The sequence below is a fragment of the Anolis sagrei genome, chromosome 4, assembly GCF_037176765.1.
Source record: "Anolis sagrei isolate rAnoSag1 chromosome 4, rAnoSag1.mat, whole genome shotgun sequence".
Classification (NCBI taxonomy): Eukaryota; Metazoa; Chordata; class Lepidosauria; order Squamata; family Dactyloidae; genus Anolis; species Anolis sagrei.
In genome coordinates this window covers 89,507,477-89,746,697 of record NC_090024.1, presented here as the reverse complement: position 1 = coordinate 89,746,697, position 239,221 = coordinate 89,507,477, and the positions used below count along the sequence as shown (strand labels likewise).

At 39.9% G+C, this 239,221-nt stretch overlaps 1 protein-coding gene across 1 annotated transcript; it reads right to left on the bottom strand.

Annotated features, from left to right (window-relative positions):
• Window positions 1–34,281: 34,281 nt before the first annotated feature.
• On the bottom strand, window positions 34,282–206,946 carry BCL2 (BCL2 apoptosis regulator). Its single transcript, XM_060774718.2, has 3 exons — window positions 205,939–206,946; window positions 204,170–205,056; window positions 34,282–43,113 (listed from the first exon to the last, which is right to left on the bottom strand). Exons 2-3 carry the CDS (start codon window positions 204,713–204,715, stop codon window positions 42,979–42,981), a joined length of 681 nt encoding a protein of 226 aa, XP_060630701.2. The 5' UTR covers window positions 204,716–205,056; window positions 205,939–206,946; the 3' UTR covers window positions 34,282–42,978.
• Window positions 206,947–239,221: the final 32,275 nt, after the last annotated feature.

Sequence of the window (239,221 nt, the reverse complement as noted above, 5' to 3'; positions counted from 1 at the left end):
AACCCAGTTCAAAGCAGATAACGTGGGATTTTCTGTCTTGATATTCTGGGATATAGGGCTGTGTGGAAGGGCCCTGGGTCTGCAATTGATGCAGCTCCGAACCAGAGATTATGCAAAGGGAACTTGTAGTAATATATATGGCAGTGAAGACTCATTTAATCCAGTTTAAATCAGATAAACTGGGATCAGATCCCGAGGGCGCTTCCACCCAGCCCAGGGTATCAAGACAGCAAATCCCACATTATCTCAGTGTGAACTGATAACCCAGTTCAAAGCAGATATGGTGGGATTTTCTGCCTTGATATTCTAGGATGTAAGGCTGTGTGGAAGGGCCCTGGGATATAGGGCCTGTCTGGTGGTCCTTCCATACAGCCCTACATTCTAGAATATCAAGGCAGAAAATCCCACCATATCTGCTTTGCACTGTGTTATCAGAGTCCACAGAGTCATTAGATAATGTGGGATTTCCTGCCTTGATATTCTGGGATACAGGGATGTGTGATGGAACTCATCTGTTATAGAACTCCAGTATGCTGATGACAATGTCATCTGTGTGCACTCAGAAGAAGACCTACAAGCCAGTCTAAACACCTTCACAGAAGCATACAAAAAGCTTGGCCTGACATTAAACATCAAGAAAACCAAAGTGATTTTTGTCCTCACCAGACACCCCCCTTCTCCAACTTTAGCATGAAGGGCTCATCTCTCTTTCCCCAACACTTGCAGATTCTTACAGTGCTTTGTATAATGTAGTTTCCAAATATACACATGTTGCAGGCATGTAGCCGGGGGGGAGGGGGGGCTTGAGGGGCTTCAGCCTCCCCCAAAATCCTCATGGTGGTTCGCGAAAAGGCCTTACTGGTGCATTATTTAAACTGTTATGTTTATTCATATCATGATCTGATCACCATACTCAATATATCCCATATGCATGAGGGTATTGGGGTAATGATACAAAAGGTTTGCTAGGCTAGACCCTCTTTCACTCAGACTCACCCCCACTGAAACTCAGCCCCCCCGAAACCCCCTCTGAAAAAAATTCAGCCCCCCCCCCCCCGAAAAAAATCCTGGCTACGGGCCTGATATGTTGGGAATAGAGTTGTAAAAGCAGTTAGCAAAGACTTGACTTTTTGATTTCTTCAGGAAATGACACTTTGATCTCTGAACTCAAGGTGGAGACATTGAGACATTGGGATGCACAAGATCAACAGAGAAACTATTTTTCCATGCATAGGAACTACATGTGAACAACACAGGGGAAAGCAGGTAAATATAGACAGTTTGGAATAAGTTGTTGAAAATGATTGTTGCTTATTGATGTCTTCTTAAATCCATGGCAATGACTGACACACATTGTATTGCCTAAATAATACATCATTTTTACTAATCTGGGACAAATGGAAAACCACATTTTTTAATCTTGCAAGGCAGAGAAGAGAGTGGTGCATTGTACATACAAATAAAAATTGGAAGCCCCTTCTACAATGCCATATAAAATCCAGATTACGTGCTTTGAAGTGGATTATATGGCAGTGTAGACTCATATAATCCAATTCAAAGATCATGTAGATTATCTGTTTTGATAATCTGGATTTTATGGCAGTATAGAAGGGGAGGCTACATGGTTTTTATTATATTACATGGAAGTACCCTAAAAGTTGCAGATCCTTTCTGATATTGGAAGATAAGCAGAGCCAGTCCTGGTTAGCACTTGAATGGGAGGCCACCAATGAATGTGAGGCACTGTATGCTGTTTCAGAGAAAGGAACTGACAACACAATCTCTGAGTTTCCCTTGCCTAAGAAAACCCTCTGAAATTCATGGGATTGTCATAAATAGACAGGTGGTTTGAAGGCACATGCAAACACTAACTAAAGCACCAGCAAGATTTGTGGCTATTTAATCTCAAAGTGTGTTTTAGGCCCCTTCTACACTGCCAAATAAAATCCAGATTACTTGCTTTGAACTGGATTATATGGCAGTGTAAACTGATATAATCCAGTTCAAAGTAGATAATGTGGATTATCTGCTTTGATAGTGGGGGCCCGTGCACACAGCCCTATATCCCAGAATATCAAGGCAGGAAATCCCACATAATCTGAGTGTGGACTCAGATAACCCAGTTCAAAGCGGATATTGTGGGATTTTCCGCCCTGATATCCTGGGATATAGGGCTGTGTGGAAGGGCCCTGAATTATTTGGCAGTGTAAAAGGGCCCCTAGATTTTGGTTAACGTGAAAAGCAATGGTGTTCTGACCTCTTGTGGCTAAAGTGGTTCATAACAACCATCAGATCACAGATAATATTAATGTTGACAGCAAAATCAAGCAAATATTTGAATATATGGAAAGGCCTTTACAAATGTAATATCAACTGATGTAGCTTTTCCATAAAAATTTGTATGGGAAAAGAAATCCAGAAAAACATCCAGTGCCCTATACACTGTGCGATTTCATTTTACATGTTTGTTGGGCTTACTTTTAAAAAACAAAAACTCTTTAAATGTTGCAATATTTTACACAACATTTTTCACTACAATATTTCATATAATGCTCAGTAGACTTTGGGAGGGGGCTGTGTTCAAATCCTCACAAGATTGACTCTGGGATCTTCAACCCATGGCTCCATCTACACTGCCATACAGTGCAGTTTGAAACTGATTACATGGCCAGTGTAGACTCATATAATGCACTGGAACTGCATGAACTGCATTATATGACTCTACATTGGTCTATCTCTTAATCCCCCCCCCCCACCACCACCTCTATGGATTATCACCTTGTCGTGGTGAGGGGGCTTGCGTGTTGCAATGAACCTGCAGGCGCAACTGGGACCGGGACATCCGTAGGGATACCAAGATGCTTGTTTATAAAGCCATTGTCCTCCCAACCCCGCAATACGCCTGCAAAACATGGACTGTCTACAGACGTCATACGCAATTCTTGGAATGATTCCATCAGCGTTGCCTCCAAAAAAATCCTGCAAATCTCTTGGGAAGAGGGCAGACAAATGTCAACATGCTGCAAGAAGCAAAAGCCACCAGCATTGAAGGAATGGTCCTCTGCCATCAACTCCACTGGACTGGCCATGTTGTCCGAATGCCCGACCAACGTCTCCCAAAGCAGTTACTCTACTCCAAACTCAAGAATGGAAAAAGAAATGGTGGACAGGAAAAGAGATTTGAAGTTGGGCTTAAAGCCAGCCTCAAAGACTGTGGCATAGACACTGAGAACTGGGAAGCCCTGGCCCTTGAGCGCTCTAACTAGAGGTTAGCTGTGACCAGCAGTGCTGCAGAATTCAAAGAGGCACAAATGGAGGGTGAAAGGGAGAAACGTGCCAAGAGAAAGGCATATCAAGCCAACCCTGATCAGGACCGCCTTCTTTCTGGAAACCGATGAGAAACCGGGAGAACATGTGGATGAAGAATAGGGCTCCAGAGCCACCTAGGTACCCACTGCCAAGACACTACATCTGGAAGACCATCATCCTCGGTCTACGAGGGAGCACCTACGTAAGTAAGTATCTCTTAATGCCATCAAGGTTTGTTTGCATACTAGCATTCTTGTTAGATAAATTGTAGCATCCATCTACAGCAATGGTTCCCAACCCTTTTTTGACCAGGGACCACTTTGACTCTCCAACATTAGTACCAAAAGGGTTACAAATAGGTTTTTGGTCAACTTTAAATTCTGTTTGGTTATCTGGGGTGCTGATTCATAAAATAGCATTGGATAGACCGCATCAGCTCTAGTTTCTGATACAGAACACATGCCACCCAGTAGCCACCATCTGCTCGCCCACAGAAAACCATATTTAATAATCTGGAGCTGATGTGATCTATCAAATGCAATTTTATGAATTAGCACCTCAAATAACCCCAGGAACAGGCCTAAAAACGAAAACACTAAAGCACCTTCGCTTCCAGGCGCCACATGGAATGGCTCTGCTCAGGGGGAGGGAGGAGGAGAAGCAGTGGTCAGGAGGCTTGTTGTGGTGCCTTTCATGGGTAGTCAGCCTCTCCCCTCCCAACATTTCCGTTACCTCGGCACTATAAGAGGGTTTCACGAGACTGGTTGCTCTTGTTGCAACTGTGTTGTAATGGTGAGGCCATGGACCATATTTTAGTGCTTGAGGACCTCTGGTGGTCCATGGACCACAGGCTGGGAACCACTGATCTACAATGTAGAATTAATGCAGTTTTACACCATTTAATTGTCATGGCTCAATGGAAAGGAATCCCGAGAGTTGTAGTTTTATAAGGTTTTTAGCCTTCTTCGCCATAGAACTACTAAACTACTAAATTCCAGGACTCTATAGCATAGAGCCATGGCAATGGTATCAAACCGTTTTAATTCAACAGCGCATTTGCACTCCTAAACAAAGTCATAACTGGAAGAAGTCAGTGTAGTAAATTGATATTGCCCAATAGAGTTGTTGTGAAGATAACACTTTCCAGTCTCAAGAAAAGAAACAGGACAGTCGCGCCTGCAACTGCTGCAATTGAACCAAATATTAATCAGACCTATCACTTAACTTGGGCCCACAAATGAATAAAATCTCACAATATCTGCTTTGAAGTGGGTTATATGGCAGTGTGGACTCAGATAACCCAGTTCAAAGTAGATATTGTGGATTATCTGTCTTGATATTCTGGGTTATATGGCTGTGTGGAAGGGCCACTGGAAACTACCACACTTTCCTTGTAATGCATTGTTAGTTATTAATTTTATGAAACTCTTTGTGAGAATGGATGTTTTTCCAGAGTGATATTGAGCAATAAAGTATCTGCTCCACATCACTGGTAATATTGAAGAAATAATTGATTTATCTCATGACAAGGCTTCAGGCAAAATGTTTTTTACTGGAGCAAGTTAGTACATTGATCTGCGAATCATCCAATGGTGTTTGTGCATGCACATATCAACCCTGTGTCCCTTAATAAAAACTGGTATATTCCAACCAGCAAATATTTCATAACGGATTAGGTTTATTAGGCCCCTTCCAAGCAACTGAATAAAATCCCACATTATTTGCTTTGAACTGGAATATGTAGCAGTATGGACTCAGATAACCCAGTTCAAAGCAGATATTGTGGGATTTTCTGCCTTGATATTCTGGGTTATATGGCTGTGTGGAAGGGCACTAAGTGACTGCTACTCATGATAGCTATCAAATGCCTTCAGTATGGAAGAATATACTGTATATACTCGAGCATAAGCCTAGTTTTTCAGCACTTTTTAGGCTGAAAAAGTCCCCTTCGGATTATACTTGAGTAAGGGTCCTGGCAAGAAGCCGTGGGGCTGAACGAAGCTCTTCTTTCAACCCCACGCCTTCCTACCAGGACCCTCACCTCTCCACACAGCAACACAGCTGAATCGCTGTGCCAAGAAAGGAGGAGAGGCTGCACGCCTTCCTGTCCTCCTCTCACATGCACCTCTATCTCTTCTCGCTGTGCCCCCTTCCCACCTCAATCTGTCATACTTTTCCGGCTACCTATTTCCATCTCATTTTCCTACTTTTTCAACCACCCCTTCCCATTCCAACCTTTTCACATTTCCAGTCCTTCTTTCCCACCCCCTTCTCAAGCCAGTCTTTCCCACATTTCCTTATTCATATACACACAGCATTTTCCCCAAAATGTACAGTTAAAATAAACTATGGTGATTATTGGAAGAATACGTAAGCACATTTACAATGAAGAAGGTTAGAATAATGATTTAATCAGAGTTGGACAGTTTTCTCTTAAATTACAGTTTTATGTAAATATTAAAAAAACATTGAACCTACTGATACCTCAATTAATGTAATTTTTTGGTATCTATTTTTATTTTGAAATTTACCAGTAGCTGCAGCATTTCCCACCCTAGACATACACTCGAGTCAATATGTTTTCCCAGTTTTTGTGGTAAAATTAGGTGCCTCGGTTTATATTTGGGTTGCTTTGTACTCGAGTATAAACGGTATGCATGAAGTGGTGTGTATATGTGTGCACACTTATGGCAGTGGAGGATACCACTTTGTGCATCAGATGAAGTCAATTGTGTCAAGAAGTTGACACATGATATAATAAACAAGCCTGTTTTTAAGGCACTACAAGACTGTTGATTTAGTTGAAAATTTCTGAGAGCGTATCTACACCACAGCACCACAGGAATCCAAAACTATTAACTGATATGGCTACATTCTCTGAAATTCAGATGTGTATTAGCTTTGTCAGGGACTCAGAATACTCTGCTGGAGAATTTTAGTGCACATTCCCCCAATCAAACAACGCTCTTGCAGAAAATTATAATTATCTGCTCAAACTACAAATCCTAGGATTCTGTAACCATATAAATTTGAATGAATTTCCCCTAAATTTCCCTGGGATACTCTTGGCAGTGTTCTGCAGGGAACTACAATCTTATTCAGTCATGTTTAAATGGTCCAGGAACCAACTTTTTTCCCAGTAACCCAGGAGCATGCAAACATAATCATCATCATAATCTCCACCAGCATCATTATCATCATCACCAGTAACCTACTATCTTTCTCCGCCTCCTCTTTTTGTAATGTTGCAACTCTTCCTCCTCCACCACCATTTATTTACATAGCACCATCACTGTGCAAGGTGCTTTACAAATAAAATAACAGAAAACAGTTCCCTGTCCTCAGGTTTACAATCTAATATAAGCATAGCACAAAAGGAACAGGGGATGGCAGTGTAGGAGAGGATTAAATCCAGCAGATACTGCCTCTTTTTTTCTCCTGCTGAAGACAGGGCAATGGCAGTTGAGATGCTTCATCTGCTTCTGGGTCATGATGGAGCTGATCCTGCCCTTTCTTCTCTCCCACCAGGGCCAAGGGCTCTTCTACACAAGCCACTTCATCTGAGACTGATCTGGAATAGCAACACTCTCACCCAACCTATTCAACTTGTATACAGAACACATCATGCGAGGTGCAGGGCTTGACAGATCCAAGGCTGGAGTTAAAATTGATGGAAGAAACATTAACAAAACAACCTTAGATATGATATGATATGATATGATATAATATAATATAATATAATATAATATAATATAATATAATACTACTACTAATAATAATATGATATAATATAATATAAGATATTATATAAGATATAAGATATAAAATAATAATAATATGATATTATAATTGTATATTTTATATTAAATGTAATATTATAAATAATATTACAATATAATGGTATAGTACAATACAGTAATATATAATACTGATATTACACTATGCATATATATATATTGTAAGCCGCTCTGAGTGCCCTTTGGGGTGAGAAGGGTGGCATATAAGTGTTGCAGATAAATAAATAAATAAATAAATAAATAAGATATGCAGATGACATCACTTTGATGGCTGAAAGTGAGGAGGAGCCGAGGAGCCTTCTAATCAAGGTGAAAGAAAAAAGTGAAAAAGCTGGCTTGCAGTTAAACATAAAAAAACCAAGATTATGGCAACCAGACTGATCGATAACTGGCAAATAGAGGGAGAAAATGTGGAGGTAGTGACAGACTTTGTATTTCTAGGTGCGAAGATTACTGCAGACACAGACTGTAGTCAGGAAATCAGAATACTTCTTGGGAGGAGAATAATGACCAATTTTGATAAAATAGTGAAGAGTATAGACATCTTACAGGCAATGAAGATCGCATAGTTAAAGCAATGGTATTCCCCTAAGGAGGTGGGAGCTGGACCATAAGGAATGCTGAGTGAAGTAAGATAGATGTTTTTGAACTGTGGTGCTGGAGGAAAATTCTGAGAATGCCTTGGACCGCAAGAAAATCAAACTAGTCCATACTATCTATATATATAATAAAAGTCAAAGTTTGTATGCGTTGGAAGTGCGGAGGACGTAGGGCGGAGGGATATGTGGCAGCTTTCTGATTGGCTGCCGCTGTGGTGCTATTTGCATATGGTCTCTGATTGGGCAGCTTCAATAGGAGCCCCTGGTGGAGAAGAGGGTTCATGGCAGAAACGGGGCATGACAGAAGGAACTTTGCATATGGTCTCTGATTGGCCAGCCTCAAATCCAACATTCCGAGATGAGAAAGAGAGGAAAGGAAAGGCCGGGGGATGGGTCAGAACACTCCCAATACAGACCGAAATAGGCACACAGAGCCCCCATCACCCACTCTACATCCTACTGCAGTTTGGAGGAGTATGAACCATGGATGATGGGACTTGCAGTACCACCACTCACATTCTGAGACCGCTGTTAACCTTATCCAATGACTGATCAGGACCAAACTTCGCACAGAAATCTCTCATGACCCACTTTACCTCCTGGTGTGGTTTGGCCGGGGATGGACCGTGGATTATGGGACTTGCAGTACCATTGCTCAATTCTTCAGACCACTGCAACCCTCATCCAATTACCAATAAATACCAAACTTGGCACACTGAGTCTCCATGACGCACTCTACATCCAGGTGCAGTTTTAAGGAGGATGCACCATGGACGATGGGACTTGCAATACCTGCACTCCCTTCCTAAGACCATTATAACTGCCAACAATGATGGATCAGGACCACAATTTACACAGAGAGCCCGCATAACTCACTCTACATCCTGGTGCGGTTTGGAAGAATTTGACAATGGATGATGGGACTTGCAGTCACTTCACTCACTTCCTGAGACCACTGAGACCCTCGCCAATGACTCATCAAGACTAAACTTGGCACATGGAGCTTCAATGACCCACTCTACATCCTGCTGCAGTTTGGAGGAGGACAGACCATGGATGATGGGACTTCAAGTACCTCCACTCCCTTCCGAAGATTGCGGCAACCCTCTTCTAATGACCAATCAAGACCACACTTGGCACACAGAGCCCCCATGATCCACTCTACATCCTGCTTGAAAGTTTGAAAGGGGATGGACTTTGGATGATGGGACTTGCAGTACCTTCACTCACTTACTGACACCACTGCCACCCTCATCTAATGACTGATAAAGACCAAACTTGGCACACAGAGCCCCCATGACCCACTCTATATCCTGCTGCTGTTTGTAGGAGGACGGCCCATGGATGATGGGACTTCAAGTACCTTCACTCACTTCCTGAAAATAATGCAGCTGTTATCCAAAGACCTATAAAGACCAAACTTGGCATACAGAACCGCCATTACCCACTTTCTCTAATAACCCGGGCAACGCCGGGCCCCCAAGCTAGTAGGAAATAAAGCCCAACTGCTCATTGGAGGGAAGAATATTAGAGGCAACGATAAAGTACTTTGGCAACATAGTGAGAAGGCAGGAAAACTTAGAGAAGACAATGATGCTGGGGGAAATGGAAGGAAAAGGGAAGAGGGGCCGACCAAGGGCAAGATGGATGGATGGTATCTTGGAAGTGACTGGCTTGACCTTGAAGGATCTGGGGGTGGTGACGGCCGACAGGGAACTCTGGCGTGGGCTGATCCATGAGGTCACGAAGAGTCGGAAGCGACTGAATGAATAAACAGCAACAGTCCAGGCCTGCCTGTCTCTGTCCCCCAGTGGTAGTGGGGCAGAGTTTGCCCCCCACTGGACAACAGATAGTTCCCTGTTGCCACTGGCCCGCCTCCATTGACCTCTAGAGAGCTCTTGACCATCTGTGGGCCCAAGCAGCTAAGGAGAAGTAGGGAACAATCCTCCCACTTTTCTCCTGGTCACACACGTACCTTTGCTGATAACCATTTTACCTGGTGGATCAGAAGTCTCTGGATGTCACCTGCTTGTCAGTGTAGACACTTCCCAAGAAACCTTTGGGCTGCATCATTAGAGTTGGAGCCATGTGAATGGCTGTGACCCATTAACATCAACATTTCGCCTGATGTAAACTCTACAGACCTTCCCATACCTCACCACCACCATGTTCTCATTCTCTCACACAGATGTCTTTCATTGTGCAGACCAGTGATCATAACTGTTGTTTCTGTGCTGGAAGCAATATTATTGGCAATCATGCACATCAGAATGATTCTCCTTGTGTTCATTTGTGTGGAGGTAGCAGTAACATCAACAGGAGTGAAGAAATGAAGGATGAGGGGAAAGCACTGCAAATGAGGGGGGTGTCCTCCAAAGCCTGCATGTAATTCAAGAGCTCTTCATGTCATCTTGCAGCAAGAGATCTTAGCCAAAATGTTAGGGATTACGAGGTAGTTTCCGTAATATTATAACTTCCGGCTCATGAAGCCAAGATGGTGGGAGCAATTTCATCCTTCAAATGTCAGAGGAACACCAGATGCCTCATGTAAACCTCCGATTTCATTAGACATTGCTTCATAATCCTTGAACAAGTCAAACATTCATCTTGCTTAGGGCACAATCTGGCTCTCCACAATAATTTATTTATTTATTTATTTGCTTCGCTTTTATACCGCATTTATCAGCCTATTCGGCGACTCAATGCGGTTTACAGTACAATTTATGTAACAGTGACAATAATTTAAAACACATCAACACAGACGACACACACATAATCATCAACGCCTCATTGAAATCAGATCCTGTTCTCATAATCCTTCTACCGTTCAATTATGCCGTCTTCATGAGTTCTAGCCTTAGAAAGCTATAACAATCTTAGTTTCTTCACATATTTTGAATTCTCACTTTCTATACTTTCAGATTCTGTTGTATTTTACCAGCATATTCACAGGGCAAATGCTGCTTGTACACTATGAAAAGTTTTTTCTTTGATAGTGATGGCTTGAAGGTAAATGGTATAGTTACAATGTGTTGTCGAAGGCTTTCATGGCCGGAATCACTGGGTTGTTGTAGGTTTTTCGGGCTGTATGGCCATGTTCTAGAAGTATTCTCTCCTGACATTTCACCTACATAAATGGACCTCACAACCTCAGAGGATGCCTGCCATAGATGCAGGCGAAACGTCAGGAGAGAATGCTTCTAGAACATGGCCATATGGCCCCAAAAACCTACAACAACCCAGTATAGTTACAGTTCTCATCAAAGTTGCTAGAAGCTCAAAATCACATCATGGAAATTTACTTTTTGAACTACCAGATCCCCAAATTTGGACATAGTTTAAAATATTCCAAACTATGGAAGCGAGACCTCAATTACTCAGGAACATTTTCTTACAACTGTCTTTTTCAGGCAGTGTTGGTTTTAAGACACAAGGTGGCACCAATGGTGACTATTTTACACATTTTTCCTGTATACATTTTGGCTTGCTCCTCTTTTGCCCATCTTTATTTGATCTATTTTCTTGATCTGCTAACAACTACATAAGGTATCTGCCTCAAAATTGTTCATTTCGGCAAGGGCAGAACAAATGTTACAACTGAGTTCTACAATTTGTGACATGGAAGAGTGTCATTGTTTGAGAAGGAAAACGATGGCACTATACTGTCATTGTGTTGGAAGCTACAAATCTGAAATGTCAAAGTACTCCATAGTGGCACTAAAATTACATATGTGTTGAGTTTTTGCTGTGTGACTTCATGCCATTTCAGACTTATGATGACCCAATGGCATGGATTCTCAAACTTTTAACGCTGCAAAGACCTTTATGAAGGTATAGTTTCTCGTGGAGCCTCAATAAACTTTTGGATGCAGGGGCCACATTGCATTTTAAAATTTGACAGATAGGCCAGGATCCCCTCTTGGGAAGCATAGGGGGACAAGCCTTCCTTTCCCATCAACCCCCCCCCTTTCCAAGGATGCCCTACAACCCCCCCCCCTTTCCAGGGAAAACAGGGGAACAGGCTCCCCTCAACCCCTCAAAGATAGGGAAGCAGGTCTCTTGCCCCACAAAAAGGGGGACCCTGTCCTGTAAAAAGGAGCTTCCTAGGCAGTGGGGAATGGGGGATGCGGAGCCCCTGACTGTGCTTTGTGGGGCCGGGGTGGTGGTGGTGGTGGTGGACATTGTTTCTTTTAAAGCTAAGTGAGTATGACTTGCCCAAAGTCGTCCATTGGGTTTCCGTGACCTCTCACCTCCAGAGTTGTAATTGAACACTTAGACAACTAACCAATATGCCATATTTTATCCTGGCAAAAATAGGAATTCTGTGGTGTGTACATATAATCAAAACGACTATATTTCATCACATAATAGTCTCCAGTGCATATCAGTTGCACCCCCATTTTTGCAATGGCAAAATTGGTATTTTGTACCTGCCTGGTTGAGTGAATGAAGGGTGCAACCATGTGCCTGCCTTGTAGCTGTTCTTTTTCACCATGTAATAGTTGCACCCCCTTTTCTCTCTCCAAAAAGGAGGGAATGTGTGACTATTATGTGGTGAAATATGATATGTGTTCAAATATAAGCTTCTTTGTCATAATATATTCTCTTTTTAAGTTAAAATCACCTTCAGCATTATCTTCCATCCTGCAGTTGCAACAATTTCGCCAAAGACTGACCACTCATTCATACCTAAAGCTGGATCCATAAGGGCTACAATGTCAAATATTTCTGTGTCTTTCCCCTCCTAATTTTCATCTCAGTGCCACCCATGTACCAACAATGTTGAGGAACAAAAAATAGGGAAAAAAGGGAGAGCCTTTAGGTCATAGCCTTAATTTTAAGGCAATCATTGAGGCAGTGAAAGAACAGATGTTGACTGATATCATAGAGTGCCTTGTACAGAAATGTGTCTTCAAAATTTATTTTGAAGCTAGTTAGCAAGCACCCATTCACTCACCTCTAACTGTTTCCCAAAAGCATAAATACATATCAGAAACCAGGAATGTACATCCTATTGAATGCGGGGTGGATGGATGACATCTGATGTGTACTGTACATCCAATTTGAACCAGTAAGTGGTATTCTGTGTGAGTGGTAGGTGGGAAGGGTTCCTTCAAACAAATGAGAGGTCCTTCTGCAAGAGGAAGACCATTCCTGGAGCCACCCCAAAGGATCATAAAATATGCCCTCTAGATACGAGGGTTGAATGGAAAGTAATGCCTCCATCTTCATTACTTGGTTTTGGATGGGAATATTTTAATAAATCAAACGCAGAAATAATCCTTAGAATGTGCTCTTTTACTACCACTATTCACTTTTCTACATAATCACCAGACAATTGGATACATTTCTGTCAATGATGAACAAGTTCTCAAAAGCCGTCATGGACGAAGTCGACACTCTATTTCTGAAACCCATCGTGCTCAAATCTTCCGATAGCCAAGCAAAGCAATAATGTGACCCACACACTCTTGTGAAATACCAATTATGCTTGAAAATTCTCTCTGAGTGATACGACGATTGTCCCGAATCAATCCGTCAACCGTTTGCTTGTGAAACTAGGTGGTTGCTGTCACAGGATGTCCAACTCTTTGTTTGTCATGCAAGTCAGATGTTCCCACCTTAACATCTTTAAACTTTCTCGCCCAACGACACACAGTACTCACATCAACACTATCACCATAAACAGCTTGCATTCTCTGATGAATCTCCTTTGGGGTGACACCTTCTGCTGTCAATAATTCAATGACTGCACGTTGCTTAAGTTGCATTGTTCAGGGTTCCATATTTCGCACTTTAACAAGACAACTGTCCAATCCTAAGGCTTCCTGCCAAAATGTAGAGGAGAGTCTACTGAACAAGCCGGTACCTGCCGCATACCAGTACTGCCATCTGTTGAGGAGTTACGAAGGTGGAGGCATTCATTCAACCCTCGTAATAGGGTTCGCATGCACCCAGTGTCTAACTCTGCACCCCTACAGCCCATGTCCTAGTATCTGTGAGAGCTCACCCCCATTTTCTTCTCTCTTTGATTATTTTCTTTAGTACCGCAACTTGAAGGTGTGATCATGCTAGCTTGATGATGACATGCAGCCACAGAAATTCTCTAGTGTATCCTTCAGGCACACCTTTCACACTACACAATTGTTGTACGACCGCCTTATGCACTAATTTGATCTCCACAGTTTCCCTTATCAATATTAAACACACACACACACACACCGAGGAGTGTTTGTGGGCCTCTCTCAGTCCTTTACTGTGATTCAATGGTAGCCTTACAATCCAATTATAATCAAAATATAGTACTCACTATTACCCATGGTTTCAGGTATCCATGGAAGTCTTGGAACATATCCCCTACAGATACAGCATAGAATCATAGAATCAAAGAGTTGGAAGAGACCTCATGTCCAACCCCCTGCCAAGAAGCAGGAATATTGCATTCAAATCACCCCTGACAGATGGCCATCCAGCCTCTGTTTAAAAGCTTCCAAAGAAGGAGCCTCCACCATGCTCCAGGGCAGAGAGTTCCACTGCTGAACAGCTCTCACAGTCAGGCAGTTGTATGTATGGCAATAGCACACATAATCCTGGGGTTTGTAGTTTGATGAGGCACCAGAGCGCTCAAAGAATTCTAAATACAGGCAGTCCCTGAGTTACAAACATGAGGCTTACACAGTTAAGGAAGGGGGTGAGACAACAGGAAGTAAGAGAAATCTACCCCTCGGAAGGGAAATTCTCTCCTGGAAGAGTTATCATGGGGAAAAGGTGTCTCTATAGAAGCTTTCTCAGCAATCCTTGTTTCCACAACAAGTCAATTTTTTCAAAATCCAGTTATCACAGGGATTAAAAGTGAGGTGAAATCTTTGAACAGCAAAACAAACCCCACAGGGGTGTTAACCCTTCCCTATGCTATCCAAAGCTTATTTAAACACGTACCTGTTCTGACTGTTTCCCCTTTGCACATGTACTCTATATACCCACAAACACACACTTTGGATAGCACATATGGCTGGAGCTACACTTAAAAAATGTACCTGTTACAAACAAATTCATCTTAAGAACAAACCTACAAAACCTATTGTCGAAGGCTTTCATGGTTGGAATCCCCAGGATCTGTATTATCAGATTATCCTGATCTAGTCTCCTCATTTTCACAGGGACCTGCCAAAGATCCCTGTGAAACCCACTAACAGAACATGAAGGCACCCCCCTCACCAAGCATGCACACTCTCTTCAGGCTCTTTGCTATATCTGATACTGGATGTGACTTGAAGCCATCATACTTAATATTTGTTGACAGCGTTTCAGAAGGTTCCTTTTTTCCCAGCCCTGTGGGTCTCTTGGAGGATCACAAATTATAGCAAGGGGAAGGAGACTCCTTTCCAAATGGGTTCAGAGTATGATGTTTGCACACAATAGAGTGGGAAATGGGTAGCTCCTTAGCCGGTTGTTCTTCCTTAATCCCAGAAGGACAGTCTCTGAGTTTAAGACATCGGTCAGCCATTTAATGGGGCTGTTAAATCTGTTAATCCTACCCTTGAAGCCATAGCAGCTGGGGATTATTTAACCGCACCAGGCCACTTGCATGGAGGAGAAATTTGGGGAAAGGGCTTTCTGGAATAAACAAAAAACCATATCACCCACCCACCCACGCACAGACGTACATACAGAAGCTTTCTCTGTTGCCATAAAAAAGTGGGTCACGGATATCCCTCTCCCCCATTCACCCCTGCTGTCAGCTTGATTTGAGTGTCTATTGAAAAGGTTACAATAGGGAAGTTGGTTCCCATGTTCCCTGAGCAAAACTGGATTGTTTCTTCTACAAAAGAGCCAGATGATTTTTGCACGTTAATGCAGAAGCTGTGTTAAGTTGCTTGCAGTGAGGTGCAGGCTGTTTGTGTGCGTACTTGACGGCTCTTTCCTGGTCTGCTTTGATTTTAATGGCATGCTGTAACTTCTCCTTGCTTTCCTTTCTCCGTTTCACACATGATTGCTAATACCGTGGGATGATTCAATATCCTAAGTATTTGTTGAATACAATGGGCAGCAAGGTGTTGTTCGGTTTTATTTATTTTGCAATAAATCCATCGTGATGCTAATCACAGTGTTACCTTAAGGAATGGGTTGTTTATTCAAGCATGTTACAGCTCACGCAACTATTAGGAAAATGAAGATGTCAAAATTGTCTAGGGAGGCCCTGGTCTCGATCCCGCCTTCCTCGCATGCGTCTGGCGGGGGCGAGAGACAGGGCCTTACCAGTAGTGACCCCTCGGCTGTGGAACTCCCTCCCTAGGGATATTAGATCGGACCCCTCCCTCCTGACTTTCTGAAAAAGAGTAAAAACTTGGCTCTTTGAACAAGCTTTTGGAAATGCAGCGTAATAAATAATTATGAAAATATGAAGAATGAACATTGGATGGCTCGACAATGCTACTGGACAATGAGTTTAACAGAACGGCACTGATGATTATATGTTTTTAATGGTTTTCTATATGGTTTTTATAATATTATGTTGAATGTTTTAATTGTATTTTTATAAATGTACTAGCCCTCCCCCGCCCAAGTTGCTATGGCCCAGTCTGTGTATATGCATTTTGTGTGTGCATATATGTATATATGTGTGTGTATATATTTGTGTATATGTGTAAATATGTTGTTTTGCGCATGCATTGTAGTGATTTTTTTTGCTTTTTAAGTCTCTTCTGCTGTGTTTTTCAGTGTTTTTATGAGTGATGGTCACTCATTGGCCTGATACATGCATTGTGTCCAAATTTGGTGTCAATTCACCCAGTGGTTTTTGATTTATGTTAATCCTACAAACGAACATTACATTTTTATTTATATAGATGGCATCAAATTGCTGCCAATTCTGTAAGCTGCCTTGAGTCGCCTTAGGGCTGAGAAAGGTGGGCTACAAATACCATAAATAAATAAATAAATAAAATTATTCATAACAAAGGATGAATTTATATTGTCAAATCAATGCAGTTTGGCACCATTTTAACTGCCATCACTCAATGCCATGGGATTGTGGGAGTTGTAGGGCCCTAAGGCACCAGCTCTCTTTGGCAGAGAAGGTTAAAGCTCTTGTAAAGTTACAACTTTCATGAGTTTTCATTAAGCCATAGCAGTTAATGTGGTGACAAACTTAATTAATTTGACACTCCATGGAAAGATTGTACTGTTAGGCCATACTGAATCAAACAAAAAAAAATGTGTATGCAGAGGAAATTCTAAAAATAAATTGAAGAATTTTCCCCCTAAAATTGAAGCTTCAAAAATGGGACGCGCCCTATATTCGATGGCACCTTAGACTCAGTAAAATACAGTAGTATCCAGTATTCAGTAAGGTTGTGCACTTGTGTAGAATCGCTATTAGTTTCTGCTTGCTTGAACCAGAAGCCCCTCACTCCTGTTTTTGCTCACCTCCCGAAAGCGGACGCATTCCTGAATGGAAGTTTTTGTTCCGTGTACGAAAACATGAAAATTTTTGACACATGGGCAGCACCATGTGGTCACAAAAGCAGAGGGGGAGCCAGTTATCAGCTCCCACTTGCTTTCATGTCAAGCTGATTTTTGTACTGGGAGGAGGCTTCCCATTATGTGCTACCGAAGGGAACAAAAGGAATGAAAGAATGGATGTAACAGGAGAAACGAATTCCATGCACAACTCTAGTATCTGGCACGCAAAATGCAGGATATTATCAAGCTTGGCAGATCCTATTGCTTTCACCGGAAAGTAGAGGGATAGCTAATCCGTTTCAAGATTGAATGTGTGAGATTTTCTTATGCTCCATCTGTATCTAAATATTTGGGAAACTTTATAGACAAATATGTAACAAAAATTTTAAAAAAGATCTGTTCCTGGTTTGAAAGTGTTATTTCCTGCTTAATTGTGTGGTACTTATTTTGAAAATAGTTGTTTTACTCCAGTAACTTTGTTTTTGTGACTACCACAATCTATTTTAATTGGTTGAGACTCTATGAGATATTCATTGAAAAACTAGAGCAAAATGTGCTGCAGGATATCCTACAAAAATGAAGTTTTTGTAGTTTAATAAACCTTTTCCACAACCTCTGAGGATGCTTGCCATAGATGCAGGTGAAACTTCAGGAGAGAATGCTTCTAGAACATGGCCATATAGCCTGAAAAACTTACAAGAACCCAAACTTTTCCATGTTTTTATGATGGAACCAATTAGTAAATGACATTTATAACTCAGGAACAAAAAACTCCTCTGTTGCATCAGCTCCATTGGCTGCCAGTTTGCTACCGGGCACAATTCAAAGTGCTGGCTTTAGCCTATAAAGCCCTAAATGGTTCCAGCCCAGCTTATCTATCCGAACCCATCTCTTCCTACGAACCCACTAGGAATTTGAGATCATCGGAGGAAACCCTGCTCTCGATCCCGCCTGCTTTGCAAGCACGTTTGGCGGGGATGAGAGACAGGGCCTTCTCTGTGGTGGCCCCTCGGCTGTGGAACTCCCTGCCTAGGGACATTAGATCAGCCCCCTCCCTTCTGACCTTTCGAAAAAGAGTAAAGACTTGGCTCTTTGAGCAAGCATTCGGAACCTTGGGATAAATAGACAAAACTTGAATCGGAAATTGACCCAGGAATGGCCAAGACGATGGAACAAATGAGGATTTGAACAAAAGGACATAGTTTTTAAATTTTTATTATTCATTGTCTTTATGCTTAAATGTATTGTAATATTTCTTTTTGCTTTATCAATGTATGTATTTATGGCATCGAATTGTGCTGACTGTGTATGCTGCCCTGAGTCGCCTTCGGGCTGATATGGGTGGGATAGAAATAATGTGAATAAATAAATAAATAAATACAGTGGTCAGACAACAAACTTTCTCAAAAGTGCGCAACCCCACCCCCCACTCCCATTTAATGCACACTACTGATCTGTGGTTTGTGTCATCACCATCCAGGCCTCAGGCTAGTTCCAGCATTTCTTATCTACACAGCAAAACCACTTTCTTCAATACTGGTTTGAAACTGCATTAAATGGTCATGTAGATGTGTCCTGAGAAGCATAAAGCTATGGATAAATGCTTGAAATACAGGCTGAGCATTCCTTATCTGGAATTCTGAAATCTAAACATTCCAAAATCCTAAATGATCTCTATGGTGGCATCTTTGCTTTCTGATGGTTCAATGCCTACAAACTTTGTTTCATGCACAAAATTGTTTAAAACATTGTGTATAAAATCACCTTCAGGCTATTACATAAGGAGTGCAAACAACGTCAATGAATTGTATGTTTACCCTTGAGTCCTAAGATATCTCATTATGTATGCAGATGCAAATACAGGTACCCTAAAATCCAAAAAACTTCTGGTCATATGTATTTCAAATAAAGGATACTCAACCGTTACTTGTTATTTGTATTAGTAAGCTCAGATTTTTGACTCTCCACATCATAATTCAAATCATATTTAATGATGAGTCCATTTATAGAGATATGGCCTTTCTCTGGCTCCGAAGACTCATCAAAATCCTTCTGAATTGAGTGAATGGATGGGATTGGTAGAGATAAACTCATAGCTTGCTGAAACCCAATGCAGCATGGCACTTCTATCTGGCTGTTTATCGCTACCATTTCTGCCTTTGGCAAATGCCGTATCTCAAATAATCAGATTAGTACATACAGAAAATGGGTTTCTGGCAGAACGCTATTTCTTAATAATGTCATAATTTCTTGTTGTTGGGCACAATCATAGAGTTATATGGATCCAGGCAATATATTTGCAATTAGCTTCTGTCTCAGAAGTTGGACGGCCTCTTTTTTGATTCACGGGTGGCTGACGGCCAAGTCAGTTATCTAATTGGAGTGAGGAGGGGAGGACCGGTTCCTGCTTTCTTCAATTTGGACAGTGCCTGCTTTTGCACAAACCTATTAAACACAGCTGCAGTTAAATACATAACAGCAACCTTGTGGAAAAAAATACTCTCTGAAGTTAATAACTGGCCTCTTCTTTCTGTCAGATCTTCTAGATCCTTTTGATTAGGGCTGAAGCATGCTCCAGCCGTATGGAGTCCCCTCCCTTTGGCAATGCACCATCTTCCTTTTTCTTCTTTCCTGCAAGCTGTCCTGTTTACTGTCAAGCCAACAAACTGCTGTGGAGTTTTATAACCCACCCCCCAGCTAAAGCGAACAGTATTTTTTGCTTCCTTTTTTGGCAAAACAAAGTTAAAATGATAATTATTGAATTAATAAAATATAAAAATACAATCTATTATTTATATTTCGCATGAAATTCAAGTTATTATAGTTATTAAATTATCATCGTTCTTGTTTTTCTGTCAGGAAGGAACATGGATAGTTCAGTGCAAATATGTCTCAGAAGGGTCCAAGATGAGAAGAACTGAGAGGAGTAAGAATATGGAGTAGGTCACAGATAGGAGAGTTACCAGACATGAGTCTTAAGTAGGCTTGTGCACAGAATTCGTTTCTTCCATTTCCTCCATTTCCTTTGGTATCTTCAGTACTTCAGGAGCCCGTATTTTATTTATTTATTTACAGTATTTATATTCCTCCCTTCCCACCCTGCAGGGGACTCAGGGCGGATTACAATGTACATATACATGGCAAACATTCAATGCCATAGACACACAACATATATAGACAGACACACAGAGGCTATTTAACATTCCAACTTTTCATGAGGGTATTCTGGCCACCAGGGGAGCTGTCGCTTCACTGTCCATTTGTGACACTGATGAAGTATTTCCTCATTCTTTGCAAGCTTGCTGGATATTTTTTTATGGCATCGTAAATTAGTTAAATTAGCCTCCCCACGTAGGCGGTAGCTACATTTCCTACTTGGCAGATGTAAGTGTCTTTTGGGCTGCAAAGCTTGACAGCAAGCTACACAAATTGGTCGGACACTCACTCCGACCCGGGCTGGCTTTGAACTCATGACCTTTCAGTCAATAGTGATCTTAATGCAGCTGACTCCCAGCCAGCTGTGCCACAGTCCCAAAACAATAAGGGCCCTCTCCGTTTTCACAGGTTTTTCAGTCTAGAAGGGTTGAAGAGTATATATTTGTGTTTGTAACTGTAGCTAAAACTAGAGTTATCTGGTTTGAATCCACAGTGAGCGTTGCCAAGGAGACCAGGCAGGCTAGCTCAGGAGAGTGAGAAGTGGGCAGAGCCAAGTTGGAAAAGTTATAGGCGTCTTTGGGAAAAGGCAGTGAGTGTGTGAGAGTGTGGAGGCTTAAAAAGCCTGGGAGAGAGGTGTGTGTGAGCAGCTGGAGGTTTTTCAGTCTAGAAGGGTTGAAGAGAGAAACCTGGCCAGTTTCTTTAGTCAAGGAAGACTAAAGGAAGCCTGTTAGGATCCCTAGTCAAGGAAGGACTAGAGATCAGAGATTTGATCAAGGAAAGATCAAATTGGAAGGCTAGTTATAGTGGGAAACATTGTTCACTAAAGAGCTTCACCTCAGTAAAAGTTGGCCACGAGCTGTTTTATTTGAAAGAGTGGACTATATTAAAACCAAGTGACATTCAAAGTTCTATAAGTTATTTAACAGCCTGCAACCATACGCTTTGTACACAATAAACTTGTTATCTTTTGTTAAAAACCGTCTCTTCTCATCTAACCTGTGTCTGTAGAGCCAGATCTCATCGGTGATACCTCAAATACCTCACGTTGGTGGCAGTTACCTTAATTTACAACTAATGATTGGCCTCCTCTATAATATATTCTTATACACAATTGAGGCCTAAGATTAATTCCCTCCATAATCATCCACATCTGCACCCTCCCAGTACAAAAACCCACCTGACATGAAAGCAAGAGGGAGCCGATCTTGGCTCCTCCTCTGCTTTTCTGTACCATAATTTAATCTTTTTTATTAGTCCCCCACAGGCATGTAGCCAGGGGGGGGGGGCTTAGGGGGCTTCAGCCACCCCCCCCCCCAAATTCTCATGGTGGTCCGCAAGAAGGCCTTACTGGTGCATTATTTAAACTGCTATGTTTATTCATATCATGATCTGATCACCATACTCAATATATCCCATATGCATGGGGGTATTGGGGTAACGATACAAAAGGTTTGCTAGGGTAGACCCTGTTTTGCTCAGACTCAGCCCCCCTGAACCAAACTCCCTCCCACCCTAATCAAAATCCTGGTTATGGGCCTGATCCCCCAGCAAACAAAAGGAAAACCCCAATTCCCTGAAAACTACTACCAGTTACCTTTCCTCTTCCAGGAGGTCATCGTTCTTCCTTACCTGAAAGTGTGAGGCCTCCTTTAAATGCCTTGGAAAGAGTGTGTGGCTGCTGTAGTGCAGCCTGGGAGAGAAAGCGCATGTGCACCTGCCTGTAGCACCTCTTCTCTAGAGTAGACAGCTTTAAGAACAAGAACCCTCCTTAAAGCACACATGCCTGCCTGCAGCCGAGTGCCTCTCCTCTAGAGTAAGAAACAGCTTTAAGAACTTACCTCTTTTAAATGCCTTGGAAAGACTGTGTGTAGTGCGCAGGCCCAGGAGAGAAAGTGTGCTCACCTGCCTACAGCCAAGCGCCTCTCCTCTAGAGTAGAAACAGGTTGAAGCCTCCTTAAAGCTCGTACCTGCCTGCAATCGAGTGCCTCTCCTCTAGAGTAAGAAACACTTTTAAGAATTTGCCTTCTTTAAATGCCTTGGAAAGAGTGTGTGTAGTATGCAAGCCCAGGAGAGAAAGCACACATGCCTGGCTGCAGCTGAGCGCCTCTCCTCCAACTTTAAGAACTTGTCTCCTTTAAATACCTTGGAAGGACTGCATGTGGTGTGTGGGCCCAGGAGAGAAAGTGTGCTCACCTGCCTGCAGCCGAGTGCTTCTCCTCAAGAGTAAAAACAGCTTAAATTGTTAAAATGATGGGAACGGGAACCTGGGAATCCCCCCCCCCCCCATAATGAGCTGATAGAAAACGGATCTTTCAGCACCCCAGAGCAAAAACAGATATCTGCCCTCCCAAAAAATGTTCCCAAAAAATGGATCGAGGCCCCCACCAAAGCCGGGATACCAAAATGGGTCAAGGTTTACCCCGATTGCACAAGCCTAGTCTTAAGCCTTTAGCCTTCTCGATCTACCAAATAATGCTTTAGCAAACTACAACTCCCAAGACCTCATGGCAGTTAGTGGTGTCAAGCTGCATTAATTTTACATCGTAACTGCACCCTCTGCCACAAAGTCTTCATGTTGTGGAACATATAAGCAGAATGTATTTCTGAACTACTAGAGACTAGCAGTTGAAACACAAAACTCTAAAACTGCCTAGTAGAACGGCACAAAACCTATTAACAACACTGAGTTAATACTGTTTTACAAGTTGGGAAATCTGCAACTAAGCAATTAGCACAAAGCTAACAATTACCTTTTTTGTTTTTTAAAGGCTGTTTTGTGGATTGGAAAGCTGTGCTAGTTTTGTCAAGCACAAAGCCTCATTTTAGTGCTGAGAAATACTGGGGGTTTGTTGACTTACCCACAGATTAGGCAAGTAAATTGACAGATTTTTTAAAAAGGGAATAATTCCAATTGTTATACAGTTTGAATCTGGCTTACCTTGGCTTATCTATTGCAGATCACCCAATGATCCAGCAGTCGATCAAATCTATTGTCTCTCAGGTTCCAATTAAAATAGCCTGGCACAGCTTTTGTGGATAGATTGGGGCAGGGTGTGTGTGTGTCTCATTTTTCAGCCTTAGAAATATTTTAAGGGGAGAACTTCTATCCAGAAGTTGGCTCAGTAAAAAGTATCACCTTCACCTGATTTCTCTTGCAGGATTTCTCACTTGTTAAGAAAGCAGCCTTTTGACCCAAGCACTAAAGTGGAATCTGTGACTCCAGTATAATTGGCCATGATGGATCCTAGCTCTGGTGAAATACCAGATTCAGCGAAAGAATGAGAGCTGGACAAGTGATATTGTATTTGCAGTTACATGTGCTTTCTGTATTTCCACTTAAAAGGTCTTCCAATAATAATAATTATTATCCTTTTTTTAAAAGAACCCTCCTAATCTCGGTCTAATCTTCCAAAAATATTATCAGAAATAAGCAAGGTTTCTACTGTTCTGACAAATAGAATGATGGAAACATAGCTACATAATTTTACTTATTGATTTGTAACCAATCAGCAAATCAACCATGTTACACAAAATGTCACACCTTGATGATGTCTCCCCCCCCCCAAAATCACAATTGAAAACATCAAAATTAGACTATATATATATATGAAATGAAATTCAGCCTAAGCTAAAAAGCACAACTGAAAAACTGTCAAGAGATTAAAGTAAGATTAGACATTAGAATTAACTAATCCAACAACTATAGTCCGATAAAGGTAAAGGTAAAGTTTTTTCCCTGACACTAAGTCCAGTCGTGTCCAACTCTGGGGGTTGGTGCTCATCTCCATTTCTAAGCTGAAGAGCCAGCATCGTCCATAGACACCTCCAAGGACATATGGCTGGCATGACTGCATGGAGCGCCGTTACATTCCCGTCAGAGCAGTACCTATTGATCTACTCACATTTGCATGTTTTCGAACTGCTTGGTTGGCAGAAGTTGGGGCTGACAGTGGGAGCTCACACCGCTCCCCGGATTTGAACTTGCAACCTTTTGATCAGCAAGTTCAGCAGCTCAGCAGTTTAACCCACTGTGCCACTGGGGGCTCCTATAGTCCGATATCTATATTAAATAATGATTAATAATAATAGGGCCCGTGATGTAGCACAGCAAGTTGAACTGTCAGCTACAGAAAATCTTGCCGACCGGAAGGTTGGCACTTCAAGCTGCAGTTGGGGTGAGTTCCCGCCATCAGCCCTAGCTTTCTGCTTTCCTAGCAGTTCGAAAACAGTAATGTGAGTAGATAAATAGGTACTGCTTTGTGGGGAGGTAAAAGATGTCCCTGAAGACATACAGGTAATTCAGTGAAGAAGGACAATAGGCTCCACGGCATGGAAAAATGGAACAACAGCACCTCCCCGTGACTGAGTCAAGCACAGCCTCCAGATGCCGAAAGAGGGTAGCCTGCCTATTTCTATGTACTGTCTGCCTTTGTTTGTAAATTGTATAATGGAATTGAATGTTTGCAATAAAAGTATTCTGTAATCCGCCCTGAGTCTCCTCAGGGAGATAGAGCAGAATATTAATAAAGTAGATTATTGTTGTTGTTGTTGTTATTGTAATTACAAAATCTTCATAACAATTTTATCAGAAAGATTCTGAAAGTTCCTATATAAATTCATACCAGAAGATCAGGCAGCCTTTCTTCCTAAAAGACAAATTTGGGTTAATTGGTTTATAGACAATTCTGTACTATGACCTTAGTTACTGGTTTTTTTATAAAGTGATGAACAAGTGGTACCTGACCCTAACAAAACTTGGTATATGTATAAAGGAAGGAGGAGGGTGACTAAAATGATCAAGGGTCTGGAGAACAAGCCCTATGAGGGGTGGCTTAAAGATCTGGGCACGTTTAGCCTGAAGAAGAGAAGGCTGAGAGGAGACATTATAGTCATGTATAAATATGTGAGAGGGAGGAGGGAGCGAACTTGTTTTCTGCTTCCCTGGAGACCAGGACGTGGAACAATGGCTTCAAACTACAAGAAAGGAGATTCCATCTGAACATTAGGAAGAACTTCCTGAGCTGTTTAGCAGTGGAACTCTCTGCCCCAGAGTGTGGTGGAGGCTCCTTCTTTGGAAGTTTCAAACAGAGGCTGGATGGCCATCTGTCGGGGGTGCTTTGAATGCAGTTTTCCTGCTTCTTGGCAGGGGGTTGGACTGGATGGCCAATGAGGTCTCTTCCAACTCTATGATTCTATGATGAAACAATAAGTGTTGGAAATATAAAGAACAAGAAGGTGGCCTTGTAAACAAGTAAGACAATTAGAGAATAAGTTAATTTTTCTATTTTAAACAACAGTAGAATTACATAAAACTATCTCTTTATTATTTTTACTAACTATAAGATATTTATTTTATGTATAATTTATTTTATGTATAATTTTAATTACGTGGCAATGTAAAACAAATCTAATTGAAGAAAGAATATATTTGTAAGGGAAGGGAAGGAAGATGAATGAGGGAAAGCCAAAGGGAAAAGGTGTCTCTGAAGGAAGTGTTTGAATGAAATAACAGAGGAAGAAGGCTGGGTGTCTGGGGAAAGAGAATCACAGTGTGTGAAGCAGCTGCAACGGAAAAGGGATACAGCCATTGACAAAACCTCCCTAATTTTAGATTTGCTTACTTAAAATACAACGCTTTTGCCCAAAATAGAATGGCTTACAAAAATAGAAGAACACAATTTAAAATTAAGTAAAAGCACAAATAAGGCCCTACGCAATGGGCCAAAGGGGAGGCGGAAGAAAAGATGACAAGCCAAATGAAGCAAATGTTTACTAAAAATGGTATATTATAGCCACTTCAAAGCCTCGGAGGGAAGAAGCAGAAGCAATAACCATAACTGGAACAGTGACCAGTGCCTCAGCTGGATGCCATCTGGAGGGTATGTTCTTCTCACTATAGGTGCATCTTCACTGTAGAATTAATGTAGTTTGACATCCCTTTGACTGCCATGGTTCAATGCTATAGAATCATGGGAGTTGTTGTTTTACAAGGTCTTGAAGCTGTTTTGCCCAAAGAATGCTGGTGCTTTAAAAAAACTAGAGCTCTCAGGATTCGGTAACATTGAGCCACGGTAATTAAATCTTATCAATCTGCATTAATTATATGTAGAGATGCATCCTATGTTCTTGTCAGGTCCACACGCTTTGTGAAATATTTTAAATGCTAGCTGCCTTCAGTCCCTTTATCAGGAGTAAGATGGAATCAAAATAAAATAAAATAATTATAACCATTACTTTGAATTGGAATAAAGATTAATACTCCATTTCTCTGTGGCCTGGGGATGATAGAAGTTGCCATGAAACATGCCAGAGAGATAGTTTGGGGAAAGCTGTTCAATTCAAGGACCGGGCTGTTCCAGGACTGGGCTGTGGCACAGCTAGTTAGTAGCTAGCTGCATGAAATCACTACTGACCGAGAAGTCATGAGTTCAAAGCCATCCCGGGTTGGAATAAGCTCCCGACCATTAATAGTCTAGCTTGCTGTCTACCTATGCAGCCTGAAAGACAGTTGCATCTGTCAAGTAGGAAATTTAGGTACAACAACAACAACAACAACAATCAAACACAATCACAGTGAGTGGGCCACATGTACAGGTAACGATAAAACTTCAGGGTGAGATAGAAATAAAAACAGGTATATTTGTAAGGAAGAAACTCATGAATGATGGAGTAATGGAGACAGGCCTTTATACAGGTTGGAGGGAGTGCAAACTGAGGATAAACATTATGGGAGGAGTGACAGAGAGAGATGTAGGATCACTCTCCAAAGGCACAACGGAAAACCCAAGTTTTGAGGTTCTTGAAAGTTTCTAGGGTGGGGGCTTGCTTAATCTCAATAGGTAATGAATTCCAGAGTCAGGGGACCACAGAGGAGAAGGCCCTCTCCCTCGTTCCCGTCAATCGGGCCTGTGATAATGGAAGGGGCGAAAGGAAGGCCTCTCCCGAAGAGCGAAGAGATCGAGCAGGTTTGTGGAAGGAGATATGGTCACGAAAGTAGGTAGGTCCCAAACTGTTTAGGGCTTTGTAGGTGATGACCTGCACATTGAATTGGGGTCGGAAAACAAATGGCAGCCAATTAAGCTCCTTAAACAGGGGGGTTGACCGCTCCCTGTAATTTGCCCCCATTATTAATCTGGCTGCCAAGCGTTGGATTAGTTGAAGTTTCTGGGCGGTCTTCAAGGGAAGTCCCACATAGAGTGCATTGCAATAGTCCAATCTAGAGGTAACTAAGGCGTGGTCAAGTCAGACTTCAAGAGGTATGGTTGCAACTGGCGCACGAGTTTTAGTTGTGTGAAGGCCCTCTCGAAGGTATTCCAGCTTATATGGGGATTATGCAAGGGTAGGACGTCTTACTGATTTTGTATAAGGAGATATCCTTTCATTACTCTTTCCTCCTGGCTATGTGGTTGGCATCAGGGCACAGCTCTGCCCCTATCCCCAATTGTAATTGATTGGTCAAGAGTGTGTGCCAGGAGATCTCCCTTATTGGTTTTGCCCAGCTGGCAACCACTGCTCCCTTGGACTTCCGGCACAAGGACTGATCAAACATCAGCATTGCCTGAACATCAAGCAAAAAGTGGGTGCTAGAAACAATATCATAGGAAAGCTGACAGGCACAACCTGGGGATCACAACCAGATACAGTGAAGACATCTGCCCTTGCGCTGTGCTACTCCGCTGCCAAGTATGCATGTCCAGTGTGGAACACATTTCACCACACTAAAACAGTGGATGTGGCTCTGAATGAGACATGCCGCATTATCACGGGGTGTCTGCGCCCTACACCACTGGAGAAATTACACTGTCTAGCCAGTATCGCACCACCTGACATCCGCCGGGAAGTGGCAGCCAATAGTGAAAGGACCAAGGCAGAGACATCTCCAGCTCATCTCCTGTTTGAATATCAGCCAGCACGTCAACGACTTAAATCCAGACATAGTTTTCTAAGATCTACAGAGACACTCGCTGGAATGCCTCAGCAAGCGAGAGTCCAAAAGTGGCAGGCTCAAACCCAGAACCTCAACCAATGGCTGATACCAAATGAGAGACTCCCCCCTGGGCACACAGAGGACTGGGCGACTTGGAAGGCGCTGAACAGACTGCGCTCTGGCACTACGAGATGCAGAGCCAACCTTCAGAAATGGGGCTACAAAGTTGAATCCTCGACATGCGAGTGTGGAGAAGAGCAAACCACTGACCACCTGCTGCAATGCAACCTGAGCCCTTCCACATGCACAATGGAGGACCTTCTTATAGTAACACCAGAGGCACTCCAAGTGGCCAGATACTGGTCAAAGGACATTTAATCAACTACCAAACTCACACATTTTGTATTTTCTCTGTTCGTTTGCTTTGTTCTGTTAGAAATGTAATATAATTGACTGGCTGCCCTGACACGAGAAATAAAATAAGCATCAGATAGGACTGCAGATAGATTCACAAAAGCCACAATGAAAAAGAAGAAGAGAATGGAAGGACTATAATGATGCATTTGAAGGTTACGTTATTTTTATGTGACTTGAAATCAGCTCTGACTTATGGGAAACTCATTCTAGGGTTTTCTTGGCAATATTTATTATTCAGAGAAGACTTGCGATTGTCTTCTAAGGGTGAGAGAGCTTGACTTGCCCCAGTTCACTCAGTGGATTTCTGTGGCTGAACGGGAATTTGAACCCCGGTCTCCTAAAATCTAGTCCAGCACTCAAATCACTATCCCATACTTGCTCTCTGTGTTAAGTACAAAAATCTTAGTGTCATAAGTTTAGAGGAAAAATTAAGCCAGTGGTGGGAAAGAAATGTAAAAGGTTTAAAGCATTGGGAATAGATGGCAGCATTTGAGCTGAAGTGGAGAGGCATAAGAAACCCAGTGTAATGAAGCAAGAAGAACAAGCAGAAGAACAATGCAATAATTGACACTGAGAATAAGAAGGGGATAAATTAAAATGCTGGCCGTTCCCATAAAGTGGGGAGGGGGGATTTTGGAGTGAGAATGGCAGGACTTCACAGGAGTGTGGGTATATTTGGGAAAGGAAAAAGGGAAGAAACCAGCTATGTTCCAAGATTTTGAGATTGCAAAGAACAAAGAGTGCCATTCCCAAGAACCATCAGAAGTGATGTTGAGAGAGGCTGAGAAGGAGAGAGAGAATAGAAGTGCGGTTTTGGCAAACTCAGTTTTGGGCACTTGTCCACTGGGAGAGAGCAAAAAAAAAAAAGTGGCAATAGAAAGTTGGGCAAGAGAAGAGAGAATGAGATCAGGACTGAACAACAAAGTGGTAAATCTTAAGTATAAAGGTGATGCTAGAACCAAATCAGTGGATGACAAGAAGCAAGAGGCATCAAAGGAATAATAAAGGAACAGTAGTATAGTGCCTTGCAGAAGTCTTCACACATCCCTTTTAACTTTTTCGCATTTTGTCATGATACAACCTGGAGCAGAAACAAATTGCATTAGCACTTTCATCACTTAGGGCAGTGGTTCTCAACCTTCCTAATGCCGCAACCCCTCAATACAGTTCCTCATGTTGCTGTGACCCTCAAACATAACATTATTTTGTTGCTCCTTCGTAATTGTAATTTTGCTACTGTTATGAATCGTAATATAAATATCTGATATGCAGGATATAATTCACTGGACCACAAATACCCAATACGCCCAAATTTGAAAACTGGTGGAGTTGCGGGGGGGGGGGGAGTTGACTTTGTCATTTGGGAATTGTAGTTGCTGGGATTTATAGTTCACCTACAATCAAAGAGCATTCTGAACACCACCATTGATAAAATTAGGCCAAATTCCCTCATAGAACCCCCATGACCAACAGAAAATATTGGAGGGATTTGGATGAATTGACAGTGATTTAGGAGAGGTGTAGTTCATCTACATTTGGAGAGCAATGGGAACCCAAAAAACTATGGCAAAGGGGTTCCTAAGATCATCAGAAATATGTATTTTCTGATGGTCTTTGGCAAGCCCTCTGAAACCCCCTTGTGACCCATCCAGGGGTCCTGACCCCCAGGTGGAGAAACACTGACTTTGGGTATTGTTGATTGTGGTGGCAGGAAGGAGGAGAGGCATTGGAGAAACAGGTTGTTCCCAGCTGGAAGCTTGGGCTGTTATGTTTCAACATAACATAGTAGATCCTCCAAATACTGAAAACCCCCAATGTATTGAATCTCCCTGCGCAGCCATTCAGTACTTGTAGCGAGGAGGCAGGATGAGAGGAGCATCTGTCCACAAAAAATTACTACAACCCCTTCGAGACCTTTGCAACCTCATCACATTGATGAGGTTGCACAGGATGATTTGCCAGCCTGTGTGGTGAATGAGTGGGGCAGTAGGGCAATCCTGGCATCCTGTGCCATTCCTCACCCACAACAACACTTCTCCATCACACATGGGGAAGTGTCGCCATGTGGCTTCCCCCTGTGTTGGTCCCATTGTTCATTATGGAACAGGGGACACTCCCAATGTTCTGGGCACAGTGTTGCAGGACACTTGTGCTCCAGTTCATCAATGGAGCCCCGCCGGAGGTCAGTGTGCATCATGTGATGGGCAGTGTGGGTCTCGGTGGATCAATTGGGGTGTGAGTACCCTACAACGCTTACAGTCCCTGTGTGATGAAGTCCCTAGAGAACAATGGCAGTTCTCAGTGCTGATGTCATCATTTTGCATCTGGCTACAGTGACATAGCCAGATTCTTCTGCAAACCTGTCTGTGCCAAATGGCCACGAGGGGTGCTTCATAGGCTTTCAGTACATCTAGGGCAGGATTCCCACGTCTTGGAGTTTTGGGGCCAGCCTGAGTAAAGGGATCTGTCACAGGGATTGAATTTGAAGCGTGGCACACACTAAGCAAAAACGGAACTATGATTTCATCCCTCATTTGAAAGCCACATGCTAAGAACTGATGTGGAACCCTCACAGCTTTTCATCTGGAGCCATAAAACAACTCCACTTCATGTGTGGAGAATTAACCACCAAGGCTCTGGACACATAAGGGTTTACATTTTAATTCCCCAACCAGGGTGTCCTGTCTAATTTTACTGTGCAGATGGTATCTTCGAAATCATTGCCTGGGAGGGATTGCTGGCTGCCTGAGCATCCTTCTATTTGCAGTTATGCAAAGATAGGATTGGCAGAAAACCAAAGTGATTCTCTCTCTCTCCCTTTCTGTCTCTCTCATGTGACCGTAAATTAATGTTACGGGTGGAAACTGACAGGAAACTCCTGCAAATCAGGGTTTTTGCTCCACATCTGGAGTCTAAACTTTGAATTCCCTCAACGTGTATGGATAAAGCAGGTGAGGCATGCTCTCCCTTCTTAACATCCTCTCCTCATTACTGATTTCCTTTTGTCCAAATCTCTGGATTTTACGGGAGGGATTTTCTTTACCCCGTAGTTTTTCTGCGCTCGGAAAAAAAACAGCTGTTATTTCTCCAAAGGAACATTCAAGGGTCCGTTCCCTTCTCTCTGCAAACTGCCAGGCACTTTCCATTGTATAATTTGGTTGTTAACAAAACGCAAATGCGTCTTGCATATGCTTCTGAAGCAAAGGCTTCAAACATTTAAACATGGCTTGATCTGAGAGAGGTGTAGATTTGACAGAATTTTGTTATAACACATCTGAGACTTCAGCATAATAAAACTTGCTGGGATCCTGTGAATTTCCAACCTCTGTTCAAGCATTCAGTTCAAAATAAATGTGCGAGGAGGAGAGAACATTTGCCCTGCCCCACTCTATCCACGCGATCCTCATATTGTGAGTATGGCCATCGATCAGTGTACTGGATTGAGTGGAAACCACCTTTCAGAGATGGGGCTAACAGACCTCATTCCTTCTAGAGAGGCATCCCATCTTTCATCCACATAATCCAAACTTGTCATTGCTTTCAAACCAATGGTACCATTAGGGAGAGTAAAGCCTTAGCAGCTACTTACAGGTGACAATGGCAGTCTCCATCTGTTATGCCTGAACCCTGGCTGAAGGCGTTATCTCACAGGGTTCTTCCTTTCCTAAACTGCTGTTCATCCTTCAGGTTTGGTGGAAAATACAATCCTATCAGCAACAGTGAAGCTCCACTGGCTGCCAATCCAGTTCCGAGCACAATTCAAAGTGCTAATCTTGACCTATAAAGCCCTATACGGTTCCAGCCCAGTGTACCCGTCCAAACGTATCTCCCTCTATGCCCCACCTCGGAGTTTAAGATCCCCTGGGGAGGCCCTGCTCTCGGCCTCGCCTCTGTCGCAAATGCTCTTGGAGGAGAAGAGGGACAGGGCCTTTTCGGTAGTGGGCCCCCGCCTGTGGAATTTGCTCCCCAGTGAAATTAGGTTATCCACATATCCCCTTTCCTTTAGAAAGAAGTTAAAATGTGGTTGTGGGACCAGGCCTTCAGGTAACACGCTGACAATGACAATGGTAATGATGACAACTCGCTATGGAAATGGACTATGGACATGCTTCTGATAGAATCTCTGGTCACAGAATTCAGGTTAGATTAGGCCACCAGGCTGTGATATTTTAAACAGATTTTAAATGGAATTGATTTAATGTTTTATTTATATGTAATTATAGTTGCCCCCCCCCCCCGGGGGGTTGAGAAGGGCAGGGTATATATATTTGAAATAATAAATAAACAAACAAATAAATAAAATGATCAAGGTTCTGGAGAACAAGCCCTATGAGGAATGGTTTAAAGAGTTGGGTATGTTTCACCTGAAGAACAGAAAGCCGAGAGGAGACATGATGGTCATGTATCAAGATGTGAGGGGAAGTCATAGGGAGGAGGGAGCAGGCTTGTTTTCTGCTACCCTGGGGATTAGGACGCAAAACAATGGCTTCAAACTACAGAAAAGGAGATTCCACTTGAATATTAGGAAGAACTTCCTGACTGTGAGAGCTGTTCAGCAGTGGAACTCTCTGCCCCGGAGTGTGGTGGAGGCTCCTTTTTTGGAAGCTTTTAAGCAGAGGCTGGATGGCCATCTGTCCGGGGTACTTTGAATGAGATTCTCCTGCTTCTTGGCAGGGGGTTGGACTGGATGGCCCATGAGGTCTCTTCCAACTCTATGATTATATGAATTTTGGTCAATTGGTTGTCCAATTTCTGACCAAAATCCTGCACGGCTGAAACATAACATAAATAACCACCAGCAGAATTATTTATTTCCGATGCTCCACGCAATCCCTATACAATGTTTACCATATATGTACCTGCAATCTGCTCTGAGTCCCCTCGGAGAGATAGAGCGGAATATAAATAACGTATATTATTCCATTCTCCTGATGGTTCCCAAAGATACATGGGAGGACTGTCTGTTTGGCAGGACTCAGAGACTCTTCAATGGGAAGTGTGGGGTTAAGTATTATGGAAAATGGAAATACCAACCTTTTCAACATCCCAAAAAAGAATATGCACACATGTAAGGGAAATGTATGGGTTCATATGTTCCTAGGAGGATGCCAGGAATGGTGCAATTCATTTTTCACACATTCTCAAAAACCAGAATGTTTCAGAGACCTGTGTTGAAAAAAAGAAGCTTTTTCATTATTATATCTGTTTTTAATGTATTTGGAGTTTTTTTTATTTTTTTAAAAATGCAATAAACATGTCAGGCCACACACAGGCCTTTTACAAATTTCATTACTAATTTCATTATTAATTTCACTCACTCATATATTAAAATGTCAAAGCAAGTTGTGAGAAAATGTACACCTAGGAGCAAATCTGAGGTCATTTTTGGACTCAGAATGTCAAATTCCTATAAAACCAATATCATTTTTTTAAAAAAATAAGTTTTTATGACTCTAAATTTTACAAGCTTGTGATGGTGATGGAGCTGAAATTGATTTTGGAGCTTCGTTTGACTTATTAGGCAACGGTTCAAGTCAGACATTAATTTGATTTTCCAATATGCAGAATCCTACTGGCAAGATTCTGGGCAAGCAAGAATCAACCAAAATGCCAACTTTTCATAGTGTGCTTTATTTTTTTCACAAAATTAGCTGGAATGCGTAATGGCAACATGATTTATGACCACTTCAAAACAAAAGAATGTACTTGCTTTAATAAATGATAATATACAGGCAAACTATTATTTTTATGTTTACATACAACATCCAAAACACTGAAATAAAACTCAAATCTGTATTTTACAAAGAGGCTGGTGTTAAATAATATTCAAACAGAAGAAGAAAGAAAGGCTGCAATTCATTCGATAGGTACAGAGACACCCTTCCTTACAGAGAGTAGTAGCTTATGGCCCTTTCGGTATTGCCCATTTCCCTCTTGAGAAACAACTTGAGAAACTGCAAGTCACTTCTGGTATGAGAGAATTGGCTGTCTGCAAGGACGTTGCCAAGTGGACAACCGGATGTTTTACCATCCTGTGGGAGGCTTCTCTCATGTCCCTGTATGGGAAGCTGAAGCTGACAGATGGAGCTCACTCTGCTCCTCAGATTCGAACTGCCGACCTTTCCGTCAGCAGTCCTGCTGGCACAAGGGTTTAACCCATTGCACCACCAGGGGCTTCGATGTTGCATTATTGGTGTACAGGTGGCAAGGGAGTGAAAACAGACTTATAGTGGGGACGCTGGTACTACAGATGTATTGTAATTTCAGTTTGAAAAAATACAGTGGACCAGTTTTTAGGGCTAAAATAAAAATAAAGTGGTAAAGGAATGGAGCAGCTTTAACTTCCATCAAATAGACACATATTTCAAAATAATTTAAAAGATGTTCAGTAAACTAGTCAGTTTAGTTCCTGTGTGGCAGTTGTTCCCAACCTGTTGTCTGTGGACCACCAGTGGTCTGCAAGAACTAAAATATAGTCTGCGGCCTCACTGTTATTACACCGTTGCACTGGTCTTGCAAAACCCACCTATAGTGCCAAGGCTTATTAAGTATGGTTTTCTGTGGCCAAGTAGATGGTGACAACTGGATAGCATATATTCTGTATCAGAAACCAGAGCTGATGTGGTCTATCCAATGCAATTTTCTGAAAAAACCAAAAAACCAAACCAAATCTAAAGTTGACAAAAAACGGATTCATAACCCTTTTGGTATAAATGTTGGAGAGTGGTCCCTGGTCAAAGTGACCCTTTGTCAAAAAAAAAAAAAAAAAGGATGGAAACCACTGCTGTATGGCCTGAGTAGGAAAGGTCCACACTACATGCAATCCACATAGCCATTTTTGGGCCCCACCGGATGCCCCTAATGAGTCATTGCCTCATTTTCTAGCTGTATGATGATTTATTACACGGATTTGTTATCAGAACAATGCTAAGCATTGCACAGCTTGGATATCTCACTGTGGCAGTGGCATCCAGATAAGTATATACAATACATCCCCCATTTATACAGGGGAGACATTTGTGGACTTTGCATGGATACGTGAAGTCGTGTATATTAGTGTACCTTATTATTTTCAATGGGATGAAAGAGGAAAGTATTAAGAAAAGGGTGTAGCTTGTACAGGAAGCCCTAAGTTGGTGGTTCTCAGTCTGTGGGTCCCCAGGTGTTTTGGCCTACAACTCCCAGAAATCCCAGCCAGTTTACCAGCTGTTAGGATTTCTGGGAGTTGAAGGCCAAAACATCTGGGGACCCACAGGTTGAGAACCACTGCCCTAAGCGAATAAGTCAAACTGTGGGTAAGTGAAGCTGGGTATATTGGTATAGCAAGAGTGGGGAAGATTTGCTCTTCCACAAGTTGCTGAACTTCTGCTTCCATCATACCTCACATTGCCTGGGCCAATAGGATTTGAAAAACATCTGGAGCCTCATAGGCCCTGGTGTAAAAGTGGTTGCAATGCGAGATGTTGTTCCCAGCTGCAAAATGAAATGGGCTTATTTCACAAGGAAGCTGTCAGGAGGAATCGTGAAGGAAATTACAAAGGACAACGCAGGCTGAAAGTGCTGAATAGATGATCTGGAAGAGTAAGGTTTGCATTTTCTAAGTTTTATTTTTCATTCTAATGTAATGTGCCAAGGGAGAAAAAGTAGGAAACGCTGTCAGGTCATGGTGGAAAAAAAAGAAGGACGAGGACAAGCTTTTATATACATTCACACTTTCTAAACAGATCTTCCAACATCAACTATCCTTATAGTGAGTGCAGCCACAATACCATACAATTCTGCAGCAGAGAGGAGAGTGGGGGAAGGAACACAATTGATGGTCTTTTAAAGCTATCAAAGGAACCTGGACTTCTCTGGCACACAGTTGATTAAGATATGGAGAAGCCCAGCAGACACAAGAAAGCATCCCATGAAAGCACCTCCCTACTTCTGACTACGTACTTCAAAAGACAGTCAAAGCAGCTTTGAAAGACCTTGGGACTGAGTGATAACAACAAAGTTGGCTTAAATCATCTTGGTTGTGTAGCAGCTTTGGAGTTGTACAATTCCTTTCATCTTTTAAAAAAGTCACGGTGAACTTTTAGTTAAAATATGAACAATTCTTCACTGAGAGTATTTGAGTTTCTCAATGCATAATTGACAATTAGGAAACTGAAGAGTGCATGAAATACAGGGCAAGCCAGGCATAGGCAAACTTTGACCCTCCAGGTGTTTTGGACTCCAACTCCCACAATTCCTAACAGCCTATCCAGCTGTTAGGAATTGTGGGAGTTAAAGTCCAAAACACCTGGAGGGCCCAAGTTTGCCCATGCCTGGCCTAAGCTCACAAACCTCTATGCTGAGATTTGGGCAGAAAAGAAAAAGCAGCACATAGGATATGAAGGGAGAAGCAGCGCCATGATACTAGGCTCTATATGTGTTGATGCTGCTTTACTCCCGTTTCTGCTGTTCTGGTTGAAACAGTTCCTACAATCAGATTGCTTGTTTTATTTGCTAGTTGAAAACCACAGGATTTGTGTGTATGGAAAAACTGGTTTGGACTACAACTCCCAGAATCCCTCAGCTAGAATGAAAGTGTATCAACCATGGACTTGGAGAAGAATTCCAAAGAGTAACTTTTCAAAACTCTGTAAAAACAAGCAGCTCTGCTACTGACATTGCCAAACTTTGGCCCTTCAAAAGTTTTGGACTTCAGCTCCAGCCAGCTTGGCTAACGAGTCTGGGTTTCCGGAGCATGAAATACAAAACAGGCGAAGGACCAGAGATGGAAATCAATGTTCTAGATCTACCTGAAGGAATATAGCTGTATCAGAGTGAAAATGCTGTGGAATGACCCTGTAACTCATATCCATATATCTGAACAGCTTTATGATACAGTATTGGATGTTGCCGAGTTATTCCTGGACACTCCCTTGTAATTTCAGGACAGCATTCTAGGTTATGTTTGTGCAAGGGTTGAATTATAGTAACATGTCTGGGGATTTCTTGCTGGTGACGACAACTTGTGTGTATGTATCCTATCACTCAAATTTAAACTTGAGATACTTTACATCCAGACTGTCTGCCTGATACTGTGTAGTTAGGGGTTTGAAGCTCATTGAGTTGGAAAGTTCCTTTCCCCCCCCAAACACTACTCTCTGATTCTCTTGCCTAACAAAGTAAGATAAAAGTAAAGGTTTCCCCGGACATTAAGTCAAGTCATGTATGACTCTGGGGGGTGGGGGGGGGGTGGCACTCATCTCCATTTCTAAGCTGAAGAGCCGGCGTTGTCTGTAGACAACTCCTAGGTCATGTGACCAACATGACTGCATGGAGCGCCGTTACCTTCCTACCAAGGCAGTACCTATTGATTGACTTACATTTGCATGTTTTCGAACTGTTATATTGGCTAACAGCGGGAGCTCCCCCCATGCAAATCGCCAACCTTTCAGTCAGCAAGTTCAGCAGCTCAGTGGTTTAACCCGCTGTGCCACCGCTGTGCTCCTTTACAACTTATAAAATCCATAAATGATGTACCAAAAATTTCTTCAACTGACATACTGGAAATGGCACCTGACCTCATCCAGAGAATCGAGGAATGCATTGCTAACATAGCCAATGGATGTGTAGCTGGGGAACTCTGGGAACCCAAAAGGTAACTTTCCAGCCTCTGACTGAGTTGTGCTAAACTCGGCATAGTGTCAGACTGACAGTAATTAAGTTCTGAGTCACCAAATGACGATGAGAAATCAAGTGACGGGCACAGAGATATGAATCATCTCTTGATAAAGTTGTTGGCATTTATCCCATGTGCCAATCAATGAAAGCTGGTGCTTTGTGGTGCAATTCAAAGGCACACCTACCAAGATTTCAACTGGTCCCATAGAAAGGGGGAATTGGTAAAGTAACATGTTGGCTGAGATCCTGCATTGGGAGACATGTGCATCATAGTTGTCTGGCTGCTGCAGTTTGAAGCTAGCTTCCACTACATGGCTAGTGTAGATGGCACCATGGTGCATCCTCACAGCTAAGGCTTCCAATGCACAGCCCTCGGCACAACCATTTCTGTGTTATCCAAGAGCAAAGGATGAACTGAATACACTGCAACTGACATGTGTAGGTGATGCTGTGCCCTTGGTTACAGGAAAATAGCTGGATGCATCGCCATTCATCTCCCCCTCCCCGTTCTCTTGACAACATAGAAACTTCCTACAAGATAGTTTGGGGAGGTATTGCATGGGGATTCAAATCCTGGTCTCCGGAGTCGTAGTCCAATATTTAAACCACTGCACCACGCTGGCTTCCACTTGCTCTGTATAATTTTCAGATCTAAAAGGAATATTTTAGCTTCTAAACATTAGAACTCATTGAAGTTGTAACAGACATTGAGCAGCATCTAGAAACTAAAGTTCAAACATGAAGTGAGTATATATTTATTTTTGATGTGAAGTGTATTAGGTTCACGTTATGGTTGTCCTTGAAATGTTGGAACCAAGTGTCTTAACTACAAAGTGGCTACAGTAATTCTTGAGATGCATAAAATACTAATGAATTCTGCCTACGTCTCTCTATATCCTATATATATATATATAAGTATATGCAGCTTTGAAAACATGATATATACCATAGCCTAAGCTATGAATATATTACATTCCTTGGGGCCTTCTCGTTGCATATAATGCCACAAAATAAAATAAAATATTCCATTTAGGTGTTGTTGAACAAACGTTTTAAAGATTTTTTTGCTACATCAATTTACGCACATGTCTTAACCACTAAATCAATATTAACCCATAAAGCCTATTTCTTTACAGTTTTATAAACAAAGGAATGGAAATCCATTTGAGAGAAAACACGTTTACAAAGAAGAAGGAAATTCATAAATGACAAACACACATCCACCACATCTAATTCAGACTTTGTTCTTTCTGGACTTGTACTTCTTCCAGAAAGTCACTAAGCTGCTGCTTTAATAGCTATCGCATGGTTCCTAAACCTGTTGGCTGGACTCCATAGAAGAGAGCACGAGTTGGCATTTTTCATCTGGTGGGATATTTCTAGAGTCTCCCCTCCCAAATGCAGTCCCTATACCAATATTTTCCAAAGGTAATCATGGAGATGATGGCCAGGGGTATGAGTGTCTCCAGTGCATGGTCCAATTTAATGTGAAAGGGGAAAGAAATCTCTTAGCTGGTGCAACGGCACCAACTGTACACATGGACTTCTCTCAGCATGTACTTGTGATACTGAATCAATGGACCATTGTGGTTCAGACCACATCTGGAATACTGTGTCCAATTCTGGGCACCACAATTGAAGGGAGATGTTGACAAGCTGGAATGTGTCCAGAGGAGGGTGACTACAATGATCAAGGGTCTGGAGAACAAGCCCTATGAGGAGCGGCTTCAAGAGCTGGGCATGTTCAGCCTTCAGAAGAGAAGGCTGAGAGGAGACATGATGGCCATGTATAAAATATGTGAGGGGATGTCATAGTGAGGAGGGAGCAAGCTTGTTTTCTGCTGCCCTGGAGACCATGACACGGAACAATGGCTTCAAACTACAAGAAAGGAGATTCCACCTGAACATGAGGAAGAACTTCCTGACTGTGAGAGCTGTGCAACAGTGGAACTCTCTGTCCTGGAGTGTGGTGGAGGCTCCTCCTTTGGGAGCTTTTAAACAGAGGCTGGATGGCCATCTGTCAGGGTTGCTTTGATTGCGATTCTCCTGCTACTTGGCAGGGGGTTGGACACTATGGCCTATGAGGTCTCTTCCAACTCTATGATTCTATGATTCTTATAAGGTGTGCTAATAGGCCAGTGGAAGGGACACTGCCTCACAATACTCATCACCAAAATGATTGCTATCTTAGAATACATGACTGGAAGAAGTAATCCCATTTTTACTTTATCAAATACTACTTCTTCATTAAGAATGTTAGTAATGAAATATAGTAGAGTCTCACTTATCCAACCTTTGCTCATCCAGCGTTCTGTATTATCCAACGCGGTCTGCCTCCCGCCCAAATCCACAGCCATTTCAATACATTCAGTACATTGCGATGCTTTGGTGCTAAATTTGTAAATATATTAATTACTACATAATGTTATCATGTATTAAACTGTCAATTTGTTGTAAAACATGATGTTTTGGTGCTTAATTTGTAAAATCATAATGTAATTTGACATTTAATAGGCTTTTCCTTAATCCCTCCTTATTCTCCAGCATTTTTGCTCTATGTTAGATAAGTGAGACTCTACCGTATCCTAAGAGATGAGCATTTGCAGATGGGGAATAGCCCTGGGCAATGTGGCTTCACATCTTCAGGTCAAACCCCATCCCTGCCACTGTAACTGCTGCCCCATTTGGTTGACCACTCCCTCTAAGCCAGTGGTTCTCGACCTGTGGGTCCCCAGATGTTCAACTCCCAGAAATCCTAACAGCTGGTAAACTGGTTTGGATTTCTGGGAGTTGTAGGCCACAATACCTGGGGACCCAAAGGTTGAGAACCACTGCTCTAAGCCAATGGTGTCAAACTTGTGGCCCTTCAGGTGTTTTTGGTTTCAGCTCCCAGAATTTCTGACCACTGGACAACTTGTCTAGAGCTTCTGGGAGTTGGAGGCCCAACTATCCGAAGGGCTGCATGTCTGACACCTCCGCTCTAAGCCCCATCTTCATCAAGCTCATAAGGTTAATTCAAGGGAAATGGAAGCTGGTGGTGTTTCTCCTGGTCCTTATTGCTGCTTGCATAGTTCAGAGAAGTACTGAACATGTGATAATAGCAAGGAGGAGCAACAGGAGAAAAGGGTGGTAGTTCCCGGTGGGACTCCACTGCAGCGTGAGCCTTGGGAGGTGCCCAATAGTGATGGCATTTGGTGTAGACTCGGCCCCAGCCTCCCTCCACCTACATGCTTCAGCTCATAAGAACAAAGTAATATTTTCTCAGACAAGCTGTCTTCTTAAGTAGGTTGCATTCATCTTGGAGTAATTTTTAAGCAAGCATTCCGTGCTCGCTTGCCAGTCCAAGGTTTCCATGCAAAGGACAAGCGGCACCTCAGGGAACCAGGTGTCTGTGAGTCTCTCCAGATTGAGGCGCTGGATAGCTTCTTTATTTTCTTTTCTTTTGAAGATGGCCTCGTGCAAGTACCAGGATGCCGTACTTCTGAGGGCCATAAAGCTCCAATTAGAGAGGGAGAATTTAATGTTGGCGTTCATTCTGATGCAGACGGAAAGCCAGAGCTAATCTCTCTCAGCTGATCACTCCTTTCTTGCCAAATGAATCTTGAATCAGAGTCAAAAGATGGAGAGCAACGTAAAATGCTTTTAAGACTCCCCGAGAAGCATCCAACATGTAAAGTGGGGATCAGTGGTGGATAAAAGCATGTTGGTGGTGGGGCTCCCAGGCTGCAGTTCTTGTGAGGCAGGCACAGGCACTTACGGTTTCCTGATGGTCGTGGGTCTCTGTAAAAAGTTATAGTTGAAGAGCACACTGGAGCAGCCGTGTCTTGCAATGTCCAGTTACTCCATACTAGGCATTTCACTTGATGATGCACAAAATGGCTCCCTCCGAGGACCTAGTCTGGTGTGGGATGGCATACCATACAATATAACAATATGCTTCACAAGCTGTGCAAACCTTTATTTCCAGCTGTGATCCAGGTGGGGAGTCTTCCAAAACACAGTTATTGGCTTGTGGTGGTGGTGGGAAGATGGGCACTTATTACATAGACTATTACTGGCCTCAATGTCCCATCAGCTTCTCATATAGATAGGTACCATGTTGAATCACAATATCCTAAAATTGGTATTTTGCTTTGATCTTATCCTTGCTGCATTTCAGATTATCTACTCCATGGGTAGAGTTGAAAAGCAATCTGAGGAATCCATAATGGGTTTAGCAGCTCGTTAATAACCTTTTGTAAGAATAAGACACATACGCTTCGGTGCCCATTCTAGAACGTACTGTAATACAATAAGTCTGTTGAACATAATATTTTCTGGAATGCTGAAGATCTTTGGAGTCTCCTCAAAAGTTCATTACAACAGTTACGGTTGTACAGTTTGCAGAATTTCAGGAAAATAGCAGGTTAAATGTAAAATTATTATTTAATAAATAACTCTTCTGCGTCGTAAAAAATAAATGAATATTCCCTTTGGCAGTAATAGCTGATTTAATATTTAGATAGAGAGATACTTGGCTCATAAAATAATAGCATTATGCTACAAGGGAAACAAAATACCAGATATTATTTTCTTCTCCCAGCTCCCTTCTTTTCAGTTCCTTAAAAATAAGAGAGATGGAGAGATTTTTTCACCAGTTCATCACAAGAAGTCATTTATGCCCCAGATAAGCTCCAAGAGTGATGCATGCGCCCACAACGGCCAGGCTCAGGATTGTCTTCAGAGGCAGCCACGAAAAATCAAACAAAGGCCTCATGTTGTTGCTGTAGAGCTCCACAAAGGCATCCTGAAGTGGGGAAAAGACAAGAGAGAAGATCAGAAACAGGAAAGACCATGTTTCAAGCATTAATCAGACAAGGTTAGCCCCCAATATCACCACTGGAAGCCTTCCTGTTGGATTTGCCAACTCTCAGGCAAAATTACGGGCTACTAGGATGGGATAATTCCAATGGGTTGCGTGCAATCTCCCTAAATCAAAAGTATTGAGTTTTTAGCTTTCAAAATGGTTTGGAATTCTATTCTCTTATCTTGTTATCATTGGCCATGTTGGCTAGGGCCAAAGTTTTTTTCGGTCCCACTACAAGCTGAGTCTTCCTTATCTGAAATGCTTGGGACCAGAAGTGTTTTGGATTTTGGAATCCCTGTATTTGCATATTCATACAGAATGAGGTATGTTGAAGCTGGGACCTATATCTAAACCTACAATTCACTGATATTTTATGTACTCTTTGCACACATCGCTTGAAGGTAATTTTATATGCAATATTTTGCATGAAGCCGAGTTTGAACAATCAGAAAGCAAAGGTTTCATTATCTGAGCAAGCCTTATGCACAATTTCAGATTTTGGAATATTTCAGGTAACGAACGCTTAACCTGTATGTTTTCTGTCTCGGCTATCATTGCATTCTGGATGCATTTGAAGGCTCTCCATAGACAATATCATACTCCTAATTATGGTCTTTGCAAAGGCTGGTTGTCTTAATTACTGGGAGGTCAAGATCCAAATAATATCTAGCCAGTCAAAGGATAATTCAGTTCTGAATTATTTATTTATTTACTCTATTTGTATCCTGCCTTTCTCTACCCCGAAGGGGACTCAAGGCTGCTTTGCATATGGCAACTATTCAATGCCTTTGAACAAGAAACAGTTAAAATACATTAAGTTAAAGATTTAAAATTATAATTAAATGCACATTAAAAACATATAAAACATTACAATCACTATTACAAATCACACCATCCACAATCGTAATCTGTGGCCATTCCAAAAGTCATTGCACAATATAACATAGCTATTATTGCACTATAGTTAATCTCCAAAGGCTTCACCGCAGAGCCAGGTGTTCACTTTCCTTCTGAAGGCCAGGAGGGAAGGGAGCTGCTCTAATATCACTAGTGAGGGAATTTCCACAGACCAGAGGCCACCACTGAGAAGGCCCTGTCTCTTGTCTTCACCAGACGTACCTTCAAAGGAGGTGGGACTGAGAGCAGGACCTCTCCTGACTATCTTAATCTCCAAGGTGGATCATAGGAGGAGAAGACTGAAGTCAGTTACTCTGCATGCCACCAGTTTAGCTTCTTACAAAACCCAAGAACCTTGGTAATAACTTTTGGAAGAGCTTGAAACCCCAGTGGCAAGGTGATCAACATGAAGGATGACAATGGCTGTGGGACACTTATCACCTTTACTTTGACTAGTCTCTGTCACTAGTCACAACAGACATTTGGAGCTTTGGGGAAAAACCACAACCACCCTATACCCATCAATTAACCTGGCGCGTCATGACACAGAGCGTAGTGATATCATAAATTGAAAGTTAACACATAATAGCAGACATCAACAGACTGACTCTTCGTGCAGTTATTATTCTTATTGCCAGGTTTAACAATTGACACAAGATGGCGCATCAGGCTTCTTATGCTATGGAGCTCAAACCCAATAGAGTCAAATATCAATGAAGAGAAATGTCCACAGAGTCCGAAAAAAATCTATAATAAGGTAAGCAAGCAAACAAACAAAGCCAAAGTTGTCTGGTTTATATCCTGTTACTTGAATTGCTATCCTTTTCATACAACCAAGGAATGAATGCCTTTGTCCTAAGATTGCTTTTAACACAAAATATACACATTGGTCAGAAACCAAGAGGCTTAAATCCTGGTGGGAAAAAACTAGATGTGCTTGAATCACTTGCTTTGAGAGGACATAATCTTTTGCTTAAACAGAGTATCTGTGTGCATTTCTAAGCTGTTCATTAATGTTTTCACTAGTAATGCTGTACACTCAAACACTTAATATAGGGTTGTTTGTTTTAGCTTGCAAAGAGAGTAAGAACAGGGTTGTTGTAAGTTTTTCGGGCTATATGACTATTTTCCAGAAGCACTCTCTTCTGACGTTTCACCTGCGTCTATGGCAGGCATTCTCAGAGGTTGTGAGACCTCACAGGTTTTGAGGATGCCTGCCATAGGTGCAGGTGAAACGTCAGGAGAAAATGCTTCCGGAAAATGGCCATACAGCCATTTACAACAACCCAGTGATTCCAGCCATGAAATCCTTCGACAATACAGAGTAAGAACAGGTGAACTTCCAAAGAACAGGCAAACGTCCTCTTCCAGGAACAGAAAAGGTAATCTCAAAGCTAATTATTTAACTACAGAAACATCAATAAAATGAGAATTTAAAAGATAACACAAAAAAGATAAAACATAAGCAATATATGAAGGGCAAACACATTTCTATGATATCTCTTCCTTTCTTCTAGTGTTACTCTTGAGACAGACATCTTCGTTTTCCAAATCTGGCTGCTAGTTGCATTGGGGTTTTCATGCAGGGCTTAGAAAGATATTTTTTAGTAGTGGCTGAATTCCTCAACTAGTGTTAGCTTTGGTCATCCAGATTCTGAAAGCTGAAGTGCAATAATATGGCATTTCAAAGTTCTCGCGCTGCTAAATGTACAATGATTTGTACACCACAAATATAGGATCCAAGATATATTTTGCAGAATGCAACTACCTTGCTACAGGCTTTCACCCTTGATATTTCCATGAGTCCTTGGCTCTGGGTAGAAAGTGCCAGGGCTTGATTAAAAAGAGATAGCAGAATAGCTAATGGCAAAGCCAACGTAAATTTTTTTTTGCCGTGTTAGTAATGGCAAACTAAAAACACAGAGGACATGGAAGTGGTGGCTGATAGACACTGATGTACGCAGATACCTACAAAAGTCTGTAAGTACTTGCAATATTAGCTTTTAGACAGCACTAACCTTATTAATCTCAGAGATAGAAGGTTGGTTATGCCAAATATGAAGGTGTGCAGGGCTAAAGTTAATATGATGATAGTACTAAAGCTCTTAGTTATGGCAAAGGGATAAGAAACATCAGCAGAAAATGTACAGCAGGAAATCCCTCTTCTTATTGATAACAACATTAATGTCTACTTTATGGCTGCTTCCCCATATAGTCTAAGTAACTATTTTATGGGTCCTTTCTTTCCTCTTTGGTACTTTCTCAAACATCCTGATTAGACGTATTTCCGAAGCTTGTTTGAACAGCCTGTCAGTATTTGTTTAAGTTTAAAACCCGGTTTAAACAAACACCCAGACCTATTTTGTACACTAAACCAACAGAGAGCTGGAAAAGAGGAGGGGAAGGTGCAAAAAACCGCCCACAAAAAAGCCCCAGCAAGTGACCTCCAATGTGAACAGCTTGGAAAAGTTACTATTTTGGACTATAACTTACACACACAGTGCCAGCAAGGAAAGCCATTGGAAAGGTAAATAATACACTTTACTTGTATCCCGCCTCCATTTCCCAAAAAGGGACTTGTGCCAGCTAACAAGGCATTGCAAGTGCAACATAAACATCAACAGTGCATAAGTATAAAGTAATATCACATAAAAGTTATAAACAACCACTCTGAACACATAAAATTTAAAAACACTTTCCACCAATAGTTAATACTAGCTCCCATCAATACACAACTAAAGTGCCAAAATATCAACCTAATATAGGCCCATTTCAGCCTACTCAAGGCTAGAGGCCTGTTTAGAAATCTATGCTTTTAGGATAGAACAGAAGGATTCAAGGGTAGGGGTTAATCTATTCTCTTTTGGGAGGATATTTCAGGCCAGGGAGCCACTACAGAGAAGGCCCTCTCTCTCGTTCCCACCAACCGCACTTGAGATGATGGTGGGACTGAGAGGAGCCCCCCTGTCAATCTCAAAGCCTGTGCTGGTTCATAGAAAGAGATGTGGTCTCAAAGATAGGTTGGAACCAAAGCGTATAGAGCTTTGTAGGTAATAACCTGCACCTTGAATTAAGCCCGGAAATTTGTCGGAAACCAGTAGACCTAAGGATTAACCATATTCAAGTTTTCAGCCTAAAAGTTCTTGATACCCATACTGAACAAAACTTTAAGAGTTCCTGACTTTCGACAGGAATTAAAATGCAGAAAACGTTTGCCTTATTAGAAATGGATGTTCTATTGAAGCAGAAAACTGGATGCAAATGAGGGGTTTTTGTGTTTTGGAGCTCAGATCCCACTTCTGCTATGAAATCAGTTTCTTGGACATACATACATATGTGTGTGTGTGTGTATGTATATATATATATATATATATATATATATATATAGAGAGAGAGAGAGAGAGAGAGAGATTGTGAATGTTGACATTCACCCTCCCTCTGTAGTAATAAAAGGTCAGCCCCCAGGACTCACCATTGTGTGTGTACACACAAGAATATGGGGCACTTAACTTGAGTTTGTCACTAATAGTATGCTGACCCATATATTAAAATAAAAACATTCTTATAAGTAGCAGGGAATATCCCTTGTTAAAAGTTCTTATTGAATTTTTGAAGTTTAAACCAGAACAATTTCTTCAATTTCATACAATTTCTTCAACTATGTACACAATGCAACTTACTCAAGGTCATCCACTGGCTGAGTGGGGGGGGGGGGGATCCTCATCTCCTGGAGCCCCAATGCATTAGAGGCACATTTACAGGGATGCTTATCACAATATTCCTCCAACCCTGTTTTTGAATTGCTTCAATATGCCTGAATTTCAGTGTCTCAAACGAACTTGGAAGGAAATGTGAAAAAACTTGTGATATGAAGGGACTACATGGAAATGATTTGGGAAGGGGGGTGTTGCACACAAGAGTTTTAAGTATAAATTGGTCATAATTTTCAGTGATTTCAGTATGATTTAATCTAAAATAAATGCACGTGAGATCACGTTGTTAAGAAGGTAGGGAGCATGTCTTCTGGGTCCAATTCAAACAGTGGCATCTCCAACCAACAAGAGATTGGGGTCTGGAAGGTAGTAGCTCACTGGAGCACTATTCCAGTAGGCATGGCAGCATCATCAGAACCACCACCACCATCATCACAATAGTGGTGGCAGAGGACATGACTCTCTTTTTTTCTTTAGCCTCATTGGATAATGACAGAGTGACTGGGCCAAAGTCATCCAGTAACCTTCGTGACATAGGCTGAATGTAAACTGTTCAGCTGCTGGAGGGAGTCCGCACAACACATGGCTGGATTCAAACCAGAACCATTGCATCCACTGTTAATCCAGTTGCTTTGTGTGACATCATGCTTACTTCCAGGAGTTCCAGTGTGGTTCTGGAGCTGCAGAGGTGTGGACAGCAGGAATGGGTTGGATGTCTACACTGCTGAATTGTTTCCAATAGACAGCTCCCTCTCTCACATTTCTGGAAATTCCATGTTACCAGAAATGTGATGTTACCAGAAATGTGATGTCACAAGCTTCTGTGCGGGAGCTGCTTGTTGGTAGCAGTGCAGCAGTGGTGGTGTCCCCAATGAATCCCTGAATCAGTCGATCAGGTGCTTTAAACCAGATTGATCTGGTAGATGTAGATGAATTCCAAATACAGACTAGACTCTAGATCTCATAGTTTGCAAAAACAAAATAACCTCCTACTTTGCAAAGAGAAAACAGGATTCTGCTTATATTTCAATGGTATGTTATCTATCTGCAGTGCCTATGAAGCATGGGCTGTAGGAGCTCGGCAGGGAATCAGCTTCCTCAGTGCTCCACTTTGCATTTATGACTTGAGTGGGTGGTGGCCAAAGTGTACACCCAGAGGAAGTTGACTTCCTTTTTTTCTTCTTATTTCTTTTTTTTCTTCTTCTACCTAAATCAAGCAGCTGGTGAGGAAGTGATTTTATTTCCCTCGTTATCACTGGTCCAGCAGGATATCCTCTTTAGCCGCACTGTGCTGAATGAAGATCTGGCAAGACTTCCAAAGCTTGGCAGTACACAAGGACTTGCCTTGCAGTCTCTTCTTGTTTGCCCTGTCTGTGACTCATGGGTAAATAATGCTAATGTCAGCTTTGGAGAGAAGTTACAAATTGCAAACTCACATTGAGAGCTCTAGCTCACAGAACTAGTGATTATGACATCATGGGAATTTTGTGTGGCATCATGTGTGTGATGTTTTGTGTGACATCATGTGCTTAACCAAAACAAGGAATATATATATGTAATCAGACTAGTCAATAACTCATTTGAGAAGTATGATTACATATATCTTCTCCTTGTTTTGATTGTGGTGTTGTCTGTCTAGCTGCATATTCTATGCTCTCTTATTGCATTTGGATTGTTTTATTATACAAAGGTGTACATTTAAATATCTTGTAAACCACCGTTAAGAACCCTAGGGATTGGGAACTGGCGCTTTCCTCCTCATTCCTCCTTCTAACTCAGTATTCAAAGAGTTCTTGTGGGTCTTTTCGGGCTATATGGCCATGTTCAGTATTCAAAATTTGGAAAGATTACTGTTGTGGATCACCGTTCTGAGACTCTCCAAGGCAAGCATGGGCAATGGCCATGTTGTCTGAGGAATACTGGTATATAATCCAGTTTCTGAATCCAGGTTATCTGCTCTGAACTGGATTATAAGAGTTTATGCTGCCATAGCTTAGATTATATGAGTTTATGCTGCCATAGCTTAGAGAAGACAATGATGCTTGGGAAAATGGAAGGAAAAAGAAAGAGGGGCCGATCAAGGGCAAGATGGATGGATGGTATCCTCGAAGTGACTGGATCGACTCTGAAGGAGCTGGGGGAGGTGATGGCCGACAGGGAGCTCTGGTGTGGGCTAGTCCATGAGGTCACAAAGAGTCGGAAGCGACTGAACGAATAAAGAACAACACATTGCCATATAATCTAGTTTAAAACAGAGAATCTGAATTCACAAATTGACAGTGTAGATGGGGCCTGAGAGCTGTAGTCTCAGGATGAATCTGACAGCCCCTTTAATGCTTCTGCAATAAAAAGGGGGCTGTCCAGACGACGTCCTGGACAAACCGGAATTAATCTGTCACAAACCAGGAAAACCCTGGTTTGTGGTGAATTAATTTGATAGTGGAGTTATTCTGTGCCTTCTTGACAGGTGCGGGATAAACCCACTACTTCCGGTGTCTGGACTGCAGCCCTGACAGTATTCCTACAGTTTTCTGGGCTAAATTAGCCTGGAAAACTGTGGGAATGCTAACCCCCTCCCCAGATGCACCCAAAACATAGTAAAAAAAAAAGAAAAAAGAAAAGAACTCACCCAGGCTCCATCAGACGGCTGCTGGAGATCTCCTGGCATGTACAAATGACACCAAGAGAAAGGGGGGGGGGGAGGGTGAAAATTGCTCCTGCCCACCTTTCTCCTGGCACATCATTTGTACACACCAGGAGATCTTTGGCAGCCGTCTGATGGAGTCCGAGTGAATTCTTTTTTTTACTGTGTTTTGGGGGCTTCAGGGGAGGGGGTTACACTGTCCCAGTGTTCTACTGGAAAGTCCCAGTTGAACATCTGGACACCCACCCTAGAAAGCACATGTTTTCTGGGTTGAGTGTAGATGGGCCTCAGGAAGATCTGCGTTTTTTAAACACGGATTCTTCTGGGATAAAGGCCTGTCTGGAACCGTCCTCAGGTTCCTTCCAAACAGCTGAATAAAATCCCACATTATCTGCTTTGAACTGGAATATATGGCAGTGTGGACACAGATAATCTAGTTTAAAGCAGATATTGTGGAATTTTCTGCCTTGATATTCTGGGATATAGGGCTGTGTGGAAGGGCCCTCAATAAACATCATTTATACAAAATGACCCCTTAGACCAGGGGTCCTCAAACTTTTTAAACAGAGGGCCAAACTGTTGGAGGGCCGGATTGTAATTTTTAAAAACATGAATGAATTCCTATGCACTCTGCACATATCTTATTTGTAGTGCAAAAACACTTAAAACAATACCATAATTAAAATGAATAACAATATTAACAAATATAAACTTATTAGTATTTCAATGGGAAGTGTGGGCCTGCTTTCGGCTGATGAGATAGGATTGTTGTTGTTGTCGTGTGCTTTCAAGTCATTTCAGACTTAGGTTGATCCTGAGCGAGTAAATGACCTTGGAGGGCTGTATCTGGCCCTCGGGCCATAGTTTGAGGATCCCTGCCTTAAACTATATGCAGTTCTTCCAGGTCTGCAGAAAAACTGTTTTCTAGCCCAGCTATGGTATTCTGTGAACATTTTAACTACAGATGCAGGGAATAAACCTACAAAGCATGTGCTCAGCTATTCAGCTATGGCTCCTCAATTTTGGAAATCCAAATAAATAACGTAACCATGATTCCTCATGTGAATCCTTCCAGCAATAACTGGGTTCCAAGCTAAATACTGCAAGCAGTTACAGACAGAAAGCTAGCTTAGTTGGCCGTTCCTTTGAAGCATCATTAAAATATCATCCTGAAAATGCCACACAAGTCTTGCAAATCCAGTGTTGCTTAACAACAAAGAAGAAACTTATAACATGTGGTTTGTGTATATGTTGAATGCAAGTTTCTGCCTCAGTATTTATGTAAATTAGGCGAGTGTCTGACCAAAACTTTATTAGGCATGCACATGAGCATATGAGCACATGAGACAAGATAAGCCTTATGATTCTAACATTTAGAAAGAATCACCACATGTCAGTTATATGGAATGTTGGAAATATTGAGACAAGATGTGACATCATCTAATAATATATCCAAATATGCAACATCAACATTTAATTACAGAAAATAGCCATGATGGCTATACCTATCTACTTATAAGGTTCTCATTTTTTAAAAGTTGGAGCTCAGCAAATGTAGCAGATCTTCCTTCTGCCAGCATGTGCTTTATAGCTCAGATATTGGACTGGCAACTCTATTGTTTATATACGTCAGTTTGATATAGTTAGGAGAACAAGGGCTCTATTTTTATTCTATACAAGCAACAAACATTTCTAGTTTCTGTTTTCAACTACATTTGGATGCAACTTATTTTTTAATATAATATTAGTCCTTAGTTGTGAGAAAAAATGCTTTATCTACACATTCAAAATGCAAAACAGACTTCCTGGATTTTACAACTTCAGACCATAATAGAAGACATGTTTGGTTTGGTTTTTTTTTTTAATTCAGAGGAGATGGCAAGAATGGCCAGAGTGGAAAGCTCCTTTGGTTTCCCAAAAGTCATTTTGAACTTGTTAGCCCATTTCTGTCTACAAGTGTCCAAAGACACCAAGTGCTTGCTGCCATTTTTTCTATGTGGATTTAATTTTTCTTCTCTGCAAGTTGTTGATTATAACACTAGATGATTTTATAGTGAAGTTACAAGTATGACCCAGAGTTTGGAAAAGTTACTTGTTTTTTTTTTTTTACAATTCCCAGAAACCTGTAGCCAACAAGATATGGTTTCCAAATTCAGAGATGTAGTCATCCCTGCATATCTATGCAGTTTGTATGAATAGATCTAACCACCAATGTCCTGAAAATATTTGGGGAGGGGGGAATCCCCAAAGCAAATATTGATTTCTGTCACAGTATATATGAGATACCATTATAATGAAACTTGAGCAGCCACCAATATTAGTATCCATGCAGGGTCCTGAAAGCAACTCACAATAGATATCAAGAACCCATTGTATGGGTGTTTCAAGTTCGTAAACACGTTTTCTAAAGCTACATAAATGTTAATAATAATAATAATAATAATAATAATAATGTTATTTCTTACCCGCCTCTCCTCATGGCTCGAGGTGGGTTAGAGAACGATTAAAACACATAAACACTGCAAAAACACCACAAATACACCTATTAAAATGTACCATGGTAAAAGCTACACACCAAAACACATCTCTATAAAATACATATTAAAATACAGAAAACAGATATTAAACAAAAGACATGCATTTGAAAATTCATGCTTAAAGACTTTCTGCGTAGGCCTGCTGGAAGAGATAGGTCTTTACATGGTTTTTAAATTCTAATAGCTCATTTAGCTCTTGCAGTCCTTCCAGTAGGTCATTCAGTCATCCAGTAGGTCCAGTAGGTCTTGGGGCAGCTGATGAAAAGGTTCTCTGGTTTGTGGTTGCAAGTCGGGTTCTGGTTGGTTGGTGCAGATGCCCCCCAGAGGACCACATTGTTCACAGTGGATTATACAGGAGAAGGAGATCCTTTAGGTAACCTGGACTCAAACCATGTAGGGTTTGAGGTCAAAACCAACACTTTGTACTTTGCCTGCAAACTAATTGGCAGCCAGTGGATAGGTGTAATATGCTCACTCCTAGATGTTCCTGTAACCAATCTGGCTGCCGTATTTTGAACCAGCCGGAGTTTCCAAATTTGGTACAAGGGTAGCCCAATGTAAAGCACATTGCAGAAGTCCAACCTTGAGATTACCAGTGCGTGCACTAAATTATTCAGGTCCTCCAAATCTAGGAAGGGGCGCAGCCGGTGTATCAGCCAAAGCTGATAGTAAGCACTCCTGACTGTCACATCTACCTGGGCTGACATTTGGAGATATGGATCCAGGAACACTCCCAAGCTGTGAACACAATCTTTCAGGGTGAGTCTAACTCCATTCAGGACTTGTTGACACACCTCAATTCCCAGATTAGGACCCTTGATGGCAAGCACCTCTGTTTTGTCTGGACTCAGTTTCAATTTGTTTTACCTCATCCAGCCCACCACCTTCTCTAGGCATTCATTCAGAGGAGACACGTAGCTGAAGCCGTTTTGAAAGGCATGGAGAAATATGTTTGAGTATCATCAGCATACAGATAACACCCTGTCCTATGCTTACAAATGATCTCCCCCAGCATTTTCATGTAAATATTAAAAAATAGAATGGCACCTTGTGGAACACCACACAACAGCTCTTTTTTTGAGGAGCAGGTATCCCCAAGCACCACAATCTGGAACCTGCATGAAAGGTATGACCAGAACCACTGTAACACAGTGCCTCTGATTCTTAGCCCCTCCAGGCGTTCCAGAAGGATACCATGGTCGATGATATCGAAGACTGCTGAGAGGTCTAGAAGCACCAAAAGGGATTCACTCCCCTTGTCAATGTTGAGATGGAGATCATCCTCTAAAACAACTATAGCAGTCTCAACTCCCTATTCCTGCTTTAGAGTTTTTCTACTCCTGTCCACTGTCCCCTACAAGATCTAAGTTATGAGGCAGTCATTCGAGATATCTATGAGGTTGAAGCTGGTGAGATACAGAAACACTGCTGTCCTTAGCTTGGGAATTCCTGCAAGCAGCACAAGAGCAACCCCGCAACAGCTAGGTGGACTGACAGGAATGTCTTCCAATGAGTGAAGAAACTGACAGTTTTTCCTCCAATTTAGAAAGGGGTTTGTCATTCCACAACAGTCTGGGAACTCTCCTCTAGTACGATGTTCGCTAAGCTAGGCCCGCCTGGGAAACGTTACAGCAATTAGTCTTGGCGTCTCTGACTTAATTCACTTACACACTGTTTTGCAATATCCAAAAGACAGCTCCTTTGGGGGGGGGGGGTAGCTTTCTTTTTTGCTCCCATTCTGGGAAAAGCCATCTCTCCAAAAAAATATGAAATTATACATGTGACACCAGAGCAGCAGCTGCAACAGTATGATGAAATCGGCAGTTAATTATGGCTGTCTGAGGATGAAAATCCATTTTGTTGGGATCACCATTAACCTGGATGATTTAGAAATGACAACAGCCAAGCAACACAAACACCCACATGTATAGGAGTCTTTACAGATCTTAATTTTGAAAGTGGATCACAGGAAAATAATAATGTTTAGATAATCAGTGTCAAAGCAGCAATTCCACGCGTTTCCAGATGTGAACTGGCAGGCTATGAGTGAGAACCTTGCCTGTATTTTGTTGAGAACGCAAACTACTTGCTCCTCTTACATATCAAAGCTGCCAGTGTCTTTTACATTCAAACTACCGTACAAAGAGTTAATTTTTCAAAGCAATTTAAGAAATGGGAACTGAAAGTAGCTATTAATTCAAATGTCCTAGTAAGAGATTGAATTTACAGTGGCGACCAGCAGATTGTCATTGCAGAAGAGGGACATATTAATCACACATGAAATGTTTGTAAGAAGTCAACAGCTACAACTGCAGATCCTTCAACAATTGAGAGGAAAAGATTTTTTTAAATTGCAATTATGAAATTATTGGAATTAGCAGCATCCCTATCTAATCATTACAACCTGACATCCAGCAATATCTGGGAACATCTGTATGAGGTTATAAGGTCATGTTCCCAGATATTGCTGGATGTCAAGTTGTAATGATTAGATAGGGATGCTGCTAATTCCAATAACTGGATATTGTCATTTAAAATATCTGTCACAACCCAAATTATTGGAGAGTTTTTGACTGATGGAAAAACAGTGAGATTTCGAGGAGACAACAATGATAAGTAAATGCATGTGAAAGACAGCAAAAACATACGATTCTTCATAAGAACTTGCTGAAAATGGGTCTCTGAGCAAGCACAAATAATACGGAGAGAATGGACTGGAACCAGTTTGAGCAGGCTGTCCCTTCAGCTGAGCAGCGTGAAGCTTCAGTCATGCATTCCCTGCCTCTAGCTTTTAAGCACTGCTCCAATAAAATGCTTCCTCCTTTTCATAATAGCCGGATTCAGAGTTGTCTTGTGATACAAGTGCCATTGGCCTACCCTCACATCCTTGAGTAATACAACAACCTCATGATTAGCTTTGAAAGCATTTGAAAGGCTAGTCCAGGACATCCTGTATCTTCTCTATTGTCACCCACAAAGTTCATGTCCTGCAACCTCCTCATCAAAAACATTCCAGCCAACATAAGTACAGACGACAATACACACTGCAATCCCAAGCCAATGATGTGTTGGCTCCAGAGTGTTAGCATTAGGCAGAACCTTCAAATTGGCTTCTGTCAGCGGAATTGTCTTGGTGCCAGCATAACTCCCTTCTGTTGTTGATCACACGATTAGTTGGCAAAGGGAGGTGCCAGCACAACTGTTCTGCTGGCTGAGATCAGCTGGCAAAAGAGCCAAAAAGGGGGCAGAAACACAGGAGGAACAGAACATACCTTTCCCAGCCAATGGACACAGCCATTGTGTTTGCCCAAAGTTGGCCAAGATGGGAAAGTTCTAAGTAATTTCCAGCATTCCTGGCCCTCATGTGCTTTGGCTTCAACATAATTTGAGGTGGCCTTGTGTCAACTCAGCTGCCCTTTGTCATCTTGGTGGCAAAGCTTGTGCTCTGAGTCCTTTTGATTCTCACACCAAGGACAATTTCACAAGTGCCACTCCCACACACTATTTAATATGTCATAGACTGCCTTCCCATAAATTAACGGCCAAGATGATTGTGATAAAAATATACAAGGATGCAATGTCTCTTGACTCAGCTGCAGTGTACTGAATGACAAATATGATGCCTTAGGGCCTATCAACACCTAAAAGAATTCCTTATTCGCATGGTATTTTCCCAATTCACAAAGACCCCATGTTTGCCATGTCATTGCCACACACAGCATTCACATCGTGATGAGTTCATAGAATCATAGCGTTGGAAGCAGGCATGTAGCTGGGGGGGGGGGGGGGGGCTTGAGGGGCTTCAGCCCCCCCCCCCCCGAAATTCTCAGGGTGGTCCGCAAGAAGGTCTTACTGGTACATTATTTAAACTGTTATGTTTGTTCATATCATGATCTGATCGCCATGTTCAATATATCCCGTATGCATGGAGGTATTGGGATAATGATACAAAAGGTTTGCTAGGGTAGATCCTCAGCCCCCCCCCCTTTGGATCAAACTCAGCCCCCCCCCCCCCCCGAATCAAAATCCTGGCTACGGGCCTGGTTGGAAGAGAGCACAAGTGCCATCCAACAAGCAGCCACACATCAGGATAAACTCACTTTGATGTGAGCTTGCTTTCAGAAAACACCCCTCATTTGTAGTACTAGCCTCATAGCAGTGGCCATTCCATTTTTTCCCCTTCCCATCATGCATGCATGCATATATATATATATATATATATATATATATATATATATATATATATATATATTTCTGCCCAACTCATCTTTAACTATCCTGTTATGTGAAGGTGCACTTCTACTCAGTTCTAGCATACTGATTTTCAAGTATCTGCATACTCATTCCTTTAAAAAAATATTGGCAGCAAATAGAAATTTTATGGTGACTGAGTCCACTTCCTGGCATGAATGGTCATATGACCTGCTGGCCCTTGTCAACTTCATCCAACCTGTTTGTTCCACCTCTAAGTCCTACCCCAGCTCTAATGCAATACTGCCTTTTGAAGATGGCCACACAAATAATTTTTTTCTGGGCACAATGCAGAGTAAAAGGTAATTCTTTTCAAAGTTGTTAAAGGGCCAAAGATTCGTTTGGAATATAGTCATGAATGCTGTGTGTCAAGATAGCTATTGTATTTTATTTAGTGAGGCATCTACAAAACAAAAAAGATCACAGCGATGTTTACTAGAATACAGTGACTACTTTACTGCTGAAATGAATGCCAACATACTACCCAACCTGCTACCCACAGAGAGCCCTGTTCAGTTTGAGGGAGGAACCTGAATCAGTGCAAAGCAACAAGACGTTTTGAAGAGGAAGTGGTCTTCTCTCACACACTCTACATGATATAAAATGGTGGCTTCGTCGACGTGTCCCCCTTACAAAATGTCCTTCTTCACTGGGAATGCTGTAAGAATTCCCAAATAGCTCACACGCACAACAGCTAAGATAGAAAACAAAAGTTCCAACCTAGTAACAATGTGATGCCCAGAAATGGACAGAATTGCATGCTGAGAGATTCAGTCCAAAAATAATCAATCTAGTGTTAAATTTTAACATAAACTGGAGCCCAAGATGCCATCCCCTGAAAAAGGTCTGATCCCCATTAATATTTAATCTCTGCTCCTCACTAGTATAGCCTGAGTCTAACAACCTTCCCAGGCCACATCTCCAAGCAAGATTAGCACTTCCAGCATCCTGACCAGATCTATTGTCAGTGCCACCTTTGCCACAAGTTAGCTTGGTAACTTTGGTGCATAGAGAAAGGAAACGTGTAGACCTACAGCACTTGGAGGGGGAATGGCAGGTTCCAACTGCGATTCTACTCTAGCACTGCATGTGACCTCCCTTTTGAAGGCTTAGGCTCAAAGCCTCTAAGGGCTTCATCAGGCTCCTGAGCCGCATGTTGTGCCGGCCTGTAATACACCATGCTGAACCTGATTTTTCTCTATTTTTGTCCCATCAGAAGTTTGGTAAACCAACCGAAGTTGTCCTGTGATGTCTAGACTTCTGAAATGTGTGTTTTATTGGAATCACTGATAATGTATTTTCGGGGAACTATATTTCTCCCCTGGGATACTTAAGCAGAGGAAAAGACTATGTGAAATGAAGACTGGAAAAATGGAACTAGATGGAAATCCACTTTTTTGAAAAACGAGTATCATTTTCCACATCAAATAGAGTAGGAGTATATGTGTGACATTTATGGAGTCTTCTAAAGGATTATTTCATTCCTCACACCCCAAAAAGGCCAATCTGGAAGAGTCTGGGCAAATTTAGACCTTGTGGTATGCACAAAGCCTAGGGCTATAACTTCCCTGGTTCAAATTATAGTTACTGAGTTCAGATCTTACCTTGTTCTGAAACATCACCAGGCTCTTCCAATATATCTGAGCCAGGCCAGTGTATGAAAATGTTGCATCAGACCCAAACAGGTTTAGGCTAGGCAGCCGGGCATTTAGTGAATATAGATATTAACATATGGACTGCTAGTTTATTAGATATTTCTTTTTTTATTGACACAGATGTTTTATTTCCTACTTTTATATAATAGAGTGTTGACCTACTTCAGAAGGTTGTTGTAAGGATTGTGAGAAATGTGTGGGGAAAGCTCTAAGCACTCTGTAGAGCTATATAAATGCTCATTACTAAAATATTTCCCCTCTTTCCACAGCCTCCTCCTGCTACACACTGGCAGAATCTACATTTGAAGTTCTAATGATTAATTATTTAGCATCTGGCCTATATCTTAGTTCTACCAGCTTTAAGAGGCCAAATACATTTTTAATCTTTCACCCTTAACATTCTTACTGATGCAATTTCATTAGGAAGCAAGCCTTTTCACTCACTACATCTCCCAATAGTGTGGATGCTGACAAAGCCCTTGAGCAAAGGTCTGAAGAGCTAGAATATCAAATCTTTCCCATTTATATACCAATACGTCTAATTTAAACTTGCATAGATTAATACATGCACAACTTGGTTCAAGATGGCATCCTGTATATACAGGGGCGGCTCGTCCATTACGCGAAGTAAGCGGCCGCAGAACACTTTTTTTTGCCAGGGGCGCAGAGGCGCCTCTGTAAATGCCCCTCGACAGCCACTTGAGGAGCGCCCCCTCAGCTCACAACAGCCCTAGCAGTCCGGGGGGAGCCTTGGCTTTTTTGCCTCACTGCCGGGCAATCCCACGACGAACAGAAAATACATATCAATGATTGGTTGGGGGGGGGCAAAATACTGTTTGCTTACTGTTGAAAATTACCTAGGGCCGCCTCTGTGTATATATCATATTCATAGTGAAGTGGTATCTGCTAAAAACATGTCTGTTATTTAACTCATTAACTATTTGTAAAGTTGCAAGATTTAGGCGGGTATCTGTACCAGGATCCACATTACTTCAAGTACACTGAAAGCAAAAGAAATGAATAAACAAATAAATGCACATGCAAATATGAAGCATTTAACAATGCAAATTTAGTAGATGTAGAAAATAATGCAGTTTGATAACACTTCCAACTGCAATTGCTGAATGTGATGGCCCATAGGAGCTATAGTTTTACAAAGTCTTTAGCCTTCTCTGCCAAAAAGTGCTGGTGCCTCACCAGACCACAATTCCTATTGTTCTATGGCAGTAGTTCTCAACCTGGGGTCCCCAGATCATTTTAACCTTCAACTCCCAGAAATCCTAACAGCTGGTAAACTGGCTGGGATTTCTGGGAGTTGTAGACCAAAAACATCTGGGGACCCCAGGTTGAGAACTACTGTTCTATGGCATTTAGTCATGCAGTTACAGTGATTTCAAAACTACATTAATTCTTCAATGTAGATGCCCTTTGAGTGATTGATCTTTCATGGCTTCTTAGGTGAAGGGCCATATTTCAGTAGCAGACTCCATAAGCAAGGTATCAGGTTTGATCTCTAGTATCTCAAATGAGTCTGGGAAATCTTCCCATCTGAAGCCACAAAGAGCTGCTGTCAACCAGTGAAGACAACACTGCTGTTAACCAGTGAAGACAACACTGCCCTCCAAACTCCAGAGGGCATTAAAAAGTGTAATTAAGGGTCTTTTTAAAAATCAGAAAGGCTACGACTCGAGGGAGGAGATTGTAGATCCCAAAGTCCTGAAATCTGCCCACCCTGGAGCCTGATAGATTAAAAAGCAACCTTTTTCGATGGCAACATCTTTTGCTGGGATTTCACTAGCTCCTTGTCTGCTTCCAAAGCCCACACCAGAAACATGAAGGAATCTATTTTCAGGTATCTGCAGATGTTGTCACCCTGCTATCTGCACTAAGGTGAGCAACCATACAGGAGGGAAGGAGGGATAGAGATGAAGCCTTCTCAGTGTCAATCAATCAATCAAATCATTTATTTCGGTCATTGACCAGCACAGGAAACAGAGTCACATTTTCATACAAACTTGGTATGTTTGGTACATTAAAAATATAAATATAACTACTGAAGCACAATATGTGTGAGGGAGCGGAAAGGAAGGGGAAACAGGGTAAAAACATACAATGCCCAGATCCATCACCAAATTGTAGATTCAGAGAAGAAGATGACTGGACACACAGTTAACTTTTGGGACTAGTCATTCCCTGACGGATTTTGTATGCTGCTGCACAGAACTTTGCAACATTGTAGGTTGTAGCTGAATTAATATCTGCAAGAGCATGGAGGTATAAAATTGTCCTGAATGGCCTGGGTGGTTCTCAGTGTCTTCTTTATGGAACTCCCTCCCCAGAAAGGCTCACTCAGAACCAATCCTGTTGTCTTATCAGTACTAAGAAAGGACATTTACAACAAACAACAACCTCCACCCCATTTTGAGATATGCCCTCCTAGCATAGAGTGTCCCCTATATTGGATATCTTTTTTTCCCCAAAGTGTGCTCCCGATTTGGCTCTGAACAGATAATGTGTACAGCTTTACCAGGATTACCCCTCATATTGTGTTGGACTGCAACTTCAGCATTTTCCATGACTGCAATGCTGGTTAGAACTGACAGGAATTGCGAGTAGCTTGACCGGCCTCTATGTGGGTATCATCTTATCCACTTTCATGGCCCAGGCTTGATACATGGATTTTGTGTGTGTGTGTGAAACTGCAAGTTGCTTCTGATGTGAGATAATTAGCCATCTGCAAGGACGTTACGCAGGGAACCCCCAGATGTTTTGATGTTTTGCCATCCTTGTGGGAGGCTTCTCTCATGTCCCTGCATGGGGAGCTGGGGCTGACAGAGGGAGCTCATCCATGCTCTCCCCAGATTCGAAACTCTGACCTGTCGGTCTTCAGTCCTGCCAGCACAAGTGTTTAACCCGTTGCGCCACTGGGGGCTCCTACATGGATATAATGTGGCTATATTAAAATTGTCCTATATCTAGTAGCGGTGGGAAAATGAACTAAACAGATCATCTGTTACACTATTTATTCTTCCCCTGTAAAACTACCCAGGACAAAAATCATATAACTTTGTTGATGGCCCCTTGTACAGTTGGCAGAATGAGAACTAGAGAAGGCTCCTGTAGCTTTAATGGTTGAGCAAAAGAGCAAATTTCAGCAGGTGTTCCTTGTTACCTGCTTGTGTGACAAGCAAAACTATAGAAATTCCCTCTGTAAACCCCCTGCTGTAAATTCTAACTGATCATAAACTTTGGCATGCCTCTGAGACCATGATTCATGATTAACCAGAAAAGAAATAATAATAGATGGTAATTACACACACACAATTTCTTGAACCACTTTGCTGTTTTGGATTATGATTTCCTTGCCATAAACAGGGAGAGAGGGATCTGACTCACCAATGGAGGTGTAAAAGAACAGAAGGACAGGTGTGTTTAATTATTAAACACAAACCAATGGACCTAAAAGCATTTGTGGAAAACATGTGCCAGAACAGAGGAGCAGGTTCTGACCTTTAATGCAGGCTACTCTAGGCTCATCATTGCCTCTCTTTCAGCTTTCTCTTTTCCCACCTATTACAATTTAAATTGGAAGCTTCTTGAAGTGTGGGACTAAGGACCCATCAACACTGCCATTATAATGCAATTGTACTGCACTATATCATCAGGGAGTGCAGTTCAAATTGCATTATATGGGTCTACGTTACTCATATAGTGCAGTTCAACCTCATGTTTTCTTCAACTGTGTTTGTCAGATGATTGTATTTCCCAAATTCTGGGCTTCCAGGTGTTCTGGACTTCTGCTCCCAGAATCTCTAGCCAAGGTAGCTGAGGCTCCTGGGAGTTGAAGTCCAAAATACCTGGAGGACTGGAGTTTGGGAATCATATAATGATGATGCACACTACATACATTTGGGGCAGGTATTCTTTCTCAGCCTGACGTTTTTCATAGTCTTCTTCTGAAGAGAAACAGAGATAAGAGATCTAAATCACCTTGAGCTCACTGAAGAAAGTCATAAATCTAGATCAGTGGTTCTCAACTTGTGGGTCCCCAGGTGTTTTGGCCTACAACTCCCAGAATTCCAAGCTAGTTTACCAGTTGTTAGGATTTCTGGGAGTTGAAGGCCAAAATATCTGGGGACCCACAGGTTGAGAACCACTGATCTAGACCAAGACCCTACAAAACAGACATAGTTAAGCATATAACTATATATGATCTCCTGATCTGATTCCCTAAGCCTACCTTAATAGATAACGGTAACACTAAATGACAGAGGTCTGTTGTCTTGGTGTTTGTAGGGCATGAGGATGAGATTTCCAGTCCCATCCCACCAGGAATCTGTGGTGTGAAATCCAAAGCAACTCCTAATTGAACTGCAGATCACTTAGTGGGGGAGCTGGAAATGTTGTTCTGATAGCAGAACAGACACTTGAACTTCAGTGTAGCTGCTGGCTTTGAAGGTAGTTTGGAGAAGGCATTGGTCATTAGAAACTAGTGCTATGATTGTAGACATGGATACTTTATTTCTAGCATACTCATTTGTAACTGCTCAACAGGATGTCAGTTAATAAATACAATGGGCACTTGGGGTTTGGTTTCAGGACCCCCTGTGGATACCAAAATCTGAGGATGCTCTATTATTTTATTGATTGGTTGCATTTGTATGTTGTCTTTCTCCCATAGTGGGACCGCATCCCATTATATATAGCGGTGTAGTAAAATATTAAATGGAAAAATCGAGGATTATTTTTGGGATTTTAAAAAAAGATTTCAAAGCTGTAGATGGTGGGATCCATGGATACAAAGGGCTGATTGTACAAAAATGCACAATAACAAAAGGAGTACTCTGAAATCACTTCTATCAACACTTATATCCAGTGACAAAATAGTAAAATAATAGCCTTAACGTAGAAACAAAGAAGTTTCAATTTGTTATTCAAATCATCCTCCCTCTTTTATTCGCACCTGTATTTGTAGTCCATGGCTTATGACAGTTATGCTTATTCAGATGGATGTTTTCAAAGATGACTAAGACTGATTTGCAAATGTGAGCTATGAGATTCGGAAACAATAGGAATTGTTCCTCAGTATTTGCTCACTTGTGTTTTGTACAATAAAGTTATCAGAACTATTTATTCTTTTGGCCAGTGCTCTAACAATCCAGCTGCAGAGATCTACAAGCAAATCTTTGACTGCATTTGGGACCAGAGCTTGAAAAAGTTAGTTTTCCCAGCTCCAAGAATCATCCAACCAGCATGGTCATCCACTTAAATTTTCAACTAACTGAAGTTTTATCTGAATGGAGACAAATTGTGGGTAATTCTGCTATGGTTTGTCAAAACTACCTGCAGATTTCAGTTCAGGGAAAGCAGCAAAACTGATTTTTTTTCACAGCTATATCAAGAAGAAGGAGGAGGAGGAGGAGGAGGAGGAGGAGGAATGTGTGTATGTGTGTGCGTGTATGTGTGGAGATAGTCTCTTAAAAACCACAAGTTAATTGAGAAACAAGAGAAATTTTATGTTTTTGAAGTATATCTGCCAGAATTTCTCTGGTAGCATGGCCAGGGAACAATCTGGATGAGGAATTCTGAGAGTTGTAGCCAAAGAAGTTACTCTTCTAAGCTCTGGTGAAAATACATGAAAATGACATGGACGAAAACAAATCCACATCCATGGTATGAAATTAAGCTTTCACACCAGCATTTCAGATTGTGTTCTGGTAGGGCTGTACCAGAAGCTCCAGCTTATCTTCCTATTTGTTGAGTGTTGTATGTTTTTTAAAGACAGCACAGATTGGATTAGAACTGAACACAGCCAGAGGAATTAGGAACACAGTTCTAAGTATGCATGGATGCCATCAGTGCAGTGGTTCCCAGCCCATGGTCTCTGGACCACCAGTGGTATGAAGAACTAAAGTATGGTCCGCAGCCTCATTGTTACTACACTGTTGCAATGAGAGCGACTGGTCTCACGAAACCCTCTTATTATCAAATATGGTTTTCTGTGGGCGAGCAGATGGCGACTAAAGGCTGGTATATGTTCTGTATCATAAACTAGAGCTGATGCGATCTATCCAATACAATTTTCTGAATCAGCACCCCCAAATAACCTAACCGAATCTAAAGTTGACCAAAAACTGATCCGTAACCCTTTTGGTACTAACGTTGGAGAGTGGTCCCTGGTCAAATGGTCCCTGATCAAAACATGGTTGGGAACCACTGCATCAGTGGATGGAGTCCCAAAAAGTACAATGTGGTACAAGGGAACCAGAGATATTTTTGCTAATTACATAAGGAGTTCTGTATTTGGTTGACTCTCATACTTATAAGGCAGCAGCAACAATAACCATTTTGCAGACTGGGAAGGTTAAGTCTCCGCAGAGTAGAATAGGAGCCTAAGTGTGCATAGTAGTAGGAGATCTGATTAAACTAACAAATGAGAATACATATAATATTATTTAAATCTGTCATTGTGGTCTTGCATTTGATTTTGATTGTCTTGGCAAGAGAACATGGTATAATTCACCCCATTTGTCTGGCTTCTCCTCTAGTAACCAGAAGATTAATAATAGATAACAGATCAAAAAGAGGGCAAGACAAGGAAAACATGAATAGCATATAAACTAGCAATTAAGGAACTAGATATATAGCAGTGTATATCAACATTATGCCAGACATTATTTCTACACTACATGAACAAATACACCTTTATAATCTAAAGCTATCCATCAAGATTACTTTGTGCACTAACAGTACAATCCTCGACTGATGCTGTTTCCTTCATGTTTACTTAGAAGCAAGTCCTACTGTATTCAACAAGGCTTGCATGTTAAGTCCTTCAAAGTCTACACAGTTAATTACTTCATATTTTCGTGCCTGATAATTTTTTGCATCTGACAAACCTTGTTTTTCATTATATAAGTAATGTCGATGTATGTACCGGTCTAATCCACAGCACCTAAATGCCAACACGGTTTACTGTGTACTTTATGTAGTTTAAGCAAATATCCCAAACTAATTATACAAAATGCAAGACCAGCCTTATGGATTATAACTAGATATATGGAAAGATGAGAGAGATACAGAAACAGACAATGTTAATGACCAATGGTTCCCAACCTTTTTTTGACCAGGGACCACTTAACCACGGACCATTTTGAGCAGGGACCACTCTCCAACGTTAGTACCAAAAGGGTTATTAATTAGTTTTTGGTCAACTTTATATTTGGGTTATTTGGGGTGCAGATTCAGAAAATTGCATTGGATAGTTTCTGAAACAGAACATATGGTATTCAGCAGTCGCCATCAATGGTCCACAAGAACTAAAATATGTTCCGAGGCCTCACTGTTACTACAGTGTTGCAACAAGAGTGACTGGTTTCACAAAACCCTCTTATAGTGCCAAGGCTTATTAAATATGGTTTTCTATGGGCAAGCAGATGGTAACTACTGCATGGCATATGTTCTGTATCAGAAACTAGAGCTGATGCAGTCTATCCAATGCAATTTTCTGAATCAGCACCTCAAATGACCAAACCGAATCTAAAGTTGACCAAAAACTGATTCGTAACCCTCTTGGTACTAAGGTTGGAGAGTGGTCCCTGGTTAAAAAAAAAAAAGGTTGGGAACCACTGTTATAGAGAGAGATATCATCTTCCAGATAGTCTGAACCCAAGCTATGCAGACTTAATTTGATTCAGCAAAGCAATTCTAACATTTCCTATGCTCATTGTAAATGACATTGTATGATGCCAAGTTTGCTCTTTGCAGTCTGATATCAGCATTCCATTGAATTAACTAATGTGATTCACATTTCAGGAGGACAGAAAACTATTTATGACCTCAGATGGACAGCAATACAATGGAAGCATTTCAGAATGCTAATTAGACAAGGAATAACAAAGAATACCTTAAAAGGAAAAAGAAAAACGATCTGCCTTGAAGCATTGTTCTATACAATTTACAACAAAAGATGCACTTGTTCTGCCAAGACTTTCCTTTCGTTCAGTATTAATTGTGACAGCAAAATGCAAAACATTACTCTCATTCTTTGGAGCTAATTAACCATTCCTAACAAGAATTATATCACTGTGTATAGTGTGTGCACCTGTAGAGGCGGAAAACAAAAATCTATGGGCAATACATCCAGATTTAATTATGGAGAGATTCATCCCTTAAAAAGCAACTGATTCTGAAATATTATCTAGAAAAAGCACAGGAAGGCAAGGAGTATGATTTCCTCAAGCACAACTGGATAATGTTAGGAGGATTTTAATTAGTTTTAATCTGGTGTCTACAAAATATGACACAACAATGTTTGCTTGTCCAGAGATATTTAGGGCAGGATCCCTCCTACACATCTTGATACTTTCACATATGATCTCCCTTCCATTGAACATACATGGTGGGGCGGATAGATCTTGTCACTCACAATTTCAGGAGGGATCCAGACTGATAAAAGCATCCTTGCTTTATAACACAACTGCACCACAAACCCAGCCTCATTTTATAGGCATTTTCTTTCCATGCCTGGGAATCCCACAAATTCTAGGAAGTTTTATATCTATGACTTGAGACACATCATTCTCAAAGCCCCTTCTTACTTTCATTTGCATATATATATATTTAGTTCTTTTTGTTTATGAATCTGAAATGTATTGCAAAATTCAGTGGTGCATGAAAAACTGAGTGATACATGCGTTCCAATCTGTGCAGTACAAATTGGATCTCTGTGCTTCAAAATGTAGACTGAACAAAATCTCCATGCATCCCTACCGGCAGTACAATTTTAAGAGGAACTGAGCACCAGCAACACTGTCTCTTGCCACCTTCACTTCACAGACTTCTTTTGGTGTAGAGCCAGCATAATTTGGTGGCCTAAAATAATGCCCACCATGCTTTTTTGCACAAACTATGATTCTTATTTGATAAATAGATGGGAGTTCTTGTTTCCAACCGACAGACATGCAATGAGACATTTTAAACTATGGAATCCATATCTGCAGTTCCACTGATCCACATGCAAGGGGAAATGACATCTCCAGGAATTTGTCAGGTCCTCCAGGTGATTTTTATGGTACGCCTTCCCTGGAAGTTACCATAGAGCAGTATGAAATCTGTTGGTCCTCTAAGACAACTTTATAGTAGGCTGGAACTGGAAATGGTAATTTAATAGCATTTGGTTATATCGACAATTTAATGTTACTGCAGTCCGGCCAGGAACATATCCCCTGTGGACACAGGGATTACTGTACTGTGATTAAATATCTATACAAAAGTGCACATTTAGAAAATTATACCCACATAGGAAACCTAGGGGAACATTTCTCTCATAACCAGCTGCAATTGTAACTCAGAAACCTGTATGTATTACTAGTACCGTATATACTTGAGTATAAGCCAAGTTTTTCAGCCCTTTTTTTGGCTGAAAAAGCTCCCCAGCTTATACTCGAGTCAAAGTTATTTATTATTTTACTCTGTTGTTGTTCTTGCTGTTGTTATTATTATTATTGCATTCATTATTTTCCTCTATTATTTTTATATTTATTATTTTACTCTATTTACTATTATTATTACATTTATTATTTTACTCTATTATTGTTATTATGACATTTATTATTTTACTCTATTATTATTACATTTATTATTTTTCTCTTTATTATTATTGGAAGGATCCATAAGCACATTTTCATTGAAGAAGGTTAGAATAATGGTTTAATCAGAGTTAGACAGTCTTATCTTAAATTATAGCTTTATATAAATATTCAAAAACATTTAGCCTACTGATGTCTCAATTAATGTAATTGTATTGGTAATTGTATTGTAATTGTATTGTAAATGTAATTGTATTTTATTTTGAATTTACCATTATCTGCTGCATTTCCCACCCTCAGTTTATACTCGAGTCAATACATTTTCCCAGTTTTTTTGTGGTGAAATTGGGTGCCTCGGCTTATATTTGAGTTGGCTTATACTTGAATATATACAGTATGTTGCAGATAAAATTAAACAGGGATGGGCATCCTTTGTACTGAAACAGAAGGCAGTCCCACTGAGCCCATCTTCAGAACTAATTTTATCTCATGCAAAGGACAGAGGGTAAAATAAGCAAAACAGTACATCTTTCTTATTAAAATGGAAACTATTTCATGCAGCCACCACAATTAAATATGGCTGAGGAACCTCTGTGATTACCATCATTCAGCCTTTCCTGAAATTTAACATGGATACAATTCCCTATGTGTCCAGTGCAAAGCTTGGAAGAGTTACTTTTGGAATTACAAGTCCCGGATTCCTTAGACTACATTCCCATGCTGTCTGGAGGATTTGTAGTCCAAAAGAGAAACTTTGGTGAAGTGGTTATGTGGAAAGATATACAATACTGGGCAGGAAAATAAAGAAATAGTGTTGTACCAAAGCCACTGGGATAATGAATTGAATTCAGAAATAGACTGGGAGCCAGTGAAGGTGCTCTAGCACAGAAAGATCTGATTTTCCTACCTGATCTTTATAAGCAGCAGTATGGTTGCATTTTGGGTGTATGGCAATTTCTAAGCTGCTTCAGAAAGTAAATTAAATGATTAATTCTAATGTATCTAATGTATCCCTATCAGTCAATACCTTTCTTTTCCAGCAAGCTTTTGCAAACTAATTGTAACCAAAATACTTTAAAAATACTGGTACTATTCTTAAATGTTTTAGCTTTTAATTGGATCGATGCCGCTGTTATTTAGAAGAGTTTTAATTTTGATGCTGTATATTTTAACAACATGTTTTATGGTAATTTGGCTTTTTGTAAGCACCTTGAGTCTATGGTTCCTTCCTTCCACGCAGCTGAATAAAACCCCACATTATCTGCTTTGAACTGGAATATATGGCATTGTGGACTCAGAAAATCTAGTTCAAAGGAGATGTTGTGAGATTTTTTGCTTTGATATTATGGATTATATGGCTGCGTGGAAAGGCCCCCAGTTTGGGGAAAAGACAAGATATAAATAAAGTGATGTATGGATGATAGATGGCAGTGAAATTTTAAGAGGAGGTGAGCAAGGTGAACAAATGAATGAAAAGAAAATCTAAAACAGATGATGGATAACATTTCAGTGGCAGGAGAAATGTTTTGCAGGCATGATGTCCCAAAATAAATCCACAGTATCTTCAGGAAACAGAATCAGGTAACAGGTGATTGGGAAGACCCTCCACCATTCAGAATAGGCAAGACTAGAAGAAATGGACATGCAATCTCTCCTGACATAAGGCCATTTCTTATGGTCCAAATAGCTATTTAGTGATTTCTTTGCCACTGGAACACTGGAACGAGAGGCTCCCAAAAACCCTGGTCATCAGAAGTCACACTCAGGTCTTGCACACACAGGGTCATGGCTTCCATGTTTGAATCAATCTATACTGGAATCTTCTTCCCCTATGGACTTCCACTTCATTGGGAATAACAAGACAACTGTTAAATAAACTACATACTCTCAGACTTAGAGTTAGCACCATAGGGATAATAGCCTAATAAAGAAGCCTGAACTCATAGAACTGTTGTCAGAATTACAGAAATAATATGTGTGAAGTGCTTTGAGCCCTAAAAATATTATATTAATGCTAAATATCTCTTTAGCCTAGGATGGAGTGGGTATGCTGAGGGAAGGGGGAGTTTAGCAAATTAGTTGTTCTTTAACACCAAGCTGTTTTTCATCATCTGCAATGTTTTGTGTAACAGGAGAAAGAGCTCCAAGATATTTCTGTTTAACCTGTAACTATAATTTGGGTCAGGAATTAGGATGAGTGTTTTTTTGTGTAAACAAGGTGGTTACGGGCAGCAACTGGCTGACAACGGCATGGCTTGTTCTTGTTGGTTTGCTTTGATACACATGTCCAGATGGACGCATTTTTAATTTGGCAAAACACGCATTTCCAATATGGTAAGATAATGTGTTTCAAATCTGTCTAGTTTTGCTTCTAAATAAGACTACCGCATATACTAGAGTATAGACCAACTGGAAAATAAGCCGAGGCACCTAATTTTACCACAAAAAAAAAAAAACTGGGAAAACGTATTGACTCAAGTATAAGCTGAGAAATGCAGCAGCTACTGGTAAATTTCAAAATAAAAATAGATACCAATATATTTACATTAATTGAGGAATCAGTAGGTTAAATGTTTTTGAATATTTACATAAAACTGTAATTTAATATAAGACTGTTCAACTCTGATTAAACCATTATTCTAACCTTCTTCAATGGAAATGTGCTTATGCATCCTTCCAAAAGTAATAAAAAGATAAAATAATAAATGTAATAATAATAATAATAATAATGGAGTAAAACAATAAATGCAATAATAACAATAAATAGAGTGAAATAATAAAACTAATAATAATAATATAGAGCAAAATAATAAATGTAATAATAATAGAGTAAAATAATATGTTATTATAACAATAATAGAGTGAAATAATAAATGTAATAAAATGAAATAATAAATGTAATTAAAAGGGCTGAAAAGCTTGGCTTATACTCGAGTACATACGGTAGGTTACAGTCGAAGGACACAATCCAGCCAAAATCAAGTACTATTAAGTCCCATTGATTTCAAAAGAAGAAGTTGACACAAATGTTGACACACCTCCCGCTGCTAACAGAAGGATCTGATTGTGGTTAACGTTGGCTGGATCATGCTTGTACTGTTTTCAACAGAGGCATTAATCTCCAAAATGCGAGGTGATGTGCCTATTAAAATATATCTTACCAATGGAAACTGCTCCAAAATGTGTCAGTGCTTATGCTCAGGGTTCCAGGCAATAAGCTGATGACATTAGCAGACAATAATATCTATCTCGGTGATCTGCAATAAACCCAAAACCCATTCTTTGTGGGTCAATTTCCACATTTCAAGTGGGTTGCTTAAGGGGAAGCTGAGCGGGTTTTGTTCTTCAGACTTTTTTCTAACTTCAGCTTCAGATTGAAACCTCTGCAATTTTAAAAAATCATCCTTGTTACTGTATATTGTTAATTATTTGGAGGGTTTTTTTTCTCGTTTTGCTTGTTTTGTTTTTGGTAGCATAGCCAGAGCACTGGAGCAAATTAGAATCTCTGAAAAAGGGAATTTCCAGTCACTGATATTAGCACCTACCCCTTCATTACCCTCTTTCTAGTTTCAAGATTTTAAAAGGCTGATTTGTCATAAAAACGAAACTGCCTAGAACTAATTTGCAAATGGCCACAAACTGGCCTAGGGGATTCCCATGTCTACACACAAGGATATTTTTATGAAACAAAATGCACCCTCACCTTTGCCACAAGAAACCATTTTAGCACTGAAAGGAGATTCTTGGTGCTTGCATGCTCACTCGCTCTTTCAGTGTATCCAACGTGTTTGAATTGTTGTTGTTGTTGTTAACTGCTGTCAAGTCAACTTTGGGCACATCTACAACATCGGACTTAAGGCAGTCAGACACCACTTGAATGGCTATGGCTCAGGGCTATGGAAATATGGGAGTTGTAGTTTTGCAAGGTCTTTATCCTTCTCGGCCAAATACTAGCAGAACGTCACCAAATCATAAATCCCAGGATTCCATAGCGCTGAGCCATGGCAGTTAAAGTGGTGTCAAACTGCATTAATTCTACAGTGTAGATCAGTGGTTCCCAACCTGTGGTCCATGGATCACCAGTGGCCCACAAGAACTAAAATACGGTCCGTGACCTCACTCTTACTACAATGTTGCAACAAGAGTGACTGGTGTTGGAAAATCCTCTTAATAGTGCTGAGGCTTAGTAAATAAGGTTTTCTGTGGGTGAGCAGATGGCGACTACCAGACGACGTATGTTCTGTATCAGAAACTAGAGCTGATGTGGTCTATCCAATGCAATTTTTCTGCATCAGTACCCCAAATAACCAAGCTAAAGCTGACCAAAAATCGATGTGTAAGCCTTTTGGTACTAATGTTGGAGAGTGGTCCCTGGTCAAAGTGGTCCCTGGTCAAGAAAAGGTTGGGAACCACTGGTGTAGATGAACCCTTAGGCTTGCTCAGGTCTTGCAGACTCAGGACCATTACCTGAACTATATCAATCCAGTGGAAATGGGCAGGAGAGCTGCACCATTTTGAACTAGCATAGAAATGCATAAGCCAAGATATGTCTCAACAAGGCCTCCAAGCTTTGGTACTGAATGAGTCAGTGGAGAAGGTTTCTACCGAAAACAGCTGGGGATTTTTAGGGGGCAAAGGCAGAGAGGTTTTTTATTATTATTCTAGAATTCGCTACTGTGGGATAGTGAGTCATATTCTGATGCAAAATGTCTGAGGCATCCATCTGCCAGTAAAGTTACAATAACATATTTCAGAACTGCCTTGCTAGTCATCCTGATGTTATTAAGCAGCTGTGAATCTTATTCTTTCACAGTAGAGCTCCACTGAAGTCATCCCAGTTTGTGACAAGGCAACTCACAGCAGATTTGCTGTTACAGACAAGCAAGCTGAAGTGAGGCTGACACTTCCAGTATTGTTCGTGAAGGCTATTTTTGGAAGGCAGGAAGAAGGATTTGGGTGCTATTTTGATCGCTGCTATGAAAATTTTGGCTTGTATTATATTGGCAATGTGCAGAGTGTTTTATGGAGACGTTACAATTGTGGAAATACAGTCAGCACATTGACATTTGGACTAATGAAAATGATGGTAATGATGACGATGATGACATTCTATTTTTCTCCCAAATTGGGACCCAAGGCAGCTTTGAGATTTTGTCCAGGGGCAGCTAGTTTTCTTGTTGCTCTCGTATAAGACTCTTCCAGACACAGGACCATATTCCCAAAAGAAGTTCAACACCAGAACTACCATACAAACAGGGGAAGCCGCTGGAAGAGCAATCGTAAAACCTCAGGTTGAATTTGCTGCTCCCAACTTTTACTAGGTTTATCTCACATTTTACACAGTGGTTCCCAATCTTTGGTCCTCCAGGTGTTTTGACCTTCAGTTCCCACAATTCCTAACAGCTAGTAAATTGCCTGGGATTTCTGGGAGTTGAAGTCCAAAACACCTGGAGGACCAAAGGTTGGGAACCACTGCTTACGACATCAAAAATATACACATACAGTAAGACCTCTATATCCACATGGGATATGTTCCCAGACAGACCACAGTTACTTGAAATCATGGATACAACAAAATATCATTAAATTATGACTTCCAATCCCAGCATACCATAGAATTGTCCTGGTGGACCTAGAAATTCCTAAAGAGGTCTTCCAATACGACTCAATTATAACTTTCAGGGGTAGCATACCATACCAGTGCTCAGTATTGCCAGGAAAAAATCCCAGTCTGAAACTGCCAACGATACCACCTGTCGGTGTATTTAGTCTTCTTCAATTGTATGCCCTCCAGATGTTTTCAGTTTTGTGTGTGTCAGGAGTGACTTGAGAAACTGCAAGTTGCTTCTGGTGTGAGAGAATTGATCGTCTGCAAGGATGCTACCCAGGGGATGCCCAAATGTTTTACCATCCTGTAGGAGGCTTCTCTCATGTCCCCACATGAGAAGCTGGAGCTGACAGATGGGAGCTCACCCCATTCCTTGGATTCAAACCGCTGACCTTTCGGTCAGCAGTCCTGTTGGCACAAGGGTTTAACCCATTGTGCCAACGTTAGTACCAATGACAATTCTCATCTGCTTTAAGACTGTTGATTAGGAATTGTGATCAATCTTGTCTAAAACATCTTCAATTCGAGACCTTTGTAAACCATGGAGGAAGAGCAGTGGCAGTTCAGAACGGAAGAAGACCCTATTTTCTATTGTTGTTCCCACCAAACAGCTGCTTCCACCTGGGATCTTGTTCTCGAGGATGGTGAGACTGGCCCCCCTCTCTCTTGCCATCTGCCAGCCGGCAAAGTCCTTTGTAGTCAAGTAGATTTTAAGCAAGTGAGTGGTTGCCAAGAACACGGCAGAGGGGACAGGTACAGCACTTTTTCTGCTTCTTTAATCTTGTTTCTACTTGTTTAGTTGTATTGTGAAAAAAATGAAAAGAGCAATCAATGAAATCCTCATGATAAAAGGGAGGCACATCTCAAGATGTTGAACAGATGGTGTTCTACATATTAGCTAAAAGCTTGGGCTTTTTAAGTAATGAAAGATCATATCTTTCACAGAAAAAAATCATAGTCTCATAGAGATGGAAGGGACTACAAAGGCCATTCAGTCCAATCCCCTCAAAACATAATCAAAGCACTGCAGACAGGCTGGATGACACTGCCATACAAAATCCACATTATATGTTTTGAACTGGATCATATGGAAGTATAGGCTCATATAATCCAATTCAAAGCAGATAACGTGGATTATCTATTTTGATAATCTAGATCCGTGTTTCTCAACCTAGGGGTAGAGACCCCGGGGGGGGGGGGGGTCGCAAGGGGGTTTCAGAGGGATTGCCAAAGACCATCAGAAAACACATATTTGGCAGATAAGGCTGAAGATCTCTCTGCCTGTCCTTCTCTTCCTTTTTGGAAACAGATGGCATATTATAGGTGAACTATAAATCCCAGCAACTACAGCCCCCAAATGTCATGGTCTATTTTCCCCAAACATTTGGGCATTTTGAATATTTGTGCCAAGTTTGGTCCAGATCCATCATTGTTTGAGTCTACAGTGCTCTCTTGATGTAGGTGAACTACAATTACAAAATTCAAGGTCAGTGTCCACTAAACCCTCCCAGTATTTTCTGTTGGTCATGGGAGTTCTATGTGCCAAGATTGGTTCAATTCCATTGTTGGTGGAATTCAGAATGCTCTTTGATTGTAGGTGAACTATAAATCCCAGCAAGTACAACACCCAAATGACAAAATCAACCCCCCAACCTCACCAGTATACAAATTTGGGCATATCAGGTATGTGTGCTTAATTTGGTCCAGTGAATGAAAATACATTCTGCATATCAGATATTTACCTTACGATTCATAACAGTAGCAAAATTACAGTTATGAAGTAGCAACAAAAATAATGTTGTGGTTGGAGGTCACCACAACATGAGGAACTGTCTTAAAGGGTCGCGGCATTAGGAAGGTTGAGAACCACTGATCTAGATTATATGTCAGTGAAGATCCAGCTCCAGTGAAATAATGAGAACTTTCAGTTCCTGTGGGTTTTTTCGGGCTATATGGCCATGTTCTAGAGGCATTTCTCCTGACGTTTCGCCTGCATCTATGGCAAGCATCCTCAGAGGTCTGTTGGAATTAGGACAAATGGGTTTATATATCTGTGGAATGGCTGGGGTGGGGCAAGGAGCTCTTCCCTGCTGCAATTAGGTGTGAGTGTTTGGCTAATCACCTTCATTAGCATTTGAAGGCCTGCTTGAACCTGGGAAAACCTGTTGCTGGGAGGTGTTAATCTGTGCCTGGTTTCTTCCTCTCTGTTGTTTAGCTGTTATAATTTTAGAGTTTTTTAATACTGGGAGCCAGATTTTGTTCATTTTCATGGTCTCTTCCTTTCTGTTGAAATTGTCCACATGCTTGTGGATTTCAATGGCTTCTCTGTGTAGTCTGACATGGTGGTTGTTGGTGTGGTCCAGCATTTCTGTGTTTTCAAATAATATGCTGTGTCCAGGCTGGTTCATCAGGTGCTCTGCTATGGCTGACTTCTCTGGTTGAAGTAGTCTGCAGTGCCTTTCATGTTCCTTGATGCGTGTCTGGGCGCTGCGTTTGGTGGTCCCTATGTAGACTTGTCCACAGCTGCATGGTATACGGTAGACTCCTGCAGAGGTGAGAGGATCCCTCTTGTCCTTTGCTGAACGTAGCATTTGTTGGATTTTCTTTCTCCTGTGGACAACCATCTAGTAATATATCCGAAGTGCCAGTTTTGGGAGAAGGAAAGGATACAAATCAGATAGATCAGTCATGGGAAAACTTTGGCCCTCCACATGTTTTGGACTTTAACTCCCACAATTCCTGCTTAGTGAAGTTTGCCCATGGCTTAGAAGGCAGGCAGGCAGGCAGGCAGATCAACATTGACACCGAAATACAACACTGCCTGAGCTCTGCGAGTGCAGCATTTTTCTGAATTAAGGGGAGTGTTTGAGGACCGGGACATCCATAGGGATACCAAGGCGCTTGTTTATAAAGCTATTGTCCTCCCAATCCTGCTATATGCCTGCGAAACGTGGATTGTCTACAGATGTCACATGCAACTCCTGGAACAATTCCATCAGCGTTGCCTTGGGAAAATCCTGTAAATCTCTTGGGTAGACAAGCGGACTAATGTCAGTGTGCTGGAAGAAGCAAAGACCACCAACATTGAAGCGATGGTCCTCCGCCATCAACTTCACTGGATTGGCCACGTTGTCTGGATGCCTGACCACTGTCTCCCAAAGCAGTTGCTCTATTCCAAACTCAAGAATGGAAAACTGAATGTTGGTGGGCAGGAAAAGAGATTTAAAGATGGGCTCAAAGCCAACCTTAAAAACTCTGGCATAGACACTGAGAACTGAGAAGCCCTGGCCCTTGAGCGTTCCAGCTGGAGGTCAGCTGTTACCGGCAGTGCTGTAGAATTTGAAGAGGCACAAATGGAGGGCGAAAGAGAGAAACGTGCCAAGAGGAAGGCGTGTCAAGCCAACCCCAACCAGGGCTGCCTTCCACCTGGAAACCAATGCCCTCACTGCGGGAGAAGATGCAGATCAAGAATAGGGCTCCACAGTCACCTATGGACCCACCACCAGTACAGTGGTCCTAGAAGACTATCTTACTCAGACATCGAGGGATCATCTAAGTAAGTAAGATAGATAATCCAGAACAAAGAGTAATGGACACCTTACTGTGTTTCTATGAGAGAGATTCCAATGATGCTGCAATAGTGCTGATTTAATATTAAGCAGACTGACAGCAAGATCAAGCGAAATTGAAAGCAACCACAAACCTAAGCAAGGCCATGTCTTTGGGAACCTTTGTTTGCACTTCTTCACCCCACTGTGTGAGAAAAGGCCCCTGTGGGACTTCTGATCCTCCTAACAAAGTGGTTTTTAATGTGTTGTTCTGAAAGGTCAGCTTTACAGCAACCCCTCCACCCCAGAACACTGAAAGCATAACGGTGATACTGAATCATACACATTGTTCTTTGTCTCATTTGCATTGGGTGAAAACCCTGCATGAGCTCAGTTTAGTAAGTGAGTACCACACTGATATTTCCCCAGGCAATACATATTTTCTAAATGTAGCTTCTATATTTCTCTAAAGCAAACACTTGCCCCATCCTGTCTCGCTAAATCATCCATGGCTTGATTTTTTTTGTTGCTTTTATCAACATATGGGCTAGCACACATAAAAAGGCAGAAGGGAAGGAGATGTGGAGCAGGTGGGATGGTGGGAGAGAGCATGAAAAGGCTACTTTTTCAGACTACAATTCCCAGAAAACTCAGCCTGGGGAAGCATTCTGGTAGCTGTAGTCCAAAATGATATTAATAAGGTCTAAGAAAAGCTGTATTGAGACTGTCTTTGGCACATCTTCCCCTCCCCAGCAGAAAATATCATCAGATAACCAGCAATGAAAGACATTAATCTAACTGAAAAAGGGCAAGAGGGAACAGCTGTTGCATCCTTTTCACATATCTTTCCAGATTATCTTTCTTCAACATATTGCTGATGCATCCAGTGACCTTTCGTTTATGCTCAATCCATCTGTACAGCTACGGGTCAAGACAAACAGCCAGTTCCCAGAAAATAATAGCATGTGCATGTAGCTACCTGTTGAGCCATCAAATTTAGCCTGTTCAGATAGTTTTACCCACATATGAATCCTCCTGTGAAGAGAAAGGAAATCCTCTTTGGTACTTGGCTGAATGATACAAATGACTCACTAATAGGAGTCCAGGGCAAAGGAGAGTTACCATTTTGGGATAGTTTGTGCTTGTATTGTCCTGCCAAGCCAATTTTTTTTTTTACTTTTCCTCCAAATTTCTCAACTGATACAAAGGTTTTCCCTGTCGCTTACAAAACAATAACATGATCTAAGCCAGTGGTTCTCAATCTGTGGGTCACTAGATGTTTTGGCCTTCAACTTCCAGAAATCCTAACAGCTGATAAACTGGGTTGTTGTAGGTTTTTCGTGCTATATGGCCATGTTCTAGAAGCATTTTCTCCTGACTTTTTGCCTGCATCTGAGGATGCCTGCCATAGATGCAGGTGAAACGTCAGGAGAGAATGCTTCTAGAACATGGCCACATAGCCCGAAAAACCTACAACTCAGTTATTCCAGCCATGAAAGCCTTTGACAATACAGCTGATAAACTGGCTGGGATTCTGAGAGTTGTAGGCCAAAACACCTGGAGATCCACATGAATGGAGGGCGAAAGAGAGAAATGTGTCAAGAGGAAGGCGCGTCAAGCCAACCCTGACCATCTTCCACCTTGAGACCGATGCCCTCACTGTGGGAGAAGATGTAGATCAAGAATAAGGCTCCACAGTTACCTACGGACCCACCGCCAGGACACTACACTTGGAGGACCATCATTCTCGGACTACAAGGAATCGCCTAAGTAAAGTAAAGTAAGAACCACTGATCTAAGGTAATGTGCTGAAGATGGTACAATCAAATAACACACTAAATCAATATATGCACATCAAAATAAGTTGCATGGACTTGTAAATGGTTTCATGTTGTCTGCTGTTTTTATTGGTTTTGTATGGTTTTTATATTCTATGCTAAATGTTTTAAATTGTATTTTATGGTATTGGGGCATTGAATTGTTGCCGACTGTAAACCGCCTTGAGCTGCCTTCAGGCTGAGAAAGGTGGTATACAAATATGGTAAATAAATAATAAACAATAAATGGGTATCCCATGGATTTAGTGGGGTTTTCTTAAGAAAGTAATACTTATTGATGGTTTTGCTGGTTCTTCCTTTGAAATAGAATCTACCACACCTGATGTTTGTTGGTAGTCTCCCATCCAAGGACCCTCTTTAGTTTCCAAGATCAAATGAAAAGCTTACCATTTGGTAAAGTGGCCTCTATGACTTAAATCAAGGATGGAATGACGTGGCTACGGATTATGAACTGCAGCTCCCAACTTCCCCCATTTCCCCCATCGGTCTATATTGGTTAGGGTTTATGGGAGCTGCAGTTCAACAACATTTGGAAGGCTGCATGATTATTATCGCTCACCTAAATACAATTCTCACGTAGAGTAGACCCAGTGAAATAATGAGAACTTGGTAAGTTAATATTTTTGTAAATTGTATTATTCTTTAGGTGAACATTAGTTGAGTCTTAGGACCTCATCACATTGAGATCCCTAATGTGGGCAAAAGTTGGGGAATTAGCTGGGCAGCGTGGCAAATCTGTGGAGCAGCGGAGAAACCATTGTCCTACACCTCGTACTGTCCATACCATCACCTTCATCATCACATGGGGGAAAACACTGCCACCCAGCTTCCCCCCCCCCCCCCCCATGCTGGCCCTGTTATAGGTGATGGGAATATGTGTTCTCAAGGCTCTGTCCTAGGATGCTTCCAGGACAGAGCCCTGCTGGGAGTAACCCTATGTCATGAGCAGGGCTCCGGCTGTCTTTGCCCTGATTCCATCCTGGAAGCATCCTAGGACGGAGCCAGAAGTCATTGTGATGAAGTCCTAACATATGAATTTACGACTGTTTCACCCAGAGTGTAAATTATATTCATGCAAAAGGAATATCAGGGCGCCACTTGCAGCTGCTCTCTTAGGGCCCTACTACACTGCCATATAATCCAGATTATCAAAGCAGATAATCCACATCTGCTTTGAACTGGAGTCTACATTGCCATCTAATTCAGTTGAGAGCAGATAATCTGGATCGTAACAGTAAAGAAGGTGCCTTAGAAGCCTCACTGCTTTTTCAGGGACAGCACCTAACTATGGGGGATCTTTGTAGCACACAACTGTATTATTACTGTAGAAGCAGAGGCGTACTCAAAAGTGTAAAAGGCACGCCTGTGACCAGTACACATTTCACTCATCCACTGCAGTCAGCCAGGATTAGTGCTTCCCCCTTTCAGAAGAACAGGCATGAGGTTGTTTTGTGGTTCATTTTTCTCATAAACCCAGAACATAATGAGCGCTGGGGGAAAACAAAGAAATGAAACCCGCATGGTTTGTATATACATGCCATTCAGAACAGGTCCTAAAGCCAAAGGGATTTTAGCACAGAAGAAGGTGGCCAGCCACATGTCCTGTACACTTTCAAACATGAGTATTGTTGGATTGCTGAACATTGGCTTTGCTCACTTGCTCTGGTGAAAGTTAATGGCCAGAACTGAGTCACAGCAAAGTAGTTTTCAGCCAGCAGAGGCTCAACCAAAGGCCAAGGAAATGGATTAAGGGACAACTCCATTATGCCTAGATATGACTCCAGTTGAATGACCTACATCTTCCAGCAGAACAGGGGAGGCAGGAGAAAGCCGTAGCCTCTCTAGAGGATCCATGTTTATATATGAGGCTTCCAAGAACTCTAATTCCCTTTATGTAAGGAGGACAAGAAGCAAACAGCTCTTTAAAAATTGCAAAAGGGAGAGAAGTTTCAATGCATAACACAGTAGCAAAATAGGGGTGCACCCCTATTCAGGTTCAGGAGATGCCAATCAAATTCCATGACTTCTGGAAATTGCCCACCTCAGATCTCAATCACACTTGAAAGTCAGTGCCATTCGGATCCCCAAATTTTCCCAACATTATAACATTTCAGCCCCCTTCTACATTGCCATATAAAATCCAGATGATCTGCTTTGAACTGGATTATATGGCAGTGTAGACTCAATATGGATTATCTACTTTGATGATCTGGATTGTAGTGTAGAAGGGGCCTCAGTATCAATACTCTGATGAAGAGTATCAGGGGAAAGATATAGCAGAATGTTGTCTATGTTACTCACCAGAGACAGTTATGTGGATCCATCCTTCTGAAACCAAGTGTAATCTCCCCTTATACCAGTGCAAGAGAAAATATGGCCCATAGGCAGGCCACAAGGACGTTTTGAAAGCCCTCAAGCCCCTCTTTCCTAGCACCACTTTTTTTGTATTTATTTATTTGCTCAAAAGGTTCTTTATACTTCACATAAAGCAATGGGTGGGTATTTTATAAAGGCTATGCCTCCCACTTTGGCTATTTTGCTCCTAAGAGATTGGAAATGGTTTGCTTCCTGCATAAAGAGAAGACCTTTCCTGGGTCTAAAGACCCTAAAACAGGGTGAAATTCCCCTCCTACATATGTCCTAGCAGACATGGGCGAACATTTTGATCAACATGTTGGAACAAAAAATTGATAGGGGGGCAGCAGGTGTTTTGAGGCAGAAAGCCAATTAAACAGTTTATTTATTGTTCATATATTCTCATATTGATGAGGCTAGGAAGCCTTCTGGTACATGTTTTCAGATGTATGGCAAACTGCAAAAGAGAAGGAAGAGGAGTGGCTGTGTGGAAGGGTCCTCAGTGTATACGAACGATTACCACTGCCACATAATCCAGATTATCAAAGCCAATAATCCACATTATCTTCTTTGAACTAGATTATATGAGTCTACACTGCCATATAATCCAGTTCAAAGCAAATAATCTGGATTTTATATGGCAAGGACCCTATGTCTCATGCACAACATTATTTTAAATATTTTGTAAAATTACCTTCAGGCTACGTGTAGAAAGTGTATATGAAACATCTACAGTTTTTATGTTTATACTTGGGTCCCATCTCCATGATATCTCATTATGCACATATATGCAAATTCAGGGATTCCAACATTAAAATAAAACCCCAAATCCCAAACACCTCTGATCCTAAGCATTTTGGGTAAGGGCTATTCAACCGCCAAAGTTGGTAGGAATGAAAAGCAAAGACAGTTGTGAATATATACATAGTATATTGTTTTGTAGAAGGGAAAATCCATTCCCACAAGAATGGGAACGAGACAACCTTTTATTGGACCCACATGTGGTCTAGCTACTTAAAATGCTACATGATGGTGAAGGGAGGAAGTGCCATTGTTAACAATATTCGATCCAGTCAGCTGGACTCAATAAAAGAAATTAAAGCAAAACCTCAACTGAAGCAATGTTTTTTTAATTGAATCAAATCCTTAAACATGAAAAGAATTCTTTCCAAGTAGTTCATGATGCAGACAAAGTATTCTGAAGGCATCCCATTAATCCAGCAAAGCTGGGGCTTTGCTACCCATTACGAAGCTAACAACCACACAGCTCTTTCCTGACCAATATTTTGCTCCCTGTAAGGATTCAATATAATAAACATAGATGCAGTACAAATGAATATAGATTTCTAGTGCGCTGCGGTACTGTGCTCATGAAACCCAACACAGTTGGGTTGCCTCATTCCAATATAGGACATATTCTACAAAGACACAGAGATAGAACTGCCTCAATACTGAAATGAATGGAGCAGTCTTTGTGGAGGGGTAGAGCTCCATATGCATACTCTGATATTATTATTATTATTATTAATATTATTATTATTAATAATATTGGTATTATTGCTCTGATATTACTACTTGTGTAGTTTTTTAAAAGTCTAAATCAAACATCTTCTTCTTCTTCTTCTTCTTCTTTTTTTTTTTTTTGAAATCTACAGATAGAGAATGCTTGGCTGGGGCCACTAAGGGTCCTTCCACACTGTCATATATCCAGTGTAACATGTGGGATTTTATTAAGCTGTGTGGAAGGGGCCTAAATGGACACCAGATCCTAAGCTAGGGAGTGAATCTCAAGGCCATATGAGTCTGCACTGTCAGATGATCCAGGATAAACAGAAAACCTGGGATCAGATCCTGAGATATAGGGGCAGCGTGGAAGGGCCTTAAATTGTCTACATTGATTAGAAAATAGTCATTGACAAGCTTTTGAATGAGCAGAAGCCCTTAATTAACTTACAACCTCTGAGGATGCTTGCCATATATGCAGGCGAAACGCCAGGAGAAAATGCTTCTAGAACATGGCCATACAGCCCGAAAAACCTACAACAACCCATAGCTGGAGTTCATTTGTAACATAGTCTCTTTATAGTGGTGTTGTTTATACTGCTTTTTATATTTGTTTTCTTTAGTATTTTGATATAATGCAGTCTATTATGTGGGGGGGGGGGGGGTTGCTGTATTCTAAGTGTATGTAGAGTTTCAATTAAAATGATATAAAAGAACCAAAAAAGTCATTTTTCTGTGCTCTGTTCTAATTTTTGGATATGGTTCTATAAGAGTGTTAGCAGTTGTGAAGCTTAGATGTGAAAGAAAGAAGGTGAAAAATGGCAAGAAATCTTATATCCATTTACATTCAATTTGAGCTTATATATGAAAACAGCAAATACAAATCCTCATCCAAATACTCAACACCTGGAAGATCCTGATTGCTACTTTATCTAGTCATAAAAGTTTATTTCATAAATCCCAACTATGATAAGACTGTCGATTTGGGGGAGATCTTCAGGCAGCTTACTCTTACATTTTCGCCTCTTCTTTCTTTAGTATTTGCCATTTGAAATGGAATGAAATTGTATTTTAAAATAGCAATAATAACTGTAACCAGATGCACATCAGATCATTGTGATTGGTAGTTCTCAAGCTATCTAATGTGGGGGAATCACCCCCCCCCCCCCAAAAAAAACATGCCAGACACTTGTACCATATTACATATGTCCATTGCCTACTTTTTAGAAACTTGCCATGGATCAGCTCATACACTGGACCACTTTTAAGTAGTACTGACTTAGACTAGCAGTAGTTTGGTTTGTAATAACAAAAATGAAAGCTTTCTGTATTGGAGAGGGGTCTATTTGTTCCCATCAAGTGATGCAGAATAGAACAGGAGTCCTCAAACGAAGGCCCCCGGGCCAGATACGGCCCTCCAAGGTCATTTATCCAGCCCTCGCTAAGGGTCAATCTAAGTCTGAAACGACTTGAAAGCACACAACAACAACAACAACAACAACAATCCTATCTCATCAGCAGGCGCATACTTCCCATTGAAATACTAATAAGTTTATATTTGTTAAAATTGTTCTTTATTTTAATTATTGTATTGCATTTAAGTGTTTTTTGCACTACAAATAAGATATGTGCAGTGTGCATAGGAATTCATTCATGTTTTTTTTTTCAAATTATAATCCGGCCCTCCAACAGTTTGAGGGACTGTGACCTGGCCCTGTTTAAAAAGTTTGAGGACCCCTGGAATAGAAGGACAGACCCAACCCTTAGGTACCTAGAAGCTCTCTCTTATTGGGTTAGAATAGTATCTATAAGTTACTATAGAGACTTTCCATGTATAAAAGTAGATTCAGTAATTATTGGAAATGTGAGAAAAACGTTGGGACATTTCACCATATGTGGTGGTCTTGTAAAAAAGACCCAGAAATATTGGACTGAGATACACATGATACTAGAAGATATTGTAAAGGTTAAAATTACTAACTGTATTTGTTGGGGATGCTAGATGATCAATTAGAAAAGAAACATAGGAGACTACTGTTATATATTAATACAGCAGCGAGAATCATCTATGCCCAGAGATGGAAAGAAGCAAGAAGACTGGCTGATGTCGATATGTGAATGAGAGGAGAAGGATGAATTCACAATGTTGATTAAGAAGAAATCCTTGACTATATTCAATAATGACTGGGATATATTTATTACTTTTATACATCAATCTTGGATATTTCCAGATTTTAAAAAGGAATCATATAGAGAGTGATGGGATCATGGTTGCCAGGGAAATTTGAGAAGATGGACACACAGCCAGATAGATGGCACCACAAACCTCTCTTTTGGGAGGCATGTACATGCTTCCCTAGGTTTGAAAACAAATGACCCTGGGTCACTGCTTCTTTGTAATGCTGTATTCTCTGAAGTTTGCATGAATGAAGAGGTGAGAAAGGTTTATATCCACCTGATTAAGTCTATATTTACAGACTACATTTTCCTATAGGTAACATTTTTCACATGGTAACCATCCCACTGACATAATGGAAAATGTTTTCTGATGGCAAGCAAAACAGGCTTGAATCCTCTTACGGAAATCAACGAAGATCCAATCAAAGCATCAGAAGGTTCAAAGATCACGCTGATGTGTTTTTTTTTTCTTTTTCCATACGGTAAGATCCATTCAGTTGCTGTATGGTTGTGGTATGAATGAAAGAGATTCACGGCTGAACAAACAGATAAAGTTGAGATTGCAGGAACCAATCAATACATTTACACAGAGAGTAATGAGAATAAACCGAGCAACCTCTGCTTTTGTCACTGTCAGGGAGAGGAATAAATGAATGAATGAATGACGCGGGACATGTTTGCGTTGTAAAATGTCAGGTTAACTTCCTGTTTTAATTGAGTTCCCAATATAGTGGAGTGTTAGCAAGGAAGTCCATGGACCTGTCATGAACTTACTTGGTGGCTTTAAGGAGGTTTCTATAGGATTTGTTGACACACTGGCAAAAAGAGTGTGTGGGTATAATGAATACAGTGGAAGCACTTCTCTCAGGGCCCTTCCACACAGCCACATAACCCAGAATATCAAGGCAGAAAATCTCACAATATCTACTTTCAATTGGGTTATCTGAGTCCACTCTGCCATAGTACTGTACTCCAGCTCAAAGTAGAAAATGTGGGATTTTACTCAGCTGAGTGGAAGGGGGCTCAGCATGTATCCATTTTACTATGCATAAAGTTAATGTGTAACTTCATATATAGCATACCTGCCAACATTTCACAGATGAAAAGTAGGACATGTGCAGCCAAGCAACTAGCAGAGTATAGTCAAGATGACAAACATGATGAATGAAGAAAAACACACAAATAGGAGAGGCTACAGCAGTTTGCTTTTGACTTTACTGGAAAGGATAAAACTTCTCCCTCCTTCTCCTTCATGCTAATTGAGTAAAAACAACTTTTGCAATTTGAATTTAGTTTATACCAGTAGAAGTGAGCTGAGGATCAAGTGTGAAAGTGGAAAAGAGAAAATTAAAAAAGGGGGATGACAAATAATTAATAGGGAGCATCCCCGCCAAACTGCGGCTGGAGCTACACTGCCTTATATCCCATGATCTGATCCCAGATTATCTGTTTTGAACTTAATTATATGAGTCTACACTGCCAGATAATCTGTGATACAAAGATAATCTGAGATCAGTTCTGGGATATAGAGCATAGAGCAGATCCAACCTGAGGGCCCTTCCAGACTGGCCAAAATACTGAAAAATCCTGGGGTTTAGGGCTTCTCAGTGACCCCAATCTCAAGAGGAACTGAGATTCAAAATCCCAGTTCCTCTTGAGATTGGGGCCACTGAGAAGCCCCAAACCCCGGGATTTTTCAGAAAGGGTATCTAGCTAGCCCCCAGCCTCCCATATCTCCTCTAAACATATTGGAGGGGCCTCACTACATCACCATCCTCCCTCAGAGATAGCTACTGACATAATGACGTGCCAGGAGCTTTGGAGAGGAGTGGGGGAAGCTTTTGACACATCGGGCCCCTCAGAGAAAGCTTCTGACGCATAAAAATAGCACATCAGAAGCTTTCTCTGAGAAATCTGAGGATGCACCCAGGCTGCTCTAGAAAGTTTACAGGAGAAACGGGGCTGTGAAGGGAGGATGGGGTGGGGGATACTGCTCCTTTGGCCTCTTAGAGCCTGAAGAACTGGGATGGCAATGGGGATTGACCCCTGGGATCACAAAAGCAGTCTTTAGAGTCAATCTCCACAGGCCCAACACCTGAAAAGATCCGGACCTTGATGCAAGCTCCGGATCTTTTCAGATGTTTTCTTTAATCCAGAATAAATTGGGAAATTCTGGTTTACTGTGGATTAATCTGGATTAACACGAGGTGTTGTTTGGATGCCTCAGGTTAATCCACAACCTATTGAGCTTCTGTGGAAGGGCCCGGAAACAGTTGGAGGGTATGTGTGTGTTTTATACTTTTGCATATAAAACTTTTCTCTCAGACCCCATCTATACTGCCACATAATGAAGTTTCAAACTACATTATAGGGTAATTATAGACTCATATAATACAGTTCAACACACTCTGCATGCATTCATTTGTTTTGCAGTACATCTCCATGTAGAATTAATGCAGTTTGCCTAATTGCTATGGAATAATGGGAGTTGAGTTGAGGCACCAACACTCTTTGGCAAAGAGGCATGCCTCATTGCGATGGAATAATGGGAATTGAGTTGAGTTGAAGCACCAAGACTCTTTGGCAAAGAGAGCTAAAGACCTTGTAAAATTAAACTTCCCATGATTTCATAGCATTGATGCATGGCAGTCAAACTGCACTAATTCTACAGTATAGATGCATTCTTGGTCTAAGTGCAAACTCTGTAATCTGGCATGTATTTTCACTCTCTAGCACCCACAAATTCACCTATATCGGAGCAGTTAGAGTGAGATCATCTAAAGATGGCCCATGCCAACAAGGCTATCCAAGAGAAGATAAAAGAAAGCAATGTCCCCAGTTTAAAGAGAAGATTAAAGAGAATAGCTACAAATTATCAATAATAGCAATCATGACTATAATCCTCTTTTGATCACCCAACCGATGTGCACTTCTCTATTAAACCGAGTCACACTAACAATGAATGGGATCTTTATACCTGTCAGTAGAGGGGAAACTAGGACAGCATTTGGTTGTGAACCAGCCTTTGAGGAAAGAGCTTGTTATGTTGCTGGGGCTGCGCTGAATCACCTCCTCTGTTTTATTTCAAGCAGCAGCTGAGCAGTTTAAAATAATAGAAGAAGAGGGACTTCTTTTAGCAGAGACTGGAAATTAGACTCTACCTGAACGTTCTGTATCCTTTGCTTGGCTTCATTTGTCTGTTTTTCTTAGCAAATCTAAACACGCTTTTCCTGTTCCTCATGTTTGTGTATAGAAAACAGAAAATCTTTTTTAAAAAAACATTGGTTGTAGAAGAAAATATTGAGAATGACTGAGCATACATGAAAAAAGGCAAAACTGATACTTATCCATGCCTTCTTTTTTACAAAAAGAAAACTCATTATATTTTGTATATGCTTATATATATTGCGGTGCATTAAGTGGTGTTGTGGTGATTTCAAAGAAGCACTCTGCAATAATTGGCTTACATACTATAATTAAAGAATTGTAGAATTGCCGGTAGGGAATCCCTTTGTGGTTGTCACTGGCTCAGCTGCTGAAATCTTACAGAAATAAAATACAAACAAGACTATGTAAAGGCAGAGGGGCTTCTTGGGATGATTCATAGAGTTGAAAGAGACCTCGTGGGCCATCCAGTCCAACCCCTGCCAAGAAGCAGGAAAATCGCATTCAAAGCACCCCCAACAGATGGCCATCCAGCCTCTGTTTAAAAGCCTCCAAAGAAGGAGCCTCCACCACACTCTGGGGCAGAGAGCTCCACTGCTGAACAGCTCTTCCCAATGTTCAGATGGAATCTCCTTTCCTGTAGTTTGAAGCCATTGTTCCACATCCTATTCTCCAGGGAAGCAGAAAACAAGCTTGCTCCCTCCTCCCTATGACTTCCTCTCACATGTTTATACATGGCTATCATGTCTCCACTCAGCCTTCTCTTCTTCAGGCTAAACATGCCCAACTCTTTAAGCTGCTCCTCATAGGGTTTGTTCTCCAGACCCTCGATCATTTTAGTCGCCCTCCTCTGGACACATTCCAGCTTTTCAACATCTCCCTTCAATTGTGGTGCCCAGAATTGAACACAGTATTTCAGGTGTGGTCTAACCAAGGCAGAATAGAGGGATAACATGACTTCCCTGGATCTAGACACTATACTCCTATTGATGCAGGCCAAAATCCCATTGTTTTTTTTGCCACCGCATCACATTTTTTACTCATGTTTAACTTGTTGTCCACAAGTACTCCAAGATCTTTTTCACACGTACTGCTCAAGGAGTAGTACATGTGAAAAAGGAGAAGGAGAAGGTAAGTGCCTTAGAAAATGAAGGGACGATGTGAAGAAAGTTTGAGCATGTGTAAAAGACCTAAGAAAGGAAACCTAGAACTTGGAGCAAGATGAGAAGGCGAACTGGAGGAGTCAAAGACACATACCCTCCAACAGTTACCACTTTTTTCCATCTTGACCATACTATGATGTTAGGCTAAACATGTCCTAGTTTTCATCTATTAAATGGAGGGTATGGAAATGTGAAAGCAAACTGGGAGAAAGAAATGGAGGAAGATGAGGATGCATATGACAAAGAACTGCAGGAAGACTAAGGGCACTTCTACACAGGGGCAAAACCCACTTTGGCATGAGTTTGAGTCCCCACAAGCCATACAAAACCCGGGCTTAACCCAGGGAGGTTGGCTACATGCCATCTTGGTAACTATTGGGATGGCATGCAGCCACCCTGAAGTCCCCCAAAAGAACCCCTAAAAAATTTTTAAAATGTACCCAGCTGCCATTATCTTCCTCTGGGAAAGGTCTCAGTTTTAGGGCCTGCCTGGATCGGTCATCAGGCTGATTTTACACAGTTATTTAATCAAGGTCAGGATGTGGGTTGAAGAGTTCAGGTTTGCTTTACCCCATGAATTGTCTGGAAGCTGGGATGGTGGCATAAAGAACTGCTGAATGGGTATCAAGCAGATCCACAGACCTTTTCCCCTACTTCCTCCAGTGATAAGCACTGATAGAAATTAGGGAGGAACTGGCCAGAAATCTGGGAGGAACTGGGTTATTTTAACTCTGTTTCTTCTGGGTTTCTGTTCCCACTCCCAACTCAAATCCTGGGGCTTCCCCTCAAGGGGTGGCTAGATGCCATCCCGAGTCACCCAAAAGTTGACTCGGGATGGCAATCAGCCCCCCAGTCCCCCATTTCCCAAAAAAAACTTAACAGCGCAAGCCCCTTGGCAGAGTCCTGGGAGTCAACCTCCACAGAGCCCACACCTGGAAAGATCTGGACCTTAGGTTAAAGTTCAGATGTTTCCAGGTGTTTTATTAATCCTGAGTAAACTGAGAAATCCCAGTTTGCTCTGTAGATTAATTTGGTTTTACCTGAGGCATCATTTGGACCACCCTGAGTCCCTTTTGTGAGAGAGGTGTGGTCAAGAAATAAAGTTTTGTTGTTGTTATTACTGCACTGTACATAAGTTGCCTTGAAGTCCATGTGATACTAACTTGAAATATTATTGTGTTTTGCAGAAAAGCTGGTTACTGCTTTTATATTAGTTTAAGATGTTTCTTAACAAAAAAAATCAAAAAGGTGATCATAACTAATTGAAGTACCACCCACTTCAAAGGCAACCGATAATGTATCCAGGCTGCTGAATTATACCAGTTTGACCCAAGTTTAACTGCCATGGCTCAATGTTATGGCATCCTGGGAGTTATAGTTTTGCAAGGTTATATAAGCACTTTTTGCCAAAGAAGGCTAAAGACCTTCTTTGTAATGCTACAGTTCCCATGATTCCACAGCATTGAGCCATGGCAGTTAAAGTGGTGTCAAGCTACATTAGTTCTACAGTGTAGATTCACCCCCAGTCTAAGTCAGTATGAATTATATACATTTTTGGATTTATTTTTCTGTCCATGAAAATGTATATATGGTCTGTATGCAATTTCCTCCAATATACACATCCTTAATACATACTACAGCTAATAAACACATATCTATATGCAATTTAACATAATATACACATTTTTGTGTGTTTTGACTGTGCAAAGGCAGTGCAAAATTTTGAGAAGTATGCATTTTTTTAAAAAAGTATTTCGGTTCATATATTGGTCCAAAAGGTGTGAATTAGTTCAAGAACTGAATTTTGTTTTTTTTATCAAATTATAAACCAGACATATTTTAATCCACATAATTCAATGTATTCTCAACCTTTATCTGGATTCATTCTGAAGTATATAAAAAAATGAAGAATGATAGTTAAACCTTATCATTCTAGTTTTGTCATAAACAGAAGACTGTATTTTGGTATCAAAAGCATCCAAATATTCAAAACCCAAGAGAAACTTTCCATTCTCCTAATCAGATTGTAAATATCTGTTACACACAAGGTTTATTTTATTTGCCTTCTGATTTCAAAGTTTTAGCTTACACTTGGGCCATGTTTTCCAACCTTTTCTTGGCAAACATAAGGCAATGGTACTTTTAAAAAGGGAAAGAAATTTGATCGTCTCACCCAATTACATAACTCCAGGAATTGAGGCTTAAGAGACAGCATTAAGCACCATGGGACCCGGGTTAAAATGCACACTCTGGCAAACACTCCTTTTTCTTGGCAAATTACTTCAAAGGATTACAGCTCTACCTGTGGCTACCATGAACCTGCCTTTGAATAACTCTCCTGCCAAGTTTCACATCAACATCATTCACAGAAAGTCTCAGGAGTAAACTAAAAGGTGGAACCTTGGTGAGCTTATAGCGAACATAAAATGTACTATGAGCACTGATTTGGATGTATGCATGTGAAATCCTTTGAGTCAACAGGTGACATAGCAACCCAGCCAAAAGGATATGACTGTTTCATATGGGAATAATATGTCTGTTGGTTTATGAGTGACCACTAGTTTTGAGATTTTCTTAACTGTCTACTTCCCATTCAGGGAACCAGGACTAAATTACAATATGGTCAATGAATGTCATATTATGAAACAAAAATGAGATCACCAAAGAAAAGTGAAATAATTTCTGATAAACCCAAAGTCTTTTTGGAAAATGCCTAATAAATCCACTGAAAAGTAAAGTGAGGGAGTCCCATCCTAAACACTAGCAATGCATACACCCAAATGTTTGGGACATATGTGACCAAGTAACGTAAGTTTGTGATGAAAATGGCAAATGTTATTAAAAATTAAGAACACAGAAGTTACGAGAGGCTACAGCAGTTTACTTTTGCTTGAGCCTACTGGAAAGGGCAAGTTTTCTCCACCTCTCCTCCCCAAACTTCTAAATTAATCGAGTGCTTACAACTTTTGCACTTTGAACTCAAGCCCCTTTCACACTGTCATATAATCCAGATTGCCAAAGCAAATAATCCAGATTATCTGCTTTGAACTGGATTATATGAGTCTACACTGCCATATAATCCAGTTCAAAGCAGATAATCTGGATTTTAGGTTGTTTAGGAATAGTTTTATAAGTAGGATGTGATTTAAAAGATAGCTTTCTTTTCCCCTTCTCAGGAATATGGAATGAAGGTGGGATTCCTGACTCAAAATCCTGTTACAACTCTTCACAGATAAATGTTAACAGTGTGAGGTCTGTTGTAGTTCACTTAGGACTTCTTCATGTATTCAGACACATCAAAACAGCTAGCGTATCAGTTTTGTTTGAGCTTATACAGATAGCTTTCCCCAAGAGATTTTAACCATATTTCTTTAAAAAGTGTTGTTGTGAACTTTACATTTCACTGGGATGCCAGACTCACTACCTGAAGCATTGATCAGCGCTGACCCATGCTAGCTAACGAAAACAGAACTTCTTGCCCCCTTCTGCACTGCCATATAAAATCCGAATTATATGCTTTGAACTGGATTATGTGGCAGTGTAGACTCATACAATCAAAAGCAGATAATGTTGATTATCTGCTTTGATAATTTGGATTATATCACAGTGTTGAAGGGGCATTTGAAGCACAATCTAGCCCTAGAAGAAGTACATATTTTTTCTTGGATGTGTTTTGTTGTTCATTCATTCAGCGTTTCCGACTTTTCGTGACTTCATGGACCAGCTCACACCAGAACTCCCTGTCAGTCATCACCACCCCCAGCTCCTTCAAGGTCAATCCAGTCACTTCAAGGATGCCATCTATCCATCTTGCCCTTGGTCAGCCCCTCTTCCTTTTTCCTTCCATTTCCCCCAGCATAATTGTCTTCTCTAAGCTTTCCTTTCTTCTCATGATGTGGCCAAAGTACTTCATCTTGGCCTCTACTATTCTTCTCTCCAATGAGCAGTCAGGCTTTATTTCTTGAAGAATTGACTGGTTGGATCTTCTCGCTGTTTCTTGGATGACCATTCATTTATTGCTCCAGTTTTGCTTGTTCTATTGTTATGGACACTCTTCATAACACCTCTGTTATAATCCCCAGAAGCAGAGAAGCCTTAAACTGGATCTACACTGTTCTATATCCCAGGATCTGATCCCAGATTATCTGCTTTGAACTGGATTATATGACTCTACACTCCCAAATAATTTGGGATAAGCAGATAATCTGGGATATAGTGCAGTGTAAATCCAGTTTTTAACTGCTTCTGTTCACTCTGATTACCGTAATTTCCTTTTCTGCTTTCTGTCCCCTGAAGATGTAATGTATATAATGCATGTTCTCTTATAAAATAATGTATTAATGTTGCATAATACATTTTATGCTAATATTATCCACAGTATAATGTAAAACTTTGTAAAATTTATCCCCATAGGCAAGAAAAAATTATACTAGTTCCCTACTTGCCAAAAGAAAATCATTGAAGACTATTCACATTTTGGGATTTATTCTGTGCAAAAAATATAATAATTGCATAGAAAAGTTTTGCGCAGAATGCTATTTTCTGTGGAAAAAAATTATACAGTCCCAGTAGCAAAGATGGTCTACTGTCTATGTTTCTACTCATTAAGGTTTCCTCATACTGAAGAAGCATATTTTTCAACTGGTTGGGGGAATATTTTCAAATATTTTTTCCATCTCCAAGCAACTGTAAAATATTACTACTTGCTTAGCCAGGTACACCATACTCAGGTTTACTGAAATGGACAGGAATCCTGGAAAAGAGAAGACGGAGATGATGTGAGAGACATCTTCAAATATCTGAAGGAAAGAAAGATGAAGGAAGTTTGCTGTCCACAAGCAAATTCTAAGATTTGGAAGAACTTCCAGATGGTAAGAGCTACTCAACAGTGGACCAGACTATCTTAAGATGGTGGCACACACTGATTGCTTGGTTATTTTTAAAAGGGTACGATAAACATTTAAAACTCTACAATTTCATCATTTTATTATTCATGATCTTTACACATTGAGCAAAGTATTGGAAGGAGTTCAGGAGGCTCTGCTGTGACTCTGTATCTGTGCTCATTATTTTGTACATCTTATTGTTTATTTGTTCAGTCACTTCCGACTCTTTGTGACTTCATGGACCAGCCTACGCCAGAGCTCCCTGTTGGCCATGGCCACCTCCAGCTCCTTCAAGGTCAAGCCAGTCACTTCAAGGATACCATCCATCCATCTTGCACTTGGTTGACCCCTCTTCCTTTTTCCTTCCATTTTCCTCAGCATCATTGTCTTCTCTAAGCTTCCCTCTCTTCTCATTATGTGGCCAAAGTACTTCATCTTTGCCTCTAATATCCTTCCCTCCAATGAGCGGTCAGCTTTATTTCCTGAAGTATGGACTGGTTGGATCTTCTCGCAGTCCAAGCCACTCTCAGAACTTTCCTCCAACACCACAGCTCAAAAGCATCTATCTTCCTTCACTCAGTCTTCCTTTTGTACATACTCAGGTCATATACCTTTTTAACAGGATTTTTGCCCAAATTCTTTATTTATCTCAGGGCTGGACTGTGGAAATTGTTTCTTCACCTCATAAGACTAAAAGGAAGAGGGGAAAAAGTGGGGGGGGGGGTTGACATGGAGAAAACCTAAAGCAGTCCTTAAAGGTAGTCATATAAAGAAACTATTAGAAGGGTAATGGCCACAGAAAAGATAAAACATCTCTCTCTCTCTCTTTCTCTATGTGTGTGTGTGTGTGTATACACACACACACACACACATATATACACACACATACACATTGGCAAAGACCAACCTTTACCCTAATAGCAAAACTTGGACACAGTCCAGCATAAACCATATATATTTGCCAAAGGTATTTTGCTAAGATTACAGTTGACTATCTACACAACAAATAATAAAGCTGTTATTGAATAATGTTGGTGATTTTATGAACATGTTATATATTATTTTTATTACTTTTAATCCTAACTTACATTCTTTACAGTAAATTTGACAGATTCCTACTTCATGATTTTATTTCAAATGAAATCTTTATGGCAACACCTTGGGTTCCTAGTAATGTGGATAGGTAGTTTTGATCTGTTTTTGAAAGAAATAAAGTATTTTGAAAGAGATAATGAGGGAGGAGAAAGGCATGCCAGTCACTCTGACCTTATGCCCCACAATAGCTACTGAGACTGCACACTGGGTTACATTTGGGTATTATCTGGTATGTTGTGAACACCACTCCGAGTACTTTAACAAACACCATGGGAAGTACCATCATCATGTTCTTCCTGAAAGATTGTCTGAGTCAGACAAGTTTTCATACAAAGATCTCTACATACTGAAGATTTTCCAAGTTGTCGAATTCTGTTGGACTTTTCTCCAACACCACTGTTCAAAAGCATCTATCTTCCTTCCAAAGCTTAGGGGGAAAATTATGCAAATGAAACATAAATGGTGGAATCTGAGAAAACCTATATGTCATCTTGGGGTGAGGCCTCAACTTAATTATTTTCTAGAGTTGGCTACAGATTTGGCTCCATAAGTATTTCATACAAATAATGCACAAACACAAGTCATATTTACAGCATATATTTTAAAAAGATATTTGAATAGAAGACAATGGTATCAAACTATGGTATGATGATATGTGCTTGAATACCATGGTTATACAAAACCTGGAAAGGTTGCTTTTTTAAACAATAACTCAGAATCTTCCAAGGATTCTGGGAATAGTTGTGCAAAAAGAAGTGGGGGATAACATTTACAAACTCTTTAATGTTGGACCTGCTAGTCAAAGCTGTGCCAGCACCTGAAATACTTGGCCAGCTGACAAGGCATCTCCAGGGCCCACTGCTGACTCCTCCGTTGGCTGTTTTGGAAAAAAAGCAACCAATTTCAGACCGATGGTCTGAGCACAAACATTGGAAGCTAGCAACTATATTAATTTCACACAATGTTTTTGTGAGAGCATCATTTCAGGGCAGTATAGCAAATTAAAAGGGCATGAGTATGCAGCCATAGGGTGGTGATGATGTTCAGAGTGTAACCGCTTGCCATTTCCAGGTGAGCCAAAAGGGCTAACACCATTAGAAGTGGGTTATCAGAGGTCACACTGATAACCATCACACATCATCTTGACGTGTCATATGCTTTCTTTGAAAGGCTTGGGCATTCAGCCAGCCCCCTCCAGTGAGTGTTTTAGGGGAAATGGGGGGCTGGGAGGAGAGGGTGGGGGTGTCATCCCACTCCTTTGGGTTCTTAGAACCTGAAGAACCTGGATGATAATGGGGATTGACCCCTAGGACCACGGAAAGAAGTCCCAGAAGTCAATACCCACAGGTCTATACCTGGAAAGATCCAGACCTTTCAGTAGGGTCCTGATCTTTCCAGATGTTTTATGAATCTGAGTTAACCTGAGGCATCATTTGGATGTCTCAGGTTAACCCGTGACGTGACCCATCATGGTTTTTTGGACCTGTCTGGAAGGACTCTTAAAGGAACATTCGCACACACAATGAGCTGAAATGAAAATTCAGAATTTGTGTGTAGGTATATTGCCCTATAAAGAATAAGATCTGAGTACTGTATCTCACCCCCCCCCCCAATAAAAGTACATTTTTTCATGATTATGATGCAAATAAATGATTGTGAGGCAAACTTTGGATGTAGGCTAAAACAACAGGTAATAAATTCAGCTATTTGGTTTTGGAGCAACATGTAGCAAGGAAGTAAAATAGGAGTGTTTGAAAGATCTGGAGAACTCTTTTCTCCTTCTACCTACAGGAAGCTATAAATATGTTCTTCATAGCATAGTTTAGAAAAGCTAGACATGATTTTTATTTGGTTCTCTTTTATGATTGTCATAAAGGATAGCCTGCTATTTTTAACTTTTGGGTTAAAAATACACATAACTCTCTTAGTTTGATCAAAGTCCAGCTATAGATTCTCAAATTATATGTCCACTTTCTTACACATTTTATATTAATAGAATTTGGAAAAGCTCTTCATATCTGTGCTTTTCTAATTTTGAACAATATGAATGAGAAGGCTTCATGAAAAAGTATGAAGGTTTAAACAATTTAGCAGTATTGTGTTGACATTTACAGGAAGTTCTGTATTTCAACCAATGGATTATATGACTATTTGATCAGAGGAGGGTTTCATACAATGCTGCACTTCAGTCCAATCTTTAATAAAATATTTTCTAGTACTTAGTTGAAAGCAAAATATGAATCTTTTATTCAGAAGACTGGGCTAATGCAATTAGATATTGCCAACAGCTTCCTGATGTGGTTCACCGGAACCTGGAATGTGTATTTAAATGGTCCCAGAGGAAAGAGTGAAATTTTCAGGATACATTAATTCCACTTTGGAAGGGAGAGGGTGCTGAAATATCTGAAGGGTAAGAAATTAACTGGTATTAGTCTATAGTGTAAGAACATTTTTTCAAAGTAAAAAAAAATGACATTTATTTTTAATGGGACATAAATAATTCAATTTTTAAAAATCCATATCTAGGATACATTGTACTGATGGTTTACCCCACCCCCCTCCCCAAATTCAAATAATTGAATTACATCTGCAGTGTGAATTGAATAGTCCAGAAGCAGTTTTATCTGATTTTTGGTTACTAAATTAGGTCTCTTCTAGTGACAAATAAGTCAGAGTTAGAAAAAGAAATTCTGCAAATGTGGTGCTGTTGTGATATACCAACTAATGTATTAAATGCAGGACTTCTGGGTAAAGATAACCATGAGTGGGCAGCCAAATCCCTCAAAAACATATATTACTTTTTTTTGTGGAAATCACACCTGAATTTGGCTAGGTCTGGTTTCAGAAATATAAACATGACACCTTATAAAATTAACCATATGCCAAGGCTGACCTTTCTCCCTATGCATATGTGACAAATGACAAACAGGGCAGAGAAACAGAAATGAGGGGCAAAAAAACTTTATAAAGAAAAAGGAAAATAGAGCTGGAAGCACAATGTGGAAACAATCTTCTAAACACATTTCTGTGAACTATATCTTTCACTGTTTTCTTTTCCCTACAGTAAAAAGGCACACACTGAATTAATAGATATGCACAGAACAGATTTTAATTTTGCTTGTGCCTTACGAAAATGTTGGGAATCTGTTCATTTTTATTTTATTTTATTTTTGCCTTGTATGATATTACTGGGTTCTTTTGGCTTGAAACAAGGGAATTATATTTTCAATTTTGATTAGTTTCCCTGGATCATTAACCTAGACAGGCTTAATACAATGAAACCAAAGTTCTCCAATACCTAATTCGATACAGGTGGAAGCTGGGTGCCTGATACAAAGGGAGAAGAAACCATTTTGGAGAGATCTGCAAAGAGAACCAGTGTGGTATAGTGGTTTGAGCACTGGACTATTTACTCTGGAGACAAGGGTTGGAATCCCTACTTGACCATGAAACCCAATGGATGACCCTGAGCGAGTCACACTCTCTTAGCTTCAGAGGAAGGCAGTGGCAAACCTATTTTGAACCAATCTTGTCAAGAAAATCCTGTGATAGTGCCATATGTCAGAAATTACTTGAAAGCATACAACAACAAAAACACACACATAAATAGGTGTTTAGATTAGAAGAACTGGTACCAGTACAAATATTACAGTTAACTTCATTTGAAGCTAATGCAGTCCAGCTCACAATATGAAGCCCAAGTTCAAGAACTCCAAAGATCAGATGAACATTTAGCAAGATGGTTGCTATCAGCAAATTTGTCACTCTGTTCCAATTGACAATTTAGGAAAGCAAACTGATTTGTAGACTGCATACACTAACATTTATAAAAAAAGTAGTCTATTTCCTTTACTTACTATGGTGCTGACATATTCTACACACACACACACAAATTTTCTACAGCCAATGAAAAACCCAGAAAGAGCCAGTCAAGATGTAAACGTAAAAATAATTTGAAAGATGTAATACAGTTATTAAATAATAAATTGTTCATATTAGAAAAATATATGCAAACCAAACATATAAACAGCCGTAGGAGCAAAGGTCCATAAGGCATAAAACTAAAGGAAGGAGCTGCCCCAAAATCTTGGCAGATATTTAATCCAGTAGAAAGGTCAGATATATTTCAACTAGTGGTCTTCTTCAGAATGGAGTGGTCCATGAAACATTGAGTTGTGTATAGTAAAAGAGAAAATGCATATTTATTTTCTTCTCAATGAGAATGTACATTACTGTGTTTACATTGCCTGGAGGAAAGAAATGGAAAAATACAAGAAATTATCACTGGTCACTGAGGAATTCTGTTGGTTGAACTTAAGTTGGCCTCTCTACTGGATTAAAGAGTCACCAAGATATTTGGCCAGCTACTGAGTGATGCTTTATGGACCTTTGCCCTTACAACTATTTATAAGTTTGTATGCATTTTTCTTACACAAGTAAATCAGTATCTAATAGATTGATTACATCATTTAATATGTGTTTATCTGTCTATCTCTGTTTATCTGCACTAGTTCATATAACCCTTTCTGTTGTTGTGTTGTTGCACTTTCTGGAACATTCTCTTGGCAATTGGATGCCCTGATAAATTTGTGAACACCCTGCACCACTCCATGATGACATGACGGCAACAGTCTTGAACAGCAATGCTCTCAAAGTTACCCATTTAAAGTAGGATCAGATGTCACACAGGATACATGATTGCTCCAGCACTTATTTTGTATCTTCGTCGCTATGGTTCTGCACCTTGTTGGCAGGAAGATACCCACTGGTGTGGAAATAATATACTGGATGGATGACAAGTTATTTAGCCTCATCAGGCTGAAAGCTAAAGTAAGACAATAGCAGCTTCTGTTATAGAACTCCAGTATGCTGATGATAATGTAGCTCATTCCGAGGAAGACCTAAAGGACACTTTAAAAAACTTCGTAGAAGCATATGAAAAGCTTGACCTTTCACTTAACATGGAAAAACAGTGCTTTACTGGAATAAATTATTATTATTATGGCTTGAGGCAGGTTACAACATTACTAAAACACACATTCATCTAAAAACATTCTTGAAAATACACATATGAAAACGTATTTCCACAAAATACATATTAAAATACACAAAACAAAGATTAAACCTAAGATGACCAAAACTGATTCATAACCTTTTTGTTACTAATGTTGGAGAGTGGTCCCTGGTCAAGTGGTCCCAGGCCAAAAAAACCCAAAACCCGATCACTGCTCTATCACATTGTTAAACTAAAGCAATTATCTGAACAACTAGGGTTAATGGGAGAAAGGTTTCTATGGCAGAGGATAGGCAGACCTGAGCTCAACTTCACCCCTAGTCTACTCTCAAATTAAACAGGCATTATTTTGTTCAGTGTTGCAGTGACTCTGGGTAGGCATGAAATAACTGCCGTAGCAAATTCATATCCAGCATGGGACTGTAAGTAGCTCCTAAAGCTCTTCCGTTGCTAGATGGTTGGAATACAGAAACAATGCCACTGTTGAGACATATGTTATCAGTTTCTGTCTCAGACGTTTTCCTTTTCTGTTTCTTTCTTTTTCTTTTGAGAGCAGGAAGCCCCAATAGATGTGGCTGGATGATTTACTTCTTAGAACATAAATATACACCACTTGATTTAATTCTTAGAATGCTGCTACGCACCACTACCGGTGTTCTCGGAGTTCAGAGTATTTCACTGAACAAATAATAATAATATAACACAAGACACATTTTCCCTGGAAATGGTTCTGTTTATAGTCATTACTACGTTTTCCTTAGAGATCAGAATGAAATGCATCTAACATAGTTCAAGAGACAGTCAGATATACATACGTTTATCCATTTGGGCTTCACACACCAATATACCCTGGAGCACTCTTATTTATTTTATTATGATAGGACTCCTCTAAAGTAAATAAGTTTTGATTTGCATTTTAAGATACAGAAGTATTAAAAAATTGAGAGGGAGGAGTACCAACTTAATTCCCCAACTCCCTGTTCTTGGAGGTTACAAACTTATAAAAACATGAATAGAACTGCACATACTTTAAAAATATTTCAAACCCCAAAGGTATTTTATTTGAACCAGCTTGCAAAAGAATCCAAGCTCCCATTATTTATGGGAAGTCCAAAATGGATTCCAAATTGTCAAAGGAAGCATGCATGAAGAGAGTGTAAAAGGATTTAGGGCACCAGGTTAAAATTAGAAAGTAGATTTGAATTTACTAAAAGAAATCAATTTAGAATTCACTTAAAAGAAAACCACTCAAACTGTGTGTACATGGAGGGAGAGATGAAAATAGAAATCATTCTATTAAGTATTTCTACTGTTGCCAGAAGTTTCAGTCCTCTGGATGTTAATATGCCATCTCCTTTGGACGTCAAAGAGACCATCCACACTACAGAATGACAGCACTCGGATACTGCGAAGATGCTATCCCAGGGATTTTCAGTTTGTTATAGGTACCAGGGAAGAATAAGTATCTCACAAAACTACAAATTTTAGAATTCCATAACAATGAACCATTCTAGTTAATATGGTGTCACACTGCTATACATTCTGTAATGTGGATGCAACTGAAGTCTCCCTGACCCTCTTGTATTTAAATAACATTTATCGGGTTAGTTATAGTCTTGGAAATGCTTTACGGGGAATGTGTCTACCTGGTTGGCGTACAAAGGTGCTTTTAGCCTATATTGGGCTAAAAAGAATCAGAATTTAAGGTTGGTTAGCTCAGTTTTCTGTATGTCTTCCAAGTAAAGAGCTCAGTAAATGTACATCCTCTCTGATTAGTTAGTAGAAACCAGCCTTCCTTACTGCTGCCCAACCTGATTGGATGAAGTCAAATCTGGGCTTGGCCACTCTATGAGAACATTGTGTGGAAGTCAAGCCCAGAAATCTCAAAGAGATGCTCTTCATTTAGGAAGATTCTAATCTAATTAGATGTGAAGCAACCATTGGCTGAATGCCATGATTCTTCTTGCCTTTGATTTAGCATGTGAGAATAGTAGTTGATTCTATTAAAAAAGAAAGAATGGATGAATAAAGGACACTTTTCTGCAGCCAAGGAAGTCTGAGATCTAAGGTAGAAAGATTGTGTATTTTGCAACTTTTGTCATTTTCAGAGATTTTATTTTTCATTTCAAAAACTTGCAATGCCCTACTAGTAATGAAGAAACGGATTTAATTTTGAATTATAACACTGGGAGTGTTTTTTTTTTCCTATTTGGTTCCCCAGTACTACTACTTTGTCAGATGCTGCCAAGGTTTCACTCCACTCAGATAATATGGTAAGCTTTTTGTTAGACTTATCATTATATATTGTTTGTTGACTGCTTGCCAGCCTTGTAGTTTTGTCATTCCAATCTCAAGCAAGGAGTAACCAGAAAGATGTTATTAAACTTCTGTAGAGCCATCCTATACTTTGGGTGGTGTGGTGGATCTCAAGTGGGCCCTTCTATGCTGACAGGAAATGCCAGATTATGCCATGGTGGCAAGAGAGGCCCTAGAGTAGCCTCAACCATCTTGGAGGTTGGAGGAAGTTCTTACTGCCCAATTATGCCAAATATAGTTCAGCCACTCTAGGGTCCCCCTTGGAGCTGTCCCCAGCCATAATTTGCTTTCTACCTGTTACTGAACACTCTCACTGATGTCAACCAGAATACTGCCATACTAAAGAAGATGGGAGAGCAAAGTTCCCCCTCTGTTAGTGCATGGGCACTTAGTATCAAGAACGAGGTAGGTGTCATGTTGCAGCTGGAGACAGCTATGATATGGGGGATTATGACAGGAGAATACCATCCTATGTCATTGGGGTGCCTGAGCCCGGTGAATGAAGGATGGCAGTGAAGATGGTTGGAGCCTTTAAGTCAGTTTTCCTTCCAACTCAGTTTAACGCAGGACAAGTTAAGCAGGATCAGCCCTGTGTAGTTATTTGGTTGACAGGTAAGAGGATCAGTAACCATAAGGCTGATACATTTACACACAGAGCTTAGTGGTTAGTGTAGAGGAGCCTCATGATTACAATGATTTGGGTTGGAAGAAGCAACAGCTGGGTTGAGGGCAAAATAGTCACATTGAGAAGAGAATTGGATTGGAGATTGCATGTCTTGAGGCTGCTTAACATCTATTATGGACCAACGGTAATGTTGCTATTGCCACTGGAAAAGAAAGAACGATATTAATGAGAGGCTCCTTATCACAATGCCTTGCTCTGCTTTTCAGTTTTTCATGGGCAAACAGTAGGATAACGTGAAGTACAGTACAAGTTACAGTTTCATCTCAAATGATACATGAAGCTCAGAGAGAAAGAACAACCTAAATGAATCATTCCTGACAATTCATTATCTGCATTCACTGGAACTCACTTGAATGCAAACTCAAATGGTGAATGAACCTGTTATGGACTGCTGCCCCCTGAAATGTACTTTCGATGTAGGGTTTGGCATTCTGACATCCAAACTTCTTCCAGTTTAAAGTTAAATTTGTCAGATCTGAATCTACAATTTGTAATTCAGTCTTGCTGTCACATGACTAATACATCACGCTATGGCAATTCAACCTTGTATATACACATCAAATATGTAACTTCCTTTACTAGGTGCAATTTTTTTCCTGGCAGTACAGAACTATTTCTTTTCAATGTTAAGACACTTAAGTATAACAACATATGCACCCTTTTACCTCCTAACTTCTAACAGTATAGTACCTTCCAAAAGTGGAATTTAATTTTAGCAGCAACTGGCTTTGGGGTTTTAAAAGAAATGTCTACTAGTTTTTGTCTTGGTAAAATGATGTACAGTTCTCATGAGGTGAAAGGGATTTTTTTAAAAACTAAAAAATATTTCACTTGCTCTGCTGATGCTAATCAGCCGGTTTCTTTTTGTATGCAAATAGTATATGGATGCAAATAAAATTCTTGCGCAATATTCCTGCAAAACACAATGAGCTTTGAACAGAAGACTGAATGACCCACTTACTGGAAATAGAACAAGGCAATAGCAGGTATACAGCTTTTTGCTGACTTAATAAATGAAGGGGATTTATCATATTTTATTTTGCACCATAAACACATGGCGTTCATGCTCCCAAGCGGAAAGCTTGTCTGAGGGCCTCATTTACGGACCTAGAAGGACAAGTTAATCCCTTATCCTTGCTGCCAGTTTTAACCACGCTTGCGTTTTTCTTGGCATGTGCTCAAATGTAGTGTTGGTGTCATGTGCTTAAATGCTGCTTCAGTCAATATAATTCCTGTCCAGGTCACCTGCAGTGTGAATTGAGGGACTGTTTGGCCTTATTACCACCAACCAGTTATTTTAAACCGAAATCCTAACAGCTGACAGGTTGGCAGGAAAAAAAGGTCTTTGGCTTCGACATGCAGCAGGAAGAGAACATATTCTTAGAAAAGCATCCTTTTCTGTAACTGATAAACCACAACAGTTCCTGCATTCAGATTACCATGCACATTAAACCACAAGAATGGGGTTTGTATATTGCGGAGGGTCTGAAATAACACTTCCCCTCCTTGTCTTCCAGTCCCAGACTCCAAAAGGAAGTTAAGAAGACTTATGTCCAGAATTAAACTGTAAGCCCCCATCCTCTTCCTGAGACATTAATTATTCCAATAATGTGCCGTTTAGGTCTTTTACAACCTTCATCATTTATCATCACAATGGTTTGCCTAACAGTACAGTAATACTACGACACTTCATTGCAACAGCAAAGGGAAAGATGCTCTTAGTGCAGAATGATCTGCAATGGGATTCAGATGCCTGCTGGAACTCCAGTGGAGCATCAGGAGTATCATGACAATATAGTTTATTGCCCATTTATTGCAAGGTTAGGGCTTTGTCAGGGTATATGCACCCAGCTGGCACTGCAATGAAAGAAAAGACGCTAAATTAAGTTGTATTATTTGTGTGTATATATACTTGTGCAATTTAAACTCAAAACTTGACTAAGCTCCCTCCCCTTCTTTAACAGCAATTACTAAATTATTTTTTGTTTCTAATGTAACTGTAGGCTAATGATCCTCAGGATGTAAATATACATAATAATTGGCTGGGTTATCTTAGTGAGTTAGCAATAAAGGAGTTCCCTTCAAACTCAATACAGTGGTGTTTGGTTCCAGGATCGTCTGTGAACCCAAATCCATAGATGCTCAAATCCCGTTGTATACAAACACCAAACGCCATAGCAAAATGCTATCCTTTGTAAAAATCAGGGTTTGCTTTTTAGATTAAAAAAATATTTTCAAGTCATGATGGTGGACATGGATGCAGAATCTGTGGATACAGAGGGCCAACCATACAAAAAGTGAGATTATAAGGCCATGTGCAACAATTTCAGTGTTTCCATATCCAGCTACACCAGTGGTTCTCAACCTGTGAGTCCCCATGTGTTTTGGCCTACAACTCCCAGAAATCCCAACCAGTTTACCAGCTGTTACGATTTCTGAGAGTGGAAGGCCAAAACATCTGGGGACTCACAGGTTGAGAACCACTCATCTACACAAATCTGATTCTGAAATAGGATTATCTTGTACTGGCCTTTAAGTACTGGTGTGAAGGGTTGTGCAAAAATTGTGCAGAAGACGACTTCCCTCTACTTTGGGTATGCCAAAAGCTGAACTGGAACCAACATGGTGTCATGGTTTGAGCATTGGACAATAACTCTGGAGACTAATGTTTGAACTCCTGCTCAACCGTGGAAACCTATAGAATGACTCTGGGGAAGTCACACCCAGTTTCAGAGAAAGCAAAGATAAACCCCTTTTGAACAAATCTTTCCAAGAAAACTTTTTGACAAATTTATCTGATGGTAGCCATAAGCTGGAAATGACTTGAAGACACACAATAACATTATAAATCAGTGGTTTTCAACCTATGGGTCTCCAGATGTTTTGGCCTTCAACTCCCAGAAATCCCAGCCAGTTTACCAGCTGTCAGGATTTCTGGGAGTTGAAGGCCAAAACATCTGGGGACCCACAGGCTGAGAAACACTGTTATAAATAAAGGGTTTGGTGAGAAACTAATCAAATTTAACTTTGGATTAACAGCTTTCACCAAGGCTGATAGAGTGAAGTGAGGAGCGGGTTGTCAAACAGGCCAGCACTGGTATTTTAATTTATGTATATGTTATCTGGAGTTAGCAGGCTGGATTAACCATTCAGCAAAAACAACCATGTGATTTGAGCACATGGGGTCAGGGGGGTCGGGCACCACATACATTTTTGATTGTTGGATTCACCTTGGACCATATGGCACAAAATTGCAAATGATGCAGCTCACTCAAGTTCCACAAAAAGGGACTCCTACAGGAAAATACTTTGCAATTAGAAAAAGTAGGACAATTAAAAATGTAAATAATGTAGAAATATACAAAAATAAATATTTTCCATCTTACTGCAAGTTTTGTTTCATTTCATTTTTATTTTACGTTTTATTGTTTGTGTTTATATTTTGAAATAGATCCATATGGGTCTTTAAAGATGTTAATCTGGCTCTAGGAGTTTGGAATACAGTAGCTAATTCTGCAGATGATGTAAAATGATAGTGAAAACCTAACCAATCTGCAAAGTGCTCCGAAGCACTTAAAGAGCAAATAAAATCTGATGTGCATGCATACAGATGGGCTGGACTACAGTTCCCATTACTCCAGAGGATGATGGGAGAACATGGACTGAAGGCTGGAAATGTCAACAGATAGAAGAGTTGGAGGACATAAGACACACTTCTGCATTCCCAAGTTTAAAAATAAAGTAACTCTCCAACTCATTCTTGATTTCACGATTACTATTGTCACTACAGTGTAACCTCCATGTTTCTACAATTATTACACACAAGTTTTTAAAAATTCTTCTGTTTTAATGTATTTTGGGGTGCTGAATTTGAAAAATAGAATTAAAATGTCAGACCACACAAAGTTTTTTCACACATAACATTATTAATTTCAGTACTAATTTCACACAATAGGTTTGATGCGTTATTTACTGGCTTAGTTTTATCTTTCATCTTTCCTTATTACACAACTCCATGATGGCTGCATTTCCAGCATTATTGGATCTCATGTTTTGATTAATAGAAAAGTCCTGTCAATATCTCCAGCATCACTGTTTCCCAACTATTGTTTTTGGTGTGATAATTTCATTTCACTGCAGTTCCAATATCCTGGTGTGAGTGAGCATTGTTATCCCCTTCTCCAACTCCCTACCCTCAAGAAGGATGAGGATCCTGCATATATGGTCTCCAGACAAAGAGGACATCATGGTGCACAGGAACAATGTTGCTTTTACTCCATTCAGCGGGTTTTAAAATTTGATTTTCTGTAATTGCAGAATTGTATTGCCACATTTATACCATTATGGGCTACAAAGTGGAGTACATGACATGCGAGTGCAGAGAAGAGCAAACGACAGACCACTTACTACAATGCAATCTGAACCCTGTCACATGCACAATGGAGGACCTACTTACAGCGACACCAGAGATACTTGAAGTGGCCAGCTTCTGGTCAAAGAAAATTTAGTATAATGCCAAGTTTTTAACTTTGTTTGTGGTTTTTCATACATTATAAATGCATTCTAGATTTGCTTCTGACACGATAAATAAATAAGTACTACCCATTTTTAAGAAGTGTCAAAACACCACAATTGTTCAGCTACTGCACGTATGTACTTAATAGAGCAGATATGGGTGGGAAAGGTGAAGAAAAATGAAACAATACGGAAGATTGATTGTGGGAACATAACACTATTGGAGATAAGATAGGAAAGTGACTGTTTCCATACCACTATGTTTCCATTTGCTTAAACAATGCAGTTGATGCAAGACAACAGCCTGGTATGATACAGCCCTCAATAACATCTAACAACATAAAAAGTCAAAACAAAGTGTGAAAAACTGTACATAATGGACCAAGGCTGAGGTCATTTTTATATTTAGAACATCAAATTTCTATAAAGACAGCATACATTAAAAATATGAAACCACCTTTTTCCAGCGCTATAATATTCCCTTTCAACACGTTCCATTTGAGATTTTCAAACCATTTAACTGGATAACAGTGTTAGATTTCAACTAATCATGGAATCAGGTTCTAAACTTCAAAGCAAGAATTCTACAAACTGTGACCACCATACTGAATACAAGCTATATAAATTGCAACTCAGTAAGGAATCAATAAACCTATGCTGTAGATATTCAGTTTTATCACATGTATTGTTATAAGTGTTTTATTTAACTTACTATATAGGGTTAATCAAGTTTTATCAAGCCTTTTATTTGGTTTAGTATTGTGATATTGCCTAAGGCTACTGGTTACAAGGTTGGTTGAATGTCTTTTTAAAGACGTTTTTATTGTTTTGGTTTTATTGTTTGTAATTATATTTTATCATTATATGTTTTAATTGTGTTACTAGCCCCGGTGGTGCAGTGGGCTAAACCGTTGTGCCAGCAAGACTGCTGACCGTCAGCAGTTTGAATCCGGGAAGAGTGGGTTGAGCTCCGTCAGCTCCAGCTTCCTATGTGGGAACGTGAGAGAAGCCTCCCACAAGGATGGTAAAACATCAAACATCCAGACATCCCTTGGGCAATGTCCTTGCAGACAGCCAATTCTCTCACACCAGAAGCGACTTGCAATTTCTCAATGTGTTACTTTGTAACACTTGATTATGCTGGGCCTGGTCCCCATGTAAGCTTTGGGGAGATGGTGGCGGGATATAAGAATAATTATTATTATAAGTTATTAAGGGTTAATCAATAAAATTTACTACTACTACTACTACTGTTTTATTGAGGTTTTGGGACTCAAAATTACAATGGAAAGTATCTGAATGTGCTAGACACATTCTCTCAATCTCTCTCAAACACATGTACACAATCTGTGTGCATAAATATGAAAGAAAGACAATATATGATGAAAATCACCACAATACATTGCTAAGATTTCCATTCACCTCTGAAGTCACAAATTCTATAGCATGTTCTCAGCAATTTGTTCTTTGGTGAACTGAGAACAGCTCATAATGGTTCTTATAAAGTAGCTCAGCAGACACCAAAGAGGCTCTAGCCAAAGTATGCACTGAAGATTTGATAGGAAATTCTCCATTGATTTCCACTGTCTCTTTGGAGACGGAGGCTGCGTGAGACACTCATTTTCAAACTGTCAAAAGAAAGAAGCAGAAAAGGAGTAATTTCTCTTCCACCCCAGCAATTTTGCTGGAAATGAACCTTTAGACAGTTGTAATATAGAAAAATAAATAAATAGCGATGTGGCTTGGATCAGAGCTGCTAGATGTTGAAAGAAAAATTCCAGCTCCTTGCAATCATTATTCCAAATCCCTTATTTGGATCATTACTTCTTTTTTTCCCCCTTTTAAAAAAATGATTCCACTTTGCACTGAAAGAATACATGCTTTAGAACTGTTCATGATGGATCCCCCCCCCCCCCTGCTCTTTCTTCTGGCTTAAACAGTGAATGGCTGAGCTCCGAGTCTGAATAAACAGTGTGGGAGGTGACTGTTCTGTGAGGCCCATGTAAAGGATGCAATCATTCTTCTTACTTAGTCTGTTTGGTATTAAATCATGTGAAACGAGCACAATTACGATATGTAACATTCAGTCTACCTATAGAGGACCAATATATTGAGGACTGCTTCCAAAAGGAGAAGGGAAAATACATATTCAGTAACCAATGGTCCCGGCTGCTGGTGTTTAATTGTGTATAAAGTTCATTGACTTGCTGGTTGCTGTCAGATGATCTCGCTAAAGCCTGCGAGAAACATCTCAGGAATGCAGTGATGTGGGCAGAAACAAAGTGAGTTCATGCCACAGACCGCTTGAAATGAAACAAAACTCACCAAGCCACCCAGAGGAGGGAACTCACCAAAGAGAGGGATGTGGGATAAGCACTACTTTAACCTCACCTCCATGCTCCAGAAGTCATTACTATAAATCAAAGCCTTTTAAAAAAACACAATCTATATGCAGTAATTTTGCTTATATGTGAGCTGCAATTGAAAAGAAAGCGAGACGGGAAGAAAGAAGGAAAGGGGAAGCAAGCTATAAAGACTCTCTGCTCCCTTGGTAGCTTACCTTGGAAGTCTCTGTTACAAATCTAATCTCAGCTATGAATTCAGCTCAATGGCCTTGGGCGAAGCGGCAGTCTCGAACAATCCTTCCTTCATCTGTAATACAGGGATCTTGTCCAATAACTTCCTCCACCTCTGCCAATCTGTCTGCCACCATTTCCTACAGACTTCTATCCCTTGTGGATAGAGCTGGGATCCAGATGCTTTTCCCCAAGGCAGAATTTTGGTTGCTATATATAGTACGACCCCCGTATCTGCAGATGCAATATCCATGGTTTTACTTATCCACAACTCTAAAAATATTCCCACTCTGAGAAGTATTTGAGGACCTCCCTTGGTTCTATTATTTGGTATGCTTCCGGGAAAAGTACAGCCAACCCTCTACGTTTGTGGGTTTAAGTTCTGTAGATTTGATTATGATTTCATTAAGATATTCTCTCTAGGAATCTCTAGGCCCTATTGCATGTCTCGATGATGGAGGAACCTAGAGATTCCTAACGAGAACACTTTTTTAGGCATTTGTAAAGCCTCCAGTGTGATTCTATGGTCCAGCTGAAGTCCTGCTGGAGAACCTATTTATTTATTTATTTATTTAGTACACTTGTATACCGCTAATATCTCAGCCTGTGCGGCGACTCATTGCGGTTTACAACATATTTAAAAATACAATATTCACTTTAAAAATATAAAATAAAATATAAAAATACATACATATACATACATAGTATTGGGCCACCAATACAGACCGGAACATCTCATCAACCTAGAGATTCCTTAAAAAAAAATAATAGTAGTTTTGTATTTGTGGGCTTTCCATGATGGTGCTGTGTCTCTAAACCCAGTGGGAGTGGAGTGCCTACTCTATAGACAAAATATAAGGTTTGCTATTACCCAAGATTTCATTTATCAATAGGGAAACCTGGGGCATCTCCTCCATGGACACTGGGGTCATACGCTATGTGTGTATGGTATTGAGGGGATTTTTGAATTTATTTTCAGAAATGTGCTGAGGCCTTGGTGGAAAGAGAACTTGCTTTGAAAGCAGGAAGTCCAATGTCCAGTATCTCCAGGTTTTTTTAAAAATCAAATTGCATTTATGAGAAGGACCTCTGCCTGAATGCTCTGGAAAACTGCTTGCACGTAGAATATAAAATACTGTATTAGCAGTGGAAAGTGGCTTAGCATAAGGCAGCACCCTTGTTATGGTTCAGCCTGTGATTGTTTCATTGCCTGACATTTCAGAGAACAGTGAACAAGCTTCAGCAGACTCACAGGGGCCTGAGAATGGGGATTCTGGGCAGGAATCTGGTGTTGCTCATGACGAGGCTGAGGATTCTGGGATAGTAAGGCCAACAGGGGATGTTCAGTTAGAGATAGATTCAGAGGCTGACCGATTCAAATTCAGAACCAAGGTCACAATTTCCTCGGAATGTGTTAACTGGAGATGTAGATCTGATGACTCCCCTGAGTTAGATAGAAGGAAATATATTTGTCAGCAGAGACAGGTGGCCGAAGGGAGGCATCGCTCTCAAAGACTGTTATCTAAGAGAGGCCCTCCTCAGATTTCTCAAGGAAAAAGACATCATTTTAAAGTATAAATGAGGGTTGATTTGGAGTGCTCCTTTAGAAGAATCAACATCTAGGTGAAGGGAACAAGCCTATGTCCCTCTCTCTTGTTTCAAGATTTCATGGTCTCAAGCCTTGGATTTTGTTATGTGGTCTTTCATGGACTCATGTTTTGAATATCAAGTGTTTTTCTTAGTTTTTTTTCATTGCTCTTAGATTCAAGTGGTTTCATGGATTCATATAGTTTTTTGGATCTTTGTTATGCTTGCAAAGACTCCTGTTTGAAAGGTTTTGCCTGTACCTTGGTCTTTTGGATTATTGCCTTTTTATATGGACTATATTTTGTAAGACTTTTAAATTATTTTTTGCTGGAGACGCATTTATACTTTAATAAACTGCTTGGCTTTTATACTGAACTCTGTAATGTGAGAGTGGTTCAAGGGTGCCTTTCCAGCTATGGTGTGCAACAACCCTATATACTGGATAGTGCCTCTATCGCAAAATTGGGGAGTATGACCTTTTAGACTCCTAAAAGGTTTAGACCTGGGTCTCCAGGTCTTTTGGCCTAAAGGTAAAGGTAAAGGTAGTCCCCTGACATTAAGTCCAGTCATGTCTGACTCTGGGGTGTGGTGCTCATCTCCATTTCTAAGCCGAAGAGCCAGCGTTGTCCGTAGACACCTCCAAGGTCATGTGGCCGGCATGAATGCATGGAGCGCCGTTACCTTCCCGCCGGAGCAGTACCTATTGATCTACTCACATTTGCATGTTTTCGAACTGCTAGGTTGGCAGAAGCTAGGGCTGACAGCGAAAGCTCACGCTGCTCCCCGGAATCGAACCTGCGACCTTTTGATCAACAAGCTCAGCAGCTCAGTGCTTTAACCCACTGCGCCACTGGGGCCTTTTGGCCTACAACTCTCAAAAACCCCAGCCAGTTTACCAGCTGTCAGGATTTCTGGGAATTGAAGGCCAAAACATCTGGGGACCCTAAGGTTGAGAACTACTGTTTTAGATCTTTAAGGGCAGTGATGGCGAAACAGGTTAAACTATTGAACCTGCTGACCTAAAGGTAGGTTGAGGTGAGCTCCCATTGTTAGCCCTAGCTCCTGCCAACCTAGCAATTCAAAAATGCAAATGTGAGTAGATCAATAGGTACCACCTTGGCGGGAAGGTAATAAAGGCACCCATGCAGCCATGCCGGCAAACACAACCAGGAAGTGTCTATGGATAACAGGCTCCTTGGCTTGGAAATGGAAAAAGAGTACCTCCCCATGAACAGAATAAAGCACTGCTTCCAGAATCTGGAGATGAAAGGGGAAGCCTTACCTTTGTCTATGCATTGTGTCCTTGTTATTTCACTGTATTAAAGGCATTGAATGTTTGCCTATATTTATGTATGCTGTAATCCACTCTGAGTTCCCTCAGGGAGATAGAGTGGAATATAAATAAAGTGTTATTAGACTACAGTTCTCAGAATCTACCAATGACCAATGTCAATTCTGGGATTTCAAAGTTACAGCACGAATTTTTGCAGAACATCTATGACTTTCATCCAAAACCAGTAGTTAGCAGTTTTCCTTACACTGATCACCATTTCAACAGATGAGCCCTTTAATCCGCCCCTTTTTTATATAAAAATCTAGCAAAACAGAAGGAAATTTCCTTTCACAGCTATTTTAAACCATTTGGCCTCCTTTGCTGTTCTCTTCAGCACTGGAATGCATGTCAACACTGGCTTTTTTTGTTTGTTTCTGTTTCAAAGGAGCAAAACAGCCACAGAGTACATTCTTTTTACCTAATGCCCACGAAGGCTACTGCTTCACCCATTAGACTCAGAATGGATATCACTGTTGTAACTTTCGGTCTGGCATTCAGGACATTTCGGAAAAGACCAACATACAATCTGGATAAAGGCACAAGTTAGTAACCCCTTTGCTGTCCATTTAATGGTTCATTTTGGTGACCAGAAGAGACTTGGATTACAACTTCAACCATCTGGGAATATAATCTTCTTCACAGACAGATAAAACCTAATCATTGCCATATTAAAATCTAAATTATGTATTAAATTATAAAACCTTCCCCCTAAAGAATATCAGTTCTAAAAAGACAGGATATAAACTATATGGGAAGGGGGTTGCTCCAGTTTCTTTCTTTTTAAAAACATGATCTACTTGGGGCAGACTAAGATCATGTCCCTAATCTTTTTTTTGCAATAATTTTTACCATATGACATGGTTCAAACGCTCCTGAAAATTCATTTTGCTTTATATTTCCCCCTGCTACAGATATTGGGCTTGTAACAGACGCGTGGAACGACTGAAAATAAAAGACTATAAAATGTATTTTTTTATCTTCTCCTAGTCTTCAGTTCAATAGCCCTAAAAAATCAATCCGTTCCAAAATCTTTCCACAGCTGGATTCATACTAGAAAGATATAAGTTCCAAAAACCTGAAAAGGTTGCAAAACTCAATGAGTAAACAGCTATCTCAAAATAAAGATGTTGCCAGAAAGAAGACTTCTTTCCAGTTTACTTTTTTGATATGCAAAATTATAAAGTGGAAATATTTATGCAACATAAACCTCAATCGTAAACACATCAATAAGTTATCATTGTATAATCACATGGAAATATGTACCATTGAAGTAAGCGAAACATATTTTCCACATGTGTCTGATGAAGAAGGCTGTTCCATATGAGTGCTTCAATAACAATAAACCAGCAAAGTCACAAAGTCGTGTAAAGTTCGACATGTTTAAACCCACTGGAATCAATGGTCTTTATGGAGCCCTGACTTCAAACATGGAAATATTTTACTTCATTACTACATGAAATTGTGAAATTTTATTATGTAAAGTAGGTTATGAACATTTCTGGGAAATCTTCAATTTACCCATTATATATTCCCATTCCCCACCCAACAATAATTTTTCATTCCTTCCACACCCTACCAGTCTTCCACTAGTATTCAGTTTGGGAGAACATGGATTTCCCAGAAATTGCAGTTCATTGGACTACTATGGGAAATCTTTTTAAATGGTTGTGTTATCCACATGGCTTCCTAGCCAATCCCTGCCGTTAGAGCAAGTTCACAGGAAATCATAATATTGCTGAAATAATGTTTTGGGAATTCACACTTAAGGCAAAAAGAAGTGCTATGTGCAATCATATATGTATATAATATAACGTAACAAGTTAAAACAATACAAGTAGACTTCCGTTAATGAAATAGATGTATTCCTGGCATAACTTCTTTTAACAGAAAATTTTATCATATATACTCGAGTATAAGCTGACCTAAATATAAGCGGAGGCACCTAATTTTACCACAAAAAAAAGGGAAAACGGATTGACTCGAGTATAAGCCGAGGGTTGGGAAATGCAGCAGCTACTGGTAAATTTCAAAATAAAAATAGATATTAATAAAATGACATCAATTGAGGCATCAGTAGATTAAATGTTTTTGAATATTTTGAATATTTACATAAAGCTGTAATTTAAGGTAAGGCTGTCCAATTCTGATTAAACCATTATTCTAACCTTCTTCAATGTAAATGTGCATACGTATCCATCCAATTATAATGAAGAGAGTAAAATAATGGAAATGTAATAATAACAGTAATAATAGAGTAAAATAATAAATGTAATAACAATAATAAATAGAGTAAAATAATAAATGTAATAATAACAATAAATAGAGAAAAATAATAAATGTAATAATAACAATAGCAACAACAACAGAGTAAAATAATAAATAGCTTTGACTTGAGTATAAGCCTAAGAAAACTTGGCTTATACGCGAGTATATAGGGTGTAGAGGCATGGAAAGAATAGGGATAGGTTACTATACCATGAAAAAATGGCATTTCGATATATTTCAGTTGTTAAAACTGTTTTACACACATGAAATAAATCAGGACACATAAGCTTTGCATAAGTAAATCACTCTCCTTCCATCTCAACTGCCATTGTTTTGGGATTATGACAGAGCTCCATAATGGCTAGGACCAGTAGCAGAGGAAAGGTCGTCCCTCTGTTGCTGCTGCCACTGACCTAACTTTGGGGGGAGAGAAGAAGAGGCAGGCAGAGCTCCACCTTAGCCCTTTCTACATTGCCATAGAACCATAGTGTTAGAAAAGACCTTCTGGACCCTCCAGTCCAACCCCCTATCAAGATGTAGGACAATCGTATTCAAAGCATAATCCAGAATATCAAGGCAGATAATTCACATTATCTGCTTTGTACTGGATTATATGAGTCTACACTGCCATATAATCCAGTTCAAAACAAATAATCTGGGTATTATATAGCTGTGTAGAAGAGGCTCATGTCTAGAAAAGATGAAGGACCTTTCCTCCATCCCAACTGCCATTGCCCTGGCCTTGGGGGAATGAAGAAGAAACAGGCCAAACTCCACCATGCTTAGACCTAGAAGTCTAAGAAGACCTAGACCTTCCCTCCATTCCAATTACTTTAGATCCCGACTTCCTGCTCTCAATCCTACCTTCCTTGCAAGTGCGCCTGGTAGGGACGAGAGACAGGGCCTTCTCAGTGGTGGCCCCTTGGCTGTGGAACTCCCTCCCCAGGGAAATTAGATTGGGCCCCTCCCTCCTGACCTTCCGAAAAAGAGTAAAAACTTGGCTTTTTGAACAAGTGTTTGGAAGTGCAGCGGAATAGGTAATGATGAAATAGGAAGAATGAACATGGAATGGCTGGACGATGCTGCTGAATAATTATTTTAACAGGACGACATCGGTGATCATATGTTTTTAAATGGTTTATATATGCTTTTTAAATGTTTTTAAACTGTGTGTTTATTAATGTATGACACTAAAATTGTTATTTATGTGAGCTGCCTTGAGTGGCCGCAAGGCTGAGAAAGGTGGGCTACAAATGTTGCAAATAAATAAACAAATAAATAAATATTTACTGTGCTTATTCTCCTCTTACACTGCCATCCCATTTGACCTTTGGATCATGCCAGGGAAATGTTTTGTTCTTTTACTTCCATGTGCAATTATGACAAACTGAATGCATAATTTTGAACCTTCTACAGATCACTGAACGGCTTCTTTCAAAAATCTTTCACCAGTCTCCACTTTTTCTTAAGATTTCCATTTTAGTGGCTAAAGTTACATCTATGTTTTTAAACACACTGGACAGAGTTGATAAAAAAGGCTTATCTGCGCCTCCCTTTTTTCCCTGTTTTGCATCCACATATATTTTTATGTTGCCCAGTGCAGGCAGATATGCATGGCTAATGTACAATTCCATTATTTCCCACCTCAAGGTGCACTACTACAACCCAACACCCAAATGTCTGTTTTTCTCCAGACCAATGCTGCAAAAAACTGTCCACCTAAACAGAAGAGGCAGAGGAAAAGGAGCATTGGCTGGATATAAAAAAGCTTTGGGTGAAAAAAAAGAGCTGCAGACACTTTATTAACTAAGTTAAGGCTCTGACTTAACATTAACAGGAAAGAGATTTATTTATTTCGGTTGCTTCTACCCCGCCCTTCTCACCCCGAAGGGGACTCAGGGCGGCTTACAAAAGCAAGGCACAATTTGATGCCCGCATCACATAACAACAATAAGACAAAATAACATCAATTAACAGAAAAAAGCAATTCTAGCAATAACATCAATTAACAGAAACAACAATTCTTGCAAGGCGAAAACAACCATAAAACCAGTAAAAGCAATAAAACCAATACAAACCATTTCTCCTCATTGACGGTCAGCGTTTCGCAATCTCATAGTTCAAATTCCAATTCGACAATTGTCAGTCCTGTCAGTCCTATCCATCTGGTTGTCCATATCTAGTTGTCAGATTGCCCAAAGGCCTGGTCCCACAGCCACATCTTTACCTTCCTCCTGAAGGAGAGGAGGGATGTTGATGCCCTAATTTCCCCTGTGAGAGAGTTCCACAGGTGAGGGGCCACCACTGAGAAGGCCCTGCTCCTCGTCCCCATCAACCTCACTTGTGATAGCGGTGGGGTCGAGAGCAGGGCCTCCCCAGATGATCTCAAATTCCGGGGTGAGATGAGCATTGTCTTGACAATGGGTGGCAGTGGTTCTGTACCATGGAAAATCACATGGCCCTTCAGAAGACATGGAACTGAGAGTCTGCAAGAAAAAGAAATGCACCTTCATAATTTGAGTGCAGACATCTGAGGCCACTTCTACACTGCCATATACAATCCAGATTATCTGCTTTGAACTGGATTATACGACAGTGTAGACTCACATAATCCAGTTCAAATCAGATAATGTGGATTATATGACAGTGTAGAAGGGGCCCGATACTCACACACACAGGCCCCTTCTACATTGTCATATAAATTGTATACATTCAGAGTATATAATCTGAAATAGTGCCATTCCCATCAATGAACCTTTTCATCAGAATGGACGATCTGGTGCATAAAGGGGAGGAAAGGATGCTTGCTTGCCCCAAAGCAATAGCCACAATTAACATATGGAAAAGGGCAACTATATTTAAGAGGTTAAGGATTAAAGAATGTATAGCTCATAGGATAAGATTTGTCTGGTTTTTTAATCCATTTTCCAGCTCTTCATAAAATGATTAAACCTGCATAGCCCTCAAACCTGAAAAAAATATTTTAGTATTAAAGCAATGTTCTCCAGCCTGTATTATGCACACATACACCTCTCAGCATCCGGACATCTATAAAATTACAATTTTCAAAGGGAAAAGAAACAATTAGATATTTTGAGTCAGAAAGGGAGTCAAGATTAATTGAGCAAAGGAGACAGCAGGGCCACAAGACAGAATGATTAAGCTGAAAGCTTTCCTCTGTACATTTGCACCGAAGATTAAAAGTGTTTAATCTTTCTGAACTGGTGCGGTGGAAAGACTGATAAGAGAGGCCTAGGCAAGACTGGAAAATCTTACTGATTTTTCCCTCCCAAAGAAACTTGCCAGAAAAGAAATATTACACTTGTTAATTTCCATCTAATACTAACACTAAGGTCAGTGGTTCACAAATGCTTGCTTGACTTATGAGAGGGGTCATTAAGTATTCTCTTTATGGGACCAAGGTTGTGTCTATACCAGGCAAAATAATCTGGGTGCAGAGTAATTTGCTTCACTGCTGGCCTAGATACACAATGAGAGTTCCACAAAACCATTGTGCAGTTTAGATGATCAGCTGGGCTCTTTTACTGGCCAGAAACAGCTGCTTGGAATTCCAAGGAAACCATCTGGACTGATAGATGGAAGAATAAAATTTATAATAAACAAGTAAATTTCTGGTCCAAACAGTAATTTTGCATGAAAGAATGGGGTAAGATTGGTTTTTAATGTATATGTGTTGTTTTGATTAATTTATTCTTATGTTTTGCTTACTCTGTATGTTTTGGTGTTTTCTACATGGAAACCGCCCTGAATCCCCTAGGGGAGATAGAGCGGTATATAAATAAGGTTTATTATTATTATTATTATTATTATTATTAATGTATATATGCAAAGGGGACAAAATATCTCTGCTTATAGTACAGAGATATTTCTGCAGTGGAAGTGTCATATAGTTCATTAGCCAAAGGCTTTGTGTTGTATGAAGGAACAATGTAGTCACTCACAAGCCAACAGGTTTTCAGCATTAAAGCAACTAGTTAGTATGTCTTCTTGTTTTGAAAACAAGCACATTTCAAACTGGGAAAATTGACCTGAATCACTGTGATTTAAAGCAAACTAATATGTCAAGGCAAGCAAGGAGAAAGTCTATAAGTGAGAAAGTAATAATGATGATGATGATAATAATAATAATAATAATAAGGAGGAGGAGGAGGAGGATAATCTTTATTTTTAGCCCGTGCTTTCTCCCCAAGGGGAAGTGTTCCTTTCTATGAATCCTGAATTTCTCCAACTATTCTAAACAGCAGGTTCTTGTGGTTTTTTTCGGGCTATAGAGCCCGAAAAAACCCACAAGAACCTAGTGATTCCAGCCATGAAAGCCTTCGACAATATATTCTAAACAGCACCAGTTGTCATAGGGTCCTTCTTCACAGGCACCAAATCCAACTTAAAGCTGGCATGAAGTCATGGTGTCTACATAACGTACACTCCTATGCAAATTATAACATGAATCCAGATGGAGAAAGCAAAAAATAAAACATGGGAAATTCCAGATCAAGCCATAAAATCTTCTGAAGCTGATCTGTGATGAATGCCAAATCTGGAACGCTTAGGTAGACAGGGCTAACACTGCAGTATCCAAGGAAGAAACCAGAATCATAGCTTGACATGAAGGTAAACAAACACCTCCCCCCCCCCCTTCCGAAAGAAAATCACTGTGTTCCAATGAGAATGCTTGACTGACATCTCTTGCTTTGCCTTGCTAAAGTCAGAAAAGCTTCACCAGCGTATCTCACTGGATGAGGTAGGAAAAGGGATTGGATTGATCTGCAATCAGGATTCTTTGTGGACTCTATCCCAGCTTCCAGTTGGTTCGTGAAGTGCCTGAATAGGCAGCCTGAAACAAATCAGATCTTTTAAATCCACGTTCTGCTCCAGATTAAATGGCTCTGTAGTTTTCCTACCTTTTCCATCTTTTTTTATTTTCACAGAAAAATATGTTCAGGATAGAAAATTTGCACAATGCCCTTTGTTTGGTAATGCTAGGCATATTCTACTTGGATGCATGATTCGGAATTTATAATTTGAATCCAAAGTTGCTATGAAGGGAGCTCCTAGGACTGAAGGTACATGGCAATTATCATAAATTCCTACTTACTCCTATCCCATTGGGGAAAGAAATATCTTCTGGAAAACTGTAACATTTGGGGAGTGGGGGCGATGATGCAGGAAGAATAATATTTTCCACTCTTTATGAAATTATCCATTGGGTGCTTTCAAAGAAGCAGCCCTATTAATTTCTGACAGCATAATGGGATAGGAAGGGGAGAGTAATGTAGCCCCTTTAAGACTAATTGATTTTTATTTTATCACGAGCTTTCATGCATTTAAACCTCCTTCTTCAACTGCAGTACAGACTGCCGTTTCTTTCTATGAGCAGACAAGGTTTTTCTATGTATGGAACAAAAACTCTAGCACCAATGCAGTATTGTAGGAAACCTGAAAAATGTGCTCCCTCTACATTATTTCAAATAGTCCATTTGTTGTTCCAGAGTTTCAAAATATAGAGATAGGCAAAAATATTCTTACTGCACAGTGGGAAGGAATGAAATAGCACACATATTTGTGGTTAACCAAAAATATTGTCTGGATTTGTATAATATTGTCTGGACTTTAAGAGCTGTAGCTGTTGAAACATTACTTCTTTTGTGCATTTCCATAGTTACTGTGATAAACTTTATTTCCTTGTTCTTGGGTGTTCAAAAATCATCATTTGTGTACACATTCAGCCCACCCCCGGGCATTCCAATATGTTATAATGGTTATTAAAAGTTGCAACATGTATTTGACAGTTTAGATTTTGACAGCCTAGTCTTCCTCTTTGGCCTCTTAAGGATATTCCTTCCTTCCTCTATACCATATATAGAACAAGAAAGACTGACTTCCGCTTGGATGTATTTCAGTATCTGTACAAATGAGTTTTGCTAAGCAAAACACTTTAAGTTTTTTCCTAAATGTTGCATTTAGAAATTGATGGGTGAACCTGCTTCCTTACTTTAGCCATTAATTTTAGCCAATTATTATTATTATTATTAGTAGTAGTGGTAGTAGTAGTGGTGGTAGTAGTAGTAGTTTCCTCTTAAAAGTGTTTCACAGTGGCTAACTATACCAAAAACACAAGGTAGAATTTAAAACCTACACATATAAATACTAAAATGGAATTAAAAATTGAACCACTAAAATAGTTAACATGATTAAAAACTGTTAAAATGCCAAAACAACTACATAACATCCCATGACTCAGTCTGTAAAACCTTGTTCTTTAAAAGCCTGTTTGAATAGAAAAGTTTTAGCCTGTCAGAAAACAGCAAGGAAGGGTCTATTCTGCCCACTTTAGGAAAAGACTTCCAGGGTTGTATATCCCTGCATTCAAGAAAAACATGGGAGGCACTTTCTCACATTCTCACCAACTGTGTTTGCGATGGTGGTGGGTCTGAAAGAAAGTCCAGTCAAGTTCATACCAGAAGATAAGATCTGAGAAATTCACTGGATCTGAGCCATATAGGATGCTTTTAATTGTGCCTGGTAACACTGGCAGCCAGTGGAGCTGTTGCAGTAGGAGATTGTGCCCTCCCTGTAGCCAGCTCCAGGCAATATTCTACCCACAGCTCTTTGGACCGGATGAAGTTTCTGAACACTCTTCAAAGGCAGCCCCAAGTAGAACATGTCACAGTAGTTCAAACAGGATAAAGGGCCCTTCCAGACAGCCTCATAATGTGGGACAAAGAAGTAGGTTTAAAAAACGCAGTACCTGAAAGCAAGTCCAAACATGGAACTGCCAGTCTCGGCAAATAATCCTCTGGCATCCTGAAAGGTTTGTTTACAATGGATTTTAAAAATCCGCAAACTGGCTACAGGACATCTGTAAGAAGTTTTATTTCATTTTTATTGACTCTCCAAGATGTGCTGGACCTCATAAGCACTGATGCTGATATAAGAATCTGCACAGAAGCAGAATTCTTCCCATTATCTCTCCTCACCCTCCTGCTACCTTTAGGTTTGTCTTCTTCAACCCTGCTTCCCTTTGGGGTCACTTGCCTACCATGTTGGTGCTCGCTGTGTAAATTCAAGCTCTGTTTAATTTCATAAATATGAGAATAAAGGAATGGTTGCAGAGAGTTCTCATGGAAATAGCCTTCCATCTGTGCTTCCATTTAGCTACCTGTGTATTCGTGGCTTCGTCTGTTTACAACCCCCCTCATCAGCCGTTTCAGGATTTTAAAATGTGCTGGAGCAATCCACATCAGTGTTTCGCAACAAAGTCCCATGTTTTTCTTGAATGCAGGGATATACAATGATGCAAGTAGGCACATTTTTTGCCTACTTCGGATTTTAATTGCACCTTTTAAACCTGTGTTTATCAGCTGGTGATTCGATTCAGCACTCATTTTTGGCAAGCATCATCTAACTACCCCACCCTTTTATCCCAGTTTCTCTCAGATTTTAGGGCCTTTGTAGAAGGGCCCTAAGTTTCAAGTACCCCGAGAAAAGCCCATCCAAATCAGACCAAAGATCTGTCTAATCAAGCATACTCTTCCCACAGTGGGCAACCTACAGGAAGCCTACAAATGGACAAAAGTTGATATTCCTGCTCATTCTGGCACAAACAACTGTGGTATTCAGGCACATGTAGGGATGACACCTTTGCTCAGGTGGACTGGGTACTGTTTTGAGCACACACTATTTAGATCAGATTAAGGACTATCTAATTCAGCATTCTGATTTTAATTTTGACCATTCAAGAGAAAATATTAGAAGGCTAATGACCACTCCCTATGGTTTGCTGCCAGTACTTAGAATAGATTCAAATTCTACTTGAGCATTCAGTTTAATAAAAAAATAGCCAGTAGCTGTTACTAATACTTATCATTTTTGTGTTCAAAAATCAAGTGTTTGCAGTACATAACATCTTGGAATCAAGTCAATGCATTTTATCATTCCGTACATTTTTTTTATAGGGTATTATGCTTAACATTCAGGGAGTAAACAGTAGTTTCCTCCCTACTCCAATATTCTTTACCCTGTTTGAAGTACAAAATATATTCAAGATGGCTTGAGAAAGTGAGAGAGGATTAGAGAGAGAACTCATCAAGCCTTATTGAATAAGACGATGCTGCCTGCAAATCCCACATTCATTCCAGCAGATAAATATTCTAAATGTGCAGCAGATTTAACCATCTTATTGGTGGCTGTGAAAAAAAAAGGAAAATATAAAACACTGTAGCACAATTAAGCTACCTGCAGATAATTGTATGCATGCAAAGTACAACAATTATAGAAATCAATTTATATTGCTCAAAGGAACATGCTTTTGAATGTACAATTAACCCGCCAGCGGATAACAACATCTGTGCAACAATGATTTGAACAGGAAAAACTCAATTTTGCCCATGTTAGCAAACGCTAGACATTTGACAATATAGCAGCAAGGATACCTCTTCAGAAATAAAGATTAAGGTTTTTGCACTTGTAATCACTTCTCTGAATTTACTCCAGAAGTGTAAATAATTCATTTTAATACCCTTCTTCTATCAAAATAATTCAAGATTTTAAAAATCAATTCATGGAGTAATACCTCCACTTTAAAATTTCCTAAAACTATGGAGTAATTCCAAAGCTTGTGAATCATTGTGAGAAAACAGAGTTGAAGTGTGTCACATTTCATAGTTAATTATAATAGACTGATATAATGGGCAGATCCATCAGCCTTGTCCATATTTTTCTATTTAACACACAACCCAGCTTCTCTTGCTTTGTATAATTTCTTTTCTCTTTGCATTTCCATGGCTCTTATCTTGTTAACATTCTCAAAGTACAGCTGTATTGAAGCACTAAACCACCTTTAAATTCCTTTAACAGTCTTAAGATCTCTAAGGAACTTTGGGAATTACAGCTCTGTGTAGCTGCTGTGAATTCTCAACATTATCATTGGGTTGTAATTCCCAAGTTCTTGAGGTGGTGATAGTGGGAAAATCACAACTGTTTTAAAGTTGTTTAAATTTGAAGTGTAGAATTTCCTCAATCTCGGTGCAGCTAAGTGTTTGTATTAATCAGGACCATGTGGAGACTTTTTACTTAATCTTGAGTTCTCGTAAAGAGGTTTAAGGGGACCATATAGCCTGAATTTGAGAGCCACTAAAATGATCACTAACCGTGCCCAGATTCATCTGAATTTCACTCTATGAGATTATAGCTAAATTTAAGTCAACAGAACTATAGGTTTATTTCCATATTCATTATCTATTTGAAGACCAAGTTGAGCTTAATTTGGAAAGGATGTTCACAAATAATTGAGACAGAGATACATTCACAATAATCAATGACATGTCCTTGAGATCTCTACAGATTGTTTGCAATAATCTCAAAGATCCGCAGTTTGTGATCAAAACGTTTTTGCTGACCAACAGATTAACAGATTCTGCCATGGTTGGTTGGTGTAACAAACTGTCCTAACTTACAGGACCAGTGTTAGCTCTGTAAAGGCCCAACCATTTTGGTGGAGGAGCCGGCAAGCATCCATTTTGTAAGACACATCACCAGTTGGGGCGGAGCCAGAGGGCAGCCTGGAGGGAATGTGTAGTGCCACCTGACTGGATGGGTGTCCTGGAGGAAAAGTGGGCAGAGCTTGGTCATGGGAAGGAAAACTTGGAGGTTTTTAAAAATCTGACAGTTGGAGTCAGCTGCAGCTAGGAGACAGAGCTAGGAGTCAGGAGAAGAGAGTTGGAGTTAGTAGTCAGTTAGCAGTTGTGGAGAGTTTGACAGTAGTTTTAAAACAGACCCTGGAATTGGGCTGTTTGGGAATAAGGAACTATTTAGTTGAAGGCTAATAGTTTCCTGTATATTATAAAGGCTGACTGGAACCTGAAGTTTTAAGTGTTGAACTATTTATCAATAACCATTAAGCTCTGTACTAATCTGCAACCATTAAGATTTCAATGCCTGTTCTCAGTAAACAAATAAACATCTTTCTTTGTTATTAATAAAACCAACAGTTTACAAAGGCAGTTTACAAAGGCACTCCATGGTGCATCATATGCCATAAACGGTAAATGAGTATAAAACAATATTACATAGAAATTGTAAAAACAACATGATCAACACATACAATATAAAATAGCATAATTTAAAAACATAGACCATAGGTAAATAAAACTAGCTAATACAGTTTGAAAGTACCTTATAGATCAATATAGACTCATATATTTAACTGCATTGAGCTGCATTATATGGCAGTGTAGATGGTGTCTGACTCATTCTGACCTATTACCAAAGTCCCAAACCTTTGAGAGTACAGAACACTAGAACCAGACAGATCAATGGGCACTGTGATTTAGGGGCCAGGCTATGGAATTGTTTGCATCTTTTTCTAATTTCTCCATTCTCCTGTCTTTTCAAATTTATGCCATCACCAACTTGGATTAAAATGGAGCAAGATATACTCATATAAACTGTCTTTGGGCCCTTCCACACAGCCATATAACCCAGAATCAAGGGAGAAAATCCCACAAAGTCTGCTTTGAACTAGGTTTTATCTGAGTCCACACTGCCATATATTCAAGTTCAAGGCAGATAATGTAGGATTTTAGTCAGCTATGCGGAAGGGGCCTTTCTGAATCCAGATCAGTGTTTTCAAAGGGTGAGCAATTCCATACTTTGCATTATAATTGTACTTGGATAAACTGGAGTTAGACGAGTGTATAAAATAGCTGTGATTTCACAATTATAAATACCAAACTCAGATAAAGGAAGATAAGGGCAATTTGCATATGAAAGGACAGAGATGTGGGAGCCTGCATGGAGTCTCATCAGCTAATCCTGATCACTAAATCCTGGTTCTAATGTATCTCTGAACTGAGACATAGACATTGAAGATTACATACACTTGCACTGTAATACTCATATTCTTTCATTTTCTACCCAACATCAAGAAGGGAAGCTTAACATAGCATTTACAAACTATTTAAAACCAGTGGCCCTGGATGAGCAAGAGTTGTGTTTATTCTAATTTTCATTTATTTGGTTAAGACAAGGCAAAATAATTCTAATGGAGACTTCTACAACTCGAAGAACTGAGATTTAAAAAGAAGAGTCAAAAGTTATGAATCAGCTAAATCAGAAGGCTGTTTATTTTGCTTTTATTTACTTCTTTTTGGTTTGTTTCTGTGTTTTCATTATAATTCTGTATTTTATTATTGTTGGTCATCTTGAGCACTATTAATAATGAATAACCCAAATGATAAGTCAAGTAAATCTCACAAAGTTTAGTAAATCTCATAAGTTTCTGGAAAACTTGACCTTTCTGTAGATAAAGAAAGCAGCATTGTAATAATCATGCCATCAATGGTTCTGAATGGCAGATATTTCTTATCTGAATTCTTATAGTGCAGAGAATAACTGGAGACTCGCTTCATTATCTTATGTTTTTCCCACTGTAATTCTCCCAGAGAATTATCTCTGTCCTGTTATTTGGCAAACAAGGCAGAAAGTTGAGCACAAAATATTATGACATTTCTTATGAAGGATTATATTAAAAATACTTCACATCATGTAGCTTTTTTTTTTTTGCTACTGCAGTAATGAGGAATGGGACAAACTTTCTGAAATACCTCTAATAACGATGGGTTTGCCTAAACTGTGTTACTGTCTATATCAGTGGTTCTCAACCTGTGGGTTCCCAGTTGTTTTGGCCTTCGACTCCCAGAAATCCTAACAGATGGTAAACTGGCTGGGATTTCTGGGAGTTGTAGGCCAAAACACCTGGGGACCCACATGTTGAGAACCACTGGTCTATATGGTAGTTTGAAGTAGTTAGGCTGGATTTTAATAGTAAGCAAAAAGTCATGTACCTCTGAAGAAAATGCTCTGGATTTTCTGCATTGAACAGGATGATGGAACTGATTTTTTAAAGTCTCCATCAACTCTATGATGCTATTGAGAAGTCATGGTCATGGATTCAATGTTATTAAACAGCCTTATGTTCTCATTAACCAAGATTATATGGGCATACAGCATCTCCCTGAACACACAAACCCTGCATTATTAAAGCATGTACTTTCAACTGATGAGGGCTGATGCCTCATCCGCTAATGAGGAATATGATGTGAATGTTATGCAGCTCTTACAGCTCGGTGCCTTCTGAGTACTTTAGAAATAAAAACCACATTGGTTACAGCAGCAATGTTCTGTTACAAAATGCTATTGACTCTACTGTTTGTGTCTAGTCTGCAATAAATGTAAATCAGATTGCTGATGAATCAAGCAAAGTTCAATCTGCAGGAACAAGCAAATATAGTATTACAGCCTAAGTGCCCTTTCAGACAGGCCCAAATTGCAAAAGGAACTGGCATTTAAAATCCCGATTCCTTTCATGATTTAGGCTACCGGGATGGCAATGGGGATTGGCCCCTGGGATCGTGGAAGGCAGTCCCGAGGGTCAATCCTTACAGGCCAAACACCTGAAAAGATCAAGAAATCCCAGTTTATTCTGAATTAATCCGGACTAACTTTAGCTGTTGTTTGGATGCCTCAGATTAATCTGAAACCCATCACGACTTTTGGGCTTGTGTGGACGGGCTCCAAAATGGACTTTCCAGAATAATAACTCTAGTTAAAGGTAAAATGCAAGCAGAATTTTGTGGGTACTACTAAAACACAAAGAGGAGGTAAGGCGCTTTCAAAGACCAGATGGAGAGCTGCACTTGAAATACAGTGGGCTATCTGGATCTGCAGGGGTTTGGTTCTGGGATTTTACATAAAATGCTCCAAAAGGGCAGATGGCTATACCGAGGACCGTAGCCAGAAAAATTGGCATGTGGGTTGAATCATGAGAAGCAGTTCCTAACAAAATAATTTAAACAGTATGATTCATTCCATATTTTATATAGATTTAATTAAATCAAATTTCTCATCTCCTTCATGGGGGGCTTCAAATTCCTCCTATGCTTAGGCTTTGCCTACCAGTTGTGGGTGCGCCAACTTGGTTGCTTCCACTATAACAGCTATTGCTGCAAGTAATGACTGTGAATAAATTGTCAAAATTTGCTTGAGATCGTGCTTGCAGTTCTGGAGAGACTTGTTGAATTTTTGCTTCTCATAGACTTAGAAGGGGGATTTGGTTAACCAGTTAAAACTCATTAGTAAACCAGTTTTTTTTTAACCTGAAAAATTTGGGGGGGGGGAGGTTGAATCCCTATCCCCCCCCCCCCCCCTTGGCTACAGCCCTGGTTATACCTTATACTATTAAATGCTGGAGACATGTGTATGGAAGCTTCAGTACACCTGCTTAGTTCAGTAGCCCACGGATCATGAGGGCTCACTATGTGACGAAGGAAAGGCGAAGGGAATACAGTTCAGATTTATGTAAAATCAAAAATAAAATAAACATTAAAAATGATTCTGAAATTTCAGTAAATAGATGATTAATACATAGAGGATCTTGGGAGTTCTAAGTTGATGTAAATAAGTCAAAATAATGGATCTATGTAAAAGTAACAGATAAACTACTTTGTAACAAAGTTTGATTATTTCAAAGAAAAATTAAATATAAAAGCTGTAACAGTTGCTGTTCCTTTTAATTTTATATTTGGCAATTGTATTGCGTAATAATCACCAAATGACACTCTTTAAACTGATTAATTTCAATGGAGATACACTTGCACCTCTCCTAGTTAAATCAATGATCTTTAGAAGGTTGGATTGGATTCAGAGTTTAAATTAAATCCTATTTTTGTTCACTGCTTTCCTCTAAAACAACATGCTGGCAGAAGCAGGGTGCTTTTGCTGCTGCAACAATTGAAAGCTAGACAGAGCCAAGTGTTTTTCCTATTTCATGCTATAGGCCTTCAAAGACCTTTTGCCTTTTAGTACCACCAAATCAGTTCTGTAAAAAAAAAAAAAGCAAAAACAAAAAAACTTTCTCCCACACTATGATTATATATGGTGCTAAAGTCAAGCCACATGAAAGCCCCAAGAAATCCTACACATGTGAATCCAAGTTTAACCAAAGCGGGGGAAAGAGCTCATATTTTTATGATGTGAACTTTATTGGAACATTCCCTTCATGTCCCCACATTCAGATGGGAGTCTGGATTCAGTTACAGCTGTGTCGACTTCTACACATCTGCTTTCTTATTGTTATATGTACCTTATTTTTTAAAAATACATTAAATATCACCTTTAGATGCATAATGTAGGAGACTAAATGCTTGATGTTCAAGCAAAGATACAGGATGACATGTGTCACTTATGTTTTGAAGCTGTTTTGATGTTTCTTGTTATTTAGTATGAAAAATCAGAATGTCATACAATTGTTCCTCTCCCCACACCCTGGACAGTATGCAAGAACTTAAATGACTCTTTGGCATAATCACAGCCTGTACATGAAGTAATTCAGGGGATAATATTTGAAACATAGTGCCCTGTACAAAATTATACAAATATGCCTATATGTCTGCAAGTCATTTTCTACTTAAACATAGCAAGGCACAGTATAAGTTTCCTAGCAACATTGTTACAAACATCCAAATAAATCTTGATTCTGCAAGGTACAAATTTATTGCATAAGCTATTTTGCAGGCTGCACAATGGAAGGCAGCTGATGCCCGGACCTGAAAGGCACAAAACTGCTTACGGTGCAGAGATGAGTACCTACAGCTCTAAAAGTTGTCACTGACAGTGGTGTCAGATTCCTAGGTCTCATGCACACAAACTGAACAAGTCAGTGTGATACAATTATTAGAATATTTGGCTTAAAAGAAGCAGAGTGGATGTACAGTTTACTTACTTACTTAGGCTCATTCTCTGAGTACGATTGTTCTCCAAGTGTGGTGTCCTGGCGGTGGGTATGTAGGTGACTGTGGGGCCCTATTCTTGACCCGCATGTTCTTCCACAGTGACGGTTTCCGGATGGAAGGCGGAGTTGGCATGACATACCTTCCTCTTGGCACATTTCTCTCTTTCGTCCTCCATTCATGCCTCTTCAAATTCTACAGCACTGCTGGTCACAGCTGACCTTCAGCTAGAGCACTCAAGGGCCAGGGCTTCCCAATTCTCAGTGTCTATGCCAGAGTTTTTAAGGTTGGCTTTGAGCCCAACTTTAAATCTCTTTTCGTGTCCTCCAACATTCTGTTCTCCGTTCTTGAATTCGGAGTAGAGCAACTGCTTTGGGAGACGGTGATTGGACATTTGGACAACGTGGCCGGTCCAGCGGAGTTTATGGCGGAGGACCATCACTTCAATGCTGGTGGTCCTTGCTTCTTCTAGCATGCTGACATTTGTCCACCTGTCTTCCCAAGAAATTTGGATGTACAGTATCAACCCCACAAATACAGTACCTGGACTCACCGTTTCACTTGCCTACGTCCAAAAAAAAATGTTCACTGTAGGCATTTTCTAGGTCTTCCAGTGTGATTCTATGCTATGTTTCTGTCAGATTTTGTTCATTTCAATAGGGTTACCTATTGTCTGTTATTATCTGCAGTTCCTTAGGAATGTATTCTCTGTGCGGGGGGGGGGGGGGGGGGGATACTATCCAGTATAACTCCTTTATCTACAGACCTGATAACTATGTTTTCACTTATGCATGCTTCAAAAAAAAATCCCCCTGGAAGTATTTGCAAGCCTTTCTAGGTCCTCCACTGCAATTGTGTTATAGTCTTCAGTCCCAAGCACACCATAGAACTGGGAGATCTACAGAGGACCACAAACACAAGTGTTTGTGAGCCTCTCTAGTCAAAATATAGGGTTCTCTATTATTTGCACTTCCATGCATCCATTGGTTGTCTTAGAACATATCTTCTGTGGATACGAGGGTCATCTTGTTTTTAAATTTAACAATGGGGGAATAATAATAATAACAACAACAACAACAACAATAAACTTTATTTATATTCCACTCTATCTCCCTGAGGGGACTCAGAACAGATTACAGAATACACATATGCATTATAGGCAAACATTCAATGCCTTTTATACAATTTTATGGAATTTGTTGTCAGGTTTGGGATAATTTTACCAGAATTACATATCCATTTACATCTAGCATTTGTTCTAATTTTACTACTTTCAAAATATTGCAATCAGTTCTGTATTATATGCAAAATATTTTTCACCTCATGTACATATTATGTGTTACTGTAGTGCTTTGCTTTGTTTTTCTCTTTTTTGTTCCCAGTCATCATATTTCCATGGAAAGATACTATGATCCAGGCGTTATGGAATTCCTCCTACACTTCCTTCCTTCAGCCATCAGTAGTATGAGGGCACAAATTGGATGCAACTGTAAACCACTTCTTCAATATGATTTTTTTTCAGCTTTCAGTCTGGCTTGTTTGCCCTTCTCACCTCTTTGTGTGTACACTGGGATGCTCCCTCTGCCTGGAGCCCAAATTTGTCTCAATCCCAATGTGGCATGTCACTTCCATTTTGTATTTTAAGCTTTCCTCAGCCTCTTTTTCTTTAGCAAACACCCTGTTTCAAAATCTTTCTATCCTAAAATCACCCATGACTTCATCATTTCCTAAATCTCCCTTGCCATATTTCCTCAATTTGCTTTGTGGATTTTAGTCTGCTAGTATAGACTTCTCTGTCCTTCCAGATGTACATACAACATTAATATAAGTGTTTCCAAGAAGGACTCTAGTAACTGCTGCATTCTGCGTTCACCCATTATCAATGGAAAGAAGATCTGCTCCAGGCATAATGATGAAGGCAGCCTCGTGAATAATGTAATGCTCTAAATATATATTTAAGGAGTATTTGCATTGTCCATGGTAGTTTTTCGGTATCACCAAGTGACACAGAGGTGTTTGAAAGCAGAACTGGTTTCTCACACACTCAGGCTATCCCATTTATTTCCCTTTCATTTATAGATATATGACCAGTGAGGGAAGCATTTGGCTTTTCCCATGTTTTATTCTCTATTCCTCCCAGGCTCGCTCAGCATGGCAAATAGTAAGGCAATATGGAAATTAGAAATCAAAACATTTGGAGGTCAAGTGTTTAAAACTTGATACATTGTGTGCATGGAGGAGGGAAGCAAGATTAGGATGATGATGATGATGATGATGATGATTCCCACTTCAAGGATGAAGGAGCCTTGATTGTTATTATTGTGTGCTTTCAAGTCCCACTTCAGAGACAAAGGGACCTTGATTGTTTTTATTGTGTTTCTATGCTGACCCTAAGGCAACTCTATCATGGGGTTTTCTGGAGCTGAAAGTATGTGTCTCATCAAAGGTCACCCAGTGGGTTTCCATGGATAAGTGGGAAATTAATCCCTGGTCTCCAAAATCATGGTCTAATGCTCAAACCAGTATGACACATTTACATCAGATTATTTTTTAAAATCTAACTAAAATACAGAAAACATTATAAAACTATTATTTATTTATTTCAGGCATTTATACCCCGTCCTTCTCGACCACCAAGGGGGGACTGAGAACTATCAAAAATGTAAGCTAAATAAAAAATATAAAACATAAAAAAACACAACAGCAATACAAAAATAACCAACAAAATCCAGCATACCGTGGGAAGTCTGTCCTACCTAAGGCCTGTTGAAAGGGAATATCTTCACTTGTTTGCAGAAAGAGAACAGGGAGGTTGCCAGTCTAAACTATCTGGGAAAGGCACTCCAGAGACAAGGAGCAGCCACTGAGAATGCCCTCTTCTGAGTTCCCAACAAATATTATTGTAAGGATGAACAATGAGAAAAGTCATTCAAGCATATCTCAAAACACAGGCAGGTTTATAATGGAAAATACAGCCCTTCAAACAACCTGGACTGAACCAGTTCCTAAAGTTCCTAGAAAGTGTGTTAACACAGATATAAACAGGAATGATTACATAGACATGATTTATTTTAATTTTATAAACAGTCTTGCCAGCATCCTTCACTAACAAGTCAATCATGGCCCCATATAAAGAGAAACATGGCTCCATCCAACTCGAGAAGCAATTGCCCACCCCCTGTCGTTCCTCTTGTTACTACAAGGTGGAAGACTATTTTTGCTGGGTCTATTCTACTTGGCATTACCATCAGAATTTGCCTGTCTGGAAAGCTGTGTAACACTGGAAGGCACTGTCAGTTAGTCACAACAGGTTTCTCCATAATGCTGATGAGATGGTGGAAGGGGTACCTTCTCAGATCCACAGTTTGTTTTTACAGAAAAACATCAGTTGCAGTGCAGATGATGGGATGGCTAGATATTTCCAGGACTGGAAAGCTGAGGTTACATAATAACATGTAATGTTAACAATAACTCTTTTGTACTGGGCAGGATAATAGCATTACAGTACAAAGAACAATGAGGAGAAAAATCAAGAATGTTGTGGCTTAGTATAAGCATGATCTGGAATCTTCAGAATTTAAATGAGTGACAACATGGTGTCAGTGAAGCACAAAATAACTATTAAGAAAACATCCCAATGTTTGGTAACACGTTTTTAAAGATTAAAGCCATGACAAAACCCTAGACTGCTCCAAACATAGTGATCCCATTTTCAAAATAAATTTTCCACTTGTCTTATCTGGTAGCAACCTGAGCCAATGTGTTTCTGTTAATGAACAACATAAACTCTTACATTGGTTTACATGTTATCCTGCTGAGATCATCTCTAAACACCAGCCTGATAGAAGCTGGAAATGATCAAGAGGCAATAGAGTATTCTTTTAGTGCCCTTACACAGTTGCAGACTTCTTCTGCAGCATCAGGCCTTGGTCGGCGTTGAAAACAATCTAGACAGCATTGCATTTTTACCAGTTTACCATCTGACTCTTTTATATTTCCATATAGAAGTAAGGCCTGCTGTGTTGAATTGGAATGAAAATGTCAACTTCTTTCTAAGGCCCTTCCACGCAGCTGAATAAAATCCCACATTTTCTGCTTTGAACTGGAATATATGGCAGTGTGGACTCAGATAACCCAGTTCAAAGTAGATATTGTGGGATTTTCTGCCTTGATATTCTGGGTTATATGGCTGTGTGGAAGGGCAATGTGTGAAAAACACTTAGGATTCCAACCAAAGGCTTATTTGCTTGTAAGCATTCTAGCTTTCAGGGCAAAAAGACTTCTCAAGATCGTTTACCAAATAATGATGATGATGATGATGTTCTTAAAACATGAGAGATTAAAAAAGCACAGCATTTTTTAAAAGTGGCAATTAAAACTACAGCACATGCTTAACCATTTTCTGTATGAAACTCAGAAAGTAGGAGGCCTGTCCACATAGTTCTAAGAACAATGGCTATTGTTTCTATTCGGCTACAAGTAGACTTTGATTTATGGTGAAGTCCCTGAATTGCAGTGGCTCACCAATACCAGGTGTTGTGGGGTATATCTCAAAGGAACTGGTAAAACCACCTCTGAGCATTCCTTGTCTAAGAAAACTCCATGAAATTCATGGACTTACCTTGAGATTAGAAGGCACACATGTACATACATGAATGATATATCATAGATCCCAAAGACCCTCCGTCAACAATAGTCCTGTTCAGCTCTTGCAAGTTCAGGGCAATAGCTTCTTATGCAGTGTACTAGTTCAGATATTAAATTAAGTACAAAAATTAGGTTTTGCAGCTATATGACAGAAGAAGCCCCTTAACCCCACCCCCACCCCTTCCCCCAGCAGTGCCACTATCTAAAGCAGTGGTTCCCAACCTTTTTTTCCTCCAGGGACCACTTTACTAGGGACCAATCTCCAACATTACTACCAAAAGGGTTATGAATCAGTTTTTGGTCAACTTTAGATTCAGTTTGGTTATTTGGGGTGCTGATTCAGAAAATCGTGTTGGGCAGACCACATCTGCTCTAGTTTCTGATACAGAACATGCCATCCAGTAGTCGCCATCTGCTCACCCACAGAAAACCATATTTAATAATTGAGAGCTGATGTGGTAGTAGTAACCTTTCCTGGGTAGTCAGCTTCTACCTTCCCAACATCCCCATTGCCTTGGCACTATAAGAGGGTTTGACGAGAATAGTCTCTCTAATTGCCACGTGGTTTCGAGGCAACGGTGTGGTAATGGTGAGGTCATGGATCATATTTTTATTCTTGCGGACCACTGGTGGTCCACAGACCACAGGTTGAGAACCACTGATCTAAAACTAAATCTATTAAATGTCAATTTGATTTTAAGTTGAACTTATATTTTGTGTATTTATTTTACACCTAGAAATGTGTACTGCCATGGAATTCAAAATGGTGAAGATGAGGGGTCCAAGTTGGTCACCATAACATGTTACGTGATATCTGGGCATTGCTAAAGAAAACAAGGGGAAATGGTTTTACTCCTCCAACTGCTCTCCCTCCTCTGTAATATGGACTATCCTTCTCCATCTAAGGCACCATTTTGGGCTTTTCCTGGATAATGAAACAGTATGCAAATGTTAAAGACTATTAGGAACAGCGTTAGAAGGGCTTGTGAGGCATCATGTTGCAGGAAAAATACATCCAAACTGGGAACAAGAAGCCTCATTCTAGTCTAAACTTCTAATTGTTTTTCTGCAATTACACGTGAAGCCCTTGAAAAGTGCTTTAGAAACACCAGGTATTCTTATTGACCACAAAAGGCTTGCAGAAATGCATGCAACTATTCAGACCAGAATTCATCAAAAATGCTTCCAGCTGACAGAGTAGGAACACTAAAAGAATCAAAGTAAGATGTCATAAAACATTAATTTTACATATTAGAGCAGCAAGTGATTGTGTTTTTAACCACTTGACATCCAATTCTCACTGCTCTAAGCCAACTTCATTCCTCTGTGATTATTGCCAGAAAAGATACATTTGGCATCCTTTTCATGTCTACTTACAAAAACCTGTACTACAGTCTGTCAGCTAGTCAGGTTATTACCAGATAAGTGCATTTTTCTCTTGTAGTCAAACAATATTCCCACTGAGCTACTGTTCCCAAATCCAAAAAAAGTGCTCATTTTGTATGAAATAAATTATACAAGTCTTCTCAGCCTATTATGACAAAATTTACACACCCAGAGCTAAACATTTCTTCTTGAAAATACCAAATGACTTTCCGATCTGACTGTGCATAATCAAAGTGCTTCACATGTAGTCTGTAGAACTATTTTTGGACAAAAATATGCCTGCAATTGTTTCCTATCCACCTGGATTTATCTCACAATATATTAGGAACAGATGGCACCATTTGGCTTGATCCAGGTTAGTACCTTAGAATTAAGGGGAACATTGCCCTTATACCACAAAAGCATCTTGGAACAAACCGGAGCTTAAAAAGTTACCTTTTTGGACTACCGGATCCCCTTCCCCCAAGTTGCATGTTTGTTGGCTCTTCTAGCTGGAGGATGCTTGGAGCTAGAGTCCTGAAAGGAAACTCTGAAAGGCTGAGCCACCAGCAGGGTCAATTTCCTACTTCTAGGGAACCCACAGACGAAATATGAATAGAACAGAAAGGAGGAAATGAACAAAATGAACAAAATCTGGCTACCAGTATTAGAAAAACCTCTAAAATCAGGACAGCAAATAAAGAACAGGGGGATTCCAGACAAGAAACAATCAGGGCCAGCTACTACCTCCCAACAAAGGATTCTCCCAGGCAGTAAGCAGTCAGGCTTTGAAGCTGCAAGATTCAATGCTAATCAAGGTGGTCAACTGCAACATTCACACTTGCCTCAAGCAGACAATAGTTCTTTCACCCACTCTGGACATTCCACAGTTATATAAACCTCACTTGCCTAGTTTCCAACAGACCTCACAACCTCTGAGTATGCTGGCCATAGATGTGGGTGAAATGTCAGGAGAGAATGCTTCTGGGACATGGCCATACAGCCCAAAAAACTCACAGTAACCCAGTGATTCCAGCCATGAAAGCCTTTGACAACACAACATATGAATAGTTATCTCACCCAACAACAGGTATTTAAAGGTACCTTCCTCCAAAGTATGGATTCTTCCTAAAGTAATAATATAACAACAATAATAAAACTTTATTTATAACCTACCCTCTCTCCCCAAAGGGACTCAGGGCGGTTACATTATAGCATTCCCATAATATTTTTGAAGCATTTCAATCTCAATAGACATAATGCTCAACATTGCTTAAAACAGCAGACAGGATTCTTTACCCATGACTACTTACAAGTAGGCACTTTAGGCGGCTACTGAATGTTACGTATCACCACAAGTATTTCTACTTTCAGCAACTGGCCCAGCTGGCCTTATTTAGTGGTAAGCCAATGAATATCCGCGGCACATAGATTTTTTTCAGATGTTACTAGAAATGGCTGGCTGATGCACATGACTGCAAGTTACAACCAGAGCTTAGGAAATGCTTTTGATTACATACTGGCATGGGATTCTGATAAGGTAAAGGTAAAGGTTTTCTCCTGGCAATAAGGCCAGTCATGTCCGACTCTGGGGGTTGGTGCTCATCTCCATTTCTAAGCCAAAGAGCCGGCATTGTCCGGAGACACTTCCAAGATCATGTGGTGGGCATGACTGCATGGAGCGCTGGGATTCTGTTAGTGGTAATTTAAAAAATACAACTTTTCTAATTATTGCCATGATGCATGCCCTGAGAACTACAAATGAATATGCAAGAATATATAAAATGAACATTCTTTGTTGCCATGAAATGTGGTATCCAATAACCAATATTTTGAGTAAAGGACTGGACAAATTTCTCTCTGGAATACAGGTTTAATCAGCAACTGATTGCTATGAAAGTGCAAAGGGAACTCTAGATTCCAGGTGTTAGATACAAAACAACACGGGGCAGCTATCAACGTCATATTTGGGAAATTCTACAGCCAGCTGGCTTGGAAATTAAACACTGGGTGGGATGGACTTTTTGATTAACAGCACAGAATATCCTGGAAAAAGAAGATACAAAAGGAGAAAGAATTAGACTGCACATTAATGATAATGTTGTATGCACATTCAGCCCAAAGAGGAAAGATATCAACCACACCTCGAGTTACATCAATATTCAGAAATCAAAACTATGTCTCAAATTGAACATAGAAAGCATGTCCTTTTTTACTTTTACTAAACATATGACAGTCATGGCTCACTAATTTGAACTGTCTTAACTGTTACATTGTCCCATAACCAGCAATATGTGACCTACAAAGTTGACTATTTTTTGCAACACACTTTGCAACACAATTTGAACCATGTATATACATTTGAAGTCCGGACATATCAGGTATTACTTTGGATTACTCTCAGGGCTCTTCCACACAACCATATAATTCAGAATATTGAGGCAGATATCTGAGTCCATATAAGCCAGTTCAATGTGGATTTTATACAGCTGTGTGGAAGGGGCCTAAGTGTAACAAATAATAATGTAAATACCAAGTGAATGCTTATGATGAAGCAGATTGTAGTCTACAAATGTTTATGCCAATTTAACTTGCTAGATTTAAAGGTGGCACTAAAATTCATTTGGGGTTGAATTCAAAGACATAACTGTACACAAAGGGATCCAGTAGCACCTTTGAGACAAAGAGAAAGAAATTGCTGCAGAAACATTCATAGGCTTTAGTCTATTGTCGACTTTTTCAGGTATTTGTAGTGCTGCTGAGAAAGTACATTAAGTCTATGGACGTTTTTCCACCAGCATTATAGGATGGAGGCTATCATCTGCCAATTGTCTGAGTTACTCTTGCAGAATTCTGAGAAATGTAGTTCAGGGCAGAGCCTATGGAATTCTCAGCTAGAGAGGTCCTCAGCTTCCCTAAACTACATATCCCAGAATTCTGCAGGAGTAGATTAGACAAGTGGCAGATAGTAGCCTCCCTTCTATAATGGTGATTGGAAAACATCCTGGGATAGTTTGTGCTTCAATTTATTTTTCTCAGTATCAAGGGAGCTACAAGATCTCTTTGCATACAGTTGGCCTTCCGTATCCACAGATTTCACATCGACAGATACAATCATCCATGGCTTCCAAATATTTAATAGTTTTTTCCCCAAAAGCAAACTTTGATTTTGTTTATATAAGGCACACCATTTTACAATGCCATTGTATATTTTAGTATCCATGGGGTGTCCTAGAACCAAACCCCAGTACAAAGGGTCCAATGTACTAGACTCCTTGCTGCTACTACTTCTGACTTTAGTTATCCCTCCCTGCTTTGTTTCACAGGAAATTCCCCGTTTATCCTCTTCGGGCTCTATGAACAGTGCTGCAATCTTCAAGGATCATCATTCCTGTGTTGGTCACCTTCCTTGTTGATTTCCTAAATGTACTCTATGTGGAAAATGGTTTTGAGAAACACTATCCAGTCCTTAATAGCTGTTGGCTCTCAAGAACCAATATATGACAGCATGCTCACATATTGTTTATAGTTAGAAGTCAAAGTGAAAGCACTGGCATTAATAGATCTATAAAGTCAGAGACAGCATGCCTAATAGAATATTATCTTCAGTATATGAGCCTGGCTGTGGAAACTGACAAAGTCTTCCTACGTACAAGGGCATCTCCTTAAAAGGTTAATACAACAACACTGTGATCACAATTCTGAAACACTCTCCTTTCCTTTTTAGAACTGGCTTGGGGAACCTATGGCCTGCAAGAAGTTGCTGAACTTCAGTAACTATAAGTCCAGATAGCCTGGTCAACTATAGAAGAAGCAGCACATCGAAATCAAAAGGATTACTCATTCTACAGCCCTGCTATTTTCATCAAGGCTTTGTGAAATTCATTTTGTTTACATGGAAATTTACAGGAGGGTATTTAACTTTACCTAGTCTCTTGTATATTATTCTGTTATTGTAATTGGAAAGTTAGGGCCTATTTTGATGCAGCATTTGTAATATAATTTGGTTCACAGTTTGAAAATATATTGTATAAAAATGGTGACCTGATGGAACTCTAAGTACAGATATACCTCAGGGAACAAAGCAGATGAGTTCCTGGGTATTATTTATTTGGTAACAAAGAATAGAGAGAGCTTCCTATCTCCAGAAAAAGAAGAGCAGTTCAAAACTTTTTATCTGAAACAAACAATATATACACGTGAAATGAAACCACCAGAACAGGGGAGTCCTGCGTAAGTAAACAAAAACATTTTGAACCCTCTAGAGACCACGTGAAAGCTTTTCCTAAAATGTATTCTAGGATGATTTTTCCCCTTTTACGACCTTTCTCTCATACACACACACACACACGTATACATATATATAGGTCCTCTCCCCCTCCCTTTATATATATGATTTTGGATACCAAGCATATAGTTCTATACTTCTTTAATATGCTGAGTATATTTGGTGAGGCAGACTTAATCTGCTCTCTCTTTCTTTCTATTTTGCTATTCTTGAAAGTTGAGTAATGCAAGCAAGTCTCAGTTAACAAAGCCTGTGGCAAAAAAAACTTTTTGTTACACCCACTGCCCATTTTTCCTTGTCATTATCTGTTTGGTTAGAAGGCTTTTTTTTAAAAAAAAATGTCTGCATTGGAAGGATAATCAAGCAGGGCTAGAAATGTACAGAGTTCAATGTTAAGGAATGTTTGTCCCTCTAAAATCCTTTAGATTCTGAGTATGTACAGGTAAATGGCTGAAAATGTTAGAATTTACATGGTTTAATTCAGATTTAAATCCCAAACAGGATTTAAAAGTTAGGAAGATCATATGAGTCTTCCATGGCTCAATTCCTCTTACAGATTATTATATTTCCTCTCTCTGGGCATTATTATAATGTTACATCTGAATAACATGTTGTTCACACAATCCCTGGCAGTTTGTCATGTACTGATATTTGTGTACATATTCCCAATTAAGTCCTTCTCCTGCTCAGTGATCATATCCTGCATTTTGTTCCAGCTCTTCTATGTTTGGTTGGCAAAAACATGAAGTTGCAATGTTCAGGGAGCCAACTTCAACCACAATCCCTCCTTAAAAATAAGAAATTATCACCACTCTTAGCTCCAGAAAACAATGCCTCCCATGTACATCAAAAGAGTGCACTGTCTATTTTATAACTCCAAACATGGTGAAAATGTCCCATTGTATCTGAAAGGCAATCCAGTAGCTTGGTGGTATTGGATTGGTGCAGCCCTTCAAGGTCTTCTGGTAGGCTACTGAGGCTCCTAGCCTTCCACAGATGCCCAACCATGACCTATCAAGATTGGACAGGATGGCCCACGAGATCTCTTCCAACTCTATGGTTCTAACTTGGGAAACTCTTGAAAACTGAAAAACAGTTGTCAGGATGCTAATGAGATCTGGTGATGGAAACATATCTCACTGGCACTGAAACAACTACACTGGGGCTCCTAATGCATTTCCAAATATGCTTCCATCTAGTGACCCTGTTATCTGAACAATTTTGTTCTCTATATGTACATCTTCAGATGGTGTAGTCATCTAAAAGTCCATTCTCCATGTATGTCCACTGTCTGAAGTTTGGTGAGTAATACAAAGGTAGATTAAAAAGAACCTTCTCAGTGGTGGACCTCTGCTGATACTGCTAAATACTTCTCAGAGAGCATTTTGATATGTTTTCATTGCCAAATGAAGACCACTTTTGTATCAGGCCTTCTGATCTTCAACATCTTTACTCCACGGTTTTATATTGCTTTCATTTTCTGGTTCTTTAACTTCATTGTTTCTTTTTAATAACTATATAATTTTTATTTGCTAACTACTCTTTTTGGGGGAAAAGGACATATAAATAGTTTAAATAACCTGGCTATCAAACTGTAAGATGTAGTAACATCCTTATGGAATCCATTGTTTCATAAAGAAAAAGTCAGGTATCAGTCTTCTTTTTAAAAAAATCAAAATATTGTCACAAAACAATAAATTACAAGCAATAAATATAAATACATGTCATTGCTTGAAAACAATTAACACTGAACATTTCATGTTTTTGCCTGTGTATTTTATAGTATGTATTTTATGTTCATATGTTTTGATCTTGTTGTATCCCACCTCAAGCCTTTAGGAGAGATGGGTAACAAATTAAATTTATTATTGTTGTTGGTGTTACAATCATTATTATTAAGAGAGAGCTGAGATTATGGAATATGCATTGTATTCTGGAGATTATGGAATATGCATTGTATTCTAAATTACAGCTTGAACCTTTAGAGTTCAGAAAGCAAAGAACATCATTTAAACATACTGTTGGAGAAGAGAATGTTTTAATTCCCAACCAAAAATGTGGAACATTCGGCTATCTAATCTTACATTTTGGTAGGAAGTGATGCAGCAAGAAAACACTGAAATCCAGACCCACAGGGCAGCAGTTTTCATTAATGAATCCCTTGACTCTACTAGACAGAGTGTATGTCTGTCAAAGTATATTAAATTTCTAATTACTTTGATCAGGGTTAGTCTCTTAAACCTAACTTTGAAATTGAAAAACATGTTTTGAGATTATTTCAATATAAATAGAAAGGAAAAATCTCAGAAATGGTCAACCTTCTCTAAATAATGAGCATTGTCTAATCCCTGAAAGTCAGTATTCTAAATTACAGCTTGAACCTTAAAGGATCCATCCAAGGTCCTAAATTCTACCACTCAAATAGGTTCAGCACCTTGGACAGTTCATTTAAAATTGGGTATGAGTTTGAGTTGAATACTAAAATTAGGATTGTCAATGCCATTGTATTTCCTATTTTTATTAATGGTTGTGAAAGTTAGATAACGAATAATGCGAATAAGAAGAAAATCAACTTATTTGAATTGTGGCTTTGGAGAAGAGTTCTACAGATACTGTAGACTGTGAGTGAATGAATAAAGGTTGCAATGAAATACGGTAAATACGGAAAAACAAGCCTGAATTCTCCCTAAAATCCAAAATGACTAAAGTGAGACTGCCGTACTATTCTGGGCCATATCATGAGAAGACATAACTCGCTAGAAAAGACAATCATGCTTCGAAGGTATTAGAAAAAGAGAAAGATCACATTCCAGATAGGTAGATTCAGACAAGGAAGCCACAGCCCTGAGTCTGGAATATTTGAGCTAGGATGTTGATGGCAAGGTGATTTGGGGGCCTCTTATTTGTGGGGTTACCATAAGTCAAAGTCAACTTGATGACAGTTAAGAACAACAAACTTTGAGTTGACTCACTACCCTTTGGTATCAGAGTCACAAACTACTACTGTATGACGCTGGCCCTCAATTCCATCCCTTGCTTCAAATGGCACGACTATCATTTACATCAAATTGACCTATGTGTACATACCCCCTAGCTCTCATCACAATTTACTGACCTTGTTCCTAGCTTTTGAGTATGTCGTTGCAACGTACATGGGGAACATTCTCATACTGAGGCATCAAGTCCAGAAAAACTGGGAATTGGTAGAGCAGATGTTCAGACATCATCATATATAAAAATTCAAACTATCTCATCTTCTGGTGCTACTTCTGCAATTTGTTTCTGCACCAAAGGAACCATAGTAGTTCACAGATTTCAGCCAGTGCCCTGAAATCTGGCAACCCTAGTAGGAAAGGTTGCCAGAGTTTGAGTTCAATGGATAAAACTGGAAACATCATAAAGACACATTTACTGGAGATAAGGATGTTAACCAATACTTTCTGGATGGATTCAAGCACATGGAAAAAATTAACATGATTATTTAAATTAGATGGTTCAGTTGTGAAGTTTCAGGAGTAGATTTCTCAATGGATTTCACCCAGTGAACCAGATAAGAGAGAAGTCCACTAAGTCTTGTGCCCATATGCCCTAGAATTACCCCAAAGCTTGCTTGCTTGTTTTCCTTTCTAGCTTGCACTCCTTTCCTCTTTAATTTGTAAGTTCAACTTGACCAGTAAACGTTTTCCAACATAATGCAATTATTTTAGTACAAACTATAAATATTTTCAGGAATGACATCAGTGTTACATGGTTTCCACTTGTGTTTAGATTTTTTTAATTAGGATGGGGTCTTTGAAAGTCATACTTGGCAAACAAATTTAGTCTCTTGCCGTGTACGCCTCTTTTTTTTCCTGCAACACACGTTTTCTTTTTTTGTTATTTATTGTCCCTGAAAACTGGCCTCATCTTCTCTCAGAAGATCTGATTATTGTGGAAAAAGGAAATAAAATGTCTAAAAAAGCCATTATGGAATTTATTTCACATCTCTGAGTCAGAAAGGCAGTGAAAATAACCAGAAGGATGAGATAAGTGGTAATTCTAATCTGAGTGATAAAAAAAACCACTTAAACCTTTAGTGAAGATGATACTATGCTGAGCTGGAATTATTTATGACCACTTATGGTAGAGCTTGCGCATAAGGCAGATGCTAATTATACAACAAAACCAAAATGCTATTTAAAAGCATATCTGTAACTCTGGAGCCCAGTTTTCAGTGAAACTGGAGGAAAAGCACTACTAAGTTCCTCAGCAATAAGAACATGAACATGAAACTCCTGAACTTTCATTATAAAACCAATATGTGTTTTTCCCCATGTGAACAACTCAAAATAATTAGTGACTCAATATGGATGCTGAGAACCTCAATCTTCTGTACACAAATGACGTTCAACTCTATTACTCCTTTCCACCCTCTGCTAAGGAGGCTGTTCAGGTCCTGAACTGGTGCTTGGCAGCTGTGACGATCTGGATGAGGACGAACAAATTGAAACTGAATCCAGACAAGACAGAGGCACTCCTGGTCAGTTCTAAGGCCAAACATGGTATAGGGTTACAGCCTGTGCTGGATGGGGTTACACTCTCTCTGAAGGTTCAGGTTCGCGGAATGGGAGTTATCTTGGATTCATTGCTGAGCCTGGAACCCCAGGTCTCAGTGGTGACCAGGGGAGCTTTTGCACAATTAAAATTTGTGCACCAGTTGCGATTGTACCTTGGGAAGTCAGACTTGGTCACGGTAGTCCACGCTCTAGCTACACCCTGAATAGACTCCTGCAACACATTCTATGTGAGGTTGCCTTTGAAGACTGTTTGGAAGCTCCAAATGGTCCAACAGGAAGCAGCCAGAATATTCACTGGAGCAGGATACAGAAAGCACACAACCCCCCTGTTATACCAACTCCACTGGCTGCTACCGAGCACAATTCATAGTGCAGGCTTTGGCCTATAGAACCCTAAATGGTTCTGGCCCAGCTTACATGTCCCAACATATCTCCCTCTATGAACCATCTCAGAGGCTAAGATAATCCAAGGACCTGCTCTTGGTCCCACCTTCTTCACAGGTATGACTAGTGGGGATGAGAGACAGGGCCTTCTCAGTTGTGGCCCATTGTCAAGGGAATGCCCTCCCCAACAAAATTAGATCAGCACCCTTCCTCTTGGTCCTCAGGGGAAAAAAGCAAAAACATGGCTGCGGAACCAAGCATTTGGGCAGTAAGTAGGAAAAAGTAACAAACACAGATTATGTGCAATTGTTACTGGAATGGTCTGGATCATGTGATTTTAATGTTTATATTAATATGTTTTTAATCCCTTGTTTTAATGTTTAAATGTAGTTACATTTTATGATTTAGTTGATTGTTTTATGTTATTGTTTTCTGTAACAAGAAACAAAGCGGTTTTTATGTTAGGTTTTCGTGTTTTATAAGGCATTGAATTTTGCCGTGAATATGGTGGAAACTGCTTTGAGTACCTCTAGGGGTGAGAAAAGTGATATATAAAGGAAGTAAATAAATAAGTCTTAGTACAGCTTCTGCACTCTTCTCATTAATTACATTTGGGAGTACATAAACCCAGAACTTGGAAATTTGCTACCCCTACCAGAAGTTTTTGGCCATGCCGACTAAGGGATTCTGGGAGTTGTAGTCCAAAGCAGGGACCTTTTCAAGCTCTGCTTGGAACTCCTGCACAAACGCTGATGGGAATGAATGGCGCCTGCACACCAGTTGCACATGATTAATTTCTTCCCAAATCATATCTAAAGTAGAGCTTTATGACTCAAGTTGTAGAGAAGAGATTATAGGGTGGAAACCGTATTGCACAAAAAGTAGAACATTTGGGTACTTTCCAAGGCTACTAAGAAATATATACATTACCATCAAAGTTCTGTGAGAAATCTTATAAAATATCAGAAACGACAACGAAACGAGAAAAAGCCCTACACTGTAAAAATATACTACAAGCCCAGATCTATATTGGGGAAACCCCATGACCAATGCTAGTCTGCAAATAGCAAATATTAGTATGCTCTCTTTGTGGTCACTGTGTAATATTACTCCAGTGAAACACTGAAATAGCCCCAGCATCTGAACATATGGAAATATATTAATTAAAATGAAAGCGGATTACTAAGAAATGAGAAAAGTGTCACAGAGTAAGAATCAGCTTGTTTTGGAGTCAGCGGACTAATTTAAGATCATAAAGGAAGGCAGCCCAGATGAATGCTTGCTGAGTTGAAGAAAATGTACTGACTAATGGAGTCTGTGAAAGAGATCAGTCAAAATAGGAAAGCCTAATTATAGTAGGCATAATGGAAACCCAACAGGATTCAAAGAGTCAATGAGATATTGGGAATGTGGTGGATGCAATGTAGCAAAAAGCAGCTCCTGAAAAATGCTATTTGGTGAGTGGATGGGAGGGGCAATTGGTGTTTTGCAACCTTCTCTTTTGATGAGTAAGTGGGAGTGTGGTTGTTAGTCTTTCATTTCCAATAGCAATGTTATCAATTTAGTATTGTGACTTCTAAGTAGCAAGAATGATATTTGTAGTAAAAGTAAAACCATATTGTAGATGTTAGTTGTCCATTAAAAAAGAAAAGGCCAATCACTTGCCTTTCAGTTCATTTCAGAATAATGCTCCTGATAATGGGAAGTCAGAGTAGTATCAGGCAGTAGAGTATTTTGCTTTACAGTTCATAGAATCACAGAGTTGGAAGGAGCCCATGGGTCATAAAGTCCAAGCTCCCGTTCAGAGCAGCATCTCCAACTAGAGCAGTGGTTCTCAACCTGGGGTCCCCAGATGTTTTTGGCCTACAACTCCCAGAAATCTCAGCCAGTTTATCAGCTGTTAGGATTTCTGGGAGTTGTAAGCCAAAAACATCTGGGGACCCCAGGTTGAGAACCACTGAACTAGAGCATCTCTCACAGACAGCTGTCCAACCTCTTTTTGATGATCTCCAGAGAATGAGACCCAACATTATCCTTTCGGGACATTAGTTCCACTGACAAAATGTTCTTTGCTTAATGTTCTATCAAAACCTACCTTCCTGTAACGTAAAACTTAGGCCCCTTTCACACAGCTGAAAAAATCCCACATTATCCGCTTTGAACTGGAATATATGGCAGTGTGGACTCAGATAACCCAGTTCAAAACAGATATTGTGGGATTTTCTGCCTTGACATTCTGGGTTATATGGCTGTGTGGAAGGGCCATTAGATCTAGTTATACCCTCTGAGACAGCAAAGAACAAGTCAGAGGACAATCTTTGAAGTATTCAAGGAATGTGATCATATCATTCCTCAATCTTCTCCTTGCTACACTGATATATGGAGAGGGTAGAATTAGTTTGAGAATAGCAAGGCTAAGACTCTAGCTACGACTCTACCAAGTTTAGTTAGGGAGAATAAGAGAACTGGATTAGGAGAAAAGAAAGTGCAATTCAGGTATACCTTGGTTTTGGGTAGGGAAAATGTCTTCTTAATCTCCTATAAGGATGGGAGGGAAAGAGTGCTAAGAAGAGAAGAATTAAGAACTAAGCAAGGCTCTTTTGGATCTCTTCTTCTGAGATCTAATATTTTCTTGCTGGTTAAAAAAAGTTAAATTTTGGATTTGTTTATGAGTTTGGTTGCCTTATGGCTTGCAATTTCTAAGGAGGAGAGGAAGTCTATGAGTGTTAAAATTGCTCCGCTCATGCGCCTTTTGAAACAGAACATTTTCTTCCCTAAGAAACGACTGTATTTTCATTAGTTTGTTTTTACACTATCAAATGACTATTAAAAGAGTTTGGGACATTTCTTAAGATCAATGTGGAGGCAGAATTATGATAGATTGGAGAGTGAATTGGGAAAAGAATCAGATAGACTATGACTCTGTAGGTCAAGAACATCATCACATTAAGGCTGGGATTTGCCATGCATTGTGGCAAATCCGGCAGGGCCTGGTCCCAGGAACCATAGTGTAGTATCAATTCAAGTGGATTATTACATCTGTTATTCTGGCCACCCAGCAGATGGGTTGCATCATATGGTTTACATCAGCCATGCTGGTGCCATGCTTCTTCAGATGTAACCAGTAAAGTGATTAGTATTTCCTTACCAAAGTTTGTTGACAGGGAATGCCTCTACACTGTAGAATTAATGCAGTTTGACACCATTTTAATTGTCATGGCTTAATGCTATGGAATCATTAAGAGTTTCATTTTTAAGTGATCTTTAGTCTACTCGGCCAAAGATTGCTGGTGCATTACCAAACTACAGCTTCTATGATGCCATGGAACTGGGTAACAGGCATTAAAGTGGTGTTGAATTGCATTAATTCTGCAGTATAGATGCATCCTGGGCAGAGCTTCACTTGCTGCTGAGTCTGCTATTGAGTTCATATAATTATTTGTCAATCCATGTTGTCTGGAGTTATTGAAAAACATGTACACCTGAAGCATACATAAGCAACTCTTTCAGGAGTCTGGTATTGTTTTTTCTTTACTCTTTATAAGCTAGGATGTGGGCAAAAATATTTCCTAGGAGACCAAGAAGGGGGAAAAAAGGAGGGGGGATATGATTCAGAAAGCTCAGTTTGAAAGCAGTGGCCAAATTACAGGTAATGCAGGAAAGCAATCTAGGAGATTAAAAAAAATAAGATCATAAAAGCTGCTGGAGGGATAAGTAGCAATGATAAATGATTTAATCACTTTATTCTGGAATTTAAGAGGGCTTCTATCATTTGTACTGTCTGGTATGGTGTCTAAATTTTACACAAACACGTTTAGAAAAGCATATTAAATGACAGTGACTAATCTAGTTGAAAGCAAAAGGTAATCTACTCCTCTTATCACTGTTATGGCTTCTTAAAATACAACATCCAGACCCAAACAGAATTCATCGAGGCTTTTGCAGATACTTCTTAAGTACAGCGGCCCCTCCAGATCTAGAGACTCGGGACCTATTAGTTCCACTGACTGCGTCCCATCATGCCCCATATTCTTAAGTGAGGGCAATGTGAATGCGGAGATACTGAAGCAAGTGCGTTTATGTTGTTGCCATTTAATAATATGGGGCATGGCCATCTAAACCCGCACACATATGATGAACCCACTTTACCCTTTTTATCATTATAATCAGCAAAGTACATATCCCTTCTTTTTTTATTTCTCTTCTTTAGTGAAGAAATCCCATCAGTAATACACTCATAGATATATACACACATAAGTAAATCAGAGCTTGGCAAGTTTCTTAGGACTATGGTTCCCAAACCCCCTCCAGCATCGTGACAAGGGAATTCAATGAACTGTAGTCCAAAGAAGTTATTTTTTCAAATCTCTGTGCATCACTTTAACCAATCATGTTTACATCTAGCCACAGAATAGAGCAAAAGAACAAAAACACACAGAAGGTTTAGAATTACAGGATTAAGAAACCAAAGGGGTACTTTACACTAGACAAAACCCCAAGAGGCTCTGGCTAATTAGTACTGAATAGGTGCTCAACTAAACTGAACTTTGGTACAATTTAGCAGACCAGTTCTCATGTTCTCATGTTTGATCATCATCTTACAAATAAGTGCTGCAATAAACATTCAGAGCAGGTCTTGGCTGTGCTATATCACGTCTAAATACTGGTAGACAGAATTGCATGTTTGAATGCTCCCCTAGGATGAGAAGATATGCTGTGTATTTTAAAGCCTGACATAATGCAGAGAGGACAAAGCTAAGCAAGTTCTTCTCAACTTGCTATTTTTATATACACTAATAGTTTTTATATGGACAGTTATGAATGTTTTCCAGGAAATTCTGAATTGGAAAAATTTCCAACGCTCTAAATTAATGTAATCAGATTTGGAACATTTATGTGACTTATGTTTACTAAACAAAACTTTATCATGTCCCAACAACCCATTTGTATTTAAAACGAAATAATGGGCTATGGGGGGAAAGAACATTTTATGTGGCTTAAATATTACTTTCAAATAAACCCAATGCTTTATGTGGAAATTATTTTTATTAGGATATTTGTCTTTGAATCTTCCAAACATGCACTTCCCTTACATTGTTTGTTTAAATTTCAGTGGAAAGAGTACTACAAACACAGAAATTTTAGCACACGCCATTTTTTTCAATCATGTCAGAAGTGACTTGAGAAACTGCAAGTTGCTTCTGGTGTGAGAGAATTGGCCATCTGCAGAGATGTTGCCCAGGGGATGCCCAGATGTGTTACCATCCTGTGGGAAGCTTCTCTCATGTCCCTGCATGGGAGGTTGGAGCTGACAGATGGGAGCTCATTCCGTCTCATTGATCTGAACCACCGACCTTCAGATCAGCAGTTCAGCTGGCACAAGGGTTAAACCTTTGTACTACCACAGCACACACAATGAAGTTTTACTCTCTTTTACAGTGCTTCTTCAATACCATGGCCAAGAACCTGAATCCTATTTATGGTCCCAACCAGGGAAGACCCATTGAATCGGTTATTGAAGGATAAGTCAACAATTACGTAAATCTCACTGATTCAATGGTCCCACTCTAGCTGGGACTCTCAACAGAAGTCAGGCTCTTGTTTTCAGAATGACCTGATGTTATATTAATATTCATTCAATGTTGCTAAGGACTTGTAAGTAGCTTTTTTTGATAAATTGCTAATAATTATGTTGAAAAAATTATGCACTGGAATTTTTTCATTGGATACCAGGATGTCAAAGTCCTCCTATTGTTCTTGGGACTACAACTCACAACTTACCAGCCTGGACAGCTACTGTGCAGAATGCTAGTTTTTGCAATTCAACAACATCTTGGAGAATCACATCTTGCACATTCCAGTTCTTTAAGGGTGAGCAACCTAACCTATTTCCCAGAAGGAGATGGTATAGTCCAACAAAACCGAAGTTGTAAACTGTAATGATAATCAGATTTTTTCAGCTAGAAGACTATAAAATACATAGGTCAATGCTGCAATACTCTGACCAGTTTGCATGGTAGTGATATGCAAAATTGTCTTGCTTCAACATGTCGACCACTACTTCTCAACTTCGGGTCCTCCAAATGTTTAGCATTTCCCATGAGCCTCAGCCAGCATGGCTAATGGTCAGACACTCAGAGAACTCAAGTCTTAAGTAAAGGTAAAGGTTTGTCTTTGACGTTAAGTCTAGTCAAGTCCAACTCTGGTGGTCATCTCCATTTCTAAGCTGAAGAGTCGGAATTGCCTGTAGACACCTCCTAGGTCATGTGACCGGCACGATTGCAGTGAGTACCGTTACTTTCCTGCCGAAGCAGTACCTATTGATCTACTCACATTTGCATGCTTTTGAGCTGACAGGTTGGCAGAAGCTGGAGCTAACAATAGGAGCTCACTCTGTCCGCGGATTCGAACCGCCAACCTTCTGGTCAGCAAGTTCTGCAACTTAGAAGTTTAACCCCCTGTGCCACCACAGCCTCATGCTTAAATCTTAAACACCTCAAATATCTGGAAGGCTGAAAGCTGGGAATCATTATCTTGGGTGACAGAGTTTGCTTCCCATCCTTTTCCTGTCAATGCTTAGGTATTTGTTTTCTCATCATTTATTTAACGAAAACAGATGTCACATTGAAAGAGTGACAGTTACAGCAGGTTTGCTACTTACCATATGTAACCTCCTTTGACAACTTGCAGTCAGATACAGATACCAATAAGCTGATCACTGGATAAGTCATCAGTTATGACAGTCCTGTCTCCACAATTCAGGTGGGCTATCCATTTGAAACCAGAAAGTACCAGGGAGAATAACGTATTGACATGAGCAAGTCATTTTAGTTTGTGCCAACTGTGTGTTTTTATTTGTTTTATTTTAAACTAGCTTGGGGATCCGGTGGTGCCCAGAGTATTTGAAAGGAAATACATCAAGGCATTGTTCATTTTGAGTCCCACTGTGGTTGAATGGTGGGCTAGAAATCAAACATCTAAAATGAATTGTCTTAGCTACTCACACATAAACATTGTTGGTAGGAATGAAATTCCGAAAGTATGTGTCCACACAAGACTCACTGGCCTGAAAATGTCAGATTCTTATTCAACTGTATGTATATATGTATGTATATGTGTATGTATATATGTATGTATACATCTACAGCTATATGGAAAAGGTGACCTTTGAGATCATAACCTTTTGGAAAACCAGAATCTCCAAAGCCTTTTGGAAGTGTGACCTTTTGGAGATTAATTGGTATTCACTACCATTTGGAAAATCATAATCTTTTTGTAAAGTATGATATTCCTGAGAAGAGCTAAAAACTCATTTGAGTGAATCTTCTCTTTAGTGGTATATACACTAGTATTCATGCAAGGCAATTAGATTTCTCAGTTGTTAGACTGATATACTTGGTTAAATCTTCAAAGTGTTAGGAACAAAGATTATGCCAATGCACAAAATACATAGCAGACCTTCAGAAGTGTTATTTCAGTTGCACAAAAAAAATCTACTCTCCCATAAAATATATTTGTTTTAAAATCATGCTCTTAAGAGACAAAAATAAGTAGTCTTTGTTAAAAATAACATAGTTGTTTTACTTACAAACTTCATCTATTCAGCATATAGGTACATTGCTTATCAGTTGAAAGTTCAAACATTAAGTTCTCTGTTGCAGTCTCTTCTCTGTCTTGTCTCTAATGCAAAGCGAACACATTACAATACACAACACAACATAACACAGAATTCTACAAATGGAGTCTCAGTTTGAATAGTCCCAAATCTGATCATATGGTCTGCAGTCCCTCCCACAACCCCAAACAACATAAAGTTAATGGAAAACTGCATACTAATACACACAAAACCACTGGGTGAATTTACACCAAATTTGGACACAATACACCTATCAGGCCAACAAGTGACCATCACTCATAAAAAACACTGAAAAGTACAACAGAAGAGATTTAAAAAGCAAAAAAACCCCCCCAATAACATTACAACGTGCTCACAAAACCACATATATACACAAATATATACACACACAAAACACATATACACAGACTGGGCCACAGCAACCCGTGGCAGGGGACAGCTAGTACAATATAGTAAGCAATCTGAATTATATACATACAGTAACAAATCACTAGAATAGGAGGATCGTAGAAGGTTGTTTCTTCCTCAACATTTTCTATACAAAACTAAGTCATGTCAACAGCTCACAACTACTCTATCTCTTAGGATTTCACTGACAAGTCTCAGGTATGGAATTTTAAGTGTAAAATCCCAGAGGGATTTACTTGTATATCTAGCAAAAAGTTGTAACTCTAGCAAAGTTTGTCTCATTACCAGCAAGCTTGGATTATACGTTAAACCAGAAGGACAGAGAATGGGGAGGGAATGAATCTACCACTGATTTTGATTATTAAATTATTTCATTTTTAAGCAATGAAAAGAAAATATACTTAAGCAGTTTCATATGTAAACAACGAAATGCAATTCATCTGGGAGAGATCCACACGCTGCGTACAGAACAATATGTAGTTCTTATTGTTTTACACTTCCCAGTTTAGAATTTATCCAATTATATATCTATTGTTGCAATGGGCCTGGCATGAGGGATTCCATTTACAGGAAATATTTCTGAGATCACAAACACTCCAGGCTAAATGCAAACACTGGAGCAGATGGTAACTGATTCAGTAGGACAGTGCCTTGGGGTTCTAGAAGGGGAGGAAGTCTTGGAAAAGAAACCCTTGCTCACAAAATCACCGTATTTTTATATAAGGGGAGAGTACAGCTTAATCAATCCAAGAACCAGCTATGGAGTCAATTACGCAACATTTAGTTATGTTAGCTAAGTTTTGAGAAGAACATAAAGCGTAGCAGAGAATGTACGGTTACCTATATACAAGAATGGCTAATACTGTATGATTTGGTGGCATTGTGAGGCAGAAAGGGGACTTATTCATTCAAGCTAAATGCAATGTGACTAAAAAGAAAATTTCAAGATTTTTCTGTGGGTGCAGTGACTCAGATATAGTTAGAAGGCACATTTCTGCTTCCTGATTCCATAGGTGGTCTACCTATTGTAAAAAAGGAATATGAAGGGTAAGATGCACAGGATCAGGATACAATGTGGACAACTAGTGTGCTATCACTTCTAGTCAATGGGATAAAGCAAACTTTATCCTTCCAGGGTCAGGGCTTTGACTTTTATTTTGAAATAACTGGGTGTAAACCCTGTGTGTTTAACCAGGTTATAACAGAATTGTTGTAGATCAACCAGAGGCTCATGGTTTAACTGACGATTTAGAGAGGATTGTGAGCTTCCTGTGGCACACAGTGATGGGCTCTCAGGTCTGGGAAATTCAAATCTGGGAAATGATGGTTCTCTCTGTAAGAAAACTGGCTCGGAAAGTGCAGGGCCTTAAGGGTATTCAAGGGAGTCAGAAGTAGCAACAGAAGATAAGGAATTGAGTGAAGAGCTGAGTGATAAGGAGGGCTTGCATGAGAATCCACCTGTAGCTATGGAGATCAACAAAAGCCGAAAATAGATTGTGTCATTCAAAGAGATTACATGGGAAAGTTGTGACAGAAATTAATGGGAAATTGAATGATTTCATGGATGTCTATCAAACAAGAAGTTGTTTACCTTAACGTCAGTTCAGGCAATGCTGCGTTAGAGTGAGAAGCTAAGTCTGAGTTCTCTGGTTCTGGATTCAAGTCAAACTTTGATTTTGGATTTAATATACCCTGGAAGTTTTCTGTCCATGTACTCCTATTCAGATTTTACTAGTTATACCTTCTGGATTATGGACTTATGCTGTATCTGTGAATCCTGGCTGTTCCTGGACTTTGTCACCTTTGGAACTTTATGAAATATTTGGATTATTATCTGCTTATCACCTGTTGCTAAATCTTTTTGGATTATATATCTTCCTTTCTTATTCCTGATTTTTATATGCTTATTATGTTTTTACAATAAACTCTTTGTTTATATTCCTGGACTCTTGTGTGGTGCAGTGGTAATAGGTGCTTCCAGGCCTGGAATGCACCAAGAATTAGGATTACCACCTTTCTTTTTTAATGACATGCTTTTTGACATCTTCATACAGCACATTACTCTCCATATTAGAAATAGCTGTATGTTTTGAATTTGACTATTGTAGATGCCGAAGAATGTTGTTTTCGGTTTGGCTCTGAAGAATTTACCAATAATTGCTCCATAATTCAATGTAAAGTACACAACTAATTTCAGATGGAGATCCTTAACTATCTATTCTTATTAAGAGACGTTCCAACAGAAGAGTGGTTTTGGCCATCTGATGCCACTCGCTAGAAATAATAGTAGGAACAAAAGCAAACAAAGCAGTGTAATAGGCAGGGCTGATGAGATATTACGAAGCTGCCAAGGAGGCGGAGTGATGTAACCATGCAGTAATTTTGAACTGATTTCCCAACACAAATGTTTTAAGGCCTTTTCTTTTCCTTTCTTTCTTTTTTTTATCCTTGGATCTCACAGATGTCAGCAGGCATTTTGCCTTGGAAATGAATTATGATTTGGTCCAGTGCATTAATGGTTGTGTTCAAGTACATATACATATCAGATACGTGTGTTCAGAATCTGATCTAGAGTATTCTGGCAGAATCAATGAGTGAAGGATTTGATCCAGTTCTGCAATATGTTGTACCCATCTGGGCAAAACCCAATATCTGCTTAAGTAACTGGCCAAAGCAACAACAAAACATCAAAACAACAAAACCCTTTTGTTGCATTTATCCTATCTGTAGTCCACCCTTTCCCCAAGGAGTTCAACTCAGAGTGTTCAGGGTTATCTCATTTTATCTTCTCAATAATTCTGTGGATAAAGCAGAGAAGCCCGAGATTTTCTTGGCTGCACAAGGTTTTGAACCCAAGGTTCCCTCCCCTGTAGTCCGATTCTCTGGAGTTGCTATCAGTGATGTACTCTTTTAGCAGAAACATCTGCACATTGTTTTTGCTAAGTTGTTCTACTATAGTGTTTCTCTATTGTCCTTCCATATATTTTCAGACATGATATTTGTTGTGCTATATTATTTCTTTCTCTCGCCCCACAGCATCAATCTTTTGAAAGTAGCAGTTCCTTTAAATCAAGAGGATCTTGTTCGAATGCTTAGCCTATTTCAGTGGTTCTCAACCTGTGGGTCCCCAGATGTTTTGGCCTTCAACTCCTGGAAATCCCAACAACTTGTAAACTGACTGGGATTTCTGGAAGTTGCAGGTCAAAACACCTGAGAACCCGCAAGGTGAGAACCACTGGCCTATTTAATTGTTTTTGGGTCTACACAACTGATGGCTTAGTGCTGAACTTAAGAGTCAATGTGGTATTGTAGTTAGTATGTTGAATTGAGGCTTGGGTGATCCAGGTTCTGGTTTCCACTGAGCCATGAAACTCACTAAGATGGTCTTGGAGAAGTCTCTCTAACACTCTCTCAATATGAACACCTCATAGGGCAGGATAAAATGGAGACACCAACTGCACCAGCCCAGATCTTGGGAGGTCTGACTGGCCACAGTGGTCCACACTCTTGTTACATCCCAAATAGACTACTGCAATGCGCTCTATGTGGGGTTGCTTCTGAAGACTGCTCGGAAACTTCAGCTAGTCCAGTGCTCCACAGCGGGATACAGGGAGCGCACAATGCCCTTGTTACACCAGCTCCACTGGCTGCCTATTAGTTTCCGAGTACAATTCAAAGTGCTGGTTTTGACCTATAAAGTCTTAAACGGCTCTGGCCTACTTTACCTGTGCGAATGTGTCTCTCCCTATGAACCATCAAGGACGTTAAGATCATCTGGGGAGGCCCTGCTCTCGGTCCCACCACCATCGCAGTCACGTTTGGTGGGGACATGAGACAGGGCCTTCTCCATGGTGGCCCCTTGGCTGTGGAACTCCCTCCCTAAAGAGGTTAGATCTGCCCCCTCCCTCCTGACCTTTTGCAAGACACTTAAGACTTGGCTGTGGGAGCAAGTGTTTGCAGAATAGACGGTTTTGATTGGCTTAGATGAGATTGTATGGACCGCATTTTTTGGACTGATTTGGAGAACGTTTTAAACTTGGCAAACTGTTTTTAAATGTATATTTCTTACCATTTTATGTAATTGTGTATTTTATTGCTGTTTTTATATTGTTGGAAGTCCCTCTTCGGAGGTTGAGAATAGGACGGGATACAAATGTTCTAAATAAATAAGAAGTGGAGAACCACGTACAGTTCCTGTAACTTATGCTGAAAAAGTGGGAATGAATTATAATTATCCAACTGGCTTATGAGTGGCTATAGGGGAAAGAAAAGGGAGAGAAAATGAAAAAATAGTAGTTTAATACCCATCCATACTCCCAAGAATTAAAGGCCCTAATGCACGATAGCACTATTATACCATTTTAACTGCCATGACAACTTCATATGGAATGTTAGAGTGTTCTTAGCCTTACTAAATTGCAAATCTCAGAATTTTGGAGGATGAAGCCATAGCATAGTATGTGATAGGGCCCTAAATTAGAGCAATTTACAAACTCTCTCCAAAGCCACAAAGTAAGGACACATTGTAAAAGAGGCCAATCTGAAAACAGGAAGCTTTTAATTACCATTGGACAGGATTTTTGCTATATGTAACTTCTGAATAGGCTTCTTGTAAGAGGTCCTGGCCATGGGAGTGCTAGTTAATATAATGCTATGTTCAATGACGCATGGAACTTCTGTTTCAATTCTACTTATAATGAACTGAGGAAAAGCAAAGTCCCAGCAACACTAAGCCACATTCCTTTCCCACATGGAGTGCTACCAGATGGGCAGATTCTAGAGCTATTAATCTAGTACTGCGTTCCTTCTTTCCCTCCTCACTGATTTTTCTTTCTTTCTTTTCTTCATTTTTCTTTCTATAACAACAACAACACTTTACTTATATTCCGCCCTTCTCTCCGAAGGGACTCAGAGCGGATTACAGTATATAAACAGACACAGGGAAACATTCTATGCCTTGACATACAATGAGGCACAAATACACACCGAAAGGCAAAGGCTTCTCCTTTCATTTTCGACTCATCTCCGGCTCTGAGGGAGGTGCTCTTTCTCCATTTCCAAGCCGAGGAGCCTGCGCCCACAGACACCTCCTGGTCATGTGGCGCGTCTTTTCCCTTTTCCCGCTGAAGCAGTACCTATTGACCTACTCACATTTGCATGTTTTCAAATTGCTAGGTTGGCAAGAGCTAGGGCTAACAGCAGGAGCTCACCCCCTCCCGCAAATTCGAACTGCCAACCTTCAGGTCAACAGTTTAGCAGCACAAGGGTTTAACCCACTGCGTTCCCATCCCCCCCCCCCTTTGCAGTAAGACAAAAAAGGATGGAAAGGTGGGAAACAAGGGAGGGTGGCATTATCTATAGAGGGTGATCATACATTAAAAAACACCCATCAGGAAGCACCCATAGTTTTCTTCGGGCACTCTCCTGTCAATACCATATAATACCACACTTATTACCACAAACGATTTCCCACTTTATGAAAGTGTTAAAAACAAAGAGAATACAAAACAAGAATGTCCATGAAACTGTCTACAGTAGAAATGCATTTATTATAATATTTATGCCCTTCCTTATATGATTGCATATAGGACAGGACATAAAAATAAAAAAATCAAATAAACTGAAGTATATAAAATGTAAAACTATTAAAGATAATTTACATGCAATTAAAATATATTAAACTATCTTGCCATCAACATGAAGTTTTGTTGTTGTTTGCTTCCAATCAGTTATGACTTATGGTGAACATCAGGCGAATCTATAATAGGGTTTTGTAGGGCCAAGAGTATGTGACTTGCCCAAGATTACCCAATGGCTTTCCATAGCCAAGAGGGAAATCAAACCCTGGTCTCCAGAGTCTTAGCCCCATACTCAACACCACAGCAGTTAAAACCATGTGTATATGCTAGATAAAAGGACAAATTTCCAAAGGCTTGATATGCTCTATTTTTCTGCTGAAATGAAGCCAGTCTTACCAACAACCAGGAATCAAGGGGAGGGCATTCCACAAATGGTCCCATAATAGAGAAGATCCTCTCCCATGTCTTCACACCATTCATAACTCTCAATAGAACCATAAATATGTTTGCTTGTTTTGGCTGGAAAACCGCCATGATTTTTTCTTTTTTGAAGTTGGGGAAAAGTGAAGGATAAGAAGACTCGCACCTCCACACTTTTGTAGCAGTTTGAAGGCATTTCACAGACAAAAACCTAGTCACATAAATTGAATGGGAGCCTGGGGCTGCATATTATTCCCCATCCTGTGTGTGTTCAAGTCACTTTTTTACTTACTGCAGCTCCTTAAATTTTATAAAGCTTTCTTGGGCAAGGAATACTCAGTGGTGGTATTGCAATACAGTCCCTGGTATTCCTTGGTTATTTCTGATTCAGGTGCCAAGAGAGCTGACCTTGTACCGCTCCTAAGAGTAGACAGGATCTAGCTGCCTATTAAGACCACATAACCTATAAGACAGTGGTCCTCAAGCTGTGGGTCTCCAGATGTTTGGCCTTCAACTCCCAGAAATCCTAACAGCTGGTAAACTGGCTGGGATTTCTGGGAATTGTAGTCCAAAACACCTGGGGACCCACACGTTGAGAACTACTGCTATAGGACACGCTTATGCAAAAAGTGCTGTATTTCAGAAGAAGTCAATAACAAACCATCTCTGAGTATTCCTTACTTAAGAAACCCCTATGAAATTCATGGAGTTGTTCCTTTGACAGGCGTCTTGAAGGCACTTAAAACACACACACACACACACACACACCAGGTCCACTGTGCCAAACAAAGCTCACTTTCTAGTCAGCCTTTTTAAAATTTATTTGGATGCTAAATTACTTACAAGTAGCGGGAATCAACCTTATCTTGAAAATTAGTCGACAATTCTTGCTCTATATTATTTAAATTGAGTAGAAGTTAGTGAATTTTTGGCTATTAATGTACAAGCCGATGCTGGTTGGAGGAAGTCTGACTTTTGTGCACAATTTTATACAAAAGAGCAAACTTTCTACAAATGGTTTAAAATAATCCAGACCCAGTCTCTGTCTCGTACAGACATAGGACACTGTTAAAACTCTTCTGCATTCTGCTGAAGATTTCCATGTTGGGGCAGAAAACTGGATCAACTCCAGTTCCACAAAAATATGGGAACCATTACATGAGAGCAAGATTAATTTGAAACTATTTTTTCTCTTTCTAATAAAGCATTTCATATGCTCCTAGACATAGACTGCTCATATGAAAACTCAATATCCATCGATGAGGAGGAATGCCATCATACAACTATCGGAATATGAGCTGCTTGTTACAGTCCCCTTCAGCAAGAATAAGTTGATTATATAATTAGGAGTTCTATTAATGATGGGAAAAACTATCTAGCAAAATGTTCTGTCAGGTAAGTTTTATCACTATGATAACAGCTCCAATTAAGATGGTTATGTACACATTGTAGTTTTGATACATCAAAAGGAGATTGTTTTAGTTTGGTCTATTTCCATCGTTTGTTGTACTGAATGAGGAAAACAAAGGAATCTGCTTCCTAATATAAACTCAGAAAGGGGTCTTTCCTGCTATATATTTCAGGATGACTCCCATAAAGGATATATGTATTTACCATTGAAAGAGTGTGGTGCAATGATTGACTAGGAGTGTATATATACACTGCAGAATAATGCAGTTTGGTACCACTTTAACTGCCATATTTCATTCATATTTTCGTGAAACACCTACACTATTTGGCAGAGAAAGCTAAAGTGCAACCCCCGTGATTCCAAAGTAGATATATGGCAGTTAAAGTGGAGTCAAAATGCATTAATTCTACAGTATACATGCACCGTAAGACTGTGAGGCTGGATCTACACTGCTATAAATCCTGATTATCTGATTTGAACTGGATTATATGTAGACTTATATAACCCAGATCAAAGGTGATAACGTGGATTATCTACTTTGACAATCTGGATTATATGGCAATGTAGATCAAGTCTGAGAGGCCAGGTTTTGAATCTGCTCTCAGCCATGGAAACTCATTGGATTCCCTAGGCAAATCACATTATTTCAAATTTAGAAGATGGCAACAGCAACCTTCTTGTAAATAAATCTTACCAAGAAATCCCTATGATATGGTCACCATAAATAAGAAATGACTGAAAGGCACATAATAACAAGGGCACAGCAATTATTCCAAAATTATTAGACTGAATAATATTTAAATGATCCCTCTAATCTAGTAAGATTGATGGTCATGATTTCTGGCTGGTTCTGAAAATTATAGTACATAATGAATTTTCCAAGCTCTGAAAAGCACGCGCACACAAACACACATTGTTCCTTGGCTATCTCTCTATTCAGTTCAACTACTTTAACAACTGTGACTGACACTGGCAAAAATGGAGGGGCAGTAGAAAAAAAGGCCTTAAAAAGGGGGTGGGGGGAAATAAATATGGTCTTATAACTTGAGAACCCAGGAGGACTGAATAATTCAGAATCGAAAAATGGGTTGCAAATTATGACAGTTATAAAGAATTGAATGACATTGGAGCTTCAAAGCTGGCTGATTCCTGCCTGGGGGAATCCTAAGAAAATCCAACAAATGGTATGCTCAGCAAAGGACAAGAGGGATCCTCTCACCTCTACAGGAGTCTACTGTATACCATGCAGCTGTGGACAAGTCTACATAGGGACCACCAGACACAGCATTGCTCAAACACGAATCAAGGAACATGAAAGGCACTGCAGACTAATTCAACCAGAGAAGTCAGGACAATAAATAAAGAACATACAGCAACAACTGCAAATCAGAAGCCCTCCCACCAACAAACCTCATAACCTCTGAGGATGCCTGCCATAGATGTTGGCGAAATGTCAGAAAATAATGCTTCTCGAGCTTGGCCATACAGCCCAGAAAACTCACAGCAACCCAGTTGCCAGAAGTGATATGAAAGCTGTCAAAACATCATGTGTTTCAACCGTGAGCTATCTTCAGAAATCAAATAAGACATATATGTTATAAAGGGATCCTCAAAAGTATCAACTATTTTGTCTCTGTCAAGATGAAATTTAAACATCGATTTCTCCAGTAGTGCAAGGATTCCAGCTCTGCCAAGCCACTGGCAAATGCATAAATCTTGCAAAAAATAATTCAAATCTGAACTTTGCAGATTCTTCTAACCAAGTTTTGCAGATGTCTTATACAAGCTGACTGTAATGAATAGTATCCACAGTGATGACAAACTGTAACAGCTTGTCCTCTTTATGATTGTCTTGAGGAAAGGGTGGGGGTCAAGTAACCTCCAGCCCTAGGACCATATGTGGCCCTCAACATATTTCAAGTGGCCCTCAGCCTAACTTCAAAAGGCACCTGTTGGCTCTTCAATTCCTGTTTGAGGCAAGAACAATCTATCCTCCCAGCTTCCTAATGGGTAAAGATGAAAACAAAGACAGGCCATCTGTACGAGAGAGAAGGAACAAAAGATGAGGACAGAAAGGGAAAATGGGGAGTGAAGGAGAAAAGGAATAGCCCTTGCATGCTTTTCATTTTTGGTTTTATCTATCACTGGTTTCTTTCCTGTTATAGTGGCTCACAACAGATGACAGGTGAAGTCCAAATCTTACCTTCTATACTACTATCCATCTGCTCTAAGTAAGTGGTTTTATTCTGTTTTTACTCAATAGATATATACAGCCTTTGCCCATATTTAAGCAAACAGAATTGCCTCTGTAACATCCTTCAATGGGATAAAGAGAGTCAAGACTTGGCTCTTTGAGCAGGCATTTCCAAATACAGTGTAAGAGACATAGGAAAATGGAATGGTTGAATGATGTGATTGGACAATGTTTTTAATAGGAGACTCTAATGTTCATGTTTTTATTGATTTTGTTATGGTTTTATTATCCGATTGTTTTTATTGTATTGAAATTGTATTTTATGGTATTGGCCTCAATTGTGAACCGCCCCGATTCGCCTGCGGGCTGAAAGGGACAGTATATAAATATAGCAAATAAATAAATAAGTAAATAAAGAGTATGCCATGTGCTCTCAAGAGAGAAATGGCATTTCAGTAACAAATCTCTACTGTGAGTGTATTTTCCTTTAAGCGTTTACAGGTCATACTGCAAAGAAAGAGAGGTCTCTTATCTTTATCACTTCTGAATCCATACAGAAGGTTGTGTAGCCTCACATGTGTTGTTCTCTACTCCCATTCTCTCTTGCAAAGGGAAATGTAAGAGTATATCACCTGCACTTTGAGCCCCAAGTGCCAGCAGGATTGCTGACCGATAGGTCAGCGGTTCGAATCTGGGGAGAGCAGGTTGAGCTCCCTCTGTCAGTTCCAGGTTCCCATGCAGGGACATGAGAAAAGCCTCCCCCAAGGATGGTAAAGCATCAAACATCCTGGCATCCCCTGGGCAACATCCTTGCAGATGGGCAATTCTCTGACACCAGGAGCAATCTGAAGTTTCTCAAATCGCTCCTCACACAGACACAAAAAAATCACCTAGCACAATCAAGCTGCACTCATAATGGCAATTGGAATAAATCTTGACAACTGCTTCTGTATTTAAAGCTATTTTTCCGTTCATCACTGGAAGAAAGCAATCAACCTACTGTGACAAGAAGCAGAAAAAACCTGGGTCAACTTATCCACAGATCAATGTAACCCGAGAAGGAAAATGGCAGCTATGTGGTGACACCCCCGCCACAGTGGGGAGAGTAGATAGAGTTAGTACTTCTTTTAGGTTCTCCTGGGATAGAGTAAATTCTCACCTTAGACCCCTTCCGCATAGCTGAATAAATCCCACGTTATCTGCTTTGGAATATATGGATATTGTGGGATTTTCTGCCTTGATATGGCTGTGTGGAAGGGCCCTGAGTCCATCCTAGGAGAATCTACAAAAAAGTACCTAACCCTGCCAAAGGACCTCCTCTTGCAATGACCTGGCAGTTTTACCATCTTGGATCAACAATGCCTTCACCTTCTCGGTATACCAGGAGCTGAACAGTCTCATTGCCCTAACGTCCATTGATTCCCTGTTGTCTTTGTCACTGTTGCCATACTGTCAATGGGAATTGTCACTGCTTTCTCTCAACTCACACATATGCCTTTGTATGCCTCACAAGGTAAGCCTGGCCACCCAGAGGGGCCCTTCCACACAGCCCTATATCCCAGAATATCAAGGCAGAAAATCCCACATTATCTGAGTGTGGGATAGATAACCCAGTTTAAAGCAGATATTGTGGGATTTTCTGCCTTGATATTCTGGGATATAAGGCTGTGTGGAAGGGCCCTTGTTTCAGCCAAGTTGAACGGTCTGTACTCCAGTATTGCACAGGAGCGAGGTTTGTAGATTCCACAAGCAAATCTGGGAGTGATCCGAAGCAATCGTGTTTTGAATTGGCCCCGGATTTAGCTGCGCATGTAGATGATTGAGAAAAATTGTAAAAGTAATGTTTTTTTTTAAAAAAAATCTCCTAGCATTTTAGGAAAATTTAATCCAATTTGAAAGAATTTGCAAGAGAACTGTTACAAGAGCAACTAAAGAAGACACATTCTAGTTCTATGCACCATAAGCTTCAATTTTTTAATGAAAATGCATCGCAGACCATAGGCACATCTATGATAGCAAAGTGAACTGCAAGCAATTTCTTCACGAACAGACCCCATGAGTTGCTGGAAAGCAAATGTATTCATTTGCCAACTCTTCCCAATACCTCTGACCCAGTGGTTCAAGTACTCTTTTCTGCTGTGCTGTGCATATTCTAACTGGGGTAAAAACCACAGAAAAGCAAAAGATAGACAAAAAGATCAAGTGATTGTAACTGTTCTTTCTCCCCCCCCCCCCCCCCACCCCGGTTTATTAGCAAAGCTTCTTAATGGGTTCTGGTTGGATACAGGATGCTGGGAAATCAACATTTTCATGCAGCCAAGTTACTACCTTTAAATCATAGGCATCATTCCAGTTCTTGTTTAGGGACAAGATGTTCTTCCCAGCTTCAAGCCAGCAAGAACTTGTTTTTTTAGTCGTGGCACTAAAGCATTATTGTGATGGTGGTTTGTCAAAGAGGAATAAAATGTTTACAGCAGCCCACTTTTGAAAACAAATGGTGAGGAGAGGAGATGAACAATTGCTTCCTTGAACTAGGCAATCAGTATAATTAGTGTTTGTAAGCATGGATCTCGATATGTGAGCCTAATATAATTTGTCTCCATTAAGCAACTCTCTACTATCTAATTTTAAACTGGGTTTTATTGCTGTTGGTAATCAGCTAAGTACATTTTACAGGATCTCTTGTTATTGTTGACTCCCATCTCCTTAGTCTGGTTCATCCTGTCCTGTATCTCTTAACTAATCAACTTCTCAACCTGCCTCACAGAGCTAATAAAAGAGAAGGTTGCCTATGATATATTTTACTACATAAAGGGAATCACAAAACTATACTTAACATGCTACAGTGCAAAAGCATATCTTTCAGAAAAGGAATTAGGAGAAATACAAGAAAGTGTTGTTTATGTGCAGCAGACTCACCATGTAATATTGACATTATAATGTGATACGATATAATACTATTAATAATAATATGAAATTATAATTATATATTTTTTAAAAATTTAATCATTTTTAAAAATTTTAATCATTACATTTGGCCTGGTCTTAGTTTTAAAATGTGTCGTGGTGTTATTGTCTAATGTTTATTGCTATTGTTTTAATGTTTATTGCTTTGTTTTATGAGTTTATTTATTGTTGTATTTGTTATGCTGTTGTTTTACTGATGTATTTGGGCCTCGGCCTCTTGTAAGCTGCACCAAGTCCTTTGGGAGATGTTAGCGGGGTATAAATAAAGGATTATTATTATTATTATTATTATTATTATTACATATTTTATATTACATGTAATATTACTAATATTACAGTATAGTGGTATAGTACAATATAGTAATATATAATAATAATATTGTGCTATAGTAATAATATAATATATTGTATTTACATATTACTTGTAAGCCGTTCTGAGTCCCGTTCGGAGTGAGAAGGCCGGCATATAAATGCTGCAAATAAATAAATAAATAAATAAACTCTTTCTTTAAATCAATATCCCATTCAGACAGCTTAAGTACTTTTAAGTACTTTCAATTAAGAAGTTTTAAGCATGTGCTCAACACTTCCACTCAAACAAAGGAGGCTTTATATATTTAACTTGGCATAAATAAAATCTTTCTGGTAGAAAATAGGATACATTTGTTAATAACATAATTACAGTATACACTTTAATTCAAAAAGCACTGTTTTCTTCAGTATCTGTTTGGAACATGAAATTTCTATCAGTTTTGTGTTTTCATCTCCTTGATTTTTTCTCCTTTTGGGGTGATTATGATATCTCTTACTCCCCATGTAATCTCTATTCATAAAAGGGCAATGTTATTTGGAAACCATATACAGAGATAATTCTGTTTAAATACAATTTAACGCAAAAATCTAGTAATCTAAATAAATTAGTAATGTGTTTTTTGAGAAGGCAGTTTCTTCTTTCTAAACCTGCAATGACACTCACATATGTTTTTTTTTCTCCTACTGTCTAAGAAGTGGAGGTATAATCTTCACTAAGTGGGAAATGCAAAGCCTAAAAGCACTTTCAGAGAAAACTTGATCCATGCAGGATAACAACAATATTTTTTCATTATATGATTATTCACACTATAACATTTCACCACTTCTAATCCCCAATACTATGGTAATTCACATCTTAAAGACAAAATAATTAATTTTTTCTGACAAAGTATTGATGAACTTATTTTAAACCACACCTGTTAAAACACACCCGTCATTATTTATCCAATGTATATTGCAACCTACTTCCAAGGAGCTCAGGCCAAGCCTACAATACATTTATCTCTGTTTTGTCTACCAAGCAATATTAATGCAGCATGTTCACTGAAAAACAGTGATTTTCCTAACCCATCCTGTAAGCATTATGAATGAATGGGATGCCAAACTCACTGAGCTACATTATGCTGTATTATAATAAAAGGAAATCTACTGCCAATCTAATAGCAGTACAATACCCTGCCCTTGTCATAGTAAAGATAAAGGTTTTCCCCTGACATTAAGTCCAGTCATGTCCAACTCTGGGGTGCTCATCTCCATTTCGAAGCCAAAGAGCTGGCGTTGTCCATAGACACCTCCAAAATCATGTGACTGGCATGATGCATGGGGTGCCGTTACCTTCCCACCAGAGTGGAACCTATTGATCTACTCACATTTGCATGTTTTCGAACTGCTAGGTTGACAGAAGTAGGGGCTAACAGCGGGAACTCACCCTGGATTCGACCTTTCGGTCAGCAAGTTCAGCAGCTAAGCAGTTTAACACACTGTGCCACCAGAGGCTCCTTTACAACTTATAGAATCCATAAATGATGCACCAGCAATTTCTTTAACGGACACACTGGAAATGGCACCTGACTTCATCCAGAGAAGCGAGGAATGCATTGCAGACACTTCAAGCAGTACGCACACAGGAGGGCTAGAAGAAGATTCTGATGAACCCTGGTCATATCCATCCATACTTTCGAAGACCCAAAGGAAAACAAATGAGAAATGCAAAAAGCACTATTTTCACATAATAAGTCTTTTAATGAGAAACCCAGGAAGACAATGACTTTCTGAAATTGCCATTTACTCAGAGTAAACTAACAATATTCCTTTGTTATTACCAAAGCATAAATCAACACTTCTTCTTTTTTAAATCAAATTAAACATACAAGGACTCTGACATCTCACATGTCTTAAGATACCATTTATCAAATGTTCTTTCTTAGAAAGTATAATCTCCTTAAGACACAGGGCATCCCAGCATCCAGTTGCCACGGGTATAGAGTGAAACATGGCATGGAAAGACAGAGTTTCCTATAAACACTGGCAAGAACAAAGTGTCAAATGCACTCTTTGGAGTAAGATATTCCAGGGATACAAAGATTCCCCCCTCCTCCTCTGTTCCTCTTTTGGGACTTTAAAATATGCAGTGCTAAGAGGAAAAGTACATCTCTTATTTAGGTAGTTATTTAATTTATTCATTAATAGTAAAACCCAAAAAGGAAATTCAGAAGTAGTATACGGAGGGAGTACTTCTTTCTACTGAGCATCCCAAGCTGGAAAATAGCTGTCGTCATTGGCACAAATATGAACTTTAAGGTCCAGATTAAAAGTTCCATTAGTAAAAGTCAGTCCTACCAAGTTCCCAAAATGAGGCTCTGTACCTTCTGGAGGCACGTTTCAACCACACTGTTGTGGAGCCTGTCCTTAAATGCATTTGCATGTAACCCTTTGGGAGGCAGCCACTATAGAACGACAGGCAATATTCCGCTGTAACAAGACTGTCAAATGTTTTGCTGGACTGTAAATTCCATCAACCTCAGCCAGCACTGCTATTTATAATAAAATAAAAGAAACCACAATGAACAAAGATATGATGTTGATGAATGTTGTTTGCCTTGACTGGTCAAGTATTATTATGTATACTGTATTCTATTGTGAGCTGCCCCGAGTCTCTTCAGGGAGAGGGGCCGGAATATAAAAAAAGTTGTTGTAGTTGTTGTTGTTGTTATTATTATTATTATTATTATTATTATTATTATATTTCGAAATGATGTCCCCCTGACAATGTTTTAAGTTAGTAATGGCCCCAAAAAACAACATCATCATCATTTTTTTAAAGTGACAGCACTGGCAATATTTTTACTCAAAAGCAATGTGTAGAGCAGTGGTTCCCAAACTGTGGTCCCCAAGAACGAAAATATGGTCCACAGCTTCACCATTACTACAACATTGCCTCAAAACCACATGGCAACTAGAGAGACCGGTCTTGTCAAAACCTCTTATAGTGCCGAGGCAACAGGGATGTTGGAAAGGGAGAGGCTGACTACCCATGAAAGATTACTACTATCACATCGGCTCTAGATAATTAAGTACAGTTTCTGTGGGCAAGCAGATGGCAACTACTAGATGGCATATGTTCTGTATCGGAAACTAGAGCTAATGCAATCTAGCCAATGTAATTTTCTGAATCGGCACCCCAAATAACCAAACCGAATCTTAAGTTGACCAAAAACTGATTCGTAACCCTTCTGGTACTAATGTTGGAGAGTGGTCCCTGGTCAAAGTGGTCCCTGGTCAAAAAAAGGTTGGGAACCACTGATGTAGTGAAATGCTTCTCAGGCTGTGTGACATCGGTAATTGGTAATTTTCATCCTTAATGTGCCAAGGATAGTGCCATATTTGTCTCACTAGCTCAGTGGCTCCCAACCAGTGGTCCATGGACCACCAGTAGTCTGCAAGAGCTAAATTATGGTCCACGGCTTCATCGTTACTATACCATTGCAACGACAGTTAGTAGTCTTGCAAAACCCTCTTATTGTTCCAAGGCTTATTAAATATGGTTTTCTGTGGGTGAGCAGATGGCGACAACTGGATGGCATATATTCTTTATCAGAAACTAGAGCTGATGTGGTCCATCCAATGCAATTTTCTGAATCAGCACCCCAAATAACCAAACCAAATCTAAAGTTCACCAAAAACCGATTCGTAACTCTTTTGATACTAATGTTGGAGAGTGGTCCCTGGTCAAAGTGGTCCCTGGTCAGAAAAAGGCTGGGAACCACTGAACTAGCTGAAACTCTTTCTTTCTCAGAAATTCTCCAGGGACGAGCAACTGATGACTTGTGGACCGATACCATTCCATGGATCACCATTATGAATAGTACAAGTCTACAGCCAATTTTACTACCCTATAGACTTATTTTTATTTTTAAAAATAAATAAAAAACAGAGAACACCCATTGCCAACAGAAAATACTGGAAGGGTTTGGTGGGCATTGGCCTTGAATTTTGGAGTTGTAGTTCACCTACATTCAGAGAGCACTGGGGACTCAAACAATGATGGATCTGGACCAAACTTGGCACAAATACTTAATATGCCCAAATGTGAACACTGGTGGAGTTTGGGGAAAATAGATCTTGACATTTTAGAGTAGTAGTTGCTGGGATTTATGGATCACCTACAATCAAAGAGAATTCTGAACCCCAACAACAACAGAATTGGGCCAAACTTTCCACACAGACCCCCCCCCCCGACCAACAGAAAACACTGTGTTTTCTGATGATCTTTGGCAACCCCTCTGACACACCTTCGAGACCCCACAGGGGTCCCAACCCCCAGGTTGAGAAATGCTGCTCCATAGCAAGAGAATACAGGAACTGAGAAATTTGGCTATACACAGTTATTCCCAAACTTTGTTCCTCTATAGTTGTTTTGGACTTCAGCTCCCAGAAATCTAAGCCATCTTACTAGCTGTTAGGATTTATGGGAGCTGAAGTCCAAAACACCTGTAGGACCAAAGGTTGGGAAGCACATATGAACCCTTTATTCACAAACCCGATATTCATGGTTTCACTTATTCTCACTCCAAAAGATATTCCCCATGAAAGTGTTTGTGGTGCCATCTCAATCCTCCAATGCTCTTTTCTATGGTATACTTCCAGCCGAAGCATAGTCAAAATATAGGATTTGCCATTATCCATGGTTTCAGGTATCCACGTGGAGTCTTGGAAATTATCCCACTTGGATGCAGGTGTCAGACTGTACTCCTGTTCAGCCCAACAGTTTGAGTAGCCAAGATAGGTCAGATATACTCTAACTGGTCACTTGTAGGTAAGTATTTCATTGCATGCTGTTCAGTATTTATTTAGGGATGATATTGATTTACATTTATTCTTGTTCCTTTTTCATTCCCCCCCCCCCCCCAACTCTTATTAAATCATTCCTTCCTGTTGTTTTCCCATTCTGTTCACTTGCCCAGTTTTTCTGCCCACATTTGTTCAGAAAACAGGGGGCTGGTGGCACTATGTGCTGTTTTTGAAAGTAAGACTTCTTATTTTCTTTTCAAAACAAGTATGACTCAAACTCTTTAGGAAAAAAAATGGATCGTTTCCACATCATTAATAGATACGGAATGAAGATATATTTTAAACTACAATACATTTCTGAAAGAACATTAACGTCTCAAATAAGAACAACAAACAATCTTTTGGATTTACATGTTATTTTCATCCAAAACCACAATTTTGTTTTTATAAATCCCTTTGACTCCAGCTACCAAGTGCCATAGAAGAGGCCAGCAAAGGGAAAGGATGAGGCAGACCCACACGTTTTCATCAGGCCTCGAACCAAAACCAACTCAGCAGCATTTTGGCTATAAAATTATGATTTTTATTACCTCTACTTGTTTGGGAAACAGTTCACGGCTAAGAAAAATACAGAAAATATTCAGCTTGTGTTCACTGGGAAATAAGTTGCTGTGGTCAAAAACAAACAAACAAATCTGTAATCAACACAAAACTTACAAACAAAAACTGATGAACACAAAAACTGAATTCTTATGAAAGTTCAGTGATGGAAGATCGAAATCCTTATGGGAAACCTAAATGACTAGCATGAAGTCAAATTGTATTTATGAGGAAAATAATCTCATCATGTTGCCCAAGGATTTCATGGCCAGAATTGCTGGGATGCTGTGAGTTTTCCAGGCTGTATGGCCATTTTCCAGAAGCATTCTCTCTTGACAGTTCGCCCACATTTATGGCAGGCATTCTCAGAGATTGTGAGGTCTGTTACAGACTAGATAAGTGAGGTTTATATAGATGGGGGCAAAATGTCAGGAGAGAATGCTTCTGGAACATGGCCATACAGCCCGGAAAACTCACAGCAACCCATTAATTTTATAGTCTGATGATATTCAAAATTGTCTTGTGAACTACAGCATTGGAGTTCGCTGGCAGAGAATTTAAAGTATAAAACAAAACTACAAACCCCAGAATTTCAATAGGATATAGCTAGGACAATTAAAGTAGTTTGGAACTGATATAATGGTGTAGTGTGGACATAACCTAATGTTTTGCATTCCAGTCTACTGCCTCTTTGGCCCACAGCCTTTTAGCCTCCAAGGATTGCTGTCAATTCAATTTCTAAAAGCATCACCTAGCCATATTTTTGCCAGGTTCTGCAGACGTTTTCCCCTCAGTGCTTTTTCCGTCTCCTTACTTTGGCCAAATAACATGTTTATTCTATTGTCTTTTATTCATTCCAATTCCAATTGGCTGTTCATGAGTGGGAGGATCAGGACCAAAGATGTACACAAGCACACAAGATGACAGTTGGCAGTAATTATAATTTAATTTTAACTCCAATACTCCCATTAACAGCTCAGTCTGTAACATGACCCACTGTTGCAAATCCAGTAAAATAAATGTATTCTTGGAGGACTGGATTCTAATTTGGCCTCTAAAGTTAGAACAACAAACACATCCATGACTGGGAAAGACAACTCAAATTAGTGTTTTAACTCAGGCTTTCTGAACTGAATTTAACCTGAATTCCATCCCAGCAATATACAGAAAGGAACAATAAATTATGTGGCTTGTTTGTTTTCAAATTCTGTTGAAACTGACTGGGAAGGATATATCACTTGGCTTTTCATTAAGATCAAATTAATTCACTGTTTGAAAGTCATTCCAGGTCTAATCCAGAATCATTTGGAGATTAGGGAAAGGGTCACAATGATTTAGTAGACTTTGAATTAAGCTACCAAGAATGAGCCGAACCTTAAAGTGCATATGCCAGTTTTCCATCTTCTTTACCAAAGAAACCTTCATGTCATCTATTTTTATTTAATTTAAGTGGGAGGAAAGCCCATTTTGCAGGATTACTACTGCCTGTGGCAAAAACTTTCTGAGCAGTTTTCTTTGTGTACATGTTTCTCCCTCTCTAAAGGGTTCCAGCCTTTAAAAAAAATCTCAGCCAGGACTATATTGAACATATGTACCTTCCTTCAAGTCACCTGTTGACTTATGGAATATCTCATATTCAATACAGTTCTCATCTGTATCCACGGATTCAATCAACCTCAGCTTAATTTGTTGTTGAAGGCTTTCATGGCCGTAATCACTGGGTTGCTGTGAGTTTTCCGGGTTGTATTGCCATGTTTCATATAAACCTCACTTGCCTAGTTTCCAACAGACCTCACAACCCTTCTAAGATCTGCTGGAAACTAAGGCAAGTTTCCTGCCATTGATGTGGATGATGTGATGCCTGCCACAGATGTGGGCGAAACGTCAGGAGAGAATGCTTCTGGAACATGGCCATACAACCTGGAAAACTCACAGGAACTTCATCTTAAATTTCAAGCCTTCATTCTGACATTTTATATTAGGTACATCATGTTTCTACACCAGCGTATATAATGGGACTTGAGCATCCATGGATGTTGGTATGCACGTGTTCCTGAAAAACAAATCCCAGCAGATACTAAGGGCCCACTGCGTTTCTGGAGAAGGACCTAGCTTTACTGAATGGTCTTTAATTTATAAGACTAGTACTGTAGTTACTAGTTGCCAGTTAAAAAATGCATAAGATAACATAAAGTGAAGTTTTTGTTCACATATTTTAGTAAAATATACAGCATGATGAAATCAACAGCATCTCTAGCCTTATGCCTTTCCTGTTGGTCTCTGGGCAAACACATATTATTATTATTATTATTATTATTATTATTATTATTATTATTATTATTAAACATCTCCCAGAGGGACTCAGGGCGGCTTACAAAACACTCAAGGTATGACATGCAAAATACAACAAGTGCAAAACAAAACCCATGAGTAGACAAGAAACAATCAACACAACATCATAAATTCACAGTACCCCCTGGTAACATCAGTTTAACAGAAATTGGAAATACATACTTTAATGGCCACATACTGCAGAGCATCTACACCATCTATACTGCCATATCATCCAGTATCTGAATCCAGATTATCTGGTTTAAACTAGATTATATGGCAGTGTAGAATCATATAATCCAGTAAAATGCAGATAATCTGGATTCAGAAACTGGATTATATGACAGTGTGGATCCAGCCTAGAAACAAATTAAAAAATCTAATATCTCTCAAATTACAAATTCCAGATTTCTTTGGGTTTCTTCAGCCCAAGGGAACTAGATCTCTATTTCTAGCCAGACCGTTTTGACATATGATTTTCCAACTTGTAAGGTATTTGTTGTTGCTCTAACAACAAAATATTCAGATTCTTCTAGCAACCCTCAGTTCAACATTTTAAAGAACACTCTTCACTACAAGACTCTCGGGATGCTGTACCTTTTTTAAAAAAAAGAAAAGGTGCAATTTTAAAATATCTGCATAAAACACTAAAATCATGCGAGTAGCAGCAATAAATATCGGTGAAGTCTAGCAGAACCATAAAGCTGGGTATTAAAACTATTAAATTATGCTGAGAAGTTATAAACCAGAAACACATTTTTCCAAAATCAGAAGTGACTTTTGAGCAATTCCAGTTACCATACAGTATTACATGTTTCAAAGCAGAGGGAGGAGGAAGAAAGGAGATCAAACACTAATCCATGGCCACTAGATATTATTGGGTGGGAATGCATTATAATTTGGGGAGAATCATTGGGGGACAAAGGCTGAACATGCCCCCCCTCAAAAAAAACCTACATGGTCTGTAAGAGGGACATTTCCCATGGAGTTATGCTCAGGGTCGTGGTGGCACTGTGGGCTAAACTGCTAAGCTGTAGAACTTGTTGACCAAAAGGTCAGCAGTTTGAATCCACAGAGCAGGGTTAGCTCCCACTGTTAGCCAGAGCTTCTGCTAACCCAGCAGTTCGAAAACACGCAAATGTGAGTAGATCAATGGGTTCTGCTTCGGCAGAAAGGTAACGGCACTCCATGCAGTCATGCTGGCCACATGACCTAGGAGCCGTCTACAGACAATGCTGGCTCTTTGGCTTAGAAATGGAAATGAGCACCAACTCCTCATAGTCAGACACGACAATGCAAACAGACTGTGAGATAAAAACACTGGCCTAAGCAAAATAAAAGCATCAAAGCTGGTTTCAGCAGAGCTTTTCTGGGAAAGTATATAGATGATGCTGTAACCCTCCTGTGCTTCCTCACTATTCGGTTGGGTTATTTTCTTTCCACAAAAAAAAAAAAAAAAAAAATCTGTTAAGGAGGAAAAGATGGAAACGCTGCATGGAAGGAACAATCCACCACACATACAACTCATTGTTGAAGGCATGGATTATTATAGGCAGGCAGACTATTAACATCCATGAGGGGCTGAGCTGGCATGTTATAATCATCGGTCTTATCTGGCAAGAAGCTCTGTGGACCATGGATACTTGTGGTGATGCTAGATCAATCAATAAGTCTTGAGCTGTGGCCCTGTATCAGAGGGGGTGAAAATCCACTCAGAACCACTCAAACAAACTGGAAGGAGCTCCATCTTACTGGTACTGAACTTCAGTATATAGATCATCATCCAGGAAATTGCTGTTTGTAGATCTTGAAAAGAGTTGAGTGTGATTAGCAAAGGAATAGTATCTGGTTTAGAACAACAAGGGTGGGGGAGAAAATAAATGGAAGCCAGTGAAACCATATAGCATGAGTATTATGGAACTAGACTTTTTGTACTACAACTTCCAGTATCTCCAAGCCAACATACACAGTGGAATTTGGACAGCAGCAGTCTAAACTTTCCTAATCACTATACTAATTACTCATTTCCAGCATCCTGATCCAGATACTCAGATAACAACAGCAAAAAATCTTTCACAAATGCCACAAAAAACTGGAGGGTTACATTCCTCCTGTATTTCTTCTGCTCAACATCAACAGCAAAATCACACCTAAAACTAAGGTTACAGGATCGGATTGTGGTACAGCTGGTGTCAGGATGTGTCTGTACCAGCTAAACCAACAAGCTGCTTCGTCCACTCCATGCCAGTTTGGTTGGGATGGAAGAAGAGCACTAGCTGATAAGAGCCATCTGGACTGGGGGGAGACCTGGGAATTGTAGAATATACTGTAGGAATGGAATGTAGCTGTTAGAAGTAGATAGTAGGAGGGGTCATGGGTCAACTAGATGATATACTACCAGTTTGGCGGGAAATAGTTAGAACTAGCTTTCGATTCTCCTCGGCAAGAAGGAAAATTAAAGCTGTTTCCAAGGATTTACCTTTGTGAGCGTGCTTTTGTTCCGAGTCTGACACCTGGTTGGGAGGCAGCTGCATTAAAATCACTACTGGCCGAAAGATCATGAGTTCGAAGCCTGCCTGGGTTGGAGTAATCTGACCATTTGTCTAGCTTTCTGTCGACCTTTGCAGCCCGAAAGACAGTTGCATCTGTCAAGTAGGAAATTTAGGTACCGCTTATGCGGGGAGGCTAAATTAACTAACTTATGATGCCATAAAAATCTCCAGCAGCGTGCAAAAGAATGAGAAGTACTCCATCTGTGTCACAAGTAAATGGTGAAGTGACAGCTACCCTGGTGGCCAGAATTCAAAGCGTATCCTCATGAAGCTGGAAAGTTAAATAGCCTCTGTCTGTCTATATATGTTGTGTATCTATGGCACTGAATGTTTATCATGTATATGTGCATTGTGATCCGCCCTGAGTCCCCTTCAGGGTGAGAAGGGTGGAATATAAATACTATAAATAAATAAATAAATAGTTTTATTAGGAGAAATTACGGAAAGCTCTACTTCCAGCATTTTATCAAATAATGGGATATCTTTGACCACTGAATAGTTGCTACAACTTTAGAGTGCAAGGAGTGGTCTCGTTATTCTTTCTTTTGAGATAATTGGGAAATTATTGCCACTTTGACTCAGTTTCCTATTGTAATAAGTCAAACATTGGTCAAGAGGTATAAAATAGGCCAGCTGTTCTCTCTGTTTCACCACCTTCACAGGTACATCTAACGAGAACACAGGAAGGGACCTTATCAGTGGCTGCCCCCAAGTACTCCCTTCTCAGAGAGATTAGACTTGGACAACCCCTTCTTTTTGCAGACGTTTTAATTCTAACAGGCATTTGAAGAGTGACTATTAAAGATCCATTTTACACAAATCACGGGACATTACTAATTGTTGTATTACTCTCTCTGTTTTTATAGTTTAATAAGTGTTTTAACTTTTCTATCTTATGAATATTTAACAGTGTCTTTCTCACTACTTTGGCTTAGAATAAGGCAGTACAGAAATAACAACAACAATAACAATAATAGAAAATAGAATGTTCTAGATATCTCTAATGGCATATTGTTCACAGTTGCCTTAGAACACTACACTGTTAAGTCTCTTGCTGTGACTCCCAAATATAACAGAATACTTGGGAAACATTTCTACAAACATTTTTCTCTTTCCCATTTCAAAACAAACATTTGCATAATATATTTTCCTGTATTTCTTTCATTATCAGATGTGTGTGCATATAATTACATAAGCAACTACATCTGTACGCCTACAAGTTATTATTTTATTTTATTTTATTTCAACTTAATGGAGCTGCATGAGTTTAACTGGCACTGGTTTTTGGCATATTTCTTCCTGGCAGTTTATCATTTGGTTTGAATACTATGGTTGAGCTTTGCTTAACCCATGTTAGCTTTTGAAAGCCAACATTCTGGATGTAATCTAATGCTTTTGGAAAGAATGGGAGCACTCAGGCATCTTATGGGTGAGACACTGATGATCTCACAATTTCAGTTATGTTCTCCGAGAAGTGGGGAATCCTTTCGTTCGTTTAGAACGAAATCCCGTTTCAGCTCCCAAACCTGGTGCTAGTGGTTGTAGTATGTATTCAAGAAATCTCAGACTGGAACAAAGCATTAGAAATCAACCTATTTAAAGCTGCATTAATCCAAGGAAGCTGCTTCAGAAAGAAGAGGGCAATGTATTCTTGGATATATACTAAATTAACTTGTTTTAAAATGAGTGAATTTTTAACAGAGACCTTTAATCAATGAATAGATTAAAGAATTTAAGGGCCTATCTACACAGACAAAAAAAATCATATTCATTTGGTCAATGCTTTGATTCTGACACACAAGGTATAATACAAGGTATAATTCTGACACAAGGTTGCCTATCAGCTTCCAAGCACAATTCAGTGTTGGCCTTGGCCTATAAAGCCCTTAACAATTCTGGCCTGGTTTACTTGTCTGAACATATCTCCCTCTACGATCCACCTCGGGCCCTAAGATCATGTGAGGAAACCCTGCTCATTGCCCTCCCATTGTCACAATCACGTCTGGTGGGGACAAGGGACAGGGCCTTTTCTGTGGTGCCTCCCCGACTGTGGAACTCCCTCCCTCTTGACCTTCCGGAAACAAGTAAAATCCTGGCTATGGGATCAGGCCCTTGGAGAATAGGCTGACCTACTGACGTGTTGACTTATTTAGAACTGATGGACTGCCCTTGAATAATGATTTAAATAGGTGACCACTGACTATTTGTTGTCTGTTTTTATATTGTTTTTATATTGTTTATACAGTTTTATACTGTTTATACTGTTTTATATTGTTATTATTACATTGCTGTTAATTGTATTTTTATGTTCTGATGTGGGCGCCATGGGGTGTCACTTTGTTAACCGTCCTGAGTCCCTCTGCGGAGGTGGAGAAAGGACGGGATATAAAAGCCCCAAATAAATAAATAAATAAACCCATTCAGAAGTGAAAATGTTTCCTTTTGGGTTAAATGCAGTGGTTCTCAACCTTTTTTTTAAACTAGGGGCTACTTTGATTTTTTGTTGTTAGTGGGGACCACAAGGTTCAAGAATAATAAACTGTGTTAATCTAAAATAAATTTTAATAAAAACTTTTAACATATTTATTAAACTTAATAGTGCCATGAATTAAGAGTACTGTTATGATATAAAAAAGAACATTTTAAATAAAAAATAAATTCAGTTTGCGTCAATGTGATTTTTTAAACTGCATCTTCTTTACAATTTGGGTAATCTATTAAGAATTGTGGGAGTTGGACTCCAAAACACCCATGAGCAGGCATGTAGCCGGGGGGGGGGGGGGGTTGAGGGGCTTAACCCCCCCTCCCGAAATTCTCATGATGGTTCTGAATAATGCCTTACTGGTGCATTATTTAAACTGTTATGTTTATTCATATCATGATCTGATCACCATGCTCAATATATCCCATATGCATGGGGGTATTGGGGTAATGATACAAAAGGTTTGCTAGGATAGACCCTCTTTCACTCAGACTCAGCCCCCCCCCCCCCGAAACAAACTCAGCCTCCCCCCCCGAATCGAAATCCTGGTTACGGGCCTGACCCGGAGGGTCAAAGTTTGCCCATGCCTGTTCTAGTACGATGCCCTCCGATGATGCTTGTGTTACACTAAGAAAAGCCACAGATTCACTAACTGAATCCCATACAGTTAATTGATTTACATGCTTACTAAAATTATGTTTCTAATTTTAAGACAATTGTGTTTAGTCTTGGTAACAACAACCAGGAATTGTCAACACAGGGTTGTCAGTATTTCCATTTTAGGTCAAGTGATTTTCAAATCAGCATTTCAGTTCTTAGCTATTTGAGCATAATAATATCAAATGACATAAGGGAGTGCAGCAGACGTACTACTACATCCATATTTCTACTGACTCCTGGAACCTAAGGTATTAAAGATTCCCTATAGTTTACTGAATTACTCCATCATTACTTTCATGAGGAAACTCCAGCATGGAATCATGGGTCTGACCCCCGAATCTCTTAGCTTTATCCCCTGATCTCTACATGGAGTGGATTTAGTCACAGATGCCTCTGTTGCTGTGAGCTGACACATATCCAAAGATGTTTTCATGGTTGTATCAGAGATTCTACTATGACAAAGACAAAAAAACTCATCCTCACTGCAGAAAGCAACATTGTTAGTTTTTGTAATAGAAGTCTGTGTAGAGTAGAGAGGTAATTCCTTCTACTATTGAGCACGATCTTAAAGAATTATGGAGATTTTTTTCCTACTTTGAGAAATTCCAGATCCACCTTCTCCGCAAAATGCAGAATATTATTTTGTAGAAAACAGTATTTTCTGAACGGAGAGTAATGTTTCCACTTAGGAATATTATTTTCTGTACAGAAATTGCAGTAGCTGTACTTTTTTATTTTATGTGCAGGAAACTTGCATACATTTCTGATGTTGTCTGTACAAAAAGTGTGAGTGTTGCATGGAATATCACCAGTTCAGGATCCTCCCAAAGTTTAAGAAACACATTTTTGAGCATTTTTCACTATTTTCAAATGTTCTTTTGATAGAATCGGTTTGGTGGCCAGAGGCATAGATGCTCCTGGGAAATAGCCAGATGATTATGTGAAATCTTGGCATTGCGTGTTTTGTTTTAGATTTGCATCTATATATACTCAGGAAGATATGGATCAAATTTGTATCAATTAAAACAGTGAGATGCACATTAAACAATGGCTGCGGGAAAGGCAGAGATTGTACATTAGCTCTAGGAAATTATCAAATGACTCTCCAAGGAAAAGGAGTTCCAGTTATACAACAGTGGCAGCAGCAACAAAAACTGTGTTCTTTCCTGTTCTTACTTGGCAAGTTATTCAAGAGGTCATTCTTGCCTGGCTTTAAAGATATAATGGGACATAAAGGGGAAAAGTAGAGGAGGGGAAAGGAAAAGAGAAGAAGCCTAGAGCAGTTTACGGAGGGAACATAAAACAACACTATGCGAAAACACAAGACTATACAAACACAATCACATCAAATAAAACTGTGTAACAACTGATAAAACAAAAATCAAGCTACATCCCATTAAAGGGCAAACTATAAAAATTAAGTCATAAATGTCTACTTTAATTTTTTTAACGTTATTTGGCTCCCAAATAGTTGCTTTTTTCATCCCAACTGATTAATTGTTGTATGTTAATCTGTATGGTAGTTGCCATATTCCTCTCCTGTTAACACACCAAGTAAGCTATTTTATGACTCAGGCCCCTTCCACAGCTGAACAAAATCCCACATTTTCTGCTTTGAACTGGAATATATGTCAGTATGGACTCTAATAACCCAGGGCCCTTCTACACAGCCCTATAATCCCAGAATATCAAGACAGAAAATCCCACAATGTATGCTTTGAACTGGGTTATCTGAGTGCACACTCAGATAATGTCGGATTTTCTGCCTTGATATTCTGGGTTATAGGGCTGTGTGGAAGGCCCTCATTCTCTCAAAGTAAATAGTGCCACAGCTGTCTCTATATGACACTATCTAAAGACAGGAGTACATGTTTAGGGAAATTTCAGGTATTAGATTTGCAGAAAAAAAAATGACCAGTAACTTCAAGAACAACCAGTTACCTTCAAACTTTCAGTATGGACTTTGTTGTGGGGAAATCAAGATAGTGCCTGGGTGGAGATTAATAAATAATTATCATTTCTCAAAAGTAATAGCGTGGATATTGATTCTGTGTGGTTCCTTGTTCAAACAGGAAGGCAATCTAGCATCTCCCAAGCTGATAGAAAGTTGGGAGACGTTAACGCTAAAAACATTTAAAGCAGCTTGGGTGCGACAGCACAATTACCATTGCTGAATCAAACAGGAATGAATTCCACAGTTTTAACTATGCAGTGTGCAAGGAAATGCTCACTTTCACCTGAATCTCCCATCATCCAGCTTTATAAGATATCTCCAAGTTCTAGTACTTTGAGAGAGGAAGAAAAACAAAGAGCAATGCACTTTTTCCATACAGGTTGTTTATCTTTTTCCAAAAGGCATCAGTCTTGAAGTGTTTTGGATTTCAGTAGATTTTAAAAAAAAAATGCAATACATGTCTTTGTATACATGTTCATAATGAGGTATCTTGGATATGGAACTTAAGTCTAAAAACATTTTAAATATTTTGTGGATGCAACCAAATTGTGTACCTTGAATCACCAGAAAGCACAGGCCATCTGTCCTGGTCACCTATATGGACAATTTTGTTTTTTGGAGTATTTTAAATTTTGGAATTCCAAGTAGGAATGCTCAACCTGTGCTATGCTTTGTTGATTTCAATGTACCTAGTTTAAACAACCCCCAGTTGTTGAAACGTTTTCTCACAATGATGTGTTCACCTTCCATGATCATTTTAGGTATCCTTTTCAGCATCCCTTCCAGTTCTATAATATATATGCTTGGGCACAGCAACCAATTGTAAGCACCATGTGGCTACACTACAGATTTGTATAAGAGCAAGAAGATACAGTCGGCCCTCCATATCAACAGATTCTGCATCCTTTGCTGTTATATATAAAGAGCCATGAAGGTCCTGGAACCAAACTTTAGCATATACCAAGAACCTAGTGTATTAGCAGTTTTATTTTCAAGTCCTAGTGAAACTCAAAACACACCAGTTACACTAGTGGTTCCCAATCTTTTTTTGACCAGGGACCACTTTGACCAGGAACAACTTTCCAATATTAGTCTCAAAAGGGTTACAAATCAATTTTGGTCAACTTTAGATTTGGTTTGGGTATTTGGGGTGCTGATTCAGAAAATTGCATTGCATAGATCACATCAGCTCTAGCTCTAGTTTCTGATACAGAACATATGCCATCCAGTAGTCGCCATCTGCTTGCCCACAGGAAACCATATTTAATAATATAGAGCCGTGGACCTTATTTTAGGTCTCGCGGCCCACCAGTGGATTGTAGCTCACAGGTTGGGAAACACTGAATTACACAATTGGACAGGATTTTTCTTGACCTACAAGTCCATCCTCTCTAGGTCAGTTCATTGCCACCAAGGTATCATTAGTTTAGATGTAAAGTTTTGGTCCCTCGTTTGTTACTTCACTGTCATTTTGATGCCCATTCCCAACAGTTTTGAGAAAGGCATTACAATGTGTTTTTCTTCAAATCACCCCAAATAATGTCCTGTCATCAATAAATGTAGCTCCTAATGGTTAGCTCCTAGTTCAAGATCTTTCCTACAGTTCTCAATTAACATTCATAGAAATGCTAGGATCAGGCCCATAGCCAGGATTTTGTTTCGGGGGGAGCTGAGTTTGATTCGGGGGGGGGGGGCTGAGTCTGAGTGAAAGAGGGTCTATCCTAGCAAACCTTTTGTATTGTTACCCCAATACCCCCATGCATATGGGATATACTGAGCATGGTGATCAGATCATGATATGAATAAAGATAACAGTTTAAATAATGTACCAGTAAGGCGTTCTCACAGACCACCCTGAGAATTTCAGGGGAGGGGGGGCTGAAGCCCCTCAAGCCCCTCCCCCCCCCCCGGCAACATGCCTGGCTGGGATGAATGTATGGATGTGATGCACACTTTGGCGAGTTCTATACTGTCATATAATCCAGTTTCTGAATGCAGATTGACTGCATTGAACTGGATCACATGAGTCTACACTGCCATATAATCCAGTTCAATCCAGGATTCAGAAACTGGATTATATGGCAGTGTAGATCCAGCCTTTCATAACTGCTTCTGCTTTGAGCCCTTTACTTATCAACGACAGGATATATACATGTTTTCATATATAAAAACACACTGCTTGCCAAGAAAAAGCAACAAATAATGAAAACTCATGAGGCATGTAACAGCTTACTGACACATGTTTCTAAAATTGTGTTGATGGTTGAAAATGTTTCTAGGGTTCCCCTCACAGTTTAATTTCCTGGCAGAATGTTAAAATGCACTTTCATCCTGATCATCCACAGAGCAGGCATCCTGTTGCAAATGGTTTTATGGAAATACTGCAATAGGGCCCTTTTCTTTTTCCTTTTTTTTTCCTTTGGTGGGTTTTGTATAAATTAAACCAGGCATAATGGAAATGATTTCGCTGGATAGGTGGGGATTACAAATGGTGCCTTTGTTTATAAAGAGAGGCAAAGTATAAAAATAGATGGAATATTGTGCAGAACATGTCACTGGGACTCTCTGTGCTGTGGAAAGAACATGTAGGGTGTGTCTAAAATAAGGCAAATGACTGTTCAAGAAAAACAACCCCTTTAGAGGTAAAATAAAAAATGCCCCCCAACTTTAAACAATTGATAGCTTACATGATTGGGTATTCCCCTGTCCTACATTAAAAACCTAAGTAAGTTATTCCATTTATTCTTATTATTAATGATTTTGATCAATTAAAAGTACAAGACAAATTATTCTAATGCATATTTATTCTCAGGCCTTTTGGAATGATTGTTTTTCTTGGTTTCTGAGCATAAAAATGCAAAGCACCAGATCTTATGATTCATCATACCACAAACATCAATCATCTTTCCAGAGTATGTTAAGCTTACCTACAACGAGTATATCTACATCAGAGAATAAATGCATTTTGACGTCACTTTAACTGTCATGGCTCAATACTATGGGATGCTGAGATTTGTAGTTTGCTGTGACTTCAGCACTCTTTGGCAGAAAAGGGTAAAGGCCTTGTAAAATTACAACTCCCATGGTTCCATAATATTGAGCAATGGCAGTTAGTGTCGAACTGCATTATTTCCATAATGTAGATATGCCCCTTATCCATATGAAACATGGATCTTCATATCTACTTGTTTGCTCCACTATATAAATGAAAATAAATGGGAGACACAGTGAACAGAGAGAAATAATATCATATGAAAGCTGACTGGAACAGCCTGGGGATCACAACCAGACACAGTGAAGACATCTGTCCTTGTGCTGAATATGCATGCAGAGTGTGGAATACATCTCACCATGTTCAAACAGTGAATGTAGCTCTTAATGAGACATGCTGTATTATCACAGGATGTCTACGCCCAACACCACTGGAAAAATTATACTGTTTAGCCGGTATTGCACCATCTGACATCCATCGGGAAGTAGCACTCTGTAATGAAAGGACCAATGCATTGACATCTCCGGCCCATCCTCTGTTCGAATATCAGCCAGCATACCAATGCCTTAAATCAAGAAACAGCTTCCTAAAATCTACAGAGATACTCACAGGAACTCCTCAGCAAGCGAGACTCCAAGAGTGGCAGGCTAAAACCAGGAATTTCAATCCATGGCTGATACCAAATGAGAGACTCCCTTCTGGGCACACAGAAGACTGGATGACTTGGAGGGCACTGAACAGGTTAGCTCTGCATCTCTGGCACCACAAGATGCAGAGCTAACCTTAAGAAATGGGGCTACAAAGTGGAGTCCACAACATGCAAGTGTGGAGAAGAGCAAACCACAGACCACCTGTTACAATGCAGTCTGAGCCTTGCCACATGCACAATGAAGGACCTCCTAACAGCAATGTTAGAGGCACTCCAAATGGCCAATTTCTTCTGGTCAAAGGAAATTTAGTATAATGGTGACTTTTAACTTTGTTTGTGGTTCTTCTATACATTATTACTGTATTCTCAATTCGCTTCTGACATGATAAATAAATAAAATAAAGTGAATTAGATTTTTTAATATCATGACTCTAAACCTTGATAGGTATTGTTTGTGTTACATTATGTTTTGCCCTGAGATTGTTCTTGCATAATCAGGATACAGAAAGACAAGTGTGTTCCCCACCATTAACTCTACTCCCAAATCCACAGCAATGAAATGTTTCTTTGGAAGGCAAAAAAATCTGAATTTTCTGGTAAACTGGGATAAAAGAGAAGATTTCAAAAAAATGGATTAAACCCTTAAAAAAACTGCAAAGGAATCAGGAATGTTGTGTGTCCCGATTGCAGAGGCTATGAGGCAAGTGTGTCAGTGTAGACAGACCTCTAATCACTTGATATGACCTACTGGAATCAATGGGACAATTAAGTTGTGATTAAATTAACAGCAGGTCTGCTTTCTGCATGATGAAGTCCAGATCTATCCCATTGTGCTCTATAAATATGTAAGCTCTTCTTCAAAATGCCCATTATCAGTAGTAATATAACAAGCTCATACACAAGGAGGGAAAAACCAAACCCAAGCCATACATCCTGAAATTTTAAACAAAACAAAACAGGGCAATCCAAGTCCTACAATAAAAAATGTGGAAAACTTAATTCTGTTCTAGCAAATGCCTAAATCTTTCAGGGATTTAAGGATTAGACAAAATATGTTTATCCAAATTCTTGGACTATTCCAGGTTTGAACATCTTGTGGATGGAACAGAACATAGAAAGTTAAGGGCAGACATTCTTCAAGCAGAAGGATATCATGCCATACTAAGTAATATCACACCATGAAAAGAATGCAGAACATTAGTGGAACAGATATTTGTTGTCGAAGGCTTTCATGGATGGAATCACTGGGTTGCTGTGAGTTTTCTTGGCTGTATGGCCATGTTCCAGAAGCATACTCTCCTGATATTTCATCCACATCTATCTCAGGCATCCTCAGAGGTGGAGAGGAACAGATATGCTTTCCCTCTTGTAAGTTTCCCCATGAACTTCAAATTCGCATTGGAACAGATTGGGGGAATATGCAGAGAGAAAGGAGCAAGGGGACATCTCACTGCATGTGGACTGAGCATACCATACAAAATCCAGAGAAAGATTTAATTTTTCATTAAATAAGTATCTCTGATTTCAGGGCTTCATATGCAATGATTAAACACAGGTTTTATTATATTAGTTAAATAATGAATTTATTTCTTTCAAATAAATTTCTTAGGAATCTTCCCTTTGGCAAAGGGTATGTAACATTAAGAAGTCCCTGGTGGCGCAGTGGGTTAAACTTGTTGACCGAATAATGTACATCTGGATTACAGCCTGTGTTGGATGGGGTCACACTCCCTCTGTACACACAGGTCCGCAGTCTGGGGGTGATTCTGAACTCATCGTTGACCCTGGAACTCCAGGTGTCAGCGGTGGCCAGGAGCACCTTCACACAATTAAAACTATCTAGCAAATACTAGATACTGTATGATATATTTCAGAGGAAGGAACTAGTAAAATCACCCTTGAGTATCCATTGCTTGAGACACTGCAGTGCGGCTCTTAGAAAGATGGTCATTTTGGGTGAAAAAAAATGGGCCTTCACTAGACGCTAAAAATGTCATACCTGGAACATTATAAATGCATATCTTATAATAAGGCCTTCCTTATATGTATATGAATGGCAAGCTCGTAGATTTCACAGGGTTTTCAAAGCAATAGATACTCAAGGGTGATTTTACTAGTTCCTTCCTCTGAAATATATCATACAGTATCTAGTATTTGCTGGTCGCTATCTACTCAAGTACTAAACAGAATTGACAGAGATCTGGTACCTTGGGGACATTTAAGGTTTAGTTGGTTATAGACAAGAGTGACAGAGGACCTTTCCATATAGCAGTATAAAATCCACATTGGATTATATGGCAGTGTGGACTCAAATAATTCAATTCAGAGCAGATATTGTGGATTATCCATCTTGATATTCTGGGTTATATGGCTGTGTGGAAGGGCCCAGAGTCAGAATTATGTAATTTCTTGTAGTCCTAACATATTATAAGAGTGGAATGGAGATTTTTTTAAAAGTGTTTGTCCTAAAGAAGTCTCCATCTGATCCTCCCATGACTTTGAGATCTCATTTTGTAAGTATAAACTAACTGACTAGATCACTAATATTATTCGTGGAACACTTTATACTTATTGGACACAGAACAGACATAAAAAATATATCATTATAATACATTTGGATACATTTATGTCATCAAAAGAAGACTATGAGTAGGGCTTTATTATTAATATTGCAGGAACACACATAAGGAGAAATTTAAGTGATTCCATAAAAATTCCTCATCTACTGAAAAGCAATAAAGCAAAAAAGGAATGTCTATGCATGAAGCCTATTCCCCCAAACAATATGCAAATATTTCCATTTATATTAAAGCCAGGCTTCTGCTAATCTAAACTATCTATTCAAGTGACACTAATTTGTGCAATGCAAGCATCACAGGAAAATCCATTCAAAATGTTTCTCCATAACCCACCATTTCTTCTTTTGCCTTTTGAGATTGTTGATCTCAAAAAGTGACCCAGTTTATCATCACGTTAAGCTGTTGATGGGAGGTCAGGATCATGTAAATAGTTTCAGATCTCTTCTCTTTAACATAATAACCAATGCGTGATAACCAATGCAGTGGTGCAGCAGATTGAACTGCTGAGCTGCTGAACTTGCTGACTGAAAAATTGGCGGTTTTTAACCCCAGCTTCTGCCAACCTAGCAGTTCAGAAACATGAAAATGAGAGTAAATCAATATATACCCCTTTGACGGGAAGGTAATGGCGCTCCATGCAGTCATGATGGCCACATGACCTTGGAGGTGTCTATGCACAATGCCAGCTCTTTGGCTTAGGAAAAGAGATGAGTACCGATCCCCAGAGTTGAACACGACTAAACTTAATGTCAAGGGAAACCTTTACCTTAATATATTTCTAATATATTCCAAAATAAATAAAATGACTACTCAGTATGGCATTCTCATACCTGATTGGTATGACCATTCTTCCCAGCTCACAACAGTGATTGAATGATGACACACTGATAACATTGACTTTTCCTTTCAATTCCAGAAACTTCGAAATGTTGCAGCCTTGATTTAATACAGTCTGGTTTATATTCTTCCATCTGCCAATGATTTTTTTCAATTAGCAAGATGATAGTCCACAATATACTGTGTCTGAACACAGCCATTTTCCATGCGATGGACAGCAGGCACCAGGAAGTGTACAACTTTCTAATATTTCATCACAATTTTATTGACCATTAGTTAAGAGGAAAAAACAGTTACATATTGGATTGGATCAATTATCTGGAATTAGATGGAAAGCTCTGCTTCCCAAAATTATTCCTATCTGGTTTAGGAACATCTTCATCTACCACTCTATGAAACATTTTCAGGAAGACAGCTAGGATGTTCAGTTCTCCAAGCCCAGCTGCCTTTAATGAAATGTGGGTCTAACCCTCAGCATTTGCACTAACATCGACAGGTTTCTACAAGACAGTCCACCTTTTTTATTATCTATTTATTATCCAAACTCCCAACTTTGAACACATTTATTCTGTTTCACTATATCTTATACCAAGACTGAGAATCTTTTGATCTTCCAGATGTTCCTGGTCTTTAGCTCTCAGGCAGAATGACAACAATCACTAATCAAGGATAACAGAAGTTTCAGAAATAGTTTGGCCACTGTGGTCCAGGCACTAGCAACCTCTATATTAAATTCATAGGATGTGTTCTCTATAGGCTTCAGCCAGAAGGTATACCTGGTTCAGAATGAAGCTGAGAGGCTGCAGATAAGAGTTCCCTTTGCTGAAAGAACTGCAGTGCCCAGCAGCAAACGACCACACCATGTTTTATTCTTCAAATATGAAATCATAACCATTTGCTCTATGTTTGTACATCTGGCCAGAGTTGAATCCCTGCTCAACTTTGAAATTCACTGGATGGCCTTGGGAAAGTAACATTTTCTCAGCCTCAGTAGAAGGCAAAGGCAAACCAACCCTCTTTGAACAAATCTTGCTAAAGAAACCTTGTGATAGGGTCATCTTAGGGCCATAAATTGGAAGTGACTTCAAGCCACACATCAAGAACAACTCCACGGTCTATGAGGCTCCTTCCAACTCTACTTGAGGTGTCTAGTAGAGAAATTTAGTATAACAAGACTAAGTATGCTTTTGCTTTTCAATATATAATTCTATTTATTAGTGCGACTACAGTAGAGTCTTACTTATCCAACCTTCGCTCATCCCACGTTCTGTATTATCCAACGCAGTCTGCCTCCTGCCCAGATCCACAGCTGCTTCGATACATTGTGATGTTTTGGTGCTAAATTCGTAAATACAGTAATTACTACATAACGTTACCATGTACTGAACTGCTTTTTCTGTTGATGTGTTGTAACACATGATGTTTTGGTGCTTAATTTGTAAAATCATAACATAATTTGATATTTAATGGGCTTTTCCTTAATCCCTCTTTATTATCCAACATTTTCGCTTACCCAACGTTCTGCTACCCCATTTATGTTGGATAAGTGAGACTCTACTGTAGTTTTCTTTCTGTATCACAAAATGCAACCATGAGGCTTATTTATATTTAGCAGTTAGCACTAGCATAAAGCTCTTTTTTTTTTAAGTGAAAGACCATCCACTTCTTTGAGGGTTCAAAACAAACAAATTACTGCGGTGTTTATTGCTATGATCTTGTAAGCATGACTATTCCAAAGTAAATCCAACTGAGTTCAATGGTATATGTGTAGGACTGCAGTCAAAGTCCCGTAACATATTCATAGAGATACACCTGATTTAAAATGGGTACTCTTGGCGTTATAAGGCCTCACAATTATGACTAATAAGTAACTTGTAAAGCACGTTGTTTGAATAATTACAGTTAAGTTGGTTGGGACACCCCTTCTCAAAATTGTTTTCTCTCCTGACTTATGCATGTGCTTTCAACACCAGAGGCACTTGTCCCACTTGGCTCACCTTGTTGCATAAAATCCTGGAAAATGCAATTTCCAGTTCAAAAGGTAACCACTCTGCCATTAACAGTGAACACTTCTCGTTAAGTAACAGAAAAGTACTTGCTGAAACAACATGTCATTATGAAAAAATAATTACACTATATAACAAAATTTGGGAAGAAAACTGTTCCTGGTTTGAAAGTGTTATTTCCTGTTTAATTGTGCTGTATTTAACTTTAAAAGTAATTGTAATACTCCAGAAACTTTGTTTTTGTGGAAGCCACAAATTATGTTGAATTGGTTGAAACTCTATAAGATATTCACTGAAAAACTATAGCAAAATGTGCTGCAGGATGCCCCACAAAACAATGTTTTTTGCTGTTTAATAAATCTTTTTCATGTTTTTAATGATAGAACCAATTTGGAAATGACATTTATAACCCAGGAATAAAAATCGTGTTACATAGTGTAATGTATTAAAAATATTTATTTTCTATTTAGCTGTATTTTCAATTTTACCACATTGTCCAATTTCTCTGTAACTTGGTTTATTGTATTGTAATATGTATGATTGACTAGCCTTAACTAGTCCTGAATCAAAGGCAAAAATGCTTCTCTAAAAATCTGATGGGAGTAGAAATGTTCTCAAGGGAACACTTTGTTTGGAATGTTTCTTTATGGCATTTACATTTCCTTCGACAATAATTTTGCCACCTAAACTACATACACAGAGAGACTGGAGGGGAAAGAATAAGCTTTGATGAGAAACTGGCTATAAATAACTTTCACAGTAAACAGCTTGACTGGAATTGTTTCAGAACTAATAGTCTGATTAACAATTTTGAATAGGGAGATTACTAATAATTTATGTTGAGCGATGTCAGAATGGCAGTCTTAAAATTTGTTTTGCCCTTTAAAGCTGCCGACTGACCACTGATGCAGAGACAGAGCTTGAAAGAAACTAGTTACAAATAACTAATTAATGAAATAATTTCCCCAATGAGTTAAGACTAGAAATCTCTACAGTTGTCCCTCCACATTTGCAAATTAAGCATTCGCAGATTTTGATTACTTGCAGATTATTGCATTTGCCTCTGTGTTGCTCTACATACATCTGACAGAAATAAATAGGCTCCCTCTAGGTCAATGATTCTCAACCTGTGGGTCATCAGATGTTTTGGCCTTCAACTCCAGGAAATCCTAACAGCTGGTAATCTAGCTGGGATTTCTGTGAGTTGTAGACCAAAACACCTGAGTACCCACAGGTTGAGAACCACTGGTCTGGGTATTTCTATGTCCTCCAGTGAGCTTTCAAGGGAGGTTCACCACAGAATTATGCTTCAAGGACCTAGAAATGTCTAGAAAAGTGTTCTCTAACACAATAGGAGGTCTATGTTTGCAGTTTCCCTACTTTTATTTTATTTATTTATTTACCACATTTATACCCTTCCCCTTTCACCCCGAAGGGGACTCAGAGTGGCCTTACAGTAGACAACAATTTGATGCCACACTAATATATATAAATAAAATAAGCAAATACACTAAAATCCAAATAGTTAAAAACATCAAACATTAAAACCAATAATTAAAACCACTCAGTCCAAATTCCAGAGACATCCCATTCATCACTGCACTATTTCGTATTCCTTACAGCACTGATTCTAAGTTACTGACCAAAAGCTTGGTTCTATAGCCATGCTTTAGTTTTTTTTCCCTGAAAGTCAGGAGGGAGGGAGCTGATCTAATTTAGCTTGGGAGGGAGTTCCATAGAAAAGGAGCCACCACAAGGCTCTGTCTCTCATACTTATCAGTTACGTTTGCAAAGAAGATGGAACCGAGAGCCGGGCCTCCCCAGAAGATCTTAACCTCTGAGGTGGATCATAGAGGGAGATACATTTGGACAGGTAAGCTGGGCTGGAAACATTTGGGGCTTTATAAGGTAAAGCCAGCACTTTGAATTGTGCTCGGTAGCAGACTGGCAACCAGTGGAGCTGATGTGACAGGGGGATTTGTATGCTCCTTGTACCCCGCTCCAGTGAGCAGCCTGACTGCCACCCGTTGGACCACCTGAAGCTTCCAAACAGTCTTCAAAGGCAACCCCACATAGAGCATGTTGCAGTAGTCTATTTGGGATGTAAAAAGAGTGTGGATCACCGTGGCCACGTCTGACTTCTCAAGGTACAGGTGCAACGGATGCACAAGTTTTAATTGTGCAAAATCTCCCCTGGCCACCGCTGAAACCTGGGGTTCCAGGCTTAGCGATGAATCCAGGAAACCTCCCAAACAGCAAACCTCTGCCTTCAGGGGGAGTGTAACCCCATCCAGCAGAGGCTGTAACCCTATACCCTGTTTGGCCTTTCGACTGACCAGGAGTATCTCTATCTTGTCTTGATTCACTTTCAATTTGTTAGCTCTCATCCAGACTGGCACAGCTGCCAAGCACCAGTTCAGGACCTGAACAGCTTCCTTAGCAGCAGGTGAAAAGGAGTGATAGAGTTGGATGTCATCTACATACAGATGACATCGAGCTCCAAAACTCCAGGTGATCTCCCCCAATGGTTTCATGTAGTTGTTTTGCAGGGATCCTGTGCCCTAAGGTTGAGGTCCAACTCAACTGCACTTTACATTGTATAACTTAGCTATGTAGGAGGGGTGCTATGGCATCCTGTTAGTGAATAGTGAAGATGCAGGGTTGTTTAACAGGAAAAAAATCGAGAATGTTCCAATCTGCATAGGAAAATATAGATGTACATCAACACTCCCTAGCCAGTGTCCTTATACACAATATTCACTTTACTGGCCCCTTTACATAGTAAGTTAACAATAGACCCTTGTTGAACATGAACAATTCTATTTCCTGCAGATATAAGTCCCCAGTTTCATTCCAGAGAAAGTATACCTAAGGGAGAAAACAGGCACGAACATCAATTTCAAATCATCCTGGAATTTTTTAAAATTACAGTGCACAATTATTGTAAAATCTCCCTTCTCTGACCCAAATACAATTTATTTATTCCTGTGCTACATGTAGTAGCTTGAACCCCCATCTCCATACTGTCACTTTTGGGAAAAGTTCAACATATTCTGTTGCCTTTACCTCAACTTTCCTTGTCTTTAGTCTCCACTGCTCCTCCTCCTCATTCACCCAATAGTGGGAAAGGAAAGCTAAAATCTTGGCCCAGGTTTCAGTGGTAAGAGAGTGATGATGGGCAGAAGTTGCAACATACGGCAACATAAGCAGTGATAGCCAAAACAACATTTTTCCATAGAAAATAAGCCTTCTCAATATAACATAGTATTTCCTGCAAAGATGACAAGATTTCCGCATTAAAAATGCAGATTACTGCACAAAAGCATGGGGGTTTTTTTGCACAGAGTAAGTCCAAAAAGTGTGAATAGTCTTCAAAGATGGGCAGCAAAGAGGAGATGTTAAATTATTCATTCTTGCTTGTTAGAACAAAATTCACTAAGATTTAGAAAATAGCAAAGTCAATGAATGCAGACACCACAATATTCAAGTGCTGACTTCTAATTTCTCCATATTTCTTGGCTAGCCTATTTCTCAGTTAATTGTGATCTCCACAAAACAGCTGCTTAAGGGATTTTATATTAGCAATGACCCAAGCATAACAATAACTAAAGGCAGCCAAGGAATACCATGCATGTCATTACTACCATCATGGAAAGTATACCTCTACTAAAGTGAAAGATTATATCATCAGAATGCACACCATCAAACAGAGACTGGAATGTCCTGCAGAACTCTCATTTATTTATTTTTTCAATATGAGAAAACCCAGATTGGTATGGGGTATGATCTGAGAGAATATTAATAACCTCATGGAGGCTGCATGTTGTCTTTTGGGAAGCTGTATTGAAAGTTAGTACTCAAAATGATACTATATAGTAGAATAAGCCCTTTGCTGTTTTCCATTAGAATTCTAGTTCAATGAGAGGAAACTTCACTCCTCTGATTCAACTGTTACGTCAATAAATAGAGAAGGAGGAATAACTCATGGTTCAAGTACTGCCCTGTGCTGCAATTCATGCCCTGTTGTTGGCACTGAAGCCACAGCAAGGTAGGAAGCTTGTTTTGTATAACTGCCCAGGCACTTGTACCATCCAGATGGTTTTTAATGTAACCAGAAAGGAACCATTTCAATCACTAAGGAGGAATGGGGAAAGTACAGTAACTACTTTTAAAGCAATTAGTACCATAATTATTTTAAATTAACTTTACAAACTCTGGAGAGTGGTTGAGAGGTAGGATACAGCCACCACTCTTGACTGAACACTAAAGAAGGCCCCCCATCTTATTACTAGCAAACTTCGAGAAACAGCACTTGAAGCAGAAGTGGTCGAAATAGATAATGTAGATAATGTAGTTGTACAGTTGCAGAAGTGTGCACTGTCTGGGGCAACCTGCTGAAGTCATTTCATTCTATCTATATGGACCTGTATTGGATGAGTGTCAGATGCAGTAATATAGCATGGTGATGAACTTAAACCATGATCCTGATGACCAGCATAACTAAGTTAGTGGAAGTGGCTATGGCAGCATATGGGTTTTTTCAGCATCAGAAATGAAATGGTTGTGGGCATCAAAGTGAAGGCATATGTGGTCCCTGAGAAGTAAGCAGAGCAGCTTACTTCTCTATCCCAACTTGAACTTCAGAAAGTTCCTTATGATGGCATAATGGAGTATTGCTCCAAAGGATCTGTCAGGGGTGATTTGAATGCAATATTCCTGCTTCTTGGCAGGGGGTTGGACTGGATGGCCCATGAGGTCTCTTCCAACTCTTTGATTCTATGATTCTATGATTCTATGAAGTCACCAAGAGAACTCTAAGCAGACATGCCAAGTAATGTCCCTGCCAATTAGTGCTGATAATACTATTCTAGATCAGGGACAGAGAATCCGTTGCCCTGTAGATGTTTTTGACAACTGCTATATTACTTTCTAACAGAGCCGATAGTGAGACATGGTGGAAGTTGCAATCTCAAATAATAATTAATAATGTAATAAACTTTATTTTTAACCCGCCCTCTCTCCCCGGAGGGACTCAGGGCAGCTTCCAAAAAGAAAAAAATGGCAAACATTCAATGCCAGACACAAAAAAGTAAAGCAATTAAATGGTGTGCATTCTGGTGTGCAATCCTTTTTTAAAGGAGAAGAGAGAAGGGGCTATTTTAATTTCTTTAGGGAGGAAGTTCCAGAGGGAATGAGCGACCACGGAGAAGGCTCCCTTTCTCGTTCCACCAGCCATGCTTGAGACGAGGGTGGGACCGAGAGGAGGGCCCCCTCCAATGATCGCAGTGTCCTGGTGGGTTTACAGGCAGGGATGTGGTTTGTCAAATAGTCTGAGCCCGAACTCAGACTTTTTGCATTCAGAGTTTTGCATTCACCATCTTTGGCTTCAACCAGGCCTGCACAACCTGTGGTTCTCCAGATGTTTGGGCCACCAACTCCCATAAGCCCTACCTAGGTTGTGCAATGGTGAGGAATTCTGGGAACTGAAGTCCAAAACACCTGGAGGGCCACAAGTTGTTCAGGCCTGGCTTAAACAAAGCATTTCCAAGTTGGTGTAAGTGAACTTCCTATATTCTTATATAAATTATAAAGAAATGTACTAGTATTACTTAGGTTGATTTTGATTTTGCTTATGATTGCGGATGTGGATGGCAGCACCTACAATCATTTAAACGGATTTCATTCTAAGATTGATCAAAATTAGTAATTTGCTTGGGAAGAAGGGAACCAAACCTTGCTCATAGGTTCTGAACTTGTTCAAAAATGTTTTGGATGTTAATGATTGTGGTTGTTGTGCGCCTTCAAACTATTTCCAACTTAGGGTGACCCTAAGGTAACCCTATCATAAATATAAATACAAAATTTGGTCAGAATTGGTTCTTTGATGTACATTTCAGGAGGGAGGGGAGATACGTAAATCTGAATCCCTCTAAATAGATACTAAAGCATTTGTTTTAGATAACAGACAACGTTGGGTGACTCTGTGATCAAGCATTTATAATACTGAAAACCCCCACCACCTTACATATGATATGAAAAATACAGGACATGAACTGCCATGAAAAGAAATATGTGCTCATTGCCAATACACTCAACTCTCTGATCATAGTTATGGTATTTATTACTGTTCAGTTGCAGATTTCCAGAACCAGCATTTTCTGCATGGATATAATTGAATCATAGGGGGAAAAAACACCTCTATTTTTCAGTTTGAGGGAGAAAAAAAGATGTATAACAACTTTGGTCACAGCTCCCAAACATCAAAAGGAAAAGTTTGCTACTCAAGCTTAATATCTGGCAGTTAAATGAGGGGTGAAAATCTTGGCTCAACTAGAATTAGTAGATATCATGTGCCTGCTTCCCTAGCTTCATACTCTTTAGCCAATGGTCAAGGGAAAAATGAGATACAGCCTCTGCTCCTTTCTTCATATTATAGAATTTTCTATCTGAATATAATAAATGAATGCTTTGAGGTGTAAGTGGCATCAAACTGGGAACGAATGTTCTGTAAGAGCATGCATACAGCCTTCTTACTGCAAAAAAAGTACCTTCCAATGAGAGAGCTTTACTGTCTTGCCAAATAAATCTATTCAAACCCACTATTAGCCATGTGCTTTTCAAGAACTGGAGTACATTCAGCATACGTTTGCAATCTCTTTCTCTCTCACACACACAGAAAGAGAGACAGAGAGAGAGAAAGAGAGAGACTTCAGAAAGAAAACCTCAGCTTCTGTTTTGTGCCAGTGTTGAAGTCTCACAGCTCTAGCTACTCCCGACGCAGTTCCCCTTTATTTATACCACTGTGTGGGAGCTTAAAGTTCATCTTACAAATTTAACATTCCATGGATCTCATCCAATGCCATCTGAGAGCTGAAAAAAGTCCCCATCAAGTTCAATAAACAGCCTGTGTGGAAAAGGTGCAATCAGATAACCTCACTAAACCTTTAAACTTCATGCACTCTGTGCCTAAAACAAATTCCAAACATATCACATAACAAAGACATCTCTATTTTCTTCCATCGCTAAAATACTTTCAACTGTGTTGCAAGACTGCTGAACTTCAGGTAGAAAAACTGAATTATGAGTTTACTGACAAGATACAGGCAGAAACAAACTAAAAAAAATCACAGCATGTGTGTTTGTGCATCTTTTTCTGTTTGGGTTGTTCTATGTGAAAGGAGAGATTATCTAGTTACAATCCAGAAGGGAAAAAGAAAAGAAGGAGAAATGCTGATGTTAACGGCTCTAATTTCTGGAGGGTTTCTGGTATTCTGTGACCACTGACATTTTAGGAGAGTGGAACTGCGTCAGTGACTAGAAAGCACAACAGAAAGTTGGAGAGCAGATCAGGCAATCAGTCAACTGGAACAAAGGAGAACTACAGTTTAGTTACAGCAGAATAAAAGCGTGTAAAAACAGGCCAAACATAAAGTCAGCAGATCAGTGCATGACTCCAGAAGGCATTTTTTCCACCAGAGAGCCTTCTCCTTCCTTCCCTCCCTCCCTATTTCCAAAGAACACACATCTTCAGGGAGGAAAGAAATCAAATTCCTTATAAAATGCATGTATGTTAAAAGTCTCGTTCTATTTGCTTAGAATAAGCCAAAACATGCATAACTCACTTGGTCAAGTTACAGAGTTCAGGAAATGATATTATATGTCAGTGCACTAGATTGACAGTATTGTCTAAAGAGCAATAAACCTTTATCTCTCTAATAGCTGTTATCTATATAGATTTTTAAAAAAGATCTCACTGGGTATTAACCAGAAGTAAAGGGTGAAGAGATTTCATAAGAGTGTCAGGCCAGGCTAAATTGACAGTTTAGTCTTACCTACTGTAGACTCTTGTAGTTTGGCCACTTCATCTATTCCATATCTCCTTCATCATATAAACCCAGAAATCCTTGAGTCTAGAGAGTTACATGTATAATCAAGCTACAAGATTCTGGGCTATATCAGAGTGAAGTGTGTAAATACTTATAGTACCAGAGCCACTTTGCTGTAATGGTTAGAAGGTAGATTGGATGAATTCCTCAAGTACCATTTCATTCATGAAACTAATTTATTTATTTATTTATTTATTTGGGGTTCTTGTACCCCGCCCTTCTCACCCCGAAGGGGACCCAGGGCGGCTTACAGCTGCAAGGCGCACTTAGACGCCTGCTACACAAACAATCATCACAAAAAATATAACAGTACAAATTCCCACAATTCAACATTATCCAATAAAATCAGTAAGATGATAAAATCAGTAAAAACAATACAAACCTGGAACTTCCTCCTACCCATCAGTGTACAATTAACTCAAAGATCTGTTTTGGTTCCATTTCGACAATCCTGCCGATCTCACACATCTGATTGTCTTATTTGGTTGTCATTGTCTAATTGCCTGGTTGCCCAAAGGCCTGGTTCCACAGCCATGTCTTCACCCTCCTCCTGAAGGAGAGGAGGGTTGGTGCTGTTCTGATTTCCCCCGGGAGTGAATTCCACAGGTGGGGGGCCACCACTGAGAAGGCTCTGCTTCTCGTCCCCACCAGCCTCACTTGTGAGAGTGGTGGGGTCGAGAGCAGGGCCTCCCCAGATGATCTCAAACTCCGAGGTGGGACATAGAGGGAGATACGTTCGGACAGATACACTGGACCAGAACCGTATAGGGTTTTGTAGGTTAAGACCAGCACCTTGAATTGTGATGGCTTAGGGCTGAGCTTTGCAGGATAGTTATGATGATCGTAGGGAAAGAGGAGCACAAAATATGCCACACTGGAGAAAGGATGGAATATAAATGCAACTTTAAAGAAATGAACACAACCATGTTAGCTGTGATATTCTTGATGTCGCAGCAAAAAAGGTAACATTATCAAGCTCTAAGCCTGGCCATTAGAATCATAGAGTTGGAAGAGATCTCATGGGCTATCTAGTCCAACCCCCTGCCAAGAAGCAGGAAATTCGCATTCAAAGCACCCCTGAAAGATGGTTATCCAGCCTCTGTTTAAAAGCCTCCAAAGAAGGAGCCTCCACCACACTCAGGGTCAGAGAGTTCCACTGCTGAAAAGCTCTCACAGTTAGGAAGTTTTCCCTAATGTTTATGTGGAATCTCCTTTCCTGTAGTTTGAAGCCATTGTTCCATGTCCTAGTCTCCAGGGCAGCAGAAACTCATTTTCATAGCACAGGGAAATGGGAAAATAAATTTTGATTTGTGCAATGTTCTGATCATTTTAGGGTGGCTAAAACAATCAAAGGTCTGAAGAACAAGCCCAATGTGGAGCGGCTTAAAGAGTTGGGCATGTTTCGCCTGCAGAAGAGAAGGCTGAGAGGAGACATCATGAGGGCCATGTATAAACATGTAAGGGGAAGTCATAGGAAAAACAGAGCAGGCTTGTTTCTCTGTCTTCTACCTGAATCAAAACTGAATAAGGGGTTGCAATTAAAATGGAGATTAAATGGAAATCATAAGTTTTTCTCCTTCCATCACTATTCCAGATAGCCATTTTCCAGAGGTGCTGGGAGTTATATAAGAAATTAAAATCAATTCACAGGATAAGGAAACATTTACTGGAATCAGTGGAATGTAAATGTTAAGGTTTCCCAAAGATGGCTAAATGGCCTATACTATGTTTCTACAGTGGTTATTTAATGTCCTGCTTTAAAATACTATAATATTTCAAATATTTTGCATCCTCTTGCGCCACTCAGAAATCAAGTCATGTGTTTCTCCTTCCTCTGTCTAGGAAATAAAAGTTGGGGTTTTTTTGGGGGGGGGGATAAAAATAAAACCAGCTCTTGCTGAGAAAAGACTTTTGAAAGATCCGTTTTTGGCATGCTCAGTTCAGGCATTCTTGATACGTTTAGTTCATCGGATACTTCTTTTTCTGAAATACATGGCCCTTGCCTTGCACAATGGGAAGCTGAAGGTTTGACGATAACAGCTCAGTTCAGAAGTGCATGTATATCACTTGATCAATATGGATCTTTGGTGACTGGCAGTTAGATGTGTGAACTTGAAGAGAAATGTATTGCAATGGATATGAAGAGTCAGGAAGGTCCTACATGCAGCCACATGAGCAGGTCAACTTTTGATATTGCAATGATGAACAAGGTGGAACCCAGCCCTGGGACTTCCAAGAAATTTTAAGCATCATGATCCATAGCATCATGTTGATGACCAAAGAGTGGGAACATCACCCATAGCATCATGTTGATGATGAAATAGTGGGAACATCACCCATAGCATCATGTTGATGATCAAAGAGTGGAAACATCATCCATAGCATCAGGTTAATGCCAGTTGTCACATATCACTCACTTTGAGTAGCCATTATTCTTCATAATGTTGAGATATTAAGCTTCTAGATCTTTACAGCTCATGTCCTGAAGCTAAATATTTGCATCAATCTTTCCTGACTACAGATACATGTAAGATCCCATTAAAAGCTGAAAAGCTGTACTGGAGCGACATCTATTTTGTCCTAAGCTCTGCTGGAGCTGCCAGTATTGTTAATAGTCTACTACTTATATAAACAAAGGTGGCACATATATTATCAACAAAGGTTTGAAGAGCAGGTGCTGGGCTGGTCCAGAAGAAAATGTGAAAGGATTTATTTTTTTCCCTCGGGACAAAAGTCACAACACACTAAACAGAGTTGACTAAACAAAAGGTGTCATTGGAACAATTGTAGTCTATATTCTCTCTGTTTTTAAGTGATCAAAGAGATTTTTTTCTAATGATAACAGCAAGCATTCTCAGATCTTAAAGATTCTCAACAACACAGAATGGAGATATAATATTTAAAACACACATTCTTAAGAAAATCCCTAGTTTTGACAAAAGGATGGGGTGTCATAACCCAAGTAAGACCACTTTTATACAGCACAAAATACACTCACTTTTCTCCCCTTGTCTCCCATGTTTCTAGATTTATTTTTACCATTTTTTATCATGGAGACAGACAGTCAGAAACACACACACTGAGCAAAGCAAATCATAGAAGTTGAGAATTGCCGGATGAATACTAATCAGCAAGCGCAGTTGCTCCAGTTAATAAAGCAACAGTTATGTACACAGAGATGCTTCCTCAGGACAAAATAGGATTAAATTACATTTTAAAAGATAGGGGGAAAGGTAGCATGACTTATCTACAGTAATAACTATCCTTCCTAGAACACTTACATCTTCCCTTCTGTCATCGACTTCTCTATGGAAAACTCAACTTTTCTTAAAGCTAGATTTCTCTCTTATGTACACACACACACACACACACACACACAGAGTGTTACATACTTGACATCAACTTGAAGAAAACATATTCAGATTTTCAAAATAGGATTTGTCTCTTATTTTTCCATCCAAACAACTCTAAGAATCTTTAAATAAGATATTCTGGAAAAGAGTTTTTAAAACGTACATTGTTTTATTTACGGCTATGAGAATATTCAGTTCCTTTTTCTTTATGAAAACCATGCTCACCAGTACAACCATAGCCTGCTTCACAGGGTTGTGTTCTGCATATAGATAACAGAGTTATAATTTTACCCAAATGGCAAAAAAGAACATGGCAAACACTTAATTTATTTGATTTTTTTCTCATTTTTCTCCCAATCAGTAGAATAAGTATGCTAAAACAATGGAAGTGCCATGAAGTACATGTAGGTAAAGTAAAGGTAAGAGTTTCCCCTTGAAATTAAGTCTAGTCTTGTCCAACTCTAGGGGGTAGTGCTCATCTCCATTTCTAAGTCAAAGAGCTGGCATTGTCCTTAGACACCTCCAAGGTCATGTGGCCAGCATGACTTCATGGAGTGCCATTACCTTCCCGCCAAAGCGGTGCCTATTGATCTACTCACATCTGCATGTTTTCGAACTGCTAATTTGGCAGAAGCTGTGGCTAACAGCAGGAGCTTGCCCTGCTCCCCGGAGTCGAACCACTGACCTTTCAGCAGCTCAGTGGTTTAACCTACTGCACCATCTGGGGCTCCTTGAAGTACAATTACATGATATTATTAGATTATGGGACATACCATGCATAAAAGATTTCAGCCATGTGGAGTTTGATTTTTTTTTAGGATCACATAATAAAGAATCTATTAATTCAGATACTGATAATCTACTTTCTCCTTCTGCTTCTTCAGATTTGTCCAAAAGATAGTCCCCACGTGACATGGCTCAGACACAGCATCACAACTTTTCCTCTCATTTGTACTTTAACAGTGATCTCATTTTACCATCAAATTTCACACAACCCATGAATGACATTAGTGATTAATGCTTGATTGAAACAAGATTTTAACTTGACACCAGCTCAATGTAATCATCAAAAGACCAGACACATATACAGCAACAGCACAGCCTGAAATACTTCATTTTTGATGTCTTCCTTAATCTGGCAACATTCATCCAAAGTCCCTTGCATGTGAAATAGTTACGATACAACATTCACCCTCTTCCACAGGACCACTGGGAAGTGCGAACGTATAAGACGGGTGTTTAGTGTTAAGACATCAATATTAGGTGGCTGCTATCTATAATAACTTGTTCGGAATAAGCAAAACACCCTTGAAACAACTAAACAAGTGACACCACACTGGGAACCACTGGTCACGCAAGTCATTCATGACACCGGAATGGGCATTTCAGTGATGTATGACCTTGAAACAAAAAAAGACACAATGGCCACCTACCCAGCCTCCGTTCTCCTGGATCCAGTTGTGCAGGTACTGGTTCAGATACTCTGTCATCCACACAGCAATATTGTCCACAAGGGGGGACATCTCCCGGCTGACACTCTCCACGCACAACAGGCCACCAAATTCAAAGAATGCCACAATCCTCCCCCAGTTCACTCCGTCTTGAAAGAGCTCTTCCACCACGGCCACAAAACGACTTCTGGCAGTGCTGGGGGTCAAATGCAGCTGGCCAGACATTTGAGCAAAGTCCCTCCGATAGCGCCGGGAGAACTCGTCTCCGGCTTGGCGTAACGTTGTGTGGACAACCTGTGGCACCCGGTCCGGTTCTTCCTCGGGGGCATTGGTACTCACAGGAGCAGAATTGGGCAGCTCTGGAGAAAGAGATGCTGGCACAGTTGGAGCAGCAGGAGCAGCAGCAGCAGCAAGGTTTCCTCTGTCTCCACTGGCAACCCAGTCATATCCTTTCTGCGACAGCTTGTAATGGATGTACCTCAGCACGATTTCCCTGTTATCGTAACCTCTTATCCCAGGATGAGCCATGGTGGACAATAAGCGGTAGGATGAGGGTGGTGGAAAAAAAGACACAGAAGCAGATGAAATGTCCCCCACCGACCCAGAGGGGGGAAAAAAGCAGCCAGTAATAATAAGTGCCGGTGTTTATATATAATCCAGTTGTTTCACTCCATGCAGTTCCATTGGTTGAGGTGTGGGGGAGTCCTCGGGGTCTCAAAGGTATTTCCGCCTTCCCAGCGTTTCCTCTTCAGTTTGTGATCCACGATGGAAAGCAGATTTCAAAGGCAGCCAATACTGTATTCCACAGGTAATATTTATCATGAGAAGTCTGTTTTCAGAAGCCTTCCTTCCTTCGTGCAGAAATGCAACTAAAATAAGAAAAACAGACACTTATTTGACATCAGGTGCACTTTCCCCCTCCCTTCCTTCTGAGCTAGGACATGAATGAAGAGGATGGTGTACACACACGCACACACATGGTTTCCCCAAGAGAAAAACAAAACACCAAACCCTGCCATTCCAAATGATTTACTACGCTGAGCAACCTCCAATGCAAATGCATGCAAAGCACATTCAACTCAGGGCCCTTCCACACAGCCATACAACCCAGAATATCAAGGCAGAAAACCCCACAATATCTACTTTGAATTGGGTTTGAATTGAGTCCACACTGCCATATGATCCAATTCAATGTGGATTTGATACAGCTGTGTGGAAGGGGCCTTACATATCTCGGTGCCCTTCCACACAGCCCTATATCCCAGAATATCAAGGCAGAATAATCCCACAATATCTGCTTTGAACTGGGTTATCTTATAATTCAGTTCAATGTGGATTTGATACAGCTGTGTGGAAGGGGATTTACAAATCTCAGGGTCCTTCAACACAGCCATATAACCCAGACTATCAAGGCAGAAAATCCCACAATACCTGCTTTGAACTGGGTTATCTGAATCCACACTGGCACATAATCCAGTTCAATGCAGAATTGATACAGCTGTGTAGAAGGTGCCTTACATATCTCAGTGCCCTCCAAGACAGCCAAATAATCCAGAATATCAAGGCAGAAAAATTCCACACTATCTGCTTTGAACTGGGTTATCTGAGTCCACACTGCCAAATAATCCAGTTCAAAGTGGATTTGATACAGCTGTGTGGAAGAGGCCTCAAAGTCCCCAGTGGATTTTCCCCTCTTTTCTTTATAATAACATTAAGTTACTCAAAGTATCCCACCAATTTAAGATACTTACTTGGATGAGAAATATCATTTTCTGTGAAGTTTCCTTACTGGAAAATAGAACCGAAAAAACATCATGAGGGGAAAATGCAAAAGGGTCTTTTGGAGGAGTCCAAACCAGAAAAAGCAAAAGATGGAAAAGCAGCTTTCAACCTCTTTAGGACTGTTGGGATTTCCAAAAACGCTTCCAAGGCTCCTGTTTGAGTGACATTTCCAAGGAGATGTCAAAACTCAGAAAGCCGGCCTCCTAACTTTCAGGACAGGGAAGCCAAGCCGGCGGTGGGATGAACCACCAACAAGGCGAGAAGAAGCAGAAGCAGAAAGGAGCCAAAGGATCCGGGAAAGGCATAGTTCAAGGCAGGCTTTTTGAATGAGGGAGAGAGCTTCCCAGGGCAGCGTGGTGGTGCTGCGGGGTCTCCATTCAGCAGCTCAAGATCTCCCAGTCTGGACTGATTGAAAACTCTGGACTGCAGAACTCAAAAAGAAAGTAGTTGGAGGGTTCCCCTTCTTTGCCTTTTTAAATATCCCATAAGGCAAAGGAGGGGGAGAATGGGGCGGGTCTTGACTGCTTCCCTTCCCTCCTCCTGCTTTTTCCCCAATGCCCTTCACTACTATTACTACTACTACTACCCCTCCACTACCCCAATGCCCAGCGGCCTCCTGCTCCTCCTTTTCCTGTGCTGCTGGGGAGGCCGGTCGGTCCCCCCTCTCCCTCTGCCTCTCTCTCTCTCTGAATGTGGCTGCAGCCCGAGGGGGAGGAGACGGAGGAGGGGAGCGCCTTGCTTCTTAGCCCCACCTCACGGTTCATTCAAGAAAAAAAAGGGAGGGGAAGGGAAGGGAAGGGAAAGGAGGGAAGCCGCCGATTCCTTCCGTCAAAGGCGCCGCCGCCTCTGTCGCCCGTCCTCTTTCCCCCTCCCAGGCACTCATTGCAATTCACACACCCGCCATGGCTGCTGCGCCTTCCTTCTCTCTGCCTCGCTCTGCCCGGGTTTCTCCAGGGCCGGGCGCGAGGCTGGGTGGTCCGCCCTGGGAGGGAGGCAGAAAGGAGGGAAGGAGGGTCGCCCGGGCCAAAAAGGCGGCAAAGCGCGAAACCCCCCGCTCCATTCATTGGGTGGGTTGGCCCTGGGGAAGGGGAAAAGGGAGAGGGAGAAGTAAAGAAGAGGGCTAGATAGGAATCCAGAGAGAGAGAGAGGATAGATAGATAAATGATAGATAGATAGATAGATAGATAGATAGATCCGAAATAATAATAATAGGTAGGTAGGTAGGTAGGGAAGGGTGTTAGATATGTATCTGTGTATATAGAGAGGAATAAAGAAGTATGTTAGGTAGGGGATCCAGAGATAGACAGAGATAACTAAGAAATGGTGTTAGATATCTAATATAAATAAAGAAATGTACTAAATAGAGATCCAGAGAGAAAGAAAAGGTAGATAGATAGATAGGTATATAGCTAGAGAGAGAAATAAGGGTGTTAGATATGTATCTGTGTATATAGAGAGGAAGAAAGAAGGGTGTTAGATAGGAATCCAGAGATAGATAGAACTAAGAAATGGTTAGATATGTATCGTAACAGAAATAAAGAAGTGTACTAAATAGGGATCGAGAGAGAAAGAAAAGGTAGCTAGATAGATAAGTAGGTATATATCTACAGAGAGAAATAAGGAAGGGTGTTAGATATGTATCTGTGTATATAGAGAGGAAGAAAGAAGGGTGTTAGATAGGAATCCAGAGATAGATAGAACTAAGAAATGGTTAGATATGTATCGTAACAGAAATAAAGAAGTGTACTAAATAGGGATCGAGAGAGAAAGAAAAGATAGCTAGCTAGATAGGTAGGTATATATCTAGAGAGAGAAATAAGGAAGGGTGTTAGATATGTATCTGTGTATATAGAGAGGAAGAAAGAAGGGTGTTAGATAGGAATCCAGAGATAGATAGAACTAAGAAATGGTTAGATATGTATCGTAACAGAAATAAAGAAGTGTACTAAATAGGGATCGCGAGAGAAAGAAAAGGTAGCTAGATAGATAGGTAGGTATATATCTACAGAGAGAAATAAGGAAGGGTGTTAGATATGTATCTGTGTATATAGAGAGGAAGAAAGAAGGGTGTTAGATAGGAATCCAGAGATAGATAGAACTAAGAAATGGTTAGATATGTATCGTAACAGAAATAAAGAAGTGTACTAAATAGGGATCCAGAGAGAAAGAAAAGGTAGCTAGATAGATAGGTATATATCTAAAGAGAGAAATAAGGAAGGGCGTTAGATATGTATCTGTGTATATAGAGAGGAAGAAAGAAGTGTGTTAGATAGGAATCCAGAGACAGATAGATAGAGAGGACTAAGAAACAGTATTAGATATGTATCTAATAGAAATAAAGAAGTGTATTAGATAATGATCCAGAGAGAGATAAGAGGAAGAGAGAGAGAGCTCTAAGAAATGGTGTTGGATATATATCTAATAGAAATAAAGAATTGCACTATGTAGGGATTCAGAGAGAGAAAAGATAGGTAGGTAAGTAGGTAGATAGGTATATATTCAAAAGAGAGAGATAAGGGTGTTAGATATGTATCTGTGTATAAAGAGAGGAATAAAGAAGTGTTAGAAGGGATCCAGAGATAGATAGTTAGATAGAAAAAGAGTGAAATAAAAAACAGTGTTAGATATGTATCTAAAGGAAATAAAACAGTGTACTAGATAGGGATCCAGAGAGGGGGAAAAGGTAAATAGATAGAAGGATAGGTATATATCAAGGGAGAGAAATAAGGAAGGGTGTTAGATATGTATCTGTGTATATAGAGAGGAATAAAGAAGCGTGTTAGATGGGATCCAGAGATAGATAGTTAGACAGAAAGAGAGAGAAATAAGAAACTGTGTTAGATACGTATCTAACAGGAATAAAGAAGTGTACTGTATAGGGATCCAGAGAGAGAGAAAAGGTAGATAGATATCAAGAGAAAGAAATAAGAAATGGTGTTAGATATGTATCTTAACAGAAATAAAGACGTGTACTAGATAGGGATCCAGAGAGAGAGAGAAAGTAGATAGATATAAGGTATATTTCAAGGGAGAGAAATAAGGAAGGGTGTTAGATATGTATCTGTGTATATAGAGAGGAATAAAGAAGTGTGTTAGTTAGGGATCCAGAGACAAACAGATAGATAGAAAAATAAGAAATGGTGTTAGATATGTATCTAACAGAAATAAAGAAGTGTACTAAATAGGATCTAGAGAGAAAGAAAAGGTAGGTAGGTAGGTAGGTAGGTAGGTAGATAGATAGATAGATATCAAGAGAGAGAAATAAGGAATGGTGTTAGATATGTATCTGTGTATATAGAGAGGAATAAAGAAGTGTGTTAGATAGGGATCCAGAGAGAGAGAGAGAACTAAGAAACAGTGTTGAATATGTATCTAACAGAAATAAAGAAGTGTACCAAAAAGGGATCCAGAGAGAAAGAAAAGGTAGCTAGATAGATAGGTATATAACTAGAGAGAAAAACAAGGAAGGGTGTTAGATATGTATCTGTGTATATAGAGAGGAAGAAAGAAGTGTGTTAGATAGGAATCCAGAGATAGATAGATAGATACAGAGATAGATAGATAGAACTAAGAAAAAGTGTTAGATATGTATCTAATTGAAATAAAGAAATGCACTTGGTAGGGATCCAGAGAGAGAGAAAAGGTAGAGAGAGAGACAGAGAGAACTAAGAAATGGTGTTAGATATGTATCTAATAGAAATAAAGAAGTGCACTAGATAGGGATCCAGAGAGAGAGAAAAGGTAGATAGATAGGTAGATAGATAGATAGATAGATAGATATCAAAAGAGAGAAATAAGGGTGTTAGATATGTACCATATATAGAGAGGAATAAAGAAGTGTGTTAGGGATCCAGAGATAGATAGTTAGATAGAAAGAAAGAAAGAGAGAGAGAGAAATAAAAAACAGTGTTAGATATGTATCTAAAGGGAAATAAAACAGTGAACTAGATAAGTACCCAGAGAGAGAGAAAAGGTAGATAGATAGAAGGATAGGTATATATCAAGGGAGAGAAATAAGGAAGTGTGTTAGATATGTAGCTGTGTATATAGACAGGAATAAAGAAGTGTGTTAGATAGGGATCCAGAGATAGATAGATAGATAGATAGAGAACTAAGAAACGGTGTTAGATATGTATCTAATAGAAATAAAGAAGTGCACTAGATAGGGATCCAGAGAGAGATAAACGGTAGATGATAGATAGATAGATAGATAGATAGATAGATATCAAGAGAGAGAAATAAGAGTGTTAGATATATGTCTGTGTATATAGAGAGGAATAAAGAGGTATGCTAGATAGGGATTCAAAGGTAGGTAGGTAGATAGATAGATAGTAGGCCTGTCAGTTTTGTATCGTTAATTCGTTTTTCGTATTTTAATCGTTATTTTTTTTAAAAACGAAGCGATATCAAAACATATTTTCAAACCCGGAAGGGTTTGAAAATATCGAAACAGCAGCCCCATTTTTTTTACGAGCTTCAGCTCATCTCGTAAATGCAATGGCGGCTGCTGTGCTGACTTCAGTGCTGTGGTCATGTGCTGGTGCCTGGGAACCAATCAGGCGCTCCCAAGCACCCCAGCAGCACCGTGGCAGGAGCCGATTGGATGGTGCGCGCGCGCTCACCCGCGCTCACCTCCTCCTCCTCCTCCTACCAGCTGTGTTGCAGGAAGTGCTACGAGGAGGAGGAGGAGGAGGAGGAGGAGGGCGCAGGAGCCCGAGCCGGATGGCGCGCAGGGCTAACAGCAGGAGCGGAGGCCGGTTGTAAAGGTGAGCGGAGCGCGCGCGCGCGCCATCCGGCTCGGGCTCCTGCGTCCTCCTCCTCCTCCTCCTCGTAGCACTTCCTGCAACACAGCTGGGAGGAGGAGGAGGAGGAGGAGGGGGGCGCAGGAGCCCGAGCCGGATGGCGCGCGCGCGCGCTCCGCTCACCTTTACAACCGGCCTCCGCTCCTGCTGTTAGCCCCGCGCGCCATCCGGCTCGGGCTCCTGCGCCCCCCTCCTCCTCCTCCTCCTCCTCCTACCAGCTGTGTTGCAGGAAGTGCTACGAGGAGGAGGAGGAGGAGGAGGAGGAGGGGGGCGCAGGAGCCCGAGCCGGATGGCGCGCGGGGCCGATTGGATGGCGCGGGAGGCCGGTTGTGTGAGTTTACTTTTCAGGGCTGTATGTATGACCAATCCAGAAGCATTCTCTCCTGACATTTTGCCCACATCTATGGCAGGCATCCTCAGAGGTCTGTTGGAAACTAGGCCTGTTTGATCAAGAAAAAATTTCGATATTTAAAATACTAGGCAAATGGAGTTTAAAAAATGTTTTGTAAATATTTATGAAATTTACGAAATTTCGTAAATAACAAAACATTTTTTTGGAAAGTTTTGTAAATATTTTAAATATCGAAACAAAAAAACACCCCAATTAAGAATCGAATTTAGAAACAAATTTTTTCTTGATCAAACAGGCCTAATAGATAGAGAAATAAGAAACGGTGTTAGATATGTATCTAACAGAAATAAAGAAGTGTACTTGATAGGGATCCAGAGAGAGATAAAAGGTAGATAGATAGGTATATATCAAGAGAGAGAAATAAGAGTGTTAGATATATATCTGTGTATATTGAGAGGAATAAAGAAGTATGCTAGATAGGGATCCAGAGATAGAGAGAGAGAGAGAGAGAGAGAGAGAGAGAGAGAGAGAGAAATAAGAAACGGTGTTAGATATGTATCTTAAGGAAATAAAACAGTGTACTAGATAGGGATCCAGAGAGAGAGAAAAGGTAGATAGATCGGTATATATCAAGGCAGAGAAATAAGGAAGGATGTTAGATATGTATCTGTGAATATAGAGAGGAATAAAGAAGTGTTTGATAGGAATCCAGAGACAGACAGACAGATAGATAGATAGATAGATAGATAAGAAACGGTGTTAGATATGTATCTAACAGAATAAAGAAGTGTACTAGATAGGGATCCAAAGAGAGATAAAAGGTAGATAGATAGGTATATATCAAGAGAGAAAAATAAGGAAGGGTGTTAGATATGTATCTTTGTATATAGAGGAATAAGGAAGAGAGAGAGAAAAATAAATTAGTTTGCTAGATAGGGATCCAGTGAGAGAGAGAGAGAGAGAGAAATAAGAGTTAGATATGTATCTGTGTATATAGAGAGGAATAAAAAAAGAGAGAGAAATAAATAAGTGTGCTAGACAGGGATCCGGAGATAGATAGATAGATAGATAGATAGATAGATAGATAGATAGATAGATAGATAGATAGATAGATAGATAGATGAGGGAGGATGTTAGATATATATCTGTGTATATGGAGAGGATTAAAGAAGAGTGAGAGAAATAAAGAAGATAGCTAGATAGGGATCCAGAGAGAGAGAGGAAAGAGAGACGGGGGGGGGGGGGGGAGGAAGGGTGTTAGATATGTACCTGTATATAGAGAGGAATAAAGAAGAGAGAGTGTGATAAATAAATAAGTGTGCTAGATAGGTATATATTTATTCAGAGAAAGAAAGAAGTTTGATTGATAGATAAGGTAGACAGACAGACAGACAGACAGACAGAGAGAGAGATAGATAGATAGATAGATAGATAGATAGATAGATAGCGAAGCGTGTTACATATGTATCTGTGTTTATAGAGAGGAATAAGGGAGAGGGAGAGAAATAAAAGAGTGTGCTAGATAGATAGATAGATAGATATCTATCCAGAGAGAGGAATAGATAATTTATATAGAGAAATAAGAAAGGGTGTTAGATATGTATCTGTGTATATTGAGAGAAATAAAGAGAGAAATAGAGAAATAAAGAGGTGTGCTAGATAGTTATATATGTATCCAGAGAGCTAAAGAAGTGTAATGGATAGATATGTATGTATAGAGAGAAATAAGGAAGGATGTTAGATATGTGTATCTGTGTATATAGAGAGGAATAAAGAAGAGAGAGAGATAGAAATAAAGAAGAGTTTTAGATAGGTATATATGTATCCAGAGAGAGAAAGAAGAAAGAGAAATAAGGGTGTTTGATATGTATGTATGTGTGTATGTATGTATATATATAGAGAGAGAGAGGAGTAAGGAAGAAAGATAATGTTATATATATAGAGGGAAATAATGATGGGTATTAGATATGTGGAGAGAAAACTGATAGATACAGAGAAGAGAGGAGTGATAAATATGTATATGTAGATAGAAATAAAGAAAAGAGAAATATACAGAGAGAAAAATATGATAGGTCCCTTCTACACTGCCATATAATCCAGATTATAAAAAGATAATCCACATTATCTGCTTTGAATTCGATTATATGAGTCTACATTGCCCTATAATCCAGTTCAAAGCAGATAATCTGGATTTTATATGGCAGTATAGAAGGGGCCATAGATACAGAGAGAGGGAATAGGGTGTTACATATGCATATATAGTATCTGTAGAGAGAAGTAAAGAGTTAGATATGTATCTATGGAGAGAGAGATGGAGGGGGAGAGATAAGGGTGCTAGTTATGTATATATGCATATAGATAGAGAAATAAAGAGGAGTGTTAGATGGGTATAAGAAGGGAAGAAATAAAGAGTGTAGAGAGAATATGTGCTAGCTATTTTAGACAGACACTAATAGGTGTGTGTATAGAGAAAAATAAGAGTGTAATAGATATAGACATACAGTGGGGGGAGGGGTAGTATTTAGTCAGATATCAATTGTACAAGTTCTCCCACTTAAAAAAATGAGAGAGGCCTATAATTGACATCATAGGTAGACCTCAACTATGAGAGACAACTATGAGAAAACACATCCAGAAAATCACATTGTCTGATTTTTAACAAATTGATTTTCAAATTATGGTGGAAAATAAGTATTTGGTCCATAACAAAAGTTCATCTCAATACTTTGTTATATATCCTTTATTAGCAATGACAGAGGTCAAACGTTTTCTGTAAATTCTCACAAGGTTAGCACACACTGTTGCTGGCATGTTGGCCCATTCCTCCATGCAGATCTCCTCAAGAGCAGTGATGTTTTGGGGCTGTCACTGGGCAACACGGACTTTCAACTCCCTCCAAAGGTTTTCTATAGGATTGAGATCTAGAGACTGGCTTGGCCACTCCAGGGCCTTGAAATGCTTCTTGCCCTGGTGGTGTGCTTGGGATCATTGTCATGCTGAAAGACCCAGGCACGTTTCATCTTCAGTGCTCTTGCTGATGGAAGGACGTTTGCACTCAAAATTTCACAATGCATGGCCCCATTCATTCTTTCATGTATATGGATCAGTCGACCTGGTCCCTTTGCAGAGAAACAGCCCCAAAGCATGATGTTGCCACCCCCATGCTTCACAGTAGGTATGGTGTCCTTTGGATGCAACTCAGTATTCTTTCTCCTCCAAACATGATGAGTTGTGTTTCTGCCAAACAGTTCTACTTTGGTTTCATCTGAACATATGACATTCTCCCAATACTCTTCTGCATCATCCAAATGCTCTCTAGCAAACTTTAGTCAGCTCTGGACATATACTGGCTTAAGCAGGAGGACACAACTGGCACTGCAGGATCTGAGTCTCTGGCAGCATAGTGTGTTACTGATTGTAGCCTTTGTTACATTGGTCCCAGCTCTCTGCAAGTCATTCACTAGGTTCCCTTGTGCGGTTCTGGGATTTTTGCTCACCGTTCTTGTGATCATTTTGACCCCACAGGGCGAGATCTTGCATGGAGCCCCAGACTGAGGGAGATTGTTTGCGCTCTTGTATCTCTTCCATTTTCTAATTATTGCTCCCACAGTTGATTTCTTCACACCAAGCTGCTTGCCGATTGCAGATTCAGTCTTCCTAGTTTGGTGCAGGGCAACCATTTTGTTTCTGGTGTCCTTCAACAGCTCTTTGGTCTTCACCCTAGTGTAGCTTGAAGTGTGACTGCTTGAAGTTGTGGACAGGTGTCTTTTATACTGAGAACAAGTTCAAATAGGTGCCATTACCACAGGTAATAAGTGGAGGAGAGAGGAGCCTCTTCAAGAAGAAGTTACAGGTCTGTGAGAATCAGAAATCTTGCTTGTTTGTAGATGACCAAATACTTACTGTATATACTCGAGTATAAGACTAGTTTTCAGCCCTTTTTTAAGGCTGAAAAAGTCCCCTTCGGCTTATACTCGAGTCAGGGTTATTTATTATTTTGCTCTATTATTATTATTATTATTATTATTATTATTATTTCATTTATTATTTTATTCTATTTATTATTATTACATTTATCATTTTACTCCATTATTATACATTTATTATTTTACCGTATAATTGTTGTTATTGCTACATTCATTATTTTACTCTTTTTATTATTATTGTTATTATTACATTTATTATGTTACTCTCTTTATTATAATTGGAAGGATATGTAAGCACATTCACACTGAAGAAGGTAAATAATCAGAGTCGGACAGTCTTATCTTAAATTACCATTTTTGTAAATATTCAAAAATATATAATCTACTGATTCCTCAATTAATGTAATTTAATTGGTATCTGTTTTTATTTTGCAATTTACCTGTTTTCTCAGTCTTTTGTAGTAAAATTAGGTGCCTCGGCTTATATTCGGGTCGGCTTATACTCAAGTATATACGGTATTTTCCACCATAATTTGCAAATAAATTTGATAAAAAACAATGTTGTCTCTCATAGTTGAGACCTACCTATGATGTCAATTACAGGCCTCTCTCATTTTTTAAAGTGGGAGAACTTGTACAATTGGTATCTGACTAAATACGTTTTCCCCACGGTAAGGGTGTGTGTGTGTATAGGAGGGGAAAAAGAGAGAGAGATGCTCAGCCTGAACCAAGAGGAAACTGAGGCAAGGGAAGGGGCAAAGCTCAAGAGCACCCACTCAGTCCATAGCTGGAAAGGAAAAGCTGAACAGATTGATCCATTTTGACATATTCTGAAGCAATTTTCCTTCCCCTTCTTTTTCCCGCCAATAAAGTTGAAGCCAGCTTTGAGTCCCCCTATTCCATCCCTTTCCCCTTACTTCTATGGCATTTGAAGGTGTACTTGTTTTAGTTTTGAGGTAAAATTCTCCACTGTGTGGAAATAGGAATTCCCACTTATGGAACCCTACTCAGTTCGAAGAGAGGCCCCTATTGATATCCATAGGGTGCCCCCTGGCTTCCAGCTGGGTGGCTGCATTTGCTGAGTTTTCTCCTCAGGATGAGGAGACCTTTTCCACATCTAGTTCAGAAAAGGGACACTCAAAGGACAGTTCTCATTCTGTCCATTTCTTCATCTTGTCCCCCTTCTCCTTCCTTTGAACATTTATCCATCCCTCAAGTAGTTTGTTGTTGTGTGCCTCCAAGTCACTCCTGGCTTACAGCAATCTTAAGGCAACTGGGTTGTTGTGAGTTTTCCGGGATGTATCTCACAAGGACAAAATTTCTTTGCTGTTGTCTTCCTCTGAGGCTGAGAAGTGTGATGACCAAAGTCTCCCAGTGGGTGGTTGACCACTAAAAAGCCATGCAAAAGAATTAAGAATACATCCCTCACTTATAACTACTTACACAGTTGTATCCACACAGTGCAAGCAGATTTCTGATCTCATCGGGGCTCATAATGCATGGTGAAGACAAGAGTAGATTTGGGAACTTCAGATCTAAATTACAAATTCAAATTTGAGTGTATCAGGTATTTCTGCCAAATTTGGTCCAGTGAATGAAAATACATCCTGCATATCGGATATTTACATTACTATTCATAACAGTAACAAAATTACAGTTATGAAGTAGCAAAGAAAATAATTTTATGGTTGGGGGTCACCACAACATTAAGAGGCCATGGCATTAGGAAGGCTGAGAAATATTGCCTTATGGGAAAATCTTACAAGAACTTTCCACGACTGGTTTTTCCTCACCATCAGAAATATTTAGATTTGAAGTTCCAAAATCTTCTCTGTGTTTTTAAAGGAGAGCAAGAACAACATTGGCATGATATGAATACAATCAATATGTAGTTCTTGAATGTAGTTCTTGACCTGCAGTGATTGAGCTACTTGTAGTATTTCTCTAGGGAAGAAGAATGAGTGAATTTGAAACAGTATTAGTCTAGTCTAGCCCACCCTCCTATTTAGATCACTTTGGACTTAGAAAACATTTTCCTTACTACATGTTACCACCTAGTGGAGAGTTGATAATTTTACACCTTGCTAGATTGGATTTAGTCAGCTTTGCACATTCCCTGGGGTTAAGGGCATAGGACTCACCATGAAAGTGAAAAATCACCTGAGAGAACACCTCCATAGAGATTCCTAGAGAGAACATTTTTAATCAAATATGTGAATAATCTAATCTGCAAAAGCCCAAACCGCAAATGTGGAGGAACAACTGTATATCCTATTTACAAACAAGGACCTATCACAAAACAGTGCAATGCCTTTAAGATATTCAGTTATGCATTGCCCCAAACTGGAAACACAACACCAAAAACAAGTCATTCCCCCAAAAGCTAAAAGAGGATGTGGATTTGCATAACATTCACACAGCCTAATGTATATCCATAAATGCATTTCTAAAAACCCATTATAATATATCTCATCTAACACAGATGGGAAGAGTGTGACCAGTTTCCCTGCTCAATCAATCCCACCTTTTCCCCAAGAGTGGGATTCAAGGAAACTTACAGAATAAAAATACTAGTGAAACAGCACATAGCTAAACATGCAAGAAGATTAAAATTATATTAAACTGACTATAGAATTGGGGGCTGCAGTAGTGCTGCGGGTTAAACTGCTGAGCTGCTGAACTTACTGATTGGAAGATTAGTAGTTCAAATCCGCGGGACAGGGTGAGCTCCTGCTGTCAGCCCCAGTTTCTGCCAATCTAGCAATTCGAAAACATGCAAGTGTAAGTAAATAAATAGGTACTACCTTGGTGGGAAGGTAACAATACTCCATGCAGTCATACCAACCACATGACCTAGGAGGTGTCTAAGGCCAAAGCCGGCTCTTCGGATTAGAAATGGAGATGAACACCACCCCCCAGAGTCGGACAGAACTAGACTCAATGTCAAGGGGAGACTTTTACCTTTACTTATAGAATTAAACAGTATAAAATATTATTTTTAAAGCCTAATTTAAAAACAGTACAGCATAAAAAGAGGAAAATCATTACATAAAACAATCAGTTCCCAAGTTCATGCTAGAGGCTGCCAGTCTAGACTTCCTTCTCTATTGTTTCCACAAAACATGCCTGCAAAGCATTGAAACTGAGAAAGGTCTCCTGAGCAGATCTCAAACTTTGGATGGGTTTGGGAGGGGGAGAGACAGTAATTAAAATAGCTAGGAGCTCAACTGTATAGATCTAGGTGAAAACTACCACTTTAAAATGTGCCTTGAAATGGATGGTCAGGCAGTGAAGCTCTTGCAATTACGAAGTCATGTGCTCCCTGAAACTAGCTCCAGTTAACAATTTGGCTGGAGTTCTTTCAATCATTCTTCAAAGACGGCCTCAAAGTAATCCAAATGAAATATAACTAACAGACAAAGCAGTGGCCGGGCCCCATGTTAACTGCTGATACACCACTTTTTAAGACATTCCTTCAATAGGTTTCCTTCAAAAAGCCTTCCACTTGAAGGAATTCTGTTCAAAGGAATGTGTTAGAAGGTAGTCCATCAGCAGTTAAGTCAGTTAAGTCCATCACCATTAAGTCATCTGTAAAAGAGGGCATGAAATCCACGACTAACTTCGGAGGTTAAGATCATCCAGGGAGGCACTGCTCTCGATCCCACCACCCTCGCAAGTGCGGCTAGTGGAGATGAGAGACAGGGCCTTCTTGGTGGTGGCCCCTCATCTGTGGAACATCCTCCCTAATGAAATCAGATCTGTCCCCTCCCTCCTATCCTTTAGGAAAAAACTGAAAACATGGTTGTGGGACGCAGCAATAATAATGAGAATGACCTATTTGACTGACAATGGCCAGACCTGGATTATGACTTGAACTTGCATAATTTTAACTGGATGTTTTATATTTGATATTTTAACTATTTGTTTTAAATGTAAACTGTTATTATAATTGTCTTTGTTTGGGCATCTAATAGTTGCTGGTTGTGAGGCTGCCCTGAGTCCCCCTCTGGAGGTGAGAAGGATGGGATATACATATATGAAATAAATAAATACATAAATAAATAAATAACTGCATAAATAAATAACGACTTGCATGTTCCAATGAACCTGTGGGAGTAACCACCGAAGTCATGCACTCCCGGGGGCGGGGGGCACAGGGGAAGTGCCAGACCTAGCACAAAGATGTCAACACTGGATCAGACAGAAGAAGTCTGCAACAGATTGAGAAGCCATAGTCATCATGTTAACCACATCATTGGTTGGGACACGCACTCTGTGAAGACTGTGCGTTGCTCGGCTGTGCACCAACCTCCACACATTAAAAAAAAAAACCTCATGCACAGGTGTCTTCCAAGAACCTGGAGGGCCATCATACTCGGACAATGAGAGATCACCTAAGTGTATGCATGTGTCTTCCTGTAAACCTATGGCAACACCATTAATTTCACAGGGATTTTTTAAGGCCAAGAGTATACCTATCCTTTACTTTCTGCCAGTTGCTAGCTACCAAACCAGAGGGATGCCTGACCTGATTAGCCACTTGGAGCCCCTTTGGGGCATCCTGTCTTACTGTGAGTGGCAATATCTATGGCAGCTAAGCTACCATAATTAAGAGCCAGAAAAGCTAGGAACACCCTAATCTTCATCTCTCTTCCTTCCTGAATAAGGTGTCTAGGGAGACAAGTGATGTTTTCCTCTGTTGTTCATTAAACTCTTCCCCTTGGCAAACACACACAGTAATTCCCAGATAAAGAAGTGCCATTGTGCAGGCTCTGCCAGACTGCAATTTAATATTAACTGATATCTCCCCGATAGATCCAAAAGAATGCATCTCAAGTATAAGCTTCTATTGTCTCTACTGGTTTGTAGCAGAGACTGGGATGGTATTGTGACTTCACTAAGAAATGGTAGTCCTCCCTGTGTGTTCCTCCCCATGAATTTCCTGTCATTTTAGGACAGAGATTGGGAATGGGAGAGGTGGTAATTGCACTGCAACCCACATAGTGGCTGCTGGGATTACGAGTGTTGTAGCATTCAACGTAAGTTTTCTTTTTTTCTTTTGATATTGTTTATTGCATTTTTTACATGTAAAGATTAAAAAGAAATGTCAGAAAAGAAAAAAAGCCACATACACAAAGGTAAATCACAGATCCATCTTCCCACCTCCGGCCCTCCACCATAACCCTCCACTGCTGTTGCAACAATAACTGAAGAAAAGCCCTATTCAAAGAGTTGGGAAAGGGAAGGATTGTGTGGATAGGGTAAAGAAGTGGGGGGTATACTATACTGAAAGTATCTTTGAGCTTCTAATCTTCTTTATCATGAATAACTGTTCTTCTGCTTTTATTTATTTCTTCTTTAGTCTTCTCTTCTTCCTATTTCTCCTAAACCGACACGTTCGGTGGAAGATGATGTCCCAGGTATAGACGGAGTGTACTGAGGTCTCCGGTCCTGGGTATACGATAGCTGCACTCCCCTGCTAGAACCTCCAAACAAGCTCAAGGTCCAAAGTAACTTTTCTTAGCAGTAGATGGAGAGTCCATTCTTTTGGTTCCCTGTCTTTCGTAATATAATGTGTGCTAAACTCATGCATTTTAGAACACAGTTGACTTTTGTCATCTACTAAAGTACAGCAGGACAATTGAGATACGAGATTGGCTCCAAAATTCCTTGATGAACATGTAGAATGACTAGTTTCACATGTAGGCACTGTTTTTGTGGACTGACAACCCCAATACATATTAGGCCAAGCTGCAAACAGAATGTTATCTTGAATGTTCCAAATCCACATTTAGAAGTTTGGAGCTGATAGAGGAATGAGCTCCCTCTATCAGCTCCAGCTCTTCATAAGGGGACATGAGAGAAGCCTCCCACAAGGATGATAAAAACATCAAATCATCCGGGCATCCCCTGGGCAATGTCCTTGCAGACAGCCAATTCCCTCACACCAGAAGCGACTTGCAGTTTCTCAAGTCGCTCCTGACACGACAAAAAAAAAAAAACAAAACACTTTTTCCGCACTTTTTTTTTTGTCGTGCCAGGAGCAACTTGAGAAACTGCAAGTTGCTCCTGGTGTGAGACAATTGGCCTTCTGCAAGGATGTTGCCCAGGAGACGCCCGGATGATTTGATGTTTTTATCATCCTTGTGGGAGGATTCTCTCATGTCCCCGCTTGGGGAGCTGGAGCTGACAGAGGGAGCTCATCCGCCTCTCCCCGGATTTGAACCTGTCAGTCTTCAGTCCTGCTGGCACAGGGGTTTAACCCACTGTGCCACTGGGGGCTCCACATTTCCGCACTGAATTAAATGTAACCACTGTTTGTGTGTGTGTGTGTGTGGGGGGGGGGGTGTTTTCCAAAGTGCTCATCTTATTGCTAGAGCGTGGACATTTTTCATTTAGGAAAGTTCCATCCCCATTTCCATGAAAATATATTTATGTTCAATAGGATTAAGGTCTACTCCTGCCGGAACCATGAAAATACACAGTGTGCTGTGGGAAATGGAAGAACTAGAGTTGCTAAATGGAGATTTGTTTGCCTATGAATGTCAGCACATAACTTACATATTTTTACCGAGTAAAAGAAAGGATTCAGTGTTGAGCCATATTACAGTTGTACAGAAAGAATAATTCTTGCATTAAATATGCATACAGCAACATTGCAGTAATTTCTGCAATTATGTAAATAGAGCCTACCACTACCACTTTTTACCATAATCATGATTGTGACTGACAAGTTGTTATAGTGTTATAGCTTTTGTAGACAGTTGCATGGATTTTTTTATTTCGTGTCAAAAGTATTGCATAAATAAGTGTAAAACTGATAAAATAGAGGGAGCACAAGCGGCTAAATAATGTTAGTCCAAAAACAGGCAACAGCGACCGCATTGTCTGTAGCTTCAAACAATTCTTCCTCTGTGCATGAGGCAGGGCATTGTGGGCAAGCATACAGATGCGGAATTGTTTGTTCTGCTCCACAGTCACACAAGGTGGAGGATTCAGGAAGAGCCATTTTGTCAGGTTGTCTTTTGATCTGCCCACTCCACTTCCGAGTCTGTTCAGAGGCTTCCAAGTTGCTCATTCTGGGATTGCATGGAACGAAGTGCATAGGACAGACCTTTGAATGAGCAGGTGGAAAATGTAAATAGCAATAAAAATGCAAAACTTGTGGGTATTGTGATAAGGTTCAGTTTTAATTATAGTTCTTGGGGGACAAAGGCAGGAGGAAAAATGTTGCCCAAAGCCAAGGTAAATAGATAACCAGATGAAAAGTGGAAGAATTGAAATATATTGTAGTGTTGACTGGGAATCAGAAAGAAGATGCAATAATCTGGCCAGGTCATGAAGCTGTGGTGTTAGCTAGTGTTATAATATGTGTAGTGTACCAGGTAACCACTACCTCTGCTCAGCGTACTGTCAATGAACAGTAGTTTGTTGATGTTACAATTGTGCTGTTTCTATCATGTGATATGTAGCTTTCTTTTTTATGTTAAAAATTCAATTTATTATCAGACTTCATGATAGTAACAATTTTAACAAAAATGTGTAACTTAAGAATGATTTGAAACAAATGGAAAGGCATTGGTAATGGAATACAGTACTGTATGTCATCAAGAATATAAAATAAGCAACATTATAATAAGGGCACTTTGATGTTAGGTTGCTTCATGCATAACTTCAAATTAGAGTTCGGAAAAGCCATTCTCCTGGGCCACAACTCCCAAAATCCTGCAAACTGAAAAACCAGGTTTGTAAGATGTATGGAAACACTTAAAGTGCGTACAAATGTGTTACAAGCTGACTTAAATCACAATCTGAAACAAGAACAGTGACACAAAACCATTTTGTTTGGAAGATCTGCTATAGAAAACCTTTAAAATAATCTCTAATATTTACTTTATGAAATGTGTTCAGGTTAATCTAAGCACTATATAAAAACACATTGGCTTGATTATCTTTTAACGAGGTACTACTTTAGATCCAGGATTTGAATGACCATGAGAACGTTAATTATAACTTCTGGTTAGCCTGATAACAGGAATCACTAGTTTAAACTGTGATAATATTGAGATTGTTTTTAGAGGGCAAATAGTTTTAACCTGCTATTTATTAATACTTATATTATTATGTAATTTTAATCGTACAAAGTAATAATTGTTTTGTTGTACACTCCTTGTCGCATTGTTTTATGTATTTGTCTGACTGCTGTAAGCCACCCCAAATCCCTTTGGGGAGAGGGGGTGGGGTATAAATAAAATTATTATTATTATTATTATTATTATTATCATCATCATCATCATCATCATCCACACTGAACATTTATATGAGAAAAAAATATGACAAAACATTTATATGAGAAAAAATAAGAACTGGAAACTATCTCTCAAACAAGGTATTTAAATATATGTACAAATCCATGAAAAGAGTATAGGTGTGCCTTAGTTTACAAAACAGATGTGTTCCTATGCTTCTTCAACAACTTTGGTACCAGGGATAGAAATGACATGCATACGAGAAGCTCGGTCTGTCATTGAACATTGAGAAAATCAAAGCGCTCTTCCAGCAGTCACCAGCCAATCCCACTCCACTGCCAGAAATACAGCTTAATGGTGCAACATTACAAAATGCTGATCATTTGCAGACACCACTCCACAAAAGTCAACATTGACACAGAAATACAACACCGCCTGACCTCTGTGAGTGCAGCTTTTTTCCGAATGAAGCAGAGAGTTTTTGAGGACCGGGACATCCATAGGGATACCAAGGTGCTTGTTTATAAAGCTATTGTCCTCCCTACCCTGCTATAAGCCTGCGAGGCGTGGATTGTCTACAGACATGACATGCAACTCCTGGAACGATTCCATCAGCACTGCCTCCGGAAAATCCTGCAAATCTCTTGGGAAGACAAGCGGATAAATGTCAGCGTACTTGAAGAAGCAAAGACCACCAGCATTGAAGTGATGATCCTCTACCATCAACTCCGTTGGACTGGCCACGTTGTCTGGATGCCCGACCACCATCTCCCAAAGCAGTTGCTCTACTCCAAACTCAAGAATGGAAAATGGAATGTTGGTGGGCAGGAAAAGAGATTTAAAGATGGGCTCAAAGCCAACCTTAAAAACACTGGCATAGACACTGAGAACTGGGAAGCCCTGGCCCTTGAGAGTTCCAGCTGGAGGTCAGCTGTGACCAGCAGTGCTGTAGAATCTGAAGAGGGATGAATAGAGGGCGAAAGAGAGAAACATGCCAAGAGGAAGGTGCATCAGGCCAACCATGACCAGGACTGCCTTCCACCTGGAAACCAATACCTCACTGTGGGAGAAGATGCAGATCAAGAATAGGACTCCACAGTCATCTACGGACCCACCGCCAGTACACTGATCTTGGAAGACAATCCTACTTGGACAACAAGGGATCGCCTAAGTAAGTAAGAAATAACATGGAAATAGTCTGGATAGGTTCCTGTACCACATAAAGGAGCAGTTGAACAAGTTTTATCCAATGCACATGTGAAATGAAATAACCAGGCGAATCTTAATAATAATAATAATAATAACAATTTTATTTTTATACCCCACCATCATTTCCCCTTGGGGCGGCTTACAAGGGACAAACCCAACAATTACAGATAAAAACAAAGATATAGTTAAAATCCTCATTAAAAATAATAAAACACAACACAGTCATAAACAGTTATAAAATAGGGTCATAAAAAAAGGTCATAGTTGAGTTCAGACTCAATGAGTCAAATAATTCCTAAGGAGCCAATGGAAAGTGTTGCAATTGAGTGAAAGGGGCTAAGGACAACTGTTGGCGAAAGTGTCAAGGAAGTCAATAAAAGGGCCGAAATAAAGTGCAAAGCTTAAAGTAGGGACAGGATGGTTCTATGGTGAACTGCCTAATCAAAGAATCATCGAATCATAGAGTTGGAAGAGACCATATGGGCCATCTAGTCCAAACCCCTGCCATGCAAGAAAAGCATGAGGTAAGTCTTGTAGAAGTAAACAAAAATACATTGAATGTACAAGAATCCATTTGAACATTTCTTCCAAAATGCACCTTTGGGTTATTTTTTCCCTTTCAATGAGTGAAATCCCATTCTCTTCCATACCAAATTTTATTATATTATTTAATGCAGACAAAACTTTAAAGTGGGTGTTTAAGTCAGAACGTTTGTTAACTGGAGAGCTGCCTTGTAAGTCCAATTGCATTTGTAACATTCTATCCTCCTTCTCATTCAGTTTTCCATTACTGTATACACTCCTGTATAAGCCTAGTTTTTCAGCCCTTTTTTTAGGCTGAAAAAGCTCCCCTCGGCTTATATTCTAGTGAGGGTCCTGGCGGGAAGGCATGGGGCTGAAAGAAGCCCTTCTTTCAGCCCCACACCTTCCCATCAGGACCCTCACGTCTCCGCACAGCAACCCAGCTGGGACCCTGTGCCGAACGAGGGAGAAGAGGCTGCGTGCCTTCCTGTCCTCCTCTCTCATGTACCTTCCTCTCCTCTTGCTGTGCTGAGGAGGAGAGACCACACACCTTCCTCTCCTTTGTCCTTCCCACTTCCTCCCTTCCTACCTCAGTTTTTTCCCCACTTTTCCAGCACCCCTTCTCACCCGCCTTCACGTTTTCTAGTTTCCCTATTCCAACCGCAGTCTTTACTATCCCCAGTCCCTCTCTTTCACTTTTCCAGCTCCCTTTCCATCCCAGCCTCTCTTTCCCATTTCAGTCTTGCTCCTTTTCCCACCAGTTCCCCACTTTCCCAGCCCCTTTTCCTCACCCCAGTCTTTCCCACCCCCCTTTCCCATATCAATCTTTCCCACTTCTCTACTTGCCCCCTTCACACTCTAATCTTCCCACCTTTCCAGACCCCTTTTTGCACCCCAGTCTTACTCATTTTGCAATCTTCTTTTCCCCATCCCAATCTTTTCCAGCTGCCCCTCTTTCCCACCACAATCTCCTCAGATTTTCCCAATCCCCCCACACTCTAGACTGCAATCTTTCCCACTTTTCCAGCCCCCTTTCCATTTCAACAAGACTGAGCACAATTCAAAGTGCTGGTTTTAACCTACAAAACCCACCTCGGAATTTGAGATCTTCTGAGGAGGCCCTGCTCACGACCCCACCCCTATCACAAGTGAGATTGGTGGGGACGAGGAGCAGGGCCTTCTCGGTGGTGGCCCCTCACCTATACGGTTCCGGCCCAGTGCATTTGTCTGAACGGATCTCCTGCTATGTCCCACCTCAGAATTTGAGATCTTCTGAGGAGGCCCTGCTCACGACCCCGCCCCTATCACAAGTGAGATTGGTGGGGACGAGGAGCAGGGCCTTCTCGGTGGTGGCCCCTCACCTGTGGAACTCACTCCCGGGGGAAATTAGATCAGCGACATCCCTCCTTTCCTTCAGGAAAAAATTGAAAACATGGATTTGGGATCAGGCATTCGGACAACCTGGCAGATGAAAAAGGACGTGGCGATAGAATGGAATTGACATACGGAATGGAATTAAGGAACTCTGGACAATGCACGCTGAGTTTGTGATTAGTTTTTAATTATTGTGTTATTGTTAACTGTTTAATTTTGATAAATGATGATTGTTGTTTTATATGTATATGTGCTCTATGTAGGCATCGAATAGTGCCTTTTTTGTAAGCCGCCCTGAGTCCCCCCTAGGGGGTTGAGAAGGGCGGGGTAAAAGTAACTGTAATAATAATAATAATAATAATAATAATAATACTTCCCAGTTTCCTGCTCTTTTCACACCTCAGTCATTCCCCCTTCCCTAGTTGCCTCCTTCCCACCCAAATCTGTCCTACTTTTCCAGCTACCCCTTTTCCACCTCATTTTCCTTCTTTTTCAACCACCCCTTCCCATTCCAGCCTTTTCACCCAGTGCTTCTTTCTCACACCTTCTCAATCCAGTCTTTCCCACTTTTCCTTATTTATATATACACACAGGATTTCCCCAAAATGTATAGTTAAAATAAACTATGGTGATTATTGGAAGGGTACATAAGCACATTTACATTGGAGAAGGTTAGAATAATGATTTAATCAGAGTTAGACAGTCATATTAAATTACAGTTTTATGCAAATATTCAAAAACATTTAACCAACTGATGCCTCAATTAATGTAATTTTATTTTATTGATATCTATTTTTAATTTGGTGCTGCATTTCCTACCCTTGCTTTATACTTGGGTAAATAAGTTTTCCCAGTTTTGTGGTAAAATTATGTGCCTCGGCTTATATTTGGGTTGACCCATCATAAGCAGTGCCATTTCACCCTCCAAAACTAAAAAAGATCACAAGTCAAGTTAAAGGAGAACATTTGGCCCTAGAATTTTCAGAAGTAATTATTTTGCTCTATTTTTTGGTAGGGGAGTGGAAATGTCAAGGAAGAATCTGAATGAAGAAACAGAATGGAAAGGAGACACTTCGCTCATTGACTAGTTTATTCCCTTCCTTGTTCTAAGATACTATTTTCACAGACCAAGGCTTTCTTCTAAGTCTAATAATATATTCCTCTTGTGCATGTAATATTGTGGGGGTGAGTCACTTTTATAGTTAGGTGTGTTCCCTTTGTCAAATTTCCAGCCAAGTATATAAAGCACACCTCAGTTCTAAGCAGATCTCAATGCCAACATTTTCTGGGCTGCAGACCAGTCTAGTTCCATGCAAAAATTCAGAAGAAGTCAATTTAACAAATTATATACACACACACAAAATACAGCTGAAAAAATTATAAGAAAATCTGCATATGATGGCAGTCATCATGCCACAAGCTCTACTGGGAAGCAATCTCTTTATAGATAGAAAATAACATAATTAACAGAAAACATCAAAAGCCACATTTGCGTTGAGTTGAATAGCTTTACAGATCACATCTGAATTGTGGCCTGAAGGATCCTTATCCCTCCTTTAGAATTTACAAGCTTACTAGACCAGGTCTGTACAAATGATATAATTTGAATGTTACCCTCCTGGTGGTGCAAGCGATGCATAATTGGTCTCTGCAATTTAAGACAAGCAATTAATGAAGACTGATCATTGCAGTTCGACATAAGCTATTGCATTTGAGGTTTGTTGCAATAAATATTTTGAATTTCAACTAATATATCTTATTAAAGATTGGCATGCCAATGGCTCCAACATTGATGGTAACCTGGGATAATTCTAGAAAGTATTTAAATTGTTAGTCATATTGCTTCTTGCAACACTCCTCAGTGGCATACTTCAGGGAGGTGAGTCCTTTGGAAGCTGGGAGGATTCAAGAATAACAGCTATTCTAGAACTAGGTGCAGATTCTGTCAATGTTTTGGATTTATAATTTTCTTAAATCAAGACCTGAAAATTTTAATAGTAGTGTCAACAAAGCACTGAAGTTTATTTATAACTGAACATATGGAAGTAGAGCAAATGAACTTTGCACCAAAGCATTATGCAATGCAATAATGTATGCTTTGAACAGTATCCATTAAAGAGCCTTTAATTCTCAGATGTACTTTTGGTTCACACAGACCTTGAATGTCTCTGGGAATAAATGGATGTATACTTTGAATAGTATCCATTAAACAGCTGTCACTGGATGCTTTCCTAAAGCCTTTGACAAAATTGAGTGGCCTTACCTGTTTTAACTGCTTACAAGAGATCACTATTTTGAAAACTTCATTTCATTATTCACATATTTGTAAAACATTTTCAAGGCAAGTGTATGTATAAATAGCCTTTCATCTCTTCTATAAACAAAGCTGTTTTTCTCTCTCCGATGCTTTTTTACAGAGACAGTACAACCCCATGGAAATGGACTTTAGTGGTGTTTAAAATTCTGATAGTCAGGTAGTGATGATTGATGCTTTCAGATTAGACAGCATTTACTTATTTGATTTGTTCCTTTAAGTCTTGTTTTAGAGAGTTTTATATTTGTATTATTGTTTATTGTTTTACCAAGATGTACCTAGCATGTTAAGGGTTAGAACTTCCTTCTCCATTGAATATGCTGATGCTCTCTCTCTGTCTCTCTTCCCCTTCACTCTCCTCACATCCACTTTTCTTTCTCATTGGTAATACTACATGAAGCTGCCTAAATGTCTTCTTTAGAAATTAACAATCTAGAATGTTAGACAAATCTGGCAAAATTCCTTTGCCTCTAAGGCAGTTGTTCCCAACCTGTGGGTCCCCAGGTGTTTTGGCCTACAACACCCAGAAATCCCAACCAGTTTACCAGCTGTTATGATTTCTGTGAGTCAAAAGCCCAAACATCTGGGGACCCACAGGTTGAGAATCACTGATCTACACAAACCTGATTCTGAAATGGGATTCTCTTGTATTGGCCTTTAAGTACTTCTGCAAAGGGTACACATTCAAAGGAGCATAGAAGACTTCCCTCTACTTTGGGTATGTCAAAAGCTGAACTGGAGCCAACATGGTGTCATGGTTTGAGCATTGGACAATGACTCTGGAGACCAAGGTTTGAACTCCTGCTCAGCCATGGAAACCCATAGAATGACTCTTGGGAAGTACATCCAGTTTCAGAGAAAGGCAAAGATAAACCCCTTCTGAACAAATCTTTTCAAGAAAACCTTTTGACAGATTTATCTGACAGCAGCCATAAGTTGGAAATGACTTAAAGACACATAATAACACTGTAAATCAGTGGTTCTCATCCTGTAAGTCCACAGGTGTTTTGGCCTACAACTCCCAGAAATCCCAACTGGTTTACTAGTTGTTAGGATTTCTGGGAGTTGAAGCCCAAAACATCTGGGGACCCACAGGTTGAGAATCACTGCTCTTAGGAGATTTAGGAGGGTACACCTTATCACCTAATGACTGATATATCTTCTACATTTCATATGTTGGAGTGTGATGGGAAATAAAGGAACATGTTCTCTATTATTTGTATAGATAATTAAGTGTGAATTGGTTTGGAATGTTTAAATTGAAAAGGATATACCTGACCGTATAAATATTTAAGCAAGATGGCGTCTCTGAATATTGCACAAGTGGTTCTTCAAGCAAAAAACAAACAAACCTGTGTAGCTTTGCAAGAGGTAAATTTTTAGAAACACTTTCATTTTAATAAATAAAGCCTGCCACCGCTTGCTGGTTATAAATCATAGAAGTTGCCCCAGATAGATGCATAAAATTATTATTTTGCTAAAGCAAAACACAAATCACAATAGAGCAGTGATTCCCTACCTGTGGTCTGTGGACACCAGTGGTCTGCAAGAACTAAAATATGGTCTGCAGCTTCACTGTTACTACACCGTTGCAACAAAAGTGACTGGTCTCACAAAACCCTCTTATAGTGCCAAGGCTTATTAAAAATGGTTTTCTGTGGGCGAGCAGATGGCGACTACTGGATTGCATATGTTCTGTATTAGAAACCAGAGCTGATGTGGTCTACCCAATGCAATTTTTTGAATCAGCATCCTAAATAACCAAACTGAATCTAAAGTTGACCAAAAACTTGCAACCCTTTTGGTACTAATGTTGAAGAGTGTTCCCTCATCAAAGTGATCCCGGATCAAAGTGGTCCCTGGTCAAAAAAGGTTGGGAACCACTGCGATAGAGGATTTAAAAGAGAAAGTCAATATTTTCGTCCCTACACAGGTTTTGCACTTTGTCCTTCACAGAGACATTGGCGACATGGCACAATTGGAAGTCTTTTACTATTGTTATGAAAGGGAGTGGCATTCAGTAGGCTTACAGTATGAACTGAGTGGGTTGCTGCTATGTACCAAGCTCAAGTTTTACAAGTTGGTGTGGGTGTCATTGAAATTATTTTTGCAGGTTCTAAAAGCTAAAGCAAAAACAACATTGCAGCAACAAGGAAAGGTAAATGGGTTGAGATGACAACCACTGAAATACGAACAGGCAAATTTTGCAAGAATAAAGGACAACTGTAGCCAAAGTAGCTGTTCTCTCCAAATGGTTTTTCTGAGTTTGAAATCTTATAATGTATGTAAGTTCAGTTGAACTCAGCGGGCCTCTCTTCTGCATTCACTTTTATATGATTGCAGTGCCAGTATTTCAACATTACTACTGCAATTCATGGTTTAATTTCCACTTCAAACTTGGCTTAAATTCAGCATTTATTAGAAACTTTAGTGCTGCATTGGGAAGGAAAAACTAGAGGCTGCATCCATGCTTCTGTTTCCCCACCCATATTACAGAATACTCATAATAAGAATTGTGAGCTACTATTTCTGGTTTTCCTTCCTGGCGACCTAAGTAGTATCTCAGTCATCAGCACAGGGATTGGCACAACTGTCTTGTTTGATGGGCATGTGATACACTTGCAAAAGCACAATTACTGAGAATAAGTCAGGAAGTGTCATTGTTTCAAGTAAAAGGCTCAGCTACTGATAATTTACAATAAGCCTGCAAACCCTTCACCCATCAATTTGTTGCACGGGAATGTTACTTCTGCTAATGTACCTGGTGAGAGTGGTGGTGAAGAAAGTAATAAAAAGGATAAACTGCCATGTACCCTTTAATTAATTAATTAATTAATTAATTAATTAATTGCATTTCCATATCGCTCTTCTTACCCCCGGGGGGACTCAGAGCAGTGTATAACATGTCAAAATGGCAAAAATTCAATGCCAAACATAACACAAACACAATACATGACATAACTAAATCAATAACATATAAATATGAATTAAAACAATTCAAAACTATACAGAGACACATCATAACATGAACATAAACCATTTTAAACATTGCACCAGTCCCATGGTTATCATTTAGCTGCTTCAGTAATACTGTCACTCACTGAATGCCTGCTTGCATAGCCAGGTTTTGTTTCCTGAACACTAGGAGGAAGGGGGCTGTTTTTATCTCACTGGAGAGGCAGTTCCACAGCCGAGAAGCCACCATTGAGAAGGCCCTGCCTCTCGGTCCCACCAATTGCACCTGCAAAGGTGGTGGGACTAAGGACCGCCTTGGCTAATCTTAGTGCTCAAATTGGTTCATAAAGGGAGATACGTTCGGACAGGTAAGCTGGGCCAGAACTGGTTTGGGCTTTATAGGCTAAAGCCTGCACTTTGAATTGTGCTCAGCAGCAGACTGGCAGCCGGTGGAGCTGATGCAACAGGGGGGCTGTATGCTCCCTATACACTGCTTCAGTAAGGAACCTGGCTGCCACCTGTTGGATTACTTGAAACTTCTGAACAGTCTTCATACGCAACCCCTCGTAGAGCGCGTTGCATTAGTCTATTTGAGATGTAACAAGAGTGTGGACCACCTTGGCAAGTCTGACTTCTCAAGGTACAGGCGCAACTGGCACAAGTTTTAATTGTGCAAAGGCTCCCCTGGCCACCACTGAGAACTGGGGTCCAGGCTTAGCAGTGAGTCCAGGATTACCCCAAAGCTGTGAACCTGCACCTTCAGAGGGAGTGTAACCCCATCCATCACAGGCTGTAAGCTTATACCCTGTTCGGACTTTTGACTGACCAGGAGTACCTCTGCCTTGCTTGGTTTCAATTTCAATTTGTTCGCCCTCATCCAGACCGTCACAGCTGCCAAGCACCAGTTCAGGACCTGAACAGCTTCTTTAGCAGCAGGTGGAAAGGAGTGCTAGAGATGGATGTTGCCTGAGTACAGATGGCATTGAAGTCCAAAACTTCGGATGATCTTTCCCAGGGGATTCATGTAGAGGCTGTGGGGCCAAGCATGTGTCCCCCAACACCACCTTCTGGGTGGGGTCCTCCAGGAAGTACTTGAGCCACTCAACACAGTACCTCCAAGTCCCATTCCTGCAAGACATCCCAGAAGGACACCATGGTTTATGGTATTGAAGGCTGCTGAGTAGCCCAAGAGAACCAACAGTAGATCATCCACTGTCAAGTTCCCTGTGTAGATCATCCACTAAGGAGACCAAGTCTGTTTTAGTTCCATGGCCAGGTCTAAACCCAGACTCTGACAGATCCTGATAATCATTTTCTTCCAGTAACACCTTGAGTTGATAATAATCATCTCGTAAGTCAGCAGCATAAAAAAAAAGGGGGGGGAGGATGTATTATGTGCACACACCAGACTGAGGAATCAATGTATCACATGGAATTGCATTACCAGGAACACATTTCTGTGGGTTACAAAGGCATAAAGAGCTTCTTTTAGAAAAAAAAATTATAATGGACAGAATCTTGTGACCAAAGGCTATGCCAACATATCATTTTTGGGATATTAGAAATAAGATATGCAATGCCTCCTCATACAGCATGTTCATCTTCTCTTGTAGAATGGCTGAAGCACACTCCCCTAGCCATTTAGTGGCTAAGGGACAGCGGGAAGCATCCAGGTGGCAATGGACTAGTTGCACGACTAGAAGAGAGCTGAAACTTCTTCCCCTGCTGCCGCCACTTCCTCCTCCTCCGCTTCTTCTTATTACTCCTCCTCCTCTGGTCAAACCCTTTAGGTTTGTGGGAACTCTGTTTTGTTATAGAGACATGGACTACAATCCATTTACCTTGTCCTCCTCACTTTTTCAATGAGCCATGGAGATCAAAGAGGATGGTTCAGACTCAAAGAATCTTGTCCACATCCTTTGGCTGTTGAAATTTCAAGATATCCATTATATCCATTGGATTTGTACCAACTAGAGGACCCAAGTCAGAATGAATCCAAGAAATATTGTCTTAAAAGTGCTAAGCACTTTACTGTAAGCTATTGATTGGCCTGGATCTTTTCGTGTGTGAGGTTGTATAAATGAAGGAACCAACCGTTGATAAAGTGGGACTGTTTTTCACTTTGGCACATACACCTCTGGTGAACCACACTGGTGCATCAGACATGGCTAAATGTGGTGTGTCATTATTTCTGGTTTCAAAATTGACTGATCTTTGGCTGATTTTTCTGCCTTTGCCCAAGTGAGCTTCTGTGGAGTGTTTGGAGGGTAAGGCTGCCACACTTTGCATTGCATTGTGGACAAAAATTGGCAAAGAAAATTGAAAATTAGAGACGTATGTGGTTTGGGATGTTTTAGGGGACACTTTTTGGTGCCTCACGTGACCCATGGGCTTTACTTTGTCAACCCCTTGAGCAAGATCCAGTAATGGTTCCAGAGTTGGTTTTGTATTTGTTTGCTGCTTACACTGTCATAGATAAAGCCTATGATAGGCTTTTGCCTATTTTCAGTCAAGACTCCATTGGGTTTTCTGCCAATGCTATTCTAGTCATCTTCTCACTAACTTCATTGTTGCTACTTCTGTAGAAAATTTTATTTTTATTATTATATTTACTTATACCCCACTTTATTTCTCACAAAAGAGACTCAAATCAGGTGATTGGCTTTGCTCCATACCATAAGACAACGGTGTCAACTATGTGGCCCTCCAGGTGTTTTGGATTTCAGCTCCAAAATTCTTGGCCATTGGACAAGCTTACTAAGGCTTCTGGGAGGGAGTCTGAAACATCTGGAGGGCCACAAATTGGAAACCTCCGCATAACACATTCAAGAATGTTTATGTCTACCACTCCATTCCAGAATTTTTTATTTTCTGTATTTGAGAGGTCAACAAGGACGTTAACATAATCACTTGTCAAGGTGACAGGAAAAATCTGGAGTCACCAGGAAACCATGATAAACTATCAGCATCCTGAGCAAATCTTATTTGGCTCCTCACACATAGCAAAGTTTCTCAGTGGCAGTGAATCTAGGCCCCATCATGTTGTGGTCTACCCATGCAAAGGTCTTCTGATTTGAATGAGATGAAAGTAATCTTGGTGGAGGAACTTTCTGAACACTAGAATTCTAACTCTGTTCAACCATGAAACTCACTGGGTGACTTCAGATAAATTGCTTCCTCTCAGTCTCTGAGAAAAGCAATGGCAAATCTCCCCAGAAAAAAAATCTTGCTAAGAAAACTCTATGAGAGGACTGCCAGAAGTTAAGTGAACTTGAAAAGCAGATAAGAATAAATAACATCACCATTGTATAAATAATTATTAGTGGTTAGTAATTGGGACACACTGAAATAGATAACATCTGGAATTAAATATAGAAAATACATTTAGGGCAATCCATCTCTCTGCATGTCAGAACAAATACAATCAATCAAAACATTGATTACCTTATTCCAGTGAAAGTGGAACACCATCAAAGGTAGCTTGACTATATGTTGAAGAAGGTGTGGTTTTACAAGGGCCCACTATTTTAGAAAATGCAAATTGAAATTAGGATGGAACTCCCTGCCCCTGACTGTGGCAAAGGCTCCTTCTTTGGAGGTTTTTAAACAGAGGCTATCTGTTGGGGGTGCGTTGAATGCATTTACCTGCTTCTTGGCAGGGGGTTGGACTGGATGGCCCCCAAGGTCTCTCAACTCTATGATTCTATCTATGTTGCCCATCAATTCACCTTGACCCAGCTTCAGCTTTAGTAACATTTTACTTGGCTCTAAAGCTAGGAATGTTGCATAAGGATTTTGTTTTTTTATTGATTACTCACAGCTAGATAGAGAGACAACAAACAAATGGAAGGAGGTTGCTTTAGATTTTGATGATTGTGACAAAAGGGTTGGGAAAATGTGCTATCTGAGAAATTAAAGAAGAGAAAGGTAACATGATTTTCTTTAATGGTCAGACCTCTAAATTTGCCCCTTTGACTTTTGCATATTGCATTATTAATAGATTTGATTAAAATGTTTTGTCTAGAAATATCTAGTGTGACTCTACAGTCAATTTTCTCCAGAAAAACATCTCTCTAGGAATATCTAGGTCCTCTAATGAAATTCTAGTCAGCCTCCAGTGGACATTGACCAGAATTGTACTGGAGAACCTAGACATTTTCTCAGATAAAAAAACAAACCGTAAGGTTAACTAGAGAAAGATGAACCATGTAAAACTGCTATTATGCATGAATATTGCAGGATGAAAACAGTTTGGAAAAAAAATACTTATTTTTTGGGCTACAAAACTTTCCAATGAAGAAACAAATTCTCATTCTCTTGACATTCTCATTGACTTTGTTATATCATGTTTTGCATTATTTACTCCTTCATAAATAAATGTACTGCGATATTAATGTTTCAATAAATATATTGCTAATTTAAAAACTGTAAACATTAACATCTTTCTCTTCATAGGGACCTGGAAAAAATGCTTCCGATAGTCAACTTTCAAGTTATAGGACATTTTGTTGTCACTGCATTGTTTTCTTTTCTATGTTCAATTCTAACTTCATTTTCCATAAGTTCATTATTTCCTTTCAATTCCTCCTTTTTTCCCTATGCCCTCTTCACTCATCTGTCACACTTTAAAAAGGTATTTTCAGCTCCATTTCTGTGTACACTTCCCTAAAATCCCTCTAGAAATCATAACGGTGCATCATTATTTCAGTCAAGAAGGAACTGAAGGGGGTGGAGGTAGATGACAGTCAAAATGAATGACAGCATAACCAGATAGCTCCATTCACAATCCACAAAATCAAATGAACGCAATGGCATAACTAAAGCTTTTAGGAAAGAAAAGCTTAAGAAAAGGAACAGCAAGAACTGATCATCTGCATAGTACAGCAGATGGGAGAGAAGATGACAGTACATAATAATGAGCTGGTGAGTAACAACATGGCATCTACACAGACAAAAGGAGAGAAAGGGGAAATCTAAACATGAAGACTTTATGAAAGGAAACATGTACAAAATTTTCATGGTAAGATGGAAGATTAGGATCCAATACTTGGAAACACATTCTCATAAGCAATTGTTAAGTCATTTATTCCTGAAAGAGGCATCCAAGCTTTGCAAATGAACCAACAGGAAAATGGAGATTTCAAGGTCAGCATCCGTTGAGCAGGTGAAGCATGAGTAAAGAAGAAGGGTCAGATATTTCAGCTGAGACATATGGAATTTTGTTAGTTCTCAGAGAAGAGGATCTTTTCTAACTCTAAGAAGAGAAAAAAGTGAAAGTATCACTAACCAACACAAAAATAAACAGATGATCAAGATATATGGTTAAGTAGGAGAATTTTATGAAGTTTCTGTAGAAGAAATTAAGAAAGCTAATTTAGAGAACTGTTTGGGATTTTGTTTGGTGGAGACATCCCAGAGATTTGAAAATTGGCAACATTAGTGGTCTTGCCTGAAGAAAGGGAATATAATATTGAGGTGTCATCTTATAGATAATTTCACAGAGTAATAGTTAGAGTAATAGCACTTTTATTCCTTTTTTGAGGGAAGAATAGGTGTGATTATTACGGGTAAAAAACATAAGTTTCAGTGATTCATTTGGGACAGACCAGTGAAATGCCATAGTTGGGAGGGGGGCAGGCGTGAGGACAATCAAAGCTTCCTTTTAGATACGAGGCTTTTTCCCAACATGGGAAGCATGACTATTAAAAAAATATAAATCCTTTTCCTTCCTTTCAAAATTTTGAAACTTATATTTGGCAAAGACGCGAAGAGCACAAGGAAGTACATGTCACTTTGTGCTCCACCTTATCCTCACTACCACTAGATGCAGTGATGGCTACTACCATAAAACTTAACGAAAACTAGGCCAATTCATGGAGAGTTTGCACCAATTATTATGAGTCATGATGGTCACTTTGCGTCCCCTTCCACACAGCTGGATAAAATACATTATCTGCTTTGAACTAGAATACATGGCAGTGTGGACTCAGATAACCCAGTTCAAAGCAGATATTGTGGGATTTTCTGTCTTGACATTTTGGGATAGAGGGCTGTGGAAGAGCCCAGAGATGAACAGAAAATCTCTAGCTTCAGAAGCAATGCTACTGACTTTCTTGCCAGGGAGAAATCTACTGACTTCTTGCTGGTATTGGAAACTTTTGAGCTTTCTGGTGGGGCAACCATGGGAAAAGAGGATGCAGGATTGGGTGAAAAAGGGGTTTTGGGAGCATGGTGAAGATAATCTTTTTGGTGGTGGTGAATGCCTGCCCCCAAAATATTTGATAAACAGTTTATATCAATACCAGGTTAAATTCTCAATTTCTTCCAGTCTTTAAATTTGTTTTAGCTTTCAACTGTTTTTGAACTGTGATTGTTTCAGTCAGTAGGTGGTGTTACTGTTCCTGGAACTTAAAAGTGACTTATTTCCTTTTGAGATGCTAAGAATTCTGTTAGAGAAGCCTATGAATAATATCAACACAAGTTATGAGTCACAGGAAATCATTTTCATCTCTGCTAGATGTCCTCACATTTGATATCTTTTCACTTCATCTTGCATATCGTATTCCTTCTAATAGTGAGTTCAGTAGTCCCTGCAGCAGTCAAGAGGGCAGGAAAACAGGATCACCCAGACAAAGTAGTAGTAGCGTCTCCCACAGTCCTAGGGCTCCTGAAGGATGCCTCGCCCAATTAGACTGAAATCAGACGAAAACCCCAAAAACTCACTAAGCAAGGCCTGTGTGTAAGCCCACATAGAATTATCTCACAGGAACAGAAACTCAGTAGTAGTTTAAATCCCTCTAATAGTGAGGTAAGTTAAATTATTTAACTATTCTGCCCTCAAAGGAAGACAAGACAGAATAGTCAGTTAGACTTGATCTATGGACCTAATTAGATGTATCACTAGTCAGTCCTACGCATGTGATGAGCCTGCTGACGTGTGGGCTACATGTGGCTGCAAGCACTGTCTTAGACAGATCATCGTCCATTCAGTACCAAGCTCTGAAGTGAACAGAATGCCCATTTGGCTGAATACATCAGAGTTCATCAGTGGAAGGTCAGCAAATGTGTTTAATCAGCCACCCTTAAAACTGCCTTTCAGACCTTTACACTAAAAAGTGCCCCAGGGAGATTAAAGGGAGGGCTCACATCTACCCACCACACTTTTAGCATGTGTGGGCAGCTCAAAGCCCGGAGAAGTCTATTGTGTCATCACATTTTTTTTTTCCTCTCAAAATGGTGGAGGAGAAACCTGTATTGGGAAAACAGCACTGGGTGAGAAGGTTTCAGGCCCAATTATATGTCCCTGGGACTCTTCTCGAAACAGATGTAAAAAGAAATCTACTTTTGGTTTTGTAAAGTTGGGACTTTAAAGTTAGGCAATGCAAGGGGTCCCTGGACCCTATTTAAAAAGCCAAACTGTCAATCATAAATGAGAAAAAGGTAACTGGAGTGCAAAAACAGTGCTGGTGTGCATGCCGTCCCAAATCTGCCTACTTTGTCCATCCATGGCATGAGAGAAAGTATTTTTTTTTTCATTCTCCAACCCTAC

Excerpts from the sequence above, each read along its gene's own strand:
- BCL2 (XM_060774718.2), bottom strand. The coding sequence starts at position 204,715 with ATGGCTCATCCTGGGATAAGAGGTTACGATAACAGGGAAATCGTGCTG. Across the intron at positions 43,114-204,169 it reads TCCAGGAGAACGGAGGCTGG|GATGCCTTTGTGGAGCTCTA; the intron begins GTAGGTGGCCAT and ends TCCCCACTTCAG.